This window comes from Xiphophorus couchianus, chromosome 6 (assembly GCF_001444195.1).
Source record: "Xiphophorus couchianus chromosome 6, X_couchianus-1.0, whole genome shotgun sequence".
Lineage (NCBI taxonomy): Eukaryota > Metazoa > Chordata > Actinopteri > Cyprinodontiformes > Poeciliidae > Xiphophorus > Xiphophorus couchianus.
In genome coordinates this window covers 30,739,009-31,009,710 of record NC_040233.1, presented here as the reverse complement: position 1 = coordinate 31,009,710, position 270,702 = coordinate 30,739,009, and the positions used below count along the sequence as shown (strand labels likewise).

The 270,702-nt window shown below is 47.8% G+C and overlaps 30 protein-coding genes, 2 long non-coding RNA genes and 1 pseudogene across 67 annotated transcripts in view; 17 read left to right on the top strand and 16 right to left on the bottom strand.

Moving 5' to 3' along the window:
• The window catches only part of amph (amphiphysin), a 38,186-nt gene extending 20,165 nt beyond the window's left edge, over positions 1-18,021 (bottom strand). Inside the window, exons 1-10 of one of the 3 annotated variants that reach the window (XM_028020613.1) lie at positions 17,595-18,021; positions 12,768-12,848; positions 12,509-12,563; positions 12,304-12,398; positions 6,117-6,212; positions 5,946-6,053; positions 5,457-5,542; positions 4,375-4,450; positions 4,224-4,306; positions 3,819-3,957 (exon numbers count right to left, since the gene is read on the bottom strand). In XM_028020613.1, the coding sequence (XP_027876414.1) occupies positions 3,819-3,957; positions 4,224-4,306; positions 4,375-4,450; positions 5,457-5,542; positions 5,946-6,053; positions 6,117-6,212; positions 12,304-12,398; positions 12,509-12,563; positions 12,768-12,848; positions 17,595-17,663 (888 nt within the window). In that variant the 5' untranslated portion in view covers positions 17,664-18,021. The remainder of the gene's footprint in view (positions 1-3,818; positions 3,958-4,223; positions 4,307-4,374; positions 4,451-5,456; positions 5,543-5,945; positions 6,054-6,116; positions 6,213-12,303; positions 12,399-12,508; positions 12,564-12,767; positions 12,849-17,594) is intronic. The other 2 variants (XM_028020611.1, XM_028020612.1) reach the window with 2 other exon arrangements.
• Positions 18,022-19,707: 1,686 nt separating this feature from the next.
• inhbab (inhibin subunit beta Ab) lies at positions 19,708-23,941 on the top strand. Its single transcript, XM_028020615.1, has 2 exons — positions 19,708-21,813; positions 22,820-23,941. The coding sequence occupies exons 1-2, from the start codon at positions 21,438-21,440 to the stop codon at positions 23,596-23,598; spliced, it is 1,155 nt and encodes a 384-aa protein (XP_027876416.1). The 5' UTR covers positions 19,708-21,437; the 3' UTR covers positions 23,599-23,941.
• An 8,511-nt stretch (positions 23,942-32,452) lies between these two features.
• On the top strand, positions 32,453-34,487 carry mplkip (M-phase specific PLK1 interacting protein). 2 transcript variants are annotated; one of them, XM_028021249.1, is made up of 2 exons: positions 32,453-32,819; positions 34,231-34,487. In XM_028021249.1, the coding sequence occupies exons 1-2, from the start codon at positions 32,538-32,540 to the stop codon at positions 34,333-34,335; spliced, it is 387 nt and encodes a 128-aa protein (XP_027877050.1). In that variant the 5' UTR covers positions 32,453-32,537; the 3' UTR covers positions 34,336-34,487. The 2 variants fall into 2 exon arrangements, with proteins under 2 accessions (XP_027877050.1, XP_027877051.1); XM_028021250.1 differs by having other exon boundaries at positions 32,464-32,816.
• A 999-nt stretch (positions 34,488-35,486) lies between these two features.
• Positions 35,487-51,159, bottom strand: LOC114146846 (E3 ubiquitin-protein ligase RNF31). 4 transcript variants are annotated; one of them, XM_028021239.1, is made up of 19 exons: positions 51,008-51,159; positions 50,837-50,927; positions 49,955-50,020; positions 49,712-49,878; positions 49,531-49,640; positions 49,071-49,132; positions 48,732-48,851; positions 48,465-48,592; positions 46,512-46,694; positions 46,248-46,430; positions 46,078-46,176; positions 39,775-39,864; positions 38,896-38,998; positions 36,893-37,011; positions 36,707-36,820; positions 36,573-36,639; positions 36,412-36,502; positions 36,170-36,338; positions 35,487-36,012 (listed from the first exon to the last, which is right to left on the bottom strand). In XM_028021239.1, the coding sequence occupies exons 1-19, from the start codon at positions 51,050-51,052 to the stop codon at positions 35,893-35,895; spliced, it is 2,127 nt and encodes a 708-aa protein (XP_027877040.1). In that variant the 5' UTR covers positions 51,053-51,159; the 3' UTR covers positions 35,487-35,892. The 4 variants fall into 4 exon arrangements, with proteins under 4 accessions (XP_027877040.1, XP_027877041.1, XP_027877042.1 ...); XM_028021240.1 differs by lacking the exon at positions 39,775-39,864; XM_028021241.1 differs by lacking the exons at positions 50,837-50,927; positions 51,008-51,159 and adding an exon at positions 50,436-50,758.
• LOC114146850 (zinc finger BED domain-containing protein 1-like) lies at positions 41,638-45,867 on the bottom strand. The gene is made up of 2 exons (XM_028021248.1): positions 44,435-45,867; positions 41,638-44,092 (listed from the first exon to the last, which is right to left on the bottom strand). Exons 1-2 carry the CDS (start codon positions 45,077-45,079, stop codon positions 43,550-43,552), a joined length of 1,188 nt encoding a protein of 395 aa, XP_027877049.1. The 5' UTR covers positions 45,080-45,867; the 3' UTR covers positions 41,638-43,549.
• A 455-nt stretch (positions 51,160-51,614) lies between the features above and the next one.
• Positions 51,615-57,355, bottom strand: c6h7orf25 (chromosome 6 C7orf25 homolog). 3 transcript variants are annotated; one of them, XM_028021245.1, is made up of 3 exons: positions 57,184-57,349; positions 55,006-55,169; positions 51,615-53,038 (listed from the first exon to the last, which is right to left on the bottom strand). In XM_028021245.1, exons 2-3 carry the CDS (start codon positions 55,074-55,076, stop codon positions 51,751-51,753), a joined length of 1,359 nt encoding a protein of 452 aa, XP_027877046.1. In that variant the 5' UTR covers positions 55,077-55,169; positions 57,184-57,349; the 3' UTR covers positions 51,615-51,750. The 3 variants fall into 3 exon arrangements, with proteins under 3 accessions (XP_027877046.1, XP_027877047.1, XP_027877048.1); XM_028021246.1 differs by lacking the exon at positions 55,006-55,169 and having other exon boundaries at positions 57,184-57,355; XM_028021247.1 differs by lacking the exon at positions 57,184-57,349 and having other exon boundaries at positions 54,985-55,128.
• A 145-nt stretch (positions 57,356-57,500) lies between these two features.
• Positions 57,501-63,761, bottom strand: dnajc1 (DnaJ (Hsp40) homolog, subfamily C, member 1). Of its 2 annotated transcripts, none has more exons than XM_028021244.1 (12): positions 63,462-63,761; positions 60,506-60,607; positions 60,382-60,428; positions 60,151-60,316; positions 59,979-60,076; positions 59,814-59,907; positions 59,625-59,727; positions 59,084-59,238; positions 58,798-58,917; positions 58,591-58,639; positions 58,031-58,416; positions 57,501-57,970 (listed from the first exon to the last, which is right to left on the bottom strand). In XM_028021244.1, the coding sequence occupies exons 1-12, from the start codon at positions 63,603-63,605 to the stop codon at positions 57,902-57,904; spliced, it is 1,533 nt and encodes a 510-aa protein (XP_027877045.1). In that variant the 5' UTR covers positions 63,606-63,761; the 3' UTR covers positions 57,501-57,901. The 2 variants fall into 2 exon arrangements, with proteins under 2 accessions (XP_027877045.1, XP_027877044.1); XM_028021243.1 differs by having other exon boundaries at positions 59,625-59,697; positions 63,462-63,760.
• Positions 63,762-64,553: 792 nt separating this feature from the next.
• Positions 64,554-71,346, bottom strand: LOC114146434 (cadherin-7-like). The gene is made up of 14 exons (XM_028020449.1): positions 71,286-71,346; positions 70,949-71,060; positions 69,123-69,417; positions 68,219-68,281; positions 67,602-67,962; positions 67,179-67,298; positions 66,801-66,968; positions 66,546-66,733; positions 66,227-66,480; positions 66,013-66,149; positions 65,822-65,943; positions 65,634-65,751; positions 65,314-65,553; positions 64,554-65,242 (listed from the first exon to the last, which is right to left on the bottom strand). Exons 1-14 carry the CDS (start codon positions 71,344-71,346, stop codon positions 64,806-64,808), a joined length of 2,676 nt encoding a protein of 891 aa, XP_027876250.1. The 3' UTR covers positions 64,554-64,805.
• A 620-nt stretch (positions 71,347-71,966) lies between these two features.
• Positions 71,967-82,451, bottom strand: impa1 (inositol monophosphatase 1). Of its 4 annotated transcripts, none has more exons than XM_028020058.1 (9): positions 82,292-82,451; positions 81,400-81,513; positions 81,080-81,213; positions 80,812-80,916; positions 74,205-74,250; positions 73,306-73,414; positions 73,135-73,243; positions 72,804-72,955; positions 72,594-72,739 (listed from the first exon to the last, which is right to left on the bottom strand). In XM_028020058.1, the coding sequence occupies exons 2-9, from the start codon at positions 81,460-81,462 to the stop codon at positions 72,609-72,611; spliced, it is 849 nt and encodes a 282-aa protein (XP_027875859.1). In that variant the 5' UTR covers positions 81,463-81,513; positions 82,292-82,451; the 3' UTR covers positions 72,594-72,608. The 4 variants fall into 4 exon arrangements, 3 of the variants coding, with proteins under 3 accessions (XP_027875859.1, XP_027875861.1, XP_027875858.1); XM_028020060.1 differs by having other exon boundaries at positions 81,400-81,516; positions 82,292-82,438; XR_003595860.1 differs by lacking the exon at positions 81,400-81,513 and having other exon boundaries at positions 71,967-72,739; positions 72,804-73,002; positions 73,091-73,243; positions 82,292-82,431.
• Positions 82,452-83,113: 662 nt separating this feature from the next.
• On the bottom strand, positions 83,114-88,705 carry riok1 (RIO kinase 1 (yeast)). The gene is made up of 17 exons (XM_028020049.1): positions 88,653-88,705; positions 86,089-86,254; positions 85,892-85,979; positions 85,516-85,585; positions 85,393-85,435; positions 85,223-85,315; positions 84,997-85,109; positions 84,834-84,914; positions 84,664-84,750; positions 84,449-84,586; positions 84,275-84,378; positions 84,089-84,195; positions 83,901-83,966; positions 83,716-83,829; positions 83,578-83,631; positions 83,403-83,507; positions 83,114-83,325 (listed from the first exon to the last, which is right to left on the bottom strand). The coding sequence occupies exons 1-17, from the start codon at positions 88,703-88,705 to the stop codon at positions 83,215-83,217; spliced, it is 1,593 nt and encodes a 530-aa protein (XP_027875850.1). The 3' UTR covers positions 83,114-83,214.
• Positions 88,706-88,707: 2 nt separating this feature from the next.
• On the top strand, positions 88,708-92,768 carry rpp40 (ribonuclease P/MRP 40 subunit). Of its 5 annotated transcripts, none has more exons than XM_028020054.1 (8): positions 88,708-89,197; positions 91,180-91,324; positions 91,399-91,467; positions 91,548-91,640; positions 91,714-91,836; positions 91,909-92,074; positions 92,195-92,279; positions 92,358-92,768. In XM_028020054.1, the coding sequence occupies exons 1-8, from the start codon at positions 89,081-89,083 to the stop codon at positions 92,541-92,543; spliced, it is 984 nt and encodes a 327-aa protein (XP_027875855.1). In that variant the 5' UTR covers positions 88,708-89,080; the 3' UTR covers positions 92,544-92,768. The 5 variants fall into 5 exon arrangements, with proteins under 5 accessions (XP_027875855.1, XP_027875856.1, XP_027875853.1 ...); XM_028020055.1 differs by having other exon boundaries at positions 92,345-92,768; XM_028020052.1 differs by having other exon boundaries at positions 92,145-92,279; positions 92,345-92,768.
• Positions 92,769-93,120: 352 nt separating this feature from the next.
• On the bottom strand, positions 93,121-96,421 carry cdyl (chromodomain protein, Y-like). The gene is made up of 7 exons (XM_028020051.1): positions 96,223-96,421; positions 94,960-95,539; positions 94,634-94,851; positions 94,373-94,545; positions 94,089-94,299; positions 93,781-93,924; positions 93,121-93,705 (listed from the first exon to the last, which is right to left on the bottom strand). Exons 1-7 carry the CDS (start codon positions 96,244-96,246, stop codon positions 93,547-93,549), a joined length of 1,509 nt encoding a protein of 502 aa, XP_027875852.1. The 5' UTR covers positions 96,247-96,421; the 3' UTR covers positions 93,121-93,546.
• Positions 96,422-97,880: 1,459 nt separating this feature from the next.
• LOC114147245 (uncharacterized) lies at positions 97,881-98,046 on the top strand (annotated as a pseudogene).
• Positions 98,047-100,539: 2,493 nt separating this feature from the next.
• LOC114146770 (protein disulfide-isomerase TMX3-like) lies at positions 100,540-106,336 on the bottom strand. Of its 5 annotated transcripts, none has more exons than XM_028021106.1 (18): positions 106,173-106,336; positions 105,693-105,956; positions 105,439-105,610; positions 104,840-104,897; positions 104,216-104,258; positions 104,006-104,129; positions 103,881-103,926; positions 103,535-103,615; positions 103,329-103,428; positions 103,072-103,149; positions 102,734-102,800; positions 102,524-102,622; positions 101,653-101,710; positions 101,521-101,578; positions 101,401-101,457; positions 101,202-101,331; positions 100,945-101,013; positions 100,540-100,877 (listed from the first exon to the last, which is right to left on the bottom strand). In XM_028021106.1, the coding sequence occupies exons 3-18, from the start codon at positions 105,470-105,472 to the stop codon at positions 100,768-100,770; spliced, it is 1,212 nt and encodes a 403-aa protein (XP_027876907.1). In that variant the 5' UTR covers positions 105,473-105,610; positions 105,693-105,956; positions 106,173-106,336; the 3' UTR covers positions 100,540-100,767. The 5 variants fall into 5 exon arrangements, with proteins under 5 accessions (XP_027876907.1, XP_027876910.1, XP_027876905.1 ...); XM_028021109.1 differs by having other exon boundaries at positions 100,540-100,866; XM_028021104.1 differs by having other exon boundaries at positions 101,525-101,578.
• Positions 106,121-110,504, top strand: LOC114146767 (zinc finger protein 574). Of its 2 annotated transcripts, none has more exons than XM_028021102.1 (7): positions 106,121-106,240; positions 107,692-108,157; positions 108,269-108,759; positions 108,911-109,090; positions 109,200-109,333; positions 109,414-109,537; positions 109,651-110,504. In XM_028021102.1, exons 2-7 carry the CDS (start codon positions 107,732-107,734, stop codon positions 109,802-109,804), a joined length of 1,509 nt encoding a protein of 502 aa, XP_027876903.1. In that variant the 5' UTR covers positions 106,121-106,240; positions 107,692-107,731; the 3' UTR covers positions 109,805-110,504. The 2 variants fall into 2 exon arrangements, with proteins under 2 accessions (XP_027876903.1, XP_027876902.1); XM_028021101.1 differs by having other exon boundaries at positions 108,908-109,090.
• A 1,353-nt stretch (positions 110,505-111,857) lies between these two features.
• opn4.1 (opsin 4.1) lies at positions 111,858-113,377 on the top strand. The gene has a single exon (XM_028021103.1). The coding sequence runs from the start codon at positions 111,889-111,891 to the stop codon at positions 113,239-113,241; it is 1,353 nt and encodes a 450-aa protein (XP_027876904.1). The 5' UTR covers positions 111,858-111,888; the 3' UTR covers positions 113,242-113,377.
• A 4,773-nt stretch (positions 113,378-118,150) lies between these two features.
• ccr9a (chemokine (C-C motif) receptor 9a) lies at positions 118,151-120,665 on the top strand. 2 transcript variants are annotated; one of them, XM_028021338.1, is made up of 3 exons: positions 118,151-118,366; positions 118,876-118,941; positions 119,015-120,665. In XM_028021338.1, the coding sequence occupies exons 1-3, from the start codon at positions 118,199-118,201 to the stop codon at positions 120,095-120,097; spliced, it is 1,317 nt and encodes a 438-aa protein (XP_027877139.1). In that variant the 5' UTR covers positions 118,151-118,198; the 3' UTR covers positions 120,098-120,665. The 2 variants fall into 2 exon arrangements, with proteins under 2 accessions (XP_027877139.1, XP_027877138.1); XM_028021337.1 differs by having other exon boundaries at positions 118,155-118,390.
• A 127-nt stretch (positions 120,666-120,792) lies between these two features.
• On the top strand, positions 120,793-133,161 carry bfsp2 (beaded filament structural protein 2, phakinin). 2 transcript variants are annotated; one of them, XM_028021340.1, is made up of 7 exons: positions 120,793-124,401; positions 124,481-124,563; positions 126,068-126,224; positions 126,298-126,459; positions 126,530-126,658; positions 126,732-126,976; positions 132,782-133,161. In XM_028021340.1, exons 1-7 carry the CDS (start codon positions 123,976-123,978, stop codon positions 132,792-132,794), a joined length of 1,215 nt encoding a protein of 404 aa, XP_027877141.1. In that variant the 5' UTR covers positions 120,793-123,975; the 3' UTR covers positions 132,795-133,161. The 2 variants fall into 2 exon arrangements, with proteins under 2 accessions (XP_027877141.1, XP_027877140.1); XM_028021339.1 differs by having other exon boundaries at positions 132,768-133,161.
• A 647-nt stretch (positions 133,162-133,808) lies between these two features.
• On the bottom strand, positions 133,809-138,206 carry klhl18 (kelch-like family member 18). Its single transcript, XM_028021333.1, has 10 exons — positions 137,074-138,206; positions 136,668-136,798; positions 136,447-136,587; positions 136,166-136,364; positions 135,913-136,073; positions 135,640-135,776; positions 135,345-135,567; positions 135,163-135,267; positions 134,875-134,986; positions 133,809-134,801 (listed from the first exon to the last, which is right to left on the bottom strand). Exons 1-10 carry the CDS (start codon positions 137,200-137,202, stop codon positions 134,415-134,417), a joined length of 1,725 nt encoding a protein of 574 aa, XP_027877134.1. The 5' UTR covers positions 137,203-138,206; the 3' UTR covers positions 133,809-134,414.
• Positions 138,207-138,358: 152 nt separating this feature from the next.
• puf60a (poly-U binding splicing factor a) lies at positions 138,359-151,310 on the bottom strand. 2 transcript variants are annotated; one of them, XM_028021334.1, is made up of 11 exons: positions 151,113-151,310; positions 148,317-148,418; positions 148,149-148,235; positions 148,010-148,060; positions 147,146-147,307; positions 146,922-147,014; positions 144,887-145,100; positions 144,559-144,749; positions 139,306-139,417; positions 139,026-139,234; positions 138,359-138,960 (listed from the first exon to the last, which is right to left on the bottom strand). In XM_028021334.1, the coding sequence occupies exons 1-11, from the start codon at positions 151,257-151,259 to the stop codon at positions 138,661-138,663; spliced, it is 1,668 nt and encodes a 555-aa protein (XP_027877135.1). In that variant the 5' UTR covers positions 151,260-151,310; the 3' UTR covers positions 138,359-138,660. The 2 variants fall into 2 exon arrangements, with proteins under 2 accessions (XP_027877135.1, XP_027877137.1); XM_028021336.1 differs by having other exon boundaries at positions 151,022-151,279.
• Positions 151,311-151,519: 209 nt separating this feature from the next.
• Positions 151,520-157,805, bottom strand: afg3l2 (AFG3-like AAA ATPase 2). Of its 2 annotated transcripts, none has more exons than XM_028021332.1 (17): positions 157,464-157,805; positions 156,967-157,063; positions 155,811-155,888; positions 155,389-155,498; positions 155,162-155,314; positions 155,023-155,097; positions 154,819-154,943; positions 154,477-154,750; positions 154,239-154,376; positions 154,013-154,166; positions 153,837-153,944; positions 153,643-153,768; positions 153,433-153,543; positions 153,246-153,361; positions 152,981-153,181; positions 152,710-152,904; positions 151,520-152,564 (listed from the first exon to the last, which is right to left on the bottom strand). In XM_028021332.1, exons 1-17 carry the CDS (start codon positions 157,788-157,790, stop codon positions 152,331-152,333), a joined length of 2,622 nt encoding a protein of 873 aa, XP_027877133.1. In that variant the 5' UTR covers positions 157,791-157,805; the 3' UTR covers positions 151,520-152,330. The 2 variants fall into 2 exon arrangements, with proteins under 2 accessions (XP_027877133.1, XP_027877132.1); XM_028021331.1 differs by having other exon boundaries at positions 152,662-152,904; positions 157,464-157,673.
• Positions 157,806-164,664: 6,859 nt separating this feature from the next.
• fastk (Fas-activated serine/threonine kinase) lies at positions 164,665-171,060 on the top strand. Its single transcript, XM_028019963.1, has 11 exons — positions 164,665-164,836; positions 166,641-167,430; positions 167,500-167,818; positions 168,023-168,210; positions 168,288-168,436; positions 168,508-168,724; positions 168,900-169,059; positions 169,417-169,508; positions 169,632-170,217; positions 170,299-170,413; positions 170,605-171,060. The coding sequence occupies exons 2-11, from the start codon at positions 166,683-166,685 to the stop codon at positions 170,689-170,691; spliced, it is 2,661 nt and encodes an 886-aa protein (XP_027875764.1). The 5' UTR covers positions 164,665-164,836; positions 166,641-166,682; the 3' UTR covers positions 170,692-171,060.
• Positions 171,061-171,255: 195 nt separating this feature from the next.
• ubtfl (upstream binding transcription factor, like) lies at positions 171,256-179,461 on the bottom strand. The gene is given in 18 exon segments (XM_028019964.1): positions 171,256-171,611; positions 171,895-171,999; positions 172,124-172,264; positions 172,343-172,390; positions 172,455-172,644; positions 172,778-173,043; positions 173,124-173,294; positions 173,366-173,479; positions 173,789-173,830; positions 173,902-174,043; positions 178,003-178,130; positions 178,201-178,311; positions 178,395-178,515; positions 178,596-178,660; positions 178,744-178,899; positions 178,972-179,055; positions 179,135-179,310; positions 179,377-179,461. Coding segments are annotated over 18 exon segments (2,217 nt in total). The 3' UTR covers positions 171,256-171,539.
• A 1,818-nt stretch (positions 179,462-181,279) lies between these two features.
• Positions 181,280-187,403, top strand: tmub1 (transmembrane and ubiquitin-like domain containing 1). The gene is made up of 3 exons (XM_028019977.1): positions 181,280-182,091; positions 183,838-184,216; positions 186,871-187,403. The coding sequence occupies exons 2-3, from the start codon at positions 183,852-183,854 to the stop codon at positions 187,220-187,222; spliced, it is 717 nt and encodes a 238-aa protein (XP_027875778.1). The 5' UTR covers positions 181,280-182,091; positions 183,838-183,851; the 3' UTR covers positions 187,223-187,403.
• A 717-nt stretch (positions 187,404-188,120) lies between these two features.
• On the bottom strand, positions 188,121-210,279 carry LOC114146141 (dynein heavy chain 17, axonemal-like). 2 transcript variants are annotated; one of them, XM_028019959.1, is made up of 22 exons: positions 209,797-210,279; positions 208,481-208,866; positions 206,979-207,165; positions 206,803-206,902; positions 206,636-206,721; positions 206,433-206,558; positions 204,947-205,105; positions 204,783-204,869; positions 204,547-204,714; positions 204,363-204,479; positions 195,511-195,761; positions 195,248-195,440; positions 190,562-190,708; positions 190,387-190,492; positions 190,229-190,320; positions 190,038-190,157; positions 189,821-189,964; positions 189,564-189,740; positions 189,255-189,491; positions 188,979-189,148; positions 188,782-188,902; positions 188,121-188,202 (listed from the first exon to the last, which is right to left on the bottom strand). In XM_028019959.1, the coding sequence occupies exons 1-22, from the start codon at positions 210,124-210,126 to the stop codon at positions 188,200-188,202; spliced, it is 3,507 nt and encodes a 1,168-aa protein (XP_027875760.1). In that variant the 5' UTR covers positions 210,127-210,279; the 3' UTR covers positions 188,121-188,199. The 2 variants fall into 2 exon arrangements, with proteins under 2 accessions (XP_027875760.1, XP_027875759.1); XM_028019958.1 differs by having other exon boundaries at positions 189,564-189,743; positions 209,797-210,278.
• Positions 210,280-212,401: 2,122 nt separating this feature from the next.
• LOC114146151 (uncharacterized) lies at positions 212,402-213,255 on the top strand. The gene is made up of 2 exons (XR_003595850.1): positions 212,402-212,754; positions 212,912-213,255. It is a non-coding gene; the product is annotated as an uncharacterized LOC114146151 (long non-coding RNA).
• Positions 213,256-213,639: 384 nt separating this feature from the next.
• Positions 213,640-223,053, top strand: LOC114146145 (gastrula zinc finger protein XlCGF52.1-like). 4 transcript variants are annotated; one of them, XM_028019968.1, is made up of 6 exons: positions 213,640-214,508; positions 217,716-218,013; positions 218,491-218,603; positions 220,567-220,714; positions 220,839-220,986; positions 221,132-223,053. In XM_028019968.1, exon 6 carries the CDS (start codon positions 221,182-221,184, stop codon positions 222,454-222,456), a length of 1,275 nt encoding a protein of 424 aa, XP_027875769.1. In that variant the 5' UTR covers positions 213,640-214,508; positions 217,716-218,013; positions 218,491-218,603; positions 220,567-220,714; positions 220,839-220,986; positions 221,132-221,181; the 3' UTR covers positions 222,457-223,053. The 4 variants fall into 4 exon arrangements, with proteins under 4 accessions (XP_027875769.1, XP_027875770.1, XP_027875768.1 ...); XM_028019969.1 differs by lacking the exon at positions 220,567-220,714 and having other exon boundaries at positions 213,642-214,508; XM_028019967.1 differs by lacking the exons at positions 213,640-214,508; positions 217,716-218,013; positions 218,491-218,603 and adding an exon at positions 219,560-219,696.
• LOC114146152 (uncharacterized) lies at positions 214,706-217,709 on the bottom strand. The gene is made up of 2 exons (XR_003595851.1): positions 215,357-217,709; positions 214,706-214,970 (listed from the first exon to the last, which is right to left on the bottom strand). It is a non-coding gene; the product is annotated as an uncharacterized LOC114146152 (long non-coding RNA).
• Positions 223,054-223,184: 131 nt separating the features above from the next.
• On the top strand, positions 223,185-226,302 carry ttc19 (tetratricopeptide repeat domain 19). Its single transcript, XM_028019975.1, has 11 exons — positions 223,185-223,594; positions 223,748-223,878; positions 223,951-224,042; positions 224,337-224,447; positions 224,613-224,651; positions 224,733-224,789; positions 224,901-224,962; positions 225,124-225,227; positions 225,338-225,501; positions 225,564-225,726; positions 225,848-226,302. The coding sequence occupies exons 1-11, from the start codon at positions 223,521-223,523 to the stop codon at positions 225,994-225,996; spliced, it is 1,146 nt and encodes a 381-aa protein (XP_027875776.1). The 5' UTR covers positions 223,185-223,520; the 3' UTR covers positions 225,997-226,302.
• Positions 226,303-227,158: 856 nt separating this feature from the next.
• On the top strand, positions 227,159-241,317 carry slc4a2a (solute carrier family 4 member 2a). 3 transcript variants are annotated; one of them, XM_028019960.1, is made up of 19 exons: positions 227,169-227,281; positions 227,424-227,540; positions 229,906-229,997; positions 230,839-230,995; positions 231,068-231,203; positions 233,684-233,828; positions 234,424-234,496; positions 235,268-235,452; positions 235,523-235,742; positions 236,543-236,746; positions 236,818-236,966; positions 237,897-238,091; positions 238,165-238,374; positions 238,805-238,894; positions 238,971-239,137; positions 240,229-240,482; positions 240,557-240,726; positions 240,806-240,979; positions 241,086-241,317. In XM_028019960.1, exons 2-19 carry the CDS (start codon positions 227,450-227,452, stop codon positions 241,164-241,166), a joined length of 2,793 nt encoding a protein of 930 aa, XP_027875761.1. In that variant the 5' UTR covers positions 227,169-227,281; positions 227,424-227,449; the 3' UTR covers positions 241,167-241,317. The 3 variants fall into 3 exon arrangements, with proteins under 3 accessions (XP_027875763.1, XP_027875761.1, XP_027875762.1); XM_028019962.1 differs by lacking the exon at positions 227,424-227,540 and having other exon boundaries at positions 227,159-227,281; XM_028019961.1 differs by lacking the exon at positions 227,169-227,281 and having other exon boundaries at positions 227,425-227,540; positions 229,906-229,988.
• A 105-nt stretch (positions 241,318-241,422) lies between these two features.
• LOC114146150 (dnaJ homolog subfamily C member 5-like) lies at positions 241,423-248,178 on the top strand. 2 transcript variants are annotated; one of them, XM_028019978.1, is made up of 5 exons: positions 241,423-241,756; positions 243,017-243,136; positions 245,973-246,186; positions 246,265-246,439; positions 247,173-248,178. In XM_028019978.1, the coding sequence occupies exons 2-5, from the start codon at positions 243,030-243,032 to the stop codon at positions 247,268-247,270; spliced, it is 594 nt and encodes a 197-aa protein (XP_027875779.1). In that variant the 5' UTR covers positions 241,423-241,756; positions 243,017-243,029; the 3' UTR covers positions 247,271-248,178. The 2 variants fall into 2 exon arrangements, with proteins under 2 accessions (XP_027875779.1, XP_027875780.1); XM_028019979.1 differs by lacking the exon at positions 241,423-241,756 and having other exon boundaries at positions 242,192-243,136.
• Positions 248,179-257,573: 9,395 nt separating this feature from the next.
• Positions 257,574-263,658, top strand: LOC114146147 (E3 ubiquitin-protein ligase TRIM63-like). Of its 2 annotated transcripts, XM_028019974.1 has the most exons (10): positions 257,574-257,619; positions 257,675-257,856; positions 258,050-258,222; positions 258,491-258,662; positions 261,577-261,672; positions 261,745-261,978; positions 262,064-262,086; positions 262,212-262,336; positions 262,406-262,599; positions 262,697-263,658. In XM_028019974.1, exons 2-10 carry the CDS (start codon positions 257,737-257,739, stop codon positions 262,772-262,774), a joined length of 1,215 nt encoding a protein of 404 aa, XP_027875775.1. In that variant the 5' UTR covers positions 257,574-257,619; positions 257,675-257,736; the 3' UTR covers positions 262,775-263,658. The 2 variants fall into 2 exon arrangements, with proteins under 2 accessions (XP_027875775.1, XP_027875774.1); XM_028019973.1 differs by lacking the exon at positions 257,574-257,619 and having other exon boundaries at positions 257,634-257,856.
• Positions 263,659-265,480: 1,822 nt separating this feature from the next.
• adhfe1 (alcohol dehydrogenase iron containing 1) overlaps positions 265,481-270,702 on the top strand; it is a 5,438-nt gene continuing 216 nt past the window's right edge. The window contains exons 1-14 of one of the 3 annotated variants that reach the window (XM_028019970.1): positions 265,481-265,629; positions 266,155-266,192; positions 266,282-266,325; positions 266,395-266,448; positions 266,775-266,929; positions 267,695-267,891; positions 267,960-268,037; positions 268,103-268,208; positions 268,281-268,433; positions 268,598-268,696; positions 268,765-268,843; positions 268,916-269,012; positions 269,085-269,242; positions 270,486-270,702. The exon at positions 270,486-270,702 is cut by the window's right edge and continues 216 nt beyond it. In XM_028019970.1, the coding sequence (XP_027875771.1) occupies positions 265,577-265,629; positions 266,155-266,192; positions 266,282-266,325; positions 266,395-266,448; positions 266,775-266,929; positions 267,695-267,891; positions 267,960-268,037; positions 268,103-268,208; positions 268,281-268,433; positions 268,598-268,696; positions 268,765-268,843; positions 268,916-269,012; positions 269,085-269,242; positions 270,486-270,569 (1,395 nt within the window). In that variant the 5' untranslated portion in view covers positions 265,481-265,576 and the 3' untranslated portion in view covers positions 270,570-270,702. Of the gene's footprint in view, positions 265,630-266,154; positions 266,216-266,281; positions 266,326-266,394; positions 266,449-266,774; positions 266,930-267,694; positions 267,892-267,959; positions 268,038-268,102; positions 268,209-268,280; positions 268,434-268,597; positions 268,697-268,764; positions 268,844-268,915; positions 269,013-269,084; positions 269,243-270,485 lie in introns of all 3 variants that reach the window. The other 2 variants (XM_028019972.1, XM_028019971.1) reach the window with 2 other exon arrangements.

Genomic DNA, 270,702 nt, shown 5'->3' with positions numbered 1-270,702 from the left:
TCCAAAGGAGGAGAAGGTGAAGCAACAATGTTTGCTTAATTGGGGAACGTTTCGACTAGATTAAATTGTTTAACCCTCAGTCTTAGCGCGACGCTCAGGAAGAGCAGCAGATGTCAGTTAACAGGCGACACGTCAGCTCTCCAGTTCAGGAAATGTCAAAGAAGCTCAGAAACCGACGACCCGCCAGAACCGACACGGTAAAAAAGCTCCGCCGGGATCCAAACGACCGCTCTTAGAACTACGGGAGGTTCAAACTCCTCTTATTAATTTTTAGCTTACAGAAAAAGCGCCAAGCCTCCAAATAAACAAAAGTAAACTGACCAATAAGATTTTAGCTTTGGCGTGTCCTTTGACCCCCACAGACTCAGATGTGCGCTGCGTACGTGTTTTGACACATAAGATCTTTTTTTCTCTCCACAATTTTGTTAATTGTAAAGAGAGTTTGATAATAAAACTTTCAGAAATTATTATTTTCTTTTTTACTTCAAGGAAAATCTTAAGGTAGGCAGAGCGGCTGCAGCCGTCCAGCTGCAGGCGCTGCTGCCCTCCGATAAAATCCTGCAGGCGTCTGCATAGTTCTGAACTTTAACTATAGAAAAGAATGTTATGCATGAAGCAATTTATTTTAAACGTTTTTTGTAATTTACTTTGAAACAAAAATCTAAATATAATCAAATGTTATTAATTCAATGTAAAAACATTAAATTATATAATTTCTGTGGCAGTGCTCCCTAATGACGATGGCTATTTTTAGAACTTGCTCCACGGGCGACCGGGGGCCCGCGGGCCCCGTGTTGGTGACCCCTGGTCCAGATGTTCCTAACGGAGAACAGACTGCAGGTTCCCAGAGGTTCTGGGTGGAACCAGATCCCAGTTTACTGAGGCAGACAGACTGGCAGAGGTTATCCAGAGCTATTTCTGTAGTCATGCTGCTACAGGCAGCATAGCCTCTTCACTCTGCTACTTTCTCAGCTGCTCTTCATTTTCTCTTTCTCTGCTGTTGTTTTAGAGATCGACATTATTTTCTGCCTTTGGAGAATGTCGCCTCAAACTTTCACAAACCTAACCCTCTACAAAAGGCAGAAGGTCCAAAAGAATGTAATGATTAAATCTATTTGTTTAAATTTGTTTACAACCAGAAATTTAGACCTCAAACTATTCAAACGCGTATCAGAATTGCTTTGAAGTAATTGTTTAATTTGACCAACATGTTTGTGTTTTAGTCATAATGAGTCCAGACTAGATGAACCCATCTAGTCTGGACGCTCAGGATGAGGGCTGAGGCTTTCCCACCTCAAAGACCTGGAGCTTCTTCATAAACCATCCGAATATCAGAGGGAAAACTTTCTCAGCTGTTAGAAGAAATTCCTCTGATTATTGAAAATCTGATCTTTTTTTTTTTAAAGGAAAGTGTAACTAGTGAAAGCATAGCCGCAGTCCTGAAAATCTTTGAAAAATTCTAGCAAAGTGGGTGGAGCCTAGATATGGAGAGGGGCGTGGCTAAGTGTGGCGATGGGAGGAGGGGGAGCTGTGATCAGGAAGAAAGATCTGTTGCTGATTTATAAACTTTGTCTGATTCTGGGTCCTGATGTTGGACATGTTGAGAACCTGCAGCTTTTACCTAAAATGTTTCTTCCTGAGCTCTTAATGTCCTTCCCTCCAGACGGTGGTGAACCGCACTGGAGTGGGATCTGCAGAGGCGTTCCCATGATGTTAGCTCACACTGACCAACAGGTGGATTAGTTGACACATTAACGGAAACTAAAAGCTGCATGTTCAGTTTTAGTTTGGATCAACACCAGGAGGTGTTGGATCGACCCAGGATCCACCTGAGATCAACCTGAGATCGACCTGAGATCGACCTGGGATCTACCCAGAATCGACCCAGGATCTACCCAGGATCGACCCGGGATCGACCTGGGATTGACCCGGGATCTACCCAGAATCTACCCGGGATCTACCCAGGATCTACCTGAGATCAACCTGGGATCTACCCAGGATCCACCCGGGATTGACCGGGAATCTACCCAGAATCGACCTGGGGTCTACCCAGGACCTACCTGAGATCGACCAGGGATCGACCCGGGGTCTACCCAGAGTCGACCCGGGATCTACCCAGGATCGACCTGAGATCGACCAGGGACCTACTGGGGATCAACCTGGGATCTACCCAGGACCTACCTGAGATCGACCTGGGATCTACCCAGGATCGACCTGGGATCTACCCAGGAGCTACCTGAGATCGATCTGGGATCTACCCAGAGTCGACCCGGGATCTACCCAGGACCTACCTGGGATCTACCCAGGACCTACCTGAGATCGACCAGGGATCGACCCGGGGTCTACCCAGAGTCGACCCGGGATCTACCCAGGATCGACCTGAGATCGACCAGGGACCTACTGGGGATCAACCTGGGATCTACCCAGGACCTACCTGAGATCGACCTGGGATCTACCCAGGATCGACCTGGGATCTACCCAGGAGCTACCTGAGATCGATCTGGGATCTACCCAGAGTCGACCCGGGATCCACCCAGGACCTACCTGGGATCTACCCAGGACCTACTTGAGATCGACCAGGGATCGACCCGGGATCTACCCAGGATCGACCTGGGATCTACCCAGGACCTACCTGAGATCGACCTGGGATCTACACAGGATCGACCTTCCCTAGGTACCAGGAAAGGTCGATCCTGAAGCTTCAAGAGTGATGAAGCTGAAAAGGTTTGCTGCTTCATTCATCAGGATTCTGTAAAACTGCTTTAGCAATAATTACATTCGCTTATTTAGTCTTTAGCTAATATCCCACTGACCGTTGTGATGAAATAAAAACTGATCATCATGCAGTTTTAGTTTCCTCTGGGATGTTGGCAAACACATCATCTTGTTTGTATCATGACCCGATCAGAACCAGAACCAGGTCTGATGTTCTACAGATGTTCCCCCACAGAACATTCACGTCTACAGACATGAACATGACTGAAACACGCCAGTTACACAGACAACAAGAAGGTCACATAACTCACCAAGTAACAGACAAAAGTCAGCAGCGAGGAAAAAAACAGTGAAAGTTCAGAACCAATAATCAATAATAAATGTCATCAATCAGACTCTACTGGCCGGTATCAGTAACAGTGATTATTGATTCACCCGCTTCATCAATAATCAATACAAGCCTGGAGAGAAGTCAGGATCATCGGAGCTAAAAGGCCTTAAAGCAAACGACAGGGTGTCTAGAAATGTTGGATTATTTCTTTACAAATTTGCACTTGGTGTCATAAACTGTTGAATTTTCTCATTTCATCCTCAGATTGAAAAACCAGTTCAAACAACTGGGCTCACTGGATCAAATGCCTTTGCAGTCTGGGGACTCAACCCCAGGCTCCTTAACCAATCTACATGTTGGGGTGGCGTATACGAGTTAGTCAGTGAGACTAGAGGTTTGACCTTTGACCTCAGCGGGCCGGAAACCTTCCTGAACCGGCTTGTGTTTGAGCGTGGCGTTTATCCCAGTCGCTCTATAAAGACCTGGAGGCCTCCAGTCACCTGGTTACCATGGTTATCCCCCATATCTCCATGGTAACCACCATGGGTCCAGATCCCAAAAGTGAATCCAACCATCAGGTTGCCCTGATATTTCTTTTTGTTTTTTGTCATATTTTGAATATTATTTTTGTTTGAAAGTAACAGAAGAGGCTGGACATCCTCTTGAATGTTGTTCTGTGTTTGTCACTTCACTTTATCTTAGCGCTACTTTCACTACGGACTTTTCTTTGTGTCCAATTGGATCCGGCTGCACTCACCTGGACTCATATTACCTGAATTGGGGATTTTGGCCGGGGTGGACCAGGTGAAACTGGGCGGAGCATGTGATTGGAGCTGGCATCTGGGCTCTCTGGGGGAGTCTCGTCTTCCGGTGGTGACGGGGTTCTGGCGAGGCGCAGCGGTCCAGAATCACTGAGGAAAAGACGAAAAGGGGGATTAATCCGTCTACTGAGGATCGATTAATCAGGTCTGAAATGAGGGCGGTAATCAAAGGGAGCAGTAGGGATTGAACGACTGCAGCTCTGAATTAAATCGAGGCCTTGAAGACTTTTCCAGTCCAGTCGTGTAAAGACGTGGCTTTTCTGTTCTCACATCAACATTTGATCTGATTCCAGCCTCTCAGGTTTGAACGTGTTTCTTTGCAGTAAAGCTGCAGTCAGTCAGCTGGATGAACTCACCTCGGAGCTCCTTGGATGGTGAAGATCTTGTCAGAGTGTTGCTCCCCTAGCTTCGTCATGACTTCATACAGCTCCCTGCACACCTGGAAGCAGAAGAACCACCTGAGCTCTGAACATCTGCCGGACGCTTCCGAGGAACAGATCAACTCACCAGTGAGATTTCTCGGTGAAACTTGGCCTCCAGACTGGTGACACACCTGAAGGTGCTGATGTAGAAACCGACTCGGCTGGAGAAAGGAAATGAACAGTTGACATTAACCGAGCCAGTCAGACTGAAAGGGGCGCTGTTTGGCTTTATTCATCAGCCAGAGACGCTGCAGAAACCCAGGTCAGGTTCCTGAGATCACAACATCAGATAGTCATAAATCATCAGAGGAAATGTTCCTGCAGCAAAAAGTGGCAAAATAGTTAAACCATTAAAAAAGGTAAAAACTCCTGTTGGTGCATCATGGAGTACCAGCTTCCTGTTTCTGTGGCTGCTGCATTCCTGCCATCAGTAGATTATTTCTGTTGGTTGGATGGAGAAACAGCTGAGCGTGAATGAAATCCTGACTGTATGCTGCTCTGGGACCAGAACCAACCACAGAATAAAGCTTCACTTTGAGATCTGAATTCAGCTTCCAGAATCATCCTGTTACTGTGTGAGAAACTGAGATTAGAAAATAAATGTTCCTAATAAAGCCCTGCATGCATTCATAACCATAAGACTAATTTTCATCAGTTTCAGACCTTTTTAAAATCTGTCTGAAGGGAACGTTCTGCTTTCACCAAACTGCATCGTTTTGCTGCCTGGCAGCAACACGGTTCTGGGTTCAAATCCTGGTTCGTCTCCTCGGCCTTCTGGGTTTTATTCACACCTGGCAGGTGAACATGAGCAGCGGCGCGCCAACCACCTTCACAGGCTGATCATTACCCAGCATCCACCAGCTCCCTGCCTGCCGCACTAAAGAGTTGTTTTGTTATACTCCAGTTGTTTACATGCTGTACATGAGGTCACTAGCAGAGTTCATGCAAAGCATCATTGGACATTAACAAGCACGCTCAGAAAGTTAAGGCCATAATTATTCATACTCCTTAACCCTCTAAGTTTGAAACGGAGCACCGATGATCTTCCATAATTCTGACACATTGTTTGAAAAATTCCAACGGTTTTTGAACGGGGAGATGTTGCCTTTACGGTTAATATCGGGTTATTAGGGTAATTTCTCCATCATGCAGCGCTGCCTGACTTACCGATCCCAGAGAGTCGGCAGCTCATCCTGAAGGCCGACGTTCAGCTCATCGAAAACTTTCTGAGCCTTTTTAAGCTCATCTTCTGCCTGCAACGTTCAGCAAACACAGTTAAGCCCCTTCATCTCATTGAGAATAAATAATTTTGTGTTTTCCTTCCATCTCTGTTAGCTACTTGCTAAGCTAAAGCTAAAGGAAATGACATGTTAGGAAACGCCCTCAAGGCTAAGATTACATGATATGACAAACTAGTTAACGCCCTCTTTAGGGCGTAGCTTAGAGAGAGGCTAACAAAGGGAATGGAAAACTGTTCTGGGGGCCATTTTGTCTGTTAGCTCTTAAAGGTAGCAGGTCATAATGGACCAGCTGTATTTTGGTATTAATAAATGGAATTCATGAATTCAACTCACTGACTCTTCTGTAACCTCAGCATGGAGGACGGATGATTCTCCACAATCTCCAACACATCCTCCTCCATCAGCTCACACTCACCTTCATCACCTTCCTGTCGTTCTTCATCCCAGGCACCTGCAAGGCCTCCAGCTGATGCCGAGCGCTGTCATAATCGATGAGTTTCCGACTTCTTTTGGCAACACGCATCTGAAAGCATCAGGCGTCACTTTCCTCTCGGCTTCTCTTTTGATCATGAGCGGCAGCTCTTACCTTCAGGTCAGGGAACTGCTGCAGGTATCCGTCCAGGTTTAGCAGAGTTGAGTCAACCAGTTTGTTGTGGAAATCTTCCCACAGCGCGTCACAGTCCTGCAGCACACAGTTGAGACTCAAATCAGTTGGTTTCAACGAGTCCTATCGGTTTCTGCCAGGCGACCTCTGAAAAGAGGAACCGGCGTGAACCCGAATGACCTTTAACTCCGCACTGCGCTGAGCCATCTGGACCTCACACCAACACATGAGCAAAGTCCAGGTCAACATGGAGGAACATCAGTGGCAATAATCTCCTGGGTTTGAGGTTGAGGTATTTCATCTGCAGCGGCAACTGGATCCACCAGAGACACACGGCCGGATATGCAATGCAACAATGCAAAGCAGCAATGCAACGCAGCAGTGACGTGCAGTCAGGTGGGAGACAGGTGAGGTCATCATAGAAAAACAATATATAGTGATAAAATAATTTATATTGCTATTTTCACCCTGTGGTTTGTACTATCCATCCATCCATCCATCCATTTTCTGTTCACCCTTGTCCCTAATGGGGTCGGGAGGGTTGCTGGTGCCTATCTCCAGCTACGTTCCAGGCGGGAGGCGGGGTACACCCTGGACAGGTCGCCAGTCTGTCGCAGGGTTTGTACTATAAAGTATTTATTTGTCATTAAGCTTAACCAATTCAGATTTTGTTTTTCTTCAAAATCGCTGAATTTTCCCATTTTCCCATTTAAATGCTCGGCAGCGAGCTGAGCCTGGGGTTGATCAACCTCTCACTATTGCCCCTTTTCCACCGGCTTTTTTTCGGGGCTGGCCCTGCTTTTTAGGTCCCTGTTTGGAGCAGGACCAGAAGGACCAGCCGGGCTGGTCTTGTGCGAAATTCTGTTCCCCTGTGAAAATGTGTTCCCCGTGTCGGGAGCGCACACTGCAGCCAGAGAAGCAGATTGGACCATTTTCACAGCACTTCTGATCGATTTCTTGGTAAAAACAACTCATATGATCATGTCAAGGTTGTAACATCCAGTTTAATCAGTTGCTGTTGTTTTAAAAAGAAGCAATAACAAAACTGTAAAATAAATGAATAAACGAGGTCTTCTTACTCCGTTTTGTGTTATTTTAAACACCAAGATAATCGTCTTTCTCCAACTTTTGTCACATAAACCTGACAAATAAAAGTTAGTCACCAAACAGTTTTCCAACATGTAATATATGAACAGATTTTCTATAATTTAGCTTATGTATATAATGTTCAGTGTTTTTTGTCACTAGCTGTGTGTGTAACTGATGAGCAGCGATCAGAAACCAGAGAACAAACTCGGTGAGGCAGGAAGTTCTCTGGCCTCATGGCAGGGGGCGCTCATGATCCCAGACATTGAGTCTCCACAACTGCAGAGTAAGAGACAGCGGGCTAGTCATGGAGCTAGCCATGGAGCTAGCCGTGGAGCTAGCCATGGAGCTAGCCGTGGAGCTAGCCATGGTGCTAGCCAGACAGTAAAGTTCAGCGATATATTTATAGTTTTCTCCTCGTACCACAACAATCACTTATTAATAATCACAAAATAAACATTAAGCCTAAAACCAAACTGCTGCAGCAGACTGAATGTTCTGCTCTTTGTGTGGGAAATATTTGAGGGTGTTTTTTTGTGTCGCTATTGTCAGTTGCTATGGCAACGAGTCTGTGTGTAGCCTGGCCAATGCAGAGAGTGTTGGGAACCGGGGTTTTTGGTCTTCTTTGTGGGTTTTGTTGGGGCCTGCCATGCAAAGCAATGGCAGGAACCTATTACTATTCTCACAAGAAAAGTGTTTCTTTATTCTTTATTTTTCATCCGTAACCGTTAATGCGGCTCATACCGCTGCGTGCACACCTACAAATGAGGTATCAAAACGTGCAGAAAATTCACGCCATTGGAGCTATTATTTTTGGTGGGATTTGGGCTTAACGTGGCGACATAATTCGCAAAGAACTACGAGAAAAACCCCATTATAAGTCAATGGGAAAAATCCTACAAATACCCTATTTTTGAGGATTTTCTGTGTCGTCACAAATTCACGTAGAAATGCCATTCAAATTCCATTTTGTAGATACGTCTGTGATCTCTTCGAAAGTGAAGACGGCTCGTCAATACCAATTACGGTTTGTCCACAATTTGTCTCTAAGCGACCCAAAGTTTTTCATTTTTCCTAAAATTAGAGTGCGAGTCTTACTGATTGCAGCTCTGCTAGAGTGGGAAATGAAGAGAATTTTTGACCCCCAAAATAATTTTGAAATCGCCATCACGCCCACAAATATCGCACGATTGGTATCAAAATCGGTCCTGACATTGATACGCATGTCTCCTCCGGTAAAATGTTTTCGAAATTTATCTAGACCGTACGGTTTTCTATCACGGTGCTTCAGAGCAAAGTCATGCGACAGGATTTTCTGAGGCTGTCTCAGGCTGTCTCCCATGTATTTGACTACATTTTCAGATCTGGGCACAACATTTCTTTCTCTCATCGCTGTAAATGCTCTGAGTGAGGTACAGACATGAATCTTGGGAATATCGCAGAAGACACATAGGCCTCTCATACGCTCCAAACGCTTTTCGAATATGTATTACGGTTCCAGAACGGGAAGGAGTTGTTCCCAATGCTTTTTTTCAGTTAAACTGGCTGGCTCAAACAGAGAATTGTGTCCCCCAGCCTCTCTCACTAACACTTCACACTTTACTGAGAAAATTATTTACCATAGCAACGGAACTCAAGAGGCTATTGGCTGCTGATTAGGACTACAAATACGCATCACTGTAGTTCTAACTATAGTGGAATACTCAGTTGAAACAGATCAGGACTGAACTGGCCTTTAGAACTACTTGCTGCTATGGGCTGTATATAACTGATTTAACTCAGTAACTGTTACACATGGGATTAGTTTGGAACTTTAAAATGAAGCATAATAATAATTTCAAAATAAAAGCCTTGTATATTTTTAAATCAGGTAATTGCTCTGTTGAGCATTATATAACTGATTCAACCCAATGACTATTAGACATGGGATTAGTTTGGCCTTTTGAAATGAAGTTTAACAAAAATTTCAAAATAAAAGCCTTGAGAAGTTTTACATGATGTAATTGCGCTTTTTGGCTTTATGTGACTTTTTTATCCAAAGCACTGTTACACATTGGAATAGTTTGGCCCTCTGAAATGAAGCATAACGAAAATTTCAAAATAAAAGCCTTGAATATTTTTTAATCAGGTAATTGCTCTTTTGAGCATTATATAACTGATTTACCCAATGACTATTAGACATGGGTTTATTGGGGCAATAAAAATTAAGCTTAATGACAATTTCAAAATAAAAGCCTTGACAATTTTTACGTCAGGTATATGCTCTTTTGGGCATTATATAATTGATTTCACCCAACCATTGTTACACATGGGATTAGTGTGGCAATTTAAAATTAGGCTTACTGAAAATTTCAAAATAAAAGCCTTGAATATTTTTTAATCAGGTAATTGCTCTTTTTGGCTTTATATGACTGTTTTATCCAAAGCACTGTTACACATGGCTTTAGTGTGGCAATTTAAAATTAAGCTTAACAAAAATTTCAAAATAAAAGCCTCAATATGACCCTGAGGTTAGTGCACCGCAGCAGGCGGTGCAATAATATTATTCTGCATTATCTGTTTCTCTCAGGTTAGTATTAGTATTAGTATTAGCATTTTAGCTTAAATAAGCTATTAGCTATTTATTTCACTTTTTAGCCATGTTTAGTATACTGAATGCAGTAAGTCCATTATACAAAACATCCTAGTGATGTCCCACATGCTACTAACAGCAATCACAATAACATTAGCATTTTTGCTAATTTTAGCTGATACACTTACTTTATCATACTGAATGGTGCAAGTGCATGTTAGTCAACAATCTTGTCAATCTCCTCATGCTATTAACTACGTTGCAGCTTTCTTTAGCATTGATGCTAATTTCTAGCATCAGAACGCCGGGCCCAAACCGACGGGCACACTTTGGCAGGCCCCGGTTAAATTTCTTCAGGAATTTTCTAGTTCTAACTATAGTGGAACACTCAGTTGAAACAGAGGTTGACTGAACTGGCCTTTAGAACTACTTGCTGCTATGGGCTGTATATAACTGATTTAACTCAGCAACTGTTACACATGGGATTAGTTCGGAACTTTAAAATGAAGCATAACAAAAAATTTCTAAATAAAAGCCTTGACAATTTGTACACGACATTATTGCTCTTTTCAGCATTATATAACTGATTTTATCCAAAGACTGTTATACATGGATTTAGTTTGGCACTTTGAAATGAAGTTTAACAAAAATTTCGAAATAAAAGCCTTGACAAAAATTTTTAATCATACTGAATGGTGCACGTCCATCTTACTTAACATTCTTGTGATTCTCCACATGCTATTGATTACATTGCAGCGTTCTTTAGCATCGATGCTAATTTCTAGCATGAGAACGCCGGGCCCAAACCGACGGGCAAACTTTGGCAGGCCCCGGTTAAATTTCTTCAGGAATTTTCTAGTTTTTGTTTTCTGTTCACCTGCTGCTTCATCCTTCATCCACCAGATGGCGTCAGAGGCTGCATGCCTGGAGGTGCGCCCACTGTTCGGTGCACCTGTGTTTCATCATTCTATTATCCTGGAGCTTAAGAGGAGCAGACTGCCAGCACTTCAGTTGTTTGCCAGTAATGGTACTCTGAACCCCGTGAGATAACTCTGCGTTTTCCCGAGAAGTGACTCTTGGTAATTTATTCTTGTTGCCTCCCTTCTCTCCGGTGTTTCCTCCCTGTGAAGACCTTGTTCTGGCTTTCTGGATTCTCTCCCCTCATGACGCCATGGATCGTTGCCCACTGGTTGCCCGAGTTCCACCTTCACCTCCTCAGTTTGATCACAAGCAGTTCCTGGATTCTCCAGTTGGCAGTCGGACCGCTCCTCTGACTTCCTCCACATCTGAACTTACCTGTCCGCTCTCCAAGCGCAGCCTCCACATATTCACCCGGAACCAGCTCAACCGAGCCCACACTCTGGAACATGGATCACCTCGAAGACATGCACAAAGGGACCAAGACCCCGAACCCGCAGTCTCCCCTCTCCTTGAAGGAAATTATCATCACAACAAACAAGTAAGATCAGTCCAATTCATCTCGCAGTTCCCATTTCCTACTACTGCAAACTCACCATTACCTTCTGCTGTTCCCTGGTGTGCAGACGACTCCATGAGCCTGACCCAGGGATCATATGCTCTCAACCAATCTGTTCATATTGTTTAAATAAACATCATTTAACTGATTCCTGTTCTCTGTGGTTGTTCTGCATGTGGGTGAAGAAACAAGATTCCAACATGACAGAGCGAGAAAGACATGGTTTTGAGTTTTACTTTAACGGTTTTTCCCTTTGCTGTGGAGCATGAAATTAACATTATCTACATATCCGAGTTTGATTGAGCTAACGGATTATTCTACGACGGCAGCGCGGCTATGATGACATGTAGAAGAAAAGTATTTTTGCTCCATCGTTGTCCGCAAGCGCAAAATTTCCTTATATAAACAATAACATGCAGGTGGTCTATATTTGTAAATGTGATTATGATTAAGTCAGAGTCTCACCAGCTATGAATCTCACCACACGTCACTGAACGCAGCAATGCAACGGAATGGGCATATATGCTAGAGGGCGAAAACGCCAGAGGGGGCGCTGTGACCCATCTCGATTTTTTTTTTTCTCAGGGTGACAGGAAGCTAAAGATGCTGAGGCACAAAAGAAAAAGTCCTCAGTGCAGAAAACTAAGACGGATAAAGATGTAGTCGGGATGAGAAAAGCTTTTCAAAGCAGTGAAACAGTCGGTCAGTTTTAGAAATGATCAGCTTAGCTTCAGGTCCTAGTAAAGGACAGGTCACTGCATTTACTGGAAAAATAAGCTAACTTGTTGCAGTTATGTTGTTGCTCTATTAGTCATCAGTTAACTCGATGGTGAGTCATAAAACCTAATTATAAACTTAGCAGCGATAGACTCGGGTTTAAATGTCATGATCGACTGACATTTAAACGGTTAAATCGGTTAAATCTTAACCGATTTAACAAGAGGAAAATCTGCAGATGAGAACCGGAGCGAAGAAACCGATAGAGATGAAAAGCTGATGTGTTACATCAGCAAACATTCTTCCTTCTGACCAACCTTCCCAATGGTCACGATGTCATCTTTGCCGTGCCAGTCCGGTTCGTAGACTTCATGCAGAGACTGAGTCAGGTTGATGGACGCCTGTTGCATCCCTACAAGAAAAAACTGTTTGAGAAAACCTGAGGTCCATCAAACACATGCAGTTGATGTTGAATGTAATCTTTGATCTACAGCGAGGACAGGAAGAGAAGTGATGAGCTACCTTTGATGGCAGACATGTAGGACTTCATCTCCCTCTGCAGCCGAGCGCCTTCAGACTAACAGGAAGTCGATTCGGTCAGATTAAAGACAGATTATCATGACACTGATTAGACTTGGAGGGTCAAAAACTGAAACTGTTCAGATGAGCTTTCAGTGAATCTGGGGCAGTTTTCTGGAGCATCGGTCTCTCTGGTAGACCTGGTAATTCATGGAGAAGAAGAAGAGTTTGGAAAGACATTAGAAGAAGAAACATCTCTCACCTCTTGTCTCTTGAAGTTTATCACCACTTGTTCAAACTGCTCATCTTTGGTCTCATCTGCTTTTCCCAGTTTCTGCAAAACCTGAGGAATAAATGAAAGAAAGTTTAACTGTTTTCTTATGATTGAAGCCATTTAAAAGGTTTTAGGTCTGGAACATCTGAAAACACGGGGACATTCACTTAGTACGACCACCACTTCCTTCCTCCACCAACACCAGACACATACTTTCCCAGAAGTCAACTGGACCAGACAAGGAGTCAGGTGACCCACGCAGGGTTGGACATTATGCAGTAAATGCACATAAAACATTTATTCAATATCAGCAGTTAAAGCCAGAAAACCGATTCATTCAGGGCTGCAAAGCTGCTCCTCCTAAGGAAGCCGTACCGCTCTGATCCAAAACTGATGTCAGTCGGGGTTCCGCTTTAGTTCTGCCAGTACAGGAGGCTTCGCCTCACCACTGGATGCTCCACTGGTCACATAATCCACCAGTTACTGTACCAGTGGCTGAATTTAAAAACGTGTCCTTTAAGAATTGGCCTGAGGTGAAAGTAACAGCACAAAAGGTCACTACATTTTTAGGGAGGACACGGATTCAAGGGTTCTGTTTTAAGGCCTAAAGGAAAGGTTTATTTTATTTTGTAAAGGGAAAAATGCAAATATAATATTCTTACAGGAAACTTATTCAAAACATGAAGATAGCATCTTTTGGTCTAACAATGGGGAGATGAAGCTTATTTTTGTCATGGTGCTTCAAGGCCAGCAGGGGTCGCTATTCTCCTGACGACTTCCAGGGTCAAATCATTTCAAATAAAATGGATGAAAATGGTCAGTGGTTATTCCTCACTGTCTGTTTGGATAACTTAATGCTTATTTTGTTAAATATATATGGTTATAATAATCTAAACCAGAACAAATTACTGCTAGAAGAAACATCTCTAAACTTAGATCACCTAAAATCATTTAACTCAACAAACAGTGTTAGAATCGGTGGCGATCTCAACCTTGTTCAAGATGAATTTTATGATAAATGGATTCTAAACATAACTCAAGTTACCCAAACAAAATATTAACAATTTCTGCAATGAACAAAATCTAGTTGACGTGTGGCGTCATCTTAATCCCAACTGTATGAAATTTTCATGGTTTGGTTCAAATAGCGAATCAAGATTTGATCATTGGCTTGTAACAAATGAATTATTGACCAATGAAACCAACTCAGATATTTCTGCTGACCAAAGTCTTATTTCCTTACAAATGAAACCTCAAAACTAGAAATCAGGCGCAAGTAAATATTGGAAATTTAACTACAATCTTCTTAAAAATGACACCTACTAACAAAAAATCAAAGAATTCATCCAAAATATAAAAGATACTGAAGATTTAAATAGTCCTGTTCAAAAATGGGAATTCCTAAAATACAAGATCAGACCATTTTCTGTCTCATTCAGTAAACAAATTAAAAAAGATCTAGATATTGTACAACAACTAAATATATATTGCAATAAACCCAACCCCTCAGCTGAAGACAAACAATAAATAGGAATCCTGCAACCTAAACTAGATGAAATGTTGATCCAACGGGCCGAAGGAGCTTTTATTAGATCGAGAATGAAACGGAGAAAAAACTCTCCGACTTTTGTAAAATGGAAAGAAGAAAACAACAAAATTCTGTCAAATCCTTAATAATAAATAATGTAGAAACCAACAATGAAAGATTAATATCAACAGAGATTTTTAAATTTGTATATCTCCAAATTCTCAGAACAAAAATCTCTCACCTTTTTTAAACAAATTAAAACATTTATCCCTAAAATAGAAGATAATTACAAACAAACCTGTGACAACAATATTACAATAGAAGAACTTAATAAGGCTGTTAATCATTAACCAAAGCACCGGGTCCAGATGGACTGACTGGAAACTTTTAGAAACACTTTTGGGAAGACATAAAAATATTACTGCATCAGGATTTTACAGAAATGTTTAAAAATCATACAATACAAGTAGGCCTGTTGCGATAAACGATAAATCAATTAATCGTACGATAAATTAAAACTATCGACGTCATTTCAATTATCGGCTTTATCGTCTCTTCTGACCTTTTTCTCTTTCAGCTAATGAGACTGAATGAAAAAAGGCTCAACTCCAGTGCTCTCCACTGACCCTCCCTTCCTCATTTCCTTAGTGTAAAGCCCAGCGCAGACAACAGGATCTTAGAGCTGCCGGCTGATTATCGGCCCATTTTTAAAACCTGACAGACCAAACATTAGCCGACAGAAATCCTAGGTATAACGGTTCGATCGGGTTCGGTCCTGCCGTGTGGTGTCCAACAATGGGCACAAAATAATGGCTACAAGTTCAGTGAACTAATTTTAAAACCAGGTATTAATCAATGCTTTACTACAATCTACCTGCAATGCATGTTGCTAGTGTCAGCGTAAAGTCCTGACTGAATGAAAATCATTAGAACCTGTTTACGTCACGTTAACGAAGAACAGCTGAAAAGTTACCGGGTTTATCAACTGCGGTAGCAATTTAGCTCCAACTCCTCCTCTTGTCATTTCTATATTCTTTGCATGTTGAATAAACATTAATGTTGTTTCCACATATCATCTCCAAAGTCCGCTGGACTTCTGGTTGCTCCGTATCAGCTGTTTGGGATTCCCCTCCGTAATTTCCCCTCAGAAAACATGGAGGGGAATCCGCGCTTTCTGATTGGCTGCCTGTCACATTCAACAGGCTGCGTTAACATCCCAGTCGGGGAAAACCCCTGATTTAGATCGGAGCGGCAACGACGATCTACCATAAGACACAACACAATCTTAGAAAGACCAACGCGTTAAGATTGTTATAAGGGGAAAAATATGAGCAAAAAATCATGTAGTGTGAACTATTGCATCAGGTAGTCGATGTGCCCATCTTCTCTATTTAAATCTAATTATTACTGAAGGGCAACATAATATACAGACTTCATAATCTGCACTCTTTTGGTTGAATGCAGTATTTATTTCCACTTTTACTTTATGTTGTTTAGGTTTTTTTCCAAGTACATTTTTGTTAATGGAGACTGAGAATCCATTTTATTTTTGTTTTTGTTTATTTTGTTTATCAGCTCAAGTGTTAAATATTCTATTGAAAATAAAGTGTATCTATCTTTGGCAGGAAATCACATGCATTATTACATCATTTCCATTAAATCAGTGTAAAAAGGTCTTCAAACAATATTATCGTTTATCGCAATAATTTTTTGAGACAATTAATCGCTCAGCATAATTTGCTATCGTGACAGGCCTAAATACAAGGAATTATTATATGTATCCCCAAACCAGACAAGGATCCAAGATTTATTGAGAATAGAAAATTTATTGTTCTCAGAAATTCAGATTATAAATTACTAACATCCATATTTACCAAACATCTAAACATTATTACAGAATCACAATCTGGTGTAACCCGGAATAAGTAAAGGACTTTTATTTTTGTGGGGCCACTTCCTGTGTTGCCCCAAACTCTGCTAGCTTATTTAAGCCCCGCCTCCAATGCGCAGTTTGCTGTTTGCGTCTTCCTCAGGAATTCCTCCAAAAATCTTTAAACCTATTGATTCGATTGCTGGGTGAGTTTATTTGATGACAATATTACTTTTACATATGGAACTTCTGCTTGATTGCTGATTGGAGGTTGTTTTACTCATTGGATACACTAATAGTGTATCTCTATAGAGATACACTATTAGAATTACCAAACTTGTTTGTGCTTACTTTGATTAAATAAAGTTTTATTTAAAAAAAAAAGACTCCAACACTGGGAGTAACTAAAGAAACTGCAAGCAGCCAATCAGGATGCTGTCAGAACCATCCTCACACTCCTGAAAGTCAAATGTTTGTCTTGAGTAACATTCCAACTTTTCATGTTTTGCTGAGGAATTTCACATATAAATTTATCAAACAACTTAATAATAAGAGCTCTGATAACTGCAACATAGGAATATTAGATTTACTTCTAGCTTTTTTAAATATTAGAATAATTGTTCATCTGCTTTGTCATGGATGTGTCCTTTTTTACGTGATGATTTATTAATTTCATTTTATTTTTCAAAATTGTGTGGAATACTTTTTGTCTCAAAATAAAGACATATGAATTTACATCCTGGTAGTTTGGTAATTTTGTATTGTGGCTCCAACAATTGAATGAAATAAATATTTTATATAAATATATATTTTGAATCTTTACTCTCAGATTTCTCAACACAAAAAATCTCCAAAATTTAAAAACTCTGCTTTTTGGTTAATTATTTCAGTGGCTTTCTAAAAATTCTTCTAAATTATATTTCCATAATGAATGACGCAGGTTCATGCTGAGACATGAGACCATCAACTTCAGAACCAGAACCGAGTCATTACTGGTACCTGCACACAGGTAAGCTGCAGGTGAGCCAATCAGAACGAGGCAGGTTCTGACGATCTGACGTTTTTGACAAAAAAAAAACACGTCACCGTCCCTGCTTACGTCATCTAATTCCTCACGTGAAAACACGTTTTCCACGCAGCTGAAGAGTCACGTACAGACAGCTTTAATCAGCCAATCAGAGCGCTCTCCGTCAGCGGCTCCTAATTTGCCTTTTTTCCCCAATAAAAACATTTTTACTCCGTTTCTTTCAAAGAGCTGCGTGGTGACGTCATGCCTTTTAGAAAATTAAACGATATCAAACAAAATCAGAAAATAAAATGTGAGATTTATTGTGACAGATCAGCGGCGGCCTGCATCTTCCTCCACGACCCGACCCAGCACCCACCCGAACCTCCACCAGAACCAGGCGACTCCTACCTTCTCCTGGGCCCGGTTCAGCCGTTTCTGAACGTTCTTCGCAAAGATTCCCGTTTTAATTTCCGCCATGATGCCTGGAGAGGACGGAGGATTACAGAGGAGGCGGGAGCGTGTCTGCGCGCGCGCGTGCGTGCAGGGGGCGTGTTTGAGAGGCTATCTGGAAGCTGATTGGCTGTTGCTCCCCACGCTGCGGTCAGTCAGAGGAGATGCTGGTCCAGAAGCTGCAGGTGAGACCAGAGCAGCGGGACGTCATGTCCGCAGCGCGCGAGGACGCACAGAAAGCGGACATGCGCAGTTTCACCCTCGAGTGCATTAATAATGAAGTGGAAACATGAGAATCTCTTGTCCTGACGCATGAAGCTTCCTGCTGAGCTCCAGAAACCGGAAGGAGAAGCTGCAGAGGTCGGAAGGATCCCGGACGTTTCTGAGTAATAAAATAATCACAGCTGGTTCTGGTTCTGGTTCTGAAACAGATGCAGCTCTGACTGCAGTCAGGTCAATGACCTCATGTAAACAGCAGGGGGCAGCAGAGAGCCGCCGCAGGAAAATCATTCCGTCACCGATTTCTAAAACTGAAGCAGAAAAACGAAATTATTTTTATTTTCCAAAAATATTTGCAGTCAAGGGGATCCTGGTCCAAAGGTCAGGGGTCAGGGTTACAATCAACCTGAACAAATGTCCAATATCTGCCGATTCCATTCACTTTATGGCCAGATCACCACCTCCAGCAGAACCAGAACCAGAACCAGGCTCAGTATGAAAAGAAGCGCTGATCCAGAAGAACTCCATGTCAGAAATAACTTCCAACTTCCTAGTCTTTGATCAGGAGCGTTGGAGGCAGCAGCTGCAGCTTCATACAGGACAGAAACAGTGAAACGGGTCACAGACTTGGTTTGACTCAGACCAGGACAGGTGTGCGCCGCCAGGTGAGACGCTCAGTGTCACCGTACTGGCGATGGTTCGACTGCACAGACCAGGAACTTCTGATAGTCATGCTGCGGGCTTGGTTCTGAGAAACAGGACATAAATAAATGAAATATAGGATGTTTTCTGAAGCTGCAGCTGTTCCTAACGGGATGCCACAGGGATCCATATTAGGTCCTCTTCTATTAACCATTTATATAAATCAACTGGGACAGAATGATTGATGGAAATGTTCGTTTTTATGCTGACGACTGAGTTACTTGATCCAGTCCTGCAGAAAGTATCCACTGCTTCTTATTCAGTTTAAAACTCCTCAGATTCCCAGATTGATCCAGACCCAGTTTGAATGCGAGTTCTTTAGTTTAGTTCACTAATTTGTAACTTCTGAAAACAAACAGATTTTATTTTAAACAGGGTGGCTCTGCTGCTTTTCAAGCCTTCGGTCCCTCTGGCTGGTTTTCAGAGCTTGGCTTACAGATTGTTTAGTCTTCAAATGCTTCATCAAATGACTTTTTCAAATACGCTTTATTGGCTTAGATCTGTAAATATCCCGGATCAGATCGGACCACAACTACTTGCTTAATGTTTGGCTTGGGCTTCTGCAGCTCAGAGACCAAGATACCAAAAGACACAAAGTTCATCTACTGATGGTGTAAGTGGAGGAGCATGCCGCACCAATCAGTCACACATCCAGCTGACAAAAACTAAAAATGTTACATTGTTTACTAAACGCAGTAAAAGCTTAATGAAAGCAACATGTTGAGGTTGGAGCGTGTCCAGTGCAGCTGAACAACTGCTGCAGGATCTTTTTTTTTTTTTGGGAGGGTCAGTAAAAACTTCTTGTTTTCTCAGCATCTGGCCTGAAGAGGGAATCCAGTAAAACAGAATCGGTTTGGAGCGTCGGCGCGCTGCGTCTGGACGCCACCAATACAGATTAAACTAAGCTGACCAGGATTTCAGATCCAGAATCAGAAAAGTTTAGTAGATGATTTTTCCTGCAGAGCATTTTAGTTTTATAAAATCATTCATAAATACATGATGATGATGATGATGATGCTTGACTCGGGCTCAGTCCACATTTCTAGGAAAACAAGCACATTTGGTCTTCAATTCACCCTAAAAATCAGTTTAATGTGAAACAATCATTTATAAAACCTCTGGTCTGGAGAACTTCATATTGCTCATGGGATTTGGGGTAGATAATGCACCAGTATATCCACATCCTTGCTGTTTGATTCCAAACAGGAAGTCAAGGTTGTTTTGAAGCAATTTGATTGGCTGATAGGTTTTAGTGCTACACTGCCCCCTATGGGTGGGCATGTTTGAAACGACTCTCAGGGTGGAATTGCTGCAGGTTCTTGTGGATGAAAACCCTTTTTGCACCAGTGGCCTTTATTTGACAGGAAGGGGGCAAAGAGAAGGAAAGAAACAGGAGTCGAACTCGGGACCCGTTGTGAAGCCGCCTCTAACCGCGGCGATGAAACCGAGCCCGTGTGTCGGATGTCATTTATTTCATTGATGTGGAAGAGATATTAGTTTTCATTAAGACCCGGTGGCGTGTGGACGGTCTGCATCTGCTCTCCGAGGCTCATTACAAGCTGCAACATGTCAACACAGCGCCGTCTTTCAATGACCTGACTGGCTGTGAACTCCCACTGGTTATCTTTTATTTACCAGGCTGCTTCTGCTGGTCTATCTGAACTGGAATTGCACTGAGAAATGTTGACTCGCTCTCAACTTGCTTCTTCTTTCCGTCTCTTTTTGCTAGGACTGAATTAGGTAAAAGGTTTTTGTTCACTCTGCTCCCTCATCCTGGCACTCACTACAGAAAACTTTGAAACCGACTGAATTTATCTCCAAACTGAAAGTTCTTCAGGCTCAATGATGTGAACCCATTTTCTTTGACCTTTGTTGTCTTTTATTTGTTGCCTCCTGGCCAGAACCCCTTGAGTCTTGATGTGATTTTATCCTGGTTAAATAAAAAAGTTACGTTAGAAGGTCTTTAATTTGCCTCTCAGGGACGTTCAGCTCAGATGTTTTCATGCATCTCGTCTGCTCTGCTCATGGGTTGGAGGAACTTTCTTCTCCCGTTTTGCTTCCAGGTCTTCGATGGAAAGCTGCTGGCAGGCGTTCCAGATGTTGAGTGTTTCCTTCGTCCTGCTGGAGCCGACAGGAACAGGTGAATCAGGCCTCAGGTGATGCTGTGGCGCCGGCTGTCGGCAGCAGAGGGTCTGCTGATGTCAGAAGATCTGATTCGACGTGGACTCACTCCATCTGCTCCTCTCTGATTATAACAAGTCATCTCCAGCCCAAAGATCTAGTTCACACCGACGGCGTTTCTCCTCCACGTGAGCTGACGAAGACGATGCTCTGATTCATCGGTGTGTGTGTGTGTGTGTGTGTGTGTGGTATGAGTGAATCAGGGATGCTGCCTTCCTCCTCTTCCCTCCTTCCTCCTCCTCTTCTGTCGTGACGTTGGATCAGGAGGAAACACCACAAACAGTCCGGAGATATTCTGAGATCCTGCCGAGTTGTGAGTGACTCAGAGGGAAATACCTCTGTGGACGGAGGGAGGAGTTTATCTGCTGGAGGTATAATTACTGTCAGAGAGCAGAGAGGGAGAGCAGAGTGACCCGGCTCAGTGTTTGCTCAGATTCAGAACCAGAGAGGACCGGAACCAGCACCAGAATCTCCAACATGACAGACTGACAGACCAGAACCTCCGGACCCAGCTCCAGCCTCTTAACTGCTTCATCTGCATCTCCACAAAACCCTGGCTTTGGGTTCTAACTTCAGACTGCTGTCAGAACCAGAACCCGTCTGGATCGGCCCGTCCTGCTGCCAACTCTTCCCTCAGACCGGACCAGCAGCCGCTGGTCTAACTGGACACATTAGTCCTCTGCATCAGACCCGTTCAGGATGTTTTCTTGGGCTGCGCTGCTCTTCGCCGTTCCCGTCTTTCTTCTGATCGGCGCCTCGCCCCTGGAGGTCGCTCCGTCCTCCGCCTGCCCCTCCTGCTCTCTGGCTCAGCTGAGGAAGAACTTGTCTTCGTCCACCGCTCAGGGCGACATGGTGGAGGCTGTGAAGCGTCACATTCTGACCATGCTGCATCTGAGCGCCCGGCCCAATCTGACCCAGCCGGTTCCTCGTGCGGCGCTACTCAACGCCATCAAGAAGCTGCACGTTGGGCGGGTTACTGAAGACGGCGATGTGGAGATACCGGAGGAAAGTTCGGGTCCGGGGACCTCATTCGCACCTGAACCTCCATCAGAGCTGATCATCTTTGGAGAGCCAGGTGAGTCCGGAGTTTAGTTTGGGTACTATCAGCCGGTTTGGATCAGGTCCAGCTCAGGGCCAAAGGTCCTGGCTGGATCAGTCCTGGGTAACCGTAGGTTGCATGAAGCGTGGCTCCAAACGTGTGAACTGCTGTCCTTGTGGGATTGCGAGGACACGGCAGATCCTGCAGCGCTGGATCAGATCCAGGCCGGCATTGACCGGGTCGGCTGCATGGGAGACATCACGTCCTCTCTGTCCTCCCTTATCGCTTCATTCACAAAAATCCCACAAGGTCAAAGTTTGTTTACAGATTTCAGTCAGACAGAAGAACTTTCCTCCATGTGGAGATCTGATGCCTGCAGGAATCGGTTCAGAGTGAATGGATTCAGAGAGGAACTAGAACCTTGTGGTCTGGTTCTGTCAGAATCAACATGGTTCAGATCCAATTTACCAGAACTTCAGTCCAGCTGGGTTAAAACCTCAGCAGATACACTATGGTTTGCTGAGGAGACGTTCACAGAACCGGGTCGGTCTCATCAGTCAAACTCGGTTTTTTTCCAGCATCTCAAATCAGAGCCAAACATTACTTGGCAGAACGAGTGACCGGTTCTGTTTGCAGAGGAGAAGGTGAAGCAGAACAACCAGGTTCTATAAATAGTTTCCCTGCTGAGAAATCTGCGGTTCTGAGGTTCTTCAGAGGCTGGCCCAAATTAACGGGCAGTAACGAGGCCGGGGGTGCGGGGCATACCGAGTGGTCTCGGGCCGTAAATAATCCCTTTATTCAGAGAAATCTGGGCCTCAGTAATTATTCTGCAGCAGGAGACAATGAGGACAGAGAGGACAGGGTGGACAGTGTCCCCAGTCTTTTTTAGACTCTGTTTATAAGGAATATATTTAGAGGCAAACATCCATTCATGCAGTTATTATGGGAGACCTTCGCTTTGTTGCTTCATTTACATACGGGGTGGGGGCAGAGCGGCACATGGTTTCAGCAGAACTAACCTGTCGGCTGTTTTCCACTGCAGGAGACTCTCCGAACACCGTGACCTTTGACGTGTCGAAGGAGGGCGACGCTGCCAAAGTGGAGCAGGCCAATGTTTGGATATTCTTGAAGATGTCAAAGGTCAATCGGATCCAAAGTAAAGTGATGCTGCAGCTGCTGTGGACTTGCCGCGATGGTGGCTCCTACAAGGACGAGTTTGTTTCAGAGAAGATGGTGGACAGTCGGCGCAGCGGCTGGCACACGCTCGCCATGACGCACGGCGTTCAGGCGCTGCTGGATGGTGGCGGCAGCTCGCTCAGCCTGCGGGTCTCCTGCCCGCGCTGCGCCGAGGTTGGGGCGGCACCCATCCTCACATCCGGTGACAGAGCGAAGGCGACGGACCGGGATCAGTCCCACCGGCCGTTCCTCATGGTGATGCTGCGGGCCGAAGAGGAGGAGCCTCAGCGCAGGGTCAGGCGAGGTCTGGAGTGCAACGGAAAGACCCACGGTTGCTGCAAACGGCAATTCTACGTCAACTTCAAAGACATCGGCTGGAGCGACTGGATTATAGCTCCATCCGGTTACCATGCCAACTACTGCGAGGGGGAGTGCCCCACCCACACGAGCGGCTCGGCACTGTCCTTTCACTCAGCGGTCATCAGCCACTACCGTCTGCGCGGCTACGCGCCGTTCCAGAACAGCAAGTCGTGCTGCGTGCCGACGCGGCTGCGCGCCATGTCCATGCTCTACTACAACGAGGAGCAGAAGATCGTCAAGAAGGACATCCACAACATGATCGTGGAGGAGTGCGGCTGCTCTTAGAGCATCCTTCCCATCAGCACTCAGGTTCTCGCTGCTGCTCCACATTGGAGCGAGCCAGAACATTTGCCTTGGACCGGCCGATTGTTCTGATCCAGAGGAACCGGAGGTTCCGACCGGATGGAGGCCCATCATCGTAGAGTATTCTAACAGCTGCGTGAGGCACAGGGAGACCTGACCCGGAAACCTTCTGGACGATCTCACATTCAGACCAAAAACAAGCCAACGATCAAAGTTTGTCCCGTTTTTTAAAAATCAAAATGAGACAAAAATCTGAAAAACACCTGAACTGTTTCTGGGTCTGCTCTAATTTATTTGCATCATTTTGTCATTAAACTGTGATCCAGCATGTTGTCTTGGTTTCTTCATTCAGTCTTTTCAGACGAACGCTGTGCCTGAAAAAAAGGTTCTGAAGGTTCTACTGATCCAGGTCGTCTTCTGGATCAGAACCAGAATCAGAGAACCTCAGAAGTCAACAGTTGACATAAAATGTGACAGCGGAAAGAGTTTGAACCGGTTCTAGTGTCAGATTTTGCAGCTGATCCGTCCCAAGCTGGTTCTACCAGAACCCGATCCACTCCTCTTGGTCCACTTCCTGCCCTGTCCTTCTCTGCTCTCTGGTTGGCTGCTGGAGCCCTGAACTGGTTCTGATGGTTCTATCCGGTCCAAGCTCAGTGAGAGCCCAGCAGGGGGGGAACCATGAAGTAAAACTACAAACATGGCTGCCGGTTCTGTTCTCACTGGCTGTCTACTGACAGCCATTATCTTACAACAGGAACTCAAGTCGGTTGACTTCCTGTCACATGATCAATCAGGTGAGAGCGCCACCTGGCTGCAGACTACCTGGCTCGTTGTTCAAACAAAAACTGCAGCCAAGCGCCGAGTAAACGAGCAGCGATGACGTCATCTTCTGACCTCTGACCTCAGATCAGATGTTTGATCAATCAGACAAACAGTCCCAGTTTGTTGACTGGGAGGCCGGAAGCTCACGCAATGTTTGCCCAGCAGAACCAGGCGCCTCCACACTGGTCTAACTGGGTTAACTGGGTTGACTTAACTGGTCACTAACTGGTCTAACTGGTTGCAGGTGTGTTAAACCAGGGAGAGAACTAAAATATGCAGGATGCCGGCCTCCAGGACCCACGTTGGACTCCACTGGGTTAGGTAGTAAAAAGAAAATGGTTCATATCTTTGCTTGGTGAAAATAAAGCACTAACTTGTTTTTACTTCATATTGGATTGAAATTATTTTATGACTGATGGATGTTGCTCAAACTGACAGAGGGTGTACTTTCTTTTTGCCAAATAATTTAAACTTGCAACGCTTCAGGAGAAAACCCCAAAAAATGAACAAATCCAGAATCTACAGACGAAACACCCAGAAAGACAAGTGGCTGAGTTTATTTCTAAATGTTGACTTGACTCAAAGTCAAGTTTGTTGAAAACAACATCACAGGTAGATAAATGAAAAAATAGAAATGAAATTAAGTTTAGTAAAACTAGTAAGACAAATATATAATTGGCAGATACCAAAAGCTAATAGCATGAATGAAAACCAAACAATTTTTAAAATTAGCTGCAACTATTATCTTCCATCCTTTACCTTTTCTCTTCAACTGTTGGGAGAAAAGAGGAGTTTCAGTCTGGACTTCAGCTTTCTCAGTCAGCAGGTCAGTTTAACAGACGGAGGGAAATGGATCCAGAGTCTGGACGCCCCACAGAGGAGATTCTGTCCCCTCTAGGTTTTAGCCTGGCTTTAGGGACAGACGGTAAAAGCTGCCGGCCGACCTGAGGTCTCTGGGTGGGCTGCAGGGCTGCTAGAGCTCACTTCAGTACCAAAGACCCAAAAACACTTAAAAACTATCAATAAGACCTTAAATTTTGTCCTAAAGCTGAAAGAAACTGGTTTTGACAGCAGGGCTAACACGCTAATCAAATTTAACACAGGATCAACAACCACACCCAGATTTTTCACAAATGGACGACAGCAGGACAGGGGACCAACCACACCGTCACGTCCAAGTGAGGACGGCACTGACCAAACACTAAAATCTCAATTTTTTCCTTATTGAGGTTCAGAAAATTTGCTCTTAACCATGTCTGAAGATCCTGAAGACAATCCTGTAACATCTGTACACCAGACTAGCTGTCATTTGTAGTTACAGGTAGATAAATTTGAATGTCGTCTGCAAAACAATGAAAAGAAACTTTGTGCTTTTTTAAAGATACAACCCAGAGGCAGCAGATACAAGGCAAGAAGAACAGGCGCTAATATGGACCCGGACGGAGCACAGCATGCTTCAGAGTGGTAGGAAAGCATCCAGACATCAGAGAAACATTTACCATTTTAACAATACATGAACCATGAGTGAATGTTTCACACATTGGAAACTGGAAGACAAGGGTCTGGAGGAGAAACCGCTGAGTGGGATGTACCGCTAGCTGAAATGGCTGATGTGAACAAATCCAACCAACGGCTGGAGACCAATAGAGACCCAGACTGACCAAGCAACATCCCAGGCGCCGGCCGGGCAAAGAGAACCAAGAATCAATCCCACAGCTCACAACAGGGTGGAAGACACTAGCAGGAACACCTGGAAAGCCGTAACCCAGTGGCTGGTGCAGTGACCAGAAACATCTGTGTGGAGTGTGACCTGGAGACCAAAAGGTCAGAGTGGGAACCACCTCCCAAGAATGACCGAGCTAAGGTCGTGTGGCACAAAAAGGTATCAGTCAACCGACCGGACGCGGTGTCCGTTGGTCAGCAGCAGAGGAACGATGTGATGAATGTGATCTTCCAAATGACGGAAACATCAGGGAAACGGAGCAGGAGAAACACCAAGGGCTCAGGGAGGAGCTGGAAGGAGGCTGGCAGGTGACCGCTGGCCTGGGCTCCCATCGTGTCTCTACTGGACCAGATGAGCGCCGTGGTCGGGTCATGGCGCCAATGTTTCTAACCAGAAAATCTTTTCTGTGCCAACATCTGACCTCCTCCTGGGGCCTGCAGCAGATGTTTGAGGCCGTGTGTCTAGGTATGTTCAGGTGTGACCTGGAGCTACAGCTGGGTTCAGGTGGGTCGCTTTGCTGTTCCTTATTCTAGAAACCACCTCTAGTTCTACGTTGCTCCTGCTTGGAAACTGCAATTCAGTGTCTGATGCAGTGAATTCCTCAGATTTCTGATGTCATTTATCAAAAACAGACAATATGTGAGCGCCCTCTACTGGATGAGCATGGAAATGTCCTCTGATGTCGGATTGGTGGAGTAGACTGAGGTCCGGCCTGGAGCAGACCAGATCCGCCGAGTATCTCTGCTTCTCGATCAGAACTAGATGTGAATTGGAGCAGACCGTTGCTCTGTGAGAACATCTCGGTGTTTGTTTTGCACATGATGATTTTTGAAGTTTATAAGGGGAAGTTTAAATATGGGCTGATCCATCTCTTGCAGTGCCACCTGCAAGCTTCAGCAGGTCTGCTCAGATCCTGAGTTGTTGGTTATCCAACAAGTCAGTTCCTGAGAATCACAGCGCCCTCTGCTGGATGAGAACAAACACTGATTATTGCTTTGAATTTGAGTTTAATGTCCAGTTTTTCTCTTTGGGGAACATCTGAGCTGGCAGAGATGTGTGAACTCGCAGACATGCAGAGAAACGTGATGAGAGGTGGACAACCGTCATGTGAGTCAAACTCAAGGATCTATTTTTTGTGTGTGGGTGGCTGCAGGACACGTCAGCGTTGTTAGCCGAGAGAAGGCCTGCTAACCTCGACGCCACCTCCAACACAAACTGCTGCTGCTATTCACAGACATTCACCCCCACAGAGAGCTGCTAAATCAGTCCTGCATGTTTAGATCACACCAATCTGCACCCAGGCCTCACCTGTCGGCGGAACACATCCTCCGAGTCCTTTAGGGGAAAAGGTTTCCTGTCTCTCTCTGATACATCAATTATTTCTTCTGTACAGGGAAAAATGTAATTTTCAGACAGGAATCCTGAGTTCTTCAGTCCTAACTCCTAAACATGGGAAACACCATCAGGCCCGTGAAGCGCAATGGAAGACTGGCAGATCTGGCAATAGCAGCACCACCCGTAACTAGACAGACACCAGGGTCAGAACAGGAGTCCCACAGGGTCACTGCCTCAGCCCTAAACTCTTCATATTAAATGGTAGATGGCCTTTAGTAGAGTAGTGCTTTATCAAATCCAGAGGACTCCAAAGCTCTTCACACAACATTCAGTCATTCACGAGCTGCTGGATAGTAGCCACAGCTTCCCCAGGGCAGCCTGACTGGAGCGACTCACACAAGACTGGAGTTCCTTACAGGGCATCCACTACTCCAACCACCCCCAACTGGTCCAACCCCCAAACCACTCCAACCACCCCCAACTGGTCCAACCCCCAAACCACTCCAACCACCCCCAACTGGTCCAATGACATAATTGGTAAGCAATTAAATCCATAAACGAGATAAAAAATCAGACCCGTTTACAGCACAGACTTGACATCCAGGTAAAGTTAGACCCATAAATGGAATCTGCCAAACAGCACCCGGCAGAGACTGAATGTTGTTTGACCAATAACTCCTGCTAATTAGGTCACTAGTTAGTTTTACTAAAATAAAGTTGCAAATACCCCCAAATTAAGCTCCCTATTTCTTGTATTCCCTTTTTGACACTCTTTGCATTTACGTCGTTTCATTTTTGTATAATACATGGTTGACTTCCGGTTTTTAATTTGATGCTTTTATTTTGATAAGACAGCTTCCTTTGTTCATATTATAGAACAGCAGCTTACCAACAGAAAGAACAGAAGACAAGTTGCAACAGCGTAAAAATGTATCTTGCCCCGTTAATAGAAACACAAGGTGTGTTTATTTGGTAAATAAGAACATTTCTAATATTGATCGGTTGGAATTGTAAATTGGTTTTATTGTATACAAACACCAGGGTATTGTTTTGAGTTAGAGTTGATCATTTTAGTAATGAAGGTTAATTTAGTTGATACGTTACGGTTGTAAGAGTGTGTTTTTGTAGCTTACATTGTCTTTTTGTGTGTGTGTGTGTGTGTGTGTTTGTGTTTCTCTTACAGTGACACTCAATTTACTCCCAGTAAACCTCACTGTTCATCAGTAAAGCCAAAATCCTTCATTTAGGGGGTCTGCTACAAAAGTCTACCTTTATTATTAACAAATTATTATTAATAATCCAGAGAGTGTTGCCAATACTTGTACTAAAGTGAAATTAAACTTGTTACTGGAAAATCTCAGTGTGCAGGTAAAGTTAGTCATTTATCATCTTTACCAAGTAAACTTGCCCTGCTTAATGGGAGAAAGAGACTCAGGTAAAGTTAAGCTCCTCCATGATGATCTGATTGCTGATGGATTAATTAATTAGGTAAACTGGACCCATTAATGAGGTCAAACCTGAAGTGATAACCAGGAACTCGGACTCGTTACTGAGATAAAGCCAGGTTCGATTTAATCAATGACTTTCATCAGTGACGTGTTTTCAGTGCCGAGGCCTCGGAGCGAGTCGACCAATCAGGGGGATTTTATGAAGCGTATCGAGGCTTGTGTTGATGCAGCAGGTTGTGACGTTTGAAGCCTCGTATTCGGGCCGAACCAGGTGACTGATTCAGGAACTGGTTCGTCGGTTTGGTTGCGGGTCGAAACAAAAGGCAGCAAAGCGCCGCTGTTTCACCGTCACATTTTCTAGTTTTAGGATTTTATTGCGTTTGCAGTTCTTTGGAGCGTCTTTTTTCCAATGGACCCAATTTTTCCTGGCAACACTTTGATCTAATAAATAGTTTCACACAGTAATAATAAATCATAGCCTGTAATGCCAAAAAACAGCACAGTGGATTTTAAAAGTGTCCAATGAACTTTAATGATGTACAGAAAAACTTGTGCCGAGGCATTTTGAGCTCTGCAGAAAGGAAACGATACTAACCGGTCGCCAAAGTTCAGCCGAGTCATTTTAAGATGCAAACATGAGACAGAAAACATTCGCTGGAATATTGGGAAGGTGGCAAAATGTTTTATCACAACTTCCATAAACCTGCTGATCCGTTTCTGGCTTCATCCACTCCGAGAGCAGAGGAACCACCTAAACCAGAGCTGTTAAAGTTTTTATGTTTAAATCATAAATAATGTCACTTTGTTCCTAGTGAGCTGGGTTAGAGTAACAAGCCAGTCACAACTCTCTGCCATTTTCTTTTTACCAGCCGTTATTTCATACTAACAGATTAAAACTGGAATCAGAATTTATGTTTCAGAACCCTCATTTACTTGTTTATTCGTTTAAAGGCTTCGTGTTGTTTTCACGTTGCCTATATTGACCACTTGGTGGCGCAGTGGAGCAAGTGAAGTGGACAGAAAAGCTCAGCGCTTCATGAAGCTTCGTGTCGCCGTCACTAACGTTCAGAGGAGCAGAAGGTGTTAAAGGTGGAACTCTTTGCTTCCTGAACACATTATCTGGTTTCTGAGGACATGCCGTCCATCGGAGGCTGGACCCACTCGTTCTTCAGATCTTAGCCGGCGTTCACACCAACATCTTCATTTCTCACTTACTTTGGCTTCGGCTGAGACTCTGGTAGTTCAGACACCCACGCCTCGGTGGCAGATGAATCACGCTGATACTGACTGCCAGGAGCCGCCAGTCTCTGGATCTGCAGGACGCTCCTTTAGCCGGATGCCGATGGCGGGGCCTCCAACTATAGATTGGCTGTTTGTGTTGGGACCAGCCCGGCTCCAGACGAGTTTAACCAAATTAATCTACGTAGCTGAACGCAGACAACAACATCAGTAGTCTACGTACAGGCTACTAGTTAACAAGCTTAAGGTGCTGTATTGTTACTAGCTAGTCATCTTTTAGCTAACAATACCTGTATTGAACTGCTTTACTCAACTCAGTCGGTTAGTTTGGGGGGAAACTGCCAAGTTTGCTGGTTTGCTGCTATGATTCTAACCCACCTGAGCAGCTCTGCCCAGCATCACCAGCTTTCTTTCTGCCGCACAGGTGTAAACCAAGCGCGAGCGTTGTAGCGCTCAAGTTGCATTTAAAGGCGGCTCGGAAAAACAGATTACGACGTGTTAACGGCTTAAACAGTTTTAACTGCTGAAAACAGTGACAGAGGACACAGATATGGGAAGTGCAGAAGCCCCTACTGTATCAAATTGACATAGGAATAATAGAAAGTTGGCCATTCTAGGGCGGGCAATGTCCCCCAAAACCCCCAATGCCGCTGGGCCTGAGGAAAAAGAGATAACTCCCTGTTACATCGAAGCTGAAAGGTTTGAGTATGAAGGTATATTTGTGGCTTGTGCCTGGGAAATTGACATTATAGAGAAAAATCTTACAGGAGTTTTGTAATTGTAATTGTTTTCAGATACTAAACTTTGCTTACACTTCACAGGTTCTTTAGTATTGCTCACAGATTCTGTTCTACAAGTATCAAAATATGAAAGTCCTGCTCTAATATTTTTGCTCCATTCAGTCCAATACATTTTTAGCAAAACTCATTCAAACACATGTATGAACATCTGCATACAGAAACTTTTTTTTATTAATATAAAATTGTTTTCCTTAACACAGAAAAGTCAGCAACTGCAACCACGTGAAACTGCTGACGCTGGTCACAAATGCAGTTTTACAAGCGACACCACGCTGAGGTTTTGCGCCAAACGTTTTGTCTTGTGCAATTTGTATCCCCGCACAGCAGGGGGCGCTGCCGAGCTCAGAATAACACACCAGAGATACCACCAAGCGGCCCAGGGTTGTTGGGAACTTCTGGTTGACTTCGGACATGCAGCTCATATTAAATCACAATAACATTCCACCAACTCCTAAAGATGCTTAAGTTAAAACTGTCCCTGCTAAACACGGTTCTACTGTTTAACCGAAGGCAGAGCCATTGGAACCTCAGAAACGGGGAACCACCAAGATGAAGTTGACTTACAAAAATACAACAAAAAAGAAAACTTTCTGCCTTTGAAGGATTTTTATTCATCCGAATTTTACATTCAGATATAATTGTAAAATTCTAGATATAATTCATAAATATCTAGGGCTACAGTGCTGAAGGCAAACAAACTAGACTCAAGGTTGAGACCATGTGGCATTTAAAGGTCATTTTTATAAGTCAAGCAGTATTTAGTACCAGAAGGTGTTTTCCACTGCAGGGATCACATTTTTCAGTGTACCTGGAAAATATTACTCTAATTTACAAAGGTTTCCTATGCTAGACAGCAGCAAACCAATTGTAGTGCTGAAAAAGCTACTTTCATACATACAACATACAAACATACTTTCAGTCAGGTAACCATTCATAACCACAATATATAAAAGTCATGGACATCTGCATAAACCACTGGAGTCCAGCTCCAGTCCCCAAGGCCTGTGATGACCGTTTGAATCATCACAGCTGATTCAAGCAGTCCAACTAGCAGGTCAAAGTTCAGGAGAGGTTCTGCTAGTGAGCCATTGTTCTGTTTGAACCTGGGACAGAACCAAAACATGGAGGACACTGGTAGACCTTTTAGACAACTGATGAAATGCACACACTGACACAAACACACACAATCCCTTTAAACATGTTCTATTCTGCTGTAATAGCAAAAAGCATTAAGAGCATCTAAGTAAATGTTTTAAGATTTTTTATTAACACAAACTGGGTTATAATTATTCTGCTGTAAGTGTAGAATAATCAAGGCCAGGATTGAAGAGCCTAAATATTTTAGTTCCTGAACTGGAGCGTGTGATCCCAGCAGAAGCCTCCGCCTTTTCCCTGTCCAACATGGCAGACTGGGGTGCTGCCCCCTGCAGGTTACTGCTCCACCGCTAGTTGGCGCTGTAGGCTGCAAGCTTCAACGGAACCTTGTGTTTCCGGTTCCGGTCCACATTCTATTCGGTTTGAGCCAGGTTCCTGCTTCTTCTGCTCCACGCTCAGATGAACCGAACTCCGGCTGGACCTCGGCGGAGTCCCGGTGCCCCTCGGCCGGCTTCAGACTGGACTTTCCCCGGAGTTCGGTCTCCATTCGGAGGTTCTCCTCAGCGCCGAGGGGCAGGCTTCTCTCCCCGGTTCTGTCCCGGGTTCAGCAGAGGAACTATGGACGGGTCACCGGCCCATTTCAGCGGCGAGAGCCGGGGGTTCGGGGTTTCGGTCGGGAGGGGGTCCGGGTTCCGGCGACCCCAGTCCTTCAGTCCTCCAGGAGCTCCGAACCTGCAGGTGGTTGTGATGTTTCTAAACAAGAAGTTTGTTTGAGATAAAAGGGAGTGGGCGGGGCTTGTTTGTTTGGTACAGGTGTTCTGACAATCTTTGCTACCTCGTCAGATTTTCCTACAGTAGCACGAATAGATAGCTAAGTCTATCTGTCTGTGCTACCCGTCCAAAGCTGCTACCGTCATGTTTACAGTCAGAAAACTATAGCAGGTTGTTGATGTTAAATATATCGGATAACAATATTTGAGTGACTGAAGTGGAAGCTTAGCAGTTATGGTTAGCTTAGCATCGGAACAATTTCTATCCATGACGAAACCACAAGAAGATCACTTCCTTCATCTGAACATCTACCTGTTTAAAATGAAAAGCTGTAGATGTTTGCACTAATCCTTTACTAGAATATCCTACCTGTTCAAATATTTTAAATACAGAGGTTAGTAAGAATAAAACCGTATCAGACAGAGGAAACAGGTTTTATTGGAATTAAAGACAAATACAGATCAGTGTGACTCTTTTTTGTGCATTAATCTGCTGTATGACAGACTTTATTAAATGCAGCCACAATGTGTCACTGAACTGAGCAGGTCACTGAAATGATAGGATATGATTCATATACACTAATATTACACAGCTAAAATCCCACATAGTATCACTAACATCTATTCAGCAAAGTTTAGTAATAAAGAGCGTTATTAAACTAAAATATTTTTAATTATAAGGACAAAATAGCTAAAAACCCAACATATTTTGTCCTGATTAACCGCCAAATAATGATATGTTTACAGGAACGACATTTCAGACGGCAAACTAAAACCATTTATAGATAAATTTACAAGCTGCTGTCATGTAAAGTAAAACCATGAAGTAATTCAGCAGCTTAATGAAAGCCGGGAATAAAATAAATGAAATAAAGCTAACCGTAATCTGCGATGAAATAAAACACATGAAACGAAACTTCCACAGGTAGGACGGATTTATAAGAAATCTGCTGAGTCAGCAGATTGTGACGTAGCATCGATGTGAGCATGACCACAAGGTAGGACGGATTTACGGGTAGCACAGATAAACAGAACGCCGGTTCGGTTTGTCAGCTGTGTCGGAACCACCAGCAAGCCTTCGGTGATGATCAGTATTTTCATGAGTTCTGTAGATAATTGTAAAAATGCTCCAGTTTCCGTAGTTCCATTGTGGTTCTGATTGTTTGGACCAGTTGACTCTGAACAGAACCAAGGTTCCACTTCAGCTGGTTCAGAACGTTTTTAGACTGAACGTTCATTTCTAGTTTAAACCTGCTGGTGAGTGTCGGACTAATGCTGTAAGTGGAACCAGGTGAGCAGGTTACCTGAGCGGTTCTGATCCGGTTTGCTCCAGTGTGAAGCGGTTCCTTTAATCCAGATTGTCTCGGCTTGTTGCCTTCCAGCTCAGAGACGTTCCGGTGGAGAGATATTTCAGTCCCTCCATGCTGCAGGATCCCTGGAGGACGCTGCAGCCTGTCACACCTGAAGCTGCTGCCAGGACCAGCTGAGCCAATCAGAGCACAGAACAAATCAGCACCCAGAGGAGCAACCTCTGCGATTGGACAGACGTTTGACCAGCACAACATTTTTAACCTTCTGGTTACTTTTGTTTTTACTGATAAACGTTTTATTTTAATAAAAGTTAGAAACTTACCCTAAATCCTGGAGTTTTATTTCTGCAGCGAATCCAGACATTCTTCACATTTAAAGCTGCTCTAGAGCAGTTCTGGTTCTGACCCAGTTTAGTTTCACAAAGTCAGAGATCAGCTTGGACCCAGTACGGACCCATCATTTCCATACTGGGTCGGTCACTATGGCAACATGGAAGGCTGGGTCATTAGCACATTGAGCAGCAAATACATGAAGTTGATTGACAGCACTAAGCCCCTCCTCCTGGCTCTGATTGGATGTTTCTTCAGATGGTAGATGGAGATGGATTTTTTTAACAGAGTATCACCATGGTGACAGTTTAAACCAGGGGGGTCAAAGTCCAGTTCTGGAGGTTTGATGTCCTGCAACTTTTAGATTCTCTGCTGCATCACCTGGATAGAATTATGAGGTCATGAAGGTTCTGGAGAACCGATCCACACCAGGAGGAGGTCATTAAGGTTCTGGAGAACCGATCCACACCAGGAGGAGGTCATGAAGGTTCTGGAGAACCGATCCACACCAGGAGGAGGTCATGAAGGTTCTGGAGAACCGATCCACACCAGGAGGAGGTCATTAAGGTTCTGGAGAACCGATCCACACCAGGAGGTCATGAAGACGTTTCATTCCAGGGTTTTGTAGCTGTAGCTCATCTAAAACCTGCAGGACTGGAGTTTGACACCTTTGGTTTAAACTGAAAAGTAAAAGTTACACACTGCAGCTTTAAACCCCTGATGAGCGGTTCTGAACCGGTTCTTCCAGCCTGGTCTTATTACACCTTCTGACACAAACAACGGTTCTCCAGAACCTTTCCGGGAATTAAATGGGGCAACATTAAGCATCTTCATCACTAATGTCTTCATCATTTCCCAGAACCTTCATGGTTCTACCAGACAGAAATAACCCCACCAGAACAAGAACCAGGACATTCTGATGAAGAGCAGTCGGGTTCAATATCAAACTGGTTCTATTGGGTTTGGAAACACATCAGGTTGCCATAGAGACAAACTACACAGTGAGAAGATGACAAATTTATTAAAGTGCAGAAAACCGAGCAGCTGGAACCCGAACCCTGACCTCGTTAATCACTAACGCTCGTTAAGCTTCATCTCGTTAAGCTTCACCTCGTTAAGCTTCACCTCGTTAATCCCCAATGCTCATTAAGCTTCACCTTTTTAAAAGAACTGTATGAATTTTGAGCCATGAGGATCAGAATAAACGTAAGTTTTTTTGTTCTCGGTTCTTGTTTAAAACCATTTCAGTTAGATGTTTATTCAATGCTAGAGAAAAAATAATTTAAATAAACCAAAGGCTGACGAGCTCGTTAACCTTGTTAACATCCATGGTAACGTCAAGTAGCTCAGGTAGTTGCGACTGGAAGCTTCTGTCATTGGTTCCCTTTGACCTGTTTGAAGTTATCAGACATCATCTGATTGGTTGGGACGTTGACTGTGGACGGGTGGAGTGGGCGGAGCTTCTGCTGATGTCACTGATGGAGTGCTTCGCTGTTTCATGAGAGGAAGGCAATTGGTCAGCACCTGTAGAGAGACAGAACCGAGGGTTGTGATTGGCTGAAAGTGTCTCTGTCTAACCTGGACCGACAGGAGGTCACAATCCAGATGTGGTTCCTGCGGACAATTCAGCAGCTAAACGTTTACCGGACCGGCAAATGCCAGTCGTGATGCTGTCACTGACCAGGCGGAGGCGATGGGCGTACAGCGGCTCTGGCTCTTCAGGCTTTCTGGTTGGCACGACAACGCTCCATCGCCGCAGCTCTGCGATTACCTCCGCAGGACTGAAGAGGACGGCCGGGTCGGCGCCGCAGCGATTGATCTGCTCCACCAGACGCTCCTTGTAGTGAGCCCTGCCGGGACAGACAGCAGCTCACCTGAACAGGTACGCAGGCGGAAGACCCACGGCCTCCGACTGGACCTTACTGGCAGTATCCTCCGTACGGCGCCGGCCGTCCGCAAGGCTCCTCCTTTGTCATACCGCTGTCATCTCGCAGTTCCGGTACGAAACAAGCCACTGCCACACAAACGCACCTGTCAGGCAGACCGCGATGTGCCGGGTTCCCCGGGACAGGAAATGACCTCACCTGTCTGACCGCACTGAGCCAAGCTGCCACTGGACGGTTCCAACCAGGAAGGAGACACTCTATAGTGCTGAGAGGGAGGAGAGCATCACCAGCGAGTTCACCCGGGTCTGGTTCTCGACCCGGGTCCAGCTAACCTGCAGCAGCCGGTGCAGCCGGGCCACGCTCCAGTCTCTCAGGTGGTACAGGCAGTCCCTGGGGTGGTGCGCATGTAGACCTCTGGACGCACACAAAGCGGAGAAGCTGCAAGCCTGAGGAGGGAGACGTCATGAGGAGACTAGAACTCGGTAGAATCCGGTAGAACAGTTAGAACACGGACTCACCGGGCCCAGAGCAAAGCGCTGACTGCAGCCGCCACAGAACTGATGGCGACACTGAGAGCAGGTGAAGTGAAGACAACCTCCTTTAGACAGGCTGAAGACGAACTGACAACTAGGACACTCTGAGGACAAACAAGACTTTACTGGAGGAAGAATGGGGGTTAGCTACCAGCTTCAGAGACACGATTGGTTCAGATATTCCTACCAGAACCCTTAGGTACCAGACTGTCGGTTCCCTGCTGGTTCCTAGAGGTACTAGCAGTAGAACGGGAGACAGATTCTTTAGTTAATAGGCTCCTCTCCTGCAGAACCAGATCCCAGTTTACCGAGGCAGACGCTCGTCTACGGTTTAGGTTCTCCTGTGCTACTTCAGGCTGCAAACGGTCAGTTTGTTCAAGGACAAACTGACCACTTTCTCCTCGTATTCTCCAGTCAGACATCATCTGCTGTTATTGTGGTGGGCCCCCCTGACAGTCTAGGCATTGCTGGTTATTATTATTATTTTTTATAATTATTTAAAATGAATTTTTCTAAAACACCAGAAATCTCCATACTGCATGCGTCTCTGCTGCGCTCAGCATTTCACCGGCAGAGCAGAATCATTCCTGAAAGGTTTATAGTTGATGCATCAAACAGAGTGAAGCCGCACCAACCACAGGCGCCTCAGCGCGTTGGCCGCGGCTGCAGTTTCCCTCGCCATGGATGGCGTCTGACCTTTCACTCAGACTGGACGATTTGGAAGGTGTTCTTGGAGAAACGCTTCACCTTATATAGATTACATTTGTGCAACTGCAAATGTAATCTATAGATCTGCTTTCAGAGTTGCGCGTTGAGCGTGCAGAGAGAATTCTATCTTTGTGAACAAAGAATTATGAGTGGCGTTTACATCTCAACATGTAAACGCCACTCATAACCCTAACCCTGTTAGCGCTCCTGCTAACGGAGCAAAGCAGAAACAGAGCGCATGGCGCTGTTTCTGCTTTGCTTTTTTTCCCCTCCTTTTTTCCAGCACCACAATGCTTCAAACTGCACAACATCAAATGTCTTCTCTACCTCTGGTCAGGTAGAGTTGCTCTATGGAGATCAGAAAAAACTTGTTCCTTAAAGCCTGAGCAACCAAAACAAATATTCTCTGTGCTTATTAAAAACTCTACAGTCAGGAAAAAAACAGCTTGGTCCCTACAATGCTTCATAAATTAAATCTCCTTGTTTGTTGATATTTATTTTAATTGTATTTTTATGGTTTGTGTTTTTAAGACTGTATAGCTGCGGGTTTAAACGTTGTGAATGATGTATCCCAGAAACATAATTACCCGGTAATATTTCCTGTTAACGTAACATCTTTTAATTCAAAAACATGCCGGACTGCCACGGCCTCTGGGCTTAGCAGGTTTTTAGGGGAAACTCTGCACTGTGACAATTAACTTTATGTTTCCTTTCAGTCCAAATGCAGATGGAACCAACCGGATCAAGTCACCCTGACGGGACCAAGCCCAAATCAGACGCTAGAATAGAATAGAATAGAATAACTTTATTCATCCCAGCAGGGAAATTACTTCGCAGTTACAGCACAGAGACAAGACACAATAACATCCACCACTGAGTAGCAGTTGTAGACAAAATAAAAAATAAAATATAAAATGCTATGAATTGTAAAATATGAAATGCTGTTAATATAAAAGCAGCTTAGAGCAGTCCTTGCAAGGATTCAAAATGCAGAACAGTATGTATATGTAAATATATGTACAGCAGTGTGCCACAGTGCAGTTGTGCAAAATTGGACTGATTAGTGCAGAACAATGATTTAGCTTTTATTGTACAGTGAGATGACATGTGGCAGGAAGGATTTCCTATATCTGTCCCTACAACAGCGGAGCTGGAGCAGCCTATGTGAGAAGGAGCTCCGCTGTCTGTCCACTATGTGGTGGAGAGGCTGCTGTTTAACCGGGTCCAGATCAAACCTTGGTATCAACTCAGACCTCGATTACTTAAAGGCGTGTTCTTACCGATGGTTTTGTAGACCCACATGGAGCTGTCCCGGTCCTGCTGGGTCTGCTGTTGCCACGCCTTGAACTTTGCACAGGAAAGTCCCTGATGATGAGGAGACCACTGCAGAGTAGACAGACCGGGTCAGATTCTGGTTGGAGTTCAGCTCACACTACAGGTGTGTGTGCCTTACAGGTAGGCCTGTCACGATAACAAATTTTGCTGAACGATTAATTGTCTCAAAAATTATTGTATATATACAACCTGAAGTCTGGAGGACATTGGAGATGATACGTGGAAACAACATTAATGTTTATTCAACATGCAAAGATTATAGAAATGACAAGAGGAGGAGTTGGAGCGAAATTGCTACCGCAGTTGATAAACCCGGTAACTTTTCAGCTGTTCTTCGTTAACGTGACGTAAACAGGTTCTAATGATTTTCATTCAGTCAGGACTTTACTCTGACACTAGCAACATGTATTGCAGGTAGATTGTAGTAAAGCATTGATTAATGCCTGGTTTTAAAATTAGTTCACTGAACTTGCAGCCATTATTTTGTGCCCATTGTTGGACACCACACGGCAGGACCGAACCGATCAAACCGTTATACCTAGGATTTCTGTCGGCTAATGTGTGGTCTGTCAGGTTTTGAAAATGGGCCGACAATCAGCGACAGCTCTAAGATCGTGTTGTCTGCGCTGGGCTTTACACTGAGGAAATGAGGAAGGGAGGGTCAGTGGAGAGAACCGGAGTTGAGCCTTTTTTCATTCAGTGTCATTAACAGAAAGAGAAAAAGGTCAGAAGAGACGATAATGCCGATAATTAAAATGACGTTGATAGTTTTAATTTATCGTACGATTAATTGATTTATAGTTTATCGCGACAGGCCTACTTACAGGTGACCTGCACTGGGAACAGGTGCTCTTCCTACAGCTGGGACAGTCCATCCTCAACAGGTCCGATTCATGGAGCATCCCGAAGGAACACTGAAACGAAAGTTATAACTTTGCAGTTCTAAGAATCCCGGATGACAGCCAGAGACAGAGCTTCATGCACTGAATGATCATTCTTGCGCATGCTCAAGTCACCTGCCAGTAACCCATGTGACTCAAGTCACATGATACCTGGCGCTCAATCCCTCAATCTTCATACGCACTGCAAGGATTCCAATGGACCGAGTACTCTGGTGGTCATCCTGGATTGATCAAACCGCAGTTACAGTCGTAAATTTTGTTGTACTGTATCCGTACTGACCGCGAGAGTGTGGAGTTTTAAGCACTGGATGACTTATGTCAACAAAATCTAAAAGAACAGCCACTACACTGCCTACCTCAGTTGGATGTAGAAGGATGCTGCTCCAGGGTGCCTTGGAGGGGATGGGGCAAAGCTACATTCACCTGGTATAATCGAGCAAAGGTGCTTGGTGACTTCCAGGAGGCTACACTGTGCATAGTGTCCAGCAGCACCCCAGTCATGGCAGACCCCTTGTAGAGTGACATCTTACTCCTGCAGGCAGAAGAGTAAGATGTCACTTGCAAGGTGCAAGTCTTAGTGAGCACATGGATGGCACCCATGCATTAGCCATCATACATACAACTTTCTCAACATACTTTGGGAAAGTGGATCTGGGCCTGCAATGGACTGGTGACCTGCCCAGGGGGATCCCACCACTGCCTGTCTCCATTGACCACTGGAGATAGGCACCAGCACCCCTGGTGACTCCAATAGGGATAAGCGTATAAGATGGAAGGAAGGACAAATACTGTAGATGCGGGCCTTGTAGGAGCTAAATCCAGACCCCACATCTGGGAAAGAAGATCCCTCCTGAGAGACAAATACTAAGGACACTGAGGCCTGACCTGAAGCCTCCTGAGTCAGTGAGTGTACCCAGTTGGGTCCAGACTCCAGTTGTTCTACCACATGTAGAGGGCAGCAAGGACATATCATCGCACAAGAGGCGGTACCATGTCACATCTGAATTCTCGCAGAATTCTCAATATAACGTCAACCCGCTGGGGAAAAGCGCAAGCAGTCATTAAGACAGAACTCATGGGAATGCCCAGGAAGATTGTCTGTTGTGAGCGAGTCAGATTACTCTTCTCCATGTTTACCTGCAGTCCAGGGTGTCCCACATGATTAAGCACCAACTGCTTGTCCTGGGCCACTTAGTTGCAGGTCATTGCACAAATAAGCTAGTCGTCCTGGTACGGGAGGATTCTTAGCCTTGGCTCCTGTTGAGGGGAGAGGGTCACTGTGACACATAGGGTGAATTCCCTGAGAGACAGCATAAGTCCAGATGGGGGACCATAAACTGCAAATCCTTCTGTTGGAAAGCAAAACAAAGCAACCGCCAGTGAGGCAGAGCAATTGAGACATGAAAACAAGCATCTGTAAGAACCATGGAAGTGGTTCTCACAGATCACCTGGGGAAATTGCCAATCACCTGGGGAAATTGCCTGCAAAACTTCCCTGGTGGTCAGCATGCGAAAAGGTATGACCTTCAGAGATCAAAAAAAGACCACCGGTCTTCTAAAAAAAAAAATACTTGGAATAAAAGCCCCCTGGGCTTTGACAGAGGCCCAGGGGCCTTTCAACAGGGGGCTTTCAACAGGGGGCCACATGTTTTGACAGAGGTCCACGGGAACCGAGGTGCAGATTTCCTGGTTCAGTGCCCGTGCCTTCACAGGGTTGCGGATGACAGTCATCCTCCTCACCCAGTGAGGTACAAGGGGCTGGCTTCTGAATTGAAGATGGTACTCGTGGGACAGAGTGTACAGTGCCAACATGTCTGGGTGTGGAGAGCCCAGCTACCAACCTGTCCTGGGGTAAAATAACTCACTGATGACTTTAAACATTACCTGCGGGCCAACTTGCCTCTTGAATGCCTGGGAGGGCGCAAGCCAAACTGTGCCACACAAAAGCAGTACGATGTCTGGACCCCTGAATGGGAGCAGGTTTTTGGCAATCTCTGGTTCCACAACTGGCATTTGCCCCAAGCCAAACCTGTATGCCTCCTGCATAGCCGCCAGGCATGCAGTTCCCATATATACTCCTCTGAGGGAGAAACCGGAGACCCTGGAGCTGAGCTCCAGAAGGTAATCGAGGAACTGGGTACCCAAGGTTGCCACTGAAATAGCATCATTACTGTCGACCGATGCTCCGTCCTGCTCAGAAGGAAGTGCTATAGGGTTCAGTAGTGCAGTGATCCACCTTTGTGGACAACCTCCCCGTATCGGTCCATCAAAGGTGCCTCCACAGTCGGCTGCATTGGGCACGCCATCTGTCCCGGTGGCAACAGGTCTTGCTGTGCAGATCCCGCCCAGTCGGTAGGCTGCTTCAGCGCAGTCAGCTGATTTAGCCTGACCTAGCACGACTCTACAGTTGGGGCACGCGTTGTCTGACAGTGAGATGCACACGAGGGAGACGAGTCACGCTCGTCATCAGGCTGGAGTGAAGCCAGATAGGTGGAGCATCATAAATTATACATCATCATATCATCACCACAATAAGCACCATCTCCATAGAGGCAAATTAAAGGACTCGAGCGCGAGCAGAAAATGCCAGAGGTGAGTCAAAAAAGCCACAAATATGGTATGTGCAAATCAAAGTGAACAATAAACTGCTGCCGTAGAAAAAAGAAAAACAAAACCTAGCACTCATCAGAGCAACAACCACTTATCTGGTGGAAACTGAAAGTAGCTTGTGCAGCTCCTGGAAGACAAGACTCACCATAAACTAGGCTGCAAGCACAAGAAGAAAACTGCGTTAAATACAAAAGCTACTAGCTTTGCACAACCACTCCTGTACTCGGCACACCTTCGCGTGAGAACAAAAGGGATCGAATGCTGGGTGTCATGTGACTATAAAGTCACATGGGTCACTGGCAGGTCAAAGGTGACTTTGTTGTGAATAACACGATCCACTTTTTCCAATTTTAATACAAATATGTGAGGTTTAGTATTGGCTGATATCGATCCGATGTAATTTTAATGCCTTAATAATACAAGTACCGGTACATCCTACCAAAGATAAATACACTTTATTTTCAAAAAACACGTAACACTGGAACTGGTCAACAAAATTAACAAAACGACCTAAAATGGACTCTCAGTCTCTGTTAACAAAAAATGCGCTTGAATAAAAACTGAACACAACATAAAACCAAAGTGGAAATAAAAACTACATTCATCCAAGAGTACAGATTATAAAGTCTGTATATCATTAGATTTATATAGAGAAGATGGGCAAAAATGCCATTTTTATAAACAAAAAGTGCAAAGTAACAAAAGCACACTAAATAAGAGCAGGTGCCTCTATAAGCAGATCTGTAGCTGCTTTAGTCAGACAGATTCTGAGCAACAAATACCAACATATTGAATATTTGTTGTGGCTTAAGGCAGGATCTCTCAGAAGGAGCAATGTTTCCAGCTGTACTAAACATTTTCTCTGAACTGGTCCTCGTTGCACAAACACACATGTATTTTTGAGCCAAGTTTGCCATCAAAGGATATCTTCTTTGGTTGTCATGCCACCATGTCAAGAGATCACAAGAGGCATCAACAGCATTTTCTTGAAGGAACTTGGTCAGTTCTGCATCAGCCTGCTGTCTTTTTGGATATGTAGCCTGGGTCTGACCTCTGAGTTGAGCTCTTCTGTTTTGAAGAAAGTAAATTAGCCTCTTCTTCTTGGTGGGGGGGCAGCGGTAGAGTCATCTTTGTTTCCTCCAGCAGCTTTGCTGCAGCCCTCACCTTCTTCACTTACTTCTGACCCTTTTAAGTCCAGTAGCTCTTGAACCAGCTGATGCTTGATGTCATCCAATGCCACTGCCTCCTCCATGCTGCCACAGTACCTCAGATCCAAGATGGTGGCCTTTCTCAGGAGGGCTTGGATGGCAGGTGAGCTGTATTTTTCAGTCAGTGTCTTGGATATGTTTTGTGTAATACTGGCAGTCAGGGTGCTGCCATCATGGCCAGGAGAGAGATGGTCACCTTTAATCAGGTCCAGCACAGGCTTAACAGACGTATGTTTCCCCTGAGAGGACATCTGTAAGTCAGCCAGTGGTTTCATTGCTGCGTTGATGGAGTCCAACACCAAAACATCCTGCCAGGTTGGGTTGAGATGGCCGTGCTTTCTGTCTTGAGCCAGGACTCGTCTAATAGCTGGGAGTTGCTCCAACACCATCTTCTGCTTAGGGCCCCATCGGCTGACAACATCCTGTAGGATTTTGAAAATATTTTTATTAGAGCAATATATATATAATTATTATGTTATTCATTTAGGGCCAAACTTCACCAGTGACAGGTAACATATTGCTCCAACAAAATATATTATTACTATATTAATTTTTATTAGCTAATGTATTTCAACTTCTTTAAAGAAATACTACTTTTTACATTTCTACTAACTCCCCTTAATAATTTGTGTTTGTATTTAAATTATTGCCAGACAACAGGCTTAATTTGATTCTACAGGTCTACATGCTATTATAAAATAAACATGACTCTTGGAATATCTTGAGTTATGAATGAATGAATAAATGACTTTAAAATCACTCACCAGAATGAGATTTTGCTGGAGGACATTAGCTTCATTCTGTGCCTTCTTCAGGTCTCTCTTTGTAAGGAAGCTCAGGTTGAAAGTCTTGACCAAACGTCTACCGAGTCCAATGGGACGTGCTGTCCGTTCTTTGTCACTGTCCAGACCACCAAACAGCAAGGTGGAGGTTGAGGCCTCAGCAGCTGAGCCAGGATTTCCTATTGCAGCGACCATGTTAGCGCCGCTGCCTGTTGTGATGCAGACCAGTTTGTGCTCATCCAGTCCCCAGTCTGCTAAAGCAGATTTCAGGTTTTTTCCCAGGGTGTCAGCAGTATGGTTATCTGGGAAATATCTGGTCTCTAAACATTTAGAGTGCAGGGTCCAGTCAGCAGCTATATAGTGAATGGTCAAGCTCAGATAAGGGGTCATATCTGACCACATATCCGACGTAGCAAAGTAAAATGAAATGTCTTTTATCTCCTTCAGTATGTCCTCTTTAATACTGCTGGACAGTTGTGGCATCGCCGTTTGTGATATGTATGTTTTCCCGGGGATTTTGTATCGTCTGTCAAATGTTTGCAACAGTTTTGAAAATGCCGGCTTTTCAACAATATTAAATGGGAGCATCTCGTTACCAATTAAACAAACTATGCTGTCTGTGAGCATGCACCACTTTGCGTTGTCCTTTTTGTTAGCTGCCTGTCGATTAATTGCTTCAATGATGGTGGACTGTTGCCAACTTGAAGACAGGGACAGCCCACCAGTTGTACGTTTTTCCCCAGCTGGGAAAACGTCTTTGGATGGTTGTACTTTAGGTCCAGGTGTAAGTTGGTTGTATTGCTGCTCTTAGTTGCTACTGTTTTATGACAAACGTGACATACCGGCTCGCAAAGGTTCCGCGGTTCGCACGGTCATTTGGTTTGAATCCGAAATACTCCCACACTGCTGCAGTTGCGTTCGGCTGTGAAACCAGCTCCATTTGGAGTTTTTTTCCCCAATATCAGATAGTGTTTCTTTAGCTTCCTAACTCCCCAAGGGCTCTAAAGCTGCAGAAGTACAACATGGTGTGCGTCCCGACTACCTGATACTATAGCTCACTTCTCCCTTACGCTAAAAAATGAGGAAGAGAGGGGAGGGGTGGGTGGAGAGCACCAGAGCTGAGCCGTGTTTCATTCAGTGTCATCAATAGAAAGAGAAAAAGGCAGGAAGAAACGATAAAGCCGATAAATTAAAATTAGGTCGATAGTTTTCATTTATCGTGCAATTAATTGATTTATTGTTTATCGCGACAGGCCTAAACATAAATACAACAAAATTATTCTGAAGGCGTTGGCTTTTGTTGTGGTAATGGGTACATTTGTTCAGAGCACGAATCATAGAATTAGTCTGAATAGATGGGCACATCAGATCTAGAATATTTATCGGTGCATCTCTAATTCTGACTCAACCTGCAATGATCATTTAGCGCTTGAAGCTCCGCGTCTGGCAGTCATGAAATGTAAAAACAAACACCCTGATGGATCCTTGATTGGGTCAGAACCGGACCCAGGACCGGTCCGATTCACGGAGCGCCCCAAAGCAACGCTGAAGCAACAAACAACCTGCCGAGGTTCTGACCCTAATGGTCTCACCAGAACCGGAATCAGGCCCAGTGAGGTTCTTACGTGAGCGCACCAGCAGAACCGGGGCATCTCCTGCAGGGCTCGGTCCCGGAGTTTCCTCTGGAAGAGTTCATGGATGTCAGGAGGCAGGAAGTGACGGATCTGGAAGCACAACGCATGTCAGGACTCCCAGCAGCTCTCACTCACCTGACTGACTCACCTCACTGACTGACCTGTGTGTCCAGCAGGTTAAAGTAGTCCATGGACTCCTCTAGCGCCCCCTGGCTCCTGATCTCTGGTTGGCCGCACTGCGGACAGGTGAGCTGGTGGACGGCGCGCTCCTTGATGGTGACGGAGAAACAGGAAGTGAAGCAGCTCTGACACAAGAAGCAGGAGCAGTGGGTCATGGTGATGATCTGCAGAAAACAAGCAGAGATGAAGAGCTAACAGGAAGTAGAGCGGTGTCTGTCCTCTGATTGGCTGGCTGAGACAGTCACCTTGCTGAAGGACACCTGGTCACGACAGATCGGACAGGTGTGCGTCAGGAACTTCAGCGCTGAAGGGAGATCTGGATTATGCTGAACCGCCTCTATGACATCATCAGTGCTGAAGCTCCGCCCAGTCATGGTGATCAGAGCCATGAAGACGGCGGCCCGGTCTGGAGACAGGTGGGCCGACACCTGGGGGACACATCAGCTGAGATGAGCTGGCCCCGCCTCCAGATGAACACCTGGATGGACCCAGAGGCAGAACTGTCTAGGTTCCCACCAGGTGACCCAGTTCTGGGTCAGAACCACCCAGATAAGGGTCATGTAATACTTCCAGAAACTCCCCCACCAGGAGGACAATCCTAACCTGGGACCCGACGATCAGAACTAGAACCCAGCTGTGGTCAGCAGATCACATCCTCATCTGTTTGTGAGCCAACATGGCGGCTTGTCTACTTTCAGCACTCTTAAGCTAATAGCTAACACACTGAACTGAGAGCGCTCCAGGCCGTAACCGCTAGCTCAGTTAGCACCGGCTGAGCCACACCGCTAAATTGGCTAGCACTAGTTCATGACAAGCTTTCAAAAGCTTGACAGCTAAACCAAAATGTGGTTTAGCTGTCTACTCTGTGATCGATCAAATGGCGAGACACTGAATGGCGTCGCTGCGCCGATGAACATGCAGACCTGGCGGCAGACAGAGAGACACAGTAAAACAGTCGCTAAAGCTGCAAAGCAGGGAGAGATATCTGTACTTTTTTAAACGTGTCGAGTTTAATTTTGATGGCAGCAGTTTGCTCTCTTTAAGTAGCAGCAGGAGGAACTCTCGTCTTCCCAGTTCCTCTGGAGGAATCTTCTGTAGAAACAGCAGAAATCCCATCATCACCCAGTAAAACCCGCTTGGCCATCAGAGGGACGGACCCCCTCTGCCTGGATGTTTGAGTCTGAGATTGGTAAGGAAATACATAACTGCTCTGCTTAGAGAGCAATAGATGCAACAGCAGATAAAGGTAGATTAATGAAGCGATATATAAACAGAACATGGTGAATAGAGAACATTTTAGTTTCCGAGTTTGACCAGTCAGAAATATTCCAGAAAGAATACAGGCATGTCAAAACAAGCTCAAGTCGCTCTGGATATTATTGGCTCGGAAATTGCCATTTCATAACATTATTGGTCAAATGCGTGTCAATCAACAGGGGGCGCTCTAGGCTGCCCAATAAAAGCGTCATAATGGACACTGGCCAAGTTTTTAAGTAGATTTCCTTTAATTGAGCTCACCTGACAAACTAATCAACCCAGATCTCTGAAATTAAGTACAGAGACTCAAAGAGCCCTGAGACACAAAACCATCTATGAATTTAATAGATATTTTTATATATAAAAATTAAATCTTTATGACACTTGAATCCAATTTGCATAATAATTTGGAACATGGTGTAGACCAGGGGAGCCCAGAGTGGGTCCTGGAGGCCCAGCATCCTGCATGTTTTACTCTCTCCCTGGTACCAACAACCTTCTCAGCAGGTCCATGTTCTTCTTTGGCCTCTAATGATCCATCATTGGATCCAGGTGCTTTAAACCAGACAGACTAAAACATTCAGGATGCCGGGCCTCAGGGACCCACTTTGGGCCCCCCTGGTGTAGACAGTGTTTGTATTAATGGTCATTACTCAGTTGTTCTACAGACTGATTGCTGTCATTGAAATAAAGTAGCATTGCACTGACTTCAGTTTTCTGGCCGATGACCGATATTTAAAAATCCTGACTAATTTTAGCCATTACTGATTTGTTTCTGGACTAAATTTAGTACAACAGTTGCAAAGTTGTCAACAGCAGGCCGACTCAGCCTTGTGGTTTCACATGCAGGTCCTGTTAACCGTGCGGGGCCGATCAATCTGCATACCCCAAAAAGGCCCCCGCCCCAAGGGAAACACTGCTGAGGTAAAACCCGTCCTCACCTTCCTCAGGTCGGCTTCGGCTGCTGGACTCTGATCTCCAGAACCACGTAGGTTCGGTTCTGACTGCCTGCCTCCATCCAGCCTCAAAGCTCCCATCATTCTGTTGAGGGGCTCGGTGGGGGGCGCACCTGCAGGGCGGACGGGATCCGCAACAGACGGGTCAAAATCAGAATCTGAGGTATGAGTTCAGAACCTGCTTAGCTGCAGCCCATCCTGAACAGAACCAACGCTACTTAACAGGGGCGGGGTTTATAACTCCCATCTCACCTGGAGGGCAGGGGCTCAGGAAAGTGTTGGCGCCGCCAGAGGAGGGCGGAGCCCCGAAGTCGATCCCTTTCAGCTCCTCGGTGTACGATGTCCTGACGCCATCCTGTTCCCATTGGCTGGCTGCAGCAGAAGGGGAGGGGCTTAGTCTGGAAACGCTCAATCAGCTCTCACATGAGAAACTGGTATTGGCCAATTACGTCACCATGGTAACTCAAAATACCTCTGAAAGCAATCACACCCATGCTGTTCTAAGTTTTCACACTGGGTGTGGCGCCCCCTATGGGGTAGACCTCCTGTTGTTGCTAGGCAACACCCTCCTTCTAAGATGGAATGGCTTACCTTCAGTCAGGTGGGCGGGGCCATGGGCGGGGCTCTGGGGCTGCTGGGAGGAAGGGGAGGAGCTACAGGAAGAGGAGACAAAGCCAGATCAGAACCGGTGCCGTCACCATGGAGACGCATCACCAGGACTGTCCCCAACCAGGACGTCTATATGACCTCTGACCTCTGACCCAGAATCCTGAATAAGAGAATTAAGATGACCAGAACCTCCACCAGAGCCTCCATTAGAACCATCAGAACCTCCACCAGAATCACCAGAACTTCCACCAGAATCTCCATCAGAACCACCAGAACTTCCATTAGAACCTCCATCAGAACCTCAAGAACCATGTCTAAAGGGCACGGGCTGGTCAGAACCACTATCAGAACCTGGACCTGGTTCTGATACCTTTACACCACTTAATAAAACCCAGTCAGAACCGGCTAGGTTCTACCTACACCCGGCCTGTAAGGAACACACCTGAGTCCTGCAGGGGGCGGAGCTTGATCCACACTCCTGGCATAAAGGGGCGTGTCCTTCTGGAAGGCCAGCCTCATCTCTGACAGCAGCAGCGTCAGGTTGGACACACCCTGGGAGGAAGTGACATCGCTGAGCCCTTAGCCTCGCGGGTCAGGGGTCAGGGGTCAGACAGTAGGCTTACAGGAGTCCAGTTCCGCAGCCCGTCCACACTGACAGTACCGGAGGAATCTACGTGAGGACAGGATGGGTTGATCACCATGGCGACGGAGGGACAGACGACACAGCGCGGGTGTGACAGCGGGTGGGTCTCGTGCAGCCAGACGCACACCGGGATGTTGTAGGCACTTCCTGTGGAGACACCAGAACCGGGCTGAGAAACAGGTCCAGACCGGAACCCGCAGAGCCAGATGGCCGACAGCCTGACCTTGGTAGAGGACAGGGAGCGTTCCCGACAGGTGCAGCAGCTTCCTCGTCTCCTTGTTTGGAAAACCTGCGAAACACAAGAACATCGGTTCTGATCCAAACCGTTGGAACCGGGCCGCACCGAGCTGATCCACCCAACGGACCACAGCCAGGCCAGAAATTGTGTTCAGAATCACAGAACCAGAGAGCAGCAGTTCAGCTCGTGTCGGTTCAGAACCGAGATAGAAACGGGTCGACTTGGAGCCTGGTCGTCATGGAAACTGGCCAGCCTGCTAAAGGTCATGAACTCATGGAGGGACATGAGACCGTTGCAGAGGTTGCCATGGTTACGCGAGTCCCAACAACTGACAGGCAGAGAAAGTATTTCTGCCGCACCTTTCAGCTAGAAGAGGTTCCTGGCAGATAAGCCAGAGAAACATCTGACCCTTGGAAAATCTCCCTGAAAGTAATCACACCCTGATGGGGTTCCTCTGCACCATCACCTTAATCTGGAGCTCTGAGTGTAACAGGTTCTGGTCTGGGCTCCAGCCGGTCCGCTCCAGAAACGCTCCAAAGAAATGTGAAGGTCAAACTGGAAGGGCATTTTGAAGCTGCAGGGTTCACATACGTTTTGGTTTAAAGGTTCAGGACAGACAATCCGGTCTGGCCCAACAGGATCAAGAACCTCTAGACCCGCACCGGACCCGGTTTCCTGCAGTCTCAGCCCGTCTACAGGTACTGAGGTTCTGATCCGGAACCGGACAGAAACGGTTTAGAATCTCGGATCTAGTCTGAAAGCTTGTGAATAAAGCGCAGCGAGTCTGCTTTCCTGCGCCCCCTGCCGTTCGCTGTGATTAACTGCTGCCCTCATTAAACTGAATTAACTTTAGTTTTTTTTACTCACAGTAAAAGTCCACAAACAGCCGCAGGTCTCGGAACCGAGCCCGGACCGATTGCAGGTCCTTCAGAGTCTCTGTGGGGTACCGGTACCGACACTGGCCGGAGGAGGAAGTTCTGTTAGCAACAAGCCTGAACTTGGAACCGGTTCGGTTTGTTCAATAAAGTTTGCTCTCACCTCCGTCAGAGCATGTTGCTCCGCTTCCGGTCCAACCAGAGGCATGTTACAGCAGAACCGAGCCTAGAACCATTTTACATTCAGAACCACAAACTAACAAGCTAACAGCGGCCAAACTGGGCACGTCACTTCCGCTTCAAGACCGCCACACTAAGAAGCCGGAAGTTACCTTATGGCTGCTGCTGATCAGCGCCATCTTGGTGAGGGCGCTGGATCTGAACAGAATATAACCCTAAGCAGCGACAACAGCTTGAAAAATAATGATTTAAACTTTTTTTTTATTGAAAGCTAGTCTCATATCTGGAGAGAAATACATCGGTTCCAAGAAGAAAACACCTGAAAAAAGCTAACTGTCCTGTAGCTTCATAGCATTTTATCAAGTGGGGAGGACCCATAGGTCGTCCATGATGGTGAGCTACAGCAGGTGGGACCTGCACACACCTGAAAGCGGTTCCACAGCAACCCTGGACATTAGGTGAAACAAATGCCTGGTACGTGAGGATGCTTACAGGGTCGAGATGAAAACAAACAGAACCAGAACCTGTTTTCACTCCAAATCATAATGCTAAAACTGACTTTTATTCTGAAAGGACTGAATCCAGGTGACTTCCTGTGACATGTAAACTAAATCTTTATTGATCTAATTTGAACAGAAACATGCAGATCTCAGTTGACCAATCACATTCCAAACAGTTTAGAAATGACAACCCCCATCAGCCCCGGTGAAGGTGGGCGTGGCCTCTTCAGATGGGCGTGGCCCTCCACTCCTTGCCTTCAGTCAGCGCTCTGGGTTGGTGGATGAACACACTGTAGCGGACGCCCTGATTGGCGGCTGCCCTGACGAAGCGGCTGTTGGCTGTCATGGTGACGGCTCTCAGGAAATCTCCGGTACCAAAGATGGCGAGCGAACGGCGGTTGACCTTGGCGCTGGGCGTGAGGCGGCGGCTGCGTTCCGAAGGCTGGTCATCCACCAGGTGCAGGCGGGCCAGCAACGTCTGAGCGCGCTCCTTCTCGCCCGGCCCGCCCAGCGTGTCCAGGATGGCGCGGAAGTCGGCCACGGCGGCACGGCAGGCAAACAGCTGCTTGCCCGCCATGAAGGCGTCGAGGCTGGGCAGAACCGGCCACCGGCGCTCCTGGGCAGCCTGCTCTGTCAGAACTGGCTCCCGGAAGCTGAAGTGGCAGCGGCCGTGGCTGAGCGCCGACACGTAGGCGATGAGCGTGGTGATGTCCAGGTTGACCCGCCCACACTCCTCTGGCGGCGGCGGCGGCAGCGGGAATGCCAGGCGAGCCAGCACCGTGCCACGCTGCACCCGGGTCAAGCCAGACGCCAGCTCCCCCTCTGGGTCATCTGGGTCGGCCTCCTCTTCCTCCACTTCTTCCTCATCCTTCTCCTCCTCTTCCTCCACTTCTTCCTCATCCTTCTCCTCCTCTTCCTCCACCCTCACAGCCACGATGTCGCCCCTCACCGCCACGCCCAGGTGCCGCAGCCGGTCGGCCATGGGGCTGGACAAGCCGTTGTAGAAGGCGAAGACGACGCGGGGGTGGCGGTAGTTGACGGGCAGCTGGCGGCTGGCCAACAGGAAGTCCTCCGCCTGCCGCACCACGCTCTTGTCTCCGTACTGGCCCCGCCCCTGCCAGATGTTGTGCAGCGCCTCCGCCTTGCGGCCCACCGCCTTCACCCAGGTGAGTCCCGCGTCTGCCACCACGTCCACCACAAGTGTGCGGCGGCGTCCGGCGACATCCCGGTAGCTGAAGACGTGCAACAATGCCACAACGTCCTCCAAGTCCTGCGCCGAGTCCACGATGGCGGTAAGGTGGGTGAGGTTGGTGCTGTGCAGGTGAGACTCCTTCACCTGCAGCTCTCCGGCCTCCACCCGCCGCAGGAAGCGCAGCTCGGCCCGCAGCTTGCCGCACAGCTTCTGGTGACCTTCGACCCCCGGACAAAGATGCTCCGCCCGCTGCAGCAGCGCCTGGGCCGAGCTGATCCGGTCCCGCAGCGTGGCCTGAAGGGACATGTCTGCTGCATCACACCTGGGGACAGAACCAGACCTTGGATCAACTCAAAGAGACCAGCAACCGGACCGCTGACCCGATCTTATGGGTTCTGTTCACAGATGACCTGGAGCTGGTTGATCAACAGTTGGATCAGCTGTTCTTATCAGGACCCTTCACCTCTCTAGAAATTTTCTGCTGGACCTTCCGAGTCAGAACCAGAACTTATTTCCAGGTAAAGTTTATTATAATGAAATCATATCAGGAATCAGAAATAAAACAAAACCTTCAGAGGTCGGACTGGGTTTCCAGAACCATGGGTCATAAGCAGAACCAGAGAAATATTAGGGTGGGATGGCGGTCCAGAACCTGCTACTGACTGGAAACATCAAGAGGGTGGTACTGATCCACAGAACCTCTTGGTACCGGACTACTCAGAACCACATTATGATAAATGGCTTTGTATAGCTCCTTCCTACAGACCAGTTGCTCTCACATCTCATGTGATGAAGGTCATGGAGAGACTGGTCCTGGCCCTGCTGAGGCCTCAGGTGAGGACGTTTCTAGACCCCCTGCAATTTGCCTACCAGCCCCACTTAGGAGTGGACGATGCCGTCATCTTCCTGCTCCAACGAGCACTGTCGCACCTGGATGGTGGAGGAGACACTGTGAGAATCACATTCTTTGATTTCTCCAGTGCCTTCAACACCATCCAGCCTCTGCTGCTGGGTGAGAAGCTGCGGAGGATGGGTGTCAACGACTCAGTGATCTCCTGGGTGACTGACTACTTGACAGGCAGGCCACAGTTTGTCCGTCTGGGCAGTGTCCTGTCTGATGTGGTGGTCAGTGACGTAGGAGCTCCACAGGGAACTGTGCTTTCTCCTTTTCTCTTCACCCTGTACACCACTGATTTCCAGTACAACTCTGAGTCATGTCACCTACAGAAGTTTTCTGATGACTCAGCGGTTGTCGGGTGTATAGGGGATGGAGGGAAGGGGGAGTACAGGACACTGGTGGACGGCTTTGTGGAGCGGTCTGAGCAGAATCACCTGAGGCTCAACATTAGTAAGACCAGAGAGATGGTGATTGACTTCAGAAGGAAGAAGATACCTTCACAGCCACTAAAGGTCAAAGGGGAAGTGGTGGAGGAGGTGGAGGATTACAAATACCTGGGAGTTGTAATCGGCAACAGACTGGACTGGGCATCTAACACTGACGCTGTGTGCAGGAAGGGGATGAGCAGACTCTATTTTTTAAGGAAGCTGAGATCCTTCAATGTGTGCAGCAAGATGTTGGAGACCTTTTATCACAGTGTTGTTGCCGGCGCCATCTTCTTTGCTGCTGTGTGTTGGGGAAGCAGCATCAGAGCCAGCGACTCTAATAGACCAGACAAAATCATCAGGAAAGCTGGTTCTGTACTGGGACTAAGGCTGGAGTCCCTGGAAACTGTGGTGGAGAGGAGGACACTGAAGAAGGTTCTGTCTATTATGGACAATAAACAGCAGCCTCTCCACCACATAGTGGACAGACAGCGGAGCACCTTCTCACATAGGCTGCTCCAGCTCCGCTGTTGTAGGGACAGATACAGGAAATCCTTCCTGCCACATGCCATCTCACTGTACAATAAAAGCTAAATCATTGTTCTGCACTAATCAGTCCAATTTCACACAACTGCACTGTGGCACACTGCTGTACATATATTTACATATACATATCTGCATTTTTTAAATCTTTGCAAGGACTGCTCTAAGCTGCTTTTATATTGACAGCATTTCATATTTTACAATTCATAGCATTTTATTTTTTATTTTGTCTACAACTGCTACTCAGTGGTGGATGTTATTGTGTCTTGTCTCTGTGCTGTAACTGCGAAGTAATTTCCCTGCTGGGATGAATAAAGTTATTCTATTCTATTCTATTCTATTATCAAGTCCAAAGGAACCCAAAGCTTCTACAGTCATTCACTCATTCATCCATTCACTCACAGGCTGACGGTGGAGAGCTACCTGCAGCCTGACAGAGGCCAGGCTGGGCGGGTACCGGTCCAGAAGCTGCAGAGAGGTTCCGCTCCAGTCATCAGTGTGGACCACGTGCTTTCCAGGACAACCAGAACTGTTGTTGAGTCCGGCTCCGCACAAGTGTTGCATTAAAATCTATGACCCATCATTTTCTGTGAGCACAGAGGGCGATAGAGCGCAGGTACGTCTTGAAGATCAGCGAGAAGAAGAGTATTTACGTAAACTACGTAAATACCGATACAGCACGAAGCTGAAGTTAGTTTCCGATTCGGAAATGGCTAAAGGGCGATTCCACCTAATTTTTCACTACCATCCGCATCTTTAATCATCTCTAGTTTAAAATCTACAACACCTAGACTCTTCAAACTTAAACTAAATTATTCCCAACTAGTAGTAGAATATTTAGAACCATGTTTGTGATTCGTGAAACTTTTTTCTGATCTGTGAAACTTCACTTCACAGATCGCTGCAGAAGATCTTTCCTTCCAACAGCCATCACCATCTACAATAACTCTCTGAAGAATTAATGAGTTACACAAATATTTAATTTCCCTTTGGGATTAATAAAGTGGTTTTCAATTAGAATTTAATTTGAATTTGGGGCGTGCCGTGGTGGTGTAGTGGTTAGCACGACCCGTATTTGGAGGCCTTGAGTCCTCGACGCGGCCGTCGTGGGTTCGACTCCCGGACCCGACGACATTTGCCGCATGTCTTCCCTCCTCTCCTTTCCTGTTTCCTGTCAGCCTACTGTCATTTAAGGGGCACTAGAGCCACAAAAGACCCTGGAGGGGTAAAAAATAAATTAAAAAAGAATTTAATTTGAATTTGAAAAAAACTGCATGGAACAAGTGTGAATAGGAATCTAAACTTTAGTGAAGTTTCACAAATCCCAAAAAAGTCTGTTTGAAGTCTGTTTGAAAAGTCTAGGTGTTGTAGTTTTGGAATTAGAGAAGATCTAATATGAGCTAGATGCAAAAAAGGGTAAAAATGGCCCTTTTATTGAAGTTTCACACATCAGATAAAAGTTTCACAAATCACAAACATGGTTCTAAATATTCTGCTACTAGTTGAGAATAATTTAGTCCAGGTTTTGTGAAGAGTCTAGGTGTTGTAGATTTGGGATTAGAGCAGTTCTCATGGGACCAAGATAAAAAAGTGGTGAAATTGCCCTTTGTTGACGTTTCACAAATCAGATAAAGGTTTCATGAATCCCAAACATGATTCTAAATATTCTGCTATTAGAGCAGAATAATGCAGTGCTGGTTTGAAGAGTCTAGGTGTTGTAGTTTTTAAACTAGAGTCGATTAAAGATGCCAGAAGGTAGTGAAATATTAGGTGGAATCGCCCTTTAGCCATTTCCGAATCGGAAACCAACTTCAGAATCGTGATACAGCTGGGATTGTAAACTTAATGGCTCCTTCATTACCGTCGCATCGACAGAGAAATTCATATTTGACTCTGTAAACTGTTTGACTGACCATCGCACTGAATGTGTGCCGTCATTAAAATATATAGACCAACTATATCCGTTAAACTTAATCCGTTAAACGATTAAGAAACGATTCTAAATGCTCTGGTAGTTTTTAACACGATGTTTAAGGTTTCTGCCACACTTATAAGCACATTTAACCCTCAGGTAGCCAAATTGACACTGGTCACACATTTTGATGCCATAATAATCCGTGACTTTACTGTCCGGGCCTGTAGATTATGTCTTCACCACCATCTGAGTGTATTTACAACAATATTTAATTGGCAGTGGTCACAGATCTTCATGTAACACCTGTACCAAAACTTGTTCTAGTCACCATGGTAACACTTGCAAACGGGCCGGCCAGAACCTATGCCGTATTATCAGTAGCGACACCAGAACCAAATCAACCTGGACCTTCAGAACGTCAAGCCGCAGTGATTCAGGCAAAAGGAGCCCAGACCCGGTTCTAAGAGCCGAATCTGAACTGAACTTGAATGTTCCGGGGTTATTGGTCTGCAGAGAGCATCGGGTTTTCACGAGCTGGAGCCCAAAACCAACAGAACAGAACCCATCTCATTGTAGAACCGACCCAGAAATGAACAGAATCCACTGAAAACCCACAAGATGAACCTGACCGGTTCTGTCCGGGTTCTGCCCGGACTGAGCCCTCCAGGTAAAGCTGGCAGACTCACCTTGTTCTTGGATTGGAAGCTCGGTTCCGGTTCTGGCTCGTCGTTTAAAGCCGAGCAGGTAGCGTTGATAACGTCAAAAGTTCCTTCCGAACCGCCGGTGCTACATGCTAATGTTATGACGCTGCACGACTCAGCTGGCAGGAAACACAGGTCACTACCGGTAGGATTTTCAAAATAAAAGCAAAGACAGGAAAAGAGGAAACAGTGACAGTCTGGTAGGTGGCGGTAAATGCACCTTACATTGGTTGCCATCCGCCAATAAAACACAGAAGAAGAAAAATAGGAAAGAGCGAGATTGTCTGTGGTTTTACATCCGGTTTGATTTTTATAGTAAAGTTTATTTTTACTAAATGAACACATTTCAAACAGTAACAGATTCATGATCCCACACTGACATGTTGCTCTCATCTCTGATGACCTAAAGTTCAGAACAGAACCGGGTTTGAAGCAAATCGTGTTCAGAACCGGATCAGAACAGAACCGGGTTCAGAACATACAGACAGCAAGCCGATGATGACTGAATGTTTATTTGGAAACAAACAATAAAAACTGAAGGGAACAATAAATACTGAGTATTGATTATTGATTGGCAACATGCTGAACGATGTAAGGCACTTGAGGTCAGGTGACCTTCTGGTACCGGTACACCTGGGCAGGTGAGCCAGAACCATTAGGCCAATCATCTGGCAGCAGCAGGAAGGGGCGGAGCCAGAGCTCATCAGCTCTTCAGCTGCTTCCTCTTCTTCACCAGTTCAGCCAGCATCTTACACCGGGTCACACAGTCCTCCTGGAACCAGAACCGGGTCAGAACCAGAACACAGAGGGGACCAGAACCGGGTTGTCTCACCTTGGTCTTTCCGGGGACCACCTTGGCGATCCGGTCCCAGCGTTCTGTGGTTCCGCGGGGGAACTGCTGCAGGGCCAGTTCTAGCAGCTTCTGCTGGTTCTGCGTCCAGACGGCCATATTCTCCTGAAGCTCCGCCTCCTCCTGTTCCTCCACCGCCGCCGCCGGGTCAAAGTCCTTCTGCCGCCGGCCGCGGACCTTCCCCTCCCAACCGTCTGTACAGGAACTCTTCTTTTTCCTCCTTCGGAGCACCAGGGCAGCTTCCTCCTCCTCCTCTTCCTCCTCCTCCTCTTCACTGGCCCCGCCCACTCTCTGAGTGATGATGTCATCCACAGGAAATGACCTCACAGGAAGTGGAGGAGACTTTAAATCTGAGAGTTTGACTAGAGCTGGAACATGAGACAACAGAAGTTCCATCAGAGTTCTGCTGGGTAGAACCAGATCTGAAGAACAACAGAACCTCAAATTGAGGGAACCTGAAACTGTCTCAGTTGGACCTTAGTTTCACAGCAGAACCCAAAATAAACCCAAATTCCAGAAGCTGAAGAACAGAACCGAGGTACCTGAGGTTTGGTTCACATTGTCTTTCATCTGTTTGACTTTGGTCGTCACCTGCAGAGGGAAAAACGATTCAGGTCAGCAACACATGTAGAACCGAATCCACTACAAATGGGCTTGGACCGGAACTCATACCGGTCCAGGGGAACCGGGACCAGGTTCCCCTGGCCTATGGGCCCAGTGATTTCTTCTGGAAACGGCCTCAGACTCACAGCGGGAACAGATCGTCCGAGTTCCTGGGCAATCTTCTCCCAGCGGCCCGGAGTCCCTCCAGGAAATTTCACCATCAACCTGCTGAGGAGGCTCAGGTCGTCCTCCGTCCACCCGGACTCCTGGAGAGTAAAGAGGGCATGCACTGCAGGCCAGGCACAGGGGCGGCACGAGAGACGTGGGCACCAAAATGCTGGAGTAATTCCGAGTCACCGAATAGGTCCTCAGAAAGACAGAGGGACAGGCTGAGGACAACCGTCTCTGTAGTGTCCATCAATCACGTCTCACCTTCTTCTTGGGAGCCTTGGCGTCCTGCAGCCAGTTGTCCATCTGGTCCTCGATGTCCTCGATGGACGTCGTCTGGTCGTAGTTCTGCTGCGTCTCTGGAGGGACGTAAACCGGAAACTCCACTTTGGGTTTCTTCACCTTTGGCCGTTTCTCTCCTGGCAGTACAGAGGCAGAATGGGTTCTGGATCAGGTTCTGGATGGGTTCTGGATCAGGTTCTGGATGGGTTCTGGATCAGGTTCTGGATGGGTTCTGGATCAGGTTCTAGATCAGGTTCTGGATGGGTTCTGGATCAGGTTCTGGATGGGTTTTAAGCTCTTGCAATGTGTTTTAATCTTGTCCAATATATTCAGTTGTGTTTTCCTGTCGTGTTAGGGGTCAGGGGTCAGGGTTCACCCTCACTGTGGGAGGGTGAACCCTGACCCCTGACCCCTAACCTTAACCAGGCAGCTGCTGCTGCAGCTTTCTGCCTCCTGAAAGTCAGATGTGGATCTCGGCGGTTTCACCTGCTGGCAGGACAGAAAAGGACAGAAAGACGTTTACTTGGAGCAACTTCCTGTTCAGCTTCAGCTTCCTGCTTCGTCTGCCGGTAATCCTCGTAGAACCGCTTCACCTCCTGGAACACAGAGAGGTCTGAGACCGCAACCTGGACCAGAACCAGAGTGAGCTCTGATGAAGACCATGATGATCCTAAGACCTGCACTCAAACTAGGTTCTGGTCCGGTCCGCTACCTGTACGGTTTGCGGCAGGTTCTTGAGGGCCAGGTAGAGCCAGATGCTGAGCTTCAGAGGGAGGATGTCCTGCCATTGCGGTCGCTCATGGCTCCTGCAGCAACAACGCAGCAACATCAGAGGGGAAGTACGGAAACTATGGCGATGGTGATGTCACAGCTGTACCTGTCAGAGCGGTCCTGACCGATATACCTGAGCTCCTCGGCGGGTCTGGAGCTCAGCTTCTTCTTCTTCTCCTTTTTTTTCCGACTGAGCAGCTCATCCTGGAAAAGTCACATGACATGCTCTGCTCTGATTGGCTGTCTGAGCACTGCTCTGCTCTGATTGGCTGTCTCACCAGCTGCTTCTCCAGGTAGATGGACCAGATGACGGCGTAGTGTCCCACAGTGAGGATGAGGAAGAGCAGGAAGCCCAGCTCGGCGTTGCTCATCTTCCTCACGCGCCGGTAGTAGAAGACGGGCTGGCGCCAGTCGGGGAGGCCGTTCTCCAGGATGTCGTCGTACCTGCAGAGACACACCTGGTGACCCGCTGACCTCCAGGGAGGACGGGCGTCCCTCGGCTGACTCACCTTCGCCGTCTGTCCTCGTCCTTCAGAACTTCATAGATGGCCACCAGCTGAGGACGGACAAGGAAGACCATGAGGTTCTGGTTCTGCAGGTCGGGTCCACCTTCCTGTCTGAACTGCGTCTCACCTGTCTGAACTGCGTCTCGGCATTTTCATCTTTGTTCTTGTCAGGATGGAGAGTCAGAGACAGGCGACGGTACGCCTTCTTTATGTCTGCTGCCGCCGCGTCCTGCAGGGGGACAATGAGGGCTGATCTATTGGGTCTAGCTCTATGCTGTGGGTGACGTTGTGCTCTATCGGGGTTTTTCTAGTCGCTGTGGCCAGAGGCAAAACAAAAGCCTCCAGAAATTCAAAATGAAGGTTTTTGTTTTAATATAAACAGAGAAGCTCCTGAGATATTCATGGCTCATATTGTCGCACTTATGCTAACCATGATCAGAGTTTGACATGAATTTAGATGTCATGAAACTATAAAATTTAAAGATGCTTCGCAATGAGAGCATCACCATAAAAACACGGGTGGAAAGAAAACGACGCCAGCTTTGGAAGAACTCATGTCTGCAGGAATATTTAGCAGTTAGTTCCTTGCTGAGCTTTTATTGTTTTAGAACATTTTTAAGATACGTAGCGTAGCTAATGGCTGCAGCCCACGCTGGCCAACTAAAATAAAATTATTATTAACGTTGAAATGTTGCAGACATGTTTGGTTCATTGTTTTCTTCTGCGATGCTCTCCGGCCAGCTAACGAGACAGAAACTCACCGCCTTGTTGGGAGATGGAACCAAAGCTGAAAACGTCTAAAACACAGGTCTCAAACTCCAGTCCTCAAGGGTCGCAGACCTACAGTTTTTAGATGTGCCACAGGTACAAAACACTGGAATGAAACGGCTTCATTACCTCCTCCTTGTGTAGACCAGTTCTCCCAGCCTTGTTAATTATTCTGTTCAGCTGTGGTGCAGCAGAGGCTCATCTAGAAGTTGCAGGACTGCAGCCCTCCAGGACTGGAGTTTGAGACCCCTGGTCTAAAAGCATATTTCTACAAACAAATGTTAGTTTATTCTTTATTTGGCATTCATTTTGGCATCACTAACTGAACTTTCTGAAGCATTTGGCAGAAGCTTTGTTACAGTTTATTTTTTACATGTTTGACCAAAAAATTCAACCTATTATTTTTGCTGATCTGATCCAAATAGTAACTCTTGGCTCTCATCAGGCTTTGAAACCAGCAGTTATCAAACCTCTGATAAAATCACTACAGGCCGACCTCTGACCTCTGACCTCTGACTCATCAGCAGTTGCTGAAAAAGCTTCAACAGTTAAACAGCTTCCTAACTAAACTTTGACTCCTTCCAGTCTGGTTTCCATGGTTACCACAGCACAGAGACCGGCCTAGTCAAAGTGTTCAATGACGTCCATATAAATACAGACTGTGGGAGAACCACAGAGCTGGTTCTGGTTCTGTTGGACCTCAGTGTCGATCAATTTACTGAACCGACTGGAGAGTCGGGTCGGACTCTCCGTCGGGTCGGACTCTTCGGTCCAGAACTCAACTGGTTTGAATCTGACATGAAGAACTGGGATTTCTCTGTTTCAACTGGAAACTTCTCATGAGAGGTCAAAGGTCACATGTGGGGTTCCCCAAGGTTCAACCCTAGGATCCTCTGATTCAATATCTATAAGCTCCCACTGGCTCAGGTTATAACAGGAAATAAATTATGTCACCAGGTGACCTTTGACCCCATCCAGTCACTGAATAAATGCTGAGAACAGATAAATGTGTGGATGAGACAAAACTTTATCTACCTGAACAGAAACTGAAGTTATTAATATCTAGAACAATCTAGAGTTATAGATCTAGAGTTACAGATCTAGAGTTACAGATCTAGAGTCAATGTACAGCTGCAGTTATTACAACTCAAACCAGCGATCGTCCAGAAATCTGGGAGTAGTGATGACCTCTGACCTCTGACCCTCCAGAGCCACATAAAGACTGTCACAAAGTCGCCTTCTATCAGATGAACAACATCTAGATGACTAATGTCTCAGCAAGATCTAGAGAAACTCATCCAGTCGCATCGATTCTGTCCAACAAATCAATCCTCCAGCTGCAGCTGATCCAGAACGCTGCTGCTGGAGTTCTGACCAGAACCAGGAGGATAGAGACATAAACCCAGTTCTCCAGAACCTCCACTGGCTCCCTGGAGCTCAGAGGATAAACTTTAAATCCTGTTAGTTTATAAACCACTGAACGGATCAGAACCACAACACATTAAAGATCTGCTGCTGCTGGATCAACCTTCCAGACCCATCAGGTTCAGGTTCTGCTCTGCATCAGAATCAGAACCAAACGAGGAGAAGCAGCATTCAGCTTCTATGCACCACAGATCTGGAACAAACTTTCAGAAAACTGTAAACCAGCTGAAACACTGAGATCCTTAAATCTGGACTAAAAGCTGCTGTTAGAGTTTTATTAGAAACTTAATGAATTTAATGAAGGAACTCGACTTCCTGTGATGTTTGATTGTTGACTTTATGTTTTTATGATGAAGCTCTTTGAAGTGTACAAAACAAATCTGACCGATCTGGGTCCGACTGGACCTCATCGGTTCTCTGACCTCATCGGTTCTCTGACCTTCAGCTCAAGAGGAAAACTGTTTGGGTTTTATTTTGGAATCTCTGCCAAGTTAAATTTGTCTTTTTTCTACTAAATTTAATTTAATTTCTATTTTATCATTAATCTACTTGCGATGATGTTTGTTGGGAATAAACTTTATCTGCTTTATTAGCCGTTTGTAACTAGTTCAATAATAATATCAATAGTAACAATAAATGTTCCGGAGCTTCTGGGTTTTTAGCGGTTCCGCGGCTGTTGGAACCGGACCAGAACATCTGGACCCAAATCTGTTCTCCAGAACCGAGTCCCGAACCTGGGCTTCCTGCCTGAAGGACCAGGGAAAATCTCCGGAACCTCCAAGACCCCGGACGGGTTCTGTGTGGGTTCGGCTTTCCCAGACAGCTGGCAGCAGAACCCGGAGAGGACCGTGACGTGGCGCCGGTCCCGGGTCGCCTGGAGACGGACTCACCTTGTCCAGGTGCAAGAACTCGTAGAAGTTCTGCGAAACCTCCTCTACCAGGTCCAGGAGCTCCAGGTCCGCCTCCCAGCCCCGAACCAGAACCAGAACCAGGCTCAGGACCAAAGGCCCGCTCAGGCCCGCACACACCCGCATCTCCGGAACCAAACGCCGCTGGAGGATGACCGGACCTGGAACCAGGACCAGGATCGGAACCAGGACCAGGTAACGGGCCGGCGTGGGGAGCAGCTCAGACAGAACCGGAAACTCCGACACGTCCTCTAAGGTTCCGCTGCTTTTCTTCCTGAGCTGATCGAGTTACTGGGTCGGTACCGCCCCCTGCAGGCCTGGAGGAGCCGCTGCGACGCACTCGGAACCTCCCGAACCTTTGGTTCCAGAAACACAACACCAGGAGTAACAACAGGAGTCCGGCTCCAGCTTTGGAACAGAACCACCATTCTGGGTCCAAACGGGTCAGAACATCAGCTTCTGATGGTTCCACTGACAGGTCGAGCCACTGAAAACCCAATGAGGCTGACCGGACCGGACCGGACCGGATTCGACCTCAGCATCCGGCTGTAAGCAGAACGGCGGGTTAGCAGCCTGGTTCTGGTCAGTTTGACCAGCAACATGAACCTGAAACACCAGAACTGATTACAGGGTGTACTTACTTTTACTCCATTAAATCATCATAAGTTTTATCTATAATATAAAATATGATCTAGAAAAAAAACTAAAAATTGAACAAAACAAATCAGTCACACTTTGTGAGTTCTGATCCAGTTCTGGTTCTGATCCAGTTCCTTTTTTAAAAGCCATTATTGGGTCATCAGTCCGAGACTCGAACCTGCGACATCCGAGTCGAGAACTGAGCCCTCTTTACGTGGGATGTGCTTAACACCACCACAGCACACCCTGATCTGGTTCTGATCCGGTTCTGATCCGGTCAGACGGCTAACAGCCTTAGCCAGGAAGCCAAGCGGAGGACGTTGGATCATTGCTGGATCCAGAACATCAGGAGGTTAAATACGACCGACTCGGTAGCACTCATGGCTGACTAGCTGGACCCAAACAGGAGGACTTGGAGAAACTGGAGGACTTGGAGAAACTTTTTTGTGTTTATTTGAATGTGTCAGGATCAAACATTTCAGAACATTTATAGCAAAGCTAGCTAGCATCGCCGTAAACAATTAGCAGGACACAACATGACATCACACTCTCAAATTAACTTAGCACACCTGCAGGGAAACAGGAGTCGTCATGGCAACATCATGGCAACGACGGTGACGTCATGGTCAGGTACTGGTTCCAGTCGGGTTGGTTCTGCCTGAGGTTCTGAGGTCGCCTTCCATCCAATCAGCTGTCCTCTTCAGGCTCCACCCCTTTGGGTTCATAAAGATCGACCAGCCTCCGGAACCTTGAGGCACACAAAAAGTTCTGGTCGGGTTCTGCCGGGCCTGGGGAGCTGATGGAGCTGATGGAGCTGATGGAGCAGATGGAGCACGCCGCCGAGCCGCCACCATTCCAGGACATGGGCAGAAAGTCAGCAGGGGGCGCCGTGGGGTCCAGGTTTGCCTTCAGCAGCTGGGTCTTCCGGGCCTCCAGGTCAGCGGAACCGCCGGTCGGGTCAGGCCGGTCCAGGTGTCTCAGGGCGGCCATGTTGAAGGCCTTGGTGTCTTCCTCGCCGCCGCCTTCGTCATCGTAACAGGCGAAATTCTCCTGGGCGTCCCGCTCTTCATCTTCCTCCTCCTCTTGTCGCCTGGATCTGACCGCAGCCGTTACCATGGCAACCCCTGGGGAGGAAGGAGACAGTGAAGCGGTCCGGTCTGGTTCCGACCCAACCGGAACGCTTCACTTTGAGTACCCAGGAATGTGAGCAGGCCGGTCAGGACCGCGGCGGTTGCCACAGCGACATGGCGTGGCTCGTCCCGGCTGCAGTGGCGCTGGTTTCCATAGCGATCACAGCGACAGACGGAGACGGTCAGCGTGTTGGTGCTACTGAGGGATGGATGTCCGCCGTCCGCGATCACCACGGCAACCAGGTGGAAGGGTCGGTCCCGCAGCCGCAGACCGGGCTGCAGCGCCAGAACCGAGGCTGTGTTGTCTGCAAGCAGAGAAACGAGTCAGCAGCCGGTTCCGACCCAGAGTCCCAGCCCGGTTCCGACCCAGAGTCCGAGCCCATACCGCTGTTGTCAATCAGGCCGAAGCTGAGGTTCGCATCACTTCCTGCAGGCAGTGAGAACAGGAAGTGATGTCCGTCCTCGGGGTCGTCCGGATCCACGGCGCTCAGCGTCCCGACGACCTGCAGAAGGAGACACAGAGGTCAAGAGGTCAGCCAACTCCTCGGCAGGGCCCGGCCAGGTGGAACTCACCTGGCCGGGCCCGACGTCCTCGCAGACCAACGCCCGTGACTCGGCGGCGAAACTCGGCGGATTGTCGTTTACGTCCATCACAGAGACCAGAACCAGAACCGAGCCGGCCTGGGACGGGTCCGCTGCAAACACAAGCACACCTGTCAGTCGGCAGCCAATCGGGGGTCCACTCTGCGCATCATGTGACCTACACGTCTCCATGGCGATGATCGTGATGTTGTGCTGTACTCTGACTTCACGGTCCAGAAACCTGCTGGTTCTGATGGTACCGGAACTGCTGTCGATGTCAAAGAAACCCCCGATGTCCGACTTCCTGTCTATGGAGTACCTGGAGACAGAAGGACACGGAGGGACAGGTGGACAGAGGGACGGAGCGGGTTCTGAAGCCGTCCACTCCACTGGTACCTGATGGGACTGCTGGACCGGTCCGGGTCATGGGCCGACACGGAGCCCACCGTGGTTCCGACTGGTGCGTCCTCCGACACGGACAGGTGACGGACGGACTCGGAGAAGACGGGGGACTCGTCCTCGTCCTCCACCTGCAGCTGGACCAGAACCTCGTCACTGAACGGACCGGCCAGCAGGAAGCGAGCGTCCGTCTGCCGGTTGGACGCCTCGACCCGCAGCAAATAGCTGGACTGGATCTCAAAGTCCAGGCCCTGGGGGACAAACCAGGTCAGAACCAGAACCGGGTCCAAACTAGAACCAGGTCCAGATCCAGTACCTTGAGCAGCATCAGCAGACCCTCCTGTGTGTTTGGATCCGTCAGAACCCGGAAGGTTCCCGGTCCATCTCCGTCCAGAACCCGGTACTCCACTTCGGCGTTCTGACCCAGGTCCGGGTCCATGGCTTTTATCCGAGCCACCACGGCCGGTGCCGGTACCGACTCCGGAATGCTGAACCGGTAGTTCCCTGTGGGACCGGAGGGGCGTCACAAGGAGCTGGTCCAGAGGTCACAGAGGTCAAAGGTCAAACTCACTGCGGGGGAAGCGTGGCGGGTTGTCGTTGACGTCCGTCAGCGTCACGGTAACCGCCGTGGTTCCGGACAGAGCCCCCCTTCGACCCAACAAGTCCCGGGCCTGAACCACCAGCTGGTACCGGTCCTGAGTCTCCCGGTCCAGGTCCGGCAGCGCGGTCCGCACCACACCTGGAAGGCCGGGGTTCAAAGGTCGACAGGCAACCACCAGGAAGACAGAGACTTGTAAAGACGAGTGAACCGTGAAAACTACAGGATCTGCCTCCCATTCTACCTGTAGAACCTCTAGAACCAACAGAACCTGCTGGCTGGTACCAAAGGGTTCTGGTAGCAACACCTGGACCAATCAGAGCCAGATTCTGGGTCAGAACCAGGCCCTACCTGTGTTTGGGTCTACAGTGAAGTACGGCCCGCCCCGCAGGAGGCTGTAGACGATTCGGGCCGCGGTTCCGTAGGTCGGGTCGTCGGCGTCGGTCGCCGTCACCGTCACCACAGACGTTCCTGCACACAGACACAGCGCTGACACCTAGAGGCCGCTCAGAGCACTGCAGCCTCAGCACACCTTGCTCTGGAGTCACAGAACCTTTCACTATAAAAGCCTGACTTGTTCATTGAAAGCCTGTTTAAGCTGACCTTCAGAATAAAAGCATGTCTCTTTCCGAGGCTGTCTGCTTCTGACAGGTTGCTAAGCTTCAGGTTCAGGTTGAATTCAGGTCAGGTCCAGTTTAAGTTCTGGTTCTGCTCCCTGCAGACTGTCTCACTAACTATAACCGGAGCAGCCAGCAGCACCGGGTCCAGACCCACCTGCCGGGGCCCGCTCCGGGACCCTGGCGGCGTAGGGGCCGTCCAGGAACCTGGGAGCGTTGTCGTTCACGTCCTGGACTCGGATGGTGAACTGGGACTCGGGCTCCAGCAGCAGCTGGCTGGTCCGGTCCCGAACCTGGGCCTGCAGGACGTAGGACGCCTGCTTTTCCCGATCCAGCCTGCGGGTGGCGTGGATGTCTCCGGTCCGCTCATCAATGGTGAAGACGGACATGGCTCCGTCACCACTGAGGTGGTACGTCACCTGACCTTCCCCTCTGTCCAGGTCAGAGTGGAGCTGCAGGGGAAGAGACCAGTTAGCCCAGAACACAATACCAGTTGGCCCAGTTCTGCCGCTGCATGTCTTGTCAACAATGATCAACAATAATCAATATTATTGTCATTATTATCATTATTATTAGTAATAATAGCATTATTAATAATAGTAAGAATTAATTATTCTTACTATTGATTATTAATGACATTAATATATATTAATCCTGGAGGATTGTGGGAATTTTCCCAACTGGTCTACATGAGCTTTCTGGACTTGGACCGAAACCTTCATGGTGCCCTGTGGGGGGCGCTTCAGGAGTACGGGGTATCTGTGTGACCGGTACCGGAGTCTGGTCCGCTTCGCCAGAGTTCTGGTCTAATTCTGCCGGCTGCGTCGGGAGCGCGCACTGCAGCCAGAGAGGATCTCGGGATCTTGTTCATAAATGGGGGAAAATGGAGCGGAAGATTGACAGATAGATTGGCCTGGCTCTATTTACCTGTCGATCTACGTTCCCACCCTCATCTATGGTCATGAGTTTTGGGTCATGACCAAAAGAACGAGATCGCGGATACAAGCGGCCGAAATGGGTTTTCTCCGTAGGGTGGCTGGGCTCTCCCTTAGAGATAGGATGAGAAGCTCGGTCATCCGCCAGGGACTCAGAGTAGAGCCGCTGCTCCTTCACATCGAGAGGAGCCAGTTGAGGGGCATCTGGTCAGGATGCCTCCTGGACGCCTCCCTGGTTCAGGTCCCATTAGAAGGAGGCGTCCTCCTCCAGGACAAGGACACCCTTGAGGGAAGATGTTCCTCTGCTGGGAACGCCTTGGGATTCCCCTGGAGGAACTGGACACGGAAGCTGGGGAGAGGGAAGTCTGAGCCTCCCTTCTTGGGCTGTTGACCCCGCGACCCCAGATAAGAGGGAGGAGATGGATGGACGCATCCATCTCCTCATGGATGCATTACTCCGATAATAGTAATGCAGCATTGTTGTTATTGTTGAAGTATTTCTGCCGCTGGTCATCCATCTGAAATAATACTTTCTATCAGTGAGTTTCCCAGCATGCCTCTGGGTGGCACCACTGAGCTGCTATTGTGGTTTCACTCTGTCCATCATGTTCTGCTGAACTGAAAACAGAACCTGACAGAACCTCAAGCTCCAAACCAAACATGGATCCAGACTCAAAATGTAGAACATGGCAGAACCAATTTCCGGACCTGTTCAGAACTGGTTCGGGAGGTTCTGGTCTTACCTTCCCCACATACTGAGGCTCATGTCCGACGTCCTCCTCCAGGACAAAGAACTGGTTCCAGACCCAGCTCCGCCTCATCCTCCTGAGGTAGAACAGAACCGGCCCGCCGGTTCCATCGGCTCCACCCGGTCCACTGGGTCCGACTGTCTCTCGGAGAACCTCAGAGGTCAGCATCATGAAGCGTCTTGGCTCCGCCCATAAGACCAGGACGAAGATGGCGAGGAGGCGGAGCCTCTTCATCCTGCTGTAGTCCAGGACGCAGATCCAGCAAGAATGACCCGGTTCTGAACCAGTTCTGCTGGGTCAGAACCTCACGAACATTTGAGACAGGAAACGGATAACCAGAACATTCAACTGATCCTGGATCCGCTTCAGCACAGTGAGTTCTGGTACTGCTCCGACCAGAACCGACCCGTTAACGAGTCTCTGTACAGATCCGAGGTTCACAGCTGGAATTACAGGAAAAATCTGCAGCTCATCCCGTTAATCTGCTCCAGTTAACGCCACACACACTCTGAACACACACTCTGAACACACACACACTGAACACACACACTGAACACACACACACTGAACACACACTCTGAACACACACTCTGAACACACACTCTGAACACACACACTGAACACACACACACTGAACACACACTCTCTGAACACACACTCTGAACACACACACACTGAACACACACACTGAACACACACACACTGAACACACACTCTGAACACACACTCTGAACACACACACACTGAACACACACTCTGAACACACACACACTGAACACACACACTGAACACACACACACTGAACACACACTCTGAACACACACACACTGAACACACACTCTGAACACACACACACTGAACACACACACTGAACACACACACTGAACACACACTCTGAACACACACACACTGAACACACACACTGAACACACACTCTGAACACACACACACTGAACACACACTCTAAACACACACACACTGAACACACACACTGAAAACAGTAACTCCTTCCTGAGCTCACAGGGTCAAAGTGATGAATAAAGAGGACGGAGGCTCTCTGCTGAAATATTCCTTCCATCTTTCATGTTCTTTCAGCAAACAGTTGAGACAGAGTTGATTTTGGTTTCACCACCATTTACCTGATATTTTCTTTACCTGTCTGTTATTCTGCAGCTCATGTGACCAAACCAGCCGAGGAGGTGAAAAGTTAAAACACAACATTGTCTTGTACACAAGCTCTAGTTGGCTAACCCAAAGATCACTGGGTCTTCTAAAAGATGGAGTCTCTGAGAACAGTTCTTAAAAATCCAGCCAGTGTTTTCAGCAAAGCTGAGCTGCCTGTCCAGGAACGACCCAAACGATTTCAGATTTGCCAAAGTTTCAACAGGTCGGCCATCTGGAGAACCTGGAACCACTTTACTGTCGGGTTTTGTTTAGGTCATTTAATTAGCTCCACCTCCTTATGAAAATGAAACATTAATAATAAATAATCAAGACTTTGTGCTATTCTCATTAGTGTAGTTATATTAGTTGTATTACCACCCCACGCCACCAGAGGAGGTAACAGACCCGAAAAGATCCGACTAAGGAGCAGATTCATAAGTACACAGAAAGCTACAGAACTTGTTAAAAACGGAGCTGTGCTGAAGTAAATAAAAGAAACCTGACCAAAAATCACTCAATTCTGCTTATCAAATGGTAAACCAGAAAGTAGAGAGTAGAACAGCTCAGAGAAACCAGGATGTGGATGTTGCCCCAGATTTTCAGGAAGGAGAATCTGGTGTACAAGAAATCATTATCACCAGGACTTTATGACCCACCTCCTGATCGAGGGGCAGTGTACTCCACAGCGCCTGTGGGTCAGGAAGGACCCCTTCGTCAGGTCCACTTGGTCGAGCTCAGAAGTGTCCCTGAAAATAGCGGGGTGGGCGGCTGTCAAGAAAACGGTTTGGAAGATGTGCAGACAAACATTGGGGTGGGAGATGGAAATGGTGGATTTGCCTGAATCTGAGATTCAACCAGATGCTGAGAATGGTGAGGTTGGTATTCCTGAAGAAGCAACTTCTGATGTTCAGCCTCTTTCTGGCCAGGAATCCACACAGGAAATAGACTCAACCATCACTGAGCCAAACTGCAGGACAGCAGTCCAACCCTCACAGGCTGAAGAAATGATTCTGTTCTTGGGGTTTTTTGGCACGTTGTCGGGTCGCAGATGCATAATGATGGGGAGGAATGTTAACAGGCACATTTACAGATAGGGTTATACTTTTGTCTCTTTTAATCAGATTAAGTTGTATGATTTCGTTTTTTATATCTGGTAGGACTGCACCAGATCTGCTACATCTAGTTTGATTTTAGAGGTGCAGGTCTTCAGTGTTTTAATGTGTTTTAGATCGACTTGATTAAAGTGATTTAATAAGCATTTAGTCATTTCTGTATTTTTGTTTTTACAGTTTTATCACTGCTTCCTGCTGTCCTTTTAGAGTTTGGTTTTCTTTTTGTTAGTCCACCAGTTTGGATTGTTTGTCTCCTCTCAGTGTTTGTGAGGTCAGACTGACAACCTAACATTTATTGTTTTGTCCTCCGTCTGTCTTTGGGTCACTTCCTGAATACTCAGGTTCTATGTGGCTGTTAATCTTAAATATCCGAGACCCGATTCTGTTGGTGTGATCTTCAGTTTGGATTGCATGTGATCATTCTGCAGTGAATCCAGTGAATCTTCAGTCTGCAGTGAACATTGCAGTGGTTTATGCGGGGTTGAATATTATCGGATTGACAATGAATGGATAAAGTTGACGAGAAACCCTCTTATTTATGTAACAATAAATATTAACTTCATTTTGGTTAATGTTTATTGCCCTTCGGCTTGACGGAGTTATAACAGAAAGAAGTTTAAATACATGCTGAGAGTGAAAATCCTTCCTAAAAGTGAAGATATATCACAGATTTCAAAAGAAAATAGAAACAGGAGGCCGCAGATAATATAGGAAATAGCGCCCCCTTCACTTCCGGAGTGCAATGGTCCCATTTCCAAGTAAGGGAGTGCCAGCGGTCGGTCCCGGTTTGCTGCAGCCAGGTCCTTCTCAACTGGACCAAATCAGGACCAGTTTCTGGAAAAAATATTCCAGCAGCTCCTTGGTCTCCGACCCGGTTTGGAGCAGGACCTGGCTGCTCCAAACCGGGTCGGTTCCCCTGAGTGGCTCAGAGCCGCCGGCTGGACTCAGGTGTGCTTCACCGCTTCATTAGACGAGCCGCCAGGCGCAGCGGGCCGCCACCTCTTCCTGCTCCGCTCCATGTGCTGCCCCCTGGTTGAGGTCTGGGGCACAAAGTATACATATGCACAAGTCGGTTCTTCTGGTTCTGTTGCTTTGAGGAGGGACGCAGCTAAAGAACGGGTCAGAGGTGGTTCTAGTGAGCAGAACCCGGGAGAACCTACTGGGGCAGAATAAAGACTCGGACTCTATGTTCTGGCTGGACCATTTAATCACAGGCAGCAGGCGGCGCGTCATCTCTGTCCGGCCTGTAGGGGGCGATCTGCTCCACCAGCCTCAGCGCCACGCTGCGGTTGTTGGCCGCCAAGATCCTCCTGGACATCAGGTCTGCGTCACCACCTGGACAGAGACAAGGTGTGAGGCGGTGGTGGCGGCGGGAGACGGCGCGCCGCGGTGTCCTCACCGTCCACATCCATCACGATTCCTCCGGCCTCCAGAACCAGCAATGATCCGGCAGCAATGTCCCAGACGTGCATCCCCATCTCATAGTAGGCCTCCACGCAGCCGGACGCAACCAGGCTCAGGTTGACGGCCGCGGTGCCGGCGCCGCGCACCCTGGAGACACACAGGGTGAGATGCAGGCAACACGGGGCAACAAGGAGCTACGCAAAGAGGGGCAACAAACAACACACAGTTGTACCAGCAGCAGGAAGACAAGTCAATGTGTACCACAGATACTTCAGGTATTACCTGTAGTACTACAGGTACTACAGGTACTACAGGTACTACAGTACCCGTGCACTGGGAGGCTCAGGATGTTCCTCAGGCTACTGAAGATTTTGTCCACGACTTCTGGGTCTCTGTTGGATCCGAACTCGGTGGCGATGATGGAACGGTGAACATCTGGAATCAACAGGTTGGGTCTGATGCTGCTCTCAGATTATTGGTGATTATTGCTGACTGACCTGTCTGATCAGAAACCTGCAGCGGCTCCCCGTTGCAGAATGCGCCCCCGCCCCGCCGGGCGGTGAACATCTTGTCCTCCAGGCAGCTGTAGACCACGCCCACCTCCACCTGAGGATGACATCAGCAGACTGCCTCCTTAGGACAACTCATCTGGTTTCTCTTAAAGCAGCTTAGCTAAAATAATTTTATTATCATTATAGTTGTGGTTAAGGTTATGGTTTCTCCAGAACCGAAGCTTCAACCTGTATCATTAAAACCTGGACGGCTCCAAACTTCCTGCTTCAAATTCTGACCCGACTGAATTTGTTTGTTTCTGGACCAGAACCTCTGAACAGAACCTGTTCAGCGGATCACTGATCTGGATCAAATGATCCTCCAGTGATCAAGTAAAGAAGCTCTGAGTTATTTAACCAGGGTGTTATTTAAATCCCAGATGAGTTTCTAGGGTTTCCGTCCTTCATGTCCAGAATATTTGCAGCAATAGAATCGAATCCATGAATCTTTTGGCAGGAACTTTTCTCCATCCGCTCCATCAGCTTTTCCTGAACTATTTGCAGGTTGCTGGAGGACAAACTGTGCACTTTTTCTCACCTTCTTCTACTTTTCTCCAATCTGCATCTTTGCATTTATTTTCTCTACATAGAAGACACACTGAGTTTGTGTTAGCAGTGATGCTGCATAATGCTGCCATCAACTAATCATTGTGCTTCTCCAGTTGACTCGTTTCTTGGCCCTTAATGCTGTCTGTCTCTAGAAAAAGCTTGCTGAGCTTTTACTGATTATCTGTTTAGTTATCAGATTCTTTACTCAATTTGAAAATATTTGTTTCTTTCTGTTTGTGCCACCAGGGGGCTCCACCAGACTGATGGAAGCACAGAGTCATGTGACCAAATCTTACCCTCTTGTTGATGGTGAAGCCGATGGAGATGGCGACGAAGGGAAACCTGCAGACAAACAGAAGACGCGATTCAGGCGTGGAGAGATAGCAGCGCCTCCTGCAGGCGCTAATGGGGAGCTACACATTTTACTGAGGGGGCGATGAAGGATCAACACACACACACACACACCCACACACAGGGATGTATTAAAACCTCTGACATCAACAGTCACCAATAAAACGGGGTGAATAATGCGATGTTCTGCAGTTCAGTTAAAGCTTTTAGAAACATTTACCGTAGAGTTTAGTAAATAAGCCTTTAAAATAAATTCACATCCTGTTTCCAACACAATAGGTTACAGAGTCAGGAGTCGTCTGCAGGACTTCTGCTAAGATCCGCTAGCCGTCTGGTGCTAACACCGTTAGTGGAAGGACAACTGATCTCCTTCATCCACATTAATATTTCTTTGTTGGTCGGAATCTGCTTCTAAAAAATCCTCCTCTCTGATTCCTGATTTTTGGTTGCAAAAAATGATCCATAGTTGCACTGCAGGTTCCTCCAGTTTGCTTCCCGGAAGAAATAAAACGCATCTGCAAAGTTCAACTCCTGTTGCATGAAGGATTTTTTAATTATAATAGATTTTTTTATTGAAAATTTGTTGGTTTTCTTAGGAAAAAGCCACAACTACACATTAAAATGTTAAATTAGATGAAATGAAAAACTAACTAATATTTCCTGAGGGTGCTATAGTGCCCCCCAGCGCCTCCACTGGGAGGGACTAAAGGTCATCCTGAGGCTAGCGTAGATCTAGACAGCGTAGATCTAGAGGCTCATGTTCAGGCTCTGTTCTCAACAGCTGGGGACGGGGCATGAGGAACTGCAGCCAATCAGGAAGAGGGACATGATCAAACCCTAAGCTGAAGCAATAACTCTAAAAATCATGAGAGCGTCGGATGTAAACATGAGATATATTCATAATTCAGCCATGGCGCTCATCATCTATCAGCCAATCAGAGGAGGCGTTGGAGCGATAAGCCCCACCCACTTGGGACCGGCTGGTTTGCAGCAGGGATTCTCAGTCTTTTTGTCCCCAGGGCCCATTTATATATAATAACCATCTATTGTTTTACCAAACTGATCTGACTTTTGTTCAGTATAAAAATCAAATCCATGTATGGTTTTCCATCAAAAACATCAAATAAAATTACACCACAATGTGTCGGGTGCATTGTGTGATGGGTGGCGGCCGAGGGAGGGGGCCTGATCCTCGGCTGCAGAAGCTCTTGGGACGTGGAATGTCACCTCTCTGGTGGGGAAGGAGCCGGAGCTAGTGTGTGAGGTCGAGAGCTTCCGGTTAGAAATAGTCGGTCTCACCTCGGCGCATGGCTCTGGCTCTGGAACCAGCCTCCTTGAGAGGGGCTGGACATACTTCCACTCTGGAGTTGCCCAGGGTGAGAGGCGTTGGGCAGGAGTGGGCATACTTGTTGCTCCCCATCTCGGCGCCTGTACGTTGGGGTTTACCCCGGTGAACGAGAGGGTAGCCTCCCTCCGCCTACGGGTGGAGGACGGGTCCTGACTATCATTTGTGCTTACGGGCCGAACGGCAGTTCAGATTACCCACCCTTTTTGGAGTCCTTAGTGGGGGTACTGGAGAGTGCTCCTCCTGGGGACTCCCTTGTTCTACTGGGGGACTTCAACGCTCACGTGGGCAATGACAGTGAGACCTGGAGGGGCGTGGTTGGGAGAAACGGCCCCCCCGATCTGAACTCAAGCGGTGTTCTGTTGCTGGACTTCTGTGCTCATCATGAATTGTCCATAACGAACACCATGTTCAGGCATAAGGGTGTCCATATGTGCACTTGGCACCAGGACACCCTAAGCGGCAGTTCGATGATCGACTTTGTCATCGTTTCATCGGATCTGCGGCCGTATGTCTTGGACACTTGGGTGAAGAGAGGTGCGGAGCTGTCCACTGACCACTACCTGGTGGTGAGCTGGCTCCGGTGGTGGGGGAGGAAGCCGGTCAGACCTGGCAGGCCCAAACGTGTTGTGAGGGTCTGCTGGGAACGTCTGGCGGAATCCCCTGTGAGACGGAGCTTTAACTCCCATCTCTGGCAAAACTTCGAACACGTCCCGGGGGAGGTGGGGGACATGGAGTCTGAGTGGACTGTGTTCCGTGCCTCCATTGTCGAGGCGGCCGATCGGAGCTGTGGCCGCAAGGTTGTTGGTGCCTGTCGTGGCGGCAACCCTCGAACCCGTTGGTGGACACCTTCAGTGAGGGATGCCGTCAGGCTGAAGAAGGAGTCCTATCGGGCCTTTTTGACCTGAGGGACTCCGGAAGCAGCTGATGGGTACCGGCGGGCGAAGCGGCATGCGGCTCGGGTGGTTGGTGAGGCAAAAACTCAGGCGTGGGAGGAGTTTGGAGAATCCATGGAGAAAGACTTCCGTACGGCTTCGAGGCGATTCTGGTCCACCATCCAGCGTCTCAGGAGGGTGAAGCAGTGCAGCACCAACACTGTTTATAGTGGGGATGTTGTGCAGCTGACCTCTACTCGGGACGTTGTGGGCTGGTGGGCAGAGTACTTCGAAGACCTCCTCAATCCCACCAACATGCCTTCCACTGAGGAAGCGGAGCCTGGGGACTCTGGGTTGGGCTCTCCAATCTCTGGGGACGAGGTCGCCGAGGTGGTTAAAAAGCTCCTCGGTGGCAGGGCCCCGGGGGTGGATGAGATCCGCCCTGGAGTTCCATAAGGCTCTGGATGTTGTAGGGTTGTGTTGGCTGATGCGGCTCTGCAATATTGCATGGACATCAGGGGCAGTTCCCCTGGATTGGCAGACCGGGGTGGTGGTCCCCCTGTTCAAAAAGGGGGACCGGAGGGTGTGCTCTAATTATAGAGGGGTTACACTCTTAAGCCTCCCTGGCAAGGTCTATTCAGGGGTTCTGGAGAGGAGGGTCCGTAGGATAGTCGAACCTCGGATTGAGGAAAAGCAGTGTGGTTCTGGTTCTGGTCGTGGAACACTGGACCAGCTCTACACCCTTGGCAGGGTCCTGGAGGGTGCATGGGAGTTCGCCCAACCGGTCTACATGTGTTTTGTGGACTTGGAGAAGGCGTTCGACCGTGTCCCTCGGGGAGCCCTGTGGGGGGTTCTCTGGGAGTATGGGGTACCGGGCCCTTTGATACGGGCTGTCAGGTCCCTGTATGACCGGTGTCAGAGTCTGGTCCGCATTGCCGGCAGTAAGTCGGGCTCGTTTCCGGTGAGAGTTGGACTCCGCCAGGGCTGCCCTTTGTCACCGATTCTGTTCATTACTTTCATGGACAGAATTTCTAGGCGCAGCCAAGGTGTTGAGGGGATCCGATTTGGTGGCCTTAGGATCTCATCTCTGCTTTTTGCAGATGATGTGGTCATTTTGGCTTCATCGGATCGTGATCTGCAGCTCTCGCTGGAGCGGTTCGCAGCCGAGTGTGAAGCGGCTGGGATGGGGATCAGTGCCTCCAAATCCAAGGCCATGGTCTTGAGCCGGAAAAGGGTAGAGTGCCTTCTCCGGGTCAAGGGGGGGTGTCCTGCCCCAAGTGGAGGAGTTCAAGTGTCTCGGGATCTTGTTCACGAATGAGGGAAGAAGGGAGCGGGAGATCGACAGGCGGATTGGAGCAGCATCTGCCGTCAAGCGGGCGCTGTACCGGTCCGTCGTGGTGAAGAGAGAGCTGAGTCAAAAAGCGAAGCTCTCGATTTACCGGTCGATCTACGTTCCCACCCTCATCTATGGTCATGAGCTTTGGGTCGTGACTGAAAGAACGAGATTGCGGATACAAGCGGCCGAAATGGGTTTTCTCCGTTGGGTGGCTGGGCTCTCCCTTAGAGAGAAGCTCAGTCATCCGGGAGGGACTCAGAGTAGAGCTGCTGCTCCTTCACATCGAGAGGATCCAGTTGAGGGGCATCTGGTCAGGATGCCTCCTGGACGCCTCCCTGGTGAGGTGTTCCGGGCACGTCCCACCGGGAGGAGACCCCGGGGAAGAAACCAGGACACGCTGGAGGGACTATGTCTCTTGGCTGGCCTTGGGATTCCCCCGGAGGATCTGGAAGAAGTGGCTGGGGAGGGAAGTCTGGGCCTCCCTTCTGAAGCTGCTACCCCCGTGACCCGACCCCAGATAAGCGGAAGAAGATGGATGGATGGATGGATGGATGGATGAAAAGAAGCGCTCAAAAGTAAATCAATTTAAAATTAAATGTATTAAGTACAAATGAAAATATAACTTTATAATCTGCAAATTAATTTGAAAACTGCTTCAATGGACAGAACCAGAAGCTGCTGACAAACAACAATCATAACCGTTTATCTTTGGACGAACTACCGCTCTGTTTTTATACGTGTTCCTCCCGGACGCATTAGGTCCAGTCTGGGTCCAGTCTGGGTCAAGTGGCTCGCTGGCAGAGCCTCCAGCAGCTCTGAGTGTTTTGGGATTTGGTTTTTGTTGTAGCCATAAAGGAGAATCCTGATCCACTGGATTCACTGTTTGTTAATGGGAAAAGGAGCTTCAGCGCTGAAAATATTTCCACATTAAAATGTCTCCAGTAAATATTTCTTTAGCCTGGCGGCTGGTTTCTTCTTCTGCTCATTAGAGCTTATTAAACTACTGACGGCACATCACTGCCACCAAGTGGTGGAAACTTGTATTCTGTAAACTTTGCTACACGGGCCCACAGGTAAAACCCTGGGGGTTCTGGAAGACCTCTAGGTGGCGCTGACGGCGTTCGGTTCAGAATTTCGAGGAAACTGATGTCGGCCATTTTACCTTACAGTGACAGATTCAACAGGTGGAGTCAGCGCCTTTACTGGTGACATTACGGCCTTTACTGGTGACTTTATGACATTTACTGGTGACATTACAGCCTTTACTGTAAGTAAGTAAGAAAGTAAACGTTATTTCTATAGCGCTTTTCACAGACCAGGGTCACAAAGTGCTGCACAAAGTGTAAAAAATAAAATAAATTAAAAGCAACATACAAAACAATAAAACACAGTATTAAGCTAAAAAGCAAGTTTAAAAAAGTGGGTCTTAAGTTGTTTCCTAAAAGTGTCTATACAATCCAGAGATCGAATGGTACAAGGTAGCTCATTCCAAAGGCGAGGCGCCACAGCTTTAAAAGATCTGTCTCCTCGAGTCTTAAAAAGGGTCCGAGGAACCATCAGCAAGTTCAGACTGGACGACCTGAGGCTCCTAGTCAAAACATAAGGCTGGATGAGGTTCTTAATATAGTCTGGCGCCTGTCCATGAAGAGCTCTAAAAGTCAGTACCAGGATTTTGTAGTGCATCCTGTAAGATACAGGCAGCCAGTGCAAACTTTTGAGGATGGGTGTAATATGTTCCCTCCTGTGAGTGCGAGTCAGCAGGCGTGCAGCAGAGTTTTGTACAACCTGCAGACCCGCAAACTCCGTCTTGTTAAGACATGTGAACAGACTGTTACAATAATCCAATCTCGATGAGACAAAAGCATGAACAATCATCTCAAGCTCACCATAAGTCACCATCTTACGAAGTTTAGAAATGTTCCGAATTTGGAAAAAGCAGTTCCTAACAAGCTGATTTATGTGCCGCTCCATAGACATCGCTCCATCCATGAAAACACCCAGGTTGCGCAGGTTGCTTTTAACTGTGCAGCTCAAGTTTCCGAGGTGCTGCTTAATTCCAGGCACAGCACCGCCAGGAGCAACAATCAAGGTCTCGGTCTTGTTGGAGTTCAATAACAGGCTGTTTTCAGTGAGCCATTTTGTCACTTCGGCCAAACAACTAGTGAGAGTGCAAAGTTTATGTGGCTCACTTGGCTTGAAAGAGCAGTACAGTTGCAGATCATCGGCGTACAGATGATAGGACACATCACTGAACTTCTGGATGACCCTGCTCAGAGGAAGTAGGTACAGCAGGAACAGAACAGGTCCCAAGACCGATCCCTGCGGCACACCCCACAAAAGCTCTGCAGAATCAGACACTGCATTTCCCACTGATACACTAAAAGTTCTGCCAACCAGGTAAGAGGTGAACCATTTCAAAACGCAACCCGACATTCCAACCAAATGTTGGAGCCTGTTTATCAGGATGCCATGGTCCACTGTATCAAACGCCGATGACAGATCCAACAAAACCAGCACAGAACATTTACCGGTGTCAGCTGCCATCATAATATCACTAAACACCTTCAACAGGGCTGTTTCAGTGGAGTGAAACTCACGATACCCAGATTGAAAAGTGTCATAAATGTCATTTACCTGCAAAAATGATCTAAGTTGGGTGCAGACCACCTTTTCCAGGACTTTGGCCAAGAAAGGGGTCTTGGATATTGGCCGGAAATTCTTGAGTTCGGAAGAGTCCAGTCCTGTTTTCTTTAACTGTGGCTCCACAGTTAAACTGGTGACATTACGACCTTTACTGGTGACTTTATGACCTTAATGGTGACCTTACGGCCTTTACTGGTGACATTACGGCCTTTACTGGTGACTTTATGACATTACTGGTGACCTTACGCCCTTACTGGTGACCTTGTGGCCTTACTGGTGACATTACGGCCTTACTATCACATCATTGATCAGACTGCTGACCTGGACAGATGAGTGGGATGAAATAAACTCACGCGTGAACGAAGTTGGTTGTTCCGTCGATGGGATCGATGATCCAGGTGGGATCATCCGTCAGGATGCTCGGCTCACCTGCCGCTACGGACTCCTCCCCTATGAACCTGCCAATAAGACACAAAACATCAAAATGAAAGCACTTCCAGTTAGTCTGATTTTCACAATAAAAGCATGACCCAAAAAAGGTTTTCTAAAGATGAAGCAAAGGTGCCAACCCAAGAAGGTCCATGGAGCTGATTCAACATGCTGGGAGGCGGAGCTTCATACCTGTGCTGAGGGAATTTCTCTTTCACTGATTGGATGATGAGTTTTTCCACCTTCTGGTCAGTTTGAGTGACTAAATCAACGCCTGAGCTCTTGGTCATCACCTTCCTGTCATCACTCAGAGCCTCACACACCACCTGGTCAGAACGAGATCCAGTTCACCAGATCAATATATAATCTAACACATCAGAACAACATTTGGTGTAAAAGACATTCAAAAACTGGGTTTCAGCTTCAGCTCCTTCGGTGGGTTCTAGTGGGTCAGGTTCCTCGCTGGAACCGGACCCATTAGACCAGCGAGGATCTTTGTAAGGATGTCTCACCTCTCCAGCTTTCCGTGCGACAGCGACTGCGTGATCCATAACATTTTGCAGGATGTCAGCCATGTTGGTGGAGCAGCTCCAGGTTAAAGGTCAGGGACAGGTTAGGGACAGGTTCTGCTGAGGAACAGTATGTTCTTTTCTCATTCTTACCCCTCAAAAAGGTTTAAAATTTTTGCGAACATTTAACATCATCAGTGGAACCAAGAGCTTAAGTTGGTAAACCCACAGAGCCATCGGTGTCAACCGCACTAATGAATTATTAATCATCTTCATCTCAGTTGAAAAAAAGCAGTTTTCTAAGTTATACTGATTCCTCCAGACCATCAGCAACAGTATACAGAGGTTATAATAATTAATGCTCCTTCTGTCATTCAGGAACGGTTAAACTTCTCTTTAATTCATGCACTAAATATGAACATTTTTGGACCCATGTCCAGCTGAAAAATATTTTTAAACACTTTTTCAGACAATCAGAGACGGTTTTCACTTGGAAAATAAAAAAGAATTTAGTCTTAATTTTTTTCATTGTTATTTATCAATGTCTTTTTTCTCATTTCCTTCAGGCTTTTAAAATGATCAGATCTTATCAGAAAGTTCATTAAACTGTGTAATTTTAATGCTCGGCTTTCACTTAATGCTTGTAGATTTATAAAGGGAAAATGTGAAACACGCAGGTTATCAGTTGGTTATTGTTTGTGTTCTGGAGCCTCCATGTTTGTTGATCGGGACCAATCAGCTGCGGCCATGAAACTCAACCTCAGTCCGGTCATCAGTTTCAGTTCAGAAGCTAAAAAAGCTGAAGCTCTGCTTCAATCAAAACAGCTACTTTCTGACCGGAACCAGAACCAGAATCGGGAGCAACAAACGGTACCGAGAAAACAATCGAACTCACCTGCTTATGATCTGCTTTGATTGTACTTCCTGGTTCTTCTTCTGCTGCTGTTCCTCTGCCTCCCGCCTCCATGCTGCCCTCTGGTGGAGAGCGGCGGACCGGAGAACAGCAGGCGGCCGTAGAGCTCAAACTGTGGCTTAGAAGCAGCAGCTTCCGGCTTCTCTGTCAAATTAAACATAAAGTATGAATAATTTTACTTTGAACAAATAAATAAAATAATAATAACAAATAAAACAGGATATATGTACTTACATATAGAGTCAAGCAGCCACCACTGACTCAGTGGTAGATGCCACTAACTGGGCAGAGTCAGTGTCACAGGGTTAGGGTTATTATCATATAATTACTTTTAAAAATAATGATTTTGTTTATTTAACTATATTAGATCTTGAATATTTTACCTGGTTTTCATGAAGGTGTTTTTGGTGAAGTGAATGAGATTTTTTTTGAAAACATGTCATACTTATTGGAGATTGCCTTTTAATCAGATTGAAATGTTATTGTTTAGTATACTGTGTGTGATCGGTCATTGGGTGACTGCATTTACTTCAGATGTAAGCAATGAGGCAAGGGGAGGGGCTTAGAGCTGTCAATTAACCTAGTATACTTGCTGTTAAATGTGCAAATGGAAGAGAAACAACTTAGCATTGCCATTTATGTCATCAGTGGCTAAGCGAACTAGCTTAGCTTCATTACTAGCTTTATAATTAGCGTCACTCGAATTGACGTCACCATGGAAATAAACACCAGCATGACCTTTGACCTCTCAGCAGAGCCACAGTGCATCCACATTTGTATTGGGTCAAGAAATTCTGAGAGAAGTTTGGTTTGAGATCAAAGCTTTAATCAGAACAGAACCACAGAGCGAGAGCCTCTGCTTCCCAGTCAGAACTGGGTCGGTTCGTCGGCCCGGTTCTGAAGGGTCATCGGCCCTTCTTCATCTTGGCCACCTTCTCTTTCCTCTTCTTCACGTGTTTGGGGACTTTGCTCTTCCTCCTCTCCCTCTGGGCCTCCTTCACCATCCTCTTCCTCTCCTGGAACAACAAGCAGTTCAAATCAGGAAGCTCTGGTTCTGGTTGTGGTTCTGGTTCCGGTTCCACGGACTGAGCACCTTCTTATCCATTGGACTTCCCTCTTGGTCCTCCTCTTCCTCCTCTTCCTCACCCTCCTCTTCCTCCTCTGATGAAGGCCGGTCCTCCTCCAGCAGCGCCGGAACCTAGCAGCAGATCTGAATATCAGCAGGAGCCGGGACCGGAACCAGTTCCGGAACCAGAACCGGTACCAACCGTCTGGACTCCAGAGAGGTCCTTCTTCAGGCCCGTCAGCGTCTGGTACAGAACCTGAGGAGAACAGGGAGCCTTCATCATCATCATCATCAATGCAGTTAAAAACCACAGAAGAAGATGAAACGTTGCTGCTCTTACGTCGTCATGGTGACCGCTAATGGCTGCCGCCTCCTCGGACCTCATCAGCTCCACGTGGCGCTCGTAGCCTCTCACCTGGGTCAGGGTTCGCGGGATGTAGGCCTGCTTAAACACCTGTGGGGGGTGGAGCCTCAGTGAACTCTGGGAGCCAATCGAAGAGGAGGGTGGGGTCTCAGAGCAGTTACCTCCTCGTCGACCCGGTCCCGGTCCGATCGCTGCTCCGCCGTGCGCTGGGCCGCCGTCGCCATGGCCTGCTCCGCCAATCACAGACAGCCGAGAGTCAGGGGGAGTCAGGGGACGTCCCGGACCCAACCGGAACCAGAGCGAATTTTGGTTCCGGATGGGTCCGGAGGTACGGCCAGGTACTGCTCACCTTGTCCAGGTATGCCTCCATATTGGCGCTGGAGACGGCCGGGTCGGTGATGAAGTCGAACAGCTCCCGCAACGTCATGGCCGCCACGCCGCGCCGCGCAAAGAACTCTGGGAACCACAGACGGGTCAGAACCATTAAGGACCAGAACAGGGCCAACCTGCAAGTCAGAACCGGAACCGGACCCACCGTTGACGTTGCTGCAGTCCTTGCGCAGGAAGTTCAGGGCGTGTGGATGGTCGTGCTCCACCGCCTGCGACACGTCGATGATGTAAGCGTCTCCGCCGTGGTACCTGCAACCGGATCAGTACCGGGTCAGAGGAGCCCGACTGGAACCAGATGGATCGGGTCGGTTCCGCTCACAGCATGTTGAACTCGCTCAGGTCGGCGTGGACGAGCCGGGCCCGCTGGAACATCCGCTGCATGTCCCGGACCACCTGCAGGTACAGCTGCCGGGCCTTGGACCCGCTCAAAACCGCGTGCTTCAGCAGAGGAGCCGGCCTGACCCAAACAGAACCAGAACCTTCGTCAGCATCTGGCTGGCCGCACACCGGATTAGAACCGGCTCCGATTCTTGCCTGTTGTCTTTTCCGATGAAACCCATTAGCAGAACGTGACTCCGAAGCAGAACCGGTTCTGGACTGGGAACCCCGGCCGCCTGCAGCCTGGAACACAAGAGCCGGTTCTGATGCTTTTACTGGGTTCTTATGGTTCTACCGGGTTCTGCGTCTCGGGCCGAGGTTCTGACCTGATCAGGTTCCTCATCTCTTTCTCGGCCCAGGTTCTCACCATCTTCCTGGGGTTTCCTTTACAGTAGCCGTGGCGGAACCTGCAGAACAGAACCGGAACCAATGTGGGCTCAGATTCAGAGAGGCTACCCTTATTTTGAAAAGCACAGGAAGCGGACTGACCTGAACTCTCCGCTGACGTACTTGTCCCGGTCCTTGAACTGCAGGATGGATGTCTTGTAGATCTTGATGGCTCTGCTTTCTCCAGCCGCCGTGCTGGCGTGGTAAACGTTGGCCTGAGTGACCGCAGGAACCCACTGGTTACCACGGCAACCAACCCCCAAACCGCCCAGCCCACCCACCCCGAATCGGTCCGAGCCGCTCGGCACCAGAACCCAGGTCAGCTGACCTCCTTCCCGGTGCTGATGCAGCCGTTGATCTCGCTGATGATTCCGCGACTCAGCATCTTGAACAGAATCATCCGAGTCCGAGGGTCCAACACCTGCAGAGGAACGCAACGGGTCACTTCCCGTCAGCCGGTACAGGGTCACTTCCTGTCAGCCCAGCACCAATCCTGACCTGCTCTACGGTGGCGCGGTCTGATTTGTCCTTCACTCTGTACCTGTGAAGGGAACCAATCAGAAGGTTAGAGAGGAGTCACATGACCAGCAGGTGAGCGGCTGCAGGTGAGGGCAGACGTACGTTCCGGCCTCCTTCTGCCTCTGATTGGCCGTCACCTTGTTGGTCACACTGTCCTCCAAGTTCAGCTGGTCTGCAGGAACAACACAGCAGCTCAGGTACAGGAGACACCTGAGGGGGCGGAGCCACCAGGCAGGTGACACTTGTACAGAGACCAGGACCAGGTCTGACTCGGATCAGCACTAGCTGCTAGTGGAGCTGCTCCACTAGCAGCTAGCATAGCTCAGCCAGCGCTCGTAACCCATGAAGGAGAGAACGTCTGGGTTCCCCATTAGAACCCAGCAGAACCTTCCTACTGATCTGGTTCTGGTAACTGGGTCACTGTGATGATGAAGGCGGTGTAATGGAACCGAGCGGGTTCTGTGCTGCTGAGCCATACCAAGATTGATCTTCTGCTCATATTTCCTCAGAACCTTGTCGGTCGGAGTCGATGACGCCGTCTTGCTGGACGGGTTCTGCCGGTTGGCCTGAGGAGGAACACAAACACCTTCAGAACCTTAAGCCGGGCACGTTAGAACCTTCCTGATCAAAGGAAACCTAAGTTGGTAACCATGGTAACAGCAAGCAGAGTCTGACCTGACAGTTGGTGCCGGTCTGGTTGATTCTTTTGGTCCAATCAGCTGGAGAGGTCCACTCCCACTCCTCATCTTCATCCTCATCATCTTCATCCTCATCCTCATCATCCAGCCACTCTGACGTCAGCTGGGCCGTGATGTCACTAATGACATGCCCTGATTGGCTGCTACATGAACAATATTAGAGACAGAAACAGCCAATCAGATAGCAGCTGGAGGAGATTGTGGAACCAGAGAGAGCTCCGATTGGTCAGAACAGGCACAGGGAGAGCCCTGATTGGTTAGACGAGTCAGAAACCTGAAAACATATTTAAGTAACAGTGATCCAAAATTCTGTCCGTCCGGCCCACGTTTGTCTGTTTCCGTCACTGGTTCTGACGGTTCTAATGGTTCCAGGGAAATGAAATGTTGTTGTAACTCATTAGTTTAGATTCTTCAGTTATTGAAGGTTGTTGGCAGGAAAGATCTCCTGTAGCAGTCTGTGTTACAGTGAATCTGAAGAAGCCTCTGACTGAAGATGCTCAGGGTTGGCCAGAATCTTCTTGATCTCATGAAGAATCCTTCTTTGTATCATCATCTCCAGAGGTTCCACAGTCAGAACCAGAACAGTACCAGCCTTCTTATTTAGGCTGTTGAGACTTTTTAGCTCCTGGTTCTGGTGGTTCTCTAAAGAGGCTCAACAGCCTGAATAAGAAGGCTCAGAAATACTGAGTATATCTACTATTGTGCCTCTTGTGCTGGACGTCTGAAGTATAGAGAGAGAAAAGGAGCCAAGATAGACGCTCAGTCCTCCAGTCTCTACCTGTGGTCTGTCGTCAGGTGGTCAGGTCAACAGGTGGTCAGGTGGTCTGGTCATCAGGTGGTCAGGTCATCAGCTGGTCAGGTCAACAGGTCATCAGGTCATCAGGTCAACAGGTCATCAGGTCATCAGGTTCCGGCTCCACCTGAGTCTCCTGAAGTTCCTCACAGAGCAGATCAGGCTGAATCCTGTTAAATGGGTTCATGAAGCAGGTTAAGATGGCGTCTCCGTCTCCATGGCGATAAGCAAACTGCAGGGGGTCCTGATATGAGCTTGTTCAGGTGGGCCAACAGGAGTCTCTCCAGGACCTCCATGATGTGGGTTGTCATGGCAACAGGTCTACAGTCATTGGTGAGTTGGTGAGTTTTCTCTGGTACCAGAAGCAGGCAGGATGTCGTCCACAGCAACAGAACCTTCTGTTGTGTCGGACTGAGGTTGAAGAGATGCTGCAGAATCCCACAGAACCGCTCTGCAGCCTCAGGCCTTCAGGACCAACACCATCTGGACCTGGTTCTGGTTCCGTCTCTCCAGCTGCCTCTTCAGGTCCAGAACCAGATCAGGAGGCAAACGGAGCAGCAGCTCCTGATCTGGTCAGAGTCAAACTAGTGGAAGCAGAAGATCCACGACTGAGGAGGAAGTTAGGAGATCAAAGGTTTGGCAGGAAGCTGAGGGTCAGAGGAAGGTGGGATGATGATGATCCTGAACCTGTCCGAATGTCTTCGGCTCTTTTGCTCCTTCCAGGCTTCCGTCCATCTGATCCTCCTTTTGCTCGCAGCCTGAGATCTTCCTCCTTCCTGATTCTCTGATTTGGTTCCTCTGCAGTTTGTCCTCCAGGTTCTTCTTCTTCTTCTGTCTCTAATCTGGACTGGAGCTGCTTCTGTTCCCCATCCCGTTCCCTAAAGACTCTATGGTTCCTTCAGGTCCCTGCTGATCCAGGGTTTGTCATTCAGGAAGCTTCTCTCTGCTGCCATCCACACAGAGCTTCATGTCAGTCATGGCTCTGATGTCATCTCCATCAGGCTGGCAGAGAGCGATCCAATCAGTTGCTTCAAACAAGCCTGGAGGGCCTCGTCTGCTTCCTGTGATTATTTCCCAACAGGTCGTCTCTTCACCAGAGATTCATATTCAGAGCAGAGAGGAACCAGATTATGGTCCCATCTCCCCAGAGGAGGTTTTGGTTTGGAGACATTTGCATCTTTGACATTAGCATAAAACACATAAAAATTTTTGTTTTCCCGGGTGAAGCAGACAACAAACTGGTGAAAAGCTGATGACTAAAATCACCAGATATTGCCACAAATGCATTGGGGGTGTTGTGTCTGTATCCTAGCAACATCGACCCACTTCCACCCAAAACGTTGCATCAGTTTTTATCCTCCGTGTTGACCGGTAACAGCATATTTGTGTTCCCAGTATTTAACTTTTAGTGGAAAAATCAAATCTTATTAACCAGCTCAGGTTCGGTACCGATGTGAACTCTTCGTTGTTTGATGCTCCTCTGCTCCGTGGTTCGACCAGTTCTGGTTCGGCCCGTTCGGACACAAGAACCTCTTACAGCATGGAATCGTCTCCAGAACGAACACACCGGATCTTCTTTCTTATTTTGCTCTGATTTGCTGCAAATTTTCCGGCCAGACCCGGAATGAGGTTCTGATCTGACCGAGTCTCAACGGCTTAAGCAAAGGGAAAGAAAAGAATCGGAACCTTCTGAGAGAACCAAACGGTTCTGCTCGTTAGGAACTGGTTGAAGTGTTTGTCTGCCTCACCTGTCCTCCTCTGCGTCATCAAACTGACCAGAGACGCTCGCGACCTGTTCCATGACGTCACAGCGCACAGAACCGCAAACCAGGTTCGAGCTCACCGATCCTGACCAGAACCAGAACCAACTCTTCCAGCACGCGCCACCGCGTGCCTGATTTACTTCCGGGTTAGTGTGCGTCACTACGGCAACACGGATGTGACGTATTTCCAAACGCGGATCAGATCCTAAGTTTCGGAAGAAACTGGCCGATTCTAGTGTTTGTCAGAGTGCAGGTGGTTCTGGTTCCGATCCAGATCTGAGTTCTTCTGGGACCAGAAAGAGCTTGCAGGTCTCCACTCCGACCGGCAGGGGGCGCCGACTCACAGACAACAACTGAATAGACGGAACTTCTCTAGCTGCTGATCCGACCCAGGAGGATCCGGTTTCGTAAAGATGTGTGCGGACCTGAGTCGAACCCAGCGAAACCTGCTGGTCTGTGAGCGGTCCAGTTTTCTGGACGAAAAGAATCGCGTCAGTTCCCAGGTGGAGCAGCTGCGCTTCAACTACAAGGTAAGACATGCGCATGCGCCGAAACACACGTGCTGAGGTTGTTTGGGTCGGAACCATTTGAGAGCAACATCAGACAGCGCCAGAACCCGAATCGAACCTCGAGTTCATCAAAACCCCGGCAGACCGGAACATTAAATAAAGATCTGTTACTACCGTTTCAACACCGAACCGAACCGGCGTTCTGTTTATCTGTGCTACCCGTAAATCCGTCCTACCTTGTGGTCATGCTCACATCGATGCTACGTCACAATCTGCTGACTCAGCAGATTTCTTATAAATCCGTCCTACCTGTGGAAGTTTCGTTTCATGTGTTTTATTTCATCGCAGATTACGGTTAGCTTTATTTCATTTATTTTATTCCCGGCTTTCATTAAGCTGCTGAATTACTTCATGGTTTTACTTTACATGACAGCAGCTTGTAAATTTATCTATAAATGGTTTTAGTTTGCCGTCTGAAATGTCGTTCCTGTAAACATATCATTATTTGGCGGTTAATCAGGACAAAATATGTTGGGTTTTTAGCTATTTTGTCCTTATAATTAAAAATATTTTAGTTTAATAACGCTCTTTATTACTAAACTTTGCTGAATAGATGTTAGTGATACTATGTGGGATTTTAGCTGTGTAATATTAGTGTATATGAATCATATCCTATCATTTCAGTGACCTGCTCAGTTCAGTGACACATTGTGGCTGCATTTAATAAAGTCTGTCATACAGCAGATTAATGCACAAAAAAGAGTCACACTGATCTGTATTTGTCTTTAATTCCAATAAAACCTGTTTCCTCTGTCTGATACGGTTTTATTCTTACTAACCTCTGTATTTAAAATATTTGAACAGGTAGGATATTCTAGTAAAGGATTAGTGCAAACATCTACAGCTTTTCATTTTAAACAGGTAGATGTTCAGATGAAGGAAGTGATCTTCTTGTGGTTTCGTCATGGATAGAAATTGTTCCGATGCTAAGCTAACCATAACTGCTAAGCTTCCACTTCAGTCACTCAAATATTGTTATCCGATATATTTAACATCAACAACCTGCTATAGTTTTCTGACTGTAAACATGACGGTAGCAGCTTTGGACGGGTAGCACAGACAGATAGACTTAGCTATCTATCCGTGCTACTGTAGGAAAATCTGACGAGGTAGCACAGATTGTCAGAACACCGGGTCTGTAGATCCACCTGCTATCAGATCGAGCTCACATGCTACAGGAAAAGTATTCACACCCTCCCAGTAATAGATGTAAGCATCTCATCATCATCCGAACCCAACAGAACTTTCCGGCTTAATGAAAGCCGGGAATAAAATAAATGAAATAAAGCTAACCGTAATCTGCGATGAAATAAAACACATGAAACGAAACTTCCACAGGTAGGACGGATTTATAAGAAATCTGCTGAGTCAGCAGATTGTGACGTAGCATCGATGTGAGCATGACCACAAGGTAGGACGGATTTACGGGTAGCACAGATAAACAGAACACCTGAACGCCGACCAGACCTGGACCGGACCGGGACTAGACTCTGAGCTGACTCGGATAGATATGTGATCTAGACGGAACATCATGGCAGAACCAGAACCAGCAGCAGCTGGTCAGAACCAGGGGCTCACCCCAGCAGAACCAGGTTTTTAAATCAGGTCTAACAGAACCTCTCTGAGCCGGCCAGGTCCGGTTTATATGACCAGAAGTTTGGTTCTGATCGTCTGTCGTCCCGCAGCGTTACCTGCCCAGGTGAGATCAGCGGTTGTAGCCTGCAGCCTGGTTTTGGTTCTGCTGAACCTCTAACAGAACCAGAACCACTGGTTAGCTTCCTCTGACCCAACACTGTACCATGACCAAACACACTGTTACCATGACAACCAGGTACCTGCTTACAGGTGGGACAAACAGGGCCCACCTCCTGACCTGGTCACCAGAACTGATCCGGTTCTGGGTCTGCGGGAACACATTTTGCTGACTGCTCTCACCTGTACAGGTATCTGTGCTGCTACCTGAGTGTGGCTCCGCCCCCTCTCACCTGGAGTCCATCCTGAACAGCTTCAGCAGCTTCTACCTGATCAAGAAGCTGCCCTTATATGAGCTGCTGGACAAAGACTTCCTACAGAGCGCCGTGTACCAAGGTAACGCACCTGTCGTACCTCATACTTACCTGTCTCACCTGTCATACCTCACACTCGCCTGTCTCTGTCTCCAGGCAGCGTGTACGGTCTGTCCTTCAGAACTCGGATCGACGAGGATAACTGCGTTGCTCTGATGCCAAACGGTAAGCCGTGAGTTCAGGTGACATCACTTCCTGGTTACCTGTCCAGAGCCAGGTGTGTGTGTGTGTGTGTGTGTGTTCAGGTCACCTGGTGTTCTCTCTGGATAAGGACACCTTCGAAACGCTGGGCCTTGAGGGCCGACCTTCCAGATCCAACAGAACCAGCAGCAGATACGGTATCAGTTATGGTTCTGATTCTGGGTCGGACTCGGTCCAGAACTGGTCGTTTACCTGTGTGTACCTGTGCAGAGGTAACGGTGGACCTGAGGGATGGCAGCATGGCCCCTGGTGGGCGGGGCTACCTGAGGCTCCTCCAGGCTCTGACGTCACGCCTGAAGCTGCAGATGGACTTCCTGATCTCGCATCATCCAGGTGAGTGACGTGACTGCCAACGACCTCTGACCCTTCGGGTCCCATCCCGGCTGATCGCCCTCTGTCCGGCAGGGGGCGGGGCCTCGCTGCAGCCCCTCCTATCTCGCTGCGATTGGTCAGAACACAGACCGGATGTCGGCCGGCGCGCCCTGAGCCGCCTGGTCCACCCCTCCCTGCGGTCGTGTGACCCCCACGACCTCCTGGAGTGGATCGGCGCCGTGGACGCCTCCGTCAGCCGGTGAGCCTCGCTACCGTTCCCGCGCTCTGCGGGGTCATGACCGGGAGTCACTCTTCTTCTGCGTTTACAGTGAGAATTCATCCAGCGACTTTCTGTCTACTCTCACCTGTCTGGAACCAGAGGCGACCGTCAGCCGGGCAGTGAGCGTGTCGGCCTGCGGCCTGCTGCTGCCGCAGGACCTGCAGCACCTAGTGGAGGAGCTGAGGTCAGCACACACACACACACACAACTCACCTCCCCTGAGCACCCTGTGACTCACCTGTCCTCCAGGTGTCACCTGCAGCAGGCCCAGACAAACTCCTGGGCTTCTGTGACGGTTCACGGCTTCACCGACAGTCCGGTGTCCTGGGACGACGACGAGCGCGACGTCCTGACCGGAGGTCACGACCTCTACAACCTGCTGATGTTCCCTGATCACACATACCGCCTACACCTGGCCGCTGGGGCACAGAACACCTGCCCGCCCTGATGGATTTCCCCGCCCCCTCCAATGTAAAGCCGGGCCTCAAAGAGTGCGGATCCCTAACGTCCCAGATTCTGATGGGTCGGTTCTGATATGTACTGGAACCAACTGGTCCAGGATCTGAGATTTACTGGAAGGAGAACAGTAGACTCGTGTTCCGAACCGCCGGGTTCCCTGAGGACATCAGTGTTTCTGTCATCTGCAGCTGTTTAAATAAATGGATCCAAGTTCTGGTGTTTTGTGTCTATCATCATGGAAAGGGGTCTCCCAACCTGGTCCTCAGGGGCTCTGTCCTCCATGTTGAAGCTGCTGAAGCTCCTGGAGGCTAAGGAAGTGATGTCATCACTGGATCAGTGGGCTGGAGCGGGAACAGCAAGCCCTGAGGACCGGGGCTGGGAGACCCCTTATATTGCAGCATGTTATTGTGATAATTGTTGACGCAACTATTAGCATTAGCATGCTAAACCCTAGGGTCGCATGTTTTTCATATTTTCCATCAACCACTGGCATCGCAGGATGCCTGTACAAACAGGAAGTGGATTCTGAGCATCAAACCCGATCAGAACATTTTCAGAACCACACAGTTAGTCATGTGACTTTAATGTGACACAAGCTCCAACAGTCCCATTTACCCAGAATGCATCATGAGTGTTCACTGGCGCCCCCTGGAGTTGGACCAGACCTGGGGGAGGCGCTGCACATAGTCTCGGTCTTTATGGACCAGAACCGCTGGCCAGGTTTAGTCTACAACTTCCATCCAGGTCGAATCCCATTCTCTCCGACAGATGTGAGAACAGGAACCACAGAGGAACCCGGTCCAGCCCATACAGAACCAGATGGATTTAGGACCAGACACAACAAGAACCGGCCCATACGGAACCAGAAGTTGGTCCAGAACAAGCAGGTTTGCTCAGATACAATGGGCGACACCAGGACTGGTCCACCGGGCCAAGGCTGGACCACCACATCTCGGTCCTGAAACAGAGGCAGAACCGGTCCGGTTCTGGTTCTAGCAGAGTTCTGTTCTCTTCTGCAGAAACTGCAGGATGGAGTCCGTTCCCTGCAGGGATCCCCAGACGCGCTTCAGGGCTTCACACTCGCGCTCATTGGCTTGCTCCAGGGCGCCGCGGCTGGTGCTCCTCATCAGGGCTTTGGACTCCTGCAGAACCTGCCAGAACCAGAACACACTGAGCCGCCAGAACCCGCCGAGCCGCCGGAAAAACGTGGCGAGAAAATTCCTCACCTGAGAGTCGACAGCCACCAGCTCCTTGATCCGTAGCATCACTTCCTGCGTGAACGTTCCCGGCCACAACACCTGCGACACCAAACCCTTAAGACACGCCTCCTGGGCCGTCAGCTTCCTGCCGCCCAGCAGCAACTCGTTAGCCTGCAACACACGAGTCAAGGGACAAGTCAGGGGACAAGAGAGAACTCATCTTCACTGAACATGACTAATCGAAGCCAGGACCATGATGTGGGTCTGGTCCCTAATCCCTAGTCCCCAATCCCTAGTCCAAAGCTCCTAGTCCCTGGTCCCCAGTCTCGTCTCACCGAGGCCGGGCCCATGATGCGAGGGAAGGTGAAGGAGCTGCAGCCGTCGGGCGTCTGGCCGCAGGTGGAGTACGGCGTCTGGAACCAAGCCTTCTCATTGGCCCACACCACGTCGCACAGAGGCAGGAGGGCGGCACCGAGTCCGAGTGCCGGGCCGTTCACTGCCGCCACGATGGGCTTCCTGAACTGGATGAAGGTGTTGACGAAGGTCCTGAGGAGACATGGAGGAGGCGACATGGAGGACACGGAGGAGGTGACTCGTAATATTTGCGTCTCCATGTTACCTGATGGTTTCAGCCATCTTGATGCTCTCCTTCTTCCTGTCGTCCGCCAGTCGCCTGATGAAGTACAGGAAGTCAAGGCCGCAGCAGAAGACACTGCCGACGGCGCCGATCAACACCAGCTTGCTGTCATCGGACGCCGCTGTCGCCATGGCGCTCTGGATCTCCTTCATCACCTGTCAGACAGTAGAGGGTGGGTCCGCAAAACATGGCGGCGATGGAGGTGTGGCCTGGGAACATGGCGGCGGTGGGGCGTGGCCTCACCTCCGGGTTGAGAGCGTTATTCTCGGAGCTCTTGGTGGACAGCAGGATGTAGGTGAAGCCATCTTGTTTTTTCACCACGATGTCGCGGTAGCGGTAGGCGCTCTCCGTCTGGCGGACGCTGACCCTCAGCCTCTTGTCAAAGGTGGAGCGCTCCTCCAGGCGCCGCTTTCCCACGGCTCCGGTTGCCCCGGTAACAGCCTCCATCAGCCCCGTGTTTCCTGGAGACAGAAACAGGAAGTCAGGCCTGGAAGCGTTATAGCTCAGACATCAAAGCCAGGGCAGGTGTGTTACCTGTTCACAGACTGGCTGGTGTTAATAAGACTCACCGGAGCTGCAGAGGGAGTGGACCGCCGCGGGGGTCATGGGGGTCACGGGGGCTGGTGGCGGCAACGGTGGCAGCGGGTTCTGGTTCCGGGGCCGGGTCCCCATGCGGGCCCTCTCCTGGCCGGGTGCCAGCTGGATGGCGGCCGGTTTCTCCAGCAGGGCGACCTCGGGCGGGACCGGGTGCGCCTCCTGAGCGCCCGCCTCCAGGCTCTGCGCCGCCTCACTGGGCGAGTCCTCCGAGTCCGGTCGCAGGTTCATGGGGCTCCGAGGAACCAGGATCTTGATTCCGCTCTTGGCCAGGTCTACGCCGCGGCGTGCGGGGCCGAAGGAGTCCGGGGGTGGGGCCTCCGTGGGGGGCCGAGGCTCCGGTCGGACGGCGCCGCAGGGGGGGCCACGGGTGGAGCGCAGCAGGGCGGCGTCCCGTTCCAAGTGCCGTCGGTTGAACTCGTGGACGTAAGACATGCAGGCGGACAGGTGAGTCTCCGGCTCCCAGGTGTCGCTCTCCGAGCTGTAGCCTCTCCACCTCACCAGGTACTCCACCCGCCCCTTTCTGCTCCGCCGCCTGTCAACGATGCGCTCCACCTGGACCAAGCAGCAGCGTCAGAACCTCCATCCGACCCGGGTCCTCTGCAGCAAAACCGGACCCTGAACGCGACCCGGTTGCGCTGCAAAGGAACCCGACCCTGAGCCCGACCCAGTTGACCGACGTTCGGTCAGCTTCCCTCCTATTGGTCAACATGCTGAACCATTTATTTGCCAAACGTTTTGCATCTCTGGCATCTTGTTCAATGACAATAAAGAGAATCTGAATTAATTACTCCATCATTTACCGCTATTTTCGCATCCACAGAAACAAAGGAGCTAATTAATTGCAGAACCGATTAATCAGCAAGGGAGAGCCGCAGATCTAGATAAATAGAGAGGAAGATATAAATGAACTAAAGTCAGAATCAGGCCAGATCTTAATATCACCAGTAGAACCAGTTCTTCTGAACAGTACCCATGCTACAGACTGGTTTGTCCTTTAAGTCCTGAGCTTTTAGGATTAAGAGATGAAGCAGAATAACTATAGAGTAAAACAATAACATCCCCAAAAAGTGTTACTGTTCCGCCTCAATGTGAAGCATGTAAGGGAGAATCCCCTCCTTATGTTAAAAAGAGACGTTCAGGCTCGGCTGACCCGGTTCCTCAGAACTTTATAGTCCAACTGGGTTACCTAGTCGCTACAAATTTCACTAAGTTAACAGTTAGCATGTTAGCTTTACCTCGTACAACTCTTCCGTGGCCATGGAAACCGGGCGCGTGCACGAGCGGTTGCCAGAAGCCCCTTCAGAGCCGAAGCGGCATGAGAAGAGGTTCGGTTGTTGGTTCGGAGCTGTTCCGGGGTTCTGGTTCTGTTCGGCAAGTGACGGGAAGTTAAGTTTTCTGTCTGTTAGCCGTTAGCTGTTAGCATTGCCTTCCCCGGAAGCTCCCTCAGCGTCTAACTGCCCTTCAGAATAAAAGCCGCTCAGTAGAATAACGTGGAGAAAGGATTGCAGAGGAATTGCCTTTAGAACATCAAGTTCTAACTTCGGAACCCCGAACTTTTACGGACCATGGAAGAATAGTGAAAAAATAGGACTTCAGTTTTAGGAAACACAAGAAGAACAAAAGATACTGGCGGTGAAATTCAATAAAAATGGAGAAGGAAAGACAAACTGGACAGAAATAAGAAGACTGGGATGAGAAATTTAACAATAAAGGGGAAGATTTTAATAATCAAAGCGGTGATTCTATCAGTGTTTTTACTAACCAGTTCTGTTTTTATTCCTCCTAGGAAAGTGATTTTAGAGCTTCAACGGGCCATTTTTCACTTCATCTGGACTCCAAATGGGAAAGACTGAAAAGAGAAATCATGAAGAAACCAAAAGAGAAAGGAGGAAAAGGAGTCCCAGACCTGTACTTGTTTTTAGGCAGCCATTACATAAGCACTCACCTCAAACAAGCTATGAACATTTCCAGCAACCAAAAGACAAATATAACGACCAGCTTCTGGTCTGGATCCTAAACTGAAACTGATAAAAAGTTATTTTAAAACCCCCGTAGCTTTTAACCTCCCACCGCTTTTATAGAGACATTTTTAGAACATTTTAAACTGGAAGGAGAGGAGAGCAGGATTTTAACTAACCATCGTTTTATTATTTCTATTGTTCAGGACTGGGAACCAGTGACTCCAGTGCGCGGCCTCCTGTATGGAGACGCCTCCACAGTTTGGCGCAACGTGAGCCCGTGTCCCGTCCTTCCAATCAGACTCCAGGACCCGTCATGGATGGTGGCTCATGGGATCCCGACCCGGTTGTGGCGCGCCGGAGTCTGTGAGGCTCCTGCTGTGGACCTGTGGGCGAAGGCCGGCTCCTTGCAATGGACTCACAGCTAGTGCTGCACGGGGTGAGCCACCGGAAAATGGCGAAAAAGGACTTCGTGGAAATGTGGCTCACCCTCGCCACCATCAAAGACGCCACATGGACCTCCAGAAACTGGCTGGTAAGCAGGCGCAGGCAGATCCCCCCCGGGGGCTGTGATCCGGATGGCGGCAGCAAGAAGAGGAACATCAGGAGCTGCAGGTGGAGCGACAAGGACACAGCCACCAAGAAGAATCGCCTGCGCCTCCACGGACGGAGGACCCAGCAGCAGCGGCGGCCTGGCTCTCTGGGTGAGGCAGGAGGGAAGGAGCTGCAGGGCGGGATCCCCTCTGAGAACCAGCGCTGCTCGGAAGGACGGGAGTCACCCCGGTCCTGCTCAGCTTTTAACATACAGAGATTTTTGGTTTAATATCCTTGTTCTTATCCTCTTTTAGCTTAATTTAATTGAGGAATTGTAGTTAATAAAAGAAAAGTAAAAATTTCTGTATAACGCCATGTTTTAAAAAATGTCCCAAGTAACAATAAAATATTTCGGGGGGAAAATCTGTTCTTATCAGTTTAATATCTGATACGTCCCCTACCCGGGGACCATTTATTAAATCGATCTTTGGAGCAGGGAGATGGAACAGGGGCTTGCTCGGTCCACTCCACGCATCGACCAGAACCTCCAGGAACGATGCAGCCCCTGATGCTGTTACATGGAAAACTGTTTGACAAGGACTAAAGGGTATTAAGGAAGAATAATTTTATAAATTAACTTTGGACAAAACTTTTGGCTCTCTCTTCCTTAATCCTCCGGGTCCTCAGCGGGCGACGTGCGGCCACAAGGAAACAACAACACTGCGCGTTGAAGTCACAGAATCACAGAGTTTAATTCCATACAAAGCAACGCATGAATCAATCAACAAAGCTGCAGAGGAACAGAGATATACATTGTTTACCTTATACAAACAAAGACAGACAAAAAACAAAAGAAAGACGCGTCTTTGGAGAGAGCCGATGGAAAAAAGCAAAATAGTGGCAGCTCTCTGAATTTTTTACTCCTGACACAAACTCTTATACTAAAGGTGTGTCTTGTCTTTTTAATATATTCAATTAAGGCGTTCCTCTGGTTGACCAACTGGAAGCTACTTTGGACACTCAGAGAAACTTAGAAACTCCCCCTAATTTACGCCAAAGATCAAAGGCCATCTGGTCTCTGGTAAAAACAAAAGAGCCAACAGCTGCGTCCTGACCCCCTGTGGTTCTACGGTCATTCTGGGTACAGAAAAACCTGAGATAAGATTTCACAGATACCTGTGAAATCTAAAGTCTCTCTCATTATCTCTCCTTACATAAATTCTCAAAGAAACTTACATCCAGTAATTTATGGTTCAAGGAAATGTTATCTTCACAAACCCCAGTTTTGCTCCTCTACAGTCAGCACCTCAAAAGATTGAGTCCTGCCAAAAATAACACATAAAATCAACGGAACAAAATAAGGTATAAATCCTGAGCAATTTTCTAATACTACACAAAACATTTTCATTCAAAGAATTTCCATTTGATTCTGATATAGTCACAGATAATACAATTTTCAAATACATTCATCATTTAGTAGTTCTAAAATTAGATAATACAATCTTCAATAAAAACATGGTATTAATACTTAGAAAAATGTCTTAAAAATTAAATGTTAGTGGTTTCAATCTTCTATGTTGTATTAAGTTTCACACCATCCCAGATGTTGGTTTCTGGGAGGCTTTTGATCTTCTGTGAACTAAACAGGCTTCTCTCCCCCAAGCTCCAGTGTTTCTGCCCTGCAGGAAATGCTAATTTTATGGCCTCCTGTGCTCTGGCCACACAGCGGGAGGCCCCTGTTTGTCTGAATGCTTAACACAAACCTGTTCAAAATAAAGAAATTTGTTCAAAATAAGAGTGTTGAATATACCTTTTACACATGCCGTAAGATTAACTGTATTAAGCACTAAAAATAATCATTTTTCCTCAACAGGGGCTATGTGTGCAGATAGTCCGATTACATTTACACTTCATTATTAATTTATAGTGCCATTAGTATTGTAGGATATATTTTTATTTTGTAATTTAGTTTATGCATCTGGAGGCATAAACTCGTTCCCCTCAAAAACAATTATTGAACAGTTTAGCAAAAGCATATTTATCTAACTGACATCAAGAATATTTTTTTCCAACATAGGCTTATAAAAATGTAGGTCTGATGTTGAAGTCAGAAAAACGTTTTTCATTATAAATGTCGTTGCAGTAGCAGATAAAATCCTCAAACCTCAGTTCAGTTCTGGTGTGAGCCCAGACCGGCTTTCATCCAGAACCATCCATCCATTTTCTAACACCTGGTCCCCAGTGGGTTAGGAGGAGCTGCTGCCTCTCCAGCAAACATTTTGGGTGAGAGGCGGGGTCACCTGGACAGGTTACCATTCCATCGCAGGGCAACACAGCGACAGAGAGGACGGACACACACACACACACACACACACCTAAGGAGAATTTAGAGAAACCAATTAACCTGACAGTCATTGTTTCTGGACTGTGTGAGGAAGCCAGAAAACCGGAGAGAACCCACCATGCACAGGAAAAACATGCAGACTCCATGCAGAAAGATGCCAGGCCAGGAATCGAACCCAGGACCTTCCTGCTGCAAGGCAATAGTGCTACCTGTTGCCTTGCAGCCTGTAGCCTTGCCTACAGGGTGCAGCTCTCCTCCTGGATCAACTACAGAAAACAAACTTCTTTTTAGACTTCATGAGCCACCGTAGCTGGGCATCACGGCAGCAATGAGCCTTAAGTGTTGCTAACGCTCCTGCGTGTATCGATTATACTGGAATGATTGGCCGGTTTCTGCTGCCAGTGTGTTGTGGGTCAAAGCGTTTACCAACACCGTTCCAAAATTAGAAAGTTCCCATCATGAAACCTGTGCTGAATGTAGTAACTGCAAGAGTTACTACAATGGAAATCAAACGGACTTCCTTGTTTGATTTCTTTTCCCATCATTTCTATCCATTGGGAGCAACAATCTTCAGCCGCCAGGCTCTCTTTACAAATTATAGTCTGTTTGCACAAGAGCACAATGTCAAAAAACCCCGTCACCAAACGGAAAAAATAAAGTCTGCTTTTGGGCCGGACCAACCAGGCCAACCGAAGGAGAATAAAGCCTCAGAGACATTTCACTGACTTATGTTTTTAATTGGGATTAAAACAGACACAACTGAGCTGACTAATGAAAGTTCCTGTTTGAAAGTACATCTGGGTCAAACCAGAACCTTTTCTTCAAGGCCTACATTTCTGGACCTAAAGTCTAGTTCCTCTACGTCCGCTCAGTTGGACTTTTTCTCTGTCAGTTTCTTCTTGCGTTGCATCGATGGCGCCAGCGGAGGAGTGTCTTCGTTGTCATCAGCAGAACCGGGTCGGTTCTTGATGCAGAGGTAGCAGAAGACACAGCCGACCGCCAGCGGGAAGCCAATCAGGAAGCAGCCGAGCACCGGGGCATCCCTGAACACCGGCTAGAGGGACGGGGCATGAGCAGAGACTTGGACAGGAAGCAGGAAGTGAGCTGATGATGTCACTTACCGTTAGTGTCATTCTGGCCTCGTAAAGGAAGCGTCGGACGCGCTGAGTGAAGCCGTTTCCTCCCAGAGCCTGAGGAGCAGATGAGATAGAAATCAAGGACTTCCTGCTGCGCCGGACCTCCTCAGAGGAACCCACCGCACCACCCAACTGCCCCAAACCATCCCAACTGCCCCAAACTACTGCCCCAACACATTGCACCACCCAACTTCCCCAAACCATCCCAACTGCCCCCAACCACCGCAACTGCCCCCCTATACCTCCACACTGCCGTCCAGCACGCCGTCCAGGAAGTCCAGCAGCTGCAGCTCTGTCTCTATGGGGGCTGGTGGCAGGAAGTAGCCATCGTTGGACAGGTTGACCACCATCAGGGAGGGGACAGGGGCCTCTCTGGGGACAGCAGGGACAGGGACTGTAATGAGCTTAACAAACTTCAACAGGTGAAGCGGAAAAACTCACCCCATGATGAGTCCGTCGATGTACGCGCTGTCCTCCATGAAACCAAAGTAGAATTTCCTGAAGACAAAGACACAGTCAGTAATACACTTCCACTTCCTGTGTGCCTTCCACAATAAAAGCTGACCTGCCATAGGTGTCCTTGTGCTCTGTGGCCACCTTCTCCACCAGATGCTTATACCTAAACAAGTAACAGGAAACGCATCACAGCAGGATGTTGAATTGATACATGGACGTCAGACAATCCTGGCTCACCTTAGGTTTTCTTCACACAGGTGTCTCTCCTCCAGCAGAGCCAGTAAGACCAGTTTACCTTCAGGAGAAAGGTGGAACCACATCACCTAAACCTAAAACCTGATTCTAGAGCTCTTAGCTCTTTCCCTGTGCCAGCACTCCTGGTTCTGGGACAGGGACCAGGGACCCACAGAGCGGGAACTCCTGGTTCCCGCTCTGCCTCCCGGTTCTGAGGACCCTGACCTCCATTTGGTCCACCAGGGAAAGACACTGGGCCAAATTCTGCTTACTATCAGCAGGCTCTTACTTCAGGACCCAACGGACCCGCTGGAGATGTTTTCTGGTATAACCCGGTGCCCCCCCCAAGAAGCTCTCCGAGTCCAAACAAAAATCTTAAAATGGTCACTAAAGTCCACCTGCCCAGGGAGCCATGAGAACCCTGTGAAACGTTCTTCACAATAATCCAAACAAGATTAAGCTAAAGCAAGAATAATCATTTCCAGTTCAGGTCAAGAGACAATAGAGTATCTGCCCCAAACTCAGTTTGGAAATATTTCTCAGACGATCAAAGCAAAACCGGAGACATGATTATCCAGAGTAAAACCTGAAGGTTCTCCCAAGGTTCCTAACAACATCAGGAGTTAAATTGGGATCAGATGTCTAAAATTCATTTAGCTCATGGAAACCTGCAGCTCATCTGAAGCATCAGTGACTTCATGACCAGGGTTCTGACTCCAGGTCAGCATGTGGACTGGGTGACCAACACAGAATCGGGTTATAAACAGCACAGTCCTCAGCAGGGACAGATGCTGAGGACAAACTCAAACAGGTAGAACCTTCAGTCTACCTGTTTGGTGATGACATCATGCTGACACAGGTATGTTGCTGTTACCTGACTCCCCCATGGCATACAGGGTGTAGCCATCAATCAGAAAGAAGTTGGGGAAGCGTTCTCTTTTGATCCAGGACTTCAGGTCTCCATCCTGTTCCTCTGAAACACAGAAGGTCCACCTGAGCTCTGATCACTGACTCACATCTCAGGACATCCAATCAGGCAGCATCTCCAGGAGTTAGAGCCACAGGTTGACCCAACATGTCTCACCATCATAAATGAAGTATGTCCCGTCCTTCAAAAGCAGCACAGCTGGTAGAGACGTCAGAGTCACTTCCTGAAACACAGTCAGCCGTCAGCCACTGTCCAAACAACCAGACACACCACAGACGGTTTGTTTCCACTGAGCGGGTCACTAAGGGTCGGCGTGGTACGGGTCGGTTAAATCGGGTCGGTGCACGATGATAGTAGTTGCTCCAGTACGACGCCTCGTTAGGTGGTTGAGTTTCGCTGTCGGCTTCTGCTGGAAACCGTTTCCTCAACACGGCGGTCCATGAAACATTGGACAAACCCGATCCGCTCAGTGGAACCGGGCCGGACCGCCCTACCTGTGGCAGGATCTCTCTGCTGGCAGAGAAGAAGTAGGTGTGGACGATTAGTTCCTCTGCTGCAGCCGTCAGGTTTCCCTGCAAACACACAGCAGGTTGGGTCAGAAACCGGGTACTGACCGGGCTCATTGGTTCTGGAGGACAAACAGGAACCTTCATATCACAGCGGAACCAGACGAGAAGCAGGAAGCTGCTGGTAACACGTCCTGTCTAAGTTGGTTCATCGTGTGTGTGTGTGTGTATGTGTGTGTGTGCACCTTGAGCTCTGACGTTGCTCCCACATAAAGGACCAGGACGTCATGGTGGCTGACGGCGTGTTGGAAGAGGCGCGTGCTGCTTAGAGAACGAACCAGCGGCCTGAATGACATCACACAGTGTCATCCTACTCATGTGACATCACTGTGACATCACTGCCTGAAACAGCTGTCATTTTTATGCTAATATCTTCGCACTTCAAACTCACCCTGAGACCCGGTCAGCAAAGTCCATAATTGCCTCTTTGGTTCTGGACCCGGGGTAGTTGAACTTGACGTCGTTCTTCAGCCTGAAGGAGAACACAGCGGAGAACAGTCAGGTCCTACCGGGTCCTATCCGGGTTCTACTGGGATCTGGTAGTCAGGTTTAGGGTTAGGGTTCTACCTAGTAGAACCCGTCTGCTGCTTCCCACAGCTGAGGTTCTGTGGGAAGCAGCACATTTGTTGCATTTCTGCATCAAAACCAGAGCAAAGCTTGATGCAAAACGTATAATAGACATACATAGTGATGTCATAGTGATGTCACAGTGATGTCACAGTGATGTCAAGACTTACATGAGGATGGCGGGATAATTTCGGACCTTGAACTCTCTGGCCAAACCTTTGGGAGAACCAGGCAGAACGTCAGCCAGCCAACAGAACCTCCATCCAGTGCATGCTTTTATTTTGAAGGGACAGACCAGTGTTGACTGTAGCGTCAGATTTTCCAACGCGAACCGGAGAGCCGAGACTCCGAAGTTCTGATCCGATCTGGTGCCAGACAGGATCCAGCTGTTTGCAGAAGGAACACCAGGGGGCGTAAAACTGAGGAGACAGAGTAGTCAGAGTAATCAGATTACTGTAGTCGGTCAGAGTAATCAGATTACTGTAGTCGGTCAGAGTAGAAGTACCTGGATGAGCCAGATCTCCTCTGGTTCTGTAGTTTCCATGAAGCTGAATCGGACGATAAGATCAGAGTGATTATTGTCCTGATTGGGGGGTTAAAGGTTAAAGGTCACCAGGAGGAAAGCGAATCACCATCAGAACCACCAGAACTGGTTTGGTGAAAGTCAGGAAGGGAACAGAAGTTCAGAAGTTTTCACACCACTCAAACTTCTCCACCTCTCTGAACACACCGTCACCATGGTGACCGTGGTGGCGGCAGCATCATGCTGTGGGGAGATGGTGGAGCTAAAGCAAGACGACCAAAGGCATTATGGGATGTTTCCATCAGATTCAAGGGTTAGAGTGGCCTAGTCAAAGTCCAGACCTGAACCCACTGGAAACATCATGTGATGTCTCCATGTTGTCATGGAAACGTTTCCAACACGGTTCCATTTGAACCAGCAGAACCTCCTGCTAAAAACACCGTAAGGGCTTTCAGAACCACCAGAACCTGTCCTAACCCGCCGTTTGGACATGACACTTCTGGTTAATGCTCTAATGTTCCGGACGGTTCTGGTTGCCATCAGAACCTCTGGCCTAGCTGTTCTGACCCGGTCCAGAACTGCACTCCATGTCTGGTAAAGACTTACGTGTCGTCCAGCTCCTCCACGAAGGCTGATCCCAACAGAACCGGTACCAGCAGCAGACCTGGGGGCACGGAGGACAGACATGATCAGAACCAGAACCAGCAGCAGCAGGTTGTCGGAGTGGCAGAGGTTCCGAGGGTCTGGACCGGTTTCCATGCTTCCCTCAGTTCTGACGACCCGTTTCCGGGTCCGGTGACCCGGTGAACCAAAGGTAGAATGAGAAGTCAGAACCTTGAAGCATTGACTAAAGTCCAGATCCGATCCGGTCCGGATCTGGACCACAGCTGAGCTGGTTCTGATGGAAATGGGTTCTGGAGGTAAAAAGATGTTCAGTTCAGACAAACATCTCACTGCAAGTGTTTTCCTGAACACTGAGCTCTGATTGGCTGATTGGTCTCAAACAGACCAATCAGAAGTGACAAAAATGTTTCTTCATTATTTTCTGAGAATCAGTCGAGTTTCTTTACATTTACTCATTTGTTGCCCTTTGACCTTCTATTGGTAGACAAGCAGAACCACCAGAGGTTTTGTCTGGACTTGGTTCTGGTTCTGTCAGCCGGGGAGTCCGGAACCAGAACCAGTGAGGTGAGTGGAGGACATACCTGCGAGCAGAATCGAGCTCCTCTGGGCCGCCATGTCGACTGCAGCAGACGAGCAGCTAATCTGCTGAGGCAGCTAATCCATTAGATTAACCGGGTCAGAACTTTATTGAGCAGGGAGCAGTAACAGGCCGAGATGACCAGCAGGGGGCAGCAGAGCCCGGTGTGATGGAAACTAAAAACAGAAATCACATTTCTGCTGTTTTAGCTTCATGGCTTCCTGATAATCCACCTTATAGCTAACCTCAAATCCTCACATGGAAAGATCCAGAGGAGGTTCTGGTCGGTCCTCCTACAGCTGGCTGGGGTCATGCTGAGCTGTTTCTGTAGTCAGGATGCTACAGGACAAACGGACTCTTCTCTTTCTCCTTCTGCTGTTACTTCAACTGCTCCACCTGGTCTGTGTTCTGATTGGCTGATTCCTCTGGTTCTGGTCCAAACCTGCTCTGGCTCTGGTTCTGGTTTTGATTCTGGTCCAGGTCCTGGTTCTTTTCCAGATCCGGTCCTGGTTCTGGTAGAACCTGAAAGACTCAAAGTTATTTTAATAAATTTGTTACATTTCTTCTTCAGTTTACGTCATATATTACGTCATGGTCTTATTATATTTTTTAAACAACATTCATAAAGTTCAGAAAATAAAAATTTTAAAAGAGAAAAGTTCAATAAAGTTTTGTTTAAAAAAACTGGTTTCCTTGCGCAGCTGGTCTGCGCAGCTTCCGGTTTCTCTGAGAACTCACCAGCTGATCGAACTCGTTCCTCTGTAACCGGATCAGAACCGGGACGCTCCAGGACCGGATCGCAGCAGGTAAGTCCACCTGTCGTGTCCATGGTAACAGCAGGCCCATAGCCGAGCCGAACCGGAACATGGAGCTGCAGGTCCAGCACCGAGCCAGGGGTCCAACAGGATCCTGGACCGGGTCAGACTGAGATCGGCCTGGTTCTGTTCACCGGGATCCGGAACCAGAACCGTGACAGGAAAAAGGAAACGACTCGGCCGGGCGGGTTGCTTAGCAATGTGTGAAAGAAACACGGCAGAGCGTAACCATGGTAACGGGGTCTATCAGAGATGTTCGTCCCGGAGAGATGATCACTCTGTCATAAATCCATCCTGGCGGGACGCAGCAGATTTATTCATATTAGGAAATATAGTTAAAGTTAATTTGCTGCTCAGCGGACCGAACAGCTTCACAAATGATAAAACAAAAAAACTGAATTAAGTTTGGTCAAAGTAAATACCAAATAATAATATGAATAAAAACCAAACATGCTTAATTTCAGCTGTAGCGATTTCCTTTTATAGAGTGTGGATATCAATAATCCTCTTATTAATAAAACAACGTTTCACCAACATCACAACGATAAACTGCAGCAGCTGCAGTCAGAGGGTCAGGGGTCACCGGCAGAACCCTGCCGACCTTTTTTTAATTTAATTTTATTTTTATTATCATCATTTACAACAAACATGGTATCGGCATCAGATGTACACAAACCTGAAACACCTGAAGAAGCCGAACCAGGCTGGTTCCTCACAGACAGAAAAGACGAAAGAACAAAAAAAAAAACCAGCAGGGGTTTTCCATCAGTTTCAAATAGTTTATCATATTATCCAGATCTGCATCTTGTTCTGTGTCCATGAATTTTAGAGATAAGAAAAGGAGGCAGAGTTCCCTGTGAAAAGTGAGGAAAGACGGTTTGGTTTTAAGATAAACACATTTGTGAATGAAAAACTTGATAATTATTACATTTAGTAGCCTTTCAAATTTCTTTTCTTTTCTCAGAGTCCCAAAAATGTTTCTGAGAAAATTCAGTTAAGTTTGGAGTTTTAGGGAAAAGCCAGTAGTGAACATTATAACAGAAAACTTTGCAATAAACACATTCATAGAAAAGATGTTCAGTCGACTCGATGTCACAAAATAAACAAGTTTTATCATCAATAGCAAATCAAAGTCTAAAGTTTCCTTAGAGGGAAAAACACCTGAAAGATTTCAGGACTTCATTGGGTTTTGGAGGAAGAGGAAGATTTAAATAATTTGTTCTAATTTTTACCGTTTGGACCTTTGAACCCTCTGGACCAGAACCACAGCGCTCTGCAGGGGGCGCTGCTGGGCTCCTTTAGGATCTGTCACGGGGTCTTCTGGAGTCTGACCCCTGACCCCTGTTGTGATGTCATGCATCCTGTGACCAATCACAGAAGACTGTGGAGGCCGGACCAGCCAGGTTCTGGTTCAGGTTCTGACGTGCTTTAATCGTCTCCAGATGACTGCAGGCAGCCAATCAGAGAGCAGCGGCGGCGGTGATGTCGTGGGTGGCACAGCGCTACAGTGACATCAGCCCGGTGACTCTGCAGGTGGTGGGCGGAGCCATGAGCTCCAGCCTGTACTGCCAGCAGGTGGAGGGTTTGTCGCAGGTGGAGTCCTTCCTGGTGGAGCTCTACCGCTGCAAGGTGTGTCAGTTCACCTGTGGCATGAAGGCGGGCATCGGCAGCCACCTTCTGCTGCGCCACCACCCCCCCGCCCTCGCCTGCCTGACCGGACCCGACGGACAGCAGGTGAGCCAGGAGGGGGCGGAGCCAGAGTCGCCCTACCGGCTGAGTCTGGACAGAGAGTCCAAGCAGAGTGACGAAGATGAGGACTTCCTGCTCTACGACATGCTGGGCGGCATGAGCCCGCCCACCTGTGACATCAGCACAGAGGAGGGGCTTCAGGTGGCACACACCTGCGAGGTAACACACACACACCTGCGAGGTAACACACACACACCTGGGAGTAACACACACACACCTGCGAGGTACTACTGCCCTGTTGGACCTTTTTCTTCTTCTGTGGTGCTGCAGGTCAGCACTCTGTTTGAGGAGTCCTCCATGTTCCCCCTGAAGGAGGCGCCGGTGGAGCTGTCCTGTCCCGCCACGCCTCCCTCCACCCAGGAGCAGACGGACCAGTCTGCCCAGTCCGCCCACCTCATGACCCTGGGACTCTGTCGGATCTCCTCCATCAGGCCTCCTCCCGCCGATGGCCGAGAGGCTCCGCCCTCCGGCCGGCTGCCGTGTCCCCTCTGTCCCCTGACGCTCCCGTCAGAACGGCTGCTGGATGTCCACGTCCGGTCGCACCGAGTCGCCGGCGGCTTCAGCTGCAGCCGCTGCGGCCGGACGGCCGACAGCTGGGAGGCGCTGGAGCCGCACTGCAGGAGGCGCTGCAAGAGAGGAAGGAGGAGGAAGAGGAGGAGCGGCAGGACGGGTGGAGGATCTTCGGCTGATTGGCCTTCAGACAGGTGGAGGGCCCGGCTGACCGCACCACAAGACCCAAAGAGGGCGGAGCTTCCTGACGGGTGAGTCATTTTAACCAACTACACATCAAGAGGCGGAGCGGGTGGAGCAGATGGAGTGGGTTGGGGTGGGGTGGGTTGGCATAAAACCTTATTGAATTTCATCTTGTTTCAAATCTATTCCTGAAAACTTTGAGTTTTGTTTTGGCAGCAGACCTTCTCCTATTGGTCGACCTCTGAATCTCCCCGGTCCAACAGCCAATCAGAAAGCAGCATGTGATCCGAGCAACTCTGTTCCCAGTCCGACCAGTTTGTCCCAGTCTGGTTCGTCCCAGGTCGTCTCACCAATCAGGAACCAGGAGCAGGCGGGCCTCACCTGCTCTCTGTGCCACAGGTAACTAAGTTACCCACAATTCACCACTACACCCAGACCGACCGACCGACCAGTCACAGAGCTGGCTTCCTGGCCGCCACACCTGAGCTCCAAGGTGTTCCCACTACAGGAAGTTCTCCTCTAAGCTGACTCTGAGACGTCACCTGGGCGTCCACGGAGCCGAGAAACCCTTCACCTGTCCTCACTGTCCCTACAGCAGCAGGCTGAAGGCCTCGCTGAGGCAACACCTGAGGACTCACACAGGTAACACACCTGAGACTGACGCAGGTAACCCACCTGGGTGGTGACCTTTGGTCTGGAAGCTGCTCCTGTGTTTTGCCCAGGTGAGAAGCCGTTCAGGTGTGCTGAGTGTCCGTACGCCTCCATCGACCGCAGCTCCCTGCTCAGACACAGCAGGACTCACAGCCAGGTGAAGCCGTACCGCTGCCAGCTCTGTAGCTACAGCAGGTAAGTCACCTGTTAGACACGCCCCCTTCATACCCTTCTGTGTTTTAGTTCCTCCGTCTGAATAGTGTACCTGCCGGTTACCATGGTAACCTGACAAGTTTTTCCACCGTCAGCATCCAGAAGAAGAGCCTGGACCTCCACGCTCGCCGCCATCACACAGGTGAGGTGTTTCCATGCCAACAGTGCGAGTACTCCAGCCCGGACCGCCAGCTGCTGCTGAAACACACGCGAAGACGCCACGCCCCCTCCCTGCTCCCTGCAATCTGATTGGACCGATACCTTCCTAGGTGCTGCTCGCATGTTTACCTGCAGGAATTATTGGACATGAAAAAAAGTTCTTTTATCAAGCCAAGATTTGTAACTTCTGAAAACACCTGGAACACACCTGGAAAACACCTGGGACACCTGGAATATACCTGGAACACACCTGGAAAACACCTGGAACATACCTGGGACACACCTGGAAAACGCCTCGAACACACCTGGAAGACCTGGGGAGGTTTGCATCAGAGTTCCAGGTGAGCAGGAAGAGGACCTGCCCACCTGGGCATCGGAGCAGAAGAGTTGAGAAACGGCAGCATTAGCTACAGAGGACCCTGATGACATCATCATGGTCACATGACCCCCGGGCAGCACTGCACCAGGTCAACGTGAGCCTCACCTGTCAGCAGCTGGCGTGTGTCTCAGCACACCTGGACGTGGAGACAAAGGTTGGGGTCGCTGTGTCTTTCAGGATGCGTCCTGTAGGGGGAGCTAGAGCTCCGTTAGCCGCCTGGCTAACACTTTATGTGACAGGCTGCATTAGACTGACCAACACCATCATGTCAGTCTAATGCAGCCTGTCAAATAAAGTGTTAGCGCCACCTGCTGATCAGAACTGAGACTCAAGCTGTTGTGTTCACTGACCTGTAGACGCTGTGGGAAATTTGATTTACTAAAATACAAATAAACAAAAGATTTGTTTGCATCTGTTGCTTCATTTCGTAAAATTTCATTGAAGTGTTTAGTTGCTTTTCCATAACTTTGGAAATGTTCTAAAGCAGAAGAATCACCTGGTCTTGACATTGTGTCCATCTGGGTCCAGAGTTTCCTCCACGTCCCTCTGGGACAAATCGTCCATCAGCTGATTGACCAATCGATCGATCTTCTAATGGGAGGCTAATGTCCTCAGGCTAACGTCCTCCTGCTGCTGTCCCGTCGCCTAGCAACACCGTCCAAACATCTGTCCAACCCTTTCCTGTGATTCTTCCAGGAATTTCTGCTAATTCTAAATCATTTTTGATTATTTGTTAATCAGACTTCTGGATCGTCTCCAAGGCTGCAGTTAGATTCAGTTTCTCTTTGTAATTCAGAGAATATTTTTCCAAAATATTTCCATGAATGCACATCATTGATGTTATGTGGCATCATGTCATAAAAATATGTAAATTGTGCAACATTATATCCCACAATGCAGTTCATTGGATATTGATTTGGGTTTTCTGTGTGTTTATTCAGTTCCTGTTGTCTTGATCCCAGCTCTTCCTGTTTCCCCTGATACCCTTCCCTGTGTATTTATACCCGGCTGTTCCTGTTTCCCGGTCGGGTTCTGGTCGACCCAGTTGCTACCAGAGGCAGAGCTGCCGCTGCTGCCTGGATCCCCGTTAAACCAACATCTTGGCACGTCAGCCTGGGTCCAACCGCGTTTCTCCTCACCACCAAACGAACACATCGTGACATTCCTGTTTCTTGGTCCTCATCTTATCGACTGCGAGATTGTTTTTGGTCATTTTTCACATTTATCTGAATCTGTTTCCAGATTCTTCCTCTTTTTCTTCTGCGACTCTCTGACTTTTCTTCTGTCTCGTTTTAAACTTTTAAACTAAGAGCTTTGACATGTTAGTCAGGGAGCGTCTGATGCAGGACAGTTGGACTCAGGCAGGCCTTTATGCAATGTTTCTCCTGGAGGTCAGAGGTCGTCCACAGGACTCAATCAGCTGGAGAAGTTCTTAAATCTGAACGTGAAGCGGGTTAGTTTGTTTCTAGATATTTGACCTTTGAGGGTCCTGACATCATTAGTCTCCAAAGTGAAATAATGATGTTACTTCTGCTCCAGATGTTCATTTACCCCTCGGGGCATTATTGGTTCTGGTCCATTACCCCCTCCCCACCTCATCAGTCGATCAGTGCGACATAAAAAGCTCAGAGTTCCTCTGAACGTCCTGCAGTCCAGACAAACATCCTCCAAGCCTTCACACAGATCGCAGCTCTGATCCAGCTATCAGAATCCAGGCAGAACCCAACAAAGATCCGGAACCATTGGGGTTCAGGAATCCAGCCAGAACCTCTGAGATCTGCAGCAGAGATCCAGGATGGCCGGAAACTGCACAGATCACCAGAAACACCTGGGGATGCCCGTCCCCACCCACGGCGCCCTGCAGCAGCAGCGCCCGTTCCCTACTGTGGACGTTCCTGCGCATGCCCATTACATCATCGGCTGTGTGATCCTGTTGGTGGGAGTGACGGGCACGCTGGGGAACGCTCTGGTCATCTACGTGTTCTGTCGTAGCAAGACGCTGCGGACACCCAGCAACCTGCTGGTGGTCAACCTGGCGCTGGCGGACTTGCTGATGTCAGTGACGCAATCTCCGGTCTTCTTCGTGGCCAGCCTGCACCGCCGCTGGGTGTTCGGAGAGTTTGCCTGCGAGCTCTATGCCTTCTGCGGCGCTCTGTTCGGCATCGCGTCCATGATGACGCTCACGGCCATTGCCGGGGACCGCTGCCTGGCCATCACGCGGCCGCTGGCGCTGCTGGGCGCCGTGAGCCGCCAGCGGCTCTCCTTGGTGGCCGTGGGGCTGTGGGTGTACTCGCTGGGCTGGAGTCTGCCGCCGTTCTTTGGGTGGAGTGCCTACGTCCCTGAAGGTCTACAGACGTCCTGCAGCTGGGATTACATGAGCTTCACGGTCACGGTGCGCACCTACACCGTCCTGCTCTTCGCCTTCGTCTTCTTCATCCCCCTGGCCGTCATCGGCTCCTGTTACCTGGCCATCTTCAGGGCCGTGCGACGGGCGGCTCAGGAGGTGAAGAGGCTGAGCAGTGGCGAGACCACCAAGGCGTATGAACGGCTGCGCGGCGAGTGGCGGATGGCCCGAGTGGCTCTGGGAGTCATTCTGCTCTTCGTCGTGTCCTGGTCGCCGTACTCCGCCGTCGCCCTGACCGCCACCGCTGGCTACGCCCACCTGCTGACCCCCTACATGAACTCGGTACCTGCAATCATCGCCAAGGCCTCCGCCATCCACAACCCCATCATCTACGCCATCACACATCCAAAGTATCGTGCCGCCATTGGTCGACACTTCCCGCTGCTGCGTGCTGTGCTGCGGCTGCATGAAAAGGACCTTCACTCCCCGTTCAGCTCCAGCACCGCCTCGTCTCGCCGCACCACGCTCAGCGGTTCGCCAGGGGTCCGGCTGGGCGCTGGGGTCCGCTGGCCGCAGAGCCGGCTGTCCTCAGCTTCTGACAGCGACTCCTGCTGGACGGAAAGCGAAGCTGACGGCTCCAGCGCCGCATCAACAGCCATCAACCGCCGGACATCCACCCAGGTGTCAGCTGAGCCGTCTGACCCCGCCCACATGAGCCATCGGGTTGGGTCTAGACCGACAGACAGCGACTCACCTGAAGGGGGCGCTGCCATGGCGGCAAAACTTCTGCTGGCTACAATATAATGGCACCACCCCTTTAAGTCATAGCCCCGCCCCCTGTGGCCAGAGTCATAGCTCCGCCCCTCTTCAACGCCATGTTTCTAGCCTCTTTTTGTTTGATTTAAATATATTAATAAAGACAACACCTGGTGGCATTTCACAGGTAAAACTGTCTGACTTTGTTCCAGGAACTACTTCCTCTGTTCAGTCAGAGAAACCTTGCTTTTTAATTCATTACATTAATGTAGGTAAGATCATTTTATTTATAAAGCACATTTTCAGCAACAAGGCAATTCAAAGTGTTTTACATGAATTAGAGGAAATACCAACAAAATAAAAGAAAAGCAAAAGAAAAAAATCTGGACAGGTCGCCAGTCTGTCCCAGGCAGTGATGGTATAGTAACTTTAATCAGATTACTGATTACTCCTTGAAAAAGTAACTTTAATCAGATTACTGATTACTCCTTGAAAAAGTAACTCAGATTACTGACTACTTGATTTGGAAAGTAACTAAGTTACATTAAAAGTAACTTTTTAGTTACTTTCAGCAGCTGCTAACAACAACACTGTGAAAATGACATTGATCTTTGCCAATATTTAATTGTAAGTTATTTAATAACAGTAACATCAACAATGTGTCTCCACTGATAAGGTTGAACTGAAGGGGAGATTTTTTAATGGTTACAATAAAAAACATTAGTAATTTGTGCAGTTTTTGTGTTTTCCACTATTGTCTGGAAAACTCTAAGGATTTTAACCCGCAGCCTCCAGGTTCTGTGTTTGGTGTCAGAGGTCAGAGGTCAGAGCTCCTCCTGCGGCTCCACAGTTCAGATGACTGCTGCACAGATTAGTGACACTTATCTTAATATTAATAATTATAATGGTGTTTAGTTGCACAACTTTACAGACTCGTTCATTCGTGGCTGTTTTCACGTTTATTGCTCTGTTCATATTAGTCTCCATGTTTCCAATGTTCTGGACATCTGGACGTCATTCACAGGTAATATATTAACTTTAACAGAGACGCAGCGGGACGGATCATCCTGGAAATGATGGACAGGGAGAGTCTGACTAAAACTAGCTGGAGGTCAGACACATTCTGGGGTTTCTGTCTGTTTATTTCCAAGCCCAAATGAACAACTTCACCTTCAAAAACCAGCCCAGAAAGCGACTCATTAAATCTGCTAGCGACTTAAAAAAAAAAAAAAGCCCACAGCCGCTTATAATAATCGGACTTGGCGACAGAAACTCAAAATAGTTCCTGTTTTTCTACCAACAAAATCGCATCTCCCTTTTCCCTCCATTGTTTATGTTTCTGTCGCATAGAAACGGCGATCACTCGACAAGACGCACAGAGGAAATACAATTAAATTCCAAAAGAAAATAGTAACGCAAAAATGATTTTGATAAGTAACTGTAGTCTGACTACTGGATATGAAATAGCAACGCGTTAGATTACTCGTTACTGAAAAACGTGGTCTGACGTCAGTAACGCGTTACTAAGTGACACGTCGCAGGGCAACACAAAGACCAACAGGACAAACCATGCACACACACCCACACACACCTAGGCAGAATTTAAAGACCAATTAACCCGACAGTCATTGTTTCTGGACTGTGGGAGGAAGCCGGAGAACCGGAGAGAACCCACCATACACAGGGAGAACATGCAAACTCCATGCAGAAAGACTCCGGGCCGGGAATCAAACCCAGGACCTTCTTGCTGCAAGGTGCTACCTTGCACCAGTGCTATCAACTGCGCCACTGTGCAGCCCGAGCCAGACTCAGAATAAAGAAATTGTCTTTAGATCAGGCAGACTTCACATTTCCATCTGCCCTAGAGTCTCAACTGGTTCGTCTCTGTTAATTCCAATCATCCAGATTTAGCGTGGAAAGAATCTCATCCAACTCGCGTCTCTGTCCCACAGCATCAGGCTGAGTGTTCGCCAGTCGGCCCAATCCGTCACTAATCTGTCGATATTCCAGGTATCCACCAAGTCCTAGCAGCAGAAATCCTGTTGTCATGAATCCAAATAAATCCAGGATGTATCCCTTTGTGTGTCCCCGCTGGGCTTTCCTGTGCCCAGTCGTCTCGTTGAGAAACTTTGATTAATTGCACTGAGAGACCGGTTAACCAGATCCATAGTTTGTAGCGTCAGAGGATGTGCAAAGAGGGGCTCCAAACAAGCAGCACAAAAACAGAGCAAGCGAAGGTGGGCAGGAGGGAGCAGAGGAAAAAGCTTCTGGTTCTGATGAAAGACAAACCTTCCAGAATTCTGAGTATATTGCTTATTAGATCATCATTTTAACTCACATTTACTGTCATAAACAATCTGCTCTTACTGGTATTGTGGTTGTGATTCCATCTCAGAAACATTCAAATGTCTCCAAATCTCAGTATTGCTGTTGTTCAGGTCTCTCTGTACTCAACCCCAAGTCCGATCATGTTGTGATCACATTTAGCTGAAACTGCATTAAATATTAGAAGAAACCACAGATTCCACCTCCTGGTCCGGTCCAGCTCAAACATCGTACCGTCTGTCAGATGAACTTGTTGAATCTAAATTTTCACCTGAGTCAGAACATCAACTGGATCCTTCTGCCTGTTAGTGATAGGGTTCTGGTTCTGTTGCTGGTTCTGTGGTAACTAAAAGTTCTGCTGGTTCTGGTTCTGTTCTGGTTGAACCTGTTAAAATCAGTGGGAGGTTTTGGATGGTTTTCTCTCTCAGCTCTATTTTCTGACTGCAGGTTTTTAAAAATCAACTAAAACATTTTATTTTATTTTATTGTTTCTTTTGTTGGTTTTCTGGCTCCTTTGTAATTTCATGAAAATTGTTTTAGGAATAAACGTTACTGACTTCTAATAAGAAGAAAATTCTCCATAACATCCCATAATAACCCAATAGTTGAATCTGATCAGAAGCTTGAGCTGCTGCTGATATTAAAAATGTAAAATCAGAGAAATCGACCATTTCTCCGTTACCATGGTGACACCCAAACCTTTTTAGGACCAAGGTCACCAGGATAGCCGTGCTGCTGCCGCGTGACCTCTGACCTCAGCGGTGGCGTGTGCCATTGGGAGGCGGTAACCATGACGACCAGGCTGTTTTTTCCTCTTTTGACAGGAAGTGTGAGCGACACGCAGCATCGCGTGCCAGCGCCTCGACCCGAGCTCCGTCGCATGAGAAGCTGCGACCGCAGACACATGGGGGAGGGGAACCGACCCGAAAACATCAGAACCGCTCTGGGGGAACATTTGCCCCTTCTCTCATTACCTCTTTCCTGCTGAACTACTTTCAAATAAAGGCCACTAGAGCCAACAGAACCTTTAAAAAAGAAGTTCTGTGAAACCGGGTCAGACGGGCAGCATGAGGCTGGGCTGCTGGTACCGCTCGGTCTGGTTGATTCAGAACCTGCTAGGATTTTCATACTGAACCGCCTCTCAGGTCTACAGAGGAGGTTCTGACAAAACAGAACCTTCAGTCCGACTGAGAACTCACCGTCAGTTGGGAACACAGACCTTCCAGAACCGGACCAGAACCAGCTGGAGAAACATTTCCTGGTCCGATGGGTCTGGATCTCAACTGAACCTGGTGGAACCATCATAAAACCTGTTCTGGTTGGTGGTGGCAGTGTCACGATGTGGGCCTCTCAGACCAACTCAGAACCTGAGCAGACCGGACCACCAGAAGCCGCTACTGCCAGAACCTCTGAACACGACCAGAACCGCTCTGGAAGCTCAGCTGACCAATCAGCAGCAGCTGTGTGATGTCATCACGTCAGTCTGGACCAGAACCTCTTAGGGACGGTTCTGACACCTGCTGAGAATCCTGTTCTGACCCGGTATCAGCAGAGTGTGTGTGTGTGTGTGTGTGTGTGTGTGTAGCAGGAAATGGAGGTGAAGCAGAGAACATCATGTTCAGACCACAAACACCTCAGTACTACAGATGAAGTACTTTGATAGTACAGCTGAAACAAAAACAAGACTCAGGGGGAGGGGGAGGTTGTCATGGTAACCTTTAAAAACAGCAGCTGATTGGCTGGTTGGAAGAAGGAACTGCTTGATTTGACGCATTTCAAAGTTTGTGAAACCAAAGTAGAACAAGTTGTTGTTCTGCCCTCTGAGTCCCAACATGAACTGGTTTTATGCTCAGAACCAGTTCAACACCAAGATGCTGCAGCAGTCTAGTCAAAGCCCAGAACCTGACTCGCATGCTGGGAGAGAAAACTGAAGCAGAAGTCCAACAGCTGAGCGGTTCTGGAGCGGATGGGTCGGGTCACAGAGACCCCATCAGAACTTCTCTGATTCTATATCTATAATCTCCTACTGGCTCAGGTTACAACAGGATCAGTTACCATGACAACGTGGATGATACACAGCTCTACATTATGTCACCAGGTGACCTTTGACCCCATCAAAGTGGTCAACTGAACAGATACATGTATGGAGATAAACAGGAACAACCTAGAGTTATAGATCTAGAGTTAACGCACAGCTTCAGTTATTACAACTATAAACCAGCAATCAGGTTGAAACCTGGAAGTAGTGATGACCTCTGACCTCTGACCTGACCCACAGTGGACCTTCTCCTGGCTGCAGAACATTTCCAGAACCAGAGACTAAAGTCTCGGATCAGAGAAACTCATCCAGGCTTTAGTTTCTCTTTAGTGGCTTTGATTCCTGCAGCAGCATCTTCACAGGTCTGATTGACAACACAACGGTCCAGAACGCTGCTGCTGGAGTTCTGACTAGAACCAGGAGGATAGAGACACCATCCGGTTCTACAGTCTTTCAGTTTAAACTTTAAAAAGACTTTAAACTGCTGGTAGTTTATAAATCACTGGCCGGATTAAAGATCTGCTGCTGCTGGATCAACCTGCTGGTTCTGGTTCTGCATCAGAACCAGAACCAGAACCAAACATGGATTGATCAACATGTTAGATGAAGATTCAGATGACGACTGAATGTAACGTCTGATTGATGGTTTTGGCTCATCATGGTGGCGGTTGGATGATTTTGGAGGCTCCTCCCCCAGCTTGCGTAACGCCGCGTCGCTCCTTCCTTTTGTTCGTCACGCTGTGGTTTAACGGACAGAAAGTGAGAAGAGAAGCAAACAGTCAGAATCTGCAGAGCCGCGGAGCGACCATGGTGAGTCCTCACCCGTCTGTCTGGGTTTGTTCATCACTTTTATCAAGTTTTTCCTCCACAAACCAAGAAATTAGAGACAAAATGAGGCTGAATGTGTAGAAAGTTTTTCTGGAATAAATCGCTGACAGTTTAAACAGAACCACCTGCATTTCTATTTGATAACTAAACTCTGATTCTCACTGAACCGATCAGAACCAGAAACATTTTAATTGTGTCTTCAAACTCTGAAGTCAGTTTTATTCTGCTTTTGTTGTGTTTATGCTGCTGCTGGCAGGTCAGAGGTCACAGCTTTTCATCTCGTCAGTTTGTAAACTAGAAGAAGCTTTACTGTCACGTCATGTTCTGATCCAGAGCCAGGAAACGTAGTTCGGTTTCCTGAATGCAGCAGAAACATTGGGACAAATGAAACAAACGTTTTACTGTAAAGACATGTGTCAGGCTCTTATTTTGAAAGCGTTGGAGCAGGAAATGATGCAACACAAAGAGCAGTAAACATGGCTGTTTTCCAGATTGATGACCTCATCACCGTAAACATGACCTCCATGGATGACATCATCACAGCAATGACGACAGAGGTGAGTATTGACGGTGCTCAAACTGACGCTGACGCTCCCAGGTGTGCTCAGGTGTGTCTCGTTGCGCCGCCAGGTCCCGTCCACCTTCAGTGCCTCGAGCAGCACCGAGGACTACTACGACTACGAGGCCGAGAACGTCACCGACCTGATGTGCGACCGGCAGCAGGTGCGCGAGTTCCGGAGCCGCTACGAGCCGCCGTTCTTCTGGATCATCACCTTGGTGGGCGGAGCCGGCAACCTGGCCGTGGTCTGGATCTACCTGAGCTTCCGGAAGCGGCTGAAGACCATGACGGACGTGTACCTGCTGAACCTGGCGGTGGCCGACCTCCTGTTCCTGGTCACGCTGCCGCTGTGGGCCACTGAGGCGTCGCACGGCTGGATCTTCGGCCGCGCCATGTGCAAGATCAACTCTGCCCTCTACAAGGTGAACCTGTTCAGCAGCATCCTGCTGCTCACCTGCATCAGTGTGGACCGCTACATCGTCATCGTGCAGACCACCAAGGCCCAGAACTCCCAGCTGGAGCGGCGGCGCTGTAGCCGCGTGGTGTGCGCCGCGGTCTGGCTGCTGGCGCTGCTGCTCGCCACGCCGGAGCTGGCCTTCGCCGCGCCCGCCGCCGCCGGATCCTCGCCCTACTGCAGGATGGTTTACCCACCCAACATGGGCAACCGCACCAAGATCCTGGTCCTGTCCCTGCAGGTGAGCATGGGCTTCTTCGTCCCCTTCATCGTCATGGGCTTCTGCTACAGCGTCATCATCGCCAAGCTGTTCACCACCCGAAACTTTGAGAAGCACAAGGCCATGCGGGTGATCCTGGCGGTGGTGGCGGTGTTCATCGTGTCGCAGCTGCCCTACAACAGCATGCTGGTGATGGAGGCCACGCAGGCGTCCAACATGACGGTGACAGACTGCGACCAGCTGAAGGCCCTGGACAAGGCCGGCCAGGTGCTGAAGAGTCTGGCCTACATGCACGCCTGCCTCAACCCCTTCCTCTACGTGTTTGTTGGCGTGCGCTTCCGCCGCGACATCGCGCGCCTGCTGCGCTGCTGCCTGCCGCGGCCCAGCAAGACTCCGCTGGGGAAGAGCAGGAGTCCTCTGAGCTCCACCCGCGTCTCCATGATGTCCGACAGCGACACCTCCCAGGCCCTGTCGCTGTAGACGTCACGTCCGTTTCACCAGCTTCATCAAGACGCACGCTGCTTCACTTCAGCCGCAACACCTCATCACACAAGTTCACACCTAGAAGAACCACAGCGACCCAAACAGAACCAGAACCGACACAGACGCTGTCCGGGCTTGGACTGGTTGGGTTCCTGGACTTCATGACCTTCCTGCTTTGCCTGGAAGGTGTCGGTTCGGTCCAGACTCCAAGGAGAGTCTCCAGAACCAGAAGCCGGCTCCAGGAAGCTGTGAGGACTCCCTGTCCTTGTGTTGGGGGTTTCGGAGTTTTGGGGGATTTTCTCAGGAACTTTCTGTACTGTGAAGCTTCATGACGAACAGAACACGTGACGTCAAGTGACCAAACTGAGACTAAGTTTCTGTCTTATGAGTTTGACTTTGATTTTCTTCTCTGTGATGTTTGAACTCTCTCCCCGTCGCTAACACATGCTAACAATGCTAACAGAACCCGACAGGGCCCGGTTCTCTGCTGCTGTAAACATCCTGCTGGGTTTGACTGACTGTACATATTTCTGTGTTGATGATTGAGAATAAACTGTTGAAAGTCTCAGAGTCTGTGATCATCAGCAGGAAGTTGATGCAACGCGTCAGGCCGTTTGCTTCACTTCCTGTTTGTGTTTTCGAGCTGAACTTTGTTCTCAGATCAGAGATCAGATGTTTGATGGGAACAAAAACAGAAAGAGGAAGCAGAAGTGCCGCCTGACGCAGGAGGACCGAACCGGGTGGAACCGGGCGCAGCTCCAGAATCTGCAGCCGCGCCGCTGCACCTGCAGACAGGAAGTGGATCAGAGCAGCACTGATTAGAACCTGTGGTTAAACCGCCAACTTCCTGTCATACGTCTCTTCGTTTAAAAACTGTCGATGGCGGGAAAACGGACCGGCAGAAGTCGATGTTCTGACCCGGTTAGCTGCACACCTCACTCAGCCGGTCCAGAACCAACAGCTCCAGGCTGAAAACCAGAACCAGAACCAGAACTCTGACCCAAGGAACACTGAGGATCTGAGCGGTTCTCTGAGAAGATTTCCTACACAGAGAGAAAAAGGTTTAAGTCGTGAGGAACGAAGGATGGAACCGGAACCGGTAGAACCCGATGGAGATCAGCAGCATTATGGAACAACAGAACAGCTTTCAGTCTGGTTTCCATGGTTACCACGGTACTGAGACTGGCCTAGTCAAAGTGTTTAATGACATCCATATAAACAGAGTGTGGAAGAACCACAGTGCTGGTTCTGGTTCTGTTGGACCTCAGTACCTCCTAGTGTCCAGCTGGAAACTAGAGATCAGGCTGACCTCTGACCTCTGACCTGAATCTTCAGTTCCAAAGTGGGCCTTCTACCAGCTGCAGAACATTTCCAGGATCAGCCGGTTCTACGTTCCACTGAGACTTTAACCTGCTGCTAGTTTACAAATTAAAGATCTGCTGCTTCTGGTTCTGGTTCTGCTCTGCATCAGAACCAGAACCAGACATGGAGAAGCAGCATTCAGCTTCTATGCTCCACAAATCTTGAACAAACTTTCAGAAAACTGTAAAACAGCTGAAACCCCGAGTTCCTTTAAATCCAAACTAAAAAGCAGCTGGTTAGAGTTGCTATGGAAACATAATCAATCAACTGAGGGTATGTTGCTGCCGATTGTTGCCAGGTGTGGAATAAAATAATTATTCACAGAGTGTTTACTTTTATTAGAAGTTTATTTTTAATATTAATCTTACAATGTTTAATCATTTATTATGTCTCACTCAGTCTTACAGAGTCATTGTTTCTCCTTTTAGCCTCAGTGGGTCAGAACCTTAGCAACAGACGATCAGTAAATAGTTTTCATACCTTTCAGAGGAACAGACCAGACCGACGGCTCAGCGATTATTATTAGACACAATATTCTGTCTGAAACCCATTTTTAACTGAAAGTTGCATTTTTCTCTGTGTGTGTATTAATCTGATTAGCTCCTTGGGAATGTTGGTGGCGACTCTGTCTGCGGGAGAAGGACGGTATACAGTATATGTAGAGAGGTGATTCCTTTGTCTGGTTAGATCTATTCTGAGTTCTCCATCTGTGCAGATGTAAAATAAAACTGTGTTTTGTTCTTTCTCTTTAACAAGGTTTGGACTTTGTTAATTTTTCTCGCTCCACACAGGTCCGCCTTAAAATAAGACTTTTTAATGGAGACCTGGCAACCACAGCCAGCAACAGAAAATAAAAACGAGGGTTCGACTTTTAACACAAATAAATACATTCCAGATCATATCGTGATACAAATCGATATCGCCACCATCACACGTATCGCGATATGAGGTCACGCCGTATCACACAACCCTAGTCCAGGTAAGTCCGGGTGATTCTCCGCCATGTCTTATGGATCTTTCCAGGTTTTCCAGGATAGAAACCTGGAGGAGGTGAATGGTGGCCATGACTGTTTGAAAATGAACCCCGGGTCTATAACTACCCCAAGTTTTTGCCCCTCTCTGGGTCGGTTCTGATGGAACTCTAGTTAATTTGCTCGTATGTGTTTTGAGTTAAAGATAAGTTTGCAACATTTACTTCAATAATGTTGTGATTGTTGGAGCAGACAAAGTGTTGCTGTTGAGAAAATGCCATTAAATCAATCAGGGGTCACCTGGGGGTCAAAGAGCTCAGGTGTTACTTTGATTGTGCTTTGAGGTTTTCTAAAAAACACGACATCTTACTGATTTCATGCCATCAGTAAAACAACAACTGATGATCAGTTTGGTTTTAAACAAAAGCTCAGTGATGATTTATGACTTTATTCAGTGAAAGAAATCATAATAAATATAAGATACAGAACATTGAGTTTTTAGAAGCATCTGAAGCTTCTGACAGAGTTAAACCATAAACTGTTCATTAAACTGCAACGTAGAGGAAGATAATCTGATATTACATTATTGGTATTCTCATCGGTCTATGCAAGTTAAGTCTGGAGATTTCTGAACCTTTTTCTGTTTCAAATGGAAACAGTTTTTTTAACTCGTACCTTCATGATTGTTCTGTTGAACTTAAAGATTGTGATACTGGCTGTTAGGTGGGCAGCCATTTTGTAAATCATTTCATGTACGGTAAAGGCGATCTGGTCCTTCAGGCTCCCTGCAGCGCTGGCTTACAGCGGGAACCCGGACTGGCTTGACATGTTTAATCCCAAACAGATTGTTGATCCTGCTAGGAGGGTCAGAAGATGAATTCTTTCTTGTTATGTAGCAAATCAAGTCTTGAGTTTGGTGACTAATATATCTGTCATATGCTGAGGAGTGATCTCTGTGATGATGTGAAGCAACACTGTGTAAGTTGTACATTAAAGTTTCCCTTTTTATTGCGCCTCATTTCATCCAGTTCAGCTGTAACCTGAGGTGGAGTCTCCAAGATCCGGAGGATCCGGAGGATCCAGAGGATCCAGAGGATCCAGAGGATCCCATCTGGACGGAGTCACAGCGGAGGCAGACCAAGGCTTAGTTTTTGGTTTAGTTTTTAGTTTGGTTTAGTTTTTAGTGAGGTTTAGTTTGATGTAACCATCTCAGAAGTTTTACCTGCTTTAAAAAATAACAGGGAACTAAATCAGAGTTTCCATATTTTTCTGAAATGTTTCTTCTGTCTTCTCCGCCTTTCCAGGTTTGGTCAGAAGCTGCCGAGCGCATGCAGCTCAGGTCTATTCCACGGCTCCCCGTGACCCCGCTGCTGATGCAGCTGAAATGGGACTCCGTGTTTCCACCAGAACAAAAGGCCGCCACGCTGCGCGGCACAAACAGCTCCGGGACAAAGCAGGCCGTGTTTCCAGAACTCCGTCTCCCCATAAATCCCCGGAGGCGAGCCGCCATGGGGGGTTTGACCGAGGAAGCCGCCAAGCGCCATGCCTCTGCCCCGACGCCACTCTTCCTTCCTGGGACAGTCGTCGTCCGAGCGCCCGGCCGCTGCCTCCGGCGGGAGAACAAGTGCAGCCGGCGCAACGATGCCCCGCGGCACGCCGGTGGGGCCGGGAGCCACCAGCGGCCTGGGGACGCGCGTTTCCCGCCGGGCTCTGGGTATCAGCAGCGTGTTCCTGCAGGGGATGAGGAGCTGCACCGCGCCGGTGCTGCCCCGGGCTGGGGACCGGACCGCGGGCGGCGGCACCACGGGCCTGAACAGCTGCCTGATGGAGTACCGGGACAAAGTCCGGGCTCTGGAGGAGCTGAACCGGCAGCTGGAGCAACAGATCCGCCTCAGCCTGGACCGCAAGGCAGCCAGCGCCGGCGCCTGGGGGCCGCTGCGCAGGGAGTGGGAGGACATCTACCGGCAGGTAGGGGGGCAGCTACCGGCGGGGTAGGGGGGTAAGGTTGGGGTCAGGATCCTAAACTCTGATGTCCCACATGCTGCAGGTCAGTGAAGCCATCCTGGAAAACGCTCGGCTGATGCTGCAGACGGAGAACGTTCAGGCCAACGCTGAAGACTTTAAAGAAAGGTTAGAACCTGAGCAGAACCTGTGCAGAACCCAATAGTCAGTGGAACACTGGCTGTGATTTCAAATGAGCATAAAATGTTGTTGATGTTCCACCGGTTTCAGAAAACTATTTTACAGTCTGTTTCCATTAAAGAACCTCAGTGAGTAACTGGATCTGATTGGACCGATTCAAAAGTCGCCATTCAAACACGCCGATCCTAACAGGACCTAAACTCCTTCCTGTCTTCTTCTTCTTGGTTTGGGAAACATCCGGTTGTTGATCTCGAGTCATGTGACGACAAAAATGTACATTTTCGGAATTTCAATTTGTGCAATTTTAAAGTGAATAGAAACTGAGCCGATTGAAGGACCTCGTGTTTCTGATTCAGCCGTTAGGAAACTCTTGAACTGTTTTACAGATTTTTCAGTCACGTCGCTGATGATTCATCCAGACTGTTTTTATCAGGTTTGATTTCTGCTGATTTTAAAACACCTGGCTCTCACCAGGTGTTCAGATCAGATCATTGAATCCTGGACTTTCTGAACGAAACCTGTGGGTCGGATATCCAGGCAGCGACGAGGAGATTAATTGATTTTTAATTTCTTCTAGGCTTCTATAAAGTTGTTAAACTGAGTCATTTTTTCTGCTTGTGTTATGTTTGGCTGCTGGATTTCGTGTTCAGATTAATCCTGTGGTTTTTAAATCTGTCTCAGGTGTTTCAGTCTGGAGGGCTTGTGATTCTGTCACCGAGGCAAATAAAGCTCCAGCTGGTTCATGTTTTTAGGATTCTGTGTTCATAGCTGCAGTTTGGACCCGGCAGCAGGCGGCCTAGCAGATCCAACTGTTTGCTCGTTTCCATGGAGACACAACCTCCACTTTAATGGGAGCAAGAATATGTGAACGTTTAGAGAGGCAGTTATCTACCAGCTCATCTCCATGGTTACAGCCTCCAGACCAGGAGGCAGAGCGGCTCCGATTAAATGTTTCTGCTGAGTTTGGTGACAGCAGCTGTTGGGCTGAGTGAGCCGATGATGATTCTACTTTTTATTTTGGGATTTTGTGTAAACTTGGTGTCAGAGTTCATTTTACGGCCGTTTGCCTCGATTCAAACTTTCCCAGAAATCCTTCTAGAGTTGTAATAAATCCTGATCTATCATAGAAACGCCTCGTCTGTTCATCCAGAGCAAAAATCGGGTTCTGTTCAGTTAGGAAGAAAAATATCAACTGAGAAAAAACTTCCTGTTCCCGCCAAATGATTGGCCAGCAGCAGCTGATGATGATGATGATGGCAGTGTGTGTTTGTTTGTAGTACTTTGTGGGACCATTTTCCTGACACAACATTGTGGGGACCCGCTGCTCCTGGTCCCACAAGGGAAACGCTGTTTATGGGTCAGGGGTCAGATTTAGGACTAAGTTTTGGTTGGTTAGGCTGTAGAAATGAATTTCCATTCATTCGTTAATGGAAAATCTTCACAAAGACAGCCATGCCGGTGTGTGTGTGTGTGTGTGTGTGTGTGTGTGCAGGCTGGACAGCGAGGCGTCCCTCAGGACGGTGGTGGAGGACGAGGTCGGCTCGCTCCGCCGGGTGATGGAGGAGGCGGCCGTGACAAAGGTGGAGCTCGAGGAGCGGATGGAGAGCATGAGGGCGGAGCTACTGCACCTGGAGAGCCGCCATGAGCAGGTTTTGCTGCCTCCCGATCGGAACCAGAACCGGCAGTGGGCCTCTGGTGACCGAACTGTCCCTGTCCCCGCAGGACGTCCGCGCCCTATACAGCCGGACCGCCGGACGGGATGTGGACGAACCAGACACTCCCGTGGAAACGGGTCTGGACCGGATCCTGGCCCACATCCGGACCCACTGGGAGCAGCTGACGGAGCGGAACCGGGCCGACACTGACGGCTACCTGGAGTCCAAGGTGAGGCCGGGTCAGAGGACGAGCCGGACCAGCCGTCCCCTCCGTCCCCTAACCCCGTCCCGTCCCGCAGGAGGCGCCGTGCGCAGCCAGCCATCTGAGTGCGGAGGAGCAGCAGGCGGAGGCGCTGAAGGCGGAGTGCAGCGACGTGAGCTGCAGGATCCAGAGTCTCCAGGCTGAGACCGAGTCCATCAGGGCTCTGGTGAGACCGGCAGCATCACGTCCAGGGTCAGCCAGACCCTGACCTAATGACCTCCTGACCTCTGGTCCTGCAGAAACGAGGCCTGGAGAACTCGCTGAGCGACGCCCACCACTGGCACGATGTGGAGCTGCAGAACCTGGGCTCAGTGGTGGCGCGGCTGGAGGCGGAGCTTAGCGACGTGCGGAGCGAGATCGAGCAGCAGCGCCGCGACTTCGACATGTTGCTAAGCAACCGGCAGCGGCTGGAGCAGCAGATCGGCCTGTACCACGGCATCCTGGACGGAGAGGAGGACCGCTTCCTGCCGAGCAACGCGCAGTCGTGAGTCACGGCAACACAGGGCAATGGGGATACTTGGCAATAACACCTAGCAACACCAACATGTAGCAACAACAAACCAACATCATGCTACATATTGGTGTTGCTACATGTTGTTGCAAAAGAGCAACAGCATGTAGCAACAGAATGTAGCAACTGCATGTAGCAACAGCATGTAGCAACATCTAGCAACAACATGTAGCAACCGCATGTAGCAACAGCATCTAGCAACAACATGTAGCAACAACAAACCAACATCATGCTACATATAGGTGTTGCTACATGCTGTTGCAAAAGAGCAACAGCATGTAGCAACAGCATGCGGCAACATGTAGCAACAGCATGCGGCAACATGTAGCAACAGCATGTAGCAACAGAATGTAGCAACATGTAGCAACAGCATGTAGCAACAGCATGTAGCAACAGAATGTAGCAACAGATTGTAGCAACAACATGCGGCAACATGTAGCAACAGCATCTGGCAACAACATGTAGCAACATGTAGCAACCGCATGTAGCAACAGCATGCGGCAACATGTAGCAACAGCATGTAGCAACAGAATGTAGCAACATGTAGCAACAGCATGTAGCAACAGCATGTAGCAACAGAATGTAGCAACAGCATGCGGCAACATGTAGCAACAGCATCTGGCAACAACATGTAGCAACAGCATGTAGCAACATGTAGCAACCGCATGTAGCAACAGCATCTAGCAACAGAATGTAGCAACAACACGTAGCAACAACATGTAGCAACAGAATGTAGCAACAACACATAGCAAAATGTAGCAACAGCATCTAGCAACAACATGTAGCAACAACACATAGCAACATGTAGCAACAGCATCTAGCAACAACATGTAGCAACAGCATGGGGCAACATGTAGCAAAAGAATGTAGCAACAACACATAGCAACATGTAGCAACAGCATCTAGCAACAAAATGTAGCAACAGCATGGGGCAACATGTAGCAACAGCATCTAGCAACAACATGTAGCAACAACATGTAGCAACAACACATAGCAACATGTAGCAACAGCATCTAGCAACAACATGTAGCAACAGCATCTAGCAACAACATGTAGCAACAGAATGCAGCAACAACACGTAGCAACATGTAGCAACAGCATCTAGCAACAACATGTAGCAACAGCATGGGGCAACACGTAGCAACAGAATGTAGCAACAACATGTAGCAACTGCATGTAGGAACAACACCTAGCAACAACATTTAGCAACCGCATGGGGCAACACGTAGCAACAGAATGTAGCAACAACATGTAGCAACAGCATTTAACAACATGTAGCAACCGCATGTAGCAACAACATGTAGCAACAGAATGTAGCAACAACACATAGCAAAATGTAGCAACAGCATCTAGCAACAACATGTAGCAACAACATGTAGCAACAACACATAGCAACATGTAGCAACAGCATCTAGCAACAACATGTAGCAACAACATGTAGCAACAACACATAGCAACATGTAGCAACAGCATCTAGCAACAACATGTAGCAACAGCATGGGGCAACATGTAGCAACAACATGTAGCAACAGAATGTAGCAACAACACGTAGCAACATGTAGCAACAGCATCTAGCAACAACATGTAGCAACAGCATGGGGCAACACGTAGCAACAGAATGTAGCAACAACACATAGCAACATGTAGCAACAGCATCTAGCAACAACATGTAGCAACAGCATGGGGCAACATGTAGCAACAGCATCTAGCAACAGCATCTAGCAACAACATGTAGCAACAACATGTAGCAACAGAATGTAGCAACAACACGTAGCAACATGTAGCAACAGCATCTAGCAACAACACGTAGCAACAGAATGTAGCAACAACATGTAGCAACTGCATGTAGGAACAACACCTAGCAACAACATTTAGCAACCGCATGTAGCAACAACACGTAGCAACATGTAGCAACAACATGTAGCAACAGCATTTAACAACATGTAGCAACCGCATGTAGCAACAACATGTAGCAACAGAATGTAGCAACAACACGTAGCAGCAGCATGTAGCAACACGTAGCAACAGCATGTAGCAACAAGATGTAGCAATAAGATGTAGCACAACATGTAGCAACAACAACATGTAGCAACAGAATGTAGCAACCGCATGTAGGAACAACATGTAGCAACAACACATAGCAACATGTAGCAACAGCATCTAGCAACAACATGTAGCAACAGCATGGGGCAACATGTAGCAACAACATGTAGCAACAGAATGTAGCAACAAGACGTAGCAACATGTAGCAACAGCATCTAGCAACAACATGTAGCAACAGCATGGGGCAACACGTAGCAACAGAATGTAGCAACAACACATAGCAACATGTAGCAACAGCATCTAGCAACAACATGTAGCAACAGCATGGGGCAACATGTAGCAACAGCATCTAGCAACAACATGTAGCAACAACATGTAGCAACAACACATAGCAACATGTAGCAACAGCATCTAGCAACAACATGTAGCAACAGCATCTAGCAACAACATGTAGCAACAACATGTAGCAACAGAATGTAGCAACAACACGTAGCAACATGTAGCAACAGCATCTAGCAACAACATGTAGCAACAGCATGGGGCAACACGTAGCAACAGAATGTAGCAACAACATGTAGCAACTGCATGTAGGAACAACACCTAGCAACAACATTTAGCAACCGCATGGGGCAACACGTAGCAACAGAATGTAGCAACAACATGTAGCAACTGCATGTAGGAACAACACCTAGCAACAACATTTAGCAACCGCATGTAGCAACAACACGTAGCAACATGTAGCAACAACATGTAGCAACAGCATTTAACAACATGTAGCAACCGCATGTAGCAACAACATGTAGCAACAGAATGTAGCAACAACACATAGCAAAATGTAGCAACAGCATCTAGCAACAACATGTAGCAACAACATGTAGCAACAACACATAGCAACATGTAGCAACAGCATCTAGCAACAACATGTAGCAACAGCATGGGGCAACATGTAGCAACAACATGTAGCAACAGAATGTAGCAACAACACGTAGCAACATGTAGCAACAGCATCTAGCAACAACATGTAGCAACAGCATGGGGCAACACGTAGCAACAGAATGTAGCAACAACACATAGCAACATGTAGCAACAGCATCTAGCAACAACATGTAGCAACAGCATGGGGCAACATGTAGCAACATCATCTAGCAACAACATGTAGCAACAACATGTAGCAACAACACATAGCAACATGTAGCAACAGCATCTAGCAACAACATGTAGCAACAGCATCTAGCAACAACATGTAGCAACAACATGTAGCAACAGAATGTAGCAACAACACGTAGCAACATGTAGCAACAGCATCTAGCAACAACATGTAGCAACAGCATGGGGCAACACGTAGCAACAGAATGTAGCAACAACATGTAGCAACTGCATGTAGGAACAACACCTAGCAACAACATTTAGCAACCGCATGTAGCAACAACACGTAGCAACATGTAGCAACAACATGTAGCAACAGCATTTAACAACATGTAGCAACCGCATGTAGCAACAACATGTAGCAACAGAATGTAGCCACCGCATGTAGGAACAACATGTAGCAACAGAATGTAGCAACAGCATGTAGCAACAACACGTAGCAACAACACGTAGCAGCAGCATGTAGCAACACGTAGCAACAGCATGTAGCAACAAGATGTAGCAATAAGATGTAGCACAACATGTAGCAACAACAACATGTAGCAACAGAATGTAGCAACCGCATGTAGGAACAACATGTAGCAACAACACATAGCAACATGTAGCAACAGCATCTAGCAACAACATGTAGCAACAGCATGGGGCAACATGTAGCAACAACATGTAGCAACAGAATGTAGCAACAAGACGTAGCAACATGTAGCAACAGCATCTAGCAACAACATGTAGCAACAGCATGGGGCAACACGTAGCAACAGAATGTAGCAACAACACATAGCAACATGTAGCAACAGCATCTAGCAACAACATGTAGCAACAGCATGGGGCAACATGTAGCAACAGCATCTAGCAACAACATGTAGCAACAACATGTAGCAACAACACATAGCAACATGTAGCAACAGCATCTAGCAACAACATGTAGCAACAGCATCTAGCAACAACATGTAGCAACAACATGTAGCAACAGAATGTAGCAACAACACGTAGCAACATGTAGCAACAGCATCTAGCAACAACATGTAGCAACAGCATGGGGCAACACGTAGCAACAGAATGTAGCAACAACATGTAGCAACTGCATGTAGGAACAACACCTAGCAACAACATTTAGCAACCGCATGGGGCAACACGTAGCAACAGAATGTAGCAACAACATGTAGCAACTGCATGTAGGAACAACACCTAGCAACAACATTTAGCAACCGCATGTAGCAACAACACGTAGCAACATGTAGCAACAACATGTAGCAACAGCATTTAACAACATGTAGCAACCGCATGTAGCAACAACATGTAGCAACAGAATGTAGCAACAACACATAGCAAAATGTAGCAACAGCATCTAGCAACAACATGTAGCAACAACATGTAGCAACAACACATAGCAACATGTAGCAACAGCATCTAGCAACAACATGTAGCAACAGCATGGGGCAACATGTAGCAACAACATGTAGCAACAGAATGTAGCAACAACACGTAGCAACATGTAGCAACAGCATCTAGCAACAACATGTAGCAACAGCATGGGGCAACACGTAGCAACAGAATGTAGCAACAACACATAGCAACATGTAGCAACAGCATCTAGCAACAACATGTAGCAACAGCATGGGGCAACATGTAGCAACAGCATCTAGCAACAACATGTAGCAACAACATGTAGCAACAACACATAGCAACATGTAGCAACAACACATAGCAACATGTAGCAACAGCATCTAGCAACAACATGTAGCAACAGCATCTAGCAACAACATGTAGCAACAACACGTAGCAACAGAATGTAGCAACAACACGTAGCAACATGTAGCAACAGCATCTAGCAACAACATGTAGCAACAGCATGGGGCAACACGTAGCAACAGAATGTAGCAACAACATGTAGCAACTGCATGTAGGAACAACACCTAGCAACAACATTTAGCAACCGCATGTAGCAACAACACGTAGCAACATGTAGCAACAACATGTAGCAACAGCATTTAACAACATGTAGCAACCGCATGTAGCAACAACATGTAGCAACAGAATGTAGCCACCGCATGTAGGAACAACATGTAGCAACAGAATGTAGCAACAGCATGTAGCAACAACACATAGCAACAACATGTAGCAACAACACGTAGCAGCAGCATGTAGCAACACGTAGCAACAGCATGTAGCAACAAGATGTAGCAATAAGATGTAGCAACAACATGTAGCAACAACAACATGTAGCAACAGAATGTAGCAACCGCATGTAGGAACAACATGTAGCAACAACAACATGTAGCAACAGAATGTAGCAACAGCATGTAGCAACACGTAGCAACAGCATGTAGCAACAACATGTAGCAACAACATGTAGCAACAGAATGTAGCAACAGCATGTAGCAACACGTAGCAAAAGCATGTAGCAACAAGATGTAGCAACAACATGTAGCAACAGAATGTAGCAACAGCATGCAGGAACATGTAGCTCCTCCCACCTGGTGAAACCGATTTTGACAGAGCTGCGGCTCAGAAAGGCCCCGCCTACCTCAGTCACATGACAGGAAGCTGTAACTAACCTGGTGACTCACCTGTGCAGGTGTTGTGCTGCAGACTCCAGGCCTGAAGCTCCACCCCCTGCAGAACCTTCTGGACCGGCAGGCCCTCCGGCCCAGTGAAGACTCCGGGTCCGGTACCACTGGATTAGGGGACCGGGTCGTTAAGCCATCAGAACCACCCAGTTGGACCAGACGAACATCTACAACATGTAGGACGACCAGAACCGCTGGAGAAAAAAATGGATCTAGTTCTGATCGGGTCCAGGTGGGACTGATCCGACACAGTCGGGCTGAGATGCAGTGTGAGTGTGATGAGTTCAAGGACCGATTTGGACCTCACAGTTCTGGTTCTGGTTCCACTCCAGACTGGAGTCCTCCTGTACCGACCAACATTTCCTGTTTGTTGTTTTCAAAATAAAATTTACTGAAGGTGAATCTGATGTGTTCAGGTGCTTTTCTGAGAGCCCGAAAGCGTGAAATCAGCTGTTCTGGTTCTGATAAACCAGTTCAACAGAACCCGGTCTACTTCCCAATTCCTGATCAGACATCACCATGGTAACGCAGATGATAACCTGTTGCTGGGATCAGCAGAAATCAATAACATTTGGATTGATCGGGAATCAGTAACTGATCATCCAGACGACTTCAGAGGGAATAAAATGCTTTAATATCGAGACTGATCGATCGATCGATCGATCGATGGATGCGTCACCGTGACTAATTCAGCTGGACGATAAATTTTGAGGCCATAATAACATCAAAGCTGTCTAATATTAAAAACCGTCTAATAACCAAAGCAAACAAAAACAACCCAAATGGATCAAGAAGTGATTATTTTAGTAATCTGTTCATTATTTTGACACCTGAGTTAAAAACTTTGAAAAAGTGAAATATTAAATCTTTCCCCACTAGCAGCATTAAAATCAGCATCGCTGCAATTTATTTTCTGTAGTTCAGAAAATGAACTTTTTAAGTTGGACAAAAATCTGAGATGATATTTAATAAAAAAGCAGGAGGCTCACAAAGAAAGCTTCTGGAAAAGGTTTCGTTTTCAGTTCAATAAAGTCTCAGTTTAACCAAAGTAGTTTTCATTTCAACTTTGTATTTTCTTTGACGCTTTAAGCATATTGTGTGATTTTGTATACATTAATATATGAATATGTTTTTGATGTAGTACGTCTATAATGTAAAAGAATATCTTACTTTATTAAAAGTTTAGACAAAGCTGGTCATGTGATGTTGGTATGATGTCAGAAACAAATTGGACTGAACACGTTTATCCTGAATAAATTATTTATATTAAATTATCTGAACAACATGAGCGCACTGAGCTGTGCTCGCAGGTAAACCAGCGTCTGTCACCTGGAAACGTCCTGGAAGCACCTGACCAGGTGCTGATGATGTCACCTCCACCACCTGATGTCCCTGAAGCTCCGCCTCCTCCGTCATTGGGCTGTGTGACTACACCCCTGCAGGTCATGAAGCCCCGCCCTAAACCGGAAGCCCCGCCCCTCCAGGTGCTGTCCCTACAGCTAGCAGCTCTATGGGACTCCCTCTGACCAATCAGAAGCCAGTAATTAATTGTAGCAGCCGCTGGAAGCTCTACAGTTTTTCCCAGAATGCCGAGGGAGGCGAGCCTCTCCGTCCTACCGAGAAGCTCTGGTCAGCGCCAGAGGCCCCGCCCCCTCCTAGGCGGGCTGCAGCAGAACGCAGCCGACGCCGACGCCGCCCTCGTGACTCGCCATGGGCGCCATGAACACCCAGCGGTTGGTGTCAGGATTCAGCATCTCCACCGAGCTGAGGTTGGACTGGCCGTCGTAGCCGCCCACGGCGTACAGCCGGCCTGCTGTCGACACCAGCGACACCCGGCTGCGCCGCGTGTTCATGGCCACCAGGAGGCTCCACTGGCCCGACACGCCGGCCAGCACCTCCACGCCGCTCAGAAAGCCGGAGCCGTCGTAGCCGCCGGCGACGTACATGTGGTTGCCGAGCGCAGCGGCGCCGTGGCGGCAGCGCTTGTTGAGCATGGCCGGCGCCGGGTGCCAACGGTCCGTGTGGTGGTTGTAGTACTCCACCTGCAGGGGGAGGAGTCACACAGGTGAGCCGAGCAGGCGGCGCCGAGCGGCGGTGCCGAGCGGCAGCACTGACCGTGTTGAAGATCTGCAGGCCGTCATGGCCGCCCGACACAAAGATTCGCCCATCGAACACGGTGACGCCGGTGGCGCTGCGACTCACGCTCATTTCCGTCACCACGCTCCACCTGAGGAGGAATCATGGTGAGTCACATGACAGAAAGTCGCTACGCTGGGCGCTACGGACGCCCCCTGCTGTCTGAGCAGCAGATAGGTGGAGATCAGGTCAACAAGATTCACCTGAACTCAGGTAAGAGAGAGAGAGACCATCATCTTCATCATCTTCCTCACAGACAGAACTCACCTGTCGGTTTCTGGAGAGTAACATTCCACAGAGTTCAGAGAGGATTTCCCGTCGTATCCACCGCAGACGTAAATATGGCCGTCGATGACCACGGTTCCCATGGCGCTGAGGAAGGCCGCATAGGGTTAGTGATCGGGTTATTGATCAGTCGGTTCCGGTCGTGTACCAGGTGGGCCACTGACCTGCGCTGGCTGTTCATGCTGGACACCTGAGTCCAGCCGTCCGTCTCCGGGTTGTAGACCTCCACCGTGCTGAGCCGCGATTGGCCGTCGTATCCGCCGATGGCGTACAGCAGGCCGTTAACGACGGCCACTCCCACTCGACTGCGGGCCGTCCTCATTGGCTGGCAGCGCTCCCAGAAGTTCCCCACCGGGTCAAACACCTCCACCAGGTTCAAGGAGTCACCTGCCAAAGCAAGAGGCCATCAGCTCCACCTGGACTCAGCAGCGCCAGCTCAGGTGAGAAAGGCGGAGCTACCTGAGCTGTTGAGGCCGCCCACGGCGTAGATGAGCCCCGAGACGGAGGTGCAGCACCGCGGGCGCGTCTTAAAGGAAGGCAGGTGAGGGCGGCGCTCCAGGACCAGGTGGAAGTCTTTGGCCTCATCCACCAGGTCCCTGCCAGGAGATCAATACTGATCAATAAACAATCAATAAAGTGATAATCAGAACCAATCAGACCCGATCAGAACCTGACTGATGCGAGTCCAGATCTCCTGGACAGTCCCGGTGCCTCAGGTGCGCTGCGCCTCACCTGCACCTGTGGCAGCAGCGGATCAGCTCGTCCTGCTGGACGCGGTCGGACAGGAAGCGCGGCTGGCAGAGAGGAAGCCGGATCTTGGCCAGCAGCTCCGGCAGCAGAGTCTTCCTCCGGTCCCGGTCGTGGTGGACCCAAGCCAGAGCCGCCTCAAACACCTGCACAGGTAAGGTGGGGCGGTGACTGCGGAGGTGTGCGAGCGAGCGGCGGAGCTGAGCGAGCAGCGGAGCTGCGCGAGCGGCGGCCTCACCTGCTCCTCGGCCTTGACGTTGAGCTCGTTGCAGCCCATCAGCTCCAGAACCTCCTCGGCCCGCAGCGCCAGGAACTCCTCGGACAGCGCCGCCTCCACGAAGTGGCGCTGCAGGAAGCCGTTGGCCGCGTCGTACAGCGCCGTGCACATCATGGCCTCCGCGAACTGACGCACGCCCAGGCAGTTCTTGGGGTGCAGCCTGGAACCAGAGGGGACCGGTCGCCATGGAGACGTCAGCTGACATGGCGGCCGTGGTACGGAGCGCGCGTGGAGGAGCTCACCTCTCCTGCAGGAAGGAGCAGCAGGCGTCCTTCACGTTCTGCAGCTGCAGGAAGCTGGAGCCAATCAGCAGCGCCTGGACGTTCTGCTGGTCGATGGCGACGCGGCCGCTGTAGGCAAAGTTAATCAGAGCCTCCAGGGCGCTGCGGCACAGACAGCTACTGGTTAGACTGGGAGGGACTGAATGTGTACCTGGGGTCCTACTGGTCTTACTGGTGCGTACCTGGGGTCCATGCCCTGCATCAGGATCTCGTCCTGCTTGCGCTCCACCATGTCGTTGGTGAACATGGCGTGGAAATACGGGATGGAGGCGGCGAGGACGATCCGGTGAGCGCTGAACTTGTGCTCCCCGACCTGCAGACACGAGCCGGGTCAGAACCAGAACCAACGGACTCCAGCTCCATTTAACAGCTGTGATCTGATCGATGAAAGCTGATTAGTTGCTAAGCAATAAGTCAAGTAATCCACTTCCTGTCTACTGACAGGTGTAATCACGTGATCTGTCACCTATAATCGATACAAGACGTATCAGCTGTTTGTCAATGGTCTGTCCTGTTAGCCAGTTAGCACCCAGTTAGCATTCCAGTAGCTCGTGAGCTAACCCCAGCCTCGCGAAACTCGCTTCTTACCTTGAGAGTGACGTCACACAGCTTGCCTTGACGTCGAATCTCCTCCATCACGACGTAGCCTCTCGCGGGCAGGTCTGGGACGGAGAAGTGGACCAGGTCCTCGAGTTCTTCGCACACGGAGTCTCCCATGATGACCTGGAGGCGGACCGAGTCCTGCGAGCCGCCGTACGCACACTTCCGGCGTAGCGGGGCAAGACTTCAAAATAAAAGCTCGGAGCCAGTCTGGTCCGTTTCTACCGCTGAAATGTTTTGCTCATTTCTGGAGGTTCGGTTTATTTGGACTTTAGTCCGGAATTTGCAGCTCTGAACAAATATTTATCTTCTGGTGTTGGGTCCGGTTCTGATGTTCGGCTTCCTGAAGCTTTGAACGGTGTTAGTGTGAAAACGTCCTCCCATCCGAGGGCGACCCCTGCTGGCCGGAAGGCGAAACTGCAGCCTCGTGCTGCGGTCCATCTTCCTCCTGGTCAGGACGGGTTCTAGTCTGGACAAAACCGCAGGAAGGCTGAGCAGAACCGAATGACCTGGTTCTTCTGGGTCGAGCTTCTCCAAAGAACCCAGAGCAATCCAGATATTAACCAGATGGGCTCGGTTCTGACCCAAAGCTTCTAACATTCCTGTTCTCAGTCAGGTTCTGATCCTCACCTGGTTCTGGTTCTGGAAATGCCGAGTCAGTAGGTGTCTGAGGGCCCGATTGTTTCCGACCGGTCCAGAAACACTGAGGCCATCTAGAACTTCATGGACCAGCAGCAGAACCTGTTCTGGAAGAACCGGATCAGGGTTTGGACCTGTCATGAGGCTGAGCTCAGTTCTGGTTTTAGGGAGAACGGACCGGACCAGAACATGCTCTGCAGTAAGTGTGAGATCTTTGGTTCTGACCCAGATGAACTTTGACCTCTCCATCTGCTGATGGAGAACAGAACTTTTCCAGAACCGGATCCAGCTGCTCGCCTTTACCGGTTCTGGAGGCTGTTCAGAACTTTGTGGAAGCCCCAACGTTCACCCGGTCCTGCAGAACCTGATCAGGTCCAGTTCCGGAGTGATTTTATTCCAACTTTCTAAAACAGAAAACACAGACAACAGAAGAACCAGAACCAGTCGGTCCAGAACCAATTTGGGCCGTCAGTGGATCCAGGCAGACCCCGGGTCGTCATGACGACGCAGGGGGATCAAAGGTTTCCTGTCGGGATCGTATGGACCGGGTCAACCAGGGTCGGTGGATGGTTCTGATCGGACCGGGTCCGGTGGAGCCGGTCCGATCAGCCAATCAGAGAGCAGCTTCACAACATTTAAACAGCTGGAAAACATTTATTCATTTGGACCCGGCCCGGTTCTGTTCGGTTCTGAGAATTTGTGTCGGGAACATTCAGGATCGTCCGTCCAGGAGAACCGAGGCCGGTTCCGGTCCGAACCCAGCCGCAGCAGTCCCGTCCAAACCAGAACCACTCGCTCTTCGTTCCCCGACCCGGACGGAGCTAGTTCCGGTCCGGATCGGCAGAACGTTCGGTTCTGAGAGGCTGCCTGTCCCGGCTAGGCTCGGTCAGACACAACCTGAGGGAGAAGAAGCGTTTCCATGGAGACGGGCAGGTTCTACGCCGACAGGTCGCTGGCGTCGAAGCGGTCCCGGTCGTAGACCTCGGCGGCCACCTTGCGGCCCCCGAACCAGCGGTTGTTGAGAGCCTGGATGGCGCGGTTCCGGTGCGCCGCCTCCGAGAACTCCACGAAGATCTTGACGATGACGTCGGCGTCGTCCTCCTCGCCCTGCCGCTCCTGGTAGATGATGACGCGCCGCACCTGGCCGAACTTCCCGCACTCCTCCGTCACCTCGCCCTCCAGGTCGTCGTCGATGTCTTTGGGGCCCACCATGTTCCTCAGCACCATGACGGTGGACTGGGGGCAGAGGGCAGAGGTCAGAGATCGGGGCCGAGGCCCGGTTCCAATCGGGTCGGGCTCACCTCCTGCTTGCGGAGCAGCTTCCTCATCACCATGTGGCGAGCGCTGCTGCCGCTGATGCTCATGTGCTCCTGCTCGCTGAGCGGCTCCGACGCCACCTCCAGCTGAGACTCCGCCTCCTTCCTCCTGGGCTCCGTGCCCGACGGAGGCGTAGCCAAAACCGGGTTCACCAGCCCCACCTGGGGCAGGCCGGGGCGCGCCGGGGTCACGCCTGGAACGGCAGCCGGTGGTTAGAGGCACAGGGAGAAGGGAGGACCGGGAGCACGGGCGGGGCCCGCTCACCTGTGATGACTCCTGGCGCCTGGGCGGCCATGACGGCCTGCGGGAGTCCCAGCTGCTGGGAGAGGAGCGCCGGGCCGGCCAAAGGTCCGAGCAGCGAAGCTCCAACCGGATCCTGACGAACCAGAGAAACACTGAGGCAGTAGGAACAGCACTGGCCACGCCCACTGGCCACGCCCACTGGCCACGCCGGCTAATATACGCTATAGCGCTCGGGGTAATACCGGGTTCAGGGAAGGCTCACCCAGATTTAGTTAAAAGTTTTAACATTTTTAACATGGACTTAGATTATATCAAGAGCCTACTTTAGAAATAAAACATTATAATAAATATATTACATGTTATAACATTCACCAGTTCACACAGGTGGCAATGACTGTTATTAATATGCAATTCTTTCACTGTCAAAAGTAAGATGGCTCCCAAATCTCCCGTTTTTGTTTTGAAGGTTTCCTGAAGACACGATGTGAGGAAGAAGTGGGAAAATAAGGAGAGACGGATTCACTGCACAGGATGAATCTGCTGAATCACTCTGAATCAGGCCTGATCTACTGACAGCCTTGCCACCAGCGGCGCTGGATTCATTTTTGAGGTGGGGGCCATGGGGTGTTTGGTCACCTCTGTTATGAACTTTGAATGTCAGGCTTGTTCATTGATATGATGGAACCTGTCAATCAGTTCAGTGGGTTTGTGGCAATTTGTCCCAAAGTAAACAGTCAACATCTGTTCCCTGGAGGACGATGTTTCGGGTCGACCATGCGCTGCGGTCTGGCTGGATCTAATGATTATTTGCTATTAAATGGTGGTAGAGATTTGGTGGAAAATAATCAGAAGAAAATGTTGCCAGTTGCCAGTGGGAACAAGCAGCAAGCAGCTTTACTCAGAGCATTTAGATGGAGGAATGGACTTTATTCCATTTCTGGAAAAATGTCAAAGAGGAAAAATGCAGCCGACCCGAGAACAGCTGAATGCAGACGGACGATTTTAAAACACAAAATGTCTGGATGAAGGTTTTGTCATCGCTACATTACTAGTGTAATGAATAGTTGTCCAAAAGGGTGACCGTCAGCTCTTCAGTTCGCCAAACCACACACACACACACACACACACACACGATCTTAGAACTACGGCAGGATTCAAACTCCTCGTTCATTTTTAGCTTACAGGAAAAGCGCCGAGCCGCCAAATTTCCAAAAGTAAACTAACCAATAAGATTCAGGCTTTGTGCGGAGCAGCAGGACTCACACAGACTCGCTACGTACAAAACGTTTTGACACAATAGATCTGTTTTTTCTCCTAAATGTTGTTAATAGTAAAGAGGATTAGATAATGAAAAAAATTCAAAAATGATGCTTTTCTGTTTTACTTAAAGGAAAATCTGAAGGTCCACACAGTGGCTACAGCTGCAGGCGCCCTGAGCTCAGATACTTATTACAAGTCCAAAATACGCACAACACAGCTACAGGATGGACAGATATGACAAAAATCACGACTGGTCAAATATTTGGAACATTAAATAATAAAACAGTGAGCTAGTTATGCTAGGCTAACTTGCTAGCTGCTATTGACTCTGATAACCGTAACATGCTGCGCAGTTCGCTGTGTTTTGGTTCCGTTAGCACTAAAACAGGACAAGCTGCTCACCAAGTCATCAGTACAGCAGGAGTTTAAATCAGCTAATCTGTGTTCAGGCCAAAATAGATTAATAATCACAATCTAGACATCAAGCCTGACAGCATAATGTAACAGACTGGATGTTCTGTTTGGTGGTTCTGATACTTCTTTGTGTGGGAAACGTTAGTTTCTGGTATTGATTCCCCTGATAGGTTTGAACGTAATCTCTGCTTTATCTGCTGGTAGAGCTGTTGTCTGTCGGTTGCTATGGCAACAGGTCCGCGGAGCGTCATGCCGACACAGAGAAAAAGCAGAATATAAATGGTTTTGTCTAGTTTTGTTCTCCACCCGTTTATCAGCTTTATTAATAAAAATTAAACAATTAATAAAAATTAAACAAGCGACAAAAACCGAATTAAAATAAAACATTGACCAATAGAAGGGAAATTCATCCTTTCTTGCATCTTGACAGAACTAACAGAAACCAAACTGTTTATAGATTTGTATCAAGGAGAATTTCTGTTTCAGTTTTCTCAGTTTTATTTTAAATCAGACTTAATAGATATATCTGATAATCTAATATTTTCATGACAGATTTCTGCTCGTCCTGCATTAGAATAAAATGGTTTTCTGGACACAAAGCATCACTAATAGATACTGTCCAATCCAGTAATACATATCAATTAGCAGGAATATGAAAGACGTAAAAATAATTAACTATACTACATTAAGAAATTATATTTACTCCTTAGTGCTACATGAAGCTCATTTTGAAACAATGCAAGTTAAAAACAATCCTAAGCGATGCAGCGAGGAACTATCACACTCTGAGAGCGAATGGGGATGTTTGCATGTTGCGTAGGCCTGTCGCGATAAACGATAAATCAATTAATCGTAGATAAATTAAAACTATCGACGTCATTTCAATTATCGGCTTTATCGTCTCTTCTGACCTTTTTCTCTTTCAGCTAATGAGACTGAATGAAAAAAGGCTCAACTCCAGTGCTCTCCACTGACCCTCCTTTCTCATTTCCTTAGTGTAAAGCCCAGCGCAGACAACAGGATCTTAGAGCTGCCGGCTGATTATCGGCCCATTTTGAAAACCTGACAGACCACACATTAGCCGACAGAAATCCTAGGTATAACGGTTCCATCGGTTCGGTCCTGCCGTGTGGTGTCCAACAATGGGCACAAAATAATGGCTACAAGTTCAGTGAACTAATTTTAAAACCAGGTATTAATCAATGCTTTACTACAATCTACCTGCAATACATGTTGCTAGTGTCAGAGTAAAGTCCTGACTGAATGAAAATCATTAGAACCTGTTTACGTCACGTTAACGAAGAACAGCTGAAAAGTTACCGGGTTTATCAACTGCGGTAGCAATTTAGCTCCAACTCCTCCTCTTGTCATTTCTATATTCTTTGCATGTTAAATAAACATTAATGTTGTTTCCACATATCATCTCCAAAGTCCGCTGGACTTCTGGTTGCGCCGTATCAGCTGTTTGGGGTTCCCTGACGTAATTTCCCCTCAGAAAGCATGGAGGAGAATCCTCGCTTTCTGATTGGCTACCTGTCACATTTAACAGGTGTAGTTAAAGATCCCAGTCGGGGAAAACCCCTGATTTAGATCGGAGCGGCAACGACGATCTACCGTAACACACCACACAATCTTAGAAAGACCAACGTTCTAAGATTGTTATAAGGGGAAAAATAGGAGCAAAAAATCATGTAGTGTGAATTATTGCATCAGGTAGTCGATGTGCCCATCTTCTCTATTTAAATCTAATTATTACTGAAGGGCAATATAATATACACACTTCATAATCTGCACTATTTTGGTTGAATGCAGTATTTATTTCCACTTTGGCTTTATGTTGTTTAGTTTTTTTTTTCCAAGTGAGTTTTTTGTTAATGGAGACTGAGAATCCATTTTATTTTTGTTTTTGTTTATTTTGTTTATCAGCTCCAGTGTTAAATATTCTATTGAAAATAAAGTGTATCTATCTTTGGCAGGAAATCACATACATTATTACGTCATTTCCATTACATCAGTGTAAAAAGGTCTTCAAACAATATTATCATTTATCGCAATAATTTTTGAAACAATTAATCGCTCAGCAAAATTTGCTATTGTGACAGGCCTAATGTTGCGGCGGAAAATTCGGGGTTGAAACATGTCAAAATGCATCAACACAACAAATCTAATATGACATTTAAAAAACAAACATTTGACAGGCTTTCTACATCGAGGCTCAATGCAGAAAAAAGGACATCCGGAGCGGCCAGACAGCAGGTAAAGCAGCACACAGCTACAATACTCACCCAGAAGAGCATCACGGTCAGACAGCTAAACAAATAACCTTAAAAATAATGTAACCCTTCAAGCTGGCGGTGCAAGACACTGGTTCTGCTCCCGCTGTTGGACCGTCGCTACGTGCTACTGGTAGTAATATTTCCTAGACAGAGTGCCGCTTCTGCTGCACCTGCAGTGAACTCTCACACCGAACGTCTGCTTAAAGCTGCAGCAGGTAACTTAAACAAACAAAAGATTTTACATATGTTTTAAACCTTCACTATGTCCTAACATAAGACGGATAATTTCTGAAAAATAATTAATCTCTTCTGCCTCCTCCTGTGTTCTGCAGAATTACTCAGCCATGTTCTCAGGAAGTTTTGATTTAGTAACTCAGGATTGTTGATTTTGATGCAACCTGTGTTTGACATTGAATGAATGTTTCCTTTTTTACTTGACTATTTGTTATGGGCAGTGTTATGAGATTTATTTGATTTATGTATAATTTAAGCTGTTGAGAGCCTTACTGTTAAATATTGTTTTACTGATTGCAGGTTTTCTGTTGTCCTTTTGACTGAGTAGCTGCTGTATGATGCCTGCAAGTATTTTGCATGTTTTATGTCTAAATTAGGTGAATTTATTGCCAGATCATATTTCCATTTTGGAAGATCACATAGTACCATTTGTACCTAACGCAAAAAATTAACGCCAGTCCAGGTGATCGGCAGAGATCGGCCTCATGGGTGATCGGAATCGGCAGCAAAAAACCCGATCGGAGCATCACTAATATTAATCATTATTGAATCATCTTTGTTCCCTGACTGTAGGAAACAGGAAAGACCTGAGAGATGTTTCAGGGAAAGCAGCGTTCACGGCGTGTTGAGGAAAACCTGGGATCTGTTTGGCCAGCTGAAGTAGTGGCGCCCCCTGGAGGACGCAGGATGGAAAACAGCCAAACAGCAGAGACTGTAATCACTGAGGATATAAACAACCGCTATCGTTTTGTCTTTAATATTTCTTTTTAGTTGGTTATTCTTTAAAAAAGGAACATTCATAATAATCTATAAGGACATTTTGAGAATTTATATTGGATGTCAGTTCTCCTGTTGGAACATTTCAAACATTCCTCTTATTGATCTGAAGCAGTTGTAAAATGTTCGACATTAAGCTCAAATCTTCAGATCTCCCTTGATGGAATCAGTTTGACAAAAATAACTTATTTGTTTTAGATTGTCATATTCATCAGCGTCAAAATATTTACCCTGATTTGTCTCCATAAGGCCTGGCTCTGCCTCGCCCCTTGGCCCAGCCACTAGCCCCTGACCTTGTCCCTCCATGGTGTACCTGAGCTGTGATCTTGGCGCTGGCAGCAGCAGCAGCCACGGCGGCAGCCGCAGGAAGTCCTCCAGCAGTGGTGGGGGTGAGGAGGGGCATGGGCGGAGTCACGGCCTTCCCCACCCTAAGGTACTGCCCCCCCAGGTCGAACAGGTTCATGGAGGCCACGGCGTCCTGGGCCGACTGAGCCTTATCGTACTCTGGACACACAGAGGACAAGCTGATTTCAGACAGCAAGACGCAGCTCAGCGCTTCGCGCCACATCACGACCCAGAGGACGCGGTGTGACGCCGACCCCAGAGAACCAGAGGGGTCCCTGACACCTGTCCGGCCTCACCAATGAAGCCGTAGCTTTTGTGGCGCCCGGTGGTGGGCTCGCGGGCCAGCATGCAGGACTTGATCCTGCCGAAGGCCTCGAAAACGCTCTTGATGTCCTCGTCGGAGAGGTCAGGGTGGACGGACGCCACGTAGATCCTGTTGAAGGCTCGCGCCTCCTCCGCCAGCTGGTCAATGATCGGCTGAGCCTGGCCGATGTTGCTGGGCCGGCCGACCTGCAAGACATCGCGCAGGGATAAAGAGGACGGCTGAGGTAACCACAGAGATGGTGATGTCAAATGATCAACCAGCCCCTCCCTGCTGCCGGCAGGGGGCGTGGCCTCTCAGCGTTCAGATGAAACTCCACCGGGAAACGTTGAACCTTGAACTGAACTCGGCTTCAAATGATTGGGCTTTGTGTTCTTGGTATTTTGGTACGTGTGCAGCTGAGCTGGTTTTCCTGGGGATTACTGGGAAGTCTGGTTTTCTCTTTTCTAAGGCACCTTAATGTCACTGGTTAACTGGTTAACTGGGTGGTTCCTGTTCTGGCCCTTTCAACGGTCAAAAATTCACTGATGGCAACATTTCTTCTTCCATCCATCCATCCATCCATCCATCCATCCATCTTCTTCCGCTTATCAGAGGTCGGGTTGCGGGGGTAGCAGCTTCAGAAGGGAGGCCCAGACTTCCCTCTCCCCAGCCACTTCTTCTAGCTCTTCCGGGGGAATCCCGAGGCGTTCCCAGGCCAGCCGAGAGACATAGTCCCTCCAGCGTGTCCTGGGTCTTCCCCGGGGTCTCCTCCCGGTGGGACGTGTCCGGAACACCTCACCAGGGAGGCGTCCAGGAGGCATCCTGACCAGATGCCCCTCAACTGGCTCCTCTCGATGTGAAGGAGCAGCGGCTCTACTCTGAGTCCCTCCCGGATGACTGAGCTTCTCTCTCTAAGGGAGAGCCCAGCCACCCTACGGAGAAAACCCATTTCGGCCGCTTGTATCCGCGATCTCGTTCTTTCGGTCATGACCCAAAGCTCATGACCATAGATGAGGGTGGGAACGTAGATCGACCGGTAAATCGAGAGCTTCGCTTTTTGGCTCAGCTCTCTCTTCACCACGACGAACCGGTACAGCGCCCGCTTGACGGCAGACGCTGCGCCAATCCGCCTGTCAATCTCCCGCTCCCTTCTTCCCCCATTCGTGAACAAGATCCCGAGATACTTGAACTCCTCCACCTGGGGCAGGACACCCCCCTTGACCCGGAGAAGGCACTCTACCGTTTTCCGGCTCAAGACCCTGGCCTCGGATTTGGAGGCACTGATCCTCATCCCGGCCGCTTCACACTCGGCTGCGAACCGCTCCAGCGAGAGCTGCAGATCACGATCTGATGAAGCCAAAAGGACCACATCATCTGCAAAAAGCAGAGATGAGATCCCAAGGCCACCAAATCGGATCCCCTCAACACCTTGGCTGGTCTAGAGATTCTGTCCATGAAAGTAATGAACAGAATCGGTGACAAAGGGCAGCCCTGGCGGAGTCCAACTCTCACCGGAAACGAGCCCGACTTACTGCCGGCAATGCGGACCAGACTCTGACACCGGTCATACAGGGACCTGACAGCCCGTATCAAAGGGCCCGGCACCCCATACTCCCGGAGAACCCCCCACAGGGCTCCCCGAGGGACACGGTCGAACGCCTTCTCCAAGTCCACAAAACACATGTAGACCGGTTGGGCGAACTCCCATGCACCCTCCAGGACCCTGCCGAGGGTGTAGAGCTGGTCCAGTGTTCCACGACCAGGACGAAAACCACACTGCTCTTCCTGGATCCGAGGTTCGACTATCTGACGGACCCTCCTCTCCAGGACCCCTGAATAGACCTTGCCAGGGAGGCTTAAGAGTGTAACCCCTCTATAATTAGAGCACACCCTCCGGTCATTTCTTCTTCACTTTGATTTTATTTTGGGTTGGATTGTAGAACAAATTACAACTTGAAACAGGAAATAAAACCCAGAAAACTCAAACAATAATAATCAGCACAAAGACAGACAGGAACCGGGCCCACCTTGATGTTCCTCCCTCCTAGAACCACAGAGTTCATCTGTTCCAGAGCCAGCTGGGCCGCTTCAGGAACCTCATACTCCACGAAGGCAAAACCCTGCAGAGACAGAACTGATCAGGGAACCAGAGAAGGAACCAGAAAGAAAAAGAGAAGGAACCAGAGAGAACCAGACAGAGAACCAGAGAGGGAACCCTGAGGTTCTATGGCTGCCTCTTGTCCTCTCGGACCTTGTGCTTCATGGTGACCGAGTCCCAGGACATGTCGATGCTTTTGATTGGTCCAAAGGGGATGAAGGCCTGCCTGATGGTTTCCTCGCCCAGCTCGTAGTAGATGGAGCCCACGTAGACCCGGCACATGATGGCCAGAGCTCGCTGGCGTTGCGCTGCTACCTGGTGGACAGGAGGAGCAGAGGGAGCAGGTCAGCTTCCACCTTGATGGAAGCCTTGGTGGTCTGTCCGCCACCCGGATCCCACCTCTCACGGCATTCTGAACGTTTCCCATGTTTCACCCAAAAATAAAACCTGCTCAAAGTCCAGCTGTGGAGCTAAAGCTAGCAGAAGAATCCAGACAGTAAATCTAAACAACATCTGAAATGATAATGAAGAGATGGAAGCTGTTTGAGTCAGCAAACGCATCACATCCCAACCCACCACTCCTGGTCCGACTCCAAATAGAACCAGCTCAGAATCGGGTCAGAGGCTACAGCCAGAGAACCAGAAAGAAAGAACCAGAAAGAAAGAACCAGATGCCGCTGCTGTCAGCGTTCTATCAGCTTCCTTCGTCAGCTGACCGTGTCGCTCTCAGTAACTTTAAAACCCATCCAGAGACGGCAGCCATCTTTACAGTAGCAAACAGAGTGATGTTTGACGGCTACTTCCTTCGTCATTTGGGGTCGAAAACGTTCACACAGAAGTCTGACTGCGTCGCAGTATTTATTTTTAGCATGAACGACTACGCAGAAAAGACAGGATTTTTAGAGAAAATGGAACATCAAGAGCTGCTGGAAGAAGGAAGCCTGAGAACTGCTGAAGGATTAGATCCTGCCAATAGGCCAACAGAACCGGGCTTGAACAGAACAGAACCATACTCACCGACTGCAGCGGCGACAGAGCGTCTCCTAAACCCATGGTCAGAGGAGCCATCTGAGGGAGGAGAACAGACTACCCTTAACTATCACAGAGGAGGTAAAGGGGGCGTGGTCTCGGTGTGGGCGTGGCCTCTGGGAGTTACCTGCAGGCTGGTGAGCTGCTGCTGCTGCACCAGTGTCTGCTTCACCAGCACGCTCTTGATGCTCTGCTCCATAGCATACTTTTTAGCCTGCAGGCAGAACCCAGAGAGCATTTAGCGACCAGAACCACAGGTTCTGCTGCTGGTTCTGACCCGTTGCAACAGATTGACCTTCTGCAGCGCCTCCTGCTGGTTGGGGGTGAGCGGAGGCAGGCCCAGCTTAGGGGTGGGGGCGGCGATCTGTCCGTTCTCCATGATGAGAGGCGGCCCTCCCTGTGAACCAATCATAACACACAGATTGCTGATGACATCATCAATCAGAGGAGGCTTGGACCTGGTTATTTATGAACAGTTCACTGACCCACTGACTGATTTATTTATCTATGAACAGTTCACTGACCTGCTGACTGATTTATTTATCTATGAACAGTTCACTGACCTGCTGACTGATTTATTTATCTATGAACAGTTCACTGACCTGCTGACTGATTTATTTATCTATGAACAGTTCACTGACCTGCTGACTGATTTATTTATCTATGAACAGTTCACTGACCTACTGACTGACTTATCTATGAACAGTTCACTGACCTGCTGACTGATTTATTTATCTATGAACAGTTCACTGACCCGCTGACTGATTTATTTATCTATGAACAGTCCACTGACCTGCTGACTGATTTATTTATTTATTTATGAACAGTTCACTGACCTACTGACTGATTTATTTATTTATTTATGAACAGTTCACTGACCTGCTGACTGATTTATTTATCTATGAACAGTTCACTGACCTGCTGACTGATTTATTTATCTATGAACAGTTCACTGACCTACTGACTGATTTATTTATCTATGAACAGTTCACTGACCCGCTGACTGATTTATTTATCTATGAACAGTTCACTGACCTACTGACTGATTTATTTATCTATGAACAGTTCACTGACCTATTGACTGACTTATCTATGAACAGTTCACTGACCTGCTGACTGATTTATTTATTTATGAACAGTTCACTGACCTGCTGACTGATTTATTTATCTATGAACAGTTCACTGACCTGCTGACTGATTTATTTATCTATGAACAGTTCACTGACCTGCTGACTGATTTATTTATTTATTTATGAACAGTTCACTGACCTGCTGACTGATTTATTTATCTATGAACAGTTCACTGACCTGCTGACTGATTTATTTATCTATGAACAGTTCACTGACCTACTGACTGACTTATCTATGAACAGTTCACTGACCTACTGACTGATTTATTTATCTATGAACAGTTCACTGACCTACTGACTGATTTATTTATCTATGAACAGTTCACTGACCTGCTGACTGATTTATTTATCTATGAACAGTCCACTGACCTGCTGACTGATTTATTTATTTATGAACAGTTCACTGACCTGCTGACTGATTTATTTATCTATGAACAGTTCACTGACCTGCTGACTGATTTATTTATCTATGAACAGTTCACTGACCTGCTGACTGATTTATTTATCTATGAACAGTTCACTGACCTACTGACTGACTTATCTATGAACAGTTCACTGACCTACTGACTGATTTATTTATCTATGAACAGTTCACTGACCTGCTGACTGATTTATTTATCTATGAACAGTTCACTGACCTGCTGACTGATTTATTTATTTATTTATGAACAGTTCACTGACCTGCTGACTGATTTATTTATCTATGAACAGTTCACTGACCTGCTGACTGATTTATTTATCTATGAACAGTTCACTGACCTGCTGACTGATTTATTTATCTATGAACAGTTCACTGACCTGCTGACTGATTTATTTATCTATGAACAGTTCACTGACCTGCTGACTGATTTATTTATTTATTTATGAACAGTTCACTGACCTACTGACTGACTTATCTATGAACAGTTCACTGACCTACTGACTGACTTATCTATGAACAGTTCACTGACCTACTGACTGACTTATCTATGAACAGTTCACTGACCTACTGACTGATTTATTTATCTATGAACAGTTCACTGACCTACTGACTGACTTATCTATGAACAGTTCACTGACCTGCTGACTGATTTATTTATCTATGAACAGTTCACTGACCTGCTGACTGATTTATTTATTTATTTATGAACAGTTCACTGACCTGCTGACTGATTTATTTATCTATGAACAGTTCACTGACCTGCTGACTGATTTATTTATCTATGAACAGTTCACTGACCTGCTGACTGATTTATTTATCTATGAACAGTTCACTGACCTACTGACTGACTTATCTATGAACAGTTCACTGACCTACTGACTGATTTATTTATCTATGAACAGTTCACTGACCTGCTGACTGATTTATTTATCTATGAACAGTTCACTGACCTGCTGACTGATTTATTTATTTATTTATGAACAGTTCACTGACCTACTGACTGACTTATCTATGAACAGTTCACTGACCTACTGACTGATTTATTTATCTATGAACAGTTCACTGACCTGCTGACTGATTTATTTATCTATGAACAGTTCACTGACCTACTGACTGACTTATCTATGAACAGTTCACTGACCTGCTGACTGATTTATTTATGAACAGTTCACTGACCTGCTGACTGATTTATTTATCTATGAACAGTTCACTGACCTGCTGACTGATTTATTTATCTATGAACAGTTCCTTGACCTGCTGACTGATTTATTTATCTATGAACAGTTCACTGACCTGCTGACTGATTTATTTATCTATGAACAGTTCACTGACCTGCTGACTGATTTATTTATCTATGAACAGTTCACTGACCTGCTGACTGATTTATTTATCTATGAACAGTTCACTGACCTGCTGACTGATTTATTTATCTATGAACAGTTCACTGACTTGCTGACTCCAACCAGGGTGTTTAACAACAGCTCTCGAAGCTCCAGGCCTGTTAGCATTAGCTTAGCTTTCATCCAGTTCCAGTTCTTACCGCAGAAACCGCCGCAGCCATGCAGCTTTCTTCCGGTTCTGCTGCCGTCCCACTCCGCAATTCTTCGAACTGCTTCTCCGGATCTTTGAAGTTATCTCCGACCGAACCGAACCTAAAACCTGAATAAAGTTCCTCAAGCACTAGCATCTGTACACTGCCCGGAACACAACAACGCTACACATGATGTCACTTCCTCTGAGAGGAAATTTCAGAATAAAAGCCCTGATGACTCATTTTGGTCGGATACAACTGCGGTCGGTCCAGCGGTACCAGGGGACCTTATGACGTCACCGCGTTATAAGGTCAACTTAGGTAGAAGCTGGAGGTCAAAGAACGTTCATCTGTCAGCTTGTGTTCTGATCTTTTCTGTTATTTGTTTGATCAGAGATCTGGAACCGAGCCATCAGAACCAGAACCAACATATACATCTTTATTATCACACATCAATTTACATGTTTACACTCAGAGCAGGCCGAGAACTCATTCCTTTCGAACCCAGACCTGATCAGAACTGGTTCTGATCCACTTTAGTTATGAGCTGGAACCACCCCAGGACTTTACCAGAACCAAACCGTTCAGACGTCTGGTGCTTCTATGGCTGTGACCCGAATCTGTCCGGATCAGAACAGAATCAACAGCAGGTTCACTTCCAGTTTCCAGTCAAAGGTTGTAGTGCAGGCTGTGGAACACCAGCAGGAGAACGTCCCTTGCAGAACCTAACAGAACCTTACAGAACCTTGGTCTGTAGCTTCTAGAAGTTTCCAGTTCCAGACCTGAACCGGGCCTCTGAACCCGGCTGTCTGGTTCTGGTATGTTGGAGCAGAGAAGCGTCTACAGACTGCAGAACCGCGGTTCTAGAGGGTTCGAGTCGGAAACCCCTCTGTGGGGCCGGATGCTGGGCCCAGTAGAACTCTGGACCAAAGGGTTCCCCATCAGAACGGTGCCAGATGTTTTGGTGGAACATTTTCCTCACAGCTGGAGAATATCTACTGAGGTTTTGAGGAAAGAACCGAGTCTGGGTTCTACACAGATACACATGGAGAGGTTCTGTTTGGTTCTGATATGTTCTGGATGAGCAAAATGAACCTGGTTCTGGTGCATGTGAAGCTGAGTGGGTTCTGTGGAGCATCAGTAGAGTTCTGATGAAGAACAGCTCAGGTGGGAATGTTCAGAACCTGTGGAACGGATCAGAACCCAACAGAACAGTTTATGGAGGTACTAGAAGGGCATGCCTCCAGAGATCTGGCGGGCCACCTGCTCCTCCGGGCTCTCCTGGTTCCGGTCCTGGTTCCAGTCCCTCAGGCCGTCAGGCAGCGCCGTGTCCTCGTCCTCGCCGCCGGTCCCTTCCACCAGCTCCTCGTATGTGGAGCGCTCCGCAAACGGCCGCCGACCCAGAAGCTCCTCCATGTCCTCTTTGGACAGAACCTCCCGCTGCAGCAGCCGCTGCGCCACCTGCAGGACAGCACAGTAACCACAGTCACAACCAGAACCGGGACTGGAACCACAGCTTCCCGCTCCACCGGGCCCAGAGGAACCAGAACCAGCCTGCCTTGCTGGGATCCCACGGGCGACAGACCCGGGCGGACCACGGCGGTACCTTGTCCACCTCGGCCTTCTTGTCGGTCAGCAGCAGCTGGGTTCGGCGGTACGCCTCGCCGATCAGGGTCCGGACCTCGGAGTCAATGAGGCGGGCTGTGGCCTCGCTGTACGGCTTCTCCAGAACCATCTCGCCCTGCCGCGGCAGGTCGAAGGACACCTGGCCCACCTTGGGGTTCATCCCGAACTGGACGATCTGCGGGAGGACAGCAGCGAGTCAGATGGGCCGGACCCAGAGGAGTTAGGAGTGTCTGCCGGGTCGAGCGACTCACCTGAGCGTAGGCACTCTGTGTGACCTTCCTGAGGTCATCCTGGGCGCCAGTAGTGACCCGGCCGAAGAAAATCTCCTCTGCAACGCGGCCTCCCAGCGTCATGCACATGCGGTCCAGCAGCTGCTCCTTAGTGTACAGGTACTGCTCCCTGGGGAGGTACTGGGCATAGCCCAGGCCCCGCCCCCTGGGGATGATAGACACCTGCACAGGCAGCACCGCATTAGAACCCGGCCATGCCAACAGAAACAGACAGAACCTGACAGACCTTCAACAGCGGGTCGGCATGCTCCAGGAACCAGCCAGCCACGGCGTGACCCGCCTCATGGTACGCCACCGTCTTCTTCTCCTCCGGCTGCAGAACCTGGGTCTTCTTCTCCAGACCTCCAGGAGACAGGAAGGTTACAGAACCGGAACCAAAACCTGACACTGCGCTGGTTCTGTTCTGGTCTCACCTCCGATCACTCTCTCGATGGCCTGCTCAAAGTGTTTCTGATTGATGGTATCGGACAGGTGGCGTGCGGCAATCAGTGCCGCCTCGTTGCACACATTGGCGATGTCGGCGCCTGCCAGGCAGCAATCGGGGACAGACAATCCACACAAATCACCTGAGGCTCAGACACACCCGCCACCTGACTGCTCACTCCCATCAGGGTGCATACTACCTGAAAATCCAGGCGTGAGGGCGGCCATCTTCTTAGCCAGAGCATCTTTGTCCAGGTCTGTGCTGAGCTTCAGAGGACGCAGGTGGACCTTAAAAATGGACGCCCGTCCTTTGATGTCAGGAGGACCTGAAAGGAAAGAGATCTTTGTCACCAGCTCACCTGCCTGATAATTAACCGCCAAGTCGCCCGCTCACCGATGTAGATCTGCCTGTCGAAGCGCCCAGGCCGCAGCAGGGCCGGGTCCAGGATGTCGGGTCGGTTGGTTCCGGCCAGAACCACCACGTTGGTGGCGGTGTTGAAGCCTGGGGGACAGAGTGGACAGTGAGGCGAGGCCTGGTGGACCCCGTGGTTCTGCGGAAGCGGGACCCACCGTCCATCTCCACCAGTAGCTGGTTCAGCGTGTTCTCCTGCTCGCTCTGGCCTCCAAAGTTGCCGCGGCCGCGCTTCCGGCCCACAGCGTCGATCTCATCAATGAAGAGGATGCAGGGCGCGTTCTTCCGGGCCATGACGAACAGATCCCGAACCTGCATGGAATGGAAGGTCAGAGGAACCTCAGAAGAACCGCTCCCCAACCCACTCCCCTGGCGGCACCTCACCCTGGCGGGGCCCACTCCCACGAACATCTCCAGGAACTCAGAGCCGTTCACTGTGATGAAGGGAACGTTGGCCTCACCTGCCGTCGCCTTGGCCAGCAGTGTCTTCCCGGTTCCTGGGGGTCCGGTCAAAATGGCGCCCTGTCACACAACATAACCGCTGATCCCAGGGAAACCCATCTGTGGCCCCACCCTCCACCAGCCTGAAGGAACCCCAACCTCACCCTGGTCCCGCCCTCACCTTGGGTATCTTGGCCCCCAGGTCCTGGTACTGTTTGGGGTTCTTCAGGAAGTTGACAAACTCCATGATCTCCAGCTTGGCCTCCTCACAACCCGCCACGTCTTTGAACTTGACGTCGATCTCGTCCTTCAGGATCTTGGCGGTGGTCTCGCTTACGCTGAACAGACCCCCTATGCCGCGGCCCGGCCGGCCCCCGCCCGCCGGCCCACGCCGCAGCATGAAGAGCAGAAAGCCGATGATGAGCGCTGTGGGCAGCATGCTGAGCAGGAACGACCTGCGGGGAAGGACCGCAGGGTCAGGGTTGGGGTCGGGGTGAAGGTCGGGTCGAAGGTCGTGGCTCACCCGTCGCTCTCGGTGGAGTATACCACCGGCAGGCGGTTCTCGCTCTCGATGCCCAGCTCGCTCTGGGCCGTCTCCAGGTTTCTCTCGAAGGTGTCCACGCTGCCGATGTTGAACCAGACGTACTGCTGCAGGTGGAAACACAGGGGGAGGAGTCAGTGGTGGCGCTGCAGGTACCTGAGGCCCGAGCTGGCCGATGGGACGCACCCCGTCCAGCGGCGTCTTCCCCGGAGAGAACGCCACTCTGACGTAGCGCTTGTTGACCACCTCCAGCCGCTCCACCTGGCAGGAAATGACCAGTTAGAGCTGCAGACTGAGGCAGGGCAAACACAGGTGAGTTCCTCACCGCTCCTTTGGCCAGGTAGTTGTTGACAAAGTCCTTCCAGGTGACCTCACGACCTCCGTCCCGCAGGAAGAAGTAGTAGGTGATGGCGGTCCAGAACGCCACGCCGGTCAGGAGGTACAAGCGGAACTCCTTATCATCCCAAGGGACGTCGCCCTGGAGAGAAAAGCTGCTGAGACACCTGGACAGGTAAGACCTGGGACCCGCCCTCCGCTGATCAGGTGACTGACCTTCTGTAGGCGGCTGTACCAGTGGTTCTCCTCGTTGCGGCCGCCTCGTTTCCCTCCTCCGGACCCGGATCCTCCTGGCTTCCCGGACGGTTTCTGGGCAGGTTTGGACTCTGAAACGGGTCAGAACCGTGAGAGGGCCGGGCTTTGAGCCTGCTCGGTTTGGAGCGTCAGGATGAAGTCAGCACATCCATCATTGTGGAGGTTCTAGTTCTGATTCATGTAAAGTGGACTGGAACCAGTCATTGGTTTACCTGTGGTAAGCCCCGCCCCTAAACCAAAACTCTCTTAGTTCTGAAGAAAGAGAACCGTTTTGGAGGTTCTGACCTGAAGGACCACCTTCAGAGACCCGGTTCAACGGACAGAGCCCAGTCGGTTCTGTAGTTCTCTGACTTATTCACCTGTCTCCAGCTGCGCATGCTCACCTGTGTCTTCTTTACCTTTAGCTTCGGGTTCAGAGGTTCTGGCCCGGTTCTGACTCTCTGGGAAATATTTCTCAAATCCTGTAAGGAGAACAGAAACCGTCTGAGCGCACGTTCGTTTCCATGGTGACTACCTCCGGTGTTCTCAGCGGGAACAGTTCATCTGAACGATTCAGTTCACCTGAGAGGCCGGCAGTGACGTGCGGTCAGGGGAGGCAGGTGAGGCAGTGCCTCACCAGCCATCATGGAAAGAAAGAAAATATATAATCATAAAGTAATTTAAATTGTTATATTCATCCGGTGGTTTGTACTAAAAAATATTTATTTTTCATGTAGCTTCACCAATTTCGATTTTTATTTGTTCAAAATCGCTGAATTTTCTTATTTTCCCATTGAAATGCTTGGAAGCGATGCCGGTGAGGCAGCAGCGAGCTCTGCCTCACCTTGGATTGCGCAACCCCTGGCTCTGCGCTGGCTGCTAAGCGGAGAGAGCATGTTGCTGTACGGCGTCAATAAAATGGTTTAAACAAATTTAATATGTGAACTTATTTCCAATAATTTAGCTTATGTATATAATGTACAGTGCTTTTTGTCACCAACTGTGTTTGTGTAACGTGTTTCGTGTAATGAGCGATTATAAACGGCAGAGAACAGGTTCGAGGTGAGGCAGGCAGTTCTCTTGCCTCATGGCAGGGGGCGCTCAAGATCCCAGACGTTCGTCTTGTTCACTCCTCAACTGCCGAGTAAGTGACAGCGAGCTAGGCTAAACGATTCGGGAAGCAAGTCAAGTGCAGCGATAGATTATAATAGAGATAGTGATTTTTTTCCTCTCGCTTATCCCGACTTTCGACATGGATGACTACATTACAACACTAAAAAAGTTTTCTCAAGTGGACTTTCAATCGAAGCAGGAGATAATAACCAAAGGAAGACCAACGCCGGAGCTGAAAGGTTTGTATGTGTAAGGATGCAGAAGTGAAACATAACCTGTAAACTGCTGTCAATCTATGCATCTATTTGCAAATCTGATTCTGATGACGTCAGTGCCTCACCAGCTATGAACCTCACCGCACGTCACTGGAGGCCGGGGAGCCATAGTTAGAACTCCGACCCGTGTTTGCCCAGGTGAGGACAGAACCAGAACCGGGTCCCCACTCACCTTTGGGCGGTTTGGAGCTCAGGATCCTAGAGGCTCCCGACAGCTCGCTCAGGGGGACGGGTCCACTCCGCACCCGACCAGAACCGGCTGGAGACACCTGAGAGGGGGAGGAGGGTCCACAGGTTGGCTCAAACACCTTCATGGCCCGGTACCGTTCTGGACGCACAAGTTCTGGATTCATTGGTTGCGGACCCAATCATTTGGACCAACAGAACTGTTCTGGAGAATGCTGTTTCGGACTAAAGCGCATCTGACCCTCAGAATTTACATCACTCTATGATGAATAAGTAATCAATGTCGTCATCAGTCAACCAGGCTCTGACGTCACACGTTTCGAGCGAAAACAGAGGATACCTGGCTTACGTCACACCTCTATAACAGGTAAAAACGTCAGTCGATCTGCTGTTTTTGAGTTCGGTGCGGGCTCTGAGCGGCTTCCCGAACCGAACCCAACCGGAGCGGGTCAAGGTGAGCCTGTCTTTCCGCCCCCCACCTACCGTCCTGGCGGTAGCTCCGCAGGGCCGAAGCAGCAGCAGCCGGACCAGGCTCCCGCAGCCCGCAGGCAGCCGCAGGTACCGGTGGGCCATGGCACTGAGGCTGGACGGGGTTCTAAACACGGAGCGGGTCCAAAACAAACGTTCCGTAATCATCCAACGGCGCTGACATATTTCCTCCACGCCTTCTTCTTCGATTAGAGTTTGGTAAAGATCAGCGCGCCGCCTGCAGGCCCTAAAAGGAACAGTGGAGAAGGAGGAAAACCCTCTTCCGCCCTGACTGGCCCTGGAGCCGCCATGTTCGTCAGGTAAATCTGCCATATTCTCCATCGATTAAAATGTGTCTAAATGCGTCAGAGTAAAAGTTTAAAGCCACCAGACGGATGTCCTGTCTGGGTCACAGACCACTGCATGGTGCCCTTCATCCCCGCCGAGGAAACAGTTCATCAGCTGTATGTCAGTGAAGCAGGTTCTTCAGGAACGTTCTCTCTTCCGTCCACTTTACTGTTTCGTATTGTTTTATTCAAGTTTTTTTTATTTTTATTGAAAAGTATGCCAGGGGTGTAGATTTCAACAAAACTGTACAAAAAAAAGAAAAGGTGAAGATGATGAAAATTTGCATTTGTGAATATGAAATTTGCCAAATATAGATTAGATGGATTGCCAGTCTTTTGCCTGCATTTGTATTCTTACCATAAAACCAAAAATAATATGCTCATACCTCAAAGAACATTTAGCAACAATATAACAATTTATAAAGATATTACACTCTTTCTAAAATGTTCTTGTGATACGACAATTCCAGAATAAATAATTGTTTCTGGATGCTCTTTGCAGAACTTACAGTTGGGGTCTATTGTTTTAATATATTTCATCATGTGTTGATTAGTAGGATAAATTCGATGTAACAGTTTAAAAGAGACATCTTTCTTTTTGTTGTTTATGAAAAGTTTCTGATGATGAGTCCACACCTTTTTCCATAGTGAATCAGGGACAAAATTCTTCCAATAGAAAACAGATGAAGGTGCAGAAATAATATCTTGTTGAAACAGGGCATGAATAGTTCTGTTATTCTTACAAGTAGAAGAATAACACGCTTTACTAACAGTGGAGTCAGTTACATTCAACAAGGCCTGATATTCATCAACAACATTATTTCTAAAGAGTTCACATATTTCATCAGTTACAGCATCAAACACAATATCATACTCGTTAGTAGTTACAGTCAGGTTATACTTGGGTTTGAACTCACTGTAACTGAGTAAACATTCATTTTTGTTTAATAGCTGACCCACCAGAAGGATTTTGTTGTTGAACCATTTAGGATAAAATAAAGATTTATTTTTGTGAAGGATGTATTGATTATTCCAGATGAAGAATTTATGTGGATAAAAATTATGTTTACATATAAGTGCCCATGAAAGAAGTGTTTGTGTGTGAAATGCAGAAAGTTTTACTGGTATTTTCTCTACATTATAATTACAGAGGAGGAGGAAATTAAGAACCCCTACACTGGAGAAAATGGAATTTGGGAAAGTATTCCAATTTTAGGATGGATTTTTTAAGCACGACTTTAACCAATTTACTTTGAATGTATTATTAGAGTTGTGAAATCTAGAAAATCCACCCCTCCTTTTTCATAAAAAATCATTACCACTGATTTTCTTAAGTAATGTATTGAATAACATTTGGTCAATATATTTTATAGTTTGGGTTAAGGTTAGGGTTCCCTCCGCTTTAGATAACAATACCCGTTCTCTAATACAAGTTTAATTTAACCGCGAACCAAAAGTAAATCCTCCTGGTGTGGTCGTGAGGCTGGTAGTTGGATGAATCAGTTGACGTTGACAGATCTTGGGATAGGAAGCAAATCGTGACAGGCAGGCTAGCTGCGGCGGAGGCCGGCTGCTGTCTGCAGGAAGAGAAGAGTCACACCAAATGTGGAGTGTGGAAAAGGCGGTAATTGGCATAAACTGGTGTGTGAATGGTTCGGATGGAAATGGAGATAGGTAATGAAGAAGAAGGGGAATGTGAAGGGTGGACGCCAGTGGAAAGAGGGAGAGGAAGAGGACGAGGAGGATTTAAAGTAGGTGACGGTAAGGGAATTAGAGATGGTCAAGGAAGTAAACGGGATTTTGAAGAAAGCAGTTCGGAGGAAGAGAGGGTAGTTAGGAGAAAAGTTGAGGATGAGAAATTTAAAGTAATTCTGAAATTTAAGAGTGAGGAAGGTCAGGAAAAATTCAGCCCAATTGGGGTGTCAAGGGAAATTAAAAAGAAAATAGGAGACGTTGAAATGGTGAAGATCTTGAGAGACGGAAGTCTTTTGATAGAATGTAAAGATATAGAACAAAAGAGTAAGGCGTTCAATGTGGAAAACATATGTAAAAGAGCGATGGAGAAAAAAATGTTGGGAGAAAATAAAAAAACTAGAGGAGTGATATATGGGATCCCACTAGATGAGGATCTAGAAAGACTTAAGAAAAATGTAGTCGGAGCAAAGGTGTTCAATATGAAAAGGCTGTCAAGAACTGTGGATGGTGAGAGAGTGGGGAGTATGTCAGTTCTGGTGGAGTTTAAGGAAAAAGAGCTGCCAATGAACATAAAAATAGGATATATAAGCTTCCAAGTCAGACATTATACACCTCCACCACTTCGGTGCTATAAATGCCAAAGGTACGGGCACATTGCGGCAGTATGTAAAGGAAAGCAGAGATGTCCAAAATGTGGGGAAGACCATAAATTTGAAGAATGTAAGGAAAATGTAGAAGAGAAATGTTGTAATTGTGGGGGAAATCATAGGGTCACGTACGGAGGATGCGAGGTTAGGAAGAGGGCTAAAGAAGTTGTGCAGATAAAAACAACTAAAAATATTAGCTATGCAGAAGCTGTAAAAAGTGTGAGGGAACAGGAAAAAAAGGGATTGAACAAATGAGAAGCCAAACAAAACAGCAAACTAAAATAATACCTGAAGTTAAGATCACTTACTCAGTGGAAAATCTAGTTTTATTCATAGCATATGTTATCAACTGTACTGATCAAGCTAAGAACAAAACCGAGAAGATTAAAATAACAGTGAAAGGAGCCGAAAAATTCTTGGGGTTTAAGGAAGGAACATGGGAAGAAATAAATAAAAAGTTAGAGGTGGAGAAGAAGTCGGGAGCAGCAGGTGAAAGTGGTTTATGCTAATACTTCAATGGAACGCTAGGAGCCTGATAGCTAATGGACAGGAATTTAAAGGTTATATTGACGAGCTTGAAGTCCAACCAGATATAATGGTTGGACTTAAATAATAAATAAATGTGTGCAGGAAACTTGGTTAAAGCCAACATTAGATTTTGTGATTAGGGGATATGTTAGTATAAGAAGAGATCGAGAAGAGGGAGGAGGAGGTGGCTGCGGAATATTTATAAAACGAGGGATACAATATCGGGTCTTAGGAAAAGGGAAAGAACTAGAATTCATAATAATTGAAATATGGGAGCAGGGAGGTAAATTTAAAATAATAAATTTCTATAATCCATGTAAATCGTTAATGGCTGAAATAATGGTGGAATTATTAGAGTATTTAGAGGGGAGAGTAATCTGGTGTGGGGATTTCAATGCAAAAAGTACACTGTGGGGTAATAGTAATGATAAAAATGGGCAAATTATAGAAGAAGTAATAGAAATGAAAAATCTGGTATGTATTAATGAGAGAAGGGGTACAAGAATCAATGTTAAAACGGGGAAGGAATCAGAATAGATCTAACAATTGTATCGAATGATATAGCGGGTATCTGTGAGTGGTCAGTTGACAAGGAAACTACAATAGGTAGTGATCATTATCCTATAACTATAAGGGTAGGAATAATTGGAAATAAATATAAAAATAGAGGGGAAAGATTTAACTTTAATAAGGCTGATTGGAGTAAGTTTAGATATGTGAGTGAAATGTATTTAGATAAGGTAGATTTTAATATGCATATAAATGAAGTAAATGCAAATATCACAGAGATAATAATGGAAGCTGCAGAGAATTCTATTAAAAAGTCAGGGAGTATTAATGATAAGAAAAAGGTGCCATGGTGGACAAGTGAGTGTAAGGAAGCTATTAAATTAAGAAATAAAGCCTTAAAGGTATTAAAACGTAACCCAATATATTTGAACTTAATTGATTATAAAAGGAAGCAAGCAGTAGTAAGGAAGATTATTAAAAAAGCTAAGAGAGATTATTGGAGAAATTTTTGTAGTACAATCGGAAGAGATACAAAAATTGAGAAGATTTGGAAAGTAATTAAAAAAATGAATGGAATTAAAAAAGAGTTTGATTATCCTGTATTAAAAATTGAGGATGTAGATATAATTAGGGATGAGGAAAAAGCTGAGGTATTGGCAAGAGTTTTTAGTAAGATACATAGTACAAATAACATTAGCGAAGAGGGAAGAAAGGGAAGAGAAAATACTGTTATTAAGTATAAAACTTTAATGGAGAATGAGGAAGATACAAATAATTTTTTGAATGTGGAGTTTACCAAAGTGGAATTAAACGGAGTGCTTAAGAAGACCAAAAATACAGCGCCAGGTAAAGATAACATTTGGTATAGAATGATAAATCAACTAAGTGATAAGTCAAAAATGATAATATTGAAATTATTTAATAAAATCTGGGAGGCGGGGAAATTACCAGAGTTATGGAAGGAATCTATAATTGTACGAATAGCTAAACCAGGAAAAGATCATTCAAAAACAGATAGTTACAGGCCAATAGCATTAACTTCAAACTTATGCAAAATAATGGAAAAAATGATTAATAATAGGTTAGTGTATTATTTGAATAAAAAGGGATTTATTTCTAATTATCAAAGTGGTTTTCGGAAAGGGAGGAGCACTAATGATGCAACATTATGTCTTGAGCATGAAATCAGAAGAGCTCAAGTAAACAAGGAAAGTGTAGTGGCTGTGTTTTTCGATATTGAAAAAGCATATGATATGATGTGGGTAGAGGGTTTATTAATTAAATTATACAAACTGGGGATTAAAGGAAAGATATATGAATGGATTAAAGACTTTTTAACAAACAGAAAATTACAGGTAAGAATAGGTGAGGTTGTTTCAGATAAATATGTAGTGGAAAATGGTACGCCACAGGGAAGTATTATTAGTCCATTATTGTTTTCTGTTATGATAAATGACATATTTGAAAATATTGGAAAGGACATGGGCTGTTCACTCTTTGCAGATGATGGAGCTATTTGGAAAAGAGGGAAGAATATAGAGTTTATAGTTAAAAAAATGCAAAAGGTTATTATAGATATAGAGTTGTGGGCATTGAAATGGGAATTTAAATTCTCAGTGGACAAAACGAAGGTAATTATATTTTCCAAAAAAAACAAATAAGGTTATTGAATTAAAATTATATAATCAGAAACTTGAACAGGTAAAGAGTATAAAATTTTTAGGTTTGTGGTTTGATGAGAAATTAAAGTGGAATATTCACATCCAAAAGATTGTTGATAAATGTAAGAGAAAATTGAATATATTAAGATGTTTGGTGGGTAGTGATTGGGGAGCAGGGAGAAAAACCTTAAAGCAGATTTATATGGGGATAATTAGATCTGATCTTGATTATGGGTGCTTAGTGTACGGTTCAGCAGCTAAAACTCACTTAGATAGATTAGACAGGATTCAACATCAAGCACTAAGAGTATGTACCGGAGCATTCAAAACAACACCAACAGCAACATTAGAAGTAGAAATGGGAGAAATGCCACTAGATCTAAGGAGAACTACATTAGGAATAAATTATTGGCTAAATTTGATGGGCAATAAATGTGGACATCCAACTCGGGAAATTTTAAAATCATCTTGGGAAAAGGAAAAGAAAGAGATGAAGAGTTATGGATGGAAAATTGAAAAGGAAGTGAAGGAACTTAAAGTGGACACTCTGGAAATTAGTCAAACAGATCCAATATCAGTTATGCCACCGTGGATTTTACCAGAAGCTATAGTTGATTTAACAATATTGGTAAAAAAACAAGATAAGTCAAATGTTGTAGAAAAGTATGCAGTGCAATCACATTTAAATAATTACTATAGACATGTCCAAATTTATACAGATGCTTCAAAAATCGACGGAAAAATAGGAATAGCATGTACAATTCCAGATTTCAAAGTGTATATTGGGAAGAGAATCACAGACGGGCTATCAATTTATACAGGAGAAATGTTAGCAATACTTTTGGCTTTACAATGGATTGAGGAAGTAAAGCCTTTACAAGCAATAATTTGCTCCGATTCAAGCTCAGCTTTGCTAAGCATAAAATATAATAATACGGACAGTAGGATGGACATTTTATTAGAAATATATCATAATCTATTTAGAATACAACAATTGGGATTAGTAGTTACATTTGTGTGGGTTCCAGCACATATAGGGATAGTAGGAAACGAGAAGGCTGATATAACGGCAAAGAAGGCAATACATAATCCTATTAGTTTTACAGTTAAGATGAGTAAATCGGAAGGGAAAAGTAAGGTCAAAGAAGAGATGATGAAAATATGGCAGAGAAGGTGGGATAAAGGGTTAACAGGAAGGTGGTTTTATAAAATTCAGGTGGCTGTAGGAAAGAAAAGAATAGGAAGAAGGAATAGGAAGGAGGAAAGAATAATAACAAGGTTAAGGTTCGGTCATACAGGGCTTAATTATTCACTTTTTAAAATACAAAAGCATAAAACTGGAAAGTGTGATTATTGTGAGAAGTCTGAAACAATAGAGCATGTTATTTTAGAGTGTTGTAAGTATGAAGAAGAGAGAAGATGCATGCTGAGAGAGTGTGTAGGTATTAAAGAAAGGTTTAATTTAATAGAATTTTTGAGGAGAGATTTCGGGAGTAGACATATTCAAATAATTATTCGGTATCTTAAAAAAACAAAGCTATTTCATAGGATATGAGTAGAGCAAGTTGGGTGTGAATGTGTAAAGAATATCAAAGAGGGGTATATAAAGCTATAAGCAAGTTGGATAATATAAGCAGGTGTGTATGTGTGGGGGTATGTTTAATCAGGAGTTAATGGAGGGAAAAGGTAGAAAGTGCAAGTTTATAGACCATCTCGAACCACACTCCATACTGGTAAGTGGCGGTAATGCTACTGTAAGTTTGTTGCCAACCGCCAATAAATACCAAGAAGAAGAAGAAGAAGAAATCCTCCTGGTTTCCCGCCGCAGGGTGGCGCTGTGGCCCCTTCTGTCGGTGCGGGCCAGGGACACCGTGATGGAGTCTGCGGACTGTGTAGAGGAATGAACGGGCTGACTGATCACTGTTTTCCCGCTGAACTTGGACCGTCAGCGGCTTCTTCTTGTTCACATAGTGGAGCGACCGGCGGTACTGAGCTATGAGGTAACGAATCCGCCACTGTCAGGTCCTGACCCGGGTTAAAATCTCGGAGAGCAGCCCGTTGATCCCGTGGCAGAGAGGGGGAAGGACAACTGTACCTCCCGGAGCTACCAGCCAAAGCTACTGGAGCCTAGAGGAAGCTTAGCTTAGCATGTAGCATGATTACCTTAGCATGTAGTCTGGGTTAGAAGCGTACAGCCGCTACTAGCTGCAGAGTTTGTCTCTAATGAGAATCGGTCATATATGATATTGTGGTCATATGTTACTATTAAACGGAGCGTCTCGAGATGCTTGAACCCAAAGGAAGCTGCTGTCTTTGGCAGTACATCCCGTTAGCTCTCGGTTAGCATATAGACAGAATTAGCTTATAGTTAGCTGGGGTGTTTAGTTCTGAGGAGATGGACACTGTTTGGACCGGACGGTTGCCTTTAAAGTGGTTGATAATTCTCCTCATATGATCTGGAGGATTATCAGTTAAAATATGTCCGGGAGAAGGATGGAGTTACTGCAGGAGCGAAGGGCAGACATGTTGGAAGTGCAGCTGACAGCAGTTGGGACTCGGTCTAGTCGCCTTATTCTAGCTCAGAGGTCAGGTGAGGTGTCAGGTGGACTTGTTGGACCTGAATGATGTGATAATGAGGTTCAGGTTGACAGGTGAAGGTTCAGTTTCCTCTGACCAGGTCTTATTGCAACACACATTCTCAGCTGTTTGTTTGGTACCAGAACTGATTCGTTGTGACCCAAACCCAGTCATGTTAAACTAAAAACCGTTAATAAACATTAAAATCACCGGCTCTTGAACAATAGCCTGTGGATCTCTGCGGGTTCTGATCCAACAAGGATCTGACCTCATTGATAATCCGGTCCAAGCCTTTTTCTGTCCCCAATCAGATTTTTATCTGGGTCCCCCAACACCAATATGTCAACACCAGATAATTCCTCATTCCTACGATAGTCAATTTGTATAACAAACCTACAATCATTAGCATCTTTTGTAACTAGCTGACCTGTTATTATAGCTACTAATTTTAACTGTACAAGAGTAACAAACTAAAAAATTGATTTGGATTTTAAAATACAGAGGTACTAAATTGTGCCATATTATTGTATCTGTGAAAATAACATCAGCCTAAAAACAATAAATTTACAGTAATCAAGATTGCAAGGTGACAACCATCAACAGGAAGAGATTAACCATTAGTGCAACAGTTATAAAAACAATAGGAAAATTTCTTTTACATGTGTAATAGCATAATAATAGCAGCTTCTGAGGCTGCTACCCCTGCGACCCGACCCCGGATAAAGCGGAAGAAAATGGATGGATATCATTTAGTTTATTTTATTCAATGTTGTCTTTTTCTATCATTCTCGCTTGGTGCTCTTGGGGGCCCTCTGGTGTGGGGGGCCTCAGCAGCTGTGGCCCTCAGTGGGTCAAAGGTGTGTCTCTTCACCTGGACCTGGAGCGACCCCCTGCTTTTCTGCTAGACATTTAGAGCTCTGAGACTTTCTCAGATCATGTATGAGGAAATTAGTTGGCATGTTACCAAAATGTCCTGTTAACCAGCATCAGTACCGACTAGAACCAGCCCAAGTCCAGTTAACAAAGCTGAGGTCCAGGGGCCTCCTATGGCACCTCCTGTTGGGGTCGTTGACTTGCAACAAGGTTCTAATTACAGGAACTAATTGGGCCAGCATAGAAGTGACAATTAGTCTGTGGACTGGTCCGGTTCTGGTCCTCTGGGAAAGTGAATGTTAGCAGAACCTACTGGGTTGTGTGTAACGGTGTGAATATTATGGGATGTTGCAGGAGAGCTGAGCCGGAGCCTCCAGGTGGTCTGGCTGCTAGACTATGCTGTGTTGGTCCACTGGGTGGCGCTTCCTGAGTCCAGCTCACCTCCTCCCTCCTCGACACGCCTCTCAGTCCGTCGCCATGTACGCCACCCGCCTCTACAGCACTGCGGGGGGAGGAGGGGGAGGCGGAGGCGGGCTTAAACAAGGCAGGAGGGCAGGGCTGGCGGTGTTGGAGGGTCCTCAACCTCACCTCCCCCACCATCTTCACCCGCCGCCTCCCCCGACTTACCCTCTCTACCAGGGCCGTCCAGATGCCTATCGAGGACCTCACTTCCACCATCACTACCACCCTCACCACCTGGCTCCACCCCCTATGCCTCCACATTACCAGCACCATGTGCCGGTCCACTCCTACGGGGGAGGAGCAACGGCCGGCGGTGGCGGCAAGAAGAAAACGTGGAACTTCATCCATGAGAAGATGAGCTATGACACGTTTTTCACCATGAAGCGTCTAATCGAACGCTCGCGGCAACCCGACGAGGTTCTGCGCTGGGTCACACAGAACCCCGCCAAGATCTCCCACAACCATTACCCCGTCGCCCTGCAAAAGATCGGCCAGCTGCTGCAGGCCACGCCATCGCCGCGGGTCGCTGGGGATGGCGCAGAGGGCGAAGCTTCAGAGGCAGACAGGCGGCAGATCCTGGACCAGCCGGATTTCCAGACCCTCTGCAACGCCATCGTCAACGACTGCGCCAAGTTCGACAACTTCAGCATCGTCAACTGCCTGTACGCTGTTGCCTCGCTCGGTAAGGCCTTCACACAGCTCACAGGCTCCGCCCCCTGACTCTGACCTCACTGAACCTTTGTGAATCCAGGACTACCTAGTGACTCCAAGGTGGTGGTGGTCCTGGAAGCGGAATCCCAGTCCAGACTGAACCAGTTCAACCAGAAGGACGTGTCCATGGTGTTCAGCTCCAGCATGCGGCTGCACCCGGGCAGCCAGCACCCGCTGACCGAGGCCTGCCTCGCTGGCCTGGAGAAGAACCTGGAACGAGAACGCCACCCACAAACGCTGTTCCTGCTGCTCTCTTACTACCGACTCAAGTGGCGCTTGCTGCAGACGCCAGATCCGGCTGCAGGGGGTGCCGCCGCTATCAGCACGCCTTCGAACCCAGAGCAGCTAGTCACCAACAGGTGAGTCAGGTCTGCGGCTGATCCCCGGTCAGCCGGGGGCCGTCCAGATGCCCACCGAGGACCTCACTTCCACCTTCACTACCACCCCTACCACCCGGCTCCACCCCCTCTGCCTCCGCATTACCAGCACCATGTGCGGAGGTCCACTCCTCCGCCGTAGGAGTGGACCTCTGAGGACTCTTAACGGCTGATTTGTGTCCTCAGGAAGATCCTGCGACTTGTCAAGCACACTCTGGCCAGCGTCAGCGGCGTCCGCGACCAGGAGATGGCACTGTTGGATGAGATGCTGGCGGCCTGTGCTCGAGAGGCCAGTAACAAGAGTCTGGAGCTGATCTTCAGCTCTCACCTGTTCTACCAGAACCGACAGGAGAAGTTCATCAACAGCCTGGCAGGTCGGCTCCCTGAGAACGTCCACCTGTCCATGTGTCCACCTGTCCTGATCTAACTTTGCTGTGACTGTCTCCTGCAGAGGAGCTACCCAAGAAGGTGGACAGCATCACGCCATACACCATGGCCCTAATCGCCAAGTACATTGCCCGCCATCGGCTCCGGGAGACCCGGCTTCTCGACACCATTGCCGACTTTCTGATCAGGAAGGCCGAGTACCTGGATAGTAAGGTGAGGATGCCTCCGCCTCGCTGTGGAGTTGGGAAATGCGGGCGTGCTCTGACCAACGTCTGTCTCATCAGGTAATCCAGAAGCTAGTGTTCCCATTCAGCAGGATGAGTTACCGTCCGTCAGCTGAGCAGCAGTTCTTCTCCCGGCTGGAAGAGGCGGTGGAGCTCAAGGCGCTAAGCTCGCCGCTTGCCACCGTCAACATCCTCATGTCCCTGTTCCAGCTTGGCCACTTCCCTGGAACCGTGCTGCACCGAGTCTTTTCCTCTGCCTTCATCAGCAATGTCACAAGTGAGCAAACAGTCAAACCCTTGATACCCCGTCTTACATGGTACCAGAGAGACAGCCAGTAAAACAGTCCATTAAACCGTAGTGGAACCAGCGTAGACGGCCTGAACTGGTAGATCCCTTTGGTAGAATGGCAGCGTGATGCTCTCCCAGTATAACCAGTATCCTCTGCCCTCAGATAGTCCCTATGCGCTGATTGTCAGAAGGTACCTGTCTCTACTGGACGCAGCTGTAGAGTTGGAGTACCGTGACTACATCGGCCCTCGCCTGCAGGACGCACACAAGGTGCTGATGTTTGACCATGCCCTCACAGCGGACGAGGTCAACCGGAAGTACAGGTAAGACCTGCGCACACCTGGATCAGGACCAGGCCTTTTCAGAGGGTCCGCAACCAAGACCTTGGTTTCGGCATGCAAGGTGGTCCAATCAGAGCTGAGCTTTTAGGGCGCATGGCTGGATCAAAGGGGGCAGGGCCTTTAAATGTGAGTCCGAAATTTCCACAACCAGAGACAGGCCGATTCTGCTTTTGGGCCCAGTTTGGGTTGGTCCGACAGAGTTGAACAAACATCGGAGGTTCTGAGGGTTCCTGAGCTGGTACTAACAAGCTTTTGAATCTGTTGGAGATGTGTCAGCAGTTACAACCAGAAGAACTTGCTGGTTCTTTTGGGTCTGACTGGTTCTGTCGGGTCTTCCAGCTATAAAGGTCTGGTGGCTGAAGCTCTGCGCCAACTGCTGGGAGAACATAGCTACAAACAGGACGAGGTGCTGCCCCCTGGATACTACACAGGTACTACACCCAGACCCACATGACCATGCAGTACTACACCAGAACTAATTAGCTACTACAGCGCCCCCACAGGGATACATTGGTACTGCTCAGTATTACCGCATGTCCTTGTTTTTCCTGCAGACTTTGTGCTGTGGTTGGATGGTTCTGGTCGGGTTCTGCCCATCCGGTCTGGACCCTGTGTCCATCCCCCCTGCATAACCGTAACGACCAAGTCAGCTGCAGGGGCCGTTGCCGCGATGACCGCAGAGCTACAGTGCTTCTCTCCGTTTGTGGCGCCAGAGGACGGCGGCGACCCCTCCAGTCCGGCGGCCAACGGAGCGGGCGGGGCCACAGAGGACAGGGCCTTCAGGCCACGTCCCCCAGAGGGCCCCCTGGCCGTCACCGACGCCGGGCCCCTGGACTACGGCCCCTACTACGTTTCCGCGGCGCAATTCTACCCGGGCCTGGCCAAGGAGCCGTCGGTGGAAAGCCAGGACAGCTCCACCCTCAGCAGCCCCCCGTCGGACGGCGCCGCCCCTCCCCCTGCAGCCCCGAGGGGCCCCGACTCCCTCTTCCAGTTCTCCATCGGGAAGATTCTGGAGGACGAGGGGGCCGCGGCCGCCTCGGAAGTCCAGGGCGCGCAGATGGCCGGGTTCTTCTCTGAGGGGGTCGCCGCCACCAGGGCGGACCCGGATGGCCCGCCCCCAGAGCAACGGCACATCCGCAGGTTAGTCCCCATTCAGTAAAACGATTCTGGACCACAGCAGAACCGGGCCACAGCCCCTGAACCCGACCCTTTTCTGTGCAGGGTCATCCTGTCTGTGAACGACAAGTGGCACTACTGCCACAACTCTGAGGTTCTGGTCGGGTCCCGCGCCATGAGAGACCGCCACCTGCGACTGCTGGGCTACATCATCCTGCAGGTCAGTCCAAACGTCCACAACCAGAACCAGACTGATCAGAGGAGTCCAGGTCCGCCGTCCTGCAGGCGTTTCACCTGAAAGGTTCTGCAGAACGCATCGGGTCAGTCGCCTTCAGGACGACGGACCGAGACCAGGAGCACCCCCTGTCAGCAGGTCATGTCACCCGCCTCTGGTCTCTTGTCCCCTCTCAGCTTCCGTACCACGAGCTGGAGAAGCTGAACGGCATCGAGGAGGTGAAGCAGTACCTGCACCAGAAGCTGCTGGATGTCCCACTATGACTGAGTCTGTGTGTGTGTGTGTGTGTGTGTGTGTGTGTGTATGAAAGGTGGCAGGGCCAGAGCTCACCTGTCACTCTGACCGGAGGGGGAAGTGCATCCCTGATTGGTTAATAACTCCCATCAGGCCGTGCAGCAGCCTGCAGGTGGTGTGAATGGTGTTTTTTCGTGGGCGGGGTTCTGTTTTCTAGAGTAATGTAACCATGGTAACCGTGATGCATGTGGGAGTTTTTAAAGCATGTGCCAAAGGTTGGAGGGAAGGTGTGGTTCTTAGGGTTAAAGGTCAGATTATTTATTTGTGTATCAGGAGAAGGACAGAAGTTTGTTTATATTCTGTCAGCTGAAATGTGTATAAAAGCTGAACAGAACCGAGTCTGGGTCTTTATTTCATGTGATCCAACCAGTGGAGCAGAACCTGGAACCTTTTCCACGGAGCGGTCCGGGTCGGGTACGGTCGGTTCTGTAATCAGTTTCCATTGTGAAAGCGGTCCATAGAACCCTGTACCGGATCAACCAGAACCAGAGGGACCTGTTCAGTGTAACGGTTGCAGTGATGGAACCAGACGGTTTGGAAAAAGTGCATTTATTGAGTTTCTCTCGGCCTCCGGCTGATTGGAGGTCCAACACTGACTCCGCCCCCTGCATGTCATCATGTACAAACCCCGCCCACCAAGAAGAACAAACAGGAAGCCATCATCCTGAAATGTCTGTCAGATAAAAACCAAGTAAATATAAACTGAAACGCTTGTAACAGGCTCCGCCCACTTCCAACAGCGCTGCCTCGCATTGGATGACTGGCAGAGGAGGAGGCGTGGCCTGCACAGCCTGTCCTCTTCAATGAGTGGGCAGGGCTAATCTGAGTCCAACTCGCTGGATTCCTCCGAGGAAGATTGGTCGTCATCCTCCTCTTCATCGTCATCGTTCTGAGAATACAAACAGGAAGTGGTTAAAAAGGTCCCCATGGTAACGGAACAAGCAGCAGGGGACGACAGATGGCCTGGGCTCTGTGCCGCCCGCTGGCCGTCAACAGAGCAAAGAGGAAGGACGGCGTCCTGCCTCGGGGCGGAGCTACAGCTTACACCTGTCCAGCTCTTGACTGAAACTAGGACAATGCTAGCATCAATATAAACCTGCTGGTTAGTTTCGCAGCTAGTTCCATCACCGTGACAACCAAAGAAGCCTGAAACTACAGCAGACCCCCCTTACCTCATCTTCATCCTCGCTGTCTGAACTTCCTGATGTCTCATCGTCTTCATCAGAGTCTGAGGAACCGCTCTTCTCCTCCTCCTCATCGGAGTCAGACATGTCCTGCTGAGAGTCACACAAACACAGCGGTTCAGAACCTGGCAGACCGCACCGAGGGCCCAGAGCCTGGCAGACCGCACAGAGGGCCCAGAGATACTGATGGTTTCCAGCCTGCGGGGCGTGATCCTACCTTGGCGCGATATGCCATGGCCCTCTTCCCCACGGTGACCCCTGGGGTCACAGCCCTGGCTCCGCCCACCTTCCCCTTCGCCGTCACCCGGACCTTGGCCACGGGGCTGGCGGTGGCTTTGGAGGAGCTGCTGCGACGTTTCTGCCAATCAGAGACAGGCTGAGGGTCAGGTGACCTGCAGGGCAGCAGGGGAGGAGGGTGCGGCTGCGGCGGACTCACCGAGGAGGAGAACTCCTTGTAGACGGCGCGGTCCTGTGGGGACAGCGACTGCGGAGGACAGGAGAAGTGAGCGGGGGCGGTGGGCTACCTGAGGGCTGGGGGCGGGGCTTACCTTGACCCAGGCCTCCAGGTGGGCCTTGTACTCCACCTGCTGCTCCTCCACCTGCTTCTTGTACTTGTCCTTCTGCGCCTGGCTGAGCTTCTGCCAGCGCTTGCCGATCTCCACCATGCGCTCCTTCAGACTGAAGTGGTTCAGCTCTCCGTTCGTCAGCAGCTCCTGGGAGAACATCTGGTAGCCGCTCCTGGGGTCAGAGGTCGCACTCAGCGGGGACTGGACAGTGACCGGAACCGGGCCGGTTACCCTCCAGCTCTGGTACCGGCCCGGTTCTGGCCCCGGATAAGGACCAGAACCTGCGACGGCGGTCCCAAACTCACACTGGAGGCTTCTTTGGCTCTCCATCGAACTTGGGCTTCCTCTGGCCGACAGGGGGCGCTCTCATCTCCAACAGCTCCCTCTAGAGGACAGCAGCAGTTAGCGCACACTGCAGCCAATCAGGACGCAGAGGTCAGGGGTCAGGAGGGTACCGAACCTCGTAACGTTTCTGGTCCTCTGCTGCTTTCTTGATCCAGGGAATTTTCTCCTTTTTCTCCATGGAGCGCCAAGCCGCCTCCATCGCCGCCTGCGCCTTCCTGCGGTCACTCTACAGGGGTCAGAGGTCAGCACAGAGGTCAGGTAATCTCTCGTCATGCTGAGCTGCTGCCCCCTCCCAGTCGCACCCACCCGGTACTTGGCCAGGTAATCTCCTGTCACGCTGTGCTGCCACGTCTCCTCGGCGGTTTTCGGCGTCTCTGGAAGCTTCGCTGTCTTCCTGGCGTCCCGTCGCTCTCTGGGCGCCGAGGCTCCGCCTGCGGCTGCTGGCCACGCCTCTGGCTCCGCCTCCCGGCCGCGCTCCTGAAGCAAGACAGAAGCTGTGCTCAGTCAGGGCCACCTGGTTCTGGTTCTGGTTGTGGTTCTGGCGGCACCTTGACCGATGGAGACTTGGCTCTGAGAGGGCTGGGAACCACACCCACATTCAGCTTGGCTCCGCCCATTTTCTCCTCTGTCAGGACTCGGTCCCGCTCCTCCTCAGGAAGGCTCTGCAACACAGCGACACGTTACGGTCGGCCACCTTGTTGGCCGCCGGCCTGGACTGACCTCTGACCTCTATGTGAATGCTACCAGCACATATCTGACCTCTACCTCGAATTTATGTCATTTGTTCCTATTGTCATGGCAACACAATGCTAGATGTAGTGATGACTTCATGACCTTTAGCCTTTCCACTAGCATCAGTGAGCAACTAGCTACTGCTGTTGCCATGGCGATCTATCTGCCGCCTGGTTCTGGTCCAACGTGACCCGCTCACAGAGGCCAGAACCTGACCCAGTCAGGGGGTGGAGCCTCACCTCCAGGAAGCGCTGCAGGTCCACGTCGTACTGCTTCTTTTTCTGCAAACAGGAAGTGGTGTTAGAGGCGGAGGGAGCAGGGTCGGTACCAGTCGGGTTGGGTCGGGACCGACCTGCTCGCAGCGCTTCTGGAACATGTCCTTCTCCTTCTGGGTCAGCATCTTCCACTGCTTGCTGCACAGCACCATGCGCTCGGTGCTCGGCACGTCCTTCATGTTGACCATCAGCTCAGCGCAGTACAGGGAGTAACCGTTCCTGCAGGGGTCAGGGGTCGCTGGGGGTTAGGCGACCCAAATGTTGGACCGCATCACATTTGCCATCAAATGATTAGTTGATCCAGGACTAGTTGAACACGTTGCCTAAATATGTTGTAATTTTCCTACCGACTAAAAAAAAATTGTTTTTGATACGCCAAAACTCATAATTACTTCAAAAATTTACATCTTTTGTTATATTTTTCAACCATGGAGGTCGCCATTTTTTCACCGATGGGTTGATGACGTCATCAGGTTCATTCTGCACTGGAGTGTACAGAGTAAACACAGGGAGGCTGACTTTACCTTAGTAGTTTATCATATTGCGTTTGGTGTCATTTTAGATCAGTGGTTCTTAACCTTTTTTTAGGTACCGAACCCATCAGTTTCATATGCGCCGCCACCGAACCCTTCCTTAGTGATAAATAAAATCTTTTTTTTTCCAAATTCAAGACAAAGGTATATGTTTTTTTACTGGTGCACAAAATGAGCCGTGCATGAACGTCACTTTGCTCAAAGAACAAAACCATGAACTCAGCAAGTTACGGTGTTACTTTATTCTGGCCCCCCAAAAATATTTCAGCCCCCAAAATATATTTTTTACTATTTTACTTATTAAAAATAAATTTGGATTTTTTCAAAGAATTAAAAAATGTTCTTAATTTTTTACATTTTAAATGTAATTAGGTTGTTGTCGTTTTGAATCCACAAAATACTTTTTTGGGGCCAGAATAAAGTATTGCACAAATGACATACCTGCAAATCAGTGAGACTCCTGCTGCTGTTTTTTGGGAGACCAGTTCAGAGAGGCGTGGCTTCAGAGAGGCGTGGCTTCAGAGAGGCGTGGCTTCACCTTGGCAGGTGCGTCTTCAGAGCAAAGTCTGTTCATTTTCTTCTTTTTTGCTCGACATATTTAGTATGGATTAAAATATTAAGAAAGAAACCACGCGACGTACAACAACGACAGCCACTAAATTCCCCGCAGCCCTGATTGGCCGAGCAATGTAACATGATCCTCTGCAGCCAGTGATGGCCCAGCTGGGCGCGTCATCACGACTTTACACAGGTGTGTCTTTACCTCCGCGGCAGAGGCTCCACCGAACCCCTGAGACCGACTCATCGAACCCCTGGGGTTCGACCGAACCCAGGTTAAGAACCACTGTTTTAGATGATGCCACACTGTGGCACTATCGGCTGTGGTAGAAATTAAATAAATAAATAAAAATTGAGGCGAATCTGGATAATTTCCCACATGACAGAAAGGAGAGCGCAGTGCGAAAGACCTGATCTGGACCCTGGACTTTGAGCCATTTATACCAGCAGAACCGAAATAAACGCCGTGCTGAGACTTGCAGAGCTGGACGCTCTGCGAGATGCTAACAGGAGCTATACTGCCTAGGTACTGACATCACCGACCCGACCTGACCCACGAAGGTCCGGTGTCGGTGGTAATTAAGTCCGGTGTGGCTGTTAGCACCACACCGGACTCTACACAGCACAGCTGATGCCGAACCGGACACAGTGCTACAGACACAGGGAGAAACAAGCAGCGCTAACGGAGCTATTACTACCGGAAATGCTAACGGAGCTATTACTACCGGAAATGCTAACGGAGCTGTTACTACCGGAAATGCTAACGGAGCTGTTACTACCGGAAATGCTAACGGAGCTATTACTACCGGAAATGCTAACGAAGCTATTACTACCGGAAATGCTAACGGAGCTGTTACTACCGGAAATGCTAACAGAGCTGTTACTACCGGAAATGCTAACGGAGCTATTACTACCGGAAATGCTAACGGAGCTGTTACTACCGGAAATGCTAACGGAGCTATTACTACCGGAAATGCTAACGGAGCTATTACTACCGGAAATGCTAACGGAGCTGTTACTACCGGAAATGCTAACGGAGCTATTACTACCGGAAATGCTAACGGAGCTATTACTACCGGAAATGCTAACGAAGCTATTACTACCGGAAATGCTAACGGAGCTATTACTACCGGAAATGCTAACAGAGCTGTTACTACCGGAAATGCTAACGGAGCTATTACTACCGGAAATGCTAACGAAGCTATTACTACCGGAAATGCTAACGGAGCTGTTACTACCGGAAATGCTAACGGAGCTGTTACTACCGGAAATGCTAACGGAGCTGTTACTACCGGAAATGCTAACGGAGCTGTTACTACCGGAAATGCTAACGGAGCTGTTACTACCGGAAATGCTAACGGAGCTGTTACTACCGGAAATGCTAACGGAGCTGTTACTACCGGAAATGCTAACGGAGCTGTTACTACCGGAAATGCTAACGGAGCTATTACTACCGGAAATGCTAACGGAGCTATTACTACCGGAAATGCTAACGGAGCTGTTACTACCGGAAATGCTAACGGAGCTGTTACTACCGGAATTGCTAACGGAGCTGTTACTACCGGAAATGCTAACGGAGCTGTTACTACCGGAAATGCTAACGGAGCTGTTACTACCGGAAATGCTAACGGAGCTGTTACTACTAGAAATGCTAACGGAGCTATTACTACTAGAAATGCTAACGGAGCTATTACTACTAGAAATGCTAACGGAGCTGTTACTACCGGAAATGCTAACGGAGCTATTACTACCAGAAATGCTAACGGAGCTATTACTACTAGAAATGCTAACGGAGCTATTACTACTAGAAATGCTAACGGAGCTGTTACTACCGGAAATGCTAACGGAGCTATTACTACTAGAAATGCTAACGGAGCTATTACTACCGGAAATGCTAACGGAGCTATTACTACTAGAAATGCTAACGGAGCTGTTACTACCGGAAATGCTAACGGAGCTATTACTACTAGAAATGCTAACGGAGCTATTACTACTAGAAATGCTAACGGAGCTATTACTACTAGAAATGCTAACGGAGCTAGCTCACCGGTACTGAATGTGAAACCACCGTCAGTAACAGCTGTTGCTGAACCGGACACAGAGCTACAGAACCACTTACCGGACCACACAGTGACCAGGTGAGTCTCATTCATTGTTTCATTACGAACCTGAAGGCAGCAGCAGCCAACTCTTCCTCTGTTTGCTCCTCCTCATCATCACCTCTTGTTATTTCTAGTTCTGATCGGTTTCAATGCGCTCCGGTTCAAATTAAAACAATTTAATAACGTTTCTCATCACTGGTTTGGCTGGAGGAATCAGGCAGTTGGATCAATGCACATCATTTATCGTCTCCAAACATTTTCTGGTTCCAGAAAAGAACCGCCATCGCAGACATCAGGTTCTGGTTCTGCTGTTACTGGGCAGCTCACTAGGAGGGATGCTGCGGGCCAGCGACTGGATGCCCTGCTGGTTCATGAACTGTTTGAACTGGGACCAGTTGACTGGGAGCCACCGGGCTGAACCGGCAGTGATCGAGCTGACCTGGAAAATGTCACTGGGACCAGTTTCACCACCACAACCTCCAGCGTTTCAGGGCTCACCACTCAACTTTTCCAGATTTCCTCTTTATCAGAGCTACATCTCTGTTTCTCTGACAAATCTAGCCTAAGTTAGCCTTGCATAGAGTAGAGCAGCTTAACCTGGGTTAACTTAGTCCATCTTACTCTAACAGAGAGTAGTCTGGCCTACCTTAAAAGTAGCCTACCATAGCTACTTTAAGCTAGGCCAGGTTACTAGCTTAATGTAGCCTAGCATAACATAGAGTAGCCTAGACTACCCTACCCAGCTCTCTGATTGCAGGACATGTCCATGATCAGTTGGATTTCAGCCAATCAGAGCAGGGTTCCTGCCTTTCTCTGTCTCTGATTGGTTTAGACCACAATCTGGGCCTTAACGTTCAGGCTGCAGACTGGGCGCACTGGGTTGACACAGCGCTACAGACAGTGGAAGAATTTACAACCCTATTGGTACCGTGTATGAGTAGGGTAGTGGTCCTACTGGTTATACTGGTGGTACTGGTGGACTCACGGCGGCGGCTTGGTGGGCCGTCCATCGAACTTGTCCTTCAGCTGTCTCTCGGCCTTGGTGAGGACAGAGCGGACGTGTTCCTCTGAGTTGGAGTCTGGGTGGGCCTCGTGGTACGCCCTCATGCTGTCCTGCAACACAGAGTCTGGCAGGTCAGAACCAAGGCAGTGGTTCGGGCCAGAACCACAACCAGAACCTCACCTCATAGTCCTTCTGCAGCTCCAGCGCCTTGCTGATCCACTTCAGCCTGCGCTTGTCGGACAGCTGGGACCACTGCCTCCTCAGCGCCTCCTTCAGCTCCTTCTGACTCACCTGAGGACACACGGTTCCGGTCAGTGGACGGTGCCGGGCTGGCAGCAGAACCGGGCGGGCCGGCGGCAGAACCGGGCCAGTACCTCTGGGTGCAGCTTCATGTAGGCCTTCTTCTCGTGGTTGTACCACAGCTGCTGGGGCGTCTTGGGTTTCTCCGGCAGGTCCGACTTCTTCCTCTCCTCCATCAGGTCCGGATGCTCCTCCCTGCGGGACACCATGCATCAGGACAGGACTGGAACCACTAGACCGGAACAACGGGACTGGAACCACTGGACAGAACTCACCTGAACCGGGCCATGTTCTTCTCAAACTCCTCCTTCTCCCGCTGGAACTCTGTGATGTACTTTTGCTGAAACAAAGCAGAGACATTGGGACCATGTGAGCTGGTTCCGGTTCTGGTTCCACTTCCTGGTTCCTGGTTCTTGTCTTGACCTTCTTCTTATCTGGCAGCTCCTTGTACTTCTTGGACAGGATCTTGGTGAGGTCCAGGTTGCTCATCTCCGGATGGATCTTGGCGTATTTGGCCCGTTTCTCCATGAAGAAGCGGAAGTAGGGAGTCAGCGGCTTTTTGGGGAAGTCCGGGTGGGTCTGGACACAGACACCGGGTCAGAACTGGTACGATTCTGCTGCTGAGCCTGGTTCTGGACCCACACCACTCACCTTCAGCTTCTTGCCTTTGTACGGGTTCTTGACAAACTCAATGGCGTCCACAATGAGCTCCGTCATGGTCCGGTACTTCCGGACCTGAAAACAGAACCGGAATGAAAAGTGAGGATCTGGAACCCAACCCTAACCCACTGGGCCCACTGGCGACGGGCCGTACCTCGGAGGAGACCTTCTGCCACTTCTGGCGGCACATGTCCCCGGTGAAGCGGCCGAAGCCAACCTTGTCCCAGTCGAAGTGCGACTCGGTGGTTTTGTACTTCATGGCGTCTCCGTCGGGCAGCAGACCACGGATCCGCTCCAGCAGCGTCAGGCAGTCCTCCTGGCTCCATGCGTCTGCGGACGGACAGCCGTCAGCGCCATGATGCTGCCACCACCAGGCCGGGGCCGAAACACACCTACCTGTTTCAGCCTTGATCCTCTGAGCCGCAGAGATGCTGCTGCTGCCGTTCATCGTGACGGAGGCTCTGCAATCACACACACCCATCTGTCCTTCAACTGAGACACACACACACACCTGTCCTTCAGGTTGGACATGTTTTTCTGCCAGAATCATGATTTCAATTTTGTTTTAGTTCACCAAACAAAATCTTTCAGAAAAAATAACTGACACTTTTAGATGAGCATAGTTTCACCAAAGAACCCTCCAGAACCTCCCTTTGGGTCGGGTCAGGACTCCTGGAGGAGGTGGTGCTGCCTCCTCCTCGGCTGGCCGGTAGGGGGCAGGACTGAGCAGCAGCGGTCTGGCTGATGCAGCAGCAGCAGCAGCAGCTGGGAGCTCCACTCCGTGTCGTTCTGAACCGGACCGGCTCTGGTTCTGTTTCGAGAAACCATGTGGGGTTTTCTGTTGAACCGGGACCTGCTGTGCTGACGGGTCCGGGTCTCCACCGAGCTCTGGGGGCCATCAGGGGCCGCCCTTCAGGAGCCTGCCCGGGGCCCCGCGGACTGAGCGGGCCGCCTGGCTGCAGCTGCCCCGGTAATGGCGTTCCTCCTCCGGCAGGAGTCAGCACGTAGCATTCGCTGGAAGGCGCACGGGAATCTGTCTAAATTAGGAGTAAAAGCGGCCAAACTGCGGAGATTAAACCGTTTCTGTGGTTTAATCTCCGCAGAACCGCTGGTTCCGACATGTGCAGCCGATAATCCTCTAGCAACAGAAAACCGCAGAAACGGTCTGAAATGACCTGGAATGCTGTTGAAAGGTTCTGGAAACACACCATCTGCGGTTCCCCCGGCCGAACCGACCCGATTACTAGAACCAGGAGCTGCTATCGGGTCGCAGCGGGAAGGATCGAAGTCGGTCCCCCAGAAAGCCTCACTGCGAAGCCGCCATGAATGTTCCGTGGACTCGGGGACAACCGAGCAGAAAAACCGAGAAATCCGTTTAAAATACGAAACCTTCGCTTACCTGATGGTTCTGTTGGATTCCCGGATGGTTCCCGAACAGAACCGTGCCGGTTCGGCTGGTTCTGAGCCTTTCTTAGAGTCTGTTTTTTGCCCGTAAACCCCGGGGAGTCAGTTCGAAACGAATCCGACAAAAGGAGCGTCTAGCTCGGTATGAAACTCCGCCCCGCGCCGCAGGGGGAGGACCTCCGGGGGAAAACATGAGACAAAGGCGGAGGATGAAACCAGAGCCGCGGACAGAGCAGCAGCCAGCCCCGCTGCTGGAATAACACAGCTTCAAACTCTCTCTGGTTCGGTTCTGGTCCCAGTCCAGATTATGTGCCAAGGAGCGCACAGACCACGGGGGCCCGCGGACCGGACGGGGACAAGCCGACGGATCCGGTGAACAGAGCCTCCTCTGCGGCTCGGCTCGGCTCGGAGCGGATCCCCGGCCCAGAGGCAGAGAGGACCCGCGCGCTGCCGGAAGCCGGCCGCCGAGAGGACACCAGGCCGGGTCCACACTGCTCAGAACCTCCTGGTGGTTCTGGACCCAGACGGTGGAAGTCCACCAGGAACCAGGACAAGGTTCTGGTACCATAGTGGGTCTGCAAGGTGAACCTGTGGTTCTAACACTTTCTGCTCCTGAACAGCAGGAATAGAACCGGAACTTTAGAGTCCTAACTGGGTCACTGAGTGATGATGATGATATCATCATCATCATCATCTCCATCTAGACATCTTCTGCAGTTCTTGCGACCCATAATGCACCGGGGTGAACAAACTGTGTTGTTCACGCATGCGCAGTTGTAGCATAAGCAGTTTGTTATTTGGTCCACAATCACTGAACCCATTAATAAACCCGAACCTCTGCTGGTGTCTGTTTATTTCTACCTGTGATGAACTCTGACCTGGTGAGGAACCTGCGCGCTGATGGCTCCGGCTCGCTGTTGCCCCCTGCTGCTCCGGCTGATTACATTATTAAATGACTGTCATTTTCTTTATTAATGACAAACAGTATACTCAATGACTTGTTGAGGTACAAAGAACATAACAGTAAGGCAAATGATAAAAATAGAGAAGGATTTAAAACAAAAGAAAACCAGAGATCATTCTTGACGGAGCGTCTGTAGATGAACACCAGAGCCGGGCCTCAAAACCTGGAGTCAGAACCTGGTTCTAGAGGTTCATCATAATGGTCAGACCGGTTACGGAGCAACGCTATCAGATGAATCAGAGGCTGTTATTGCAGGCAGTGACCAACAGGGGGCGAAAGTCGCCTCGGTTCTGTCTGAACAGCAGCAGAAGAAGCGGCAGCAGCCAGCGCAGATTAGCCTGTTAGTTTGGAGGCTAAATGCTCTGCTATGAAGCTTCTTCTGTGAGACGGTGAGTTCTGGTTCCCCTCTGGTCCGAACTTGGGTCGGACCGGTCCGGAACTACTTCCGGTGCCGTTGTTAGCCGTTAGCTCCGGGTTTAGCCAACTGCTCAGGTGAGCTCAGGTAAGAGCAGCTCAGAACACTCTGCTGGTTCGGTCCGAGCTTCCCAGCAGGGCCAGCTAGCGGTCCAAACGGCACATCACCGGGAAGAGAGTACGAACCGGGAGCTTTACACCGACCGGAACCAGCCGCACATGAATAAGGTCCGGAACCCGGAGACGTCCTGAGGCAGCTGCTGAGGAACAGGTTCGGTCCGGTCAGCAGAACTCCAGCGGAGGTTCGGAGCAGCCTGGACCCAGAAAAGGTTGGTGTTCTGGATCAGCAGAACTTCTCCTGGTTCCGGTTCGGTTCTGACCAGAAGTGAAAGTAATTTTAATTTCTTGCCGGTATGATAACGATAATCGTCAGTGGCTCTTAATGCGAACAGAACAAATAAAAACATGAATATTTTCCTCTTCAGGCAGCAGAAGCTTTTCATAATGTGGAAGAAATATTTTGGTTCTGGCTTACTGAGTGGAAACTAATTAGTTACATGTATTGCAGTAATTACAGTTTGTCTAATTGGTACTTTAAGTTGTTTACAAAATCTGAACTTTTACTTGAATTTGTTTTGAGTAAAGTTACTCAGTTAATTTCATTATTCAGTCAAATAAACCAAGGAAACGGCAGAAAAACGTCACTGATGTTTAGTTCAAGTCACTTCTGAAAAAAAGAAAAGCCCTTATTGAAATTAATGCTTCAGTTTAACTGTAAATATGAGAAAACAGGTTCATCAAATATTGTAAACGTTCATATTTAACAACAAATGTAAAATTTTATCAGGTTCTAATTTCTATTGACTGAAACTGAAAACAAAATCAGGAGCTTAGTTTGGACTCTGTTATTTAAACCTAGCAGAGGAGGGACAAACAGCTGAAATAAGATATTGGACATTAATGTCCATTAAAATACACAGAATATTTTGTGCTGCATGTTTATTTATAAATTTGCTCCTTTAAATGAACATGTTCTCCTTTCCTTTGTGATGAGCAGAACTTTGTTTTTGCTCGTCACAAAGGAACTAAAGTAACATTTTATTGAGCTATTAGTTACTTGTAATAGTAACTTTATCTGTATTTAAGTGCAGGTTACATAAAGAACTACTTTAACCTGAGTAACCTACATTATGGGATGTGGAAACATTGATGAACCATTCATGTTGTAACTCTGCCGTAACGTTTCATCTCTGTGTTTTCTGTCAAACAAATTCATTGTTTTCTGCACTTTAATCAAGTTTTGATTGAATTAAAAAATAATTCACTGTTTTATTTTAAGGTCAGTAAACGATCAGCGATTTATTGTTCGTCCGGTCCAGCTGCACGCCGCATGTTTTATGTCTGTGGACCACCTGTGTAAAATGTCCCAGTCCATAAATCAAACGCACCGATCCGACCAGCAACTACCCACCTTGGGAAGAGTTGCTGAGTACCAGTGAAATCTCCAGCTATAAGTTAATAATCAGTTGTTTTGGGGGTTTTAATTGAGTAAAATAACGACAAACATCAACTAGATATTCTCCGTTTGCTTCTAACTGGGACATTTAGTGACCAGCAGACAGACGCTAATCATGGCGGAGAACGGTGTGAGGGCTGCTGACCCAAACCAGGAGCTCCAGGAGCGGAGAGGCTCCAGCAGCACGGACTGATCAGGAACTATTGGGAATGAAAAATGCTAGATATTTACAAACAGATTAAGATTTAGACTGCCTGCTGCTAGCAGATCTATCCTGACTCAAACTGCAGCTGTTGTCCCGCTGCTGCATACCGCTCTTCTGCAGGTACGCAGCAGCGGACCGGACCGGACCGGACCGGACCGGCTTACTGTCACCCCGGGTTCTGACTCAGAACATTCCTCTGAGTTCTCTGGAGGTCTGTCCTGCTCCTGGTTCTGGGTCTGTTTTGGATCCGGTTCTAATGATTGTCACGTGCATTTAGCATCAGTTGCCATGGTGACTGAACCAGAGGTTCCCTGTATTTGTCTGTGCTGCTCACCTGAGCCGTCCCTTGTTCAGGTGCGCTGCTGGCGATGGCTCTGATCGAAGGCGTGGGGGACGAGGTGACGCTGCTGTTCGGCTCGCTGCTGCTGCTGATGGTGCTGCTGCTCGCCTGGGTCTCCACCCGCACCGCCGAGCCCCAGGAGCAGCTGTTCCCAGGACATTCCCCCTCCCCACAGGACACGCCCCTCTCCTCCATCGCCTCTGTGGGTGACGGCGCTCTGTCCGAGGCTCCGCCCACCGGCCCCTCCCCCCGGGAGGAGGAGGAGCCCGAGGCGGAAGACGGGGCGAGGCGGCGGGGAGCGGAGCGGAGCATGGTGGTCCGCCTGAAGTTCCTCAACGACACGGAGAGAACGGCCCAGGTCCAACCGCACGACACCATCGGCTACATCAAACGGTACGGACCGAGCGCCAATCAGAGCCAGGAGGCGGGTCTTAGTGTTGCCAATCACCCTCTAAGTGGCGCTGCTCATCCCCCCCGGCATCCCTACAGCCTGTTTCTGATAGCACAGCCAGTCATGAGTGCTAGGCTAATTAGCCACAGATGATGGTGGATGAACAGGTTTTCAGTGACAGTAAGTTGTTTCTCTGCCAAGAGCATATTTAGCAGCGAGTACATCAGGATGATTGACAGCACTAAGCCAGCAGTAGCAGCTGATGGTGCCTCATAACAAACTAAATCAAAAACTTAAATCAAAACAAAACAATCGGTTTTGTTTTGATTGAACAAAACCGAGGCTTGTTAAATCAAGCCTCGGTTTGATTTAACAGGTGTTGACCTGTTAAATCAAACCGAGGCTCCAACAAATGACTAAAATGAGTGAAAAATAAAATAAGTGGACGTGTTAGGGGACTCCTAACTGGAACTCTTCCTTTAACTCATACAGTTTTATTGCGTTTATTTTCTGCATCTTAGACATCTTTTGTAAAAGGAAAGTTCATTTTTGAGAGCAGAGAAGGAACATTTTGCATAACAACATTTATGCAAATATTTTGTTACAATAATTGAACATTGACTGAAATTCCAAATTCTTTTTCTTTGACAAATAAACCAAACTGAATATTTTGTAATGAAACAAAATCCACATTTATGGCTTTTGAAGACAAAGGTTATGAAATAGATGTAGTTCTTCTTTACTGTGATGTTTTGAGCTAAAAGGCAGAATTAAGGCAATGTGTGTTTTTATTTAGCCTTTATACTAAATATAAAGGCTTATAGAAAATAGTTGGACAAGCACATTAGTAATCTTGTGTGTGAAGAACAAAGGAGTCAAATCCCGTCGCTAACATGAACACAAAGCTATAAATGTCTGGGCAAGGTGAGAGTTCATCTATTAAACTGACTGGAGGTGAATACAGAAACAATAAGCTGGAGTTTAGACATTTTTAATAATAGCCTGCTCACAAATAGCCGCCTGCCTCTTTATTATAATACTGAATATAATTTCAGATTCTTCTATAACGTTTCTTCAGGTTAACTTAGAAAGTGAGCTGTTATTGTTACAGGTTAGTTTTCTAGAGTACAGAAAAGTTATTGTTAGGGAAGCTCAACTGTGAAAAATTGGACTGATATTGATACGCAATAGTAATACTGCTGTTATGTTAGATTTACCAATGTTTTATTTGATCTTTTTTTAAAATCTGATTACCCAATTAATCGTAAGAATAATCGATAGATTACTCGATTACTAAAATATTAGTTTACAACAGCCCTAATATATTCTAACTCTTCAGCCTTGTTAGAAGATTCAATTTTATCATATTCAAACTTAAAGATGGAATAAATTTCCTGTATAATATTCCCTTTAGAAAATCTTGCTAACAATGAATATTAGTACATTTTGGAAATATGGAAATGCTCACAGTGTCAGCTGTCTGTCGCAAAAAAAAAAAAAAAAAATCAGTTTTCAAAGTATTGAAATCATTTTTGTTTTTGTGATTATATTGAATTTTGCTCTGTATTCAACAAGTCATAACAAAACTCATTAAAACAGCCAAATATCTCCAGCGATGACTTTGGAAAGCAAAAATATCTTTACTGAACATTTAAAATCTTTTTTTAGCAGTAACTGTCTAAACAGCGACCAGTCCGCCATTTTGGATGTCGACGTTTCGACCAGAGACGTTCTGTCCAGTTCTCACCTTTTGCTGCGTGGAACCAGAATATCCTGATGTTCACCTCCTCTGAGTGCTCACTTAAGAAAAGGGCCCGGAGCGCGGGGTGAGGGGCCCGGGGCCCGGGGCGAGGGGCCCAGATTAAGACCGGGCCTTAGAAATGTATCTGCCGTCAAAGGGGGAAGATGGGGACGTTTGACAGAAAAGATGGCAGCAGAGGTCAGTAAAGCAAGTTTCATGCCAGGCTGAGAGATTTCTTTTCAAATACAAGCAGAATTACAAAAACAGTCATACTAGCAGAATAGTTATAGTGCCAGATTAAAGACGCAATATTGCTGGAAGAAAGTTGTTAAATCCTCTAAATAGTCAAATGACTTTATTAAAAATAAATTTGAGTAATAAAGCTTCAATAGAGTTCTGACCAGCTCTGGTTCTTTCTTTGAAATAAATCGTTTAAAGTCGTGCAGCTGATCATTTCTGTCTGATGTGTTGAAAGATTCAGCATTTGATTTGTTTTGATGATGAAGAATCATAAAATCACGACTTTATTCTCTGCAGCTTTACTGATATTTAAAACACAAAGCTGAGCTCTTACTAAATAAAGCACTTCTCAGCTTTTCTGACACGCTGGAATTTAAACAATGCTGCTGCAAATAAATGTTAGAACAAGAAATATCTTGTAAAAGATGATAAGATTTTTCAGACGGAGCAGCTCTGGTTAAATGGAAAATGTTTTGAGACTCAGAGCAATAAAAATGATTCAATATCAGATCTGCAACAGTATTTAAATGAGGAAGTGACCCTGCCGCCGTGTTTCCTGGATACACAAAGCTGGTGTAGAGCCAAGAGGTCTCACTCTGTGTGGTTCCTCCAGTAACTGATTAGCAGCCAGCTCTGTGGAGTTCTGACCCAGTTCTGCTTTCTCTGCCCCTCCAGAACCTACTTTGCGGGTCAGGAGCAGCAGGTGCGTCTCATCTACCAGGGCCAGCTGCTGCAGGACGACGCCCAGACGCTGGCCTCGCTCAACCTGGCCCATAACTGCGTCCTGCACTGCCACATCTCCCAGAGCGTGGCGGCGGGGATGGCGGGGGGCCCGCGGCCCGCCGACCAGGTCCAGGTGGCGCTGAACGTGGGCAGCCTGATGGTCCCGCTGCTGGTTCTGATGCTGTCCGTGCTGTGGTACTGTCAGATCCAGTACCGGCAGTTCTTCACGGCGCCGGCCACCGCCTCGCTGGTCGGCATCACCATCTTCCTCAGCCTGGTGGCCTTCGGCGTCTACCGCCGCTAGCCGCTCTCTGATTGGCCCGCCGCCTTGGGCCTGCCCATTCTGTTGCCATGGAGACGTGGAGCGCGACAAGGACTCTGATCTTTATTTTTTTAGCTGCTGTTTCTCTGTAACTTCTCATCACTGTGCCTCAGTTCCTCCTGTCTGATCTAATCCAGAATAAATCACTAATTTATCCTGCTGAGTCCGACTCTGAATACCGACCCAGTTCTACTGGTTCTATTGGTTCCACTGGTTCTATTTGTTCTACTGGTTCTATTGGTTCCACTGGTTCTATTTGTTCTATTGGTTCTTCTGGTTCCACTGGTACTATTGGTTCCACTGGTTCTATTTGTTCTATTGGTCCTACTGGTTCTATTGGTTCTACTGGTTCCACTGGTACTATTGGTCCTACTGGTTCTATTGGTTCTACTGGTTCCACTGGTTCTATTTGTTCTATTGGTCCTACTGGTTCCACTGGTACTATTGGTTCCACTGGTTCTATTTGTTCTATTGGTTCTACTGGTTCCACTGGTTCTATTTGTTCTATTGGTTCTACTGGTTCCACTGGTACTACTGGTCCTACTGGTTCCACTGGTACTATTGGTTCCACTGGTTCTATTTGTTCTATTGGTTCTACTGGTTCCACTGGTTCTATTTGTTCTATTGGTCCTACTGGTTCCACTGGTACTATTGGTTCCACTGGTTCTATTTGTTCTATTGGTTCTACTGGTTCCACTGGTACTATTGGTTCTACTGGTTCTATTTGTTCTATTGGTTCTACTGGTTCCACTGGTTCTATTAGTCCTATTGGTTCTACTGGTTCTATTGGTTTTACTGGTTTCATTTGTTCCACTGGTTCCCAGTACAACCAGTGTTGTTGCTCCTCCACCCCAGTCTGGTCTGCAGAGGTAAACGGAGATCAGGTTTATGTTTTTATTGAGTCTCTGCGTCGCCCCCTGGTGGCTGCTGGAGGAACGTCAGGTGCTGCAGAGCGTCGCTCACTGGAAGAGACAGGAAGAGGAAGTTAGACAGGAAGCAGCTGATGGAGACCAGCCAGCTGGAGCGCCAGGTTCTACCGGGCCCTCCTGGGTTCAGATGAAGCTGATGAACATGACGGGTTGATTATTTTAACAAGGATATTCGCTGCGTTCCAGAACTGTAGTCAGAACTGGGAAAAAAAAAAAATCAACTGGAGTCTGGCAAACGTCTCCCAGTTCCCACTTCCAACATGGCCGCCAGTGGGTTACCTGTCGGCGTGGTGCAGTACCAGCACTGTCCTGGAAGAGGCGCTGCTCCGTCAGATTTTTATGTTGTGCGTTGATTGTTATTCTGTGATTACATGTGAAGCACTTTGAGATTTTTGTTACAAATTAAATTCATTATCATTATAATAACTGCGTTCCGCTGAACGGATCACTTTAATGAACTGATTCAGTGACTCAAATGAACTGTTGTTCCCGTCATTACCACTAGTGGCGCTGTGAGGGCCCCGGTCCCCTCCCACCCTGTCAATGTGCTCCAGAAGCGGTTCTGTTCCTGCAGAGCGCCAAGCAGCTGTGATGTCACTGTGATGTCACTACCTGCAGCTTGGCGGCCAGGTGTTCGGGCAGCTCCACCCCGGCGGCCTCCAGCAGCAGGATGGTGTCCGTCAGGTCGAAGGAGGCGGAGCCTCGGTCTTTGGGTTGGGTCGCCTGCTGGAGGCTGGACAAAGAGAGAGGCGGAGGGGTCAGCTCCCACCAGAACCGACCAGAACCGACCCGGCCTCAGGGGAGCTCACCTGTTGGTGGCCGACTCCAGCAGGAAGTCGGTGTACATGTCTTTCCAGTCCAGGATGATGGACAGCAGGCAGGTGATGAAGGGACGCATGTCCACCTGCAGCCAGCCCTGCAGGACCACGCCCTCGTCCAGGTGAGTCACCTCTGAGCTGACGGTCAGCAGTACCTGGATCTGAAGGGGGCGGAGCCACAGAACCACACCTGGCTCAGGTAAGACACTCTCCAGATAGAACAACGCTGACTGTCCAGGTGTGAACAGGTGTGTCCAGGTGTGTCACCTCTCTCTGGAAGTCCTTCAGGCTGGGCGGGTTCTGGTCAGCCTCGACCTCCCCGACTGCCAGCGGCTTTCCGTAGGTCAGGAACTCCTGGAACACGGCCTGCTTGTCACTGAGCCACAGGTGAGCGTACCTGTCCAGCCCCGCCCTCAGCTTCTTTGCCTCCTCCTTCACCTGCAGCAGCCTTGTCATCACTTCCTGTTCCAGAGCACACAGCTCCGGGTTCTGCCGCAGGCTCTCCTGTAACACAGGTGAGGAGTGGAGTGACGATGGAGTCGCAGGCCGTGTCGGAAGGACAGAAGGCCGACTCACTTGGTAGTCACCATGGCGACCGACGGAGATCCTGGGAACCAGAGCGCCGGCGCCGTAAACATCCCTGATGATGGTTTTCAGGAAGGCGGCGGGGCCGTCGTCTATCGACGGCTCAAACACGAGTCCTCTGGAGTCCCGCAGTTGCAGAGAGACGGCCAGCAGGGCGGCGCCACCGCTCTGCTGAGAAAGACAAGCACCAGTACTTTTACAGAAGTCACCTCTAGGTGTGTGTGTGACCTCCAGGTGTGTGTGTGTACCTGTGTGTTCATGCTGTTGGTCAGGAAGCGCAGGGCTCTGTGCAGCAGCTGCAGCAGGCCGTCCTGGACTCTGTCGTCGATGTAGTCCAGGTACCCGGTCCAGGCCTCAGAAGCCTCATCAGCTCCGTACAGGCGCCTGTTTACCTGAGAACAGGTGAGCCGTCCTCATCAGCGCCCGCCCCCCTTCCTCTCCCCCCTGCCAGGTGTTCAGTCCTACCTGTGTCAGGCTGAGCAGCTGCTCCCCGTCTGCCTTGATGCCTCTACAGTTGTGATCGTTAACGCTGCTCTCCAGCAGAGAATCACCTGAACGCTGCAGAAGGTCAAGCTCCGCCCACCCCTGAACAAACAGCAGCTCATAGCAGAGGGTGTGACTAGCTCACCTGGGTGGTGTCGGCCTGTTTAACTCACATGTGCGATGCTTTTCATGGCGTCCATGTTGGCTCGAGCTTCTGTGATGCTGGAATGAACGGCCAACACCTGCTGGCTCTGCTGCTGCACATCTGGACACACACAGAGATCATGACACCACCTGCTGCTGCAGCACCACCACCTGCAGCATTATGCACCTTTACAGATCCAGGTCTTGCTCTGCAGTTCACTCAGAGTGTCATTCAGCAGCTGCAGCTGCTCCTGGATCAGAGGAAGCTCCGCCTCCATGGCCCCGCCCACCACCTGAAAGAAGAACGGAGCGTCACATGACGCGTCTCCTCCTGTGTGTGCAGGAGGCGCAGCAGCAGGAACCTGGTTGTAGCAGGACACGGTCTGGTCCAGCAGGAGGAAGGTGTGCGTGATGTCGTCTCTGGCCAGCAGGAGGCGGTCTGCGTCGGGGCGAAGCGCCACGCCGCCCTCTCTGCTCACGTAGCGCAGTTGCTGCAGCACCGCCTCCAGCTGTACGGGAGGAGACGGAGTCAGAGAACGTTCCTCAACTCAACAACACAAGAATGTTTTGCTGGCATGAATGGCAGTCCTCCAATCAGAACAGGGTGTACTGATGATGTCATCACTCAGCTAAGATTTTGTGAATTTTAAAAACACCTTCAGATTAAGTTTTTATTACTGATTGTAATAAAACAATCATCTTAATATTAATGATTATAATGGGGTTTAGTTACCGACTCGTTCATTCGTGCCTCTTTTCACGTTTATCGCGCTGTTCATATTCGTCTCCATGTTTGCAGTTTGTTGGAGTGAAACTCGACGTCATTCACAGCAAATATATTAACTTGACATTAACAAAGACGCAGCAGGACGGATCATCCTGACTAAAACTACCTGGATGTCAGACACATTCTGGGATTTATTATGCGTCTCTGCTTATTTCCAAGCCCAAATGAACAACTTCACGTACAAAAACGAGCCAAAAACTGCTTACAATAATCTGACAGACAGAAACTGAAAATAGTTCCTGGTTTTCCAGCAACAAAATGCGCATCTACCTCCATTGTTAACATTTCTGTCACGGCGGTCAGCTGCTGCTGTCGCAGAGAAACGGTGACGCAAGAGGAAATAAAATGACATTACAAAAGAAAACAGTAACGCAAAGTGATTTGGATAAGTAACTTTAATCTGATTACTGGATCGGAAATAGTAACGCGTTAGATTACTCGTTACTGAAAAAAGTGATCCGACGTTACTGCTTGTAAGATACCAGCATAGAAAAAGACAAAATATTTTTGTAGGAATGTCTTTATTAGAATAACCGAGCAGATAATCAGCAAATAACTCCAGGAAATTGATATGGAGACTTTCTGATCAGCTGGCTCTTGGGACGTGGAATGTCACCTCTCTGGTGGGGAAGGAGCCGGAGCTAGTGTGTGAGGTCGAGAGCTTCCGGTTAGAAATAGTCGGTCTCACCTCGGCGCATGGCTCTGGCTCTGGAACCAGTCTCCTTGAGAGGGGCTGGACATACTTCCACTCTGGAGTTGCCCAGGGTGAGAGACGTCGGGCAGGAGTGGGCATACTTGTTGCTCCCCATCTCGGCGCTGGGGTTTACCCCGGTGAACGAGAGGGTAGCCTCCCTCCGCCTACGGGTGGGGGGGACGGGTCCTGACTGCAGTTTGTGCTTACGGGCCGAACGGCAGTTCAGATTACCCACCCTTTTTGGAGTCCTTAGTGGGGGTACTGGAGAGTGCTCCTCCTGGGGACTCCCTTGTTCTACTGGGGGACTTCAACGCTCACATGGGAAACGACAGTGAGACCTGGAGGGGCGTGGTTGGGAGGAACGGCCCCCCCGATCTGAACTCAAGCGGTGTTCTGTTGCTGGACTTCTGTGCTCGTCATGGATTGTCCATAACGAACACCATGTTCAAACATAAGGGTGTTCATATGTGCACTTGGCACCAGGACACCCTAAGCCGCAGTTCGATGATCGACTTTGTCGTCGTTTCATCGGATCTGCGGCCGTATGTCTTGGACACTTGGGTGAAGAGAGGTGCGGAGCTGTCCACTGACCACTACCTGGTGGTGAGTTGGCTCCGGTGGTGGGGGAGGAAGCCGGTCAGACCTGGCGGCCCAAACTTGTTGTGAGGGTCTGCTGGGAACGTCTGGCGGAATCCCCTGTGAGACGGAGCTGTAACTCCCATCTCCGGCAAAACTTCGAACACGTCCGGGGGGAGGTGGGGGACATGGAGTCTGAGTGGACCATGTTCCGTGCCTCTATTGTCGAGGCGGCCGATCGGAGCTGTGGCCGCAAGGTTGTTGGTGCCTGTCGCGGCGGCAACCCTCGAACCCGTTGGTGGACACCTTCGGTGAGGGATGCCGTCAGGCTGAAGAAGGAGTCCTACCAGGCCTTTTTGGCCTGTGGGACTCCGGAAGCAGCTGATGGGTACTGGCAGGCGAAGCGGCATGCGGCTCGGGTGGTTGCTGAGGCAAAAACTCGGGCGTGGGAGGAGTTCGGAGAGGCCATGGAGAAAGACTTCCGTACGGCTTCGAGGCGATTCTGGTCCACCATCCAGCGTCTCAGGAGGGGGAAGCAGTGCAGCACCAACACTGTTTATAGTGGGGATGGTGTGCTGCTGACCTCTACTCGGGACGTTGTGGGCCGGTGGGCAGAATACTTCAAAGACCTCCTCAATCCCACCAACATGCCTTCCACTGAGGAAGCGGAGCCTGGGGACTCTGGGTTGGGCTCTCCAATCTCTGGGGACAAGGTCGCCGAGGTGGTTAAGAAGCTCCTCGGTGGCAGGGCTCCGGGGGTGGATGAGATCCGCCCGGAGTTCCTTAAGGCTCTGGATGTTGTAGGGTTGTGTTGGCTGACGCGACTCTGCAATATTGCATGGACATCGGGGGCAGTTCCCCTGGACTGGCAGACCGGGGTGGTGGTCCCCCTGTTCAAAAAGGGGGACCGGAGGGTGTGCTCCAATTATAGAGGGGTCACACTCTTAAGCCTCCCTGGCAAGGTCTATTCAGGGGTCCTGGAGAGGAGGGTCCGTCAGATAGTCGAACCTCGGATTCAGGAAAAGCAGTGTGGTTCTGGTTCTGGTCGTGGAACACTGGACCAGCTCTACACCCTCGGCAGGGTCCTGGAGGGTGTATGGGAGTTCGCCCAACCAGTCTACATGTGTTTTGTGGACTTGGAGAAGGCGTTCGACCTGTCCCTCGGGGAGCCCTGTGGGGGGTTCTCCGGGAGTATGGGGTACTGGGCCCTTTGATACGGGCTGTCAGGTCCCTGTATGACCGGTGTCAGAGTCTGGTCCGCATTGCCGGCAGTAAGTCGGGCTCGTTTCCGGTGAGAGTTGGACTCCGCCAGGGCTGCCCTTTGTCACCGATTCTGTTCATTACTTTCATGGACAGAATCTCTAGACCAGCCAAGGTGTTGAGGGGATCCGATTTGGTGGCCTTGGGATCTCATCTCTGCTTTTTGCAGATGATGTGGTCCTTTTGGCTTCATCAGATCGTGATCTGCAGCTCTCGCTGGAGCGGTTCGCAGCCGAGTGTGAAGCAGCCGGGATGAATATCAGTGCCTCCAAATCCGAGGCCATGGTCTTGAGCCGGAAAAGGGTAGAGTGCCTTCTCCGGGTCAGGGGGTTTGTCCTGTCCCAAGTGGAGGAGTTCAAGTATCTCGGGATCTTGTTCACGAATGAGGGAAGAAGGGAGCGGGAGGGTGGCGGATTGGCGCAGCGTCTGCCGTCAAGCGGGCGCTGTACCGGTCCGTCGTGGTGAAGAGAGAGCTGAGCCAAAAAGCGAAGCTCTCGATTTACCGGTCGATCTACGTTCCCACCCTCATCTATGGTCATGAGCTTTGGGTCATGACGGAAAGAACGAGATCGCGGATACAAACGGCCGAAATGGGTTTTCTCCGTAGGGTGGCTGGGCTCTCCCTTAGAGAGAAGCTCAGTCATCCGGGAGGGACTCAGAGTAGAGCCGCTGCTCCTTCACATCGAGAGGAGCCAGTTGAGGTGACTCGGGCATCTGGTCAGGATGCCTCCTGGCCGCCTCCCTGGTGAGGTGTTCCGGGCACATCCCACCGGGAGGAGACCCCGGGGAAGACCCAGGACCCGCTGGAGGGACTATGTCTCTCGGCTGGCCTGGGAACGCCTTGGGATTCCTCCGGAAGAGCTGGAAGAAGTGGCCGGGGAGAGGGAGGTCTGGGCCTCCCTTCTGAAGCTGCTACCCCCGCAACCCGACCTCGGATAAACGGAAGAAGATGGATGGATGGATGGATGGATGGATGGATGGATGGATGGATGGACTTTCTGATCCAAAGCAAATATTCCCATAGTTAGTTTAAGGTGAAGGCAGGATGAGGAGATGAAGAGCTTCGGAGCTGCAGCCTGCAGAAAACAATGAAAAATAAGAGTTCACTGATCATTAATAGACATTGTATTAAAATATTTTCCCTACTATAAATTTACATGATCAAAAATCGCTAGCTAGCGATAAAAGTAACTGGTATTGAAAGGAAACACTGTTTTGACCATTTATAAAATATCTATATTAACTAAATAAATGTAGGGTTAGTTAAGGGAAAAATATTTATTCCATATTCTGCTACTTGCAGCTATTTACTGCATTTTTTAACCCTTTATGTCTCAGCTACGCTCCACCCGCCGCTCGGCCTGCTAGCATAGCTGCGCTCCAATAGAAACTCTGAGCAAACATTAAAATATAAACTGAGCGGCAGCTGGACCTGTGAGCTCAACTTTCACGCCTACAAACATTTTAGAACAATTTGTTATGACAAACGATAAAAGACACATTTCTGTCCTCACCTCCGTTTACTGCTGCTGGTGCCGCTTTGCATTGTGGGTTAAATCCACAGAAGGAGGTGTCGCCGCTAAAATGAGCGGAGCGATGACACATCCGGGTACTTTGAGCGCTCTTGTTCCACGGTCGAGTTTCAGACGTCCTTCCTCGACCTTTGACCTCTGCTGAGACGGGACTGGTTGGAACTCTGCTCCAGCCACCGCAGTTCTGGTTCTGACCTACCTGCTTCCTGCCGGCCACCTCCAGGTGGGTCGGCGGGTCGATCTGGACCAGCTTCTGGTTCAGGACGAAACCGCAGTCCTCCTCCAGCCTGGCGCTCCAATCAGACCTGGTGTTGGTTCTGAAGTCCTGCAGCAGCTCCATCACCTGCTCCGCCCTCTGCAGCAGCGCCGGCGCCAAGGCCACGCCCCCACACCTGAAACAGAGTCGTAGCAGAACCCGTCTTGGGCCCCGTCCGGACGCCCGGGGTTCTGACGGAGCCTTACAGGTTCTGGATGGTTCTGAAGCTCCTCAGGGTCTCCTGGGCTCGGCGCCGCAGCTGGCGGTTCCAGCAGAGCCGGGCGGTGCCGGCCGGGCAGAACCGGAACCACCGCTCGGGTTTTTCCTTCTGGCTGTAGAACTCCAGCTCAGTCCGGTCCAGGTCCGCCAGAACCTGATCCTCCAGCCGGGCCAGGCAGGGAGGCAGCTGGTCCTGGACCTGGGGCCGGTCCAGGAAGAACCAGAACATCTTCACCACCTGGAACACACAGCCGGGTCGGAACCAGCCGGATCCGGTCGGGTCACAGAGGCTCAGTCAGCACTAGAGATGCTCTGATCTGATTCCATATCCGGCCGGCCTGTAAATCTGGAGTCCCATCTATTCAGCCCCGCCACAATAAAAGCCCCACATTAGCACTGAGCGACACAAACGGCGTCCGTCGTAACCATAGCAACGCTGGCTGATGACGTTATTGGCACCAACGCAGAGCAGCAGGAAGCGAAAAGGACGAACCGGACCGGTGTTCTGACAATCTTTGCTACCTCGTCAGATTTTCCTACAGTAGCACGAATAGATAGCTAAGTCTATCTGTCTGTGCTACCCGTCCAAAGCTGCTACCGTCATGTTTACAGTCAGAAAACTATAGCAGGTTGTTGATGTTAAATATATCGGATAACAATATTTGAGTGACTGAAGTGGAAGCTTAGCAGTTATGGTTAGCTTAGCATCGGAACAATTTCTATCCATGACGAAACCACAAGAAGATCACTTCCTTCATCTGAATATCTACCTGTTTAAAATGAAAAGCTGTAGATGTTTGCACTAATCCTTTACTAGAATATCCTACCTGTTCAAATATTTTAAATACAGAGGTTAGTAAGAATAAAACCGTATCAGACAGAGGAAACAGGTTTTATTGGAATTAAAGACAAATACAGATCAGTGTGACTCTTTTTTGTGCATTAATCTGCTGTATGACAGACTTTATTAAATGCAGCCACAATGTGTCACTGAACTGAGCAGGTCACTGAAATGATAGGATATGATTCATATACACTAATATTACACAGCTAAAATCCCACATAGTATCACTAACATCTATTCAGCAAAGTTTAGTAATAAAGAGCGTTATTAAACTAAAATATTTTTAATTATAAGGACAAAATAGCTAAAAACCCAACATATTTTGTCCTGATTAACCGCCAAATAATGATATGTTTACAGGAACGACATTTCAGACGGCAAACTAAAACCATTTATAGATAAATTTACAAGCTGCTGTCATGTAAAGTAAAACCATGAAGTAATTCAGCAGCTTAATGAAAGCCGGGAATAAAATAAATGAAATAAAGCTAACCGTAATCTGCGATGAAATAAAACACATGAAACGAAACTTCCACAGGTAGGACGGATTTATAAGAAATCTGCTGAGTCAGCAGATTGTGACGTAGCATCGATGTGAGCATGACCACAAGGTAGGACGGATTTACGGGTAGCACAGATAAACAGAACGCCGGTTCTGGTTCTGGTGGTCTTGGTACCGCGTTCAGACGGCGGGGATCGTCTTGTCCAATCGTCACTTTTGCGAATCCACACAGAAAAACTGCGAGCGCGTGGGTCCATGAGAACCTTGAGGTCAGGTGACCCAGTTGCTAGGGGAACCGGCAGAGAAAATGTTTTTCATCCCTACACACACCGCCAGAATTAAGTTTTATTATTTATGTTAAAACAATGTAAAGAACCTTATTCTAGCCATAATCCGTTTTGAATTCATTTAAATATCATAAAACTTCAAAATGAGCTTTATTTTGAAATCCCAACAGGTGGTTGGCATGACAACGCCTCCCACCTGCCTAGCTGCGCCTCTTGGGGGGGAATGGAGGGAAAACCTATAGGCTTTACTGACTATTAGCACACGCTTATTTTGGGTTTTGTCAATAAGTTGCAAGTTTTCACATTGCTCATTGACATCAACGCGAGCTGCTCATGAGATCAGACTAATTCATGTCTGCAGGAATATTTTTCAGTTTCTCTGGGTGAGATGCAGAACCTTATTAGGATACGTAGCATGCTAATGGTCTGCCCACTGACCAACTGCATCTTAACACACAAAATAAAATAATTATTTAACGTCAGTCTGAAAGTAAACATCTAACATGTTAAATTTGTTTTCTTACATTTTCTGTTTTTGGATCGGTTTAGCCGTGTTATTGAAATATTGTTGTGTATCTGATCATATTTAATCATTTAACTGTACAAAACAGGAGCAGCTCATTTTAAAGTGTATAACCTCCAGCAGTCACACTGACCTCAGTCTGAGGATTCTCACCTGAGAAAAAGGCAAATGATTCACTAGGATGTGCATTTTTACACTTAACAATAAAACTTTTTAAAACTGTAAAAATTGATTATTTGTCAACTTCTTCAGCTTGTTTTTCATAAGATACAGTTTTTAAACATATTTCTTATGCAACAATATTGCCCATATTCCAGCTTATTAGAAGACATGAAAAGTGCGTAACGTTTCCATGAACAGTAAGTAGGTGGGCTGCATCTATTTCCTGGAGTTTTCCTGAGCGCTACAGTTAAGTAGGGCCGGACTAAGAGTTTTAAATATGACAGTACAGTTGTATTAATACGTGAATAAAGTCATAATTTTACGATAACTCTACACCACACTTTGCTAAAATGAGGAATACTGAGGGTCTTGTAAAGTTACGGTATTGGTTTTACAAATAAGGAAATAATCTTAAACATCAGGATCAAATCATCAGCTGCAGGATTTGAAACAATCGTTTAAAGAATTGTTTCTTTCAAACAAACTGTCTGAGCCGGTCACATCACATCTGGATAACTGTAAAAGCTTCCTTTCTTATTCAAATTAGTTTTTCCTCATCTTTCAACAACTTTATATCATAACTATCTCCTAATATTATGACTTTATTCTTGTAGTTAAAACAAAAATTCTCCGTCTGTCAGTAAACCTGTGACTGTTCTCCCTCTCTGCTCTTTGGCGGCAGATTTGTTTCAAAATGTCGTCCGCTCCGCTTCTGCTTCTACAGGCATCCTGTTGATTAGTTGGGACTCTGCTGCCACCTAGTGACCGCAGGCTCGTTCATGAGTTAAGCATGAATAACTGACACGACGCCGGCCCCGCCCCCATGCTGACTAGAGCAATGCTCCCCAATCATTCCCGGGCGTTTGTCAGCAGCTAACCAATCGGCTGGCGAGTTTGTCCTGAAATAAATTCCTCTTATCTAGAGGAACTGACCTCCGACAGCAAGGCCACGTTCATCACAGCGAACATTATTTTGAGGAAAATAATAGATAATCACGGTCCGAGTTGTCAGTGGGTAACATGCATTCCTGACAGCCGTTACCCAGAACTTGTAGAGGGCAGAATACAATTTATTACATTTCCAAAACCAAAACGGAGTCTGGAATATCGCAAGAAATGGATCATGGCCTGCAGCCCACCTCCTGTCCAGTTGAATGAAAGTGATGGACGGGAAGTTATTCAGAACGAAGGTAACCGGTAGCAAACAACCTGATTTTTGTCATAACGACACTTACTGATGTAGCGGTTAACTAGGCAAATAACTAAACACAAGTGAATAAAGAAAACTATACTTTGTCACAAAAGCTGTTTTAACCTAAACAAAGTAATATATTATCTGGAAGTAATCTGACCTAAGACATTCTGTATCTGAATTAGTTTTCCCCGTGTTGCCTTGGAAGGGCTGCATATTTCTAATCTCCTTGAAGATAGGCAAACATAACGCTCCTTCCCACCTCAGCCACTCCTGTTATCCATGCAGCTGTGGAGCTGAGCGCTCCCAAGGACATGCCTTGACAACAACATCCTATCGGACTTCTGCCGGGAGTCTGAGCAACGAGGTTTCATGGCCCTATGATGTCACTTCCTTCACTCATGTCTTTGTTTTGCCCTTTACTTTGTCTGAATGTTGCCATTTGCCCTAATGTGTCCTTTCCTCTTTTTTATTTCATACCCCTTTTATTATTTTATTATTAAAAGTGGAGTACTCACTTTTAACCCAGAAAATAATTAATTAGTCACTCTTTAGCTTATTATTTAGAAACGGTAGAGTACTCATTATTTAGACCAATATTAAACTTCTTAGATTCAATTTTAGATTATTATGCAGAGACTCCTACTACTGCAACCCAGAAAAGGAAATAGAGCAAACTTAGAATCCAGTAAAAAAATCTTCCAGAACAGGAACATTTAGTTTTACATTACTATTACAAATTTAGAGCATATTTACAAAGTCCAGAGGATACTTACTTACACTTATTTAGCAACCCAAAACAGAAGTATCTAGTTTACATACTTTAGATCAACAATAGATTATTTTTCTTTCCTTTGGTTTGTTATTTTGTTTGTATTTCCTTTTAATTCCTGTAAATCATTTTGTATTGTCTTGTTGTTGAAAATATGCTATATAACAGTGGTCCCCAACCCCTGGGCCGCAGACTGGTACCGGTCCGTGGATCAATTGGTACCGGGTATTATCTGAGTCTGGAGGATCTTTTACTTTGAAAATCCTTTAACCGGACTCTCTCGGTTCCGTCTTGCCGCCAACATGGAGCCACAAGCAGCAAAATGAGTCAGAAACGGATCAGATTGTTTGTAAAGTTTCTTTGTGAAGGGAAAAGGCCCAGAGAAGAGCCAGGAGGATGGATTTATCCCAGCAGGTGATTCCCACAGTCCAAGCTCTGCATGATATGGTGACCGGATGTTAATGAGGCAATGAAGCTTCAAGCTGCTTCTCCACTAGAGACCAAGAACCCGGAGCATCAGCAACACTTCCGGTCTCATTGTCTCTCATCTCTCCCAGATGGACCGTCTGGTTGCAGAGAAACAAGCTCAGGGCTCCATTAGTCGTTATCCTGAGTTAAAGTTTTCACCAAAGTAAAATGTTCGTTTTTGTGGCGCATCTGTATCTTATTTTGAAGGGATATGTAAACGTTACCATAGCGACCAGAGTCAGAGAGCGTTAGGGCAGTGGAGAGACGAGAGGAGAGGAGCTTGTGAGTTTTAGGTCTGGTTCACACCATTTAAGGATTGTGGGCCGATTTTCCAAACCTCTGTGACCACAGAGCCGATAAAAGTCCAACAGGTTCGGTCGGTCCGTGAGTCCAGCAGCAACACACCACAGAACCGATTCCAGAAGAAAATCCAGTAAAACCCAATCAGACCAAACATGAATTTAGAATAATCAAACAGTGATAGTTTGTGGCTCATTTTAAGCAATAAAAGACGAAACAAAAAGAAAAGATGTTTGATAAAAGAGGAGGGAGCAGCCGCTCTATGTGATGGAAAAATTACATTAAGGTCACATCTGCTAGTCATGTTATATAAATGCTTGTGAACTCTCACCAAAAGAACTATTTGTGTTACATGTAGAAGGTTGAAAGTTGTTTTCTACAGCTGCATCAGAACCAGACTGTCTCACCCTTTGTTGTTAATTCTTTATCCTTGGTATAGGCCTGTTGCGATAAACAATAAATCAATTAATCGTACAATAAATTAAAACTATCGACGTCATTTTAATTATCGGCATTATCGTCTCTTCCGACCTTTTTCTCTTTCAGCTAATGAGACTGAATGAAAAAAGGCTCAACTCCGGTTCTCTCCACTGACCCTCCTTCCTCATTTCCTTAGTGTAAAGCCCAGCGCAGACTACACGATCTTAGAGCTGTCGGCCGATTGTCGGCCCATTTTTAAAACCTGACAGACCACACATTAGCCGACAGAAATCCTAGGTATATCGGTTCTATCGGGTTCGGTCCTGCCGTGTGGTGTCCAACAATGGGCACAAAATAATGGCTACAAGTTCAGTGAACTAATTTTAAAACCAGGCATTAATCAATGCTTTACTACAATCTACCTGCAATGCATGTGGCTAGTGTCAGCGTAAAGTCCTGACTGAATGAAAATCATTAGAACCTGTTTACGTCACGTTAACGAAGAACAGCTGAAAAGTTACCGGGTTTATCAACTGCGGTAGCAATTTCCACATATCATCTCCAATGTCCGCTGGACTTCGGGTTGCTCTGTCTCAGCTGTTTGGGATTCCCCTCCGTAATTTCCCCTCAGAAAGCAGGGAGGGGAATCCGCGCTTTCTGATTGGCTGCCTGTCACATTCAACAGGCTGCTTTAAGCCCCAGTCAGAGAAAAACCCCTGATTTAGATCGGAGCGGCAACGACGATCTACCGTAACACACCACACAATCTTAGAAAGACCAAGTGTTAGAATAATTATCTAAGTTCATTTACTTGTGAGTTTATTTGAAAGGTTATGTTTTCATATTATTATTTTGTTTGATGTTTATGTGACTCCTTTTCCTTCTGTGAAACACTATTAACCATTTTTAGGATGTTTGCCTGGAGGCTAGAGACTTTACACATTCCTGTGTTATCAGCTCCATGTGTAACTGATTACTTGCGGTCAGCCTCATGCCCTTTTAAGGGCATGTCCACAGAAGGTTCCAGAGCACCCTGTAGAAAAAGGTCATTGGTCAAATTCTTTGTGTGACTATGTGAGAAGGCCCAACCTCCTTCCTTGTATTTTCTAATAAAGCCAAATGCAGAGAAAGATCTGGCAGAGTTGATCCCAGATCCCAGCGATTCTTCGCGTCTCGGGTCTTCCCTCCTTTCTGCAGAAAAGACAATTATTGCCTCCGGTTGAATCTTTGCTAGATAGGAATTAAAATAAACCTATCATCAACGTTCTAAGATTGTTGTAAGGGGGAAAATAGGAGCAAAACATCATGTAGTGTGAATTATTGCATCAGGTAGTCGATGTGCCCATCTTCTCTATTTACATCTAATTATTACTGAAGGGAAACATAATATACAGACTTCATAATCTTTTGGTTGAATGCAGTATTTATTTCCACTTTTACTTTATGTTGTTTAGTTTTTTTTTTCAAGTACGTTTTTATTGATGGAGACTGAGAATCCATTTTATTTTTGTTTTTGTTTATTTTGTTTATCAGTTCCAGTATTTAGTGTTCTATTGAAAATAAAGTGTATCTATCTTTGGCAGGAAATCACACGCATTATTACATCATTTCCATTACATCAGTGTAAAAAGGTCTTCAAACAATATTATCGTTTATCTCAATAATTTTTGAGACAATTAATCGTTCAGCAAAATTTGCTATTGTGACAGGCCTACCTTGGTATAAAACTCATGTGTTTCTCTGCCTGGCAGCTTTTCATCCAGACCTGCTTCATTACTGATTGTCCTACAAGCTCTCTGTATTGTGCACAATATATGAATAAACCTGATTGAGTGATTTCACCTGAACAGTGATTGGAAATAGTATTTTTTCCACGACACTCTATTTGCTGCACTATGCACTAAACCGGACTCTCAGTTGCCAAGTCAGCTGTTTGGGATTCCCCTCCGTTCTTACGTCACCGTGCTTTCTGATTGGCTACCTGTCACATTCCACAGGTTGCGATAAAAGGGTCAAGACAAGCTGACATGTTGAATATGGCCGATGTTAGATCGGAGCGGTAACACACCACACACTGCAGGATGATCGGTTACGATTATTGCAAGCCACAATCTTAGGACTGGGAAGGTTCTAAGATTGTCATAAGGGGAAAATCGGGGCAAAGCGTTTAAAATTGTGTTATATGTTATATGAACTAGGCTTCAGCAGGGATTACAACATGCAGAGGCCTTGTCTGACGGTTCATCCCCCTCCCCCTCCTGGGCCAAGCCTTGACTGGTCCGCAGTGATAAAAAGGTTGGGGACCACTGCTATATAAATAAAATTACCTTTACCTTTCCCTCTCCTTTCACGCTGATATTAATAATATTATCTGATCTGCTCATTTCCACCTCTGTAATATTTCCCCCTCTCTGCTCTCTGCCTCCATATTCTGGTCGTTTCTCTCATTGATTCCTGTATTTCCCTCCTGGTTGCTCTGCCTCATAAATCTGTCTGTAAACTTCTACTGGTTCCAGTTTCTGCTGGCCTCATTTCACCACATCACTGCATTTTACAGCAACTTCACTTTAAATCCTGTTTCCATTCAGTTCATAACCTTTCCCCTCCTTATTGGTCTGACCCGCTGCTCATCGCCACCCGTTCACCTTCGTTCTTCCTCTTCCTCATCCTCAGAGCCTGTTGTCCGTCTCAGCAGCGAGGGGAAAAGGAACGCTGCTCCTCCTGACATCCGGAACGTCGACTCAAAGCTCGTCTGTTCAGGTTCTTCTCACTTTAACTGTGCCCCTATTTTGTGGTTTTGTGTCTTGTAGCCATTTTTACTGTTTACTTTGTGTTTTTAATGTTGTTTGTTAAAGGTCCTGGGGTTTGAAAGGCGCTGGCAGATAATAATAATAATAATTATTATTATTAGACTGCAGTAACTGCTGTATTTACATTTAAACAGCACTTTAAGCTCATGTTTATTTTTAAGCATTTAGGTGAAGGCAGATTTTCACACGTGGTGTTATTTCATTACTCTCACATCCAATGAGACTTTGTGATGTTTCCGACTAACAACCTTACAGACCTGACGGACGACTCTTGTCCAATTTTCTGCCTCAGTTTCGGCTGAGGAGGCAAAAATGTCTCAGTAAGGCATCGAGATTTACTGCCTCTGCCATTAAAACCCAGTTTGTTCCTCATGGGGGCAGAGTCGGCGTCATGTCACTTAGAAAGTTCTGCTTCTGGCCCCCCTGACACCTTGCCACGACCCCTGGGGGGGCCGCGCCCCACGGCTTGAGAAGCCTGTACCAGCCCATCCTAAACCTCACATATGGCAGCTGAACAGGCCGGACCGGTGCATCCCTAATTGGAACCGGGCGGCGGTACCTTGGCAGCGGACGCCACCTCGCTGCAGTCCTCCAGGGCCTTGCTCAGAACCGACACCAGCCGGGTCTCCAGGTCCAGAACCTGCTCCCAGAACCGGTCCAGCTCCACCTCAAAGGTCTGAGGGAGGGAGAGAGGCGGGTCAACGAGGGCTCGGCCACAGGAAGCGGGTCGGGGGTCGGCTCACCTGGTCCTCTGGGTCGGTGGGGTCGCAGCTGCAGGCCGACAGCAGCCTCACCTGGACCAGGAAGTCCTGGTACACCTGCTGGATGCCGACGGTCAGCAAGGTGCCGCTGGCGCCGGTCAGAACCGCCTGGTCCAGCCGGTAGAACCGCGCCGTGACCAAGTGCACTTCCTGTTGGACGGAGGGGGCGGAGTCAGTCTACAGGAAGTGAGAGGCTTCAGGTGAGGGGGCGGGGCTACCTGGATGCTGAGCAGGCGGTTCAGGAAGGTGTCCAGGTGGAAGAAGACCAGGTGAGATGGGAAGGTCCAGCTGGGAGTGGGCGTGGCCTGGAGGACAGAGACAAGCTGGACGATGACATCACTCTGGTTCCACCTGGACAGGTGGTCCTGCTGCAGCCCAGTACCTGGTTCTGATTCTTGAGCTCCAGTTGGGTCTGCTGCTCACAAAAGGCGGACTTGAGAGCCTGAAGGGTCTGGATCACCAGCTGGATGTCCTGGAGAACCGGGCCGGGTTCTGACACCAGAACCCCGATCACTTCCTGTCCAGGGAGGAAGCCCCTGCTCTGCAGGTGAGACAGGTGAGACATGCTGACATCTTGATGGAATAAAGCAACAGGTTCTGAACCGATTGAGACGACGAACCTCCTCCAGGTTTCCTCCAGAACGCTGCTCAGCGCCACCGCTCTGCAGGTTAGACTCCGCTAATTATCTGCTAGCTATCTTTACTATTAGCCACTAGCTAGCATCGTTATTAGATTGTAGCTATCTTAACTATTAGCCACTAGCTAGCATCGTTATTAGATTGTAGCTATCTTAACTATTAGCCACTAGCTAGCTTCACTACTAGCTTTTATCTGGCTTCACTATTAGTTACCTTTAGCTTACAGGAACAAGTCGCCAAACAAAAGTAAACTGACTGTCAAAATGAGGAAAAAAAAGAGAAATATTTAAATTAATTTAAATATTTTATTAAAGGGGGGAAATTATTTCTTTTATTTTTGTCATATTTAGTGAAGGTTAATGTTAGTTCAGGTCAGCTTTATTGTGAAATTTGGTTTTATTTTGAAAAGATAATTTCCTGTTGAGTCTTGCATTACATTAGAAACAACCCAGTGGAGGATTGTACAGCTAACAAAACTCTTTCTGCCTGAGTTTGCTGTGTTTTATTTGGAACGAAAGAAAAGGAATTGTAGAACAGATTCTGTATCGTCATTTCTGTATTTTTTATAAATAAAGAATTTTTTGTTAAATTCACGGTTTTGCACACATCCTTTATTTTTTCAAGAGTGTCTATCGAATGACACAGATATTGGATCGGTTGCCATAACAGACAGATAACGTTCAGGCTTAGTAAAGGCAGCAGTGTTAAAAGTTTTGGGAAAAAGTAGTTACATATAGTCCAGAATTTAGGGTACTAGAATTTTATACCCTTATAATATTTAGTTAAATACGTGAATATGCTGACTCCATTTTATGTAAAATCCATCCATTTTCTTTACACCCCTGTCCCTAGTGGGTCCGGAGGAGTGCTGAGCCTACCTGCAGCGAGAGTGATATTTCTTTTAATTTATTAACTTTTAAATGTGACCAGCAGTTTGGCTTAAGATCCACTGGCTGGTTTCTTCATTGAGATTTAAGTCCAGTGTAAAAAATGGCTTTTTATTTTTAAAATATTATTTTATCTGTATTTATTTATGTGTGCGTAGTTGGTGTTTTGTCCATAATGTTTCCATTAACACATTGTTATCTTTAGCTAGTCACATTTTCAAGCTTCCTGTTTTCAACATTAAAACCTGTTGAGCCACAGATCCACAGCGCCTCCATCAGACCAGAAGTGGAAGCAGCTGGACCCAGGTCCAATAAAACCCGGGTTCTTCCGGGCTTCAGTACCAGCTGGATGTAGAGGTTGCAGATCTCCTGCAGCAGAACCACGGTCCTTCTGGGCCGGCAGTAGAACTCAGAGTGGGTCCACAGCAGGCCCACCGCGTCCATCACTGCTGCCACGTTGTCCTTCAGCTACCAATCACAGACAGACTTTCTGTCAGCTGACTGAGGACCAATCAGCTGCCAGCAGGTGCAGTTGTTTCTGGTACCTGATGGAAGTCCATCTCCAGAACCTCGGTGAGCTTCTGCTGGACCAGGGTCAGGTGCAGCGTGATGTCTTCGGCTTCCCGGACACCTGAGGGGACAGACAGACAGATAGACAGACAGACAAACAAACAGACGTCTCTGCATGTGTCCTAAAGACACCGCTGTCCACCTTCCTGGACGTGTCTCTGGAGGTCCTGCAGAGCGGCCCAGTAGATGCTGTCTTCAGCCTTCAGGATGGAGCCCACCTGCTGGGCTTTGGTGCTCAGCAGCTGAACACACAAACAGCTGCCGTCAGAACGCCGCCGTGACATCATCAGGATGATATCATCAGGATGACATCATCACCTGTTCCTGGATGAAGAGCGAGTTCTTCAGACGGTTCTTCCAGAAGGAAAACTCCTCTGAAGGGACAGGTTTCTGCCGGTCCAGAATCAGTCCAGACCAGTCCTGCTGGAGAAAGTCTGACACTAGCTCCACCCACTCCACCACCGTCTCCTCACAGGCGTGGAGCAGACGGGCCACTGCCAGCTTCCTGTGGGACGGGAAACACAGGCTGAGCTCTCACCCGCAATTCCGCCTGGAATCTCCTGTATTCCAGCCTGGAATCTCCTGTATTCCAGCCTGGAATCTCCTGTATTCCAGCCTGGAATCTCCTGTATTCCAGCCTGGAATCGCCCGCAGCATCCATATTATTTTCCGTATCTGACCGTCTCTTTTTCTAAACAATGTAAAAATCTGAAGACGGTAGAAAATTCTTTCATTTATACAGATAATTTACACCCCGGACTACTTGGCGCCGATGCGAAGACATTTTCAAATTTATGCACAGAGGACAATGTAGGAGCAACTCAATCCGTCAAAATGTTGTTCAAAATCCCAAATCAATATCCTGTCTCTCCTGGACAGTGAACCAAATGCATCTTGCTGACCGGAGTTAATGGACAGGAGGCTTTGGAGCGAGAGGCAGTGCAGACAGAGAGTATGAGGAAACTAAGCAGAATGCTCTGTTGTGCTGCAGGAGGCAGAAGTTAAGGCTGCCGCTCTGCTCTGCTCACTCTGCAGTTACAACAAGCGACAAGACGGAGTTGGGAGAAATGAAACAAAAGCCAAAACCGGGAGAAGTTACACTGCTTATTCAAATGGTGCTATAAAAACGGAAGCATTTAATCTTAATCCCAATAATCTGTGGGGATTAATTCAGCCTCGGGCCTCTAGATAAAGTTAATTACAGTTGGACGGGTCCGGTCAGGCTGGAGGCTTTATTTCTCCTCCAGATGTGAAGCAGGAAGTTGAGGCTGCGGTTCAGGCCGCAGCAGGCGGAGCGCTCATAATGTAAGTGAAGGCCTTTAATTTCATTGCTTGTATGAAGTTATTGGGGCAGAGAAAAAGTTCATAAGTTCATCTGCTTTATGGGAGCTGGATCCTCTGGTCAGCTTGTTGAAAAACAGCCCAGTGAAAATAAAATGCAACTGAAGAGCCTGTTTCAAACCGTCATAAAAACAGAACATGATGATATTGTTTTCATGGCATCAGTCAAAACTGGCAGACAACAAAAAGGTCTGCGCACACACACACACAAACACACACACACACGTTTATGTGGCTATCTTTGTGGGAACTTCCCATTGACTCCCATTCATTTCTACAGTCTAACCCTATCAGTTACATATCTAACCCTAACCAACCAAAACTCAAATCGCACCTTAGTCCTAAATCTGACCCCTGACCCAAAACCAGAGGTTCCCCCTGGGGGGCCCAGGCTTCGGTCCCCACAAGGTATTACACACACTCACACACACACACACACCGTGTCTCACAGTAAGTACATGAGGAGTGAACTGTCTTACTGTTCATTTTGGTTCACATGGCAACTGTTGTCATGGAGACTGCTACGGTCCTCGACAGAATCGTCATGGTGACTGTGATCGGAGTTATTGCTGCCAGTGAGGCTGAGCTTTTTCAGAGAAGGGTCCTGAACCAGCCCATTGGTGTTGCTGTTGTCGTTGTCATGGCAACCACCGCCTCGATCAGGGCTACAGCGTGCGAGGAAGCGGTCGAGGTCGTCCTGGTTACAGAGCGCGTCGGGTGGAGGAAGGAAGGTGAGTCCCTCCACCTTAGCCTCCACCACCTGAGCGGCGTTCTTCTGCTTCTCCATCAGCTTCATGGCGTCCTGGGCCACGCCCACCGCCCACCTGCTCCGGTCCGCCGCCCTGCTGAGGAGGGGGCAGGACACCTGGGGGGACAGGGGACATGTCTGTGGCTGAAGACGCACTTCGTTCAGTTTGACTGCAGACATTGTTGGACTAGGATCATTTTTCATCTTGAAACACTTTCATTCAGTTTTCTGGCTTTTTTATTTGATCTACTAACAGTTTTTATTAATTTATCCACTTTGTATGAAAGTTCAACTTTATTTGTGTAGCACATTTCAGCAACAAGGCATTTCAAAGAGCTTTACCTCATAAAAACACAAACATGCAAAGTCATAGAAACACAGTCAGCAACTGAAGCGTTACATTTTGCCCTCCTTACACATCCGATTATTGATCAGCGTTTCATTGATTAAGCAGCTCCAACCAGCTGGTTTTAGCCCTAAAGGAACTCAGGGTTTCAGCTGCTTTTCAGTTTTCTGGAAATTTGTTCCAGATCCGTGTTGCATAGAAGCTGAATGATGCTTCTCCGTGTTTGGTTCGTTTCCTGATGCAGAACAGAACCAGAACCAGCAGGTTGATCCAGCAGCAGCAGATCTTTAATCCATCCAGTGATTTATAAACTACCAGCAGTTTAAAGTCTCTCAGTGAAGGACTGTAGAACCGGGTGGTGTAGAACTGGATGGTGTCTCTATCCTCCTGGTTCTAGTCAGAACTCCAGCAGCAGCGTTCTGGACAGTTGGGTTGTCAATCAGACCTGTGAAGACGCTGCTGCAGGAATCAAAGCCACTAAAGTGAAACTAAAGCCTGGATGAGTTTCTCTGGTCCTGCTATCTGTGTATCAAATGTTTATTGCAATTAATGTTTAGGTTGCTAAATTTGAGTAATTTTAAATGCTTTCCTCTTTCTAAATCCAAACATTTAAATCAGAAATGTGTTACTAATCTGTGTTCCTGTTAGCTGGTTAAATTATAAATTGCCACAAGTGCCTGTTAGCATTAGCATTAGCATACCTCTTCGCTGAGGCCTATCAGGCCGCTCAGAGCCTTTCCTCCGCTAAATTCCTGGATCCTGAAGGCTTTCCCAGAGCCTTCCTGCGCCGCCCGGGACACGCACACAACCTTGGCCTGGGCTGCCGAGGGGAGGCCGAGGCTGGCCTGGAGCCCGGAGTCCGGCTGCAGGTGGAAGAACAGCTGATGATCCGGGCTGCTCATGAACCTGGTCAGAGCCGTCTTGTTGCTGATCTCCGACACAAACTCCCGCCATTTGTCCGGGTCCAGCCTGAAGCTCCGTTGGACCAACATCCGGATCGGTTCTAACCGCTCGTCGTCGGTACCTTCCATGTTTCTTCTGTCTCGGTCACTATACGACCAGTTGGACCGAAAACTAACCTAAAACCGTTTAAAGTCCTGGAAACATCAACGTTTCTAACGGTCAGAATAATACCTTCAGGGACTGTCAGGAAAAAACGCAATCTAAAAAGCCCGGGAAAAACAGCTTTTACTATATACTACTGTACTACGGAGGCCTGTAGGGGCCATGGGGATTTTTTATCTTTTGCGTTCTCTCGCATTAATGTACTGATCAGTTCATGCGGCATAACTGAATCCTGTAAGCCTTTCTTACGGGCCGCCGTACTTTCTGCCTTAATGCAAGGTTATGTAAGGTTTTTCATATCTGGTTGTGGAATATCTGAAGTTTTCTATCTTTTTCTTTAGTATAGAAATGCACCACAACTCTATGATATATACAGAAACTTTCCATGAGAAGGAAAGAAATAAAAATACATCCAAACTATTTGAACTATTTCTGAGTTATTACCGCGGGTTATCTCCTGTGCAGTTTCATCTCAACCTCCTTAACAGACATAAACATGCAGTGAATAAATCGAGTTTCAATCAGTTTTTGCACCAAAGAATTAATAATAATAAACTCGTTTCCACCGAGGCTCTGTAAGATGAATGAAATAAGTAATTATTGATTTGACAGGACACTTGGGTGGTTGGCGTGTCGATGTGGGCGTGACGTCACCAGGTATGAATGGGAAGGTGACCGGCGTCGTGTGTATTAGGAAGCGGCACTTGTGCAGTTTGTCCTGGTCAGTCCTTGTAAAGTTTGAAGCATGATAATCAAAATGGAATAAATCGATAATCGTGGCCTGGAGATGATTGACACACGGACAGATGAGATTCCCCCAGTTAACCCAGTGCGGCGCTCTGCCACCATTTAGGTTCTTTAAATATGTATATATTTGAAATGTTAAATTGACATTAGTGACTGTATACAAAATAGAGCAGCAAATATTGCAGTAAGCATATTGCGAGGGAACGCAAAACAAAATTTTCCCCCATGTCCCCTTGAGGACTCCGTAGTATGCGGCCTTTTCATTCTCGTCTTTGTCTCGTTCTTCTCCTCCGATAAAGATGCTGAACTCATAAACTCAGGGAACTAATTAGGAACCGATTTTAATAAATACTCAAATCTGAGTGTGATGATTGAATGAATTATACTTATGTCCACTAGGTGGCGATCATGAGTTCATGTGAATGCATAAATGTAAAGAATAGAACAACAGAGTGAGAGAGTCTTGGGTGACACACCTGTAAGAAACCTGTGTGAGCAGACGCAGGCACGTGCAGAGGGGGGGGCCTGGGGGTGCTTGAGCACCTGCCCTTTTTGCTCCTTGCCCTAAAGTGCCCTTTTGGTCCAATTTTTTTTTTTTTTTTTTTTTTAAAGTTAATTTCCCAAGCCCTCTTCTGATATGTACTAAAATTATTATTTTTTGTTGTTGTTGTTTTTATTTAAAGAAAAACAACATAATAAGCCCTTCGGGTCACCTTGTTACCTTTGACCTTTTGTCCGTGACGCATGACGCAGCTGCCTCCCGCTCAGTCAGTGAGACTGCGCAGTAGCTTACTGCGGAGCTCAACATGGAGGAGGAAGGAAGGAAAAGTAAGAAAAAACTGTTCTTATCTATCGATTCAGTATTTTATCATACAGACATTAGGCTGTTGTTGTTGTCCTATTAGCTAGCTGTTAGCTAACGAGTTTGGTAGCAAAGCAAGATAACTAAAAAGCTTCTTCCCTGTATCGCTAATGATAGCGGTCATTCTTCATTATTGCTGATGGGGCCACATCAACGATCCAAAACCGATCATCTCTCTATAATGAATATATGTCCGATTATCTAATTTCCTTTGCTGCATAATGTATATTAATTGCATTTATTCTGGCATTAGGTTAATGTATCTTGAAGGGGAATAGAATTTACAAAACTGCTTGAATTATAATGATTTATTTTTTTTAAACAAAAAGTTTTATTTTAATTTTTTTAATTAAATAACTAAATTTTGTCTTGTTAACTTAAAAAGTTCTTTGCAAAACAAACTTTTATTTGCACACATCAGAATTCTTTTGTTGCAATTTTCGGCCCGCCCACGACGTCATGTGAGAAGCAAGCAAAACTTTGAATCATAAACAAAAACTTACAATAGCAAGAAAAGATTTATGACATGAGCAAATAAGTTTGTTCACAAATAATTTTTCTCACTTTGAGACATAAATCTCTGATTTTAATTTTAAAAAAAAAATTTTTAAGCAAAACTTTTGTTTAAAAATTGTTTCAATTCAAAATGTATTGATCACAATTGTATTTTATTTAATTGAGGTTATTATTATATTTTTAATAGAATAATTGTGAAACATATTGAGCTCCACAGCAGAGGCCTCCTTTTCTCTGAAATTAATATTATGTTGTGCTAAGGACTGAAAAACATATTGGTTTAAACACAAAGGTAAATAATTGGTAGTGTGGTTAATACAGTGTTCTTATCATAATTCATTATGTTTTGCTTTTTTCAGTTCAAAGATGCCACGTAAAGAAAGACGGCAGAAACAAAAAAGAAAAGAATTGATAGATGCAGCAAAAGGTAGTGGATTGTTGACCGACTGGGTCAGAACGAGTACTGCAGGTACGAACAAAAAAAAAATGTTCTTAACATTATCAACATGTAACTTTTGGTAGTGAACAATATATTTAATATTACAGGGCATCTGTTGTGTTTTTCTTATGCTAAGATGTACTAAATTTAGGTGTAGAATAATGATTAGTTTGTTTCTTGCTCCCAGATGGACAGAAGGAAAGTGATAGATCAGAGGAGGAGACAAAAATGCAGTCAGCAACACAGGAAGACAGGCAAGGAGAGGGACAACAGTCAGAAATAAACACTATGGATGAAAATGCAAAGCAACAAGTCTTTTTTTTTTATAAATTACAGTACACTAAAAGGTTGTATTGTGCCCTTGTTTATATTTTTAATAGTGTAATTCTGTAAAGACAAAATATGTAAATCGGAGCTAAACCATCAGCTCTGATTTACATATTTTGCTAAATTGCGGGTTTGAATATTGCAATACTTTCCTATAACAAAATAGACCTGCAGAAAGAAATTACTAATAAAATATCTAACATATGCATAGTGTTATGCTCCATATAGAGTTTTTCCTTAGCTTATATTGTATGTCTCACAATTTTGTAATTTATCATTTTTATTAAGCTCTGAAAGCTGTGTGGTTTTGTTAATAGTCTTTCCTAGAATGCGGTTAGATGTGCCCTTTTTTTTTTGAGCACCTGCCCTTTCAGTGGTCTCTGCACGGGCCTGAACAGACGCATGAAAGGAGACTTTAATAAAAGTGTCTGAGCAATACAAGACGCCTGGTCATTATCAAACACGAATATAACACTGAGCTTCAAAGAAATAAATATGGTTAACAGAGGAAGACAGTGATGGGCTTGTGTGACCGGTGGACTTCTGCGTTGTGTGTTGATAAGACAAACCTAAAAATCACCAGTCTGGGTTTGGAGGCTCTCCGTTTATTCAATCTGTCAATCGGGAGATATTAGCATTAGCACGTAGCATGTGCTCCAGTTCTCCAACCCGATCTATACAAAATAATAATGTTAGCATGCATCAAATGTTATAAATGCGTAATAGCAACTCGAATGAAAATATTAAAACACCTAACATTAATACAGAAGAAAAAAAATAAACATTTGGACAATATAAATGAAAGGATTACAATAGATTATAAAACTTGCCTCTTCCCAGTGGAACGAGTAACAAAAGGGAAGAAGAAATGAACAACTTAACATTTATAATGGTGCTGGAGGACCCTGAACAAAAGAAGAAGAAAGTAGGGCAGAGCTGGAGGACCAAACCCCTCATAGCAGACACAGAGGAACACAAAGACAGACAAGTATAAGAGGGCAAATAAATTAAAGAAAACATTTCGTGAAAATATACAACTAACAATATAGACTCAGTTACACTTGTTAACCCGATATTCAGGTTTTAAATGTATTTAAATGAGGACCTGGGTGCAAAAAGCGGCTCCACGCCACCAGGTGGCGGTAAGTTGTTTCCGCCGTTAAGAAGAATCAGCAGCAGCGCAGCGATGCTTTGAACGGAGCTCTCTAACCACGAGCCTGCCGGCGTGGATTGAATAAGTTTCCGACCGATGAGTTTCAGACTGTCTGACTTCGGTTCCGATCCAGTTCGGGTCTAGCGGGGAGGCTTCCATACGATTTCCTCTGACTTTTCTCTGCTGGTTCCGGGGGGGGGCAATGACTGAGGTACCGCAGGATGCTAACTGCTAGCTAAGGCCAGCTACATCAACTGGACCAGGCCGATGTGTCGGAACCACCCGGTCCTGGGTTCTTCTCCAGGTGAGCTGATCTGGGTTAGTGATGAGTCGGTCGCGAACGTTTCGGTTCTTAGAGCCGGTTCTTTGAAGTGAACGACGGGAGCCAGACAGGTGTTTTGTCAGGTCAGCATACGTCTACCATACATTCTATGAGTGCGCATGCGCATTAGACATGTACAGGAGCTGTCAGTTCAGCATACGCGACAAGATACGACAGAAACAGGTTAATTGTTTTAATGATAACTACAAGGTCCTGGTTTATTCAATGCTGCTGCTGCTGCAGCCACCTACAAAATACGACGAAGCTGAAGTTGGTTTCCGATTCGGAAATGGCTAAAGGGCGATTCCACCTAATTTTTCACTACCTTCCACATCTTTAATCGACTCTAGTTTAAAAACTACAACACCTAGACTCTTCACACCTGGACTGAATTATTCTGCTCTAATAGCGGAATATTTAGAACCATGCTTGGGATTTGTGAAACTTTTATCTGATTTGTGAAACTTCAATAAAGGTTGATTTTACCACTTTATTTGCATCTGGGTTGCATTAGAACTGCTCCATCTCCAAAACTACACACTTCAACCCAAGACTGGATTATTCTGCTCTAATAACAGAATATTTAACAGGGGTCTCAAACTCCAGTCCTCGAGGGCCGCAGTCCTGCAACTTTTAGATCCTCTGGTGTGTTCAGGTGTGGTGAGCCTCTGCTGCACCACACCTGAACAGAATAATTAGGTCATTAGCAAGGCTGGGAGAACTGGTCTACACAAGGAGGAGGTAATGAAGCCATTTCATTCCAGTGTTTTGTACCTGTGGCACATCTAAAAACTGTAGGTCTGCGGCCCTCCAGGCCTTGAGTTTGAGACCCCTGAATGTTTTTGGATTTGTGAAACTTCCGTAAAGGGCAATTTTTACCTTTTTTTTCGGTCTGGGTCACATGAGATTTGCTCTAATTCCCAAACTACAAGACATAGACACTTCAAACCTGCACTGGATTATTCTCAACTAATAGCAGAATATTTAGGACCATGTTTTTGGATTTGTGAAACCTTTATCGGATTTGTGAAACTTTAATAAAGGTTGATTTTACCACTTTTGTTTTGCATCTGGATCACACCAGAACTGCTCCAGTACAACTCATAGACTTTTCAAACTTGGACTAGATTATTTTCAACTAAAAGCAGAATATTTTAATCCATGTTTGGGATTTGTGAAACTTTTACGGGATTTGTGAAACTTCATTAAAATTTAGATTATTATTCACACTTGTTCGATGCAGTTTTTTTCAAATTCAAATTAAATTCTAATTCAAAATCACTTTATTAATCCCAAAGGGAAATTAAATATTTGTGTAACTCATTAATTCTTCAGAGAGTTATTGTAGATGGTGATGGCTGTTGGAAGGAAAGATCTTCTGCAGCGATCTGTGAAGTGAAGTTTCACAGATCAGAAAAAAGTTTCACAAACATGGTTCTAAATATTCTACTACTAGTTGAGAATAATTTAGTCCAGGTTTTGTGAAGAGTCTAGGTGTTGTAGATTTGAAATTAGAGCAGTTCTCATGGGACCAAGATAAAAAAGTGGTGAAATTGCCCTTTGTTGACGTTTCACAAATCAGATAAAGGTTTCATGAATCCCAAACATGATTCTAAATATTCTGCTATTAGAGCAGAATAATGCAGTGCTGGTTTGAAGAGTCTAGGTGTTGTAGTTTTTAAACTAGAGTCGATTAAAGATGCCAGAAGGTAGTGAAATATTAGGTGGAATCGCCCTTTAGCCATTTCCGAATCGGAAACCAACTTTAGCTTCATCAAAACTCGGCCATATGAAACTCTCCACAAAGCATACAGCCTCTCATAATAGTTTTTTTTTTTATATATAAACATATATAAAGGTTATTTTTCATGTCTTCCAGCCGAGGAGTTCTAGATTCAGAGTGATTCAGCAGATTCATCCTGTGCAGTGAATCCGTCTCTCCTTATTTTCCCACTTCTTCCTCACATCGTGTCTTCAGGAAACCTTCAAAACAAAAACGGGAGATTTGGGAGCCATCTTACTTTTGACAGTGAAAGAATTGCATATTAATAACAGTCATTGCCACCTGTGTGAACTGGTGAATGTTATAACATGTAATATATTTATTATAATGTTTTATTTCTAAAGTAGGCTCTTGATATAATCTAAGTCCATGTTAAAAATGTTAAAACTTTTAACTGGGTGAAACTTCCTAGTGGGGCTGAACCAGGTATTACCCCGATTCGCTACAGCTAATATTAGCTGGTATTTTGCTGGTGGACATAAATACAGTATAGTAATATTCTGATCACAAAATATAAACAATATTATGTCCATCTTACTTGTGAAAAGTTATTTCCTGAGTCCTCAGGTCAACAGTCCATCGATGTGAACAAAAATATCCAGCAGTGCTGAAACTTCTTCTGCTGCTTTGGTTTAGCCAAGATGGCTGCCGTGTGTCCTGCAGCCAAGTTAGGGTAGGACTGGTGCAGAACCAACAACCTGCTCCTGAACTCAACAACACAAAAGAGATCATTGTGGATTTCAGGAGGTCTGGACCCAACCACACACCTCTCCTCATCAACGACAGTGGAGACGGTCAGCAGCACTGAGTTCCTGGGCTTCACATTACAGACGACCTCAGCTGGACGACTCGCATCACTTCACTGGTGAAAAAGGCACGGCAGCGCCTGCACTGTCTGAGACGAATGAGAAAGGCTTCCCTCCTCCACCCATCTTCTCCACCTTCTACAGAAGAACCACTGAGAGCCTGCTGACCAGCAGCATGTCCATCTGGTCTGGAAGCTGCAACTTGTCAGACTGGAAGTCTCTGTGAAGACAGCAGAGAGGATGATGGGGGCTGCGTAGCCAGAGCTAACCAGATCCTCTCTGACTCCACCCATCTTCTCCATGGTCGGTTCATCCGGTTGGCGTCTGGGAGGAGGTTCTGTAGCATCCGCTGCAGAACAGCCAGACTCTCCCACTGGCCATCAGATTGCTCAACAATCCCATCACTCAGACTGTCTGAGACTGCTTGAAAATACTAAGTTACATATATTCAGCAATACATGATTATTTGTATATTATGTAATTATATATATATGTGTTTGTGTGACATTTCATTGTCCATTTCACTTATGTTTCTTTGTGCAATGACAGTAAAACCAGTCTAAGTCACTGCGGGTCTACTCTTATGTCTGTGATGTTCAGGGTCCAGTTCCTGCAGCGGTTCTGCTGAACCGGTCCTGGTTCACCAGAACTAGTGTGTGACCTCGAGCGCCGCCCACCTGGAAGTGATGTAACAAAAGGCCGACTGAAGCTCCGCCCCCAGCAGTCTGTTCACAGAGGCGGGGCCGTGACATAACCGGACCGAAGCGTGTTCTGATCCGGGCGGGTCGGCGCTCCCTGACTTGTCACCTGACCCACCTTTGTGATGTGACTCTGTTCCTCAGGTGAGTCTGCACCTGCAGAGAGGATCTGGGAGGGGCCGGGTCAGCGGCGAGCACAGGTGAGTGTTGTGATGTCACCATGTGGGCGGAGCCTACTGGGAGATGATGTGAACAAAAGGCCGAATTGTAGCGCCACCCTCAGGCAGCTGGTTCTCAGAGCGCGGCGCCGTGACAAAGTCCGACCGAAGCGTTCATCTGATCCCCACCAAGATAAAATTAATTTAAATCTAAATGCTACAAAAACGAATATGAATGTTGAACCCCACCATTTATTAACACAATAGAAATGAGTTATTTTCAAGCTACAAATATTTGTGATCAATAATCAACGATAAGCTGGCAGTTAATATGAAAACTAATCTGTAAAAATGTTCATTAGAGACTTTTGGTGTGAAAAACAGGAAACTTTTAATCTGAAGCTTTTCTGTGGATTCATGGTTTGGAAACTAAAGTGTTGAGAAAAAACTGCTTAAACAAAAAAGTTACTGCTAGCTCAACTTCTCCTTTGTGCCATTTTTATTTGTCGTTGGGCTCAGAAAGCGAAGCTCAGCCTGATTTACATCTGGCGCTCCAGCGCCTCCTGCTGGCTGGAAGTTTCCTGGGATAAAAAGCAGCGGATAGAAGAACTCCTGATTCTGTCCCTAAAATAGTGAGTTATAATTCCATTTTATATCATTTTATGTTTGTTGGAAATGGCTCTAAAACCATTTAGGCAACAATAAGCTGAAGCAAACTGACTGCTGGTCATGTGATCCTGGGAGCCAATAGGAGACCAGCTTTAAGGGCTCAGCTGATAACCCTCCCCAGGTTGGCTCCTCTTCCAGAATCAGACCAAACCGGGTCAGCGGTTCTGTTCTACTCTGATGGTCAGATCTAATGAAACATTTTAATGAAACCCAAAAGTTGAAGCTCGGTTCTGTTAGAACCCTGATCCTGGAAACGTGTGCTGATTGGTTCTGTAACGTCACGTTTTCTGAATAAACATCCATCCATTTTCTAACCTTTTGTTCCCAGTGGGTCAGGAGGAGCTGCTGCCTGTCCAGCCAACGGTCCGGGTGAGAGGCGGGGTCACCTGGACTGGTCGCCTGGACTGGTCGCCTGGACTGGTCGCCTGGACTGGTCGCCTGGACTGGTCGCCAGTCTGTCGCAGTGAATAAACATCATTTATGAAATTATCTCCCAGTCTGTCTTAACGTTATTTGGAGGCTTTCCACCTTCTGTTGGATCCAGTTCTGCCTCCACGGAGGAACCTCAGAACCTTCTGAGGTTCTGGAGAAACTTTAGACTTGGAGACCGTTAGAACTGTTGGATCAGCAACAAGCTGGGGAGGGGGGCGACTCCAGCTGCTGTGCTCCCGTCTTCTGTCCAGAGAAGAAGAAGCTGCTCTGTTTCTGCCAGGTTGACCAGCAAAGCCTATGGCGCCCCCTGTGGTTTTAAATGGACCCAGTTCTGACTCGTTTGCATCTTTCAGAACCACAACTGGTTCTGAGCTCAACAGAACCTGGAGACCCGGGGATACCGGAAGGGAGAAACTATTAATTCTATAATTCTGTTGGGTCAGAACAGGTTCTGTTCAGTCTGAGAGCAGCCGAACCCTAAATCAGCTGAAAGCCGATCGGAGTCTGGTGGAGGGGGGCGTGTGACCTTTGTCCCGGAACTGCTCCAGTATCAGCTCCGGACTCGGTTCTGGTTTATCATTGGAACACAGACCCGGAGGGATGCAGACCGACCCGGTTTCACAGGTAAGGAGCTGGTTTGAACCTCAGAACCGGACCAGGTCAGAACTCTGGAAGAGCTAGCAGCTAACCGCTCCACCAGACTCCATTCAGAAAAAGGCAGATAAGAAGCTTTGATTGATTCGGTTCTGGATCAACCGATCCAGTTTAGTTATACCGGACCTTGGCTCCCATCACACGACCGCTTCAGATACACAGAACGGAACCAGAGCAGAACCTTTCACCGAACCAAGTAACAGAACCTGGACCTGAAGCTAAAAACAGCCGGAAAATGAATGGAGTTTGGTGGGAGCTGCAGCTACCGGGCTGCTCTCTTCACGGTTCTGTCGACCCGGTTCTGGGTCCAATGTTCCCCTCAGAAATGCGGCAGTTTGGGTGGAACCTGCAGCTGCTTCTGGGCCTGAGATCATTTAGGGTTCTGCTGTGGTTGAAGGTTCTGGCTCTGACGTCATCATATAAACAACGAGGTGTGATCATGTTTACATCATGCGATGACACGATTGGCTGCCAGCTCCCCGTTAGTCGGGTCGGTTTGGCAGCTGGTATGTGAATGGTTGATCCATCGGTACTGGTCCGGTTCCGGTCAGCATCCGGATCAGCAGAACCAGCTAATCCAGGGTTCGATTCAGTCGGTCTGCCCGACCCGACTGGTTCAAGTTGTGAAAGAACAACCTTGGTTCTGATCAGGTTCTTTTCCTGATGTTTTATTAAGATAGGAACCAGACATGAGACCCAGACTGTTGGCCTGGTTCTGGTGGTCCGGATGCGGTTCAGAGGTGGTTCCAGCCGTGTTGAACCACGGAGAGAACTAAAACCTGCAGGATCCCGGGCTGGTTCTGAGAACCAGGATCATCAGCTAGTTGTCAATCTTCGTAGGAACCGACCAGACAGAACCAGAACCCCAGACTAGTTCCAGGAACCTGAACCGTCTCTGACCCAGCAGGAGGAGGACACGCCGTCTGGAGTTGAGGCTGAGGTCAGAGGTCACTGACTCTAGAGCAGCAGTCTGACCGCATGGTGTCAGGTATAGTTTGGTGGAAGGACGACATCTGTTTTTTAGGAGCTGGCCTCAGCCTCACTTCTACCAACCAATCAGATCTGACAACTCCTCAGATCTGGTTCTGATGAAGTTTCTGGTTCTGTTCCAGGATGCGGCAGCTGGACCTTGCAGCGTCCAGATCAAACCAGAACCAGGCGACGACGTGGAGATCCGGTCCTTCCCTCTGCTGAAGAAGCTGAGTGTCAAGCTGACTGACTGCAGGGCGTGGCTGGAGGGGCGGGACTTCCTGTCTCTGGGTGAGGCTTCTGTTGGGTCAGTTCGGTTCTGGTTCTGACTGCCTGTTCTGTGGAGTCGGTTTATGGTCGGATGTGAACGACGGAGGCTGCAGGGTTCCTCAGAACCAGTTCAGGTCAGTGACCTCTGACCTCTGCTCCTCCTCAGATGACCACCCTGAGCTGCGGCCGTGGGGCGCCACCAACAGCGGCAGGAGGATGGCGTACTGCCCCATGTGCCAGCGGGGCTTCTACAAGCCGGCCCACCTGGAGGCCCACCTGTGGACCCACCGGGGCCAGAACCCCAACCAGTGCTGGGAGTGTGGGAAGACCTACCCGACCCTGATGAGCCTGGTTCTGCACCAGCAGGTCCACGGCCGCAGCGAGCCCTACCACTGCTCCTACTGCGACCGCACCTTCGCCCTGAAGCGGGACTGGAAGACTCACCACCGGACCCACTCCGGGACCAAGCCCTTCAAGTGCTGGTTCTGTGGGGACGGCTTTGGCCAGCAGAACCAGCTAGACCAGCACCTGGAGGCCCACCAGGGGGAGCGGTCCTACCACTGTGACGTCTGCGACAAGATGTTCGTCTCCTACCAGGGCTTCAACTTCCACCGCCGGGCGCACAAGACCTCCAAGCGCCTGCCGTGCCTCAAGTGCTCCAAGACTTTCAGCAACCCTCAGAGCCTGAAGGTCCACCAGGTCACCCACTCCAGCAGGAAGCCGCACACCTGCCCCACCTGTGGGAAAGGCTTCAAGCTGCTGGGTGGCCTGCGCAGCCACCAGCGGGTCCACCAGGACCTGAGGGAGTACCGCTGCTCCGAATGCAGCAAGTGCTTCTCCAGCCTGCAGGGCCTGAAGCTGCACGACCGCACGCACACGGGCCTCAAGCCCTACGGCTGTGCCGAGTGCGGCAAGAGGTTCACACAGGCGCCGCACCTCAAGGCCCACATGGTCACCCACACCGGCGAGCGGCCCTTCCTATGCACCACCTGCGGCAAGAGGTTCACCCAGTCGTCCCACCTCAACTCTCACATCAAGCTGTTCCACCTGGGCGAGAAGCCGTTCAGCTGCGCCGACTGCGGCAAGAGCTTCACCATCGCTCACTACCTGAAGATGCACCGGCTCAGCCACACCAAGGAGAAGCTCTACCAGTGCTCCTACTGCGACAAGGCCTTCTCCTACCACAACTCCTGGAGGGCCCACGAGAGGATCCACACCGGCGAGCGCCCCTTCGGCTGCCGCGACTGCGGCCGGACCTTCATCACGTCCGGCTCTCTGCTGACCCACCAGCGCGCCGCGCACACCGGCGAAAAGAACCACTACTGCATCACCTGCGGCGAGTTCTTCTTCACCAGCTCCCTGCTGCGCGTGCACCAGCTGGACCACACCGGCGAGCGCCCGCACGTCTGCAGCTGCGGCAAGACCTTTAAGACCAAAGGAGTCCTGAGGTTCCACCTGAAGAGGTTCACGGACCACCGGCCGGCCCAGTGAGCCGGTTCTGGGCCGAGAGCACAGCTGGTTCTGCTGAGCAGAATGCCAGGAAGGTCAGCACACTGTAGCAGTCCTCAGCTGGACAAACTGGACCAACCTGATTAACTGGACTGAACCAGGCAGAATAAAGAGTCGGAGTGATTCCTCTTCAGCTCGGAGATGGTCTTTATTCCTGGTTCTGGAGATGTAAAAGGACCGGGTCAGAACCAGGAATCCAGTTTCTGATTAAAAAATCTTGAATGTTTGGACCCGGTTCTGTTCTGGGTCCATGACGTCACTCTGGTTCCGTCTTCCAGAGAGATGTCCCCACTGACAGCTGGAGGGTCAGAGGTCACAGGTCTGATCAGCTGAGCCTGATGTGGTTTATTTTGGACCTCTGGTTCAGACCAGTAGCATCATGTTTGGTTCTGGACCTGCAGGTTGAACCCCCTCCATCCCTGACCTTCACTGCTGACTTGGACAGAACCGGGTCGGTCAAAGTTGCTTCTTCATGCTGAACACATTCAAAACCAGGATCGGTTTTCCTGATTCTGACCCAGTTAATGAATCTATTCCCTGAACAGTTCAGAACCAAAATAAAACTGCTTTAACCTCCTAGCGCTGGTTCTCTTCTTCTTGAGTTTTAAGGCGGGTGACATCCGTTTTATCGCCACCTACTGTGCTGGAGTGAGCCCCACAGGATGTTTCTCTTCTACTTAAACTAAAATTTTATATATAAAATCCCATTTCCTTTAGAAATTTAATAAATGCTTTATTGATCTTGTGTGTATTCACTCTTAGTGCTTCCACACCATGTTTCCTTAATTCTTGTTTTAATTTTTCTCCACTCAGCCTGTAGTTATGATGCTCACACCACACTCACATCTCCCTGTTGGATGTTTACCTCTGGTTCTGCTTTCAGAAATTTTACCAAAATGAACTAAAATCAGTTCGGAAAAATAAAACACCAATTATTTTTTTTAATATTTGCTGAAAATCTGCGGAAATGTAGATTTCAAGGCTTTTATTTTGAAAGTGCGGCATTTCATAGCATAACTTCCGTTCATTTTATGTAAATAGTAAAGATGGCGGCTTCTTGTGTACTCCGAACCATCCTCAGCCGAACTCTGAGCCGGTCCAGATGTTCTGGAGGGGTCAGGTCAGTACCGACCAACATCAGCAGCTTCTCCTCATGGCGGTTTCTGATTGGCTCTAGCATTTATTAATATTGATGACGTATCAATACCTCATCCACCGCAGGGAACCTGGGCTCACCTGGACCGCCTGCATTAACAGCTTACCGCCCCTACAGGTGGCCTTTGACCTCTGCTCGGGTTGTTTCTGAGGCGGGACGCCGCGCAGCATGCTGGGAGGCACAAAGCAGACGTCAAGACGGCACAAAACACCACCGAAGAAGAGGAGGAGGTTTGTGGGCGGTAGTCGGTAGGTTCAGTCACTCACCTGTCAGAAACCTGGGGATTCACCTCTGACCTGTCTCTCTCTGCTGACCTGCAGCGTTCTCCCTGTTCAGCGCCACCGATGAAGACCAGAGGGACGAAGCTCAGAGGAAGGAGGACGACATCATTCTGTTGCTGAAGAAAGCCAAGGTACCAGAACGTGGACCGGAACCAGAACCGAGACAGACAGAGGACACACGCCGACGTGGGAACACAGAACAGAAAGTTCTGTGTTCCCACGTCGGCTGAGACGAGCCGGGAGACCCAGAAACCGAGTCCGGACTCGAGGGCGGGATGTTCAGAACCGAGCCCGACCTTTACTCATCCAGAACCAGAGGCCCGTCTGGTCCGCGGGACGGACCTCTGCGGCCGGCTGCAGTCGGCGGGAACCGACGAGTCCTGCGGGTCCAGTTGGTCAGAGTAACCGTCCACTTTCTGTTGCAGCTCAGCGTGCATCGAGGAAATCTGCAGGCGGCTTCGTCCTTCTTCCACCAGGCGGTCGCTCTCGCTCAGCAGACCCACAACAACCAGGCCATCATCTACACCTACAGCCAGGTGACCTGTCTGTCCTCTCTCTGTCCTCTGTGTGTCCTCTGTCTGTCCTCTGTCTGACCTCTGTGTGTCCTCTGTCTGTGCCCTGTCTGTCCTCTGTCTGTCCTCTGTCTGTCCTCTGTCCTGCTGTGTAATTGCTAACTGAATGATCAGTGACGTCCTCCTCAGATGGCGAACCTGGCCTACATTCAAGGTCAGCTGGACAGCGTGAGTACGGCCCAGTCCAATCCAGGCTGGTTCCTTTCAGCTAGTTCTCCTCATCTTCATCTCTGCTCCTCTTCCTCTCAGGCAGAGAAGCTGTTCAAAGCAGCCATGAGCTACATGCTGGCAGGAGGAACTCCAGAGGTTAGCTCCCCTCACCTGCCCAGGTGTTCTGCTTCAGTTCTTCCTGAGCTGGTTCAGTGTTAGACCCTCCATTTGTCTGAAAACACCACCTCACTTCCTGTCTGTTTCCAGGACGACAACGCCGTCATTGAGATGTCTCTGAAGCTGGCTACCATTTACGCTGAGCAGAACAGGTAAGGGGTGGGGCCACCTGAAGAACCAGTTCACTTCGTGTCCAGATCACCTGAAGAACCAGTTCACTTCGTGTCCAGTTGTATATCAGGACCGTGTTGGTACTGGTTAGTCAAAGTTATCAGAGGTCAAAGGTCATTAACTTTTCTCTTCTATTGTGAAGGGCGGAGCTGGCCGAACACGGTTTCAGGTTCTGTGTGGAATCACTGGAGGCTAAACTGGAGAAGTACAAGAAGCAACCAGAAGACGAGAAGACAGAGGGGACAGGTGAGACAGAGGGGACAGGTGGGACAGAGGGGACAGGTGGGACAGAGGGGACAGGTGAGACAGAGGGGACAGGTGAGACATTTCAGCGACTTGTGTGTTTCTGTTTCCAGAGGAGCAGGAAGCTCTGAGGAAAGACACTCACCTTCTGCTGGGTTTGTGTTTGGACTCGCGAGCGCGGTACCGAGTCTCAAGGATGGATCTGGACCTGGCTGGACACGACTACAGGAAAGCTCTGGACATCTGCCGCCAGGAGCAGGGACAGGATCACCCACAGGTAGACACACCTGGTGACACCACCGGAGACACCTAGTCTGAACTCTTCTGTGTCTCCATCAGACACTGGTCCTGATGAGCGACTTGGCCACCATCTTGGACCTGCAGGGTCGTCATGACGACGCATTGGTTCTGATCCAGCAGGCGGTGGACCTCAGCGTCTCCGAGGAAAATCCGGATCACCACGTTCTGCTGGAGAACCTGGCGGGGATCCTGCTGCACACAGGTGAGTTCACCTGGACAGACCGGACCGTTCTGGTTCTGACCTCTGGTTGTGGTTCCGACCTAATGTTCTGGTTCTGACCTCTGGTTCTGGTTCCGACCTCTGGTTGTGGTTCTGTCCCCAGGCCGGCTGGGTGACTCTGCCCGGTTCTATCAGGAGGCACTGGACCGGGCCCAGCAGGCTGGAGACCGGGCCGCACTGGAGCGGATCCAGGACGGGCTGGAGGAGCTGAGGAAGAGGAGGAGCCAGGCGACGAAGGAAGAGCAGGACTGACCTGGTTCTGATGACCCGTCCTGGGTCCTACATGTGTCCCATTGTTGTTTCCCATCATTTCTCCAGAACCTCCAGAACTTTTGACCCATTATGTGGTTCTGTAACGGAGCGGATGCAGCTCTGTGTTTTTAGTGTGTAGCAGTGTGTGTGTGTGTGTGTGTGTGTATGTGCAGATTCCCACAGGTGAGTCGCCCTGCTGTGTTTACTGAGTGCGTCTCCGTGACGACAGTGAGCAGGAGGGGGCGGGGCTAAGAACAGCTGTGTGTTGTGACAACATGAGTTTAAATAAATGATGTTTGGTGTTTTGGTCGTGATTCACTGATAATCTGACTGACATGATGATGATGATGACGATGATGATGATGATGACGATGATGACGCCCCTCCTCCTGGTTCTGATCCGACCGTAGATCTTTGTTTCAGGAAGTTCCTCCTGCAGTGAATCTGTTTCCTGTTATCAAAATTAAAATCGTTTAGAGACAGAAACAAGAAGGAATGCCACGCCGGTCCTGACCCGGTCCAGGACGCCACGCCGGTCCTGACCCGGTCCAGGACGCCACGCCGGTCCTTACCCGGTCCAGGTGCCACACCGGTCCAAAGCCGCATGAACCTGTTGACGCCGTTAGCTGTGCTAGCTTTAGCATCAGCTGGATGGTTCTGAAGAACCCACCAGAACCGGATCTTTCTTGGACTGGAGGAAGAGCAGCTTCTGTGATCAGAGGAACACCGAGCCATTATCAGAACCAGAACCAGACCAGTCCAGGAAGGTATGGCATTCTGGACTGGTGGAACCAGTGCGTTTCTGTTGGGTCCAGAACCCTGAGGAGAACGGTGGTGGAGGTATCATACTGTGGGCCCATTCCTCCACAGTAGGGATCAGAACCCACCAGAACCTCAGTTCCAGACCAAGTGGACCGGATTTCTGGAGCGACCAACCCGATCTGGACCTCCAGGACCTTCTGGAGCGAAACCAGCACGGAGGAGAACCAGGAGCTGGTCCGACCGGACCCGGTTCTGAAGTTTCAGAACCTGCTGACGTCTTTCTTTTCATCATGCTGGAGAAATTCATCAGCTTGGTTCTGGCCCGGCCCGGTCCAGTCCGTATGGTTCTGTGGGAACCGGCGCCTCCAGCGGCTCTCAGGTGTTTCCAGGTAAACATGTTTGGGTTCAGCTCAGATAATTACCGGGTTCTGGTTCCGCCCACACAGATGGGTCGCTATAAGAAACGCTGCAGCCCGGCTGGTTCTGATCCGGCAGCACCGAAACGGACCAGCACACCCAGCAGGTACACACACACACACACACAGACCCATCAGGAGGTTCTGGTTCTGATGGTTCCTGCATGGAGGTGATGATGAAGATGAAGCTCAGCCTGAGGGACCTTCATCATCATCGTCAGGCCGTTGACCTGTGCTGCTGCTCCTCAGGTTTGACCTCTGACCTCTGACCCTGCATGGAGCGGAACCAGAACCCAGCGGCTCCTCTTCCTCACTGCTGCCGTGATGACGAAGAACAGCCGGTTCTGGACCAGCAGAACTCTCCAGGTGAGCGCCATGAAACGGGTCAGGGTTCTGATCCTGTTCTGGTTCAGAACCTGCTGCAGAGGTTCCTGAGGTCCAAAAGGTTCTGGAGGAGGTCCGAGTGTCTCCTGCTGTGGTTCCGTCATGTTCTGATGTCTCCACAAACCGGTCCGGGTCAGAACTTTGTCCGAACTGGACCAGCTGCCGACACTCTGCTGCTCTGAAGGTTCTGGTTCTGATGGTGGTCCAACATGCGGGTCGTTCTGACCCAAACAGGACCGACAGCTGCTGATGGTCAGAACCGCTGATCCAGAACCGGGTGTGGATCAACCTTCACTGTAGGTTCTGATCCTGCTGAAGGAGAACCGGATCAGAACTGGATCAGAACCTTCAAGTCGAGCAGTTCTGACAGAACCGGGTCAGCTGACTCTGTGCTGGCAGCTGATTGGACGGATGAATGAATGTGTCATGAGGAGAGCTGGTTAGCCGGTTCCCATGGTAACCTGAGCTCTTGCTGTGGGCTGCAGAGATTAAAGGTCCATCAGGAGGGAACCACCAGAACCAGAACCCGATCTGGACCAGCTGAAAGACTGACGGAGAAAAAGATTTAGCTTGAAGATCAGATTAGATTCTAAAGCTGCAGATAATCTGGAGATGAAAGAAACAGATGATCAGGTTTACGCAGTAAAACTGGAGAGATAAATGTTCTGGTTCTGAAGAGACTAAACTAAAACTAAACTAAAACTAAACTAAAACTAAACTAAACTAAAACTAAACTAAACTAAAACTAAACTAAAACTAAACTAAAACTAAAACTAAACTAAACTAAAACTAAACTAAAACTAAACTAAAACTAAACTAAACTAAAACTAAAACTAAACTAAACTAAAACTAAACTAAAACTAAACTAAACTAAACTAAAACTAAACTAAACTAAATCAAACTAAAACTAAACCAAACTAAACTAAACTAAACTAAAACTAAACTAAACTAAATCAAACTAAAACTAAACTAAACTAAACTAAACTAAAACCAAACTAAACTAAACTAAAACTAAACTAAAACTAAACTAAACTAAACTAAAACATTTACAGATTAAAGCAGTGGTAGATGAAATCCAAAGAAATCCGGTTCCGTCTCTGAATCCTCGCTTCTCTCTCTCTGTCCAACACCAATCAATCAATCAATCAATCAATCAATCAATCAAATTTTATTTGTATAGCACATTTCAGCAGCAAGACATTTCAAAGTGCTTTACATCATTACAAACACAGAAACACAAAGCAACATAGAATCAATAATTAAAACATGACATTAAGTCAAGTTAAATTTGTAATTGATTACATTTTAAATCCAATCCTAAACAGGTGGGTTTTTAGTTGAGCTCACCAAGAACCTGCAGCAGAAAACGCTGCAGCAGCGTAAAGAACTGGCAGCAGCAGATTGCTGCAGCAGGGACTTTAAATCAGCTGCAGCACAGTTTTAGAAACCAGGATCATCAAGTGGTGGTTTCTCCTACAGGAGACGTTGAGACGCTGCGGCCTAGTCCAAACCTGACAGCACATTCATATCCAAAATGTCTGATGATCCATCAGAACGCAGCTGATACCAGGTTCTGACGATCAGGATCCGTCACAAAACACGACCTTCGTTTTAAAGGCTCACAACTCGTTTTCTATGAGCTTTAAAAGGGAAACTAAAATAAAAGGCATGAACCTGGAGCGGGTCCAGATGGTTTCCAGGGTGAACCGTCGCTTCCATCTTCTCCACATTCACAACCAGTTCAGCCTGGAGAAAGGTCACAAGGTCATCCTAGAAACTGTTTCCTGTGGGAATACATAACATCCTGGATAAATAACTCAGGGTTAGGGATCACTGATCCACTGATCAGGTTCTCTTCAGAGGATCTGGTCTAAAAACAAACAACTTCAATCGGGTCAGAACTTAAAGCAGGAAGTTTGGGGCCGTCCAGGTTTTAATGCTTGTAATCTACCCTAACAGGCTGGATTAACCTGGATTATAGATAAATCTGGGTGTCATCAGCAGAAAATTTCTCCTGTGCTGTCTGGTGGTTTCACCAACTGGAACCACAGTGAAGCGGATCGGGCCGAGTCCAGAACCCTGTGGGACTCCACCAGCCCTGGAGCCGGAGGACAAGCAGCAACAAACTGGGATCACTGGGATGAAACCAGTCTGCTGCCGATCCCTCAATAGCAACATGTTCAAACCGCTCTGAGAGAAGGCTGTGATCATCTGGATCAGAACCAGAACCTCTTCTATCATCTCATTCTGCTTCTCTTCCAAGTTTCTCACTGCTTTTATTTTGAAAATTGTAACAGTTAAATCAACTCAGAGTCATGTTTCCTCTCTTGTAACTCCACCCACTCAGGTCAAAGGTCAGATGATATTCCAGCTGTTCAGCATCACCAGGTGAAGCAGAGCTCCAGAGGACGCATCGTCCCCGCATCCAAGGTAACCAAGGTGACTTAGGTAACCAAGGTAACTAAGGTGTCCAAAGTAACCAAGGCAACCAAGGTGACTAAGGTAACCAAGGTAACCAAGGTGACCAACGTAACTAAGGTAACCAAGGTAACCAGGGTGACACATTATTCAGGTGAGTTGCCACCTGCTGGGGTCAGGGTTAGGAGCCTAACATGTTGACTCTGACCCTCTATAGGTCATAGGTCATTCAGCATCATTTTATCTCTTTAATTAATAGGGATGAGTGTTAGCATGCTACATGCTAACAGGCTAGTGATGTGGGAACAGAACTGGGTCAGAACCGGGTTCAACACAAGGACATCAGGAGACCCGGTGGGAACAGAACCAGGTGAAAGACGACAACAAAAGCTGTGGAATGTTTGAGGCTGAAACAGGAACCGGCACCTGATCCTGGTTAATCCAGGTGGGATTAGGGGCGGGGCATCCAGGGGCGGGGACAGGTGAGGACATCAGGTAGAGTCTGGGCTCAGCTCTGCAGCAGGTTCAGTTCTGCTGGTCTCCAGTATGCTGGGTCTAGCCCTGAGGAGCAGACAGAACCAGGTACAGCTGCAGGTCAGGTCCAGTTGGGTTTCAGGTTCTGATTTAATCTGAAGTATTTCAGGTTCTGGTTGGGTTCTGGTTCTGAACTGACCCAGTTCAGCAGGTTCTAGCCAGGTCTGTAAGCTGATTTGGTGCTGAGACGGGTCAGAGGACACGGAGGAGGTCCAGCCTCATCAGAGGACGTCTCCAGTCACACTGTGCGCGCGCGTGTGTGTGTGTGTGTGTGTGTGTGTGTGTGTGTGTGTGTGTGTGTGTGTGTGTGTGTGCGCGTGTGAGTCAGATGTTTGTGCTGCTGAAGGAGCTGGTGATGGACCAGAACCAGGACCTGCAGTGGAGGGAGTCGGGTCGGTGGACGGGTTCTGAGGACCAGGAGACGGCTCACATCGTCCCCCTGTCCGTCCAGTCCCTGCTGGTCCTGCAGAAGCTGCTGTCCGACGGTGAGGACGATGTCCCCTGGTCTCCTGGGTGGATGTTTGAACAGCGAGCCCTGATTCTGGTTCTGGTTGCAGGCGCCGTTCTTCTGGACCTCCAGCAGAGCAGTCTGGGGGGCGTGGCCCAGCAGGTGGTGGAGCGTCTGCTGGACGGCGAGCAGGTCAGAACCGGAGACGGAGACAACGTGCTGAGGACGCTGCTGCTGCCGCACAGGTACACCACCTGTCCTCCACCTGTCCTAAACCTGTCCTCCACCTGTCCTCCACCTGTCCCCCACTTGTCCTCCACCCAGTGTTGTAGTCAAGACCACCTAACCCGAGACCAAGACCGGCGCCCTGCGCTACATGACAAAATGTGAAATATGATCAAAACTGCTTCTCAAATTGACCTGAAAGATCCACATTTCCATAAAAACACCCAGATATTAAATACTTAGAGCTGAAATAAATTTAACCAGTGTCATTATCAATTCAAACTCGTCTTCATTCTGCTTTGCTTCCATCTCTGTGCCACAATCCGCTGAGGTCTCCTGCCATCCTAAAAAGATAACGCCCTGAGCAGCCGCCCATATCACTCATGTCAGAAACAGGCAGTCTGCACCGTTAAACATGGCGGTGCCTCCGTCTGTCCTGCTGCATGAAGCCAGGCAGCACAACGCTGTAACTCTGCCACATGACAGGTGACAAAAACAATCAAAGAGCAACGCGCATCCTCTGCGTGCTTTTGTTCTTGTGTTTTATTTATTTCCTAATTAAATCAATATCAATGTATATAATGCACCAAAGAACGGCTCTCAGTGAGGCTCCAGTCACATCTTCTTAGTGAAGAGAAGTTCAGAAGAATCGGACCGTTTGTGAATGTCACATCACTATATTGCAGACTTTTGGACACCGTGTTGTCCCATATATGTCCCAAACCTCCGCACAATAATTCAGCGCAGTGAGTGACTTTTTTTTCCATCACAAATGCTTATGTGTCTCTGTACAGCTAGCTTTGCTAACATCACGTCACAGAGTTTACCTTTCTTTGAGCTTCTGTTCTAAGCAGCGACGTCAGTAACTCGTCACTTAGTAACACATCACTTAGTAACGCATCACTTAGTAACTCGTCACTTAGTAACGCGTTACTGACGTCAGACCACGTTTTTCAGTAACGAGTAATCTAACGCGTTGCTATTTCATATCCAGTAGTCAGACTACAGTTACTTATCAAAATCATTTTTGCGTTACTATTTTCTTTTGGAATTTAATTGTATTTCCTCTGTGCGTCTTGTCGAGTGATCGCCGTTTCTATGCGACAGAAACATAAACAATGGAGGGAAAAGGGAGATGCGATTTTGTTGGTAGAAAAACAGGAACTATTTTGAGTTTCTGTCGCCAAGTCCGATTATTATAAGCGGCTGTGGGCTTTTTTTTTTTTTTTAAGTCGCTAGCAGATTTAATGAGTCGCTTTCTGGGCTGGTTTTTGAAGGTGAAGTTGTTCATTTGGGCTTGGAAATAAACAGACAGAAACCCCAGAATGTGTCTGACCTCCAGCTAGTTTTAGTCAGACTCTCCCTGTCCATCATTTCCAGGATGATCCGTCCCGCTGCGTCTCTGTTAAAGTTAATATATTACCTGTGAATGACGTCCAGATGTCCAGAACATTGGAAACATGGAGACTAATATGAACAGAGCAATAAACGTGAAAACAGCCACGAATGAACGAGTCTGTAAAGTTGTGCAACTAAACACCATTATAATTATTAATATTAAGATAAGTGTCACTAATCTGTGCAGCAGTCATCTGAACTGTGGAGCCGCAGGAGGAGCTCTGACCTCTGACCTCTGACACCAAACACAGAACCTGGAGGCTGCGGGTTAAAATCCTTAGAGTTTTCCAGACAATAGTGGAAAACACAAAAACTGCACAAATTACTAATGTTTTTTATTGTAACCATTAAAAAATCTCCCCTTCAGTTCAACCTTATCAGTGGAGACACATTGTTGATGTTACTGTTATTAAATAACTTACAATTAAATATTGGCAAAGATCAATGTCATTTTCACAGTGTTGTTGTTAGCAGCTGCTGAAAGTAACTAAAAAGTTACTTTTAATGTAACTTAGTTACTTTCCAAATCAAGTAGTCAGTAATCTGAGTTACTTTTTCAAGGAGTAATCAGTAATCTGATTAAAGTTACTTTTTCAAGGAGTAATCAGTAATCTGATTAAAGTTAGACTTCGTCCCACCGTGTGTGAAAGCGAAGTTCTGCTGAATTAGCTGATGGTTTATGCAGCTCAATTAAATTACTGACGATTAGACAGAGAAATCTTCTGCCGCTCAAAGAAAACCACTGAGCATGTCTCAGAGCGCTGGGCAGGGGAGTAACAGAAACACCTTATTGGTTGGATTTTAATCGGTGCATTTGGCATCCAGTGAAAACAAACATGTTAAATAAACCGGACAGTTTTCTGTACGTTTAGTGATATTCCCACAGTTGCAGTCTTCACTGGTCTTGAAATAAAATCCCGAGTCCTTAGCGCCCGAGACCATCAAAAAATGGTCTCGGGACCAAGACAGGTGTCGAGTACTACAACACAACACTGCCCCCACCTGTCCTCCACCTGTCCATCACATATTATTCAGTTCACCTCTCAGCTGGTTCTATAGTCTCACATCCATCCTTTGCTGAACTACTTCCTGTCTCTCCCAGTCCTCCCAGTGATCAGCAGGATCCTCGCTGGTTCAGCAGGAACATTTCTGCAGCTGACCTTTCCTCCCTGATTGGCAGACGCACCGGCCAATCAGAGCTCTCCAGGAACACAGCCAATCACAGAGAGGCTGATGTCAGCAGGAAGGTGAAGTCAGTTTAGCTTCTCACCATGAAACCATCGATCAGTCGGCAATAATCAATCAGACGTTACATTCAGTCGTCACCTGAATCTTCATCTACCATGTTGATCAATATTCCAGTTATTAATAATCAAAGCAATAATAATAATCTGATCAGGTTTCAGTCTGGATTTAAAGGAACTCAGGGTTTCGGCTGTTTTTCAGTTTTCTGGAAGCATAGAAGCTGAATGCTGCTTCTTCATGTTTGGTTCTGGATGCAGAACCAGAACCAGGACCAGCAGGTTGATCCAGCAGCAGCAGCTGTGCTGTGCTAGATCTATAGCTGTAGAGCTATAGATCTAGATTGTCTCCCCGCCCTCAGGGTGCCACCCTGGGCGGTTGCCATGTCGCCCATATGAGAACCTGCTACTGGTTCACTAACACAACCGGGTCAACACCGAGGTCCAACAGAATCAGCACTATGGTTGGAGCACTTTGACTAGGCCAGACTCTGTACCATGGAAACCAGACTGAAAGTTGGTTGTTGTTAGGAAACTGACTTTTCAATCATTTTGAAAATGGCCTCACACAGCTGGGTGACCTCTGACCTCTGTCCAGCAGGAGACTTTGCCATGCGGATCACAACCTGACGGAAAGCTGATGGAGCGAGCTGAGGCCGCCGTCGTCCTTGTGGGTAAGAACAGGGGGGTCAAGGTCAGGGTCAAGGTCAAGGTGAAGGTCAGAGTACTGATTTCAGATCATCCAGCAGTCGACTCCAACGGTCTGAGGGAACGGATTATGAGGCTGGTGTGTGTGTGTGTGTGTGTGTGCATTAATTACCATACATAGATGCAGTAAGAACAATGACACGCAGTACCAGAGAAAATCCCCTAGAGGGCAGCACAACAACACACATGAATGATCAGTTAAATAAATGTGAACAACACAAAACCTCCAGAAAAGAGGATGTAAAATTTCACCTCTACAATTATAATAACAATACTTAAGATATTATTGGTAGCCAGAGAAACACGGCAACAATTTCCCACCCTGGACTAGTAACTGACCAACATGGTAAAAACACACACAGGTCTCACACACACGTGATGAACGAATGATTGACGGCGGCTCCTGATCCGTGGATCCAGTATCACATCGAAGCGCAGAGATTAACCTGAAATTACAAAACAAACAGATGCATTATGGGTAACGTAGTGTTGCATGAAGAGACGGACTTTTAACAGGACCCGACCTCTGACCTCCTGGCAGCATCCAGGTGAAGTTTTGTTCTCCCTTCTACATCAACTTCATCCGATCAGGACTTCAACCTGGGTTCATATGACCTTTAACCTTTTAGAGGACTGGTGTGTGTGAATGAGCGTCCAGACGCAGCAGGTCACGTTCCTGGTGCTGTAGATCCAGTAGATCTGCTGAAGGTTAATTTCTCCCTGTGCTGTGACTGCAGGCAGCGTGGGCTTCTTGGACCGGCCCGTCCTGGCCTTTGTGCGACTGCAGGAAGCGGTTCTGTTGGACTCTGTTCTGGAAGTCTCCGTCCCAGTCCGGTTCCTCTTCCTCCTGCTGGGCCCTCCTACTGCCAGCCTGGAGTACCACCAGATCGGCCGTTCCGTGTCCACGCTGATGTCAGACCAGGTGCGTTCCTGCTCATGTTCTTGGAAACGCCCACCAGGTGGCGCCACAACATGTGGTCGTTCTCTTCCAGAGCTTCCATGAGGCGGCGTACCGAGCAGAGAGCCAGCAGGACCTGCTGACGGCCGTCGACCGCTTCCTGCAGCGCAGCGTGCTTCTGCCCCCGCCTGACGCCAGCAGGGAGGAGCTTCTGCTCTCGGCTCCTCGCTGCCAAGGAGAGACGCTGCAGAACGGAGAGAGAGAGCAGAGCAGCAAGCTGCAGGAGAAGCAAAGCAGCCTTCAGCAGGACAAAGGTGGCTGACTGTCTTCTCCTTAGAGGCTCTGCTATTAACTAAAACCAAAATTAATTACTTGCATAAGCTTTTCTGGAAATGTTACCATCAAACTTATGATGGTTAAAGGAACAAATGGACTGAGGACAGGCAGCAGAAATGAGCATAACAATATAGCATCAACATTCAAACATTAGTGTGGTCATGATGGGTGGTGGTTGATGTTGGACCCAAAAGCAGAAACGGAGGCAGCGAATGGGTTCGAAGACCTCATGAAGATTGAGTTATAAAATACACGGGAAGCCAAGCAGGAGCAAAGAGCAAAACATACTCAATAAGGAAATCAGCAAAGGAACACAAGGAAATTAACGAAAGGATCCGGCAAGCAGTGACTGAAAAAGAGAAGCTTAAATACTGAGGAGGTTGAAAGCTGAAGAAAAGTCCTGGCTGGACAGACAGAGAGAGGCTCAGGGCATCAGGAAATAATTCTAACAACAACCAGACTGTTCATCATCCAACACGCTTATTTCTAGTGGGGTTGCGACGGGTGCTGGTGCCTATCTCCAGAGGTCAAAGGGCAAAAGGCTGGGTCACCTGGACAGGTCACCAGTCCATCGCAGAGCGACACAGAGACACACAGAAGGAGCAACCATGCACACACACCTAAGGAGAATGTTTTTGCTTCAGTAAGGGATTGACATGTGGTGATGTGGTGATGTGGTGATGCCAGGCTGATGTTCTGGATCTTCAGCCTGGCGGTGGCCTGGCTGCAGGTCGCTGCGTTTTCTCTCCTCTGACTTCACGCTGATCTTCTCTCTCAGACTCTCTGGTTCCCTTCAAGTCCGCCGAAGCTCCTCTGAGGCGTTCGGGTCGTCTCTTTGGCGGTCTGATCCAGGATGTGACCCGGCGGTACCCTCAGTACCTCAGTGACATTCAGGATGCTCTGAACCCTCAGTGCATGGCGGCCATCATCTTCATCTACTTCGCTGCCTTGTCTCCTGCCATCACCTTCGGCGGACTGCTTGGTGAGCGAGGCCCTCAGCAGGGATGGAGGACAACCAGCAGGACGACCTTTAACCTCTGTCCTGTGATCCAGGCGAGAAGACCGAGGGTCTGATCGGTGTGTCCGAGTTGATCGTTGCCACGGCGATGCAGGGCATCGTGTTCAGCATACTGGGAGCTCAGCCTCTGCTGGTGATCGGCTTCTCTGGACCTCTGCTGGTGTTTGAGGAAGCTTTCTACACGGTGAGCTCTCCTGGTTCAGACAATAGATTCCAGTAGAAAGAAAACTGCAAACTGTACAGTGAGGACAGAGATACATTTAATAAAGACTGCCTACTCTGAAAATGTCCAACATGTCCATGTGTACAGTATTTGTGCATTAAAAGAACAAACTGTTTACCGAAAACTGACAGGAAAACTGCAAGTACCAGCAGGAAAGTGAAAACTTGGTGAGTTTGTTGGTTCTGAAGTCCAACAGCTGCTGGAGGAAGGATCTACCGTAACGCTGCTTCACGCACCGAGGATGCAGCAGCTTGTCAGAAAGCATGTTCATTTTAGAACTACTGCAGTGCATTCTGGGTACAGAATAAACTATTGCACCGCACCCTGGGTGGAGAATGAGACAAAACGTATCTGCTTTGTAAGCAGCCCTCATCCCCTTCAAAATAAGAGCATGAATATAAATGTTTAGCTACTTGAAGAATTCCTAAAAGTTGATAACCAAATCTAACCAAACATAGACGTCTAACTTTATTCAACTGAAAGTTTACAACACAGTCAAGTAAATTAGCGCTTAGCTGGAGAAAATCATTAAGGGGAAGCTAAATGCACTAAATGTTTTCAAAGTTAGCAAAAATGTTAAAGCGCTAAGCTAAAAACTAGCTCCACTTTTAGCAGAATATTGGAAATGTGCCCAGCACTGAGATCCAGCCTGAGGTTGAGAGACAACGGCCTTATACTGGGTTTAGTTACTGGGACGGCATGTAGATGAAATGGAACCGCTTTTAAAAAAATCTGAATTAATTGAAAATGTGAATTAAAAGCCAGTTGTTAGATGTTCATTTGCCGTCTGTACGAGGTGAGGCATCATTCCCATCTCCTCTGTGGAAACCGCTTCGCCCCACAGCTGTCAGGACGCTCCCTGGAACTGGGCCGCTCTGTGTTTCTCTGCAGTTCTGCAAAGACAACGAGATCGAGTACCTGACGGGCCGGGTCTGGATCGGCTTCTGGCTGGTGTTGATCGTCTTCATCACTGTGGCCTTGGAGGGAAGCATCCTAGTTCGGTTTGTTTCTCGCTTCACTCAGGAGATCTTCTCCTTTCTCATCTCCCTCATCTTCATCTACGAGACCTTCGCCAAGCTGGTCAAGGTCAGTCCAGAAGCCTGCAGAAGACTCCAGCTGTGATGCCGCTGCGCTCCACTTCTTCTCTGTTCTCTCATAGATCTTTAAGGAGCACCCACTCCAGAACTGTTTCCATGGAAACAACAGCGGATCTCCGTCTCTGTGCAACTTCTCGGTGACTGCCGGGAGTCCCGGGGGAACCGCCGGAGAGCCAAACACGGCGCTGCTCTCACTGGTCCTCATGGCGGGAACGTACTTCATCGCCTTCTACCTGCGGAAGTTCAAGAACAGCTCCTTCTTCCCAGGACGGGTCAGTACCTACCAGAGCAGAGGGACGGGGCCAGTACACCCCCAGCCCTGACCAGGTCTGAAGAAGAGGCCAGCCCAGACCCAAAGTACCTGCTGGAGGCTCACAATCTGATTATCAGGGTTTAGAGGTGAAAGGTTAAAGTTCTCAACCAGAGACAACTGGATCCGTGTCTCCCAGGATTCTCAGTAACTGGTCCATTGTCGAAAACGTGGAAATTTTACTGCGAGACCGTCTGAAGGAGTCCAGTTTTCTAAAGCTTAGACCAGTTTGGGCCAGTAGAACCAGAACTGACCCATGAGGCCTAGTAGTGTTGTATGACTTTGATTCTTAGCCTGGTCTGGAGACCTCAGTTCTCCTAGAGAAGACTTTAGGACATCTCCATCAGCCGACCAGCGTCTGCGGATCTAAAACCACATTCCTTGTGTTTCAGATCCGTCGAATCATTGGAGACTTTGGGGTCCCCATTGCGATCCTCATCATGGTTCTGGTGGACTACAGTGTGGAAGACACCTACACCCAGGTGAGGGTGCAGTTTGTTTTAATCCCACATCCTGCTGACCCCAGCGGTGAACCGCTCTGCTCCTGTCGGTCTACAGAAACTCAACGTTCCCAGTGGATTCTCAGTGTCCAGTCCGGAGAAGCGTGGCTGGCTGATTTCTCCGTTGGGTTCTGATGGCCAGTTTCCAGTTTGGATGATGGGAGCCAGCATCCTGCCAGCCATCCTGGTCTTCATCCTCATCTTCATGGAGTCACAGATCACAGCGTAAAGAACTTACTGCTCGTCAGGGATGTAGTCAGTACCAGTACCTCAGAGGTGTCACTGCTAAAGATGAACCAGGTCCAATAAGGAATCATTGTACATTTAGGAGTTGTGACTCAAATTGTTTTAACATTGATCTCTTTCTAAAACCTAAAACTGGAACCAGAAATGGTCCACTTACCCTTGTTGGTCTGACTAGACTCAAGTGGTTCTGGACTTTTAACCAGGTTTATGGTCAGTTTGGGTTTAGGAGGAACGTTTGACTAAAGTCATGGTCCTGATTCTCTTGGATTCATGACTAGAATTATGGTCCTAATTGTTGGTTTGGACTCAAGAGTTTGGAACTTTGTTGCCTGACTTTTGGACTAGGTCCCGGTAATATGACTTTGGGTCTTAGGACTTGTTTACATAACAACGATTCAACAAAAAATTTTTTATTTATTTTTTACCATTTCTATTAACTCATAGGCTGTTTTCCACCTGATAGTCCTATAGATTAAACCTCCAGCTGCTGTGGCTCTGACTCAAACCAACCTGTTCCCCTCCTGGCCTGTGGGGGCGCTGCACCAAGAACCACAGAAGGAAATGACACAAAAACCTCTGAAGACACTGAGAGCAACTTCCTGTTTCACCAGATGGAAACAAGATGGAGGCGTCAGATTTTTCTCTTTAGTCTTTGGCTGAAGACCAGGAGCCATTTCTGCTGCTAGTGCTAGGCTAGCATGTTAGCTTTGGTTGTATTTACCCAGAATGCCCTGTGCTGTAGTCCACTTCCTGCTTTTGATACGTTCTCAGGTCCACTTTACTTCAACCAAACCAGAATTCACTTCAACTGAACCCAAACTGAGGTTTGGAGGACCAGAGGTCAAAGGTTGATTAGCGTTCACGCCTCACCAACCGCACCGGATTTTATAGGCAAATGGACTGGAGTTGGACTGAAGCGAAGTGAACAGGGCTGATGGGAATGAAGCCTTAATGTTCAGCAGAACTGGACTCTTGACGCGTGGTTCTGGTCCAGGTTCTGGTCCACGTTCTGGTCCAGGTTCTGGCCCGTGTCCTGATGTGAGCTGACAGATGTCTTATCTGTCTTGTAGGCTGATTGTCAGTAAGAAGGAGAGGATGCTGGTGAAAGGAACCGGGTTTCATCTGGACCTGTTGATTATTGTGGTGGTGGGCGGAGTCTCAGCCCTGTTTGGTTTGCCGTGGCTCTCCGCCGCCACGGTTCGCTCGGTCACCCATACCAACGCCCTGACCGTCATGAGCAAGGCCGTGGACCCTGGAGACAAACCGCGCATCCAGGAGGTGAAGGAGCAGAGGGTGACTGGGTTCTTGGTGGCGGTTCTAGTGGGTAAGGCAGTGTCACGGTACCAGCACCTGGGTCACCTCCAGACTGCTGGGTTCTGAACGGGTCGGCTCTGTCAGGTCTGTCCATCGTTATCGGAGAGGTTCTGCGCCAGATCCCCCTGGCGGTTCTGTTTGGGATCTTCCTCTACATGGGTGTGATGTCACTGAACGGGATCCAGCTGACAGAGCGTCTCATCCTGCTGCTGATGCCTCCCAAGTACCATCCAGACCAGAACTACGTCCGCAAGGTAAGGACCGGTTCTGGTTCCGGTCCCTGCTGACCCGATCCCGGTCCCTGCTGACCTGCGGCCCCCTGTCCCGTCCCAGGTGAGGACGCTGCGGATGCACCTGTTCACGCTGGTCCAGCTGACGTGCCTGTCCCTGCTGTGGGTTGTCATGGCGACGGCGGCGGCGCTGGCGTTCCCTTTCATGCTGCTGCTGACCATCCCTCTGAGGATGCTGCTGCTGCCGCGCCTCTTCAGCCCCAGAGAGCTTCTGAGTGTGAGTCAGTGATGTCACCGTGATGTCACCATGATGTCATCCTTAACCCACAAACTGCAGGATTCGGTGCAGCCTGGACCTCTGACCTCTGACCTCTGACCTGCAGCTGGATGCTGACGATGCAGAGCCCCACCTAGAGGAGAAGGAGGGGCAGGACGAGTACTCGGACCTTCAGATGCCCATCTGACCCGATCGGACCGGAACCATTCGCACCTCTGAACAGCTGCTTTTGAACATGCTGATGTGATTTTACTTAAATGTTTCTCTGTAACGATCAGAACCAGAACCAGAACCTGCTGCTCTCAGTAAAAACTCCTCAATAAACAGATCTGTCTTTATATCTGCCTCTTATCATCCAGTTTGGACCGGTTCGGGTCAGAACTGGGTCCAGATCCATGTACTTTATGAAAACAGTGAATGGTTTCAGAACCGGGTCCAATCAGATCAGCTCCCGTCTCTGTTCGTGACTCAGGTCTTCTGATCCAATCAGCTGCCAGCTCCTGGGCTCAGGCCCCGCCCCTTGGCTGCAGGCTGTGGTGGAGTGATCTGATTGGCTCTGGCTCCTCTGGCCAATCAGCTGTCAGGATGTTCCTGCCAATGTCTGGCCTGTCTCACCTGGTTGCTGTGGTAACGCTCTCTCGATGAAACCCGAGCAGGCATGGCAGCCGGCCGTCACCTGAGCCGCTCTGAATGTTTGATGCGTTCCGTTAGAGATCCTGGAACACCTGAGCAGAACGCCGCCGCCGCCGCCAGAGGAGGAGCGCCGCAACGCCGCAGGTAACCTGGAGTCAGCTGGAAACACCTGGAGACACTTGGCAGCTTCTGATTCTGCTGGGTTCTCAGACTCACCTGACCAGCTTCATGTTGGTTCTGCTGGTATTCCCAACCAGTGGCCCAAGAAGGTTCTGGTTCTGGATCTGGTTCTGGATCAGCCATGGGGATCTGAGGCTGGCTTCTTCTTCTGGACCTTCAGGCCCGGTTCTAACTTCCGTCGTTCAGGATCCAGAGGTTTCTGCTCTGGTTCTGCTGGCAGATCCGGTCCCGTTAGATCGGACCTGCAGGAACCATCCATCCATCCATCCATCCATTTTCTGTTCACCCTTGTCCCTAATGGGGTCGGGAGGGTTGCCGGTGCCTATCTCCAGCTACGTTCCGGGCGAGAGGCGGGGTACACCCTGGACAGGTCGCCAGTCTGTCGCAGGGCACTGCAGGAACCGACAGAGCTGAAATCAGGGCCAGCTGGGCTTGCTGCTGGGAGCAGAAAGTTCTGTTGTGACCCGCGGGTCACTCAGAGTCCGATTCGGTCCAGATGGTCCCCTCCGTTCTCTGAGCAGGAAACGATGCAACTAGCCAGGGGGCGGGGCTAGAGGGCAAGTATCCAATGGGAAACCAGGACCAGAACCGGAACCAGACCAGAACCAGAACCTTGACCTATACCTGGAACTTTTATCCAATCAGATTGTTTGGCTCGTGGATCCGGCTGATCTGATTGGCTGCCAGTGTTCCTGAGCTGCTCTGTGGCGACCCCTGCTGGATCTGTAGAATAACGTCTTGATACATATCTTTGTTTTTTTATTTTTCTGTCGGATAAACTTCAGATTCAGTTTCTCCGCTGAGAAACGTTCTGGAAATGTGGAGCTGAAACCAGAGGAGGAAGAATGAATATTAATTACTATTAATTACTAATCCATCGGTTAAAATGATTGCGTCTGTTTAAGATCAGCTGCTTACTGATTGGTCCCCTCTGGCCCCGCCCACATTTCATGAACTCTGAGGCTCAGCTTCTCAAAAGTTATTGATTCTCTTAAATAATTCAGTTATCTGATGTGAGCTCAGCCTGGAGCGAGCCTCACTGAGCATGCTCAGTAGCGTTGGCGTGGTCTGGTGGCTCTGATTGGAAATGGGGAAACTGGATCAGTCCCAGTTTGTTCCTGGAGTTAGTGGGAAAGGTGTGACATCACCTGCTGTTCTCAACTGGGCGGAGCCACAGTGATGTCACAGCGGTCTGCATCAAGGTGTGACGTCACTTCCCTCCAGGTGATGAACCAGGATGTCAGACGGGAAGCAGCGCAGTCTGTCCACTTCTGGAGAATCTCTGTACCAGATCCTCGGCCTGGAGAAAGGCTGCAGCCATGACGACATCAAGAAGTCCTACAGGTAAGCCCCGCCCCCTGCGAATATGTAGCCCCGCCCCTCTCACAGCAGTTTTTTCTTTTTTCTTACGCTGGTAGCTTTACATTTAGTAATCCACATGCCTAAGTACTTAATTTCATTTTTGACTGAAATATTGGAAATTGAAGAATCACAGCAATTATGGATACTCATAACTTCACATTTATTTATATTTATCTGCAGCCCTGAGGCTGAGAGAACAACTTTATTTAGAGCTGGAGGAATTTGTTTGTTGTTTTTTAGGAAGAGGGTTGTATCATCTGCAAATTGGCTAATGATTATTTTCTGGTCATTAATTTCCAAACCTTCAATATTAGAGTTTTTAATTGTTATTGCTAGTAGTTCTGTGATTATAATAAATAAGAGAGGCGAGATACTGCAGCCTGGTCTGATTCCTCTTTCTACTTTGAATCTGAGCCTTGTGACAGAGACACACAGCTTCATATTAATATATACAGTATATATATATATATATGTTAATATTGGTGTTTAACATGGTAATCATATTAAGAAAACTATTTCCAAATCCAAAATGTCTCAACGTGTTAACAATAAATTGATAGATAGATTTGTGTAAATCTAAAAACAACATAAAACCATCATCTCTTATTAATGACTATAATCAATAAGGTCCAGAACCAGGCGCATGTTGTTATGATGGATCTGGATTTCAGAAAACCGGATTGGGTTTGACTAATTATTTTAGGTAAACCTGTTTTTAACCTCATTGCCAAAACTTTGGTTAAGATCTTCTAGTCAGTGATCAACAGCGTGATGGGCCTTAAATTATTTACATTTTTCTTATCTTTACCAGGTTTGGGGATTAGTTAAATTAGAGTTCCTTTCTACTAGCACTAGAACATTCCGACTAGAACATTCCGACTAGAACATTCCGACTAGAACATTCCTACTAGAACATTCCTACTAGAACATTCCTACTAGAACATTCCGACTAGAACATTCCTACTAGAACATTCCTACTAGAACATTCCTACTAGAACATTCCGACTAGAACATTCCTACTAGAACATTCCTACTAGAACATTCCGACTAGAACATTCCTACTAGAACATTCCGACTAGAACATTCCGACTAGAACATTCCTACTAGAACATTCCGACTAGAACATTCCTACTAGAACATTCCTACTAGAACATTCCTACTAGAACATTCCTACTAGAACATTCTTCTACAGCCTGAAACAACAAGAGTTTTAAATCCTCCCAGAAATGTTTCTAAAGGTTAGTGGTAAATCCGTATGGAGTGAAAATAGTATGGAGTGAAAATAGTGTCAAAAAGATTTGTGTGTGCGTAACAGGATTTGTGCGTGTGTAAAACGATTTGTGCGTGCATAAAAAGATTTGTGCGTGTGTAAAAAGATTTGTGCGTGCGTAACAGGATTTGTGCGTGTGTAAAAAGATTTGTGCGTGCGTAACAGGATTTGTGCGTGCGTAAAAAGATTTGTGCGTGCGTAACAGGATTTGTAAACCTTAAAAATAAAATACATGTTGAAAAAGTACACACAAATCACCTGGTACGCACACACAAAACTGCAGTTACACACAAATCCGGTTACGAGTGCACAACTATTTTTGAGACTCATTTCACGCCTCGGTGGAAGCTCCAAGATTTGTGTGTAGATGGTGCGTTTACATGCTAGTAAAAGCTGGGACATCTGAGTTTTCTTCGGAACTGTTTCTTTTTTCCACAGTTCAATACATATTTCTCTCTTTACTTGTCTCGTGGCTTAGACATATTTTTGTGAGAGAAAAATACATATGTCATTACACCCACGTCTACTTTTTAATACTATAAGATTGTTTATATATGAATCCGCATTTGGGACCTATTCAACTGTAATTACTTGGGTAAAAAATTCAACCACTAGGTGGCGGAAGTTTATTCCGCTCTGACTGGGAAAAGCCTTCATTCAAACTGAGAGAAGAAACAAGAGAATGGCGGGTCAGCCGAGTGATCGTGTTCGTGGTTTACCGTCCGAAGTTAGTGGATGTTAAAATTTGCACGTTTTCCTGACCGTTGTAATGCGTATTTGTTAGATTATTTCAGATTACGTTTTACGTTTCAAGTAGTTCGACCCAAAGTTCTCGCCCTTCTATAGCAATAGCTCATGTCTACGTTAGCTAAGCTACTATTAGCCCTCGATTAGCATCGGTCCAGTTTAAAACAGAATCTTCCTGGCCCATTACAGCCATGTCTATGTTTATCACCATGCTCAGCTAGTTTTATGATGCCGACAATAATGTAGGCTTGACATATGTATTTTTCTCTCACAAAAATATGTCTAAGCCACGAGACAAGTAAAGAGAGAAATATGTATTGAACTGTGGAAAAAAGAAACAGTTCCGAAGAAAACTCAGATGTCCCAGCTTTTACTAGCATGTAAACGCACCATCTACACACAAATCTTGGAGCTTCCACCGAGGCGTGAAATGAGTCTCAAAAATAGTTGTGCACTCGTAACCGGATTTGTGTGTAACTGCAGTTTTGTGTGTGCGTACCAGGTGATTTGTGTGTACTTTTTCAACATGTATTTTATTTTTAAGGTTTACAAATCCTGTTACGCACGCACAAATCTTTTTACGCACGCACAAATCTTTTTACACACGCACAAATCTTTTTACGCACGCACAAATCATTTTACGCACGCACAAATCTTTTTACGCACGCACAAATCTTTTTACACACGCACAAATCTTTTTACGCACGCACAAATCCTGTTACGCACGCACAAATCTTTTTACACACGCACAAATCCTGTTACGCACACACAAATCTTTTTGACACTATTTTCACTCCATAGGAAGCTGGCGCTGCGGTTCCACCCGGATAAGAACCCGGACAACCCGGAGGCGGCGGAGAAGTTCAAGGAGCTGAACAACGCTCACTCGGTGCTGGCCGACCTCAGCAAGAGGAACATCTACGACTCGTACGGCTCCCTGGGGCTCTACGTGGCGCAGCAGTTTGGAGAGGACAACGTCAACACCTACTTCATGCTGTCCACCTGGTGGGCCAAGGTGTGGGCGGAGCTTAGAGGGACTGCCAGACTCCTCCCCCTGCGGTGAGGCTGGTGTGACGGTGTGTTTGTGCTGCAGGCTCTGTTCCTGCTGTGCGGCGTTCTGACCGGATGTTACTGCGGCTGCTGCCTCTGCTGCTGCTGCAACTGTTGCTGTGGGAAACTCAAACCCACTGCTGCGGGCGAGGGGGCGGAGCCAGAGTACGTCTCCCCTGACGACCTGGAGGAGGAGATTCGCAACAATCCTGACAACGGTAAGACGTCAGAAAGCGTCATCTGTAGGCTGCTGCTCTGGTTTCCATGATTCAAACGTTCAGTTCAGTGATGACTTTAGCCTGGCTGCTCAGTGACCCGTTTATTGTTGCTGTTGTGTTTGTCATCATGTTTTCATTAGTTTAAGGCAGTCTTGAATATGGAAAATTATACTTTGCTGCTTTTGTTTCTGTCTACAACAGTAAAATAATGTCAGTGATTCGTTTTATATTTTCTGCCAGAGTCTTGTTGTCGTTTTGGTTATTAGAAAGATTCTTCCACAGCCTGGTTCGTTGACGCCTCTTGGTGTCGCGCCACGCAGCGACGGCGCTGCGTGTTACCCAGCTGAACTACCAAACCCGCCTGGGCTTCTGCGTTGTCATGGTAACTCTGGACAGTAAGAAGGGTTGATTCATTGGACCAATTTATCAGCTGAACTACCTGCAACTTCCCAGAACATCCAACTGAGCCTGGAAGTCCATTGATGGCAACAGGGACTGTAGAACGTCCTAGTTCAAGTTCAGGAATGGAGGCGATGAGGGATCCCATCTGAACATCAGAACCAATCAGCTGCTCCAAACTGGGCAGCTGGATGAGACGGGAGGCTAACGGATCAACGTCTGGAGGAAGAGGCAGCTGCCCCTCAGCCAGGCGACCCCAGGGCAGCAGCGGCTGGATGTGGTGGGAATCGCTTTGGGCTCCAGAACCAAATATCTTCTGCTCTGCTTGTTCCAGATGTAGAGACACCGACCGTCCAGCAGCCCAGCAGCGCCAGCGAGAAGACGCAGCTGATCGGTGACGGCCACCGCAGATACGGAGACACCTACACCTGAGAGGGCAAGCAGACCCCAAGCCCCGCTGACTGGAACACCCAAATGTTCTTCACCAAAGACACCAAAATGTCTCTGATGTTCCAAACATAAAACCTGATGAACATTAAAACATTTGAGACATTTTCAACTTCAAAGCTTCAGTTTGGATCTTTTATGAAATCACTTCAATCCGTCTCCATGTTGTTACTTTGTTATGAGGCAGATCATCTCCTCCATCAGCTGCTACTGCCAGCTGAGGAAATGCACCAAAAACAACCAATCAGAGCCAGGAGGCGGGGCCCAGTGCTATAAATCACCTCATGTACCTGCTGCTAAATGTGCTAATGGTGGAGAAACAACTCACTGTTACAGCAAAACTGTTTATCTGCCGTCATCAGTTGCTATGCTAGCTAGTCTAGCATTCATGACAAGCTGTGCTAGCAGCATAGCAGAGAACAAGGAGGGGAAGCAGGCACAACTAAGAGTGATTGACAGCATCAAGCCCCGCCTCCAGGCTCTGATTGGTTGTTTCCAGTTAGCACTCAGATTATCTCTCATAAACTGTCACCACATAGACAGTTTTAACAAATATGTAAAAACAATATTTGATTCATAAAAGTTACAAACTGCAGCTTTAAGAGATTTGAGACAATACAAAGACTGAAACATCTCTCACCTTCCACCCCGCCGACCTTTAACCCTAAACCCTGAAGCAGCTGCATCCGGGTCTGAACAGAACCCGCCTCCGTTGGGGATGGTGACTTCCTGAATCTAACCAAACTCCTGCTCTGATTGGCTGTTTGATGATGAGTCAACCTGGAGGAGGAGCTTAAACTCTTTGTTGTGTTGATATGGAGACAGTGGTGGTCACGTGACCCGCTGGAAGCTCCGCCCCTCCGTTTGTATGCTAATAAAGGACTGAAGTGTGACTCTGTGTCCGCCTGGTCTGTGGCTCACGGTTTGACCTTTGCCCTCTGTTAAGCAGACTCAGGGTTCAACCTGCCAGGTGTTCACAGTGTTTCTCTTTTATGTCATTATCATCTAGCAGAATTAGTTTAGTTATATTTTGAGCCAGGGGCGATTCTAGGATCTGACCTTTAGGGGGGCTGAGCCCCCAGCAGGGCTAATACCCAAGAGAAGATATTCTAAATCTGACTGCTTATTTACATACATTCACAAACAAAATGAAGAGACATGTTGTCAGGAATTCACAGAACAAAGGAACAATGTTCATTTTACTCAAACATATACTTATAAAGAGTAAAATCAGAGAAACTTGAAAAATAAACTGGAAAAATATACATTTAGGAGTATTTTTACTAAGCTGTTTTTTTCTACTTTTACTTGAAAAATGTTATTCTGAAGTATTTCTACTCTTATTTGAGTAAAATTTCTGGACCCACTGAATGAAAAATTCACCAGACACAGAAACACCTGCAGGTTTTGTTGAAGTCATGTTCCAGTTTCTCTGTGTTTATTTTGAGTTTCCCGTGTCTCCGTGTTGTCCTGTCTCCCTTTGATTAGTTCCCAGGTGTGTCTCGTTCCCTAATTACCTCTTGTGTGTTTAGTCTCACCTGTGTCTCTGTGTCTTTGTCGGGTCCTCGTCGGTACTCGCCCTCTTGGCGTCCTGTCGTTCCGTTTCTGTGGGCCCAGTCTGTTTCGTCCTTCGTTTGCCGGTTGCTACCCTGGCTTCAGCTCGGTTTGCTGCCCGGCAGGTTGGATATGTTGGACTGTGTTAATTCTGGATTTACTTCATTAAACCACCATTTCTCATCTCATGCTGCGTTTACCTCACCACTCATCCACCACACCTTATGACAGTTGAAGTTTCAGAAGCTTTTTTCTTATTGACAGAAGCTGATATGGAAATTTTGTCTTTTTCCTGATTTTGGTATTTAGATGAAATTATTGTAACTTTGGTCCTGAAAATATCAAAATTTCCACTTAACTTTACATTTTGGTCCATCTGATGATGTATTTTTAAATATTAAATGATTCATCATTTTATCAGTTACTCAGTATTTGACTAAACTTTTTCCCAAGTACTTTTTTACTCTTGAGTATTTTTTACTACTACTTGAAGTACTGCTTCTCTTACTCGAGTATAATTTCCTCGATCCGCCTGTTCTGGAAGTTTTTACTGCGTTTCTGCTCTTAAACCAACTTTGCACCAACTTTGTTTTTAACGCACAAATTTTCCATAAAGATCCCCACTTACTCTTCGTTGCCATGGTGATGATGGTCTCGGTCATGGCCTGCTCCTCGTCCTCCACCCGCGGGTCGTTTTTGCAGGCTCTAGTATACAGTTATTGTTTAGCCTAGATTTAATCCAAATTTTGTGCTTTAGCCCCTGTTTTAAAACATCGTAGGTTTTTTGTTCTTAGTTTAACAACTTTTTGAAACCATTTCAGCCTTCTTATTCTTTTTTGCCGTCTGGGAATTTATCTACGGAGGTTAGCATGTCAGACTACAACCGGTCGGCTCTTCAAGAGGTTTGAGACGAAGATATTATTGAAGACATTGAGTTGGTCGGGGCCACGTCTGATCCTTCTGGTAAAGAACAGAAGGTGAACTGGGATCACACACCTATTAAAAACTAAAGCACAAAGAAAATGAAGCTACAGGAGCCTGAACACAGCGAACGGAGAACTTAACACAAAGATGGACAATCAGACTGAAATATTAAAAAGCCTTAAAAAACGTTAATCCTGTCGCCATTGAGGTAAATAAGAAACCATATCAGAGCTTCAAGCTTCGCAAGAAAGAAACGCAGCGCTGAGGATCCTGTGAAGACCAGGCTGGTTACTAGAGACGCTGGACCCGGAGGGAGACCGGACCGGACCGGACCGCCCGAGAAAGATGGACTAACCCTTCGGGGATCCATTGGGATCCTCACTGGGATCATTCCTGTCTCCGTGGATCGGCTGCGTGACTCGGTCCACACCGTTCACAGATTGGGGAACAAAGCTGGAGCCGCTTCGGCCAACAACCGACCCAGAGCCTCATCATTCAGTTCGGGATGCGAACCCTGCGGGATGAGGTCTGGAGGAAATCCAAAGAGGCTAAAGGTTGTAAAGAAATGCACATCAGCTTCAAGGAGGACTTTTCTAAGGAGGACAGGCTCCCAGGGCCAAACTGTGGCCCCTGGTTCAGGGAGCCAGGATCCCAGGGCCAAACTGTGGCCCCTGGTTCAGGGAGCCAGGATCCCAGGGCCAAACTGTGGCCCCTGGTTCAGGGAGCCAGGATCCCAGGGCCAAACTGTGGCCCCTGGTTCAGGGAGCCAGGATCCCAGGGCCAAACTGTGGCCCCTGGTTCAGGGAGCAGAGAGAGGCAAACAGCAGACCTGAAGGAAGGTTTCGCCCTGATCGATAATCGAAGAGTGGACCCTGACTAATTACACCGCCATGTTCCTTTACTCCCACTGGTACGGTATATTATGTCTGTATTTGTTTAAAGGGCTATTGCACTATTTCATATAGCTGTTATTGGCTGTTCTCTCATTCCTGCTCATCGGTCCTGAGTTTAGTTTTTGCACAACTACTGTGTTTATTTCATGTTATCTTTACTTTCACTTAATACTAGGGGTTTAAAAAATATTGTCAAACGTAAGGCTACTTTTCTTTATTGCAAGGAGCAAAAGGCTAATTGTTTTTTTCTGCAGGAAACTCACTCATCAAGTGAGGAGGCCAAATTCTGGAAACTTCAATGGGGTGATCAGATTAATTTTAGTCATGGTTCGTCGCATTCAGCTGGGTTATGATTATGTTTTATAAATTCCCAGGTTCTTTGTTGGAGCATATCAGTGAATCAAATGGCTGCTGGGTAACTAATAGTGGAGATTGATGGAAATAAGATCATTTTGGTCTATATGGATATAATAATAAAGCCATGAATAGTATATTTTTTACTGACCTCGGAGTGAAGATAAAACAATGGAAAATAAAATATTCCACTGATCAGGTTATCTTAGGAGGAGATTTTAATGTAACTCCAGATGGATCCATTGATCGCCTGCCCTCTAGGGGGCAGCACCATATTTATGATGGTATTTTTGTAAATTTAATCTCTACTACAAATTTGACAGACTGCTGGAGAATTAGAAATCCTAATATCAGACAATACTCCTGGTTCAACCCTTCTGGAAACGGCCAGAGCTCTGGGCTGGATTACTGGTTAATCCCTCATAATCTGGTCAATAATATTTCAAGTTGTGAAATCTCAGCAGCTCCTCTAACAGATCATTGTTCAGTTACCTTGTTTCTCTTTCTGAATAAATCTAAACCACCTTCAAACATAGCTTGGAAGTTTAATAGTAATCGGCTGAATAACAAAACTTTCTGTCCAGAAGTCCTGGACCTCATTGAAGATATTTCAGTAATAGATCTGTCGCCCTTAAGTAAGTGGGAGTGGTTTAAATTTAATGTTAGGACAACAGCAATAAAGGCAGGCAAAAGTGCTTCAAAGCTCAGGAGACAGAAACAATCCCAAATTAATAATTCTCTATGTTCAAAATCAGTTTTGACGTCTGAAGAGCTGAGTCAGCCTGATGCTTTAAATCTCAACTAGATGATGTTTTTCTAGATAAAGTAAGGGGGGCTTTCATTGGCTCCAGGGCTCGATGGATTGAAGATGGTGAAAAAAATCTTCATATTTTTTTAATCTTGAGAAGCAGAGACAGTCCAAAAAGAAGATTCAGAAACTAATTATTAATGGCAGCATCACTGAAGACCTGGATTTAATACATGAGACATTTTTATAGGGATCTTTACTGTTCTAAGTATTCAGAATCCAATTGCCAGTATTTTTTTGATGAAATTCAGGAATCTGTTGAAACAATTAATCTTGATTTTAAAGACCTTATGGAAGATGAATTAATAATGGAAGAACTTGATGAAGCAACAAAGAGTAAATCTCCAGGCCTCGATGGGTTAACCACTGAATTTTATACTTTCTTTTGGAAAGATTTACCAAAACTATTATTGAGGCCCTGCTGGATGCATTTCAAACAATAATCTCTCTCCCACCATGAAACGAGGTCTGATTACTCTGATCCCCAAAGCCAACAAAGATCCTTTATCACTAAACAAGTGGAGACCCATCACTCTGTTATGTACAGATTATAAAAGTTTAGCTCTTGTTTATGCCAATCGCTTAAACAGTGGATTAGGAACAATTATTAATGAATGCCAATCAGCGTTTTTAAAAGAAAGAAATATCCATCATCACACTAGACTGATTTTTGATATGATTGATTATCGTAGCTTTATTGATAGTGACAGTTTTATTTTATTCCTGGATTTCTTTAAGGCATTTGACTCACTGGAACACTGCTTTATAATAAAAACACTAAAATATTTTGGCTTTGGGGAAAAATTTTGTAATATAATCAGATTATTTTATACTGACATAAGTAGCTCAGTTTCCCTGGGAACGAGTTTGACCCCTAGTTTCTCTATGTCAAGAGGAATCAGGCAGGGCTGCCCAATTTCACCTAAATTATTTATATTAACTACTCAAATGCTACCTTACTAATTATGAACAATTCTAATTTGCACAGTATCAAAATTTTTGATAAGGAATTCAAGATAAGTCAGTTTGCGGATGATACAACAATTTTTCTAAGAGATAAAACTATGGTAGACATTGAGCTAAAATCTATTTTAATCTGGTTCGTCTCAATATTGATAAATGTGAACTTCTGCCGATCCAGTCCAGCTCTGAGAGTCTGCTGCTTCCATTACAGTTAAGTCTGAAGTTAAATATCTGGGAATACTGATTTCAAAAAATACTATTAGAAGAGAGGAGGAAAACATTGGAAGATGCTTGGATGGCATGAAGAGATTCTTGAGTCTTTGGTTCACTAGAGATCTGACTGGTTCTGGACCAACTCTTCTGTCCAAAGCTGAAGGAGTGTCCAAGTTAATTTATCCATGCCATTCTGCTTTTACCTCTGACAAGAATATTAAGAAAGCTAATTCAATAATCTTTCAATTTATCTGGAGGAACAAAACTCACTATTTAAGACGATCTCATCTTATTAAAGATTATGATAAAGGAGGAATTAGAGCCTTGGAGTTTGAGGCTCTGATTGGTTCATTTAGAATAAATTGGCTGAAAAACTATTTGTCTCATTCCAACTCAGTGTGGTTTCATATCCCTAAATCTATATTTAATAAACTCGGTGGCTTGGATTTCTTGCTTAAATGTGATTTTGAATTAACCAAGATTAATATTGCACTGTCTAATTTTCACAAACATTTTAGGAAAATGATATTTACCCACAATTTTACCCCACATGGATCCATAGTGTGGAATAACAGATCAATATTAATAAATAGAAAATCTATTTTTAAAACTAACTGGTATGAAAAAGGTATTTTATTTGTAACTGACTTATTGGATAGTATGGATAGTACTTAATGGTGTTTTGTTAAATTATAGAGATTTTACCAACAAATTTGATCTGAACTGTACTTGTAATGAATATCTAAAAGTATGTAAAGCTATTCCTGTAGCTCTGATCCATCTCATCCAAAACACCTTCAGATATTCAAATGTTATTTCATCTTTACCCAAACTGAAAACTGGAGAATATAGTGAGACTGATAGAAACAATAATGTTCTGCTTGTGACGGCCTTCAAATCTAAATTATTTAATGATTACAATTATTAAATAATTTAATAAGTATTAAATTAATAATTATAATAATGATTAAATTAATAATTATTAAATATTATAATGATTAATTATAATAATTAATAAGATCTAGATACGTTGGGATCTAGATCTCATAATATCTTGATAACAACCAATCTGTCTATTATAAAGAATTTGTTGTAAAATGGCCAATTTCACCAAAGGTTAAAGAATCTCACTTCAAAATCTCTCACAGTTTTTACCCAGTTGATCTTCCACATATTATACTGTTGGTGGCCTTGACATGGTCAATATTGTCTTCTTGCTTGTTAAACATCATAAATCCTGCTCTAAATTCAGAGGTTCTACAACTTGTTTGGATTTTTTTCCTTAACCAATTTAAACTATATTGCACCTCATTGAAACATTTGAAATCTGTTTCATAAAAAAGTAACTGCCAGTATTTAGTTTTTTGTATTTCCTTTATTTAACCAGGTAAACCCCGTTCAGATCTAGATCTCATTTTCAAGATGGACCTGAGCAAAACTTTGCAGTACATAACAACCTGGTTACAAGATAAAACCAATTAATACATATGCACCAGTATAAAACAATAAAAACAATTTAAAAACAATGACACTGTTTCATAGAATCTTGTTGCCCATCTTTAAGAACTGATAGAAATAAATCCAGTCAAATCATTTCCAACATCTTAAGTTCAGACTGCAGCTGATTCCAGGCTGTGGGGTAAAAACACTGAATGCCTGTTTCACTGTTTCAGTTCGAAACGTGGAACATGCAGAACAATAAAGTTATTGGAGCGAAGAGAACCGACAGTTCTATGTAGGAGAGTGGATAAATATGCTGGGGTTGGACCGAGTAAAGATTTATACATCAGGATCATTAAATGATTGTTAAATGAAGGAGCCAATCAGCTTTAGTTGCTCTATTGTTCTTCCTGTTTCTGTGCTTGTCTTTAGTCTGAGCTCCTTGTTTTCCTTTTTCTACCTACTGTATGTTGCAATGTTCTTATACCTCAACGAGTCTCTGTATACTGCTTCATAAAAAAAAAGCTCACCGCGGTCATCAGCGTCTCCTGCTGCTGCGGCTCGTTCATCTGCGCTCCGATCCAACACCGTTTCCTTCTTTCTGGGTTTTCATCTTCTTCACTGATCAGATATGAAAACGTGACTGATTCTAACTGTGATGCCCACGGGGGGGCGCTCCTCACAATAGAAAAAAAGGAGCACGCATTTCTTTAAATGTTTATGGGGTTAATGACGATGGGTGTAGTGATGGTGTTTCACCAGTAGGTGGCGCATGGAGACTCGGAGTAACGGACTGCGTCTCATTTATATTTACATTTTTCAGCTTCATCTGCTGCTGACCGGTCCGGAACCCTGGTACCGTTACATAACAGTCTCCCGTCTTCTTCTGTGGTTTTATTGAACCCGGCTGCTTTTTGCTTTGCTGCTGAGACTAACTTAAGGATTGTGCTGCTGCAGCGCCTCCTGCTGGTCAGATAATTTACATTTCAAAATTATTCACAACTTTTCCATATTTGGTCATATTGCAACTACAAATCAAAACATTTTATTCGGTTACCAGCTCGGGGGGGGGGGTGAAGAACTGGTTGACCTCAGAAAAGGGGGCTGAATATTTTGCACACCGCACTTTTCAGTTTTTTTATTTGTAAAAATATTTTGAATCATGAATCATTTTTTTTCCATTTTCCAATTGTGTTGATCTTTCACATTAAAATGAAATAAATGGTTCTGGTTCCTCATGCTTCAGTCTGACCACCAGGGGGCGCTGCAGCTGGATAAATTCCTGTGTACTATTCCTTTAACCTCCCCCTCCTCATCTGTCTCATGTCCCCTGTTGACCTTTGACATATAAGGCTATGTCGGCACGGCAACGGCTGACGTCCCTGAGTCTAAAAACAGCCTGAGACTCAGAGAGCAGCTGACCGCTCCGAGTCTGCCGAAGGTTTCACTGTCTGCATGACCCGTCCTCTCTCTGGGACTCGTCTCTGGAACTCGTCTCTGGAACTCGTCCTCTCTGGGACTCGTCCTCTCTGGGACTCGTCCTCTCTCTGGAAATCGTCCTCTCTCTGGGACTCGTCTCTTGGACTCGTCCTCTCTCTGGAACTCGTCCTCTTTCTGGGACTCGTCCTCTCTCTGGAACTCGTCCTCTCTCTGGGACTCGTCTCTGGGACTCGTCCTCTCTCTGGAACTCGTCCTCTCTCTGGGACTCGTCTCTGGGACTCGTCCTCTCTCTGGGACTCGTCTCTGGGACTCGTCTCTGGGACTCGTCCTCTCTCTGGAACTCGTCCTCTCTCTGGGACTCGTCCTCTCTCTGGAACTCGTCTCTGGGACTCGTCTCTGGGACTCGTCCTCTCTCTGGGACTCGTCCTCTCTCTGGAACTCGTCTCTGGGACTCGTCTCTGGGACTCGTCCTCTCTCTGGAACTCGTCCTCTCTCTGGGACTCGTCTCTTGGACTCGTCCTCTCTCTGGGACTCGTCCTCTCTCTGGAACTCGTCCTCTTTCTGGGACTCGTCCTCTCTCTGGAACTCGTCCTCTCTCTGGGACTCGTCTCTGGGACTCGTCCTCTCTCTGGGACTCGTCCTCTCTCTGGAACTCGTCTCTGGGACTCGTCTCTGGGACTCGTCCTCTCTCTGGAACTCGTCCTCTCTCTGGGACTCGTCTCTTGGACTCGTCCTCTCTCTGGGACTCGTCCTCTCTCTGGAACTCGTCCTCTTTCTGGGACTCGTCCTCTCTCTGGAACTCGTCCTCTCTCTGGGACTCGTCTCTGGGACTCGTCCTCTCTCTGGGACTCGTCTCTGGGACTCGTCCTCTCTCTGGAACTCGTCCTCTCTCTGGGACTCGTCTCTGGGACTCGTCCTCTCTCTGGGACTCGTCCTCTCTGGAACTCGTCCTCTCTCTGGGACTCGTCCTCTCTCTGGAACTCGTCTCTGGGACTCGTCCTCTCTCTGGGACTCGTCCTCTCTCTGGAACTCGTCTCTGGGACTCGTCCTCTCTGGGACTCGTCCTCTCTGGAACTCGTCCTCTCTCTGGGACTCGTCTCTGGGACTCGTCCTCTCTCTGGAACTCGTCCTCTCTCTGGGACCCGTCTCTGGGACTCGTCCTCTCTGGGACTCGTCCTCTCTCTGGGACTCGTCTCTTGGACTCGTCCTCTCTCTGGGACTCGTCTCTGGGACTCGTCCTCTCTCTGGAACTCGTCCTCTCTCTGGAACTCGTCCTCTTTCTGGGACTCGTCCTCTCTCTGGAACTCGTCCTCTCTCTGGGACTCGTCTCTGGGACTCGTCCTCTCTCTGGAACTCGTCCTCTCTCTGGGACTCGTCTCTGGGACTCGTCCTCTCTCTGGAACTCGTCCTCTCTCTGGGACTCGTCTCTGGGACTCGTGCTCTCTCTGGGACTCGTCTCTGGGACTCGTCCTCTCTCTGGGACTCGTCTCTGGGACTCGTCCTCTCTCTGGGACTCGTCCTCTCTCTGGAACTCGTCTCTGGGACTCGTCTCTGGGACTCGTCCTCTCTCTGGAACTCGTCCTCTCTCTGGGACTCGTCCTCTCTGGAACTCGTCCTCTCTCTGGGACTCGTCCTCTCTCTGGAACTCGTCTCTGGGACTCGTCTCTGGGACTCGTCCTCTCTCTGGAACTCGTCTCTGGGACTCGTCCTCTCTCTGGAACTCGTCTCTGGGACTCGTCCTCTCTGGGACTCGTCTCTGGGACTCGTCTCTGGAACTCGTCCTCTCTCTGGGACTCGTCTCTGGGACTCGTCTCTGGGACTCGTCCTCTCTCTGGGACCCGTCTCTGGGACTCGTCCCCGTCATGGACGGTCTGGAGAAGCAGCTGGTTTGTCCCATCTGTCTGGAGATGTTCTCCAAGCCGGTGGTCATCCTGCCATGTCAGCACAACCTGTGCAGGAAATGCGCCAACGACGTGTTCCAGGTAAGACTTCGTCCCTCCATCATGTCCTCCTCTCTGGACTCTGAATGCTCCTTCATGTCCAGAACCAGAACCCATTGGGTTTCTGGCTGCATGCTAGAAGCCTTAGCCAAACAGAACAAAACTGGTACCAGCCAAAGTCCAGAGAGGATCTGGACACCATGTTAGCGTCTGATTGGTCTGCTGTCCTCTCCAGGCATCCAATCCCTACCTGTCCAGCAGGACCGGCGCCACGGTGACGTCAGGCGGACGGTTCCGCTGCCCGTCCTGTAGACACGAGGTGGTTCTGGACCGGCACGGCGTCTACGGGCTGCAGAGGAACCTGCTGGTGGAGAACATCATCGACATGTACAAGCAGGGCAGCACCAGGTAGCGACTCCTGGGGACAGTCCGGGCCCTGTTCCCATGGTTACCACAGCACTGAGGCTGGCCTAGTCAAAGAGTTCAATGACATCCAGATAAATACAGACTGTACGGTGCTGGTTCTGGTTCTGTCGGACCTCAGCGTTGGCCATGACATATTACTGAAACCTTTGGAGAGCTGGGAGGATCGTCTGGTTCCGGTTCTGGACTGGAACCGACCCACATTCCTGGTTCTGATGCGCTTTGTCTCTGTGGTTCTGTTTGTGTTCATCAGTAAACCAGAACCAGAGAAGAAGCAGGAGCCGATGTGTGAGGAGCATCCTGACGAGAAGATCAACATTTACTGCATCACCTGCAGCGCCCCCACCTGTTCACTCTGCAAAGTGTTCGGACAACACAAAGACTGCCAGGTGGCGCCGCTGAGCCACGTCTTCGCCAGTCAGAAGGTACCACAGGGTGTGTTAAGGTGTGTTAAGGTGTGTTAAGGTGTGTGTTAAGGTGTGTTAAGGTGTGTTAAGGTGTGTGTTAAGGTGTGTTAAGGTGTGTTAAGGTGTGTGTTAAGGTGTGTTAATGTGTGTTAAGGTGTGTGTTAAGGTGTGTTAAGGTGGTTAAGGTGTGTTAAGGTGTGTTGAGGTGTGTGTTAAGGTGGTTAAGGTGTGTTAAGGTGTGTTAAGGTGGTTAAGGTGTGTGTTAGGTGTGTTAAGGTGTGTTAAGGGTGTGTTAGGTGTGTTGAGGTGTGTGTTAAGGTGTGTTAAGGTGTGTTAAGGTGTGTGTTAAGGTGTGTTAAGGTGTGTTAAGGTGTGTTGAGGTGTGTGTTAAGGTGTGTTAAGGTGTGTGTTAAGGTGTGTTAAGGTGTGTTAAGGTGTGTTAATGTGTGTTAAGGTGTGTGTTAAGGTGTGTTAAGGTGTGTGTTAAGGTGTGTTAAGGTGTGTTAAGGTGTGTGTTAAGGTGTGTTAAGGTGTGTTGAGGTGTGTGTTAAGGTGTGTTGAGGTGTGTGTTAAGGTGTGTTAAGGTGTGTGTTAAGGTGTGTTAAGGTGTGTTAAGGTGTGTTGAGGTGTGTGTTAAGGTGTGTTAAGGTGTGTTAAGGTGTGTGTTAAGGTGTGTTAAGGTGTGTTAATGTGTGTTAAGGTGTGTTAAGGTGTGTTAATGTGTGTTAAGGTGTGTGTTAAGGTGTGTTAAGGTGTGTGTTAAGGTGTGTTAAGGTGTGTTAAGGTGTGTGTTAAGGTGTGTTAAGGTGTGTTGAGGTGTGTGTTAAGGTGTGTTGAGGGGTGTGTTAAGGTGTGTTAAGGTGTGTGTTAAGGTGTGTTAAGGTGTGTTAAGGTGTGTTGAGGTGTGTGTTAAGGTGTGTTAAGGTGTGTGTTAAGGTGTGTTAAGGTGTGTTGAGGTGTGTGTTGAGGTGTGTTAAGGTGTGTTAAGGTGTGTTGAGGTGTGTGTTAAGGTGTGTTGAGGTGTGTTGAGGTGTGTGTTAAGGTGTGTTAAGTGTGTGTTAAGGTGTGTTAAGGTGTGTGTTAAGGTGTGTTAAGGTGTGTGTTAAGGTGTGTTAAGGTGTGTTAAGGTGTGTTGAGGTGTGTGTTAAGGTGTGTTGAGGTGTGTTGGGGTGTGTGTTGAGGTGTGTGTTAAGGTGTGTTAAGGTGTGTGTTAAGGTGTGTTAAGGTGTGTTGAGGTGTGTTAAGGTGTGTGTTAAGGTGTGTTAAGGTGTGTTAAGGTGTGGTTAAGGTGTGTGGTAAGGTGGTGTTAAGGTGTGGTAAGTGTGTTAAGGTGTGTTAAGGTGTGTTAAGGTGTGTTAAGGTGTGTTGAGGTGTGTTAAGGTGTGTGTTAAGGTGTGTTAAGGTGTGTGTTAAGGTGTGTTAAGGTGTGTGTTAAGGTGTGTTAAGGTGTGTGTTAAGGTGTGTTAAGGTGTGTTGAGGTGTGTGTTAAGGTGTGTTGAGGTGTGTTGAGGTGTGTTGGGGTGTGTGTTGAGGTGTGTGTTAAGGTGTGTTAAGGTGTGTGTTAAGGTGTGTTAAGGTGTGTGTTAAGGTGTGTTAAGGTGTGTGTTAAGGTGTGTTAAGGTGTGTTGAGGTGTGTAAGGTGTGTGTTAAGGTGTGTTAAGGTGGTGTTAAGGTGTGTTAAGGTGTGTGTTAAGGTGTGTTAAGGTGTGTTAAGGTGTGTTGAGGTGTGTTAAGGTGTGTTAAGGTGTGTTAAGGTGTGTGTTAAGGTGTGTTAAGGTGTGTGTTAAGGTGTGTGTTAAGGTGTGTTAAGGTGTGTTGAGGTGTGTTAAGGTGTGTGTTAAGGTGTGTTAAGGTGTGTGTTAAGGTGTGTTAAGGGTGTGTTAAGGTGTGTGAAGGTGTGTTAAGGTGTGTGTTAAGGTGTGTTAAGGTGTGTTAAGGTGTGTTGAGGTGTGAAGGTGTGTAAGGTGTGTAATGTGTGTTAAGGTGTGTGTTAAGGTGTGTTAAGGTGTGTTGAGGTGTGTTGAGGTGTGTGTTAAGGTGTGTTAAGGTGTGTTGAGGTGTGTTGAGGTGTGTGTTAAGGTGTGTTGAGGTGTGTGTAAGGTGTGTGTTAAGGTGTGTTAAGGTGTGTGTTAAGGTGTGTTAAGGGTGTGTTAAGGTGTGTTAAGGTGTGTTGAGGTGTGTGTTAAGGTGTGTTAAGGTGTGTTAAGGTGTGTGTTAAGGTGTGTTAAGGTGTGTTGGGGTGTGTGTTAAGGTGTGTTGAGGTGTGTTGAGGTGTGTTAAGGTGTGTTGAGGTGTGTTAAGGTGTGTGTTAAGGTGTGTTGAGGTGTGTGTTAAGGTGTGTTAAGGTGTGTTGAGGTGTGTGTTAAGGTGTGTTAAGGTGTGTTGGGGTGTGTGTTAAGGTGTGTTGAGGTGTGTTAAGGTGTGTTGAGGTGTGTTAAGGTGTGTGTTAAGGTGTGTTGAGGTGTGTGTTAAGGTGTGTTAAGGTGTGTTGAGGTGTGTTAAGGTGTGTTAAGGTGTGTTAAGGTGTGTTAAGGTGTGTTGAGGTGTGTGTTAAGGTGTGTTAAGGTGTGTTGAGGTGTGTGTTAAGGTGTGTGTTAAGGTGTGTTAAGGTGTGTTAAGGTGTGTGTTAAGGTGTGTTGAGGTGTGTTTAGGTGTGTACGGTTGTTAGGTGTGTTAAGGTGTGTTTAGGTGTGTGTTCCGGGGTGTGTTCTTGTGTTGTGTGTGTGTTGTGTTTTGTTCAGGTGTGTGTTCCGGTGTGTTACGGTGTGTTGGTGTGTTGGTGTGTGTTGTGTGGTTGGTGTGTTACGGGTGTGTGTTGCGTGTGTGTTGTTCGGTGTGTGTTGAGGTTGTGTGTGTTAAGGTGTGTTCCGTGGTTGGTGTGGTTTCGGTGTGTTCCGGTGTGGTTGGGTGTGGTGTTGCCGCCTGTCTGCAGGCTGAACTCACTGACTGCGTCTCCTTGCTGGTCGGGAACAACGAGCGGATCCAGGCCATCGTCAGCCAGCTGGATGAAACCTGCAGAGCTGTGGACGTGAGTGGACGTCCTCCAGGTGAGACGGGTCCTCGGCCGGCTCCGTCTCACCTGGAGGACGCGTGTCTGCAGGAGAACGGCCGGCGGCAGAAGTCCAGGGTTTGCGAGACATTCGACCGCCTGTTTGCGCTGCTGGAGGAGAAGAAAGGCGAGATGACGGTCAGCATCAGCTGCGAGCAGGAGGAGAAGCTGGACTACATCCGCAGTCTGAACAGGAAGTACAGCGAGCACCTGGAGGAGACCGCCAAACTGCTGGAGACCGCCATCCAGACCATGGACGAGCCTGAGATGGCGGTTTTCCTCCAGGTGACCCTGAATGCAGCATTGATCAGAGAATGAGAGCAGAGTCAGCTCAGATATTCTGACATTTCTGTCTGGTCTTCCTACACAGTCGGCCAAGCCTCTGCTGCAAAAGTGAGTTCCTGGTCTTGTTGCTGTACCAGTGTCTCCCACGAGTTTTCTGTTAGCTTCCCACTAGTTTCCCATTTATTTCCTGGTAGTTTCCTGTTAGTTTATTTGGTGTTTCTTTGTCCCCTCAGGCTGCTGCAGTCCACGGACACATCCCACCTGGACAATGTCCAGCCTGGTTATGAGAATATGGACCACTTCACCGTAAACTTTGACCCCCAGAGGAAGGCACTGGCGGACGTTGACTTCATCAAACGTAAACATCCGCCTGACTGACCAGTCACAGAGCAGAATGCTTCCTGTTTGATGGTCTGTGTCCTTCCAGTTGATGATGATGAAAGCGAAGATGAGGTGGAAGCTAGAGGACAGCCGCACGTCGCACCCGCAGCAGCCAATCAGCAGCCTTCACTGGCTCCTCCCCAAGCCCCGCCCCTTCACACTAAGAACCCCGCCCCCTCATCGTCAGCCCCGCAGCCCCCGCCCCCTACCCCTCTCCCCACGACTAGCTCCGCCCCTCAGGTATGAACAGGTTACCATGTGATTTTACTGAGGTTTTCAAGTGAAACTGCTCACCTGTTCGTCTCCATGGTAACCAGTTTAACCCCTTCCTCTTTAGTCCGATCACCAGAGCGAGTCGGAGGACAAAGACGGACCCAAACACGTCTTCTCTTTCAGCTGGCTCAACCAGAAGTAAGAGATCTGGGTCCTGGAGGACCTGGAGATCCTGGAGATCCTGGAGATCCTGGGGCTTCATGCATAAAGCGTGCGCACAATAAATGTGTGGCGCCGTATTTTACACACAAGTCAGAATGTATAAAAATTAACTTTGGGTCAAATATACGCTCACATTTACCCTGGTGTGAAAATGTGCTGCAGCCACACAGTAGCAATAATTTATTATTGTTTCTGTGGACAATAATAAACTACAAAGAGTCAAAACTCACTAAATCCACTGAAATCTGACGACATCCAGTTATTTAGACCAAGAAGCATCAAACCAGATGATTGTCATGATTTTAATATTTGATTGTTTAAATGAAGAATCTGAACCACATTTATCCTCAGACAATAAGCTAACACACACAAAATATAAAAAATAAAAAGACGTGAAAACTTCACTTGAATACTTTTAAAGTTTGTCTCATAAAGATGTAACACATCGTCTAAATGCATCTATGGGTCATTTCCTTCTGACTGAAAAAGAAAACAGAGTTGATCAGCAGATTAACTCCAAACAGGTTGGATTATTTGAGGTGATCAAGGTGTGAAGACGATCACACCTGTGTGCTGAGCCACAACGTAACTGAGGAGTTCTGGCTCTGATGGAGAAGATCGCCAGTGGAAGGATTCACAGGGAGCCATTGATCAGAGATCATATTGATCTGATGGTTTATTAGCGTTTAGATTAATTCATCCTGGACTCTGAGCAGAACTTAAAAGAAGGAACCGGTACCGGTCCAGCTGCAGTCATCCTTTGTGAATGCGCCTTATGGACAGAAATCATCTCGACTCTGTAAATGTAACGTTTGCTGATGATTCCTGGATTTAGAATAAACGTCCACATTCCCAGTCAAAGACTCTCTGAGTCTCTGTGTCTTTAAGAACCGGCGTTCTGTTTATCTGTGCTACCCGTAAATCCGTCCTACCTTGTGGTCATGCTCACATCGATGCTACGTCACAATCTGCTGACTCAGCAGATTTCTTATAAATCCGTCCTACCTGTGGAAGTTTCGTTTCATGTGTTTTATTTCATCGCAGATTACGGTTAGCTTTATTTCATTTATTTTATTCCCGGCTTTCATTAAGCTGCTGAATTACTTCATGGTTTTACTTTACATGACAGCAGCTTGTAAATTTATCTATAAATGGTTTTAGTTTGCCGTCTGAAATGTCGTTCCTGTAAACATATCATTATTTGGCGGTTAATCAGGACAAAATATGTTGGGTTTTTAGCTATTTTGTCCTTATAATTAAAAATATTTTAGTTTAATAACGCTCTTTATTACTAAACTTTGCTGAATAGATGTTAGTGATACTATGTGGGATTTTAGCTGTGTAATATTAGTGTATATGAATCATATCCTATCATTTCAGTGACCTGCTCAGTTCAGTGACACATTGTGGCTGCATTTAATAAAGTCTGTCATACAGCAGATTAATGCACAAAAAAGAGTCACACTGATCTGTATTTGTCTTTAATTCCAATAAAACCTGTTTCCTCTGTCTGATACGGTTTTATTCTTACTAACCTCTGTATTTAAAATATTTGAACAGGTAGGATATTCTAGTAAAGGATTAGTGCAAACATCTACAGCTTTTCATTTTAAACAGGTAGATGTTCAGATGAAGGAAGTGATCTTCTTGTGGTTTCGTCATGGATAGAAATTGTTCCGATGCTAAGCTAACCATAACTGCTAAGCTTCCACTTCAGTCACTCAAATATTGTTATCCGATATATTTAACATCAACAACCTGCTATAGTTTTCTGACTGTAAACATGACGGTAGCAGCTTTGGACGGGTAGCACAGACAGATAGACTCAGCTATCTATTCGTGCTACTGTAGGAAAATCTGACGAGGTAGCACAGATTGTCAGAACGCTCTGCTGCTGCAACAGGCATTTGCACGATCACTTTATTTATTTTATTTGGATTTTTTTTCTTTAAAATGTATTTTTATTTTTCTGAGGTGACCTTTTGCCCTGAAAGCACATTTTACATAAAATACATTATTATTATTATTATTATAAATACTTATACTGCTTCGAACAAGGACGTTGCCATGGTTACTGCTTCCTGTGGCGGCAGACTTCCAGGTATTTATACTAATTTACTTTAAGATGTATTTATGGAGGCGGAGCAGCTGCTCTGTTTCAGCAAATTGGGTTTTATAAAGGAAAGGTGAGCGGCGCCTCGTACGGCTTTATACATCCGAATGTTCACAAAGTTTTAGTGTGAAAACTGCGCAGTGTTTTATGCATGAGGCCCCTGAACCTTACAGACTCAAAGGACCTGGTCTCCCCAGGTCCAGGTCTCTCCAGGTCCGGGTTTATCAGGCTGATGTGGCTGAATCCTGTTTCCATGGTAATGACCCGATCAGGTCCAAGTCCTGAAGCGACTCGTTGCTCTGGTTGCCGGTCGATGTTGCAGCTCCACTGAGGAACATGCGACCTGACCTCTGACCTTTCAGAAAGCAGCTCAGTGGTTTTTAATTTGAAAGTGTTTCTTAAACAGGAAGTGCATCTGCTGGGTCTCTTCAAAATAAAACATAAATCAGCAACAGCCTGCAGGTTGAATGTGACTCAGCAGGTTGTGGGTTCAAATCCTGACCTCGGGTTCTTCAGTCCGCCTATCCGGGTTCAGTCCGGGTCACAAATGGTTCCGAGGTCTGAGTCCGCCCCCATGCTCATTTCTGGTGCTCTTATTGTGACAGTCGGACTCTTATTTTGAAAGGCGGCGGCCCATTCTGGGTCGGAGCAGCTGGAGGTTCGGATAACATGGCGGGTCGGGACCGGATCTTTCACCTTCTCAGACAGCTGGAGCGCGCTGCGTAAGTCCGAACCGGTTCCGGTTCCCAGCCCGGTTTGGTCGATCTCTGATTTAAAAGGTCACAGTTCGGAGCGGTTCGAATGAATGTTGGGTTTTACTCGGTGGCTCGGTTAGGTCCAGATAGGTTCTGGTTCTGCTGTGGTTCGGCTCAAAGAAACAATGTTTAATGGGTTCTACGTCCTGTTGCTACGTCACTGATCAAAGGTCCAACAGGTCAGAGTCCGAACTGGACCGGACCGGACCAGTCTGGGTTCGACCAAGGTCAGACAAGGTGAAGCAGATACAGCTGGGGCCCGGTTCGGCAGGGGCCCGGTTCGGCAGGCAGATTCCTTCTGAGGATTTTGATTTAGTGATTCCTGTTTTATGATCGGAAATAATAAAATCTTGAATGTTTGAAGCGACATGATCTGGAGTTCTGTCAGTTACTGGACCGGGTCCAGAACTCATCCAGGTTTGGTTCCGGTTCTGGACCCGACCCGGTGTCGGGGTTCCTCCTGACTCTACTGAGCATACTCCGTGTTGACAGGTGCAGATGCCCCGCCCACTCCCACACCTTCCATCAAGGTAAGCTTCCCATTGGTCCGCATGTTGACCAGACCCAGCTGGGCCCGGTCCAGCAAAACCTCCCGGTTCTGATCCGTGTGTGTGCGTAGGAGCGGCAGCGGCCGGCGACAGGAAGACGGACTACGCCTTCGAGGTAACCTGGACTGGAACCGGGCCGGGTTCTGAACGGATCGGGTTCTGATCTGTCCCTTGGTCTCCTCAGATGGCCAGCTCCAACATCCGCTACGGCGCCGGGGTCAGCGCTGAGGTCGGCATGGTAACCACCTCCTTCTTCATCATCATCATCACAGCGAGCGAGGACGGGACAGACCAGAACCAGAACCAGAACTAGGAGGCGCTGCAGCTAACAGGAGCAGATCTGTTCATTAAAAAACATTAAATTTTTTAGTTTAGATTTAAAAACATCAAATAAAAACAAACTAAATGTAAAATAAAGAATCTAAATGAAGCTGCAGATTTTTGGTTTCCTTCACTAAGGAAGTCCGGTCAGAACCAGAACCAGATTAATACTGGGTTTACCCCCCAGGCTCCGGTCTCACCTGGGATCCGCCTCCAGGTTTCACATGCCGGGTCCGTTTGCAGGACCTACAGAACCTGGGAGCCCAGAACGTGTGCCTGATGACGGACCGGACCCTGACCCGCCTGCCGCCCGTGCAGGCCGTCCTGGAGTCCCTGGTGAGGAACCGAGTCCATTTCCAGGTGTTCGACGATGTCCGGGTGGAGCCCAGCGACTCCAGGTGAGACGGCCAACAGAACCGCGCCAGGAGCTACCAGCTGCTAACAGGAGCTAACAGCTGCTAACAGGAGCTGCCAGCTGCTAACAGGAGCTAACAGCTGCTAACAGGAGCTACCAGATGCTAACAGGAGCTGCCAGCAGCTAACAGGAGCAACCAGCTGCTAACAGGAGCTAACAGCTGCTAACAGGAGCTACCAGCTGCAAACGGGAGCTACCAGCTGCTAACGGGAGCTGCCAGCTGCTAACGGGAGCTGCCAGCTGCTAACGGGAGCTGCCAGCTGCTAACAGGAGCTAAAAGCTGCTAACAGGAGCTAAAAGCTGCTAACAGGAGCTACCAGCTGCTAACAGGAGCTGCTAACAGCTGCTAACAGGAGCTTCCAGCTGCTAACAGGAGCTAACAGCTGCTAACAGGAGCTAACAGCTGCTAACAGGAGGTAACAGCTGCTAACAGGAGCTAACAGCTGCTAACAGGAGCTAACAGCTGCTAACAGGAGCTGCTAACAGGAGCTGCTACTAGCTGCTAACAGGAGCTACCAGCTGCTAACAGGAGCTAATAGCTACTAACAGGAGCTAACAGCTGCTAACAGGAGCTGCCAGCTGCTAACAGGAGCTACCAGCTGCTAACAGGAGCTAACAGCTGCTAACAGGAGCTGCCAGCTGCTAACAGGTGCTAACAGGAGCTACCAGTTGCTAACAGAAACTGCCAGCTGCTAACAGGAGCTAACGGCTGCTAACAGGAGCTAACAGGTGGAGCTTCTTCTTTCAGTTTTAAAGAAGCAATCTCGTTTGCGAAGAAGGACTCGTTCGACGTGTTCGTGGCGGTGGGCGGCGGCTCCGTCATCGACACCTGTAAAGCCGCCAACCTGTACTCCTGCCATCCTGACGCCGACTTCCTGGACTTCGTCAACGCTCCGATAGGGAAAGGCAGGCCGGTGACCAGAACCCTGAAGCCGCTCATCGCAGGTCAGCCTCGCCGCCTCCGGGTCGGGAGGTTCCGATGGTCGGCTCACCGCTCTGCTTTTCCTCTCCAGTTCCAACGACCGCAGGCACCGGCAGCGAGACCACCGGGGTCGCCATCTTCGACTACGAGCCTCTGAAGGCCAAAACAGGTGAGAGCTGTCAGAACCTCGTGTGATTGGCTGTCTCTGAGCCGTGATTGGCTGTTTCTGTACAGGTATCGCTAGCAGAGCGCTCCGACCCACGCTGGGCATCGTGGACCCGCTGCACACTCTGAGTATGCCCGAACGAGTCGCCGCCAACAGCGGCTTCGACGTGCTGTGGTGAGGAGGGTTCTGGTTAGAGCGGGTCTTACCGGAGTTACCGGGTTCTGACGGGTTACGTCTCTCCAACAGCCATGCTCTGGAATCCTACACCGCCCTGCCCTACAGCCAGAGGGCGCCCTGCCCCACCAACCCCATCAACCGGCCCGCCTACCAGGGCAGCAACCCCATCAGTGACGTCTGGTCCCGCCATGCCCTCAGTGTGGTCTCCAAGTACATGAAGCGGTAAACGGACCGGAACCTTCCTGAAGTTTTCCTGAAGCTTCACTAAAACTCTTCATGTTGGAATGGAAACGTTTCTGTTGAGATTTGACCTTTTAACCTCAAAGTCCAGAGGAAGTTTCCCCGCCGTTCTGCATACAGCTAGTGTAGCTCTGGTTTCTGCTCAGGGCGGTGCGGGACTCGGAGGACTTGGAGGCTCGCTCCAGCATGCACCTGGCCAGCGTGTTCGCTGGGATCGGCTTCGGGAACGCCGGAGTCCATCTGTGGTGAGCTGAACACCACCGCCCTGAACGCCGCCGCCGGATTCAACCTGCCTGTGTTTTTGTCTCAGCAGCCACGGGATGTCCTACCCCATCGCTGGGAATGTGAAGACTCACACAGCCAGGGGCTACAGCGTGGAGCACCCCCTGGTGGTGAGATACGGAGTGTAAATTATTCCTGGTCTCCCGCCGGCCTGCCGCTTCAACGGCTCCGTATCTCTGCAGCCTCATGGACTCTCCGTCGTTCTGACGGCGCCGGCCGTCTTCAGCTTCACTGCACCCATGTGCCCAGAGCGCCACCTGGAGGCCGCTGAGATCCTGGGTAGGGAGGGGGGGGCTCAGGGTCACACTCACAGTAACGGGTCAGAGGTTAAAAACTCTGCGGTGCGTTCAGGTGCAGACGTGCGGCAGGTGAAGCGTGCGGACGCCGGCGCCGTTCTGGCCGACACGCTGCGCCGCTTCCTGTTTGACCTTCAGGTGGAGGACGGACTCGGCGCCGTCGGATACCATAAGGACGACATTCCGGCTCTGGTGAAAGGAACGCTGCCTCAGGTGAGCTGCTCACCTGCAGCTCCAGGTGCTTTGTGGCGCCTTTACAGGAAATAATATTAGCTACCATAACTATGCAGATGACACACAGCTCTACATTACGATGTCACCAGGTGACCTTTGACCCCATCCAATCACTGAACAGATGCTTAGAACAGATAAATGTGTGGATGTGCCAAAACTTTCTCCAGCTGAACAGAAACAAAACTGAAGTTATTATTTTTGGACCTAAAGAGGAACGATCTAGAGTTATAGATCTAGAGCTATAGATCTAGAGTTATAGATCTAGAGTCGATGCACAGCTTCAGTTATTACAACTGAAAACCAGCGATCAGCCCGAAACCTGGGAGTAGTGATGGACTCTGACCTGAACCTCCAGAGCCACATAAAGACAGTTACAAAGTCGGCCTTCTATCACCTGAAGAACATTTCCAGGATTAAAGGACTAATGTCTCAGCCAGATCTAGAGAAGCTCATCCATGCCTTCATCTTCAGTCGTATTGATTATTGCAACGGCGTCTTCACAGGTCTGTCCAACAAATCAATCAAACAGCTGCAGCTGATCCAGATGCTGCTGCTGGCGTTCTGACTAAAACCAGGAAGATAGAGCACATAACACCAGTTTTAAAGTCCCTCCACTGGCTCCCTGTAGCTCAAAGAATAGACTTTAAAATACTGTTGTTAGTTTATAAATCACTGAACGGCTTAGCACCACAATACATTAAAGATCTGCTGTTGTTGTATCAACCTTCCAGACCTCTCAGGTTCTGGTTCTGGTTCTGCTCTGCATCCCCAGAACCAGAACCAAACGAGGAGAAGCAGCTTTCAGCATCTATGCACCACAAATTTGGAACAAACTTCCAGAAAACTGTAAAACAGCTGAAACACTGACTTCTTTTAAATCTCAACTAAAAACCCACCTGTTTAGGATTGTATTTGAAATGTAATCAATTACAAATTTATTGATGGAACTTGACTTAATGTCATGTTTTAATTATTGATTCTATGTTGCTTTGTGTTTCTGTGTTTGATAAGATAAGATTTATTGTCATTGTCATCAACAGATTACAGATTGAGATTTGCTCGACTCGAGTTAAGATGCAGGTTATGTGTATATATATAATATACACAGATAAAGAAATAAATAGTACAAAAAGCACTTTGAAATGCCTTGATGCTGAAATCTGCTATACAAATAAAATTTGATTGATTGATTGATTTACATCACTTCCTGTTCCTGTTACAGGAGCGCGTGACCAAACTGTCGCCACGGGCGCACACCGAGGAGGACCTGAGCCGCCTGTTTGAGACCTCCATGAAGTTGTATTGAGCCGCCTGCAGCCACCAGGGGGCTCCACCGTCACTCTGCTGTTAATTAATCAGCATTTGGCCGGGTCAGAACCGGGTCAGAACCGGTCTCTAATGAATTGTGATTTAAAGCTTCATGGAAAACAGATCCAGAA

Bases quoted from the DNA above. Each gene is read 5' to 3' on its own strand.
- LOC114146850 (XM_028021248.1), bottom strand. From the start codon at position 45,079: ATGCTCACAGACAGCATAGTTTGTTTAATTGGTAACGAGATGCTCCCA. The intron at 44,093-44,434 runs GTGAGTGATTTT...AAAATCCTACAG, and splicing joins TCCAGCAAAATCTCATTCTG to GATGTTGTCAGCCGATGGGG.
- ttc19 (XM_028019975.1), top strand. From the start codon at position 223,521: ATGGCGGCTTCTTGTGTACTCCGAACCATCCTCAGCCGAACTCTGAGC. The intron at 224,448-224,612 runs GTGACCTGTCTG...CGTCCTCCTCAG, and splicing joins TCATCTACACCTACAGCCAG to ATGGCGAACCTGGCCTACAT. The intron at 225,502-225,563 runs GTAGACACACCT...TGTCTCCATCAG, and splicing joins AGGGACAGGATCACCCACAG to ACACTGGTCCTGATGAGCGA.
- LOC114146434 (XM_028020449.1), bottom strand. From the start codon at position 71,346: ATGCATCTGCGACCCGACAACGTGCCAAAAAACCCCAAGAACAGAATC. The intron at 66,481-66,545 runs GTACTGGATCTG...TTTGTCCCCCAG, and splicing joins GTCTGCTGATGCTGCTCAAG to GGCCTGGACTTTGAGATCCA. The intron at 65,243-65,313 runs GTACTCAAAGTG...CTTCCTCCCCAG, and splicing joins CGGCCTGCTCACATTCCTGG to GGGTTGCCATGGTAACGGCT.
- LOC114146767 (XM_028021101.1), top strand. From the start codon at position 107,732: ATGTCGTGGGTGGCACAGCGCTACAGTGACATCAGCCCGGTGACTCTG. The intron at 108,158-108,268 runs GTAACACACACA...GTGGTGCTGCAG, and splicing joins AGGTGGCACACACCTGCGAG to GTCAGCACTCTGTTTGAGGA. The intron at 109,091-109,199 runs GTAACTAAGTTA...TTCCCACTACAG, and splicing joins ACCTGCTCTCTGTGCCACAG to GAAGTTCTCCTCTAAGCTGA.
- riok1 (XM_028020049.1), bottom strand. From the start codon at position 88,705: ATGGAACAGGTCGCGAGCGTCTCTGGTCAGTTTGATGACGCAGAGGAG. The intron at 84,587-84,663 runs GCAAGAATCGGA...TGTTTGGGTCAG, and splicing joins TTCATCGGAAAAGACAACAG to GCCGGCTCCTCTGCTGAAGC. The intron at 84,379-84,448 runs GTGAGCGGAACC...ATCCGGTTGCAG, and splicing joins CTGAGCGAGTTCAACATGCT to GTACCACGGCGGAGACGCTT.
- slc4a2a (XM_028019960.1), top strand. From the start codon at position 227,450: ATGGAGCGGAACCAGAACCCAGCGGCTCCTCTTCCTCACTGCTGCCGT. The intron at 238,375-238,804 runs GTCAGTACCTAC...CTTGTGTTTCAG, and splicing joins GCTCCTTCTTCCCAGGACGG to ATCCGTCGAATCATTGGAGA. The intron at 240,483-240,556 runs GTAAGGCAGTGT...CGGCTCTGTCAG, and splicing joins CTTGGTGGCGGTTCTAGTGG to GTCTGTCCATCGTTATCGGA.
- mplkip (XM_028021249.1), top strand. From the start codon at position 32,538: ATGAACCGAACTCCGGCTGGACCTCGGCGGAGTCCCGGTGCCCCTCGG. The intron at 32,820-34,230 runs GTTGTGATGTTT...GTTGCCTTCCAG, and splicing joins GAGCTCCGAACCTGCAGGTG to CTCAGAGACGTTCCGGTGGA.
- fastk (XM_028019963.1), top strand. From the start codon at position 166,683: ATGCTGTGTTGGTCCACTGGGTGGCGCTTCCTGAGTCCAGCTCACCTC. The intron at 167,431-167,499 runs GTAAGGCCTTCA...TTGTGAATCCAG, and splicing joins GTACGCTGTTGCCTCGCTCG to GACTACCTAGTGACTCCAAG. The intron at 170,414-170,604 runs GTCAGTCCAAAC...GTCCCCTCTCAG, and splicing joins TGGGCTACATCATCCTGCAG to CTTCCGTACCACGAGCTGGA.
- dnajc1 (XM_028021244.1), bottom strand. From the start codon at position 63,605: ATGCGGGTGTGTGCGGGCCTGAGCGGGCCTTTGGTCCTGAGCCTGGTT. The intron at 58,918-59,083 runs GTGAGACGTGAT...TTTACTCTCCAG, and splicing joins CCAAGGCTCCCAAGAAGAAG to GAGTCCGGGTGGACGGAGGA. The intron at 57,971-58,030 runs GTGAGACAACCC...TTCTGGTTCCAG, and splicing joins TGGTCCCCGGAAAGACCAAG to GAGGACTGTGTGACCCGGTG.
- LOC114146145 (XM_028019965.1), top strand. From the start codon at position 219,673: ATGCAGACCGACCCGGTTTCACAG. The intron at 219,697-220,838 runs GTAAGGAGCTGG...GTTCTGTTCCAG, and splicing joins AGACCGACCCGGTTTCACAG to GATGCGGCAGCTGGACCTTG. The intron at 220,987-221,131 runs GTGAGGCTTCTG...GCTCCTCCTCAG, and splicing joins GCGGGACTTCCTGTCTCTGG to ATGACCACCCTGAGCTGCGG.
- cdyl (XM_028020051.1), bottom strand. From the start codon at position 96,246: ATGGCCACGGAAGAGTTGTACGAG. The intron at 94,546-94,633 runs GTGAGGCCACGC...ACTGTCTGACAG, and splicing joins ATAACGCTCTCAACCCGGAG to GTGATGAAGGAGATCCAGAG. The intron at 93,925-94,088 runs GTGAGACGAGAC...CGTGTGTTGCAG, and splicing joins GCATCATGGGCCCGGCCTCG to GCTAACGAGTTGCTGCTGGG.
- LOC114146141 (XM_028019958.1), bottom strand. From the start codon at position 210,126: ATGGAAGGTACCGACGACGAGCGGTTAGAACCGATCCGGATGTTGGTC. The intron at 206,722-206,802 runs GTGGACAGCGGT...CTGTCCCCTCAG, and splicing joins CCAGAGACACGTCCAGGAAG to GTGTCCGGGAAGCCGAAGAC. The intron at 190,709-195,247 runs GTAGGTCAGAAC...CCTCCCGTACAG, and splicing joins AGGTGGCCGGCAGGAAGCAG to CTGGAGGCGGTGCTGCAGCA.
- tmub1 (XM_028019977.1), top strand. From the start codon at position 183,852: ATGGCTCTGATCGAAGGCGTGGGGGACGAGGTGACGCTGCTGTTCGGC. The intron at 184,217-186,870 runs GTACGGACCGAG...CTGCCCCTCCAG, and splicing joins ACCATCGGCTACATCAAACG to AACCTACTTTGCGGGTCAGG.
- LOC114146846 (XM_028021239.1), bottom strand. From the start codon at position 51,052: ATGCCTCTGGTTGGACCGGAAGCGGAGCAACATGCTCTGACGGAG. The intron at 50,928-51,007 runs GTGAGAGCAAAC...TCCTCCGGCCAG, and splicing joins AGCAACATGCTCTGACGGAG to TGTCGGTACCGGTACCCCAC. The intron at 49,879-49,954 runs GTCAGGCTGTCG...GTGTCTCCACAG, and splicing joins GCTCCCTGTCCTCTACCAAG to GAAGTGCCTACAACATCCCG.
- bfsp2 (XM_028021339.1), top strand. From the start codon at position 123,976: ATGCCTCTGCCCCGACGCCACTCTTCCTTCCTGGGACAGTCGTCGTCC. The intron at 126,659-126,731 runs GTGAGACCGGCA...CTGGTCCTGCAG, and splicing joins CCGAGTCCATCAGGGCTCTG to AAACGAGGCCTGGAGAACTC. The intron at 126,977-132,767 runs GTGAGTCACGGC...TCACCTGTGCAG, and splicing joins CTGCCGAGCAACGCGCAGTC to GTGTTGTGCTGCAGACTCCA.
- inhbab (XM_028020615.1), top strand. From the start codon at position 21,438: ATGTTTTCTTGGGCTGCGCTGCTCTTCGCCGTTCCCGTCTTTCTTCTG. The intron at 21,814-22,819 runs GTGAGTCCGGAG...TTTCCACTGCAG, and splicing joins GATCATCTTTGGAGAGCCAG to GAGACTCTCCGAACACCGTG.
- rpp40 (XM_028020052.1), top strand. From the start codon at position 89,081: ATGTGTGCGGACCTGAGTCGAACCCAGCGAAACCTGCTGGTCTGTGAG. The intron at 91,641-91,713 runs GTATCAGTTATG...GTACCTGTGCAG, and splicing joins CAGAACCAGCAGCAGATACG to AGGTAACGGTGGACCTGAGG. The intron at 91,837-91,908 runs GTGAGTGACGTG...TCTGTCCGGCAG, and splicing joins CCTGATCTCGCATCATCCAG to GGGGCGGGGCCTCGCTGCAG.
- opn4.1 (XM_028021103.1), top strand. From the start codon at position 111,889: ATGGCCGGAAACTGCACAGATCACCAGAAACACCTGGGGATGCCCGTC.
- LOC114146150 (XM_028019978.1), top strand. From the start codon at position 243,030: ATGTCAGACGGGAAGCAGCGCAGTCTGTCCACTTCTGGAGAATCTCTG. The intron at 246,187-246,264 runs GTGTGGGCGGAG...TTTGTGCTGCAG, and splicing joins TGTCCACCTGGTGGGCCAAG to GCTCTGTTCCTGCTGTGCGG. The intron at 246,440-247,172 runs GTAAGACGTCAG...TGCTTGTTCCAG, and splicing joins TCGCAACAATCCTGACAACG to ATGTAGAGACACCGACCGTC.
- klhl18 (XM_028021333.1), bottom strand. From the start codon at position 137,202: ATGGGAGACTCCGTGTGCGAAGAACTCGAGGACCTGGTCCACTTCTCC. The intron at 136,799-137,073 runs GTAAGAAGCGAG...TCGTGTCTGCAG, and splicing joins TGTGTGACGTCACTCTCAAG to GTCGGGGAGCACAAGTTCAG. The intron at 136,588-136,667 runs GTACGCACCAGT...TCTGTGCCGCAG, and splicing joins ATGCAGGGCATGGACCCCAG to CGCCCTGGAGGCTCTGATTA.
- impa1 (XM_028020057.1), bottom strand. From the start codon at position 82,363: ATGGAGGCGGGAGGCAGAGGAACAGCAGCAGAAGAAGAACCAGGAAGT. The intron at 81,214-82,291 runs GTGAGTTCGATT...CGTTCTGACCAG, and splicing joins TCAAAGCAGATCATAAGCAG to GTGGTGTGTGAGGCTCTGAG. The intron at 73,244-73,305 runs GTCAGTCAGCAA...TGTTGATTCCAG, and splicing joins GCAGGTTTCTGATCAGACAG to ATGTTCACCGTTCCATCATC.
- puf60a (XM_028021334.1), bottom strand. From the start codon at position 151,259: ATGCTAGTGCTTGAGGAACTTTATTCAGGTTTTAGGTTCGGTTCGGTC. The intron at 148,419-151,112 runs GTAAGAACTGGA...ATTGGTTCACAG, and splicing joins TGGCTGCGGCGGTTTCTGCG to GGAGGGCCGCCTCTCATCAT. The intron at 147,308-148,009 runs GTGAGTATGGTT...CCTGTCCACCAG, and splicing joins CTCTGTCGCCGCTGCAGTCG to GTAGCAGCGCAACGCCAGCG.
- ccr9a (XM_028021337.1), top strand. From the start codon at position 118,199: ATGGTTTTGGCTCATCATGGTGGCGGTTGGATGATTTTGGAGGCTCCT. The intron at 118,391-118,875 runs GTTTGTTCATCA...GCTGTTTTCCAG, and splicing joins GTCCTCACCCGTCTGTCTGG to ATTGATGACCTCATCACCGT. The intron at 118,942-119,014 runs GTGAGTATTGAC...TTGCGCCGCCAG, and splicing joins TCACAGCAATGACGACAGAG to GTCCCGTCCACCTTCAGTGC.
- LOC114146770 (XM_028021104.1), bottom strand. From the start codon at position 105,472: ATGGCGGCCCAGAGGAGCTCGATTCTGCTCGCAG. The intron at 104,898-105,438 runs GTATGTCCTCCA...CCGTGCCCCCAG, and splicing joins GAGCTCGATTCTGCTCGCAG to GTCTGCTGCTGGTACCGGTT. The intron at 104,130-104,215 runs GTACTTCTACTC...CTGTCTCCTCAG, and splicing joins AGGAGATCTGGCTCATCCAG to TTTTACGCCCCCTGGTGTTC.
- afg3l2 (XM_028021332.1), bottom strand. From the start codon at position 157,790: ATGGAGAATATGGCAGATTTACCTGACGAACATGGCGGCTCCAGGGCC. The intron at 155,499-155,810 runs GTGAGCATGCGC...GACCCGTTTCAG, and splicing joins TAAAGGTAAAGAAGACACAG to AGTCCAAACCTGCCCAGAAA. The intron at 154,167-154,238 runs GTGAGGTGCCGC...CATTCCATGCAG, and splicing joins TGGGAGTGGGCCCCGCCAGG to GTTCGGGATCTGTTCGTCAT.
- LOC114146147 (XM_028019974.1), top strand. From the start codon at position 257,737: ATGGACGGTCTGGAGAAGCAGCTGGTTTGTCCCATCTGTCTGGAGATG. The intron at 257,857-258,049 runs GTAAGACTTCGT...TGTCCTCTCCAG, and splicing joins GCGCCAACGACGTGTTCCAG to GCATCCAATCCCTACCTGTC. The intron at 261,979-262,063 runs GTGACCCTGAAT...CTTCCTACACAG, and splicing joins AGATGGCGGTTTTCCTCCAG to TCGGCCAAGCCTCTGCTGCA.
- c6h7orf25 (XM_028021245.1), bottom strand. From the start codon at position 55,076: ATGACTGGAGCGGAACCTCTCTGCAGCTTCTGGACCGGTACCCGCCCA. The intron at 53,039-55,005 runs GTAGCTCTCCAC...TTCTGTCCCCAG, and splicing joins TGGCCTCTGTCAGGCTGCAG to GTGTGATGCAGCAGACATGT.